Here is a 234,198-nt window from a genome sequence, read left to right on the forward strand (position 1 = left end):
CCCCCCCCCCCCCCCACACACACACACACACGGGAGTGAAAAGTCTTACTGACATCTTTTGAGGTCCTGGATTCAGTTGTGCTAAAGTCAAATATCTTCCGGACTGACCTGCCTACTTACTGTTTCTGTCTCTCATTTCCTTTCCTTTCTACTTCTCTCTCTCATCTCTCCCGTTTTCAGTAAATATTTACTGAATACTGTGTTAGTTTCCTGTTGCTGTGGAACAAATGACCACAAACTTAGAGGCTTGTTTATTATCAACCTAAGTTTATCTCAGTTTCTGTAGGTCAGGAGCCTGGGCTTGGCTAGTCCTCTGCTCAGGGTCTCACAAGGCTGCAGTCAAGGTATCATCTGGGCTGTGTGCTCATCTGGAGGCTTGACTGAGGATGAATCATCTTCCAAGCTCATTCAGATTGTTGGCAAAATTCACTTCCTCGGAGCTATAGGACCACGGCCCCATTTTAGTGCTATGAGCCAGAGGCCACTCTCAGCTCCCAGAGGCCACCCACAGCTCCCAGCCACGTGGTCTACTCACAGGCCTTCTGTCGGCGTGGTAGCTACTTCTTCTAAGCCAGCAAAGGGAAATCTCTTGCTGCAGTTTGCTCACCTAATCTAGGGAATGATGTCATCACATTTGCCACATTCCACTGGTTGGAAACAAGTCCCACTCAAGGGGAAGGGGTTATACAAGGGTTTGACTCATTGGGGGTTACCAGTGAGTGTGTCTGCCACAAGTACCTACTTTGTGTGCCGGGCACAGTGCACCATACTGGAGAATACCAAAGTGCAGAGAGGGAGAAACAGTGTTCCTGCCTTCTTGGAACTTCACTCTTATAAAATTGGAGTTTGTAAACTATATAAGTCAATGAGATGGTCCTTATCCCCCAGTTTGTTTGTTGGTTTTTCTCTTAAGCTGGCTTGAGTTTTTGGCAGCAGGAAGAGTCCTGACTGATAGACCTCCATTTTGTAGATGGGACATACATGTAGGTTGTAGAAGTCCAGGATCCTGTTATCGGGCTCTGTCCCTGGGCCCCTGATCATGGAAAGGGGTAAGACCCTGGGGTGAGTTTTTGAGGTTAATTGTCTCTTGTCTTGGCTGCACTGTTTAGAAACTATCTGACCTTAGGCAGACACTTCACCTTTTTGAATCCCAGCTTCCTCATGTTTGAAATGAACATAGTACCTGCCCATTATTGGCCTTTTTGTTTGGTTCATATGTGAAAATGTTTCTGAGAATCGTTGTAGACCTAGGTAAATGCTGCTAGTGGTGCTTGGAGACCAGCACCAAGATCACAGCCCTATAGGATGTTTCTGTGCCAGCTGGTGGTTTACCTGGATCTTCCCAGAGGAAGCAACTTGAGAGTGGGGACTCAGCCCTTTTATAGCATCTTTGCTTCTCCAGTGCCTAAAGCGCAGAGTGTGTTAATAAGTGCTGTTTCTTCTGGGATCTTGTACATTCTTTCATCAAAGTGTTTGTGGTAGATAGAATAATGGCCCCTCAAAGATGCCCATGTTCTAATCCCTGGAAACTGTGAATGTGTCAGGTGTCATGGCAGAAGAGACTTTCCAGATGTGATAATGTTAAGGGCGTTGAGACAGAGAGAGTGTCCTGGATTATCTGGGTGGATCCAATGTAATCACTAGGGTGTTTATAAAGAGGGAGGCAGAAGGGTCAGAGTTAGAAGGAGGGCGATGTGCTGAGGGAAGCCGAAGCCTGAGAGATGCCGTGGCTGGGAGGGACCACAAGCTAAGGAATGTGGGCAGCCTCCGGAAGGCACGCAGCCCTGCCGACACCTTGATTTGGGGCCCTAAGACTCATTTTTGAACGTTCTGACCTCCAGAAGTATATGATAATATATGTGTGTTGTTTTAAGATGCTAAATTTGTGGTAATTTTTTTTTTTGGTTTTTTTTTTTTGGTTTTTTTTTTTGGGGTTTTTTTGCGGTACGCGGGCCTCTCACCGCCGCGGCCTCTCCCGTCGCGGAGCACAGGCTCCGGGCGCGCAGGCCCAGCGGCCACGGCCCACGGGCCCAGCCGCTCCGCGGCATGCGGGATCCCCCCGGACCGGGGCACGAACCCACGCCCCCCGCCTCGGCAGGCAGACTCTCAACCACTGCGCCACCAGGGAAGCCCTGTGGTAATTTTTTATAGCAGTAATTGGAAAGTAATACCTGATGCTGGGTGGTGTTGCGTTATATGTATGGCCCTAATATATGCAGGAATCACTTCCAAACAGCACCCCAGAATGCATTTTCAAATTTGGAAATTTTGCAAGCTTACCATCAAACTCTTGATAGCATGAAATTGACCATGTTGGTATTAGTTAGTTATAGAAAGCAGCAGCTACAAGTTAGAACTTTAAAAAACTTCTGGAAAGCTAGCTGGCCAGAACGTCACTGTGGGTGGGTGTTTGTGTATTATGGGGGAAAGGCTGGGACTAATCGGAGATATACATGACGGTGATTCCAGGGGACCCTAAGGACCTTGAAGGCGGGGGTCATGCCTTGTACATCTCTCAAACTGTTCCTTTCCTATGCTTTGCACTTTGTGGGTTCCCAAAATATTTACTAATAAAAAATTTAAATATGTTAGTTAATAACTGGCCTAGACAAGGACCAGTCTTCCAGTCTTGGCTTCATGCATCCTATTGTCCAACCAGCTGTCCGGGGGCAGCCTAATATAGCATAAAACTATGGGATTTGGAATTAGTAAAAACCTGGATTTGGGGCTCTGCCTTACCACTGATGAGTGATGTGACCCTGGAGAATTAACCTGTTGAGCCCAATTTCCTCATCTGCAAGGTGGAGATTATCCTTGCACCTTGTTGTGTGATGATCAAAGGCTATAATCGACTTGAAGGGAGTTTATAAACTGTAAAGTGCCACATAGTGATCCTCATCACACAAAAAACTGGGTAAGAGCCTCGTGATTTAAAAATGTTGTTTTCAACTTGGTGTGTGTGTATGTGTGTGTACACGTAAGAAATTATTATCTGTGGAGTTTAAAAAATATATTCACCATGAGAGAGCCCATGCTAGGCTTTCTGAATATGAAACTCCAGGAGTGGGCCCCTCCATGGACAGGTGTATTGTGAAAAAGCTGTACAGGTGTTTCTGATTTACACCCCCTGTTGTGTAGAGGAAAAGAATGTTTGAGATGAGTTATAAGAGGAGTTGACACAGGATCTTGTGTAAGATACTCCCCTGCTTCTTGGGCTTCAGTTTCACCATTGGGAATGACCGAAGGAAATGATTTCTAGGGTTCCTTCCAGCTCTACAAGACAGAGTCTTACTTACCTGCAGAGCCTAGCAAGGTCCTACAACACCATAGGTGCCTGACAAAGGGATTCTGGATCAATGAATCAGAGCCGAGTGGAGGTTGAGATAAATTAGCTGCATGTCTTTGACTGACCACTAGGTGGCAGGAGCATCATGCCAAGTCCAAGCTCCGGTGCTGATTGCTCTGGGTGGGGCGGAGGTTGGGGGCTGACTGGGAGGCTTGAGCCAGGTGTGGACAGGGCTTCCTGATGGTGAAATGACACTGGATGGTCGAGCCTCAGAGCTCGCACCCATTGCAGGAGGAGCCTGGCTCCCAAGCAAGGTTTTTTAAAATGTAGCAGAATCACCTGGGGTTGGCACGTTTAAAAATGCACATTCTCAGGGACCACCAGACTCTAAACTGGCATCCCTGGAAGTATTTTAGTCCGCAACTGCATCGGCTTTTAATAGGCTCGTTGTGGTTCTCATGTATAACTGAAGCGTGAGAACCACTCGCTTAGGCTTTCTTGGGAGGCTTCCTGGGGCTCCCACCAGCACTCTCAGAGGTCCAGAGATGCTGCAGCGACCTCCAGCTTCACACACACACACACACACACACACACACACACACACACACACACACACACACACACACAGGTTATTTGTTTCTGGATTCCATGCACAATGATGCACATTAAATCCACAGATTAGAAAAATAAATAACAGGAAGTAGAAATCCTCTGTAATGTAGATCAGGGAGAGCTGCTGTTAGTAGTTGGTATTTTACTACCTTAAGTCTTGCTCCCTGCTCCCCACGTAGGTACTAAAATTTACCAGTTTTTTTTTTTTTCTTTAACCGAAAAGCTTCATAAAAGCAAATAGGATGCCTAACCCCAGAGAGAGACATAATCTGTGTTTTTATGTAACAAATATCTCCTGGCTTCTTTACACCCAGTGTCCTCCAAGCTCCCCTGGAGAACTCTAGCTTGGGTCAGCCCCACTGCTGATCTGCAGCACTGCAAAGTCAAATCCTCACCTTCTGAAGCCAAAGGGTAGAAAGGTCTCCTTTACTTGTTCCAGGACCTTCAAAGATGTGCAACAGGAATCTACAATGCAGGCCGAACGACCTGGTTTTCACATTAGCATATGTCATTGGGAAACACTCCAGAGTCCTAGTTCAAGGACATCTTAGAACAAGTTTTTTTTGCTGTGGAGTGAAGTTTAAAGTTTGTGGAATGTGTACTTGTCCCCACACTCTTTTGAGATTTCCTTCCCTTGTTGAGGCTGAAATGGTCCAGCTATGCTCAGGAGTGGATGCTGTTTGAGCCCGTCCTGTGAGCCAAGCACTGAACTAAGTGCTTCATGTACCTGACCCCATTTAATTCTCATGACAACTCAAAGGGCTGGCGGCTATTTTCATCCTCATTCGACATATAAGCAAAGTGGTGTGGTTACGTGAAGTTATGGCAAGACGGATCCAAGGACTCACAGGTAATAAATTAGTGGCAGGGCCAGGATTTCTGGAATCCATGTGGTCTGACTCTAGAGCCATACCCTCATTCACTGCAAGAGAGTGGGTCGTTCAACTGTTTCCATCACCTGCCCAAGGAGAATCAGGGTAAGCATTTGCTATTCTTCCTAAGGGGATGCTCATTACATAGGATTTCTCATTTAATTCTCTCAACAATACTACAAGATGAGTGATGTTTTTCCCATTTTGCAGATAATGGAACTGACACTTAGAAAATAGGCACAATTCTAAGTAATGATTCCCCCCAAATCTCCCCGCATGATTCCCGCCCCCTGGTCGCCACACTCATGTATAATCTCCTCTACTAGAATGCGGGAAGAGCCTGTGACTTGCTTTCAATTAATAGAATATGACAAAGGTGAAGAGATTTTGCAGGTGTAGTTCGGGTCCCTGAGCAGTTGATTCTGAGTTAAGTGGGAGATTATCCCGGGTGGGCCTGGCCTAATCAGTCAAGTCTATAAAAGAGGGTCCAGGCCTTCCTTGAGGCTAGAGAGATTGTTGTATTGACCTTGAAGAAATGGGCTGCCGTGCTGTGAGAGGCCTGTGAGCGCATGAGCGAGGTAGAGAGCTCTGGGGACAGCAGGGAAGACCACCTGCTGATACCTTGATTATATCCTGTGCAAAGGGCCCATATGAGCCACGTCCAGATTCCTGACCTACAGAAACTAGGAGATAATACAAGTGTGTTGCTTTAAACGCCTAAAGTTGTGGTGATGTTTTAGGCAGCAATAGAAGACTAATACGGAGACATTCTGCAAATTCCCCAAGGTCACGTCAACCAGCTTAAGAAGCAGATTCCAGACCAAACACTCAGAGCATCAGAAAAGCTGAGGGTTAGACCCGTCATACCTGCACGTGGTTTAGTGCCCGGCACATGACTGGAGCTCAGTCCACATGAAGCCAGGGTTTGAACCCAGATCTGACCTCTTCTGTTATTCCATGCTTTCTCCTGTCCTAACACATGGGCATGTCCTGCCCTGGAGCTGTGTGTCTGTGAGGCAAGCACCTCTTACCTTTGAACTTGATTTTCAATTATACAATGAATCTGCACATATTTACTGACTGAGGCTAAATTCTCTGCCTGGCTTGGTAAAATAGGGTGGGAAGTGTACAGCTCTTGTCCTGAAGTAGATACATTTTTTTTGAAAAAGAGGAGACAGATGCCCATAATGCAGTTATGATTAGCGATGCAGGTATTGGTAGGGGATTCAGTGCAGGAGACCACTTCCCCAGCGGGGGGCTGTGGCGCTAGTGCAGGGCCCCCCCCAGTCTGTACACCCACCTGATGGTTGGCTGGGAACCAAGGAGATGCAGTGACACGTGTGTGTCCACCTACATTTGGCCATCATCCATATTTGTTCATGTGTTCATTAGGATGAAGGGAGGTGCAGGCATTGCTGGGCTGAAGATGTACTTTCTTCTAATGACATAACGTTTCTCCTCTAGTAGCTGCCCTGTGACCTTCTGGGAAGGGTTTTTAGTTCCCATGGAGGCTTTTAACAGAGAATTCCGGGGGGCACACTCTGGAGAACGCTGATCCAGGACCACCTAGTCCAGTTGCTTTTTAAAATTACCATTTAAAATTTAGTATATTTCTAAATTGAATATAATTCACATATCATAAAATTTGCCATTTAAAATAACAGCTCAGTGGTTTTTAGCACGTTCACACGGCTGTTCAACCAACACCACTATCAAATTCCCGAACATCTTCATTGTCCCCAAAGGAAACCCCATCCACCCCACAGGAGGGAGATTGTCTGTTGCTGGCTGTGAGGATGGAGGCGGCCCCTTTGCAAGCACCTGAGAGCAGCCTCTGTGAGCTGAGGGCCCTCCCAGCCCACAGCCAGCCAGAAAACAGGACATCGGGTGACACAGCCTCAGGGAACTCTGCCAACAACACGAAAGGGCTCAGAAGTGGGTTTTTCCCCAGAGCCTCCAAAAGAGAACCCCACTGGCCTGACGTCTCCAGTGAGGCCTTGAATAAAGAGCCTAGATCAGCCAGCATGGGCTTGTGACTAACAGACTGTGTGATCACACATGGCTATTATTTTAAGCTGCTAAAAAAAAAAATAGTCACTCCTTATTGCCTCCCCCACCTCCCATACCCTAATCTACTTTTTGTTTCTATAGATTAGTCTATTCCAGAAATTTCAGTGAATGGAATTGTCCAACATGTGGCCTTTTGTGTTTGGCTTCTTTCAATTAGCATAATGTTTCCAAAGTTCATTAGTCCAGTTGGTTTTAGACCGTAGGCTGCCTCAGAATCCCCTGGAGATCTTACTAAAATGCAGTTTTCCTGGCTCTTCCTCTAAGATTTCTGGTTCAGGTGGCCTGTAGGGACCAAGAATCTACCCATCTGACAAGTTCTCTGGGTGATTCTGGTTCAGGCAGCCTGGGGGCCACACTTTGAGAACGCCCTGCCTAGGCTGAGGCTTTCACTCTGGGTATGAGAGGTCAAGGGTCAGGAAGGGAGAGTGACAGCCGGGAGGTCCCCCAGCTGACAAAGCCGGATCCAGGTCTTGACCTGAGGCCTTCCGGCATCTCTGTCTCATTCACCAGACCCAGGACTCTGGGTTTAGCCCACAGGTGACCCTGAGGTTTTTTTTTAAATAACCACTATCTGTAGGATTCTTTGGCATCTTTCTAGAACTCACATTTCACCCCTTACCACCCTCCAAAAAGTTCTGAAGTGACTGGAAGGGCATTGGGCATGTAGACTTTCGTGAAAGATTCCAGCAGATCCAGATCCCACTGGTGTAGCTGAGGCCTGTGGCCTAATGGTGAAGCCACGTGTCTTCTGAGCCAGGGGTTGAAGGTTTGAGTCTTAACCAGATTTAGGCGTTCCAGATTCAGCAGATAAAAATGCAGGATGAATGCAATATGAATGCATTTCAATCTCCTTTTAGTATGTCTCGTGCAATATTACCTTTTAGTACGTCTCGTGCAATATTTGGGGCATATACTAAAAAGTTATTCATTGTCTAAAATTCAGATTTACCTGGGCATCCTGTATGTTAGCTGGCAACCCACCAGCAAGGTGCCTCTTTAGTTCCCTCAGGGACAGCTGAGCTTATTGGTTGACGGTGGTTGAGCACATGGACTCTGGGAGGTGACCTGGCTTGGGTCTGAATTCTGACAGCGCATGGCTGGCCATGGCACCAGGGCGAGTTACTGAACTTCTTTTAGCCTCACCTTCTTCATCTGTAAAATGAGAGCATATAGTGAGAGAGTTAAACGAAATGATCCATGTGGAGTGCTTAGTGGAGTCTGCCTTGCGGAAAATGATAAATAAGTATTATTGGGGATGATGTTGAGAATCCCTAAGACTCTTCCCAGCACCACAGTCAAAACTTTGATGGGGATCACTGTGCTTTCCTTTCTGGCACTCTTTGGTACCTCTAAAATTTAGCCCCTTCAGAGTGGTGGGGCCATCTTGGGAAGCCATTTAGGGGATTCTATCTTGTTTCGGGACTGCAGGTGCTTGGCAGTGAGAAATGGGCTGTCGAAGTGGCTGATGGTTTCTGTTTCCATCTGAGTTTCCTGGTGTGGAGGAAACAAAACTTCTGTTGATGATTCATTGTTGAAGCTGGCTTTAGCCAGCATTTAAATAGAAACGACTGGCTGTAGAAAATATTGTCACCACCCAGAAGCGAGATCTGTTTCCCAGCTGTTGTGAGCACAGTGGATTTCTTACAGGCGAAACCAGGGCGTTCGGTTACCTGCACGGGTGTGGCTTCTCAGCCAAGCACTTGCCAGAAAGTCCGACCACCTGGCCTCCAGCCCCCCCCCGGCGGATCGCAGCTGCTACACACCCTGTCTGCTGGGAGCAGGTTTCCCTGAAGTTTGGTATTCATAGCACTGGGGCACCTACATTAAAGAACATTGGATGACAGAGCGAGACGGCTACCCCCTCGCCAACTCGCTTTCAATCTTGATGATGGTGTGCAGGAGGCAGTTTGAATTTCATGTTGGTATGTCAGAAAATCTTTCGAAAACTTGCTAATCTTTTTTTATTAACAAGAAACTGGCCTCAAGCTCAGAGATTTCAATGGGCAATAGTTTTCAACCAGACTCTATTAATACATTTTATTAATTTTGTATTGTTCTTTTGGTGAATTTTTATTTTGATATAATTTCCAACTAGAGAAAAGTTGCAAACATAGTGTGGGAATTCCTTGGCCATCCAGTGGTTAGGACTCAGCACTTTTACTGCTGAGGGCCTGGGTTTGATCCCTGGTTGGGGAGCTAAGATCCTACAAGCCCTGAGGTATGGCCAAAAAAAAAAAAAGTTGCAAAAATAGTGTAAGGAACTCCTTTCTACCCATGACCCAGATTCACCTACTGGTTACATTTTGCCCCATCGACTTTATAATTTATTTTCTCTCTGCATATTTTTTTGGAACCATTGGAGAGAATTTTAGAGACATCATTCCTCTTTACACCTAAGTCTTTAAGTGTGTTTTTCCTAAGAACCAGGACACGCTTTTACATAGATACAATACAATTATCAGACAAATAAAATGAGACAATGCGATCTTGATGCAATGCTATTCTCTAACCTGCAGTTCGTATTCAGTTTCATCAAAAGTCCCAGTAATGTCCTTTACGGCTCCTCCTTCCACTGCCACCCAGTCCAGAGTCCAATCCAGGGTCACCCACTGTCTTTAGCTGTTCTGTTTATCATCTCCTTAGTCTCCTAATTTGTAATAGTTCTTCAGCCTTTCGTTGACTTCTTGCCAGTTTTGAAGAGTACAGGACATTTGTTTCTTTTTTTAGAACATTCTTCAGTTTGCGTTTGTCTGATATTTCCTCCTAAATAAATTCAGTTTTCATATTTTGTCGGGAATATCACAGAAGTGATATTGTGTCCTTCTCAGTCCATCCTATCAGGAAGCACCTGTTGTCAATCTGTCCATATTGGTGAGAATGCCTTTGATCATTTGGTTAAGGTATTGCCTACCAGGTTTCTCAACTACAAAGTTATCATTTTTCCCTTTGTAATTAATAAATAATTTGTGGGAAAATATTTTGAGACTAGGTAAATAAACTGTTCCGCATCAAATTTTCATCAACTAGTTACTTTCCTAACTCTATCTTTTTTTTGTATTTATTTGTTGGCATTCTACTGTAATTGTCTATTATTTATTGGTGGACTCAGAGTTTTATTTTATTCATGGTTTATATTGAATTACTATCATTATTTATTTTGAAGCTCAAATTTCTTGATATTTGGGCAGTGGGAGTCCCTAACCTGGCTCCATTTATTAATGTTTATGACTACTCTCTATTTTCTATTCTTGGCAAACGGTTATTGATTTTCCATTTATGGTAGTAATTGAATTTTTAAAATATGTATTTATATTTTTAAAATTAATTTTATTTAAATAAAAATATTAATTATATAATGATATATATAAATAATATTAAGAAAAATATTAATGATACTTACAGTCCAGGTTTGACAAAACTCATGAAAAAGTTGGTATGCAAATAGCTGAAATTTGGGAAATACTGCTCTTGTATTATGGGGTATGTTGGTTCTTTTTTTTTTTTTTTTTGGTACTTCAAATAGTTGGCCATTGTGTCCAAATTAAGAACTTGAAATGTTTCCAAAGTGCCTGCATTTGGACACGCACACTCTGTCCCTTATTGCTGCCTCTTATCCCTAATGTGGAATCAAACCTTTGCCAGGCTATACATCCTGACCTTCCTTTGGGAAATAAAGATGCTTATACATGGATACAGTCAGAAGATGAGCTACCTCAGTTACAACCCACCAGGTTATTCAAGGCCCAGTTCAAAAGCCCTCTTTTTATCAGGTAGGATTCTCTAGCTGCATGCAATAGAAATCAGGTCTGGCTAGCTTAAGCTATTTGTGTGGGATTGCTCACAGAATCCAAGACAAGTCTGAGGACCTAGGCTTGGGAAAAAGTAGAAACACAGGTGGCTTTGGGGATCTGGGTAGCAGGGAATCATGGGCGCCACTGTCAGGACGAACAGGCTCCATTCATTTTCTGTGTTTACATCTTTCTTCTTAAGCTTCAAATTACTTACTTGGAGGAACATCCCTGGTAGTCCAGTGGTAAAGAATCTGCCTTCCAATGCAAGGGGACACGGGTTCGATCCCTGGTCGGGGAACTAAGATCCCACATGCTGTGGGGCAACTAAGCACACATGCCACAACTACTGAGCCCACGCACCTCAACGAGAGAGCCCGTGTGCCGCAAACTACAGAGCCCAGTACTCTGGAGCCCGCGTGCCACAACTACAGATCCCTCGTGCCAAACTAGAGAGGAAACCCGTGTGCCATAAATAGAGAGAAGCCTGCGTGCCACAACGAAGAGCCTGCATGCCGCAACTGAGACCCAACGCAGCCAAAAATCAATTAATTAAGTTAAATACATAAATATTTTTTAAAATTACTTACTTAGGGGCTTCCCTGGTGGCGCAGTGGTTGAGAGTCCGCCTGCCGATGCAGGGGACACGGGTTTGTGCCCCGGTCCGGGAGGATCCCGCATGCTGCGGAGCGGCTGGGCCCGTGAGCCATGGCCGCTGAGCCTGCGCGTACGGAGCCTGTGCTCTGCAATGGGAGAGGCCACAGCAGTGAGAGGCCCGCGTACCGCAAAAAAAAAAAAGTTACTTACTTGGACAACATCCATTTGGCCTTCCCTGAGTCATGAATCCCATTGGCTAGAGGAGAACAGGACACCTTTTTTTTTTTTCTTTAATTTTATTTTTGGCTGCGTTGGTCTTTGTTGCTGTGTGTGGGCTTTCTCTAGTTGCGGCGAGCGGGGGCTGCTCTTCGTTGTGGTGCACGGGCTTCTCATCGCAGTGGCTTCTCTTGTTGCGGAGCACGGGCTCTAGGTGCATGGACTTCAGTAGTTGTGGCACGTGGGCTCAGTAGTTGTGGCTCGTGGGCTCTAGAGCACAGGCTCAGTAGTTGTGGCGCACGGGCTTAGTTGCTCTGTGGCATGTGAGATTTTCCCAGACCTGGGCTCAAACCCGTGTCCCCTGCATGGGCAGGTGGATTCTTAACCACCGTGCCACCAGGGAAGTCTGAGAACAGGGCACCTTGATTCACAGGACCCTCAACACAACATATAAAGGGCGTCGTCATTCCCAAAGGAAAATTCGGTGCCACTGATGATCGCATTTTGCACCTGTTGACTCCTTTAATACATACCACAACGTGATAACATCTTAATGTTATCATTCCCCTTTTACAGAGGAGGCAACAGAGGCCTAGAGATTAAATCACTTGTTCAAGGCCATGCAACTGTAAGAGTCAGGATTCAAACTCAGGCCATCTGTCTTCAGAGTCCCTGATTTTGACCACCACGCTACAAGTAGGGTGCAGTCAGTTATTGGCAGGCAAAACCTGGAGTGTCCCTTTACTTCCATCCCGTAGAAGCAGTCTTAGCCCTGGCCTACGTATCACCTCCCCCAGTTCTGCGCCCTAGAGCCCCCTGCATCTCTCCCTGTTAGGCTGCTAGCCTTTCCTGGCTGTTGGTGTCCCTGTCTCGCTCAGTGGGCTCTGTGCCAGCAGTGGCCAGGCTGTATTTATCTCTGAATCCTTCACAATACATAGAACAGGGCCATGCACATAGGCAAAGCTTAGTAAATATTTGTAGAATTTAATTGAGTCACCTAAATATTATTTACCTTACTAGAGATAGATAGATAGACAGAGATGGAGATCCTGAGTGAGAATGGGAGCTTTTGATATACTCTTAATTCATCTAGTTAATAATTAAACACTCAGTGTCAATTTGATGGTGCATTGACTTCCTGCCTTGTTTATTGATTAATCTCGAAGGATCATTGGGATATTCCGACTTCTGCCCCCAAAGACAATAGACAAACCAGCTCTTACCATCAGCAGTCAACCTGAGCCTGAGCCTGGGCTCAGTAAATAGGTATTTGTGCTTGTTTTTGCAAAGGATGAAGAGACCAACTTTACTGCAGTTGTGTGATGGTCGTCCCCTGCTTCACAGCACAGCCGTTTAACTCATCAGGGTTGCTGGGCCCCATCCTGCTGGCCTTGGATAGAAGGCCCCAGAGTCAGGAGAACAGCAATAATCCCTTCTCACTCCCTGGGTAGGCTTCTGAAAAGCTAAGAAGGGCTGGCCCCAGAAGTGGTTTTAATTGACGCTAGCTTAGCTTTTGAATAATTTTTTCCAACTTATTAAGTGATATTGTGCATTTTCAGTGACTTGGGCATTAGAGAGAGTTTAGCTTGATGTCTGGGCCCACATTCTGGAAACTCAGTGCTGTGTGTAGTTTGGGGCACTTCATTTAACTTCTCTGGCTCGCGCGCTCTCTCTCCCTCTCTCTCTCCCTCTCTCTCTCTCTCTCTCTGTATATATACATATATATATGTATATATGTATATATACTTTTTGTTTTTGTTTGTTTGTTTTTTTGGCTGCACTGTGTGGCTTGTGGGATCTTACTTCCCTGACCAGGGATTGAACCCAGGCCCCTGGCAGTAAAAACGCCAAGTCTTAACCATTGGACCAACAGGGAAATCCCTGGCTTCGTTTTTCATCAGTAAAGTAAGGATAGTATCACTTTCTTTATAGGGTTGTTATGAGTCTTTGACAAGTTAATACATGCAGAATGCTGTCTTCATTTGGGTTCCCCTGAGGTAGCCCCCCAAGATGAGGACTTGGGTGCAGGTAGTTTATTTGGAAGGTGATCTCAAGAAGCAGGAGTGGGGGGGGTGTAGGGAGAATGAGGTAAGGAGGGAAGAAAAGCCAGTGGACTTGCTAATGAATAAGTCACCATTGTGGGCACCTTGGGCTTGACCCCACTGAGGGGACCCTTCAGATACTGTGTGGAACATGGACAGGGAATCTGGGCATTTATCCACCATCTCCCATCCTCCACGGCTGAGGCTGCCTGGGGGCTGTTACTCCCACCGTCCCCAGTTCCCGCCACAGTAGTTCTGGCTTACCTTGGCACACTTGTGCCCTGTGGTACTGGAGACGGGAAGCAGTCAGGTTGCCAGGAACTGTCTACAGCTGCAATGGACTCTGGTGTCAGGTGAACCAAGACAAAGTGTGGGGAGGTGTCAGTGGTGACTCCCACAGTGTGCAGAAAATAAAACTAAAAACAAAAGAAAAAGAAACCAACAAACCAAACCAGACAAACAAAAAAAGCAGTGTCCAGTGCACAGTAAGTGCTCAGTAGACTGTATCTACAGTGGACACAGTTTTAACTGTGCAGCATACTGTCCTATGGGGATCTACCTCTCTGTCACCTGAGGGGGTTCAGGTATGAATATCAATCAGGTTGCCTGCACCTACTATGACCAGTCACAGGGGTGGGCATGTGACCCAGGCTGGCCAATCAGAATAGCCATCCCTCTGCTTCAGTGATTGGTTGATGCATGTGCATGTGACCCAAGCTGGCTAATCAGAACCTTCCTGAGAGTACCTTGATTCACACCAGAGCTAATGGAGAGGAAGGTCTTTGTCCTTGGGAGGGGGTGATGGGGAGAGAGGAGAGGAGAGGAGGGAACACCTCACCAGGAGGGTGTTAGGTTGGAACTGCTAGTCCCTATCTTCCCCAGCTTCTGGGAAGAAACCTTTCTATTATATGGAGTCCTGGGTTCTAGACAGAACTCTACTTTGCGACTGAGCGAATATGAGCAGGCTACCTAACCTCTCTGGAATTTAATGTCCTTAATCTGTAAGCAGGGATGATATCTACTTTTCAGGGTATTGTTTCGATTCAGTTAAGAGTACATGTAAAATGCCTGGCAAATACCAAATCCTCAGTAAGTGTTAGTTTTGTTGTCATGCTTTGCCTCGACTCGATTTCACTCTATGCAAATCTCCAAACTCTAAGCTGGGACAGGTTTTTGAAAATGATTGCAAGGTTTTTGAGCATGGGTGTTTGTGAGTATGCCCCATGGGTTGCTGTCCTATGTTGGTTTTGACTCCCAGCTCCAGAAGGTAGTGATTTACTTTGGGGGGGCCTCCCATGGACATGTCCCCATTTCTCCAGAAAAAGCCTGCCTCACCAGTCCCTCATTGTTTCACTCCTGGAAGGAAGAGGTGTTCTTTTTCTCCCACTCATGCCGGTTTAGTGGCCGCTTGACCAGATAGACTACGGATGGGCTTTGGGGAACTAGCTAAAGAACTGTGATTCCAACATGCCCCCCGCATCTGATCTGCCTTCCAAAACTGGACCAAGTAAAATAATCATGTTCATTTGGGGGAGATTTCCCATGGTCACCTCTTACTTGAGCACATTCTCCAGTAATCCCTGGATTAATCCCTTTGCTTTTTGTACAAAATCCAGAACCTTTGAAGGGGTATTAGTAGATTTCTATAATCCAGTCTTATTCATCTTTTGTCTCTTCTCTCGATGCACGCAACAGCTAAATGGACCATTCCATGAACCTGCCCTGCACTTTCCCCCTAATGTGCCTACAGTTGGCTTCTTCTCCTGGACCGCTTTCCTCCCCTGCTCCTGATGGACATTGTTCATCAAATACAGCACTGTTCACCACTCAACCCAACCAGCTCTCAGTACCAAGGCAGGCTCTACAGATAAATTGCCATTTGCATGCAAGATAAAACTTACTGTTGTTACATTCTTCAGTGGTAAACTCCTGAATGGCTGGAAGAGACTATGTATTTATTTTTCCCGCTAAAACACTAAAACTATTGTGTTGAGAACATGCTAGGTATTTGATTAGTGTTTGATGTGAATGAAAAACCATGTTTTGAAAGCATCTGCCATGTGAATTCTAGACTGGAACTTGTAGGTCATGGTTTCAATCTGGTTACACACTTTCACATTTGATTTTCATAATGATTCTAGGACCTAGACAATATCATCCTCCCCATTTCAGTATGGGAAAGCTCCAATACCAAGCAATTTGCCCAAATTTGATTCCCAGTTTGCAAGACTCCAGAGTTGGTGCTCTCAGTCTCTGCACATGTGGGTGCATATGCCTGTGGTATGTTGGGGTTTCACTCACCCCTATCTGAGTCACTCCCGTGTTTGGGTGTTTGGGAGCCAATTTGAATAACCCATAGGACCTGTTTCCCAGCATCTTTGCTTGGCTGGTAGTAGGAACTCTGCTCATTCTGCTCAAGGCAGAGAATGCAAAAACATTTATGTCTTAGACAGTTTAGGCTGCTCTAACAAAGTATCATAGACTGGGTGGCTTATAAACCACGAAACATTATTTCCCAGTCTGGAGGCAGGAATTCTGAGATCAGAGTGCCAGTGCGGTCAAGTTCTTGAGAGAGCCTCTTCTGGGTGGCAGACTGTCAATATCTTTTTATCCACACAGGAGAGAGAGAGAGAGAGAAGCAAGCTGTCTCTCATGAACTTATAAGGGCACTAATCCCATTCATGAGGGTGCCACCCTCATGACTTCACCTAATCCTGATTACCTCCCAAAGGCCCACCTTCTAATGCCTTCATGTGGGGGAGGGGGAGGGTTTCAGCCTATGAATTTCAGCCTATGAATTATGGACATTTAGTCCATAACAACTTATTTCTTCTCCCACAAGCAAACCTGGAAGTGAAATATTGAGGTCTGTATATTATCTGTTTTGTTTTTTTTTTTAAAAGAAGCTACTGAATATTTCCTAAGCATCCCATTTTCCCAGCCCTGGCAAACAGGAGTAAGGAAAGGAAGCTAATGTTTATCATGCTCACTAGGTATCAGGCACTATGCTGTGTGCTTTCATTCTCACGAACAACACCCACTCAGCTTAAAAGACTGCATTCAGGCATCACCTCCTCCATGAACAGTTTCCGGGACATCATCTTCCATCACAGAGTTGGCCCCTCCCTACTTTGCACCCCACTCTGCCCCCTAACATTGCCTCTCTGAATCCTTGTTACATATCTTGGTGTCCATTTCTGCCCTTCCTCTAGACCTGCTGTACAAGATGGAAGAGCATCAGGGAACCAACATGCTTGTTAGGAGTCACTTTCATCCAATGTTGCTTGGAACTTAATGGAGAAATGCACCTTCCTCACCAAGTGGGACAGCTCCATGGTCTCCCACAGTGGTCACCTACTCACCAACCCACGCTGAAGTGGCTTCTTCCCTTCCTGTTTTACATTCCCTCTCCCCAATCCGTGCTTCTTGGGATCACCTCCCAGTACTGCTGACTTTCAAATCCTTGTTTCAGCGTCTGATTCTGGAGGACCGAAACCGGGGCAGAGGAATCAAGGAACTTGACGTCTGTCTCTGCACCCGCTTTAGGCTCATCTTATATCCCTCCTCCCACTGAACCCTACATTTACTCTTTGTAATCACCTGCCACACCCGCAAGCTTTCATGTCACACCATTGTACATGCTTGTTCCCTCCCATGGAAATCCAAGATTATTCACTTGTCATTCAAAGACCTCCATGCCCAGTTGGGACTTCCCATCATGCCTTTCTCCAGCTCTACTCCATTTCCACGTGAGTGTATTTCACCTACTGTTATACTCTCCTTTCTTCCTATACGCCCTTCAATGTTCCCGCCTTCTTGCTTTCAAACTAATGTTTCCTTCTGCCCCAAATGGCTTTTGAAAGGTTTACCTCCATTTGTGCTCTAACCTCACCCACATGGCTGAAAAGAATCTTGTTCCCAACTGCAAGACCTCTTCCCCACTCTCAGAGTTATAAGGGAAGATGTGGATTTTAGTTTAGATTCCAGTTTTTCTTGCTGGACTGTGTTTACATGTGACAGCACGCCACCACTGGCTATGTGAGGCCATGGGCCTTATATGGAGTACATGAGCATTAAATGAGAACATAATGAGAAAATCCTTTGCACAGTGATCTTGTAAGAATTTCACTGACAAGGTGACTAACTGTTCTACCTTGTAAATTCAGGTTTATGTATGTGGTGTTTTATTGACATGGGACCTAGCTCTAATTTTTTTGGCTTCCTGCTGAGAAATATAGTAAATACAGCCAAGCCTCCCTAATCATGAATTCCTCCATCGTGAAATCTTTCCCCTTGGATATTCACTTTTGTGCATCTCTTTGATAACCTTGAGGATGTTAGATCATGAAAATGAAAATGGTTGAGGTGTGTGAGTTTTGAAATCAGCACTTCACTGAACACTTGGATCGAGGGCCAGACAAAAAAATGCTTCTTGGTGTGCATATTATTTGCTACAAAGCAAAACAAATGGATAAACATATCCTTGAAATCAGAGGAAAGGGAATCCCTGAACAGTTTCTAGTGAGAAGGGATGGTAATTGAAATGCGTTGTATTGTACCCTTATTTAAGCCAAGAAGCATGGTGGGGTGGTTAAGAGCATGGATTCTACCTTGGCTCCAGGTCCTGGCTCCGTCACTTCCCAGCTGTGTGGTCTTAGTGCATAACCTCAGTCTTCAGTTTTTTCACCTATAAGATGGGCGTAATGGTAAACCCCACCTCTCAGGGCTGTCGGGAGGGTAAGAGAGTATACATATAAACACATACACACACACACACACACACACATATATACACGTATATATCTTTTAATAGCATATGGTAGGTATCATAAATACTATTATAATTATTGTTATTCTTGTTATCATTGCTATTACTACATGATGCCTTTAATAGTTCTGTTATTTAGTGGTGTCTTACTTTCTTGCTTGAGGGAAGCCGAATGTATTTTTAAAGGCTTATTTCATCTTGACTCCTGTTTTCTATATATAGCCTTTAGTTTCTCATCTGAAGATTCTTCTATGACATATTTTTTATATTTTCTTTTTCATTCACCCATGCCTTGCGTTTTAATAGTGGGGCCATTTTTGCAACAACTATGTATGTGGAGTAACACATGCCAGGCGAGGTTATGCTATGCTGAATACTTTATTCATATTTTTTTATGTAAACATAATTTGCTTTGTAGGCACAATATAACAGAAGCTCTAAAGCCACAAATACGTTAGACAATGTTTCAGTTCCCTCCGATCAAACGTAAATTACTGAGAAGCCTTCACAGTTCCTTTAAGGCAACCTGAGACATTCTGTGTACTTCCTTCAGAAAAACAGTCAAGTGACAGCAAACAAGATGCTTTGAACGAGAGTGTGTTAAACAGTTAATTTTGATACTTTAATTTTTTTCCCCATTCTTCATGGCATAAGTTGGTCTTATTGGTCAAACACTAGTTTTCTCTTCTCATTCTGTATACCAAGGAGACAAAAGGGTTTTCTTTAACTAACCAGCATAATTTGTGATTATTGTCTAAACCTTATAGTTGAAAAAACAGATTTGGGGAAGAATGTCTTTTCATGCTAATCCTCTGGACATAACAAAGGCCGTTTGGATTCTGAATGGAGAGTTCCGTCTCCCCTGGCAAATAAGAGGCCTGGTATGGCCAGTGGGTCTCTGTTCCTCCAGCCCTAAAAAATGCCATCTTTGGCCAGCTCACCAGCAATGTCACTTGGGTAACGGCTCCTCTTAAGACCTCATTGAGGGCTTGGTTATGGGAAAAACATGACCAATAGTACTACATTTAGCAAACATGTTGGGGGGATACAACCTCTACGTTATCTTTCTAAGTGACCCAGAGAAGAGAAGTTGATGTTGGTGTGTTCTTTTGAGATGCTGTCATCCCTGGGCTCATGAGGTGGCGCCGCCCTCTCTCATCTTCATAGCTTACGTGTGCATTCACAGTGAGGAGACACTTCCTTCAGGTGAATATTTGGCATAAATAAGTCATCATCACAAGCTCAGGATAGGAAAAAAAGAACATGACTAATGAGGTGACATTTGTTACCAATGGACTTAGGGAATAAAACAGGTAGTTGCTGAAATGCATTCATTGCCATCTTGGGGGAAGTGTGGGGTGTACCCTAAGGCTCATTGGTGGAGAGGTCGGGCAATGCAGGAGCCCTCGGAAGTCTTCCAGAACGCAAGTGAGTTGGGCTGCTAACACCGCGGGCTCCTTGTGTCTCCGGTTTGGTCTATGAGTGGTGGAGTCCACCCTCTGGGCCAACAGGACTGGGAGACGTGGTGAGGAGCCCACCCCCCCTTGGAGACACTGGGCCTCTTGTCCCTCCAGAGGGACTGTTCACCTCAAGCTGGGTCAAGTGCGGTGGGGCCGGGGGGGGGCGGTTCCTTAGGAGTCTGGGAGCTGGGAAATTAATCAGGGTTGTGCGATCAAGGAATTTGGTACCGGATTTCCAGAAAGCAGGGCCTTGCAAAGAGTGTGCACCATAATTTTATATTTCAGAGGAGAGGAACACATATTTGGCATCAGGTACTAAACATCGAGTTTTGTATCGCTAGTTTGTGACACGTTGGAACACGCTTTGGCAAGAAGAAAGATACTCATTGATTTTTTCCCCCCAAATATGGTCTACAAAGGAGATCTTTCTTGGGGGATCCAAGGTAAAGGCTGCTATTCAGTACCAGGAAATGAAAAGAGCAGAATCGGTAATGCCAATGGCAAGTGTGCAAACATAGGCGAGTCTCAGTAATGACTTTGAAATAGTCCCACACCTGGTGAGTTTTCTTAAAATTAAATATATGTGGCGGGGAGAGGATTTTGCTCATGAGATATGGTTTCAGAGGAGGGACCTCTGTGGCTGGTCCTCATACTTTGGCTGTTGACCCATCTTCTATCCTGAAATATCCACATCTATCTCCCTGTGTTTATGGTTAAGAACCGGTGAAGGAATCAAGCATCAGAGGGTGAGGGGAGGTTGGTTTAACCTTTTGACTGTGAAACACTTGAATGAATGTAAGGAGGTTGCCTCTTCAGTGGGAAGTAGGACAATACAACTTGGAGAGATCCTAAACTTACGGGCTTGTGAAAACCTCTCCTGGCCTACCCTCTTTCCGCCAGCCAAATTGGCAAGCGCTCTTTGCAGAAGCATGGGCGGCTGGCAGCAAAAAGTGTCATTGGCCTGAAGAATTCTAGGACAGTGCTCTGTGATAACACCTTTCAATCCAAACTTGTCTTTGCCCATGTCTGGTCTCTTAAGCAATGGACCTGTGGACTTGTATCAATTTGCAAGGCTGTTCTAGAACTGTCGAGAAGGACCCAAAGATGGATGGTTTTGAAACAGGGGAGTGGGGAGAGTGTAACACACAGATGGGGGAAGGACATAATACTGCATGGAATGGGATTGGCACTTAATTTCAAAAACAACAGTGATCAACAGCTTTTTAGCTCAGCTGACAGCAGACAGACACAGCACACACTGGACTACAGCATTTGTTCACTGGGGCGCAGAAGAGATTTCTCAGCCGGGTCCTCTTTCTCCAGAGCATCCTCACGCCCTCCTGCCCGGGCCCCGGGTTACTGGATGAAGGGTGTCCTCTCCTTGTTCTCACTGTCACCCTCGTGGTCCTCCTCCTCTTCGCCCGCCTCGCTGGTCTCTGTGCTGTCATTGGCCATCTGTAATGCAGCAGAGGACTTCTTAGAGGGTTCTGCAGTCTGTCTCCTGCCTTCTTCAAGCATCTGATGAAGGCCCTTGAGAAAGATTTCTCTGAGGGCTGAGCGCTAGGGTCACCTGATTCCTCAGGAAGGCAGTGTGGTACCAGGTGACTTGTGTTGGGCGCCCTAAGACGCAGGCTCTGAGAAAGCATTTGACTGCAAGTATTTGGAATTGGGGAGATGATTCCAGAACTTGGGAGATGATCCCAGGAAGCGCAGGTCAGAGTGAGGAAAGGAGACAGAAAAGGCAAGGAAGCTGGCACGGGATATGTTAATAGGTCCTGCCATGGGCAACTGGGCTCAGTCCTGCTGGGGACCACTGGGGGACAGTGGGGGACACATGAGCAGGGGAGAAGCCAGGGAGTGCTGATTTTGTGCATAACCCAAGCCTCTGCCATGGCCAGAGGACGCGCTCAGGCAGAGAGGGGCGGCGGCCAGCAGGAGGACAGCACCGGCGTGCAGGGGAACCATGAGTGCCGGGGGCATGGGTGGGCATTGACAGCGTCCACTGCGCCGACCGGCCAGGGTTCAAAGCCTGATGCTGTCACTTCCTAGGAGCCAGAAGCACACTAGTAACAAATGTGGGTTTATCCACTTTGTTGTCTATATTCCCCCATGGGAACGTCCTTTCTGTGAAGATGTGGACTCTTTCTGGTCCTGTCCATCCATCCATCCATCCATCCATCTACCATCTATCTACCTACCCACCTACCTTCTTATCATTGCTAGTACCTGGCACACTTGTCACACCTCTCTGAGCCTCCATTTCCTCCACCGTTAGGACGAGGATAAACCCACCTGCCTTATAAAGTTGTCATGGGAGCCAAGTGAAACAAAGGGAAATGATGTACTTGAAGCATCTGGCAAATTGCTGAGCACACGACAGATGCTCAGAACATCCTAGTCCTATCCATTTACAGCCCCCTTCAGGAACGGTGCCTCGGAGTTCTCTTCTTGTCCTAGACCTGAGCTAGGTAATTTCCCTTGACCCCTGAACCTCTGCTCTCCCCACTTATTCGTACAAACAGGAATCATCTCCTGAATCTCAGTCCCCCCGCCCGCACCACATGGCTGATCTGGAGCTGGACTTCCCTCTCGGCCACAGCACATGCAGCGCCGTCCCTCCACCGCCTGCCTACTCAATGCCTGCTTTTCCTCTTGTGCTCAGCCCGCTTCCTCAGGGAAGCCTTCCCAGACTTTCCTAACGGGAACAGACCCCCTCCTGCGAGCCCTTCTTTGTGGCCCGATCCAGAGCTGCAGTGTCCCATTTCTGCGTATGGCTTGTTGATGGTTGTCCACCTGCCCCACCTCTGGATCTGTGCAGTCTGGTGGCAGTCACTGTGTTGACCGCCACACCGCAGAGCCCCTCAAGGGACCCTTGCAAGAGTGTCTGGGATGTGAGTGTGACATGCTTCACTCCTGGTGGGGTCCCTGCGTGTAAGGGTATTGTCCTGGTAAGAGAAAACAAAAGCCATGGGCCCATCAGGAGGCATTTCGGAGGCAGGTGGCATCATGCTGTTGGGTATCTGAATGTGAATTTATTAAATTTTACCAGGAATTTCTCCCGCTTGTGCAGCCAAGAGTGAGCAGGTGTAATAGACGCGGGTGTGGTCTTGTCCTCTCCTGACCTCAGATTGCTCCTGAAACGTTCTCACCAAAGCGTTTTCCTTTCTTTATTAGCGTTCATCCCATTTGTGACTAATCCCTCACTTGCACATTCGTTTCATTACCTCTGGTCTCCCCCCACCAGCCCCAGCCCAGCAGAGGGCTTCCTGTACTTCCCTCCATCCCACCTGTGCCTACACCAGATAAACCTTCTGGTGTTGAACTGAGCGGATGCCTCTGCTTTTGACTCACCAGCGGAGTCGGGGTCTTTTCTACATCCAGAATTAACTTTCCAATGTTCCCTCGGTCGTGGATCCGCTGCATGGCCTCCTTCACCTGAGAGACAGGGAGAGAAAGCGCCAGTTAGATGAGATGTCGCCCAGGTGGCAAGAGGGCCTGGAAAAGCCAAACCACCCTCTGTCCACCAGGGGGCGCTGCGGTTCAAGTTTAGCAGCTAAACTAGCAATGGTTTCCGAAAGCGCGTGCAAATAAATTCTGGTTGTCACTCAAACTGTCTGCAAGCGACTCGGTTTCCTGAGTCTAAAAAATGAGAGTGATAGCTCCGGAAATAAAAAGATGAACATTTCTTTAAAAAAAAAAAAAAAAGGCTGGGGGAGGAGGGTCCTATAGAATTCCAAGAGTTAACACGTTGCCCAGGGGCCAGGAACATTAGCCAGAGTAAATTTTGACCAATTAAATTATTATTCAAGGGTCATTTTCACCCTGCTTACCTAAGTGTTATATAACTCTGATTCGTAGTTTGGCTAAAATGACCCATCACCGAGGCTGAACTACATTCAGGAAAATTCCCATGGTTCCTGGTTATTGAGTGGAACTTTTGTTTCCACCTAAGCAGAGGTTTCCCCAGAACTAGTATTCTCCCCAGTGAAGAGGACCTTCTGTTTCTTTTCAAGTGATGGGAGCTTGTCAGACAAATATCAATACATAGACGCCTCCTGGTACCCTCTGAAAAAAGCAGGTGTGTGATGTAATCTGATGTAGCCTTTGAGCCTTTCATTCTGTTGCTGTATGGAAAATGAACTCTAGGGGGTGCTGTGAGGATAAAATAAAATAAGGGAAGGGCAACAGAATGCCAGGGCTTGGCATGGGTAAGTCCTCCACATCTCTTAGTGAAATCTAAATGGAAATGCAACATCTCTTGATTTTAAAAAATGCGATAGATCTAGTTGAAATATTTTTCTTTAAGTCTCGGATTTTTAAGTATTTTTGTTCATGCATTCATTCAGTGCACAAATGTTCACTACATGTTGCTTATAGGCTAGATGCTATGGTTTATTTTAGGCATATCTTTTATTGATAGCATATGTTTTCATTTAGTTTTTTTAATATATAAATTTATTTATTTACTTATGGCTGCGTTGGGTCTTTGTTGCTGCACGTGGGCTTTCTCTAGTTGCAGCGACCAGGGGCTACTCTTCATTGCAGTGCGCGGGCTTCTCACTGTGGTGGCTTCTCTTGTTGCGGAGCATGGGCTCTAGGTGTGCGGGCGTCAGTAGTTGTGGTGCACGGGCTTAGCTGCTCTGTGGCATGTGGGATCTTCCTGGACCAGGGCTCGAACCTGTGTCCCCTGCATTGGCAGGCAGATTCTTAACCACTGCACCACCAGGGAAGTCCATTTAGTTTTTTTTAACTATATCTGAAAGTATTTTCTTTTAGTTGACAAGTTTCTCCCATTCAATTATTGTTATGCAGGTAGATTTAGTTGTGTCATCTTTTACAGAGTCAGATTGCTTTTTTTTAATTTATTTTTTATTGAAGTACAGTCGAATTATAGATGCTATGGTTTAAAAAAAATTTTTTTTTTAAAGTAAGCTAGGGTGTCTGCCTTTGAGGAACTCAGTCTGGGGCCGATGGAGCAGTGTTTGCTTATATAAAAACCAAAGCCATCTTCCCATTTGAATAAAAACTTGACGGAGCCATTAAAATGTGCGTATTCGAATTGCTTTTCTGGGACTTTATCCTAAAGACACAATTCAAATGATGGGGAAAAAACTTACCACGCAAAAGATACTCGATTGTTTTCAATGGCAAAACATTGAAGCAACTTACATGTCACAGAATAAGGGAATGGTTAAGTAAACCATGGCTCTGACATTTATCTACTGAATGGAAATGTTTTGTAGCTGTTAAGGTGCTAATTATAAAGAATGTACAGGATTAAATGTCTTTATAATATTGTTAGATGAGAAAATCGAGGTGCATATTTTTATTTACATCCCCATAAAAACACGGGCATTCTAAAATAACTAGAAAGGGATTTGGATATATGATAAAACATTATGTAGGGGGAATGGGTGCTTTTTAATTCTAATGTCCAAACATTGTTATCTGGTAACATATTATCAAACCGCTGTTTGATATAAATTAAATGTATCTTTATTTTTTAATTTTTAAAAATATGTATTTATTTGGTTGCGCTGGGTCTTAGTTGTGGCAGGCGAGCTCCTTAGTTGCAGCACGTGGGCTCCTTAGTTGCGGCATGTGAACTATTTTAGTTGCTGCAAGCATGTGGGATCTAGTTCCCCGACCAGGGAATGAACCTGGGCCCCCTGCATTGGGAACGTGGAGTCTTAACCACTGCACCACCAGGGAGGTCCCTAAATGTATCTTTAAATGCAGTCTTTGGATAAGCGAGCATTGGTTAGAATCAACCTCTTTTAAAAAGACTGACAGTGTCATGTGATTGTTGAATTTCCTCACCCTAATACATAATCCAGGAGATTTCTCCTATTTCTGTGATGAATGATGCTTTCCAAATGCTTTTGTATTCAGTCTTAACAGCAGCTACTATTTACTGAGAATCTTTAAATATCGTGACAGACAGCTTCTAAAACAGCTCCCAACCACCTCCTGGGACTCACAGTCCTGTGTAGTCCCCTCCACTTAAATGTGAGCTGGACCCAGCTACTTGCTTGTAACCAACCGAATACAGCAAAAGTGACAAACTGTCATTCCAAGATGAAAAGACAACCCTCACAATGGGAGAAAATATTTGCAAACGAAGCAACTGACAAAGGATTAATCTCCAAAATATACAAGCAGCTCATGCAGCTCAATATCAAAATATAAACAACCCAATCCAGAAATGGGCAGAAGACCTAAATAGACATTTCTCCAAAGAATATATACAGGTTTCCAACAAACACATGAAAGAATGCTCAACATCACTAATCATTAGAGAAATGCAAATCAAAACTACAATGAGGGGACTTCCCTGGTGGCACAGTGGTTAAGAATCCACCTGCCAGTGCAGGGGACACGGGTTCGAGCCCTGGTCCGGGAAGATCCCACATGCCACGGAGCAACTAAGCCCGTGCACCACAACTACTGAGCCTGCGCTCTAGAGCCCGCGAGCCACAACTGTTGAGCCCATGTGTCACAACTACTGAAGCCTAGGCGCCAAGAGCCCATGCTTCGCAACAAGAGAAGTCACCGCAATGAGAAGCCCGAGCACCACGACAAAAAGTATCCCCCGCTCGCCGCAACTAGAGAAAGCTCGTGCGCAGCAACGAAGACCCAACACAGCCAAAACTATAAATAAATAAATAAATAAAAAGAAAAACCAAACAAAACTAACCTACAGTGAGGTATCACCTCACACCAGTAAGAACGGCCATCAACAAAAAATCAATTTCTTACCAGTTAAAAATAAAAGACTGTGACTTCTGTCTTCCAGTCTCTCTCTTCCTCTGACTCTTCTTGCCTTCTTTTTCTTTTTTTTTAAAGGCTGACGTGTTTTTATTTATTTTATTTTTTTAACATCTTTACTGGAGTATAATTGCTTTACAATGATGTGTTAGTTTCTGCTTTATAACAAAGTGAATCAGTTATACATATACATATGTCTCCATAGCTCTTCCCTCTTGCGTCTCCCTTCCACCCTCCCTATCCCACCCCTCTAGGTGGTCACAAAGCACCGAGCTGATCTCCCTGTGCTGTGCTTGCCTTCTTGTTCTGATGACACAAATGGCCATGTTGTGTGCTGCCCTATGGAGAAGCCCACATGGCAAGGAATAGAGGGAGAACTCCAGCCAACAGCCAGTGAGGAACTGACAGCGTCAGTTCAAAAGCCTATGAGGCCCTGGATCCTGCCAACAGCCAACGAGAGAGCTTGGAAGCAGATCCTTACTCAATTGAGCCTTGAAATGATATCACAGCCTGGGCTGACACCTTGGCTGCAGCCTTGGGAAAGACCCTGAGCCAAAGGACCCAACTAAGCCCTACCCAGATTCCTCACCCACAGAAACTGAGATTATAAGTTGGTTTAAGCCAATAGGTCTTAGGGACAATTTGTCATGCAGTGATAGATAATTAATACATTGTTACCTTGAATGTATAATTCTTATCTTGCAAGATACATATTATACCCATTTTACAGATAAGTACCTTAGTTCTCAAAGACATAAGCAATTTGTCCAAAGACTACATGATTATTGGCAACAGAAATGTGCTTCACACTCAGATTTGGCAGACTTCAAAAACCAATGCTTTTTCCCAGTTCTGCCCCGATCATGCTGCTTCCTTTGATTCTCACATAATGGTTTCCCAGAATTCAGTTGTTTATTACCCTGGCAAGTCATTAAGCACCTGGAAACTCCTTGGAGATTAGGAACAGTTTTTAAACTGCTTCTCCAATAAGGTAGAGCCCAGGGAAACCGAAAAGGTGTTTTCTTACCAGTTAAAGCTGACTAAGATGCTAGAAAAAAGTTCCCAGCTGGGCAGTCTGTAACCTGCATATTTTTGGGACATTGCTTTCTGAAAGGGACTGACTCCTTGAAGTTCCTTATACGGGGGTTGGAGAAAGGATTAGGAGTCTGATCCCCAGTCATGCTGTTTGAGTTTACATCCTCTTGGGCTGCTCTTGGGGATGTGAAGAGTCTTTTATGACAACTCTCAGAGGGAAAGAAACTACCATTTTTTGATCAATTCTTTATGAAGCACAGCGTGAGGCATTTTACATATCTTGCTTCATTTTATCTGCACCTATACTCTTAGGTGAGTATAGGCATCAGAGTTTCAACAGAGGAGAAACCCAAGGATGAAAAATCGCAGGAATCTGTCGCAGGTCGCCCTCTGAATGGTGTGGGAACCACGTAGGAATTGAGAGAGGGAAAGTTGCCCTTTTCAGGACTCTGGAAAAACCCAAGATGGGGCTCTGCTGTCTGCATCCCAAAACTTCCCTCCAATAACATCATCAAAGGGTAAAGTCTGCAAAGAGAGATTTTGCTCCCAAGTTATCAGTTTATGAACTGAGGCGCCTGGGTAGGTGACAGGGTACAGAAGATGGTGGTGACAGCCTCCAGAAAGCTACTGGTCTCCCTTCTGACTGCCAGGGAGATTTGTCTAAGGCACTCTTCTGCTTAGAACCTCTCCCCATTGCATTCAAGAGAAAAGTCTAGTGGACGTGGCATTGCCTAATACAGTCGCCACTAGCCGCGTGTGGCGCTGAGCACTTGAACTGTGGCTGGTCCAAACTGGGGTGTGCTGGGAGTGTGAAATACACAGCACACTTCAAAGACAATCATAATGAAAAAGAATGCAAACTCTCTCCTTGACATTGATTAAATATTGAAACAATAGCCTTTTTAATATCCTGGGTTAAAGAAAACATAAAATTAATTTCACCTGTTTCTACTTTTCTGCCTGTGGCTACTACAAAATTTAAAACTTTGCGTGTGGCTCGCATTGTAATTCTGCCAGACAGCCCTGGACTCGGTTTCTGGGAGCTGATGTCTGTTGCCCTTTCTGGCTTTGTTGCTTCCTCTTCCCCTTGTCTACCCCCCTCACTCCCATCACTGGAGACACATCTGGACTTCTCAGCTTTGTGCCGATGTAGAAACCCAGTTCCTTCCCACAGTGCCCTGGTCCTGGAACTAACTCAGATTTGTCTGTTGATTTAGATGTGAACTCTTCTAGGAAGCTGCTCTCACCGCCCACCCCCGCCCCTCACAGTCTGGGCTAAGTGTCCTTTGGGCTCCCCCGGCACCTGGACCGGCTAGTAACGTCACCCTCACCCCCAGCTTAGAACTTGCCCATCAGCCTCTCCTGTACGTTGCTGTGCAATAGAAATATGAAGTGAACCATGGATGAAACTAACATTTCTCTAATTAGTCACAGTAAGAAGTGTAAAAAGAAGCTGCTGAGATTCATTTTAAAAACATATTTTCTTTAACCAGATCTATCCCAAATATCATCATTTCCGTATATGCTCAGTACAATAAAAAGTATGAATGAAATATTTTATATTCCTTTTTTGGTACTAAGGTTTTGGAATCCGTGATGTAGTTTACACTTCGAGCGTGTCTCAGTTGAGACCAGCCACACTTCAAACGCTCAGGTCTGCCGTGTTGGAGAGTGTAGCCATAGACGGCAGGAAAATGGCACCAATCTCAGGGACCCCAGCGCAAAGGCGTGTTTGGCATATGACAGCCTCCGGAATGAATGAATGAGGAAGTTGATTTGAGGGGAGAGTGAGACTCACGTGGCTGAGCCATGCCCAGAGGTTTCTGTCGGGTGTATCCCTGGTCCCAGTGCCCCTGGCCCAGGTAGCTGTATCTTGGTAGCCTGCTTGGTGCTGCCTGGATGGCCCAGTGGAGTCTGTTCATAAACAGGGTCATGGTCCCCCACACCCAGTCTGAGACGCCAGTGCCAGCTGCGTGGCTGGCCAGAGGCTGGATTTCCCAGGGCTAGGGATTCTGGCCACAGTCAGTCCATCTCTTCTGGAGCTGGTTTTCCATCCAGACAGCGGGAGGAAATTTGAGTCATGTCATTCAAACACTTCAAGAGGCCAAGATCCTGAGCACAGAGGCCATCTCAGTCTTTTCTGACTCTTCTTGTCCCTGGGAGGCTGCCTTGATAAACCATCCCAAGCGGATGGGGGCAAGAGGCAGTGGGAACATCCCTAGGCTCACTAATGTCATTCCAGCAAGTCACTTCACCTCTTTGCCCCTCATCTTCTTAATATCTTAAATGATGATAACTCTTCTGTCCATCCATTCATTCTGTCACTTATCCAGCAGTGCCAAAGCCCTTTTCTAGGAGTTGTGTGTGGAGTAATGATTGAAACAGACATGCTCTCTCTGCCCTGAGGGAATCACAGTTTCCCTTATTAAATAGGCTAATCCATCATAAAGAGTTTCACAGTCTAAAAAATGTGTTCCTGATTTGTTTATTTCGCCCCAATGGACCGCAACCCATCAGAGTTGATCTTGTACCATTGGTTGGTGGTTCAACCAAGTCCAGTAGCATTTCAGCTGGTGTTCAAGCGTGACCCCTGGGGAAGACGTGGCTGGCTCAGACCATGTTCACAGAGGAACACTAGTTGTGGTCATTCTTATTTCTTTCTGCAATGGATCTAGGAGAGGTGGTTTTCTGGAAGTCTGGGAAGATGATGGTGAGCAAACACCTACAAGATCCTCTGCGTTCATAAAACTTACGGTCTTACAGAGACACAGACTTAAACAATCAAAGTGACTCAAATGAATGTAAGATTGCCGTTGGATAATTCCAAGATGGTGTTATGAGAACGTGGATAGGGGAATTGACCTGGTTGGGAAGATCAAGAAAAACTCCTCTAAAGAAGTGATAATTGAGCTGGATTTTAAAGGATGAGTAGAACATAACTAGGAAAAGAAGGGAGAGAGGGCCATTTGAAGCAGAGGGAGCTGAGTATGAAAGCAGAGACTGCAAAGATGCCAGAGGGCATGAGGACAGAGAATAAAAGTGAACCTGGGACAAGATGCTGGGAAGGTTGCCTGGGGCCGATGGTACTACATTCCAAGGAGTCTGCAGGGGTGCGGTTGCCCACAGCAGATCCTACAAATCTACACTATCCAGTCACCTTCTGAGTGGTCAGTTCCTTCACACTTGAGCAATGAGGGTTAACATTGCTCCGTCTTTGTTTGGGGTTTCATTTAACGTTTCACGATATTCCATTTCTTTTTCAGTGGTGTGAAAGGCGTAAATTCATTAGGGTACAAATGATACCACTTAATAACCAAACCATTTGGCTTGTGCTGTGACTAGTAATAAGCCTAGCCATCTAAAAGAGGGAAAAGATTAAGATGCATTATCCCACGGATCACTGTGCCTATTAGATGATAAATTAAAAGCTTTGAAAAAGAAGAAATGAGTAATACTCTAATTAAGAAACATCTACCAAACTCTTCTCTGGAAGATGACTCATATTAAGGACGTCCATCTTTGGGAGGGATTGATGATTGCTTAAAGCCCAAAGTGGGTATTGAAAAGTAACACGTTCATTGCAGGTAGACTTGAAATCTGGAATTTGTGTTCTGTCAGGTAGCTGTGAGAGTCTAAAGAGAGTGAGCCCCGAGATTTTGACCTACGTGGAAGAGTGACTGAAAAAATAAAATGTCAGGGGCCATGGATTGATCCACTGGGAAGGCAGAGAAAAGATTCAAACACAACTTTTTGGATTAGTTGCAAGGGGGTCTTTGCAATAATGCAGGGCGTGGGGAAGGGTGGGGCATTTAAGGAGGCGCTCACTCCCAGGGTCATTCGAGTGGTGGTTCAGCACCTGAGAGTGAGCGCCTCCTTAAATTTTGCACCCTAGTCATCTCTCTTGCCCCATCCCAGTTCTGGCACCACAGAATGGCCAATGTAGATGATCCTAGAGGATTTTTTAAGGGGCCACTGGTAGGAGTACCGGCTTAGAAGAGGTAAAGAATGTTCCGAGAATGAGGAAGAGGGAAGGCAAAAAAGCAAGACAGTAGGATTGGGATGAAGTAACTGGTCCTTTTTCCCTGGGAACTTGGATGGCCCTGACACTGATGACCACATATGTATCATGGTCATTAGGAGTTCAAATGAAATAAACATTGAGTTAAAAGCCAGAGCTGTTGTGCAGAAATCTACAGTCCATAATCAAGCCAAACTATATATTCTTGTCCAGCTGTATTCCAAACTAAAGCAAAAGATGAAAAAAATCTAGTGAATTGCCTCCAACATTTGTTTGATCTTATTTAACAATGTTCCCCAGTGTCGAATTTGGATGGTGGAGTAGGATTGAAGTGGACACTTGTGGATGCTTATTCCAACACATAAGTGAGGTCCGGGGAGGAGGATAAAATATGCATGAGATGGTTCCTGTCCCCTGCGGAAAAATATCTGTTGTACAATCTGTAAGAGAGATGTTTGAAGTGTGATGGGCGTAGAAGAGGAAGCAATTAGAGTTGGGAGAAGGATGAAAACCCGGGGAAAACTCTTGGCAGAAAGGTACTATTAGACTGAGACTTGAGGGTCAGGGAGAAGTTTGTCACTCAGCCAAAGAGAAAGACATAGAAATAGTCTAAGGAAGTATTACTTATGCAGAGAATGAGTCACTGATGGCCACCAGAGCCCTGAGGGTGATGCTGGCGACTATGCTTTGAAAATACTCTTGAATTACTTAAGATCCTCAAGTCTGCTGGGAATGGGTTACATCATAACGAGCTCCTGCCACTCCTGAAATCCCACGTGACAATGGCAGAACTGACAAAATGTAGTTTCAACTGGTTCTTGCTTCAAATCCTTTAGCAAAATCCTCCAACCAGTTAGAGAAGCTCTTATTTCTGCTTGGAGGACTCTAGTTCCTTACTAATGATGTAACCCCTTTGCTTCCAGAGAGTACTGGTTTTATTCATTCCCAGGTGGATAATGATTCCATTCCATGGCACCTGAAAGTTTTCCCCTGGAACAGTCAAATGTGAGAATTATGGAAAAGGGTTAGAACTGTAAGGAGGCCAAAGACCTTTCAAAACCTTGAAAGGTCTCATCTTTTCAGAGGGGTGACAGCCAGACCTGCTAACATGTAGGAAAGTACAGTTTAGAAGGCCCCTTCCGTAGGCTTTAAGGGAAAGGGCTTGTTTGCAGGTGTTTGGGGGCATTTCAGTACCTAAGGGAATTGAGATAGCATTGACTATGTCATCTAGACGTGGCTGTCATTTAGATGAGTGCTGGGGTACCCAGGGTGCAAAATTAGAGGTGGCCAACCGAGGCAGGTATGCCTGGGACAAGTTGTTTGGGGACTGTGGGTTGCTCTAAAGTAACGAGTGAAATAAAAGAGTGATTGTGTAAGAGGCATTTGCAAACAAAAAGCTCTTGTAAGAAGCTGGTTCTCCACCACTTGGAAGGGGGGTTTCTTGTGGATCCCCCCCCACTTAGACAGGAAGGAAGGGGAGGGCTATATGTTTTGGGCCGTAGTGATTTAAGAGTCACCACCTGCCCGTAGGTTATATTAGGAGAAGGTTAGTGTCTCAAGAAAAGAGCTGAATCTAAAAATCAGGTAAATGTAACGGACGAGGCAGAGGTGGCACGACCATGGGGTGGGGGTGGGGGGCAGTGCTCATTCACATCACAGCGGCTGACATATGACGAATGCTTAGCAGGTGCTGTCACCGAGCAAAGCGCTTCTGTGCTTGATCTCCTTTCCTTGCACCAGCCCTGTGAGGTGAGTGGGAGTTTGTCAATCAGGTGTACATACAAATATTCTCCCTTTTTTCCTTGAGTCCGTGTTGCTCATGGAGTTTCATCTGCTTGTGGTTCGAGGGGAAGATCTCTGTGGAAGTGGGGTCATAGGATGTGTGTGCAGAAGTGCGAATCAGCGTGTTACTCAGGCGACCCATGGCCCACGGTGCAATGAGCCCGATCGGATTGTGATGTGAGCAGAAAAAATTAGAAGCAGAGTTACATGCTGGAAATGCAGTGGAAGGCTGGTTTCATTTTGGCAAAGGAAACGTCAGGATGTAGTGTGACCCAATGGCTGGTGGTGATGCGTATCCTTAAATTAAATCGCAAACCTGTCAGGTGAAGAGAGAGCCCAGAGATTAAACTGTATCTCGCTATCACTACAACCAAGTAAATAACAGTTTGCATATGGACAAGAACCTGGAAATCCTACCTTGAAAAATCACACCCGGTCTACAGCAAAACTAATCACTGTTTGCATTTTTTTAAAAATTATGAACGCATGGTAATGTTTGGGTGTTGTATTGGTTTCCTAGGGCTGCAGTAACAAAGGACAACCAGCCAGATGGCTTCCAATAATAGAAGTTTATTCTTGCACAGTTCTGGAGGCTAAATGTCCCAGGTCAAGGTGTCAGAGGGTGGGCTCCTACCAAAGGCTCTGAGGAGCAATCTTCTCCATGCGTCTCTCCTCGCTTCTGCGGGTTGCTGGCAGTGCTTGGTGTCCTTGGTTTGTAATCACAGCACTCCAATCTCTGCCTCTGTCTTCATGTGCCATTCTTCCCTGTGTTTCTGTGTCTCTTCTTTTCTTACACGGACACCAACCATACTGGACTGAGGGCTTATCCTATTCCGGTATGCCTTCATAAGAATTTAACTCTCTGCAACGTTGTAATGTTGAAATACATCTGCAGTGACGCTACTTCCAAATACACTCACATTCCAAGGTTCGCGGAAGGACATGAATTGGGAGGGGCACTATTTAACCGAGACAGGTAGTACACCTTTAACTTTTTTTTCTTATTAAACTATTTTGATTATGAAATAAAACACACACACACACAGCCACACAAAACAAATATATAGTTTGTAAGTGCTCAGGTCAAGAAATAGAACTTTGTTGGACATCCTCAAAGCCTCCCCCCACCATGTATTCTGTGCCAACCTCAACTTCCTCCCCTCCTCCAACTATTACCACTTGTATCCCGACTTTCAGAGTGATCACTTCCTTGTGTTTCTTTTAGTTTTTCGCCTGACTGTACTACCCTAGGCACCATAGTTTTATCTTGCCCATTTAAAAAATGGACAAGTCCTTTAAAATCTATTTCTTCTGTTTTTTTGTTGCTGTTCCTTGCAAGGTGAAGAGCCCAGGTTGTTTGGTGGTGGTTTCCTTCGCACTGTCTGGATTCTGTGGATTGCAGATAGCTGGTATTGTCCAGCATGGCCCCTGTGATCTGTATTTCCTCCAAGTTGGTAGGAGGTTTGATCAGACTAAGACTAGGTACTGTTGTGTCCTCTGGGAGACACACAATGGCTGGTTGACCCTCTTTTCCTGATAATCAATGCCTAGACCCATTAATTTATTTGGGGTTGTGAAACGGTGATATTCTGATTCTAACACTCTGTTCATTTATTAGCTGCCATAATTTTTAAAAGAGATACATCCCTTCATCTATTAGTTGATTATGAGTGGTAAACATCTCATATAAGAAAGGGAGACTAAATAATTGATTCTTCCCTTATTTTTATTGGTAGCAGCGGCCTTTTAAAAGGAGCAAAATTAAGGAAACTGAATAAAGCTTTATGGGTAAACCATTCACTAATTGAATAGTTAATATTTCTTATTTGATATTTAAAAGGAAAAAGTTGGAGCAAAACATGTCCATCAGGGAGGGCTTCCCTGGTGGCGCAGTGGTTAAGAATCTGCCTGCCAGTGCAGGGGACACAGGTTCGAGCCCTGGTCTGGGAAGATCCCACATGCCGCGGAGCAACTAAGCCCGTGTGCCACAGCTACTGAAGCCCGTGCGCCTAGAGCCCGTGCTCCGCCACAAGAGAAGCCACCGGAGTGAGAAGCCTGCACACGGCAACAAAGAGTATCCCCCGCTCGCCGCAACTAGAGAGAAAGCCCGCGCGCAGCAACGAAGACCCAACTCAGCCAAAAATAAATTAAAAACAAAAATCTAAAACAAAAACAAAAACATGTCCATCAGGAGTAGGATGGTTGAGGGAATTGCAGGATATCCCTGAAAGGTCACCTCATCCCATTTCTTACCGATGTGATAAGGAGAGAAAGGAATTTTATATTCAGTGTGATCACACCTCTGTAGAATATATATTAATATAAAGAATAAACAAGAGCTTGTATCAACCCAACTACCCTGGGTATATCTGTGGTAAGGCTAGTTTTCATTTTCTCCATTATACTTTTTGTGTTTTTTCTGTTTATTTAGTTTTAAAACCACTTTATTAAGGTATAATTGGTATATAAAAAGCTGTATGTAATTAATGGTTACAGCTGAATGAGTTTGGGGATAAGCGTACACCCATGAAACCATCACCGCCATCAAGGCCATAAACATACCCATCACCTCCCAAAGTTTTCTCTCACCCTTTTTATTATAGTTACTATTTTGAGGTAAGAACACTTAACATAAGCTCTACCCTCTTAGCAAATGTTAAGTACACAATACAGTATTGTTAGCTGTGGGTACTATGCTGTATAGCAGATCTCCAGAACTTACTTATCTTACATAAAACTTTGTTCCCTTTGACTGCCACATCCCATTCCCCCTCCCCCCAGCCCCTGGTAACCACCCTTCTACTCTCTGCTTCTGTGAGTTTGACAGTTTAGATTCCACATATGTGACATCCTATTGTCTGTGTTTTTTAAAATGTCCACAGTGAGCATGTGTTCATGCAGAGTAAGTTTTAAAAGCAATGGTGGGTAAAGCACCAACTCCACTTTGATCATCGCAATAGTGAAGGGAGGTTACAGAGCAGGAGTGGAAGGAAGCTCATCAGGGCGGGGCGTCTGGAGCCTTTCACAGGGAGGTGTAAATAACTCCGAAGTAAAAGGAACCACCAGCTATGCAGGAGAAGCCATGTGCTGTCATAATCCGTGGTCTCATGTGCCAAGTGTCTTTTCCAGGATGTCCCATCAGAGGAAGCCCCATCAGAGCTTGTCCCATCAGAGGACGCTCCATCAGAGCTTGTCCCATCAGAGCTTGTCCCATCAGAGGAAGCCCCATCAGAGCTTGTCCCATCAGAGGAAGCCCCATCAGAGCTTGTCCCATCAGAGGAAGCCCCATCAGAGCTTGTCCCATCAGAGCTTGTCCCATCAGAGGAAGCCCCATCAGAGCTTGTCCCATCAGAGGAAGCCCCATCAGAGGTTGCCCCATTAAAGGATGTCACATCAGTACTGCAAGGACAAAGCCTCTAAGAGGAAACTCATTATTTCACACCTTCTTCCTCTCCCTTAACTTACTATCTCCAGGCCATCAAAATCTAAACTTGACCTTTAATTGCAGCAAGCACCTCCCCTGCTGCAGCTAGTCAGTCAGAGGTCTTTGTTCTCATCTCTGTGTGTCCTATCTCCACGCTCCATCACTGTCTAGCTCAAGGCCCCATCACCTCGCTCCAGGATGATTTTTCCAGCCTCCTATTTGGTCTCTGAGGCCCCAGTTTCTCCAATCTGCTCTCCTTCTACTGCCAGAGCTATGATTAGTGATCGATACAGCTGTATGTCTTTCATGTCCCAAATGCTTGGGACTGTGCTATAAATTCAGTAAGGATAATGATAATAATAGTGATTTAAATGGCTAACACTGACCACTTAGCACACAAGCTGGACAGATGCCGAGTGTCAAGTGTGTTTTGCGGAATAGTCCGTTTGCTCCTCATTATAACCCTATGATGGATGTGCCGTAATTATTCTCATTTTACATATATAGAATGCAAGGATCGGGACGGTCAATCTGCCCAAGATCACAGACACAGGAGGTAGAAGAGCTAGGATTTTCACCTAGACTGCTTATGAAATATTAGCAGGTGAAATGACATCATGTCTGGGATTTGCCTTAAAATACTCCAGAAAAATAATGGAGGAGGGGAGGCACCAGAGGAAACAAATCGGCCAAATGTTCATCACTGTGGAGGCTGCCTTGATGGTACATGGCTGGTGGGGGTGGGAGGTGGGTCAGTATTTGCTACTTTTGAATGTGTTTGGGATTTCCCAAAAAGGTTATAAAATATGAACTTTGACTTTGTTCCCCCAAACAATAACTATAACAACAATTTCAGCACCCAAATGGTCAACTGTATACGTTGGATACTGATGTTATAAATGAGGGGTTTGGGCTCCTTAGAAACTTGGTGCTGGAGAAGGTCAAGGTCTTACCCCATTTCCCCAGATAGAATAATGTATCCTTTTCAGCAAGTCACCCAGCTTTGCAAGGGTAATAAATTCCAATATTGAACGCCTACCACAGGCCAGGCAGCATTCAGGGAGATGATCGCACACGGCCCCTTCCCCAGACAAGCCCTCAGGCCGCCGAGGTGGGGACACCGTCCATGCACTCCGTCCAGGAGAGCGTGGGAAGAGCTGTATTCTAGGTACGAATCAGGAGGTGTGCAAGCCCAGGGGCAGGAAATGACTCAGTTTAGAGAAAAATGGCATTTGCTCAGGGCTTTTAGGGGTGGGAGGCCTTTTCCAGGAAGAGAAAATGCATGTACAGAGTCCTGAAAGGGGAAGGATGACTCACACAGGGACCTGAGAGTTAGTGAGGGGACACTGTGCTGAGCTGTGCCAGCTGGGGGCTGGAGGTGGGGCTTGGAGACATCTTCACTTGGACCTGATCGGAGGTGTGTCTTGAGAAGATGGCCTGAGAGGGATGCCGGCAGGTGGGGCAGGGGACGAGGAGAAATGGGAATTAGGGGGGCTGTGAGGTGGAACTGACAAATTTGATGGTGGGATATCTCAGTAGGCTGCCCATCCCACCTGGCCTTTGAGATCATTTCAGGCTGTTTGAAAGCCATGTGATTCCCCAAAGGGGAGAAAGATCCTCTAAAAAGATCTATGTTTTGAAAGATTCTCCATCAAGCAGAGAGGAGATCTGAGGTAATTTGTTATATCTTCGTCCATTTTAATTAGCATTGCGAACAGGTGACTTTGCTAGGTCTGGAACCTCCCTTCTGTCGGCGTCTGTGTGATTCTAAAGTCAAGTTCTTAATTATCTCTGCCCGTTTGCCAAGGCACAGAGGGGCATGGGGGCTAACCTTTTCCTTCCTGCATCTTCCTCGCTTGTCTGTCAGCTGAGTTTTTCCCTCTAAGCACCAAGGAGTATCTATTAGCCTTGAGGTTGTGTTGCCACGGCGACGAGATGGAAAAACACACAGGCTCAATACACAGGGTAAAAAATTCAACGGTTGAGGGAGGTTTTGTCTTCCAGCCACTTTCCTTTCCTGCTCAGGGGCCCACTGCCTCAGCTGATAGGGCCACACGTCGGGGACAGGGTGGACGGGCCACTCCGGTTCACAGGGTGGTCACACTGATCCCCGAGGAACAGCTGTTGCACAACAGTCAGACCCCTCTGGAGTCATAGGGGAGGGTGGATCTGGGAAGGTCCCCATAGCAGACAAAGAGTTTGGTAGAAGTTGGAGAGGTGGGTGGCAATTCACCCGCACTAATACAAAACTGAAGTCACATCCACACCACGCAGTGTAGGGAATGCTTGCACTCTTTACACGGTCTTTAAAACACCTTGTAATGTCTTTAAAATGCTCTGACCTAGGAATTCCACTTTTGAGAATATATCCTAAGGAAATAATGCTACATTTGGAATAACAAGAGAAAAAGCTTTATATCCAAAATGTGCATTGCAGCTACAACAATAAAAATAAAAAATAATCTAGATGTCCAGGAGCAGGGGAACAGTTGAGTAAACCCTGATCTACTCATTTGTTGGAATACTATGTGACCATGAGAGTTAAAAATGCTGAAAGAGTCTATCAGAGGGGAAAAGAAAGCAGTCTGAAAAATTTTTTACTATATGATTATAACTTCTAAAAAATGTCAAACCCCCGAACAAAAGAAAATCAAAACAAACCCCCAAATGCACAAAAAGAAAATTTTGTGGGGAAAAAACCCCACAAAATATATTCAAGGGTTATTGTTGGGTGATGGGATATAGATGGTTTTTTCTGCCTTTATTCTTTTTTCTTTGAAGGGATATATTTTTAAATGTCTCCATTGAATATGACATTTTTACTATTGGAAAAAAATTTAATGGTTTTAGTGCTTTTCTTCTTTTTAATTTATTTTTTATTGAAGTATAGTAGATTTACCACATTGTGTTAGTTTCCAGTGTACAGCAGTGATTCAGTTATATATATATATGTACGTATATATATACTTTTTCATATTCTTTTCCATTATGGTTTATTACAGGGTATTGAATATAGTTCCCTGTGCTATACTGTAGGTCCTTGCTGTTTATCTGTTTTATATATAGTAGGGTGTATCTGTTAATCCCAAACTTCTAATTTATCCCTCCCCTGCCACGCCCTTGGCAACCACAAGTCTGTTCTCTATGTCTGTGATTCTGTTTCTGTTTCATAGATAAGTTCATTTGTGTCATATTTTAGATTCCACATATAAGGGATATCATACGGTATTTCTCTTTCTGACTTACTTTACTTAGTATGATAATCTCTAGGTCCATCCATGTTGCTGTATATGTATGTATACACCACATCTTCTTTATCCATTCATCTGTCAATGGACAACTGAATTGTTTCCGTGACTTGGCTATTGTATATAGTGCTGCAGTGAACATTGGGGTGCATGTATCTTTTCTAATTATAGTTTTGTCCAGATATATTCCTAGGGGTGGGATTGCTGGATCATTTGATAACCCTATTTTCAGTTTTTTAAGGAACCTCCATACTGTTCTCCATAGTGGATGCAGCAATTTGTATTCCCACCAGCAGTGTAGGAGGGTTCCCTTTTCTCCACACCCTCTCCAGCATTTGTTACTTGTAGACTTCTTAATGATGGCCATTCTGACTGGTGTGAGGTCACTGTAGTTTTGATTTGCCCCTCTCTAATATTAGTGATGTTGAGCATCTTTTCATCTGCCTATTGGCCATCTGTATGTGGAAGAAAATAATTTTTAAAAAAGTTCCACAATCTCGAATCAGCCATGTTTCCAAGTGAATGAGTCAATAGTCTCACCAATACAGGTCCCAGAAGCCACTTATTACACTATTTTTTGGACTCTTCTATCATCAAAGATAGAAGAGTTCTGGGCACTGCAGGAACTGCAAAACCAAATGATACAGCATCTTGGCCCCCATGGATTTGACAGACTAGGTCTGTTCGCCTCTGGATGTTCCATAATTGAGCACTCTGAACAGACCTTGACTCAACCCAGAGCATCTGTAGGAAACACAGCAGACAGGCCTCTGTACGATGTGGAGTCTATAATTAGGCTCATCAGTTTTCATTGCTTGGGATTCCACGCAGGTTTTAAAGAAATTATCACATGGATGAAGAAAGCTTGGGAGAGCGTTCAGTTTATCACTGCATGTGTGCAGGTGGGATTATGAGAAACCTGCCCCCATGGAGGACCCATCTGCCTACGTTGTTTTCCCCTCCTGCAGTTCATCAGTCTGCAGTCTTGGCACAAAGAGGAGGTAGGTATGCATGCCTCTCAGCCATCCACAGCTATTTAAGAAACTGAAATAGATCTAAATAATAATGTGGATGAAAACAGCTATTTGAGCTCTGATTACTGCAGGCAATATAATAGTAACAGATAGTAATGATTATAATGGTTACGTCTATTGAGTACTAACGACATGCCATGCCAGCAGTAACCCGCTAACTGGTTTCCAGGCATCATCTCCCTTAATCTTCACATCAACTTTGTACATGGTGGGTTATTATTTCTACTTTACAGAGGATGAAATTGAGAATCCTAGAACTTAATATGCTCAAGGTGACACAGCTAAAAATATTAGAAGAGCTAGGATATAAAGATGGAAACCAGGAGACTTAAAATCTGTTCTGTCATGACCATTTAGACGTTTAGTGCTTCTAACAAGTCTGAGAACGAGGCATCATTGCAATTTTTAAGGATGAGAAAACTGAAGCTAAGAGAGGTTGAGTAGCTTTCCCAGCATCATACAGCAAGAAGGCAGCATAGCTGGGATTCGAACCCAGCGAGTGTGCATGTGTCTCTAGAGCCTGCTTCCTTCCCAACTGTGACAGCACAGTGGACCTGTCTCCTAAGCATGACAAAGAATGTTAGGCGAATATTTCATTTCTAACACTTAACATTGGACCCCATACCGAGCAGATTCTTAAAAAGATAAAAGGATGAGTACATGACATATAAATGCTGAGAAACTGTAAGCAAGACAAGGTGCCTCCGTCCATCCCAAACAAAACAGTCAACCAATAATCAATCATCCTGGAATCACTACAGAAGGACTGTGTCCATCAGTGTGTCCATCCACACCTAGGACTGCAGAGGTAAAAAGAAATACTTCATGCCCTGAGTGATTGGTTTTGCTCTTCCAGAAGCTCGGTGCTGCTGCATGGGGCTGCCTTGTTGGGGGTGTCTCTGAATGTCACATGGGAGGCAGTCGCCAGGAGAAAGTGCAGTGGGAGCTATTGTGGGGAGATGAAGGGAGTGCCCTTGTGATCCCAAGAAGATGGTCCCCAGCCCTGCCTGGGGAGCATTAAGATTTAGTTCCGATGCCTGGAGGCTAAGCTGTTCCTTCTCAGGATGGGAACTGAACGGATTTCTCTAGGATTCCAGTAGAATAAACAGAGCTTCCAGAGTGACACAGCTCCCTAGTGCCTTATAGCGGGGTTTTCAACCTTGGCACTAGTAACATTCTGGGCCGGATGATTCTTTGTTGCGTGGGCCTGTCCTGTGTATTGTGGGACGTTTAGTACCATTCCAGCCCTCTGCTCACTAGATGCCAGTAGTGTCCTCCCAGTTGTGAGGACCCAAAACGCCTCCAGACACTGCCAGCAGTCCCCGGAGGACAAAATCTCACCCAGCTGAGAACCACTGCCTTAGAGGTAGGCATTAGAAACAGAAGACTGGAGGAGAGCCTGTAAGTCATCCTGGGGCCCCCCTTAACTTGATCCTCCTAAGCTAGGAGGGTCACTAATTGGAGAAGGGGAGAAAGAGGGCTGTGGATGCAAGAATTCTGTTCCCCCAAAGAATTATCCCCCCGCTTCAAAGATGTCACAGGTCACTGCTGCCATTGCCACTCTGACCTGTAGAGGGCGCTGATGTCTGTCCTTCACTGTCTGGCCCAAGCGTGACGATGTAATTTTTACTTAATTATTGAACGAGTTGAGAATTGGTTATAACACGTAAATAAGACTTAACGTAAGGCTCGGACATAATCTGCTCCAGTATTTACTCATCCTTCATGACTTCCTCTCTTAGTTTCATGGTAACCCTGCAGTGGTAGAGAGTGAAGTACACCAAGCAGGAAATTAGCAGTGAGAGGTGAAGTGACTTGCCTAAGGTCACACAGCTAATAAGTGACAAGGTTTGGGTTAAAATCCAAGTGTTTTTTTTGACTTGAGAAGGAGGCTTGTTCCACTGTTCTTGGAAGATTGAAGTCACGTGGAGGCTTCACATCCAGGCAGGATGACATAATGACATATAAGCCACTATGTACACCACCTCCTCCTGGCCTTAGGAGCTCACTGTTGGGGAGCAGAGAGGGCCAAATAGATAAACACACATGCAGAACAGCGGGGGTATATTGGGGGGATGAAGCGTGCACTGCTGGCACCCCAAGAAGATGGTCCATGACTCTGCGTGGAGAGTGTGAGGTTTATTTACAACTCCCAGGGGCTACACCACTCCTCCTCTGGATGGAAATCCAAGAACTCTCTCTAGTACTGCAGTACAATGAATAGATCCTGGGGTAGCTTTGTCAGTGGTAATCGTGGAGCCTCTGCCCCAAAAGGCCCAGCCTTTATGAGGTCAGTGGCATCCTCTGCTGCCCTCCTGCCCTGTACCTTGACACAGAAGATTAATTCTGAATTCAGTGTGTCTGGGATTGTGTGGGGCCCTGGGGCAGAGCTAGTTTAATGGAGACATAGTGGGCACTGGAGCTCCAATCCCAGTCTCATCACTTCCAAGTTGGGTGACCTTCCACAGGTCACTCAACCTCTCAGAGCCTCAGTTTTCTCATCTGTAAAGTGGCCTAAGTGCCCACCTCATGGAGTGGTTGTGAGGATAAAATGAGACAATGTGGTAGAGCCACCAGCACAAAGCCAGGCGTATAGCAGGAATTCAATAAAGAAGAGGTTCCCTTTCTCCTCTTTGCCCTACTGAAGCAGGATGTTCAATGTCATGGCCAACAGGGAGATGACTGGGACTTTCTGAGGACTGAATGAGGACCTTATGAAAGACGTGGTGGAGAAAATGTTTTTGTTTCTTTTTTTTCCCTTGATTCCTACATGGATAGGCTTGGGGCAGAAGTTGTGTATCAAGAGAGTTAAGATGAGATGGGCTAGATGGACAGAGTTTCAAGAGGCAGGAGAAAGGGAGCCACACACCTTGTGCTGGGGGATGATGCACTGGCGGGGGGGGGGGGCGGGGGGCGGTGCCTGCTCCCATGATGAGGGAGTGTGCCCGTGCTGAGAACTGGGTTCAGATCCCAACTCCATCACTCAGCAGCTGTATGACCTTGGGTGTATCCTGTAACCTTTCTGCTCCAAAGTTGCTTATGTGCAAAATGGTGATAATTGTTATCAGCAACTATAGCCTTGGGGGCTTGCATGAGCTGGCATGAGAAACTGCCTGATCTGGTGCCTTGCACATAATCCACAAGCAGCTGTAAGAGGGGGCTGAATCCAGTGTGTGCTGGAGCCAGCCCCTGCTGGTCCAGGAAACCTGACTGTGTGCATTTCTTCCCCAGTCTCAGTTCACTGATGGCATGTTGTTGCTTGAAATCAGCCACGGTGGGAATACTGCACATTTTCCCAGTCCCTAAACTTGCAATGACTTAGCATCTTCCTTCAGAAGACTATAGTTCTATCGCACATCTTTGGGCATGTTTTCTTAGGTAATTGTCAGCTCTCTTTACACCTCCAGCTTAACAGCCTCTTTGGAATCCTCACCTGGTAGGGGCTTCGACTTGTCTCTTCAATTTGTGTAAATCTAGAGACCCAACTCTCCTGGTCCAAGAGGTCTTTCTCCAGATCTCTGGACTTGGCTCCTTCCCTTTGCTGTTGGCTTTTACCTCAAGGTAGGGGGCAGGTACGAGGTGGCAGAAAGAGCTGCTTGTGCAGTGATTTGGGAAGATTCAGGCTCCTCTTACTGGACTTTGCAATCCTGGGCAAATCATGAAGCCCCTCTGAGCCTCGGTTTCTTCAGCTCTAACATGGGCTATACGTCGCTCCAGAGGTATAGAGGGAATTTGGCTACAGAAGTACAAGTGTTCTTTAACCTTAAGTCTCAGTAAATTACGATAACCAGGAAGGTGCAGAGCTTGGAAGCGCCCACTGTACCCACTAGATCTTTCCCGCAGCAGGCCAGGGAGTTTGTAAGACAAGCCATCGGTGCTCTGATCTCCCCACAACCTTATCGCATCTCCCACTTTCTCCCTGCCTGCTTTCCCCTCGCCCAGGCATATGTCACTGAGCCTTGGAGGAGGAAGTCAGGAGGGGTCAGAAAGAGAGAGGGAGGCAGGCTGCTCTGGAGAAGGAGATGATACTCAGCTTTAGACAGTGCCAGGCAGTCTGGACACATCACCACATCACAAGTCTCAACAGCACTGCAAACAGGTATTTCTTCACTTTAACTTTACAACCAGTATTGATTTTACTGAGCAATTCTGTCTCCAGCAATAATGGCAGGAGACACGATCCAGTAAGTCCAACCCTCTTTCCCATGCTTCCTACTTACCTTTCTTTTTTTAAAAAAAGTCATTTATTTTAATTTTATTTATTTTTAAATTGGAGTAGAGTTGATTTACAATGTGTTAGTTTCAGGTGTACAGCACAGTGATTCACTTATTTACACACACACACACACACACACACACACACACACACATTGTTTTTCAGATTCTCTTCCCTTATCAGTTATTAGAAAATTTTGTGTGTAGTTCCCTGTGCTATATAGTAGGTCCTTGCTGTTTCTCTATTTTATATATAGTAGAGTGTATATATTAATCCCAAACTCCTAATTTATCCCTCCCTGCACTCTGTTCCTCTTTGGTAACCATAAATCTGTTTTCTGTGTCTGTGGGTCTATTTCTGTTTTGTAAATAAGTTCATTTGTATCATTTCCCACTTCCCTTTCTGATCCTCATTCTCTCCCTCTCCCTCTCTCTCTCTTTCAGATTTGGGGTAAGGGTAAAGTTTTATCTTAAACATTATTGAAAGGACAGTGGAGGAAGGACTGGGTACAAGGTTCCTTCTGATTGGAAAGTGTTAAAAAAAAAATTCCTGATGCCCCGAAGAGGTGGCTTTCCCTTGATTTCCCAAACAGTTGTAATTCTATAGAATATCAGTTCTGTTACCCTCACAGCCAATTTATTTCATTATCTGTAATAGGCAGTGATGACATTTCTTAATAACATTCCATAAAAATCTCAGTTATCACTTTAGAATTACATCGGGTTAGATGAAGAGACATGTCCCACAACCAAAAAGAAATTTCACTCGTTGAATGAAACTTTGATTATTTTTTCAGAGGTGCCCTACCCTCTGTGAATCAGTTGGCTGGTTTCAACTGAAAGTAAGAACCAAGTGAAATAAACTACATTCGGTGAGGCGGAAGTAAGAGAGAAAAAACATTTGCCTGAAGAGATATTCCGTGGGACCAGAAGGGAACAGAGCCTCTTGATGCATTTTTCTCTCACTCAGAAATGAAAACTAGATCGGAGTCACTTTTGGAGGTAGCGTAAGAGGCGGGTCGTTAGGCTGCCATGAAACTGTTCCCCAGCCTGTGAGTTTTTCCATCAGACCTGGAGACCCGCCTCTTACTCATCCTTGCGCCTCCATCGTCTGATGCAGGACCTGCCATGATTGGTACCTCCTGCTTGGCTTTGAAACTCTAAGGTACCACACAATCAAGTACTTTTCATATTACAGTTGAACCCAACCTGCCTCCGTCTGTCGGCTCCGCTGGAATCCCTAATTTTTCATGGTGGTTACTGTTTAGTGTTTTGGTTTTCAAAAGATGGTTCCACATACCACTGCATTCATTTCCTCTTGCTGCTTCTTAGGCCAACTACCCCAAACTTAGTGGCTAAAACCAATACAGATGTATCATCTTACAGTTCTGGAGGTCGGAAGTCCAAACTGGCTTTCACCACGCTAAAGTCAGGTGTCAGCAGGGCTGTCTTCCTTCTGGACGCTCTCGGGGAGAATCTCTTTCTTTGGCTTCCACCCGCACTCCTTGACTCGAGGCCCCTCCTCCATCTTCAAAGCCAGCGGCACCTTCAAGTCTCCGTGACTCTCACCCTCCTGCTTCCTATTCCAGGGACCCTTGTGATCACATTGGGCGGCCTGGATGAGTCGGGAAAATCTCCCCAGTTCAAGACCTTTAACTTAGTCACCTCTGTAAAGTCCCTTTTGTCATATAAAATAACATATTCACAGGTTTCAGGGATTAGGGCGTGGACGTGTTTGGCCGCCATTATTCTGTCTACGACAACCACTATTCATCTGGTTTTCAGGCCAAAAATCTAGGAGTTTTTCTTGATTCTCTTCTCCTTCTCTTTACCTCCAACCTACCAGAAAGTCTGGTGGATTCTACTCTTACTCCCCTTTTCTCAGAACCATCTATTCTGCACAAAGGAGCCAGAAGGATTTTTCAAAACAAGAAAATCAGACCATGTCGGTCCATCGCTCAAAGGACCCCAGTGGCTCCCTTCCTATCGGAGGTGGAAAACTCCCAGGTTCCTGTGGTGCCTTCCACCCCAGACCGTGCTGCTGCTCTGACCTCCTTTACTCCTCCTTCCCTGTCTTAGTCCTTCTGGGCTGTGATAACCAAAATACCAGAGACTGGGTGGCTTACAAACTTCAGAAATTCGTTTCTCACAGTTCTGGAGGCTGGAAGGTCCAAGATCATGGTGCTGGCAGGTTCAGTGTCTGGTGGGGGCCTGCTTCCTGGTTCAGAGACACTTTTTCATGTGCCCTCACATGGTAGAAGGGACAACGGATCTTTTTTTGACCACACCATGCAGCATGTGAGATCTTACTTCCCCAACCAGGGATTGAACCTGTGCCCCCCTGCGGTGGAAGCGTGGAATCCTAACCACTGGACCACCAGGGAATTCCCAAGGGAGCTTTTTTTTTTTTTTTAATTTATTTATTTATTTTTGGCTGCGTTGGGTCTTTGTTGCTGCACGCAGGCTTTCTGTAGTTGCGGCGAGCAGGGGCTACTCTTTGTTGCGGTGCGCAGGCTTCTCATTGCGGTGCGCAGGCTTCTCATCGCAGTGGCTTCTCGTTGTGGAGCACGGGCTCTAGGCGCGTGGGCTTCAGTAGTTGTGGCGTGCAGGCTCAGTAGTTGTGGCTCACAGTCTCAGTAGTTGTGGCACACGGGCTTAGTTGCTCCGCGGAATGTGGGATCTTCCTGGACCAGGGCTCGAACATGTGTCCCCTGCATTGGCAGGCAGATTCTTAACCATTGAACCACGAGGGAAGTCCCCCAAGGGAGCTTTTTAGGGTTCCTTTTATATGGGCTCAATTTTGAGGACCTAATCACCTCCTAAGGCCATCATGACCTAATCACCTCCTAAGGCCATCACCTTGGGAGTTAGGTTTCAACATATGAATTCTAGGGGGACACAAACATTCAGACCACAGTGCTTGCTCTCTACACCAGCCATGTTTGCCTTATTGCTGTTTTTTCAAATGTGCCCAGGCTATTCCCACCTCAGGGCCTTTGCACTTGCTGTTTCTTCTTCCTCCAGCTCTGCATAAGACTGCTTTCTCTCTTCCTCAGATAGGTGTTTAATAAATATTTGAATGAATGAGTGGATATCTAATTTAATCAGTCCTCACAACAGCCCTGTAAGATACAGTTTTTAGATATGGGTTTGATTCTGGCTTTGTCATTTATGAGCTGAAGAACCTTGGGCAAGTTACTCCACCATTCTGAGCTACAGTTTCACCAGTAAAAGAGGAACTAAGGTATACTTCAAATTTACTGTAAGTTCAAATGAGACAGAGCAATGAAACCGCAGGATGTAATACTTGAAGTGTTCTATCACACAAATTTCCTTTTCTTCTCTTGGCCACTGAAATTATCAAGAACTTAGGGGCTTGAGGTTGGGACACTTGTGCTACCGCATCTGATTTTCCTCTCCTTCCTGGGCACTCAGGAAAACTACATTTCCCAGGCTCCTTGCAGTTAGGTGGGACCACGTGACCAGTTTTAGCCAATGAGATTTGTGTGGGAGACGATCCCCCAAGTCCTTGGAATCCCACTGCTTTGTCCCTCTGTGTGGAGTCCTAGCATGCTTCCCTCCTAACATTCATTCTCCTGTGTGCTAGCTCAGCACTCCTGGTTAAGAAAGACTCCCCCTTTGTTTTTCCCCTTTGGATTGCTGTGAATTCATGGAGGCAAACAAAAATGCAGGTTTGTGGGCAGAGCAAGAGAGGAGCCTGGGAGTTCACAAACAGTGTGAGCTGTGACATCTCAGCGATTGCTTCACTGGTAGGAAGCGGCATTCTTCTCCCCGGACACTCTCTGTTTCTACTGTGGGTTCTAAATGATGAAGCACCCTCCTGTTCTTCCCCTGAATTTGAACTATTGCATGGCTAAGATGTGATAATCTGGTGACAGAGACACAGCTGTATGTTTGTAAAGACGTTAGTTTCCCAAGCTGTGTTCCATGGAACAAGTGTGCCTCAGGAAACTGCATTCAGTGAGCTACAAAGCAAAACGTTTCCATAGTCAAATAAGTAGGACAGTGCAGTATATTCTCTAGACAAGGAGTCCTGGAGGAAAGAAACCTGTTGAACTTTGTTTAACTTAGCGTTTCTTTCTTTTTTTTTTTTTTTTGTGCGGTACGCGGGCCTCTCACTATTGTGGCCTCTCCCGTTGCGGAGCACAGGCTCTGGACGCGCAGGCTCAGCGGCCATGGCTCACGGGCCCAGCCGCTTCGCGGCATGTGGGATCTTCCTGGACCGGGGCACGAACCCATGTCCCCTGCATCGGCAGGCGGACTCTCAACCACTGCGCCACCAGGGAAGCCCTAACTTAGCGTTTCTTAAACTTTATTTCAAACTTACAGGGTGCATTTCCTGATTTCTCCTCCCCATCTTGCAACAAAAGAATAAGGATCCCAAAATTACCTTGCAGTAAATGCCCAGGTATGGATGAATGAATGAATGAATGAATGGATGAATGAAACCCAACGCAAAATAATATATGGTAACTCCCTTATTGGTAAAGCAAGCAGCCTAAAAATATCACGGTCAAGATACATTTTTTCCCCACATTCGATCAGAAGTTTTCTTGTCTGAAATAGCAAGTTAAAGTCCACATAGCTGCTAAGGTGTAGAACTTGGGTTTCTCCCTAATTTCTTTCTCTCTCTTTTTTTTTTTTTTTGGCTGCATGGTGGTGCAGCTTTGGGGATCCCAGTTCCCTGACGCGGGATGGAACCTGGGTGCCCGCAGTGAAAGCGCCGAGTCACAACCACTGTACTGCCAGGGAATTCCCTCCCTAATATTTTGAATTTAAATGTATTGCTACTAATCCTGCCAGGTGCCAGCATTCACAATGCTGGGTGATTTCCATGTCCCCTCAGGGGTTTGTAAGGTATTACAACATAGCCAGACTCTACGATTTCCAACTAGGATTCCACTGTACAACATTCTGCATTTGCATGTATAAAATTTTTCCCGCTATGAAGTCACTTTCTAAAAGGTATGGTGAAAATTACTATTTTGATCAAAATTTATGACATTGCATAGGTCTCATATAACTGGTGAATTTTGCACACCAGCAAATACAGTATTTGACCCCAGGACCCTTCCCCTTCCTCCCCTTATCTACCTTTCAACATCTCCCAGGCCTGATTCTTCCATAGAATGCATGTTGGAAAATCTGATGTAAAAGTTAATTCTGCATAGGCTACTGTCATTTGTTTCCCAGACAGAAAATGTGTGATCTTGGCCAAGTTACTTCCTCTCTCTGGGCCTCAGTTTCCTCCTCTTTAAAACAGGGAGCTACTGAAATACTAAAAGCCCAGAACCTTTCACTTCTGACATCCTGTCATCCTGTGTGCGCTGATGTCATTTTGTACGAAGCTAAGCTGCTGAATGCCCAGTCACCCCCTCCAATAGAAGAATGTTCTTAAGAGACAATCATTCTGATCTGGGGGCAGTCTAATACAAGGATTAAGCCGCTGGCCTCTAGACTACAATGACGTCAGTTTGAACTGCACTGGCTGTGGGTTCCTGAGCAAGTGACCAATTTTTTTAGCCTCATCTGTAAAATGGGTAAAACCATTATCCATTCCCTGTGAGGTTATGAGGTTGAAGTGAGATAGAATTGAAGATCCTTAGCACAGTGCTTGGCACATCAAAGCACTCAGTACATTATGCTGAATCTTATGTCTTAGGTTGGGTCAGGGTTAAGCCAGATAGAACGAAGTGTCAGGAGACTAGCCCTGCTTTCTCCACCTGCTCCTTCTAGAAGGACAAACACACTGGGGAGGAGAGAGAAGAGCCCTCACCTGTAGGCTCCCTTGGACAACTCTGCAACACTGGGGAGGCCAAGACAAGATGTAGCTCTCCTGGGAGCAAGAGGCTTCTGATGCCCTGGGAATCACATCACTGAAGCACCAGAGTGAGCGACCCAGGCCGTGTACATGGTATTATTGGGTGTCAGGGAGCTCACCCTGAGATGCAAGTGAGGCCAGAGCCCTGGAGCCATTTAGAACGATGGGTCAGGATTAGGGATGCGTGGCTGAGTATGATTCAACTCTGTATGACACCTCCCCCCCGACCCCAGACCTGCCTCATGTGCTATGGCAAAGAGGCATTCAGAGGACGGGGTCAGACTCAACTCCTGATGGCCCCCTCACTGTGCAGACACACAGAACCAATGAATGGGGTAAAAGGAGGTGGCCCCCAAGAACACCAGCAGTGGTTAGCAGTGGGGAAAATCTAGTGGCTGCCACCGAGGCTACGCATGGCCTGGAAGCAGCACGAATACAGGCTGGGGGTAGAGTTCGGTGGGTCATTCCAAAAATGTTGAGAAGTGTGGGACTGGGGTTAGGCGAGTGACTCATTCCAGGAAGTATGAAAAACAGGAGCTCGGGGTATTAGTATTGGGGATCCATTCCAAGGAAGACAAGGAATTCGGGCTTGGCAGGGAGGCAGGTGTCTCTGGCTCATGCCAAGAAGGGTGAGAGATGGATGTGGGTTAGAGGAGGGGCTATGTTGGTGGTTCATTCCAGAAAGGATAAAGAGCCTGGGCCATGGATGTGGGCTGGACGTTCACTGGGAAATATGGTGCTTTTTCTGGAAAGACATGCAGGAAGCGGAGTGCATTGTGCTGGATAGGACAGTGGCTTGGAGGGCAGGTTTTGGACTCATTCTGCTGACTTGAAGTCCCAGTTCTATCACTTAACAGCTGGGTCTTCTCAGATAACTTGCATAACCTCTAAGGGCTTCCTGAACTATACAATGGGGGTAATTACACCCCTACCTCACGTCATCTTGTGAGTATGAAAGCGCTTGGTAGGGGTGCGGGTGGCCTTTGCTTCACTGTGTAAGGGGTCTCCATCCCACCAGAGTTCCCTTCTGATTCCCTGTCTGCCGCCCTCCCCGTTCTGAAAATGTCAGTGGTTTGAGATATGCTGACTGCTTGGGAAAATGGGGCTCTTTTCTTCCATCTGAAATTTACTTTTATATTTTAAGTGTTCTCTGGAACACATCCATGATTTGCTAGAGCTGAGAATTGCTAAGGCCTTTATTTATGAAGTATTAAACACTGACAGAAATTCAGCATGTCTTGAAACTCCTTAGGGAATAATACAAATAGATGGCCTTAAAAACGCATGCACAGAGTGATCGTGTAACTCCGGTTTCTACCAAAGTAGAAAAAATGTTGCTGACCCTTCCCGCACTCATGATCCCTGTCTGGAAGAGAGTGCCCCATTGTCGAGGTGGCCCTGAGCCAAGCAACTAATTATCGAACGGGAGGGAAGGGGATTTCTGGAGACAAAGAAGGATGTCATAATCCATCCATCCAGAGAATTTAGAGCTCAAATAAAAAGCATTCAAAGTAAGTCAGTACCATGCAGCTTAAAAGTAACAGAGTATCCTCGTGCAGCAACCTGGAAAGTTCCAAACACTCATTAAAAAAAAAATTCTTACTTTTCTGACTCCTCTGTCAATCAGTATAAGACGTTTTGTGCAATTGGTTTTATAATTGATTTTGGTGACTAATATCCAACAAGTCAATTAAGAGGGACTTGCTTTCAAATCTTATTCCCTTGATCATAACTATTTCTTTACACGTTGCCACGATGGGGAGAGTGAGGCACAAATGCTTTAAGGGGAAAAGGTTGGATGCAATACCCAAGATTTTCCAGGTTTCCGAGATGTCAGTTACGGAACATTTGTACGTGACTTTTGCCTCCCCCGTAATGTGGTGTTACAGAAAGTCTCAGCACTCGATGGATGAGCTTTTAGAAGCTGAGAGACAACCTCTCTCCATCCCTGAGTCCTGTCTCATCCATGTTGGAATAATAATAAGAGAGAAATACTAGCACTGACAGCAGTGGGATGAGTGAACAGTGAGTTTTCGTAAGTGACGAGTACTGTACTAGGCAATTATATAGCTTTTGTCATTGAGAATTATCTGACATTTATTCTTCAGAAAGGAGGCTGGTGACCAGACACATGATGGTTTCCCTGGCATCTCAAGTGTAACAAATGGTCCAGAGTCAGGGCTCACTGTCTTCAAGCCTTCACAAAGGGAGGCCAGCTCTGTGGTCTCTGACTGGACTCAGCACTAAAATGGCTTTGCCAATAAGTCCTGCTGTGACAGTGTTCCACTTGAGCCAAACAAACACGAGATATGAAATTTTACTCCATTATTCTGACAGTGCAAAGAAGAGGCATCTCATTGTAAAGGGAAGGATTGAACTAGAGGTCAAAGGACTTTTGATTTTCATGAACAAAGGGAGTCAGAACCATGGGTCAGAAATGCTAAGAATTTGAAAAGAATTTTGAAAACTTGGTGGCTGGCAATTTTATTTTCTGAACTGCAGATCAGGACAGATGGCCTGATGTGAATTTGTGGGTATATCTAGGGCAACCGCGGGGAGACAGCACAGATTTGTGGCAAAGAGCGCAGCCTCTGGAGATGGACTCACTGGTTTTGATCCTGGTTCTACCTCTTACTAGCTGTTCGACCTTCATCACGTTATTGAACTTTGCTGAGCCTCAATTTCTCCATCTGTAAAATGGGAACAATAGCAAAACTCGCTATATGCAAAGCCCACCAAACCGTGTGATGGGTACTAAGTTCTCAATAAATAAATAAGACATTCCTAAGCAGACAGGTAGAATATGTAAATGTATAAAGGACTTCCAAACACTGGAGAGAGTATTTGGTTGATCTCTAACTTCAGGGGCGGCCATGTTGGAGTGACCTACGGAGGCAGAGTCCCTTTCCAGGTCACACGTAGAGGTAGAGTTACCTCCACAGAGGGGACTGCAGCAACAATGAGACAGGGCTGTGTCTCTGGGATGAAAACAGAGGCTCAGCCGGAGCTATAGGCTGGGAAATTGCACAGTCAGAGAAGCCATTGGGCGTGAGGGGAGGAGGGGCTGGGGAGGGCTGTAAAGCCAACTTTAGTTTCTATTCTGAGATACTTAAAAAAAATCTGGCCACATTTCCATGCGCTTAATCAGACACCACATCTCTGAGTGTTCTATTTTTTTTCCATTATTTTTTTATGATGAATCATTGGCAGGAAAGGATCAAATGAACACATACCATTGATCATCAAAGGACCAAATAAAGCATCTAGTCAATTTCATGGTCAAGGACTTTCAAAGAAAGAGGTGGATGAGGGAATTAAAGAAAGATGATGCTTCCGGCTTTTTATGTTGTTTTAAAGATTTCTCAAAGGGCACTGTCTTGTGATCCAGCAATGACTCCCTAAGTCCACAATCTATTTTATTCTTTCAATTTCCTCTAGTTTCTCCTCTAGACTTTACATCATTCACAGTGATGGGGAAAAGACAAAATTGATTTTAGGAAGGGAAACTGTGAAAAATGGTATGGGTTAGTCTCATCTCCTGCTGAGTTCATTTTATTAAATGAAGCAGAGAAAACACCAGAACCTGGGAAGCTGAAATGGTCCATTTTTCTTAGATTAGTTCTGGGCAGAGAAGAGTAGCATTTACTGAATGAAGCGCTCTGCATATATGGACCCCTTTAATCCCCTCAACAAGCCTTTACATTAAGGGGTCTGAGCCTGACTTTCTCAAGAGCTCAAGCAACTTGGTCAAGTTCAAATAATAACTATTTGATAAAGCTGGGAGCAAATTCACACTTGTCAGATTCAAATAAACATAAGAGGCAGACAGTGCTGTAACCAGGGCTAGGACCAGGGTAAGTCAGGAGGAACTCATGCTCAAGGCTGTATGTACATGAACCCGAGACAGAGTGACCATCTCCTTAACTTTTGCACCCTGAGTGCCTCATCGGCCCCACCCCAGCCCATCCACCGAGTTGTCAGCATTGACTGATGGTGGCGGGGGGAGCGCATGAGGGCAAATGGGCTACTAACCTAAGGACCTCCTATGGACTGGGCACTGTGCCAGGAGCTTTATGTACATAAAGGACCACCCATCCTCTCACAGGCCTTGGGATATTTACCTTCAGTGTAAGTGATTAGATAGAAACAACTGTATGTACCAGAATTCCTCTTCCAGCAAGAGGGCAATATATTTGCAAAGAAATCCTTTAATAAAAGAAAAGGGACAGAGAACGAGTTGGCCTTCTCCCTGGTCCAGAGCTTAGGTGTTTGCTGATACCGAGTCCAAAGGGGTAAAAACAAATTACTCTGCCAGCCAGAGGGAGAAGAATGTGACAGTCTCGGGAAGGAGGCTGAGGGGAGATGGAAAGAAGGGGGAGTCAGGTGGTGACTCAGAGGCTGAGGGTTCTTGCCCTTTGATATGATCCCTACCCCCATCCTCAGATGCCCCCGAATCGCAGGCAAATCTGCTAAAGTTCAGAATGCTTCCCCTGTGTGTGATGGGGCAGTGCGGGGGGGTGGCGGGCGTATTGTGGGACTCAGCGAAGGTGCTGAGTTGAGGCCTGCGTGATCCCAGGTGAAACAGAGGCCCTGCCCATAGTCACAAGGAAGACCACTGGATCCTAAGCCCCAGCAAATAGCCAGTATTGAAGGAGGAGTTTCAGACTTTGCCAGACCACAGAGTCAGTACACCTGGTTACGGGGAAGAGGGGCCCCCAGCGGACATCTGTCTTATGTGCAAATGGAGACAATGAGGTTCAGGGAGGTTGAGTCAAGTGCTCAACACCCCACAGCTGGTCAGAGGGTGGGCGCCAGCCGCTGGTGTCAGTTTCTTAGCCGCATAAATGGACATCCTTACCCGTGCTGAGAAAAGGGAAGGTGGGGGGGGGCCAAACCAGGAGGGAGACATCAGGGCTGGTGGCGAGAGGGCCAGCTTGACCAACAAGCCCAGCGCAGGCCAGCATGTGGCCGCTAAGCTCAGAGTAGCTGCCCTGAACAGTTTTCTTCGCAGTCATTTTTTTTTTTTTTTCTCAGTGAATGCAGTGTGTTTTCAGAAGCTGCGTCCCCAACTTGGGTAGAATCTTAGAGCAAAAAGGAGCCTTGGGGCTTCCCTGGTGGCGCAGTGGTTGAGAGTCTGCCTGCCAATGCAGGGGACACGGGTTCATGCCCCGGTCCGGGAAGATCCCACATGCCGCGGAGCGGCTGGGCCCGTGAGCCATGGCCGCTGAGCCTGCGCGTCCAGAGCCTGTGCTCTGCAACGGGAGAGGCCACAACAGTGAGAGGTCCGCGTCTTGCAAAAAAAAACCTTCCCATCTACCTCATTTTACACATCGGGACATTGAGGCCCAGAGGAGAAAGCCTTGTGACCAGGCAGGAAGCTGGCTTCTGAAAAATGCCAAAGGCATTCTACAGAACAGAGAGCAGAGAAGGCCTGGCAAGTGAGGAAGTCTGCTTGATTTTGATAAAATTAATCCTCCCAGGGAAAGGATTTGCAGACCTGATTCCGGGCCCCTGAGGTGCTCCTTTTGGTTGGTGCTCTCAGCCCCCCAGCCAGTCCCCGACTCCCTGCCGGCTGTGAGACTTCCAGCTGCCCCTTCACCACAGAACTGCCCTCTGGAAGCTGAGGTCCTGGGGGTCTTCAGGCCATGCTGCTGGGGGAAGGCATCGTGAGCTGGGGGAGCTTTCCAAAGCCCGCATCTGTGACAAGACAGTGCTGGCTTTGAGAGGCCACCAGGTCTGGTGCGGCGTTCTCAAGACTGAGCGCATGCAGAAATCACTCAAGATCTGAATTGATAGATCTGGGTGGGGGCCCGGGAATCTGCATTACAAAGCTTCCAGGAATTCCAACTCAGGTGGTTCACAGACCACACTTTGAAGGGCACTGGTACCACGCAAACTGGATGGGCTGGGAGGCCGGATAAAGCTAGGTTGACATCCTGGCTCTGCCATGGGGCGTGAGCAAAGGGGCTTGGTCCCTCTGTGCTAAATTAGACATCTGCTACTGCTGCTGCTGCTTCCTCTTCCCCTTTCCCTTCTCCGCCTCTTCCTCCCCCTCCCCCCCTTCTTCATCTTTCTGATCCAACTGGAAATCCAAGTTTATTAAAAGAATTTCAACTACAGAAAGATAAAAGGCTGCTGATTGTGCTTAAGCTTCCTCACCCATCACACGGGAAGTGTTTCTGGAAGTTGAATGAGAATTTCGAAAAAGTGCCTAACAGTGCCTGGCACACAGTAGGCACTTCATAAACGTGAACACCCTTCTCCCTCTTGGCCCCTATTTGAGAGACTGAATCCCTTCCTGCTTCTCCCACATAATGATGGTCCCTGCCGGCAGAGGCCACATCACCACCCTCTTGATGACACTCCGAGCTGTGACAAGCCTCCAGCAGCGCCTGTCTTTTCATCCTAAGGAATGAATCGCCTCTCGTTCTGAGGCCAAGGCGGAAGAATGTTCCCTTGCAGCCATTAAAAAGCAGTGGCATTTCTAACAATGGCCCGGGCTCTCTTGGTTCAGTTGAAACCTGTCTAGCTCAGCCGCCTTGATGGAACTGGCCTTGGTAATTACTATAGTTCTGTGGCTCTGAGAAGCTCAGCTTGAAGACTGTGCCTTTTAATTCCCAGACATGATACGAGCCATGTGTATTTCACATATACAAACACACACACACACACACACACACACACACAGTTATTCTTTTTAGCAAATACAGTGTTCCACACGCTTGAATTTTCTAGATAGTCACGACTTGTGTCAGTAGACGCTAATCTAAAAAATAAGGTTTCTCTAAAGTGTCCGAGATTCCCTAATTATTATTTATTCAGTTAGGATTTGAGGGGACTTAGAAAAATGCATATGCCTGAAAGTCTCAAAGTGATCAAATTAGGACAACAGGAAAATATTAATACAGAGATAAAATTAAGTTGGGGTAAGATGAGCAGGTAAAAAACAGAGAAAAGGGCCTGTACAGGTTTACAGGACAGCCCACATCCAGCTCCCACAGACACTGTAAGATGGAAACATAATTCATTACAGGATTCGTGGTCCCCAGAAGATCAGAGCCAACCAGTTTCTTAAGAAAAACACAGGTCTATCTCCCACTGGATGTATTTCTCCCATGTGTCCTCGTAAAGGGGAATCTGTGGAATGGATCAAGTTCTTCTAACACCCCTTTGAGATATACAGTGGAATTTCTTCTTATTGCGATATCTCTGGGTACAAGATAGGAAAGTGTTTTCGGGCTCTGACTTGCTCCAACCAGAGAAGAGTAGAAAGCCCGTCACCGCTTGCTTCCCTTCCAAGTCCCATGACACACATTATCACCTCTAAGTAATAGCCTTTCTTTTTTCTAAGATAAGATTTGGCCTCAGAATCCTTCCTAACACAGATTTTCAGGTAGCTACTGGCAACCCACTGAAATTGACATATAAAATAAAAATTTATTTGCCACTGCTGATCTAGAAGGATGGATATTTGTGTTAACTTCTGATGGATTCACTATGTGTGTGTATGTGTGTATACACACTATATATACATACTTTCATATATACACATATTATATACATGCAGTACATACAAAGAAGATACTCAGTCTTCTGAGGACCAAATACACACATTTGGATACAGTATTCAGTCATCTTAGAAGATACAATACAAGGCCATCATTATGATTATCAGGTAATGTGTTCAACTATCAGTCACTGGGGATTTTCAAGCACTAACGAGGTATCTGGAGTTACTTTGTTCTTACTATAAATGGCAGCTGTGTTTGGGGGAGAACTTTGGACCGCTTTTTGCAGGTCTACTCTGCTCTTTCCTGCCCCATTGCTGGGCTACTGGCTATCACTCTGGCAGTTAAGAGGACCTGCCTCCATCAGTTTCCTCCAGCTTTTCAAACTTCAAATCCCACAATAGACCAAGATGTGTAGTGGTTAGAACTGTGTGAAAACTAAAGGTCCCCAGGAGGTGAACTAGGTCTTGCCTGATGAGGCATATGCTTTTGACACCTCTGTGTGGTCCCAACAGTGACCACTTTGCCCTTTCTTCTGGACTTACGGCTGTATCCAGATACGGTTGCTTTTTAGATAAATGACATATATTGAGCCTGCCTTAATAGTTCCAGGTATTTCTTGCTTTCTGAACTCTCGCTCTGCACGCCCAAGAGCCGAGGAGATTTCGCTAGTAAGGGATATTTTATACTGCCTTTCTCGTTCCCTGTCACAGTGGTCTTTCCTCTTTTTCACATGGAGGCTCACTTTAGCTCATGCTACCTAAGAGCTGTCACTTGAAGAAATGGGATCTGAGAAGGTGGTTCACACCCCCCCAAGAACACTCACGTAGCCCCACATCCTGTTCCCCACATCCCAGCCTGTGAAGCAGGGAACGGGGATGTTCTAGGGGGCCACATATCTGCACCTTGAATTAATTTTAAACTGCCTGCCTGGCAACGCCATTGCTGAACACTTCTCACCCCAGCTCCAGACTGTATTTCTGTTAATTAGAGAATGTTTTGTTGCAACTAATCAGCCCAGCATCCTTTCTAATCAAAACAACATTCTGGGGCTTCCCTGGTGGCGCAGTGCTTGAGAGTCCGCCTGCCGATGCAGGGGACACGGGTTCGTGCCCCGGTTCGGGAAGATCCCACATGTCGCGGAGCGGCTGGGCCTGTGAGCCATGGCCAATGAGCCTGCGCGTCCGGAGCCTGTGCTCCGCAACGGGAGAGGCCACAACAGTGAGAGGCCCGCGTACCGGAAAAAAAACCCCAAAAAAACAAAAAACAACATTCTGGTCTAGGTACAACACCCATCTCCGAAGGGCCTGGTTAGGTTTGCAAATCGGGAAGCACAGGCAGCTTTCTGTTTCCCTCTGTATACCCCGGTTGCAGGCAAAGCATCCTGACACACAGACACACACACACACACACACACACACACACACACATTCATTCGTCTGGAAGCTCTAAGAGGACTTTTCGCTAGTGGCTGGTTGGTTTCAGTGCTCTTTCCCGTCCCCATTGGCACAGCCTGTACTGTGCAAGGAGATATGGATACCTCAGCATCATTTATCTAGCCAAGTGTCTCTTAAATAAACAAGAAGGTAGATAGGAACTTAAATTTAAACTAATAGCCATGCTAGACACACACAACCACACACAGAGCGAGAGAGTGAGAGAGCACACACTTACTGCATTGAGCAAACATTCACTGGGAACCTGTCCTGGGCCAGATATTCTGCTATAAATTCGAACCCAGAGACGACTAAAGAAGATTCCTGCTCCAAGAAGCTCAAAGTCGGAGACAAGCAAAGTGGGAATTATGTAGAGTGTGGTGAGAGGTAAGACAGAGGAAACCCAGGGGGTCCTGGGAGCATGGTGCTGGGATGGTTGGCTCTTGTTGGGGAGCAAACAAGGAAGGTTCCCTGGAGGAGGTGATGTTTGGTTTGCGTCTGAAAGAATTCCTGATAGAACAGGATTTTCTTTCTCTTCTTGTGCCCTTCCTTCTTACCCCTCCTCATCTACAGTGGTGTGTGTGTGTGTGTGTGTGTGTGTGTGTTGTGGGTGGTGTGGCCTCTGGATAAGAGAGTAGAAAGAAACAGGCACCTTATTAGAATAGTAACATGTTGAAGTTGTATTCTGGGGAGGGTGTCAATGTCAGTAAGAGGAAATGTGGATGACCCTTTTGTAGGGTGTGCAAGGCAACATGCCTCTGACAACTCAGCAGGGTGGAGACTTGGGTGATATGCAGGGCTGCTACTCCAGGATGGAGCCAGGGCCCTATAGGGTATCAGGGGAGGATAATGACCCAGGAGACTGTGGGGTGGACAGAAGACAAGGAAGCACTGGAGGTCATACCAAGTAGACCATTTACGGAATGAAAGTTCAAGGCACCTTGTTCACCGTCCTGTGGGAGGCACACTTACGGTCAGCTTGGGAGGGTGGACACACGTCCTCCCCATTTTAAGCCTGTATTTTCAGGGATGGAACTGGATGTTGAGAAACAATCGGAAGAGGAGGTTTTCCATCCTCCCCATAGCTCCGGTCGCCCAAGTGCACCTAAACTCCCAGCAGGCATCTGGCCCTGACATTCTCGTGTTGGCCACAGGAGAGCAGGGATCAAGGGGACAGAGGCAGGGAGGCAGGTGGCCAATGAAGTGGTCTATCTGAGGGAAAATGGCAGGTGGGATGATAGCAGTGGCGGTAGGAGTGAAGAGAAAGTACTAGATTCAAGAGAAGTGTAGAGGGAAGAATGGACCAAATACGTGTTTGCATAGGTGTCTGCGGAGATGGAAAGATTTCCCCCATGGCCACTTGTGTGGATGGTAGTACCATTAACTGGGATACAATGAGAAAAACATTTCCAAGTGTCTGAATCAGCAACAAGCTTCCTGGACTCACTGTATCACCTTTTCCTGGCCTCTGAGACAACATAGAATAAACAGCTTGCTGGGCCAGCTGCTGTGGGCTCAGCGAGAGAACCTTCCAGCTTCTTCAGCCAATTAGCGAATTCCTTAATGCTTCCACTTTGCATCCCCGAAACTCCCCGTTCACATGCTTACTGGGCCATGAAATTCTTCAAAGTGTGTCTTTTTGATCGAAAAGATGCAGGCTTCTGTCTCTGCTCTTTTATTTCCCTGCCTTGTTGGGTGCAAATAATTGATCATCTCCTAGGATGATGGGAAGGGGTTGCCTGTTGATCTAGAACTTCAGGGTCTGGCTTCAGTTGATTTCCATTCCTGCAGCTCCCCCAAGTATGAAAATGGGATGTCTGGGAATTCAGAATCCTTGCAACCCACATGTCTCCCACTCAAAGGCAGAACAAATCACATACCTTCCTCATTACTCCTTTGTGTACTTCTGTAATAATGTCTCCTAAGTTCCAAGAAATCCATTGGAACCAAAAAAGCAAGGCAGCAGAGTAGAAAGACCCTTAGATTAGAGAAAAAGGATCCGAATCCCCCTCCACCCTATAGCAATCTTTCTGAGCCTCAGTTTTCTCATATCTAGCCTTATAAACTGCCTATTAATGGAAACTGCAAACAAAGCAAAACATAAAGAAAACACGGTTAAGTCTCTGAGCTGGATTGAAAAGTGCCCTCTTTGCAATGCAATGATTTCAAGTTGAACAGGGGTCTCTGGGACTGCCTTGGGATGAATTTCATTATCACTGTTAAATCTGCAGTGGGACCCACCCGAGTTCCTTTAGCAATTTTTATTATCCAATATTACAGATGATACGGTTAAAGGAAATACTTTAATCAAAGGTAATACCTCTGAAATTATAAAGCACAGACATGCCTTTCCCCATAATAGCTGCATCTTAGCGCTCAAGATGATTCACCCCTCCCTTTTTCATCTCATTCAATTTTTCTCCCCTTCTGATTCCGCCTCCCAGCTTAACACTTACTAGAAGATGAGCCTGGATTTCCTCTAACCACTTCCTTTATTTCCCTCTCATCCTCCTTCCAAACTGGCCCTCAGTTAATGAAGTGAGGCCTCCAAGGCGACTCTTCGAGAGTTGGGTTATTTTTCCGAGGCTCCATCAGGCCAAGGAGACAAATTACTCCAGATTATCTCTTATCTAAATCCTTCAAGTGCTGGGAGATGAATAATAAACTTTGGTTCACTGAAGTAATACACAGAGATGATTTTTTATCAAAACAGCGTCTGTTAGAACTGCTGCTGCCCAGCTCTTAACGGTGATGACTAATGTCACCAGAAATGCCATCACCACGAATCAGAGGGCGCTCTCTGCAGAGGACGCCCACAACGAAGTGGAGAAATGGCAGAGGTCACCTTGAAGATATGCCTGCCTTTAAAAAAAAAGAACAAAATTCAATACGTCATAAGAAGCATCCCTATAGGCATAGGTTAAAAAAAGGCAAACCTCTGCTAACGGAGTTTTTCTTATTTCTTTCTTTGAAATTTCTACATGTGAAAACAATATTAAAATACCAATTTACAAACCTCCCTAACATGTATCTTTAATCCTCAGAACAACCTTATGGTGAACATAGGAATATACCCATTTTACAGATGAGGAGGAGACAAGACCCTTCTGAGTTTCATAGTCAGACAGCAGCTAAGTGGCACCGAGTAAACTCTGATCTTCTGAACCCAAGCCCCTTCCGTTTTTCTCTGTACCGTGTTGTAGGAGTCACAGGGACCCTCACATAAGGAAAGTTCTTGGAGAGGCAGCATTTCTAAAATGCATCTTTGCTCAAAGACCCACAGTGAATCCCTATTGCTGGGTTCACCAAACCCAAACTGACTTCCGGGGTAGCAGACGCTGTGGCTGCACTGCTCTCAGCCCCTCATCCTTACTGATCCCACAGTGATGCTGGCCCATTTCTCTGTCCGAAGGCTTTCTCTCGCTGGTACTGCCGCACAGAGGGCCAGAAGTGCCAGAGTATTAATGTCACCCACCCTCGGAACAGCTTTCAGCTAACGACCGTTGGGAGTTGATGCTTAAATATTCCGATCCCCTCGTCCCTCGGGGGGATGACTGAGGTGGGCGTTTCCTATTACCTCGCAAAGTTCCCCCATGGGGTCAACCTCCACCCACCCACCGGTGTTGCTGGCTCGATATGGCACCATGCAGTGACTGGCTTTCCTTTCTGCTCTCGCTTTCCCACCTCTCCCACTGGCTGTTCTAGATCCCAAAGAAATATCTTGCTCTTGATCCCCTGTCTCAGGGTCTGCTTATGGCTTATGAGGCCCTCCATTGGCTGCATCTCATCTTTTGCACCCCCACTTGCTATTACTTCTCTGTCTGCTCGTCCACTCCCAGGGGCTTGGTCTTGCAATTGACAAAGTGATGAAACACCACCAGCATGTTCTTCCACCTCCAAGCCTTTGTTCACACTGTTTTCACCCCTGCTCTGCACTCTCATCTTCTATACGTCCTTCAAGGTGTTGCCCAAGTCCAGCTCCTCTGAGAAGTTGTCCCTGATGACCCAGGCCTTTTGAGACACTGCCCAACGTTAAACAATGTGTCATGTTTAACACATTGTCATGTGCTGTCATGTATCTTCTTGTCCCCTAATCCTTCTTTCATCCATGCCATTGTTCTAACCAATAAATAGACTTTAAGTTCCTCTGTAGGAACTTGCTCGCAGCTAGTGGTGTGCTGGTAAATGTTTAACAACCAACTCTGAAAAAAACGTATGCCTATATCTACATATATACGTTTATTATAAACTTTACTGACATAAAGAATGTGTAGTCCCCAGTTTTTAAGTGATAATAAAAATGATTATTTATAAAATAATAATAAAAGTGATAAATAAAATATGCATTACTCTTTGTTTATGAAGTCCATCTAGTGAATTAAGTCCCATAGAACGCGTTCATTGATTTTTGCCCACCTATGGTGGCCTATCTGTAGCCAACCTGTGGCCACAATTCAGTCAGGATTCGACAAATTGAGTTGTACCTTAATCCAGTTACTCGCTACCCAATATATTTGTTATTGATCCTGATATGTGATTGATCTCTGATTAATCTCTAAACTGTTTCTCACCCTCATACAAACTTGTGCTCAATTGTCTGTAACCTCCTTCTGATTCAGCACGAGACATGACACATTTTAAAAGTTTAATCTGGATTATTCACATTTCCTCCATTCCTTTCTTAAGTTTGGACAGTCAACAAAATGATAACTCAAGCTCTGATTTCTGTGGTGTAAATACTCCAACCAGGGCTGACTTTCAAGCTACACAAGTGATGTCACTGCAGGCAGTTAGGAAGCAATGCGTGCAGCGCATCACCGTGGAGTACTTTCCCTGTACAGAAAAAATAAATGTAAATAACCCCGAGAGCACTGACAATCGAATGTAGTAAAATTACGAAGTGATGAGTTTCAAGTGTTTATTACCTTTGTCTACAGTAGAATGTTTTTAATTGTAAGTTTACATACTTTAATATTTCATATAATGGTTTCGTTGATTGACCGGCTCACAGAATTCCAGAACACTTAACAATAGGCTTTTGTGAGCTGGTGGGAGCCAGCCCCAGCACACCACTGCAACTATTTTGTAATTCAGATTGTCGAGTGTGGTCTGGGTGGCAGTCAAAGCTCTCTGAATACTTGCTGTGTGAGTGAGTGGCTTTAGCTTTCTAAAGGACAGATGACCAAAGAGCTTGAGAAAATGAGGCCACCATCAGACATTTCCTCAGTAAATGTTGCTGAACTGCTCAGGGCACCAAGCCAGAGGAGGGGAGGGTCTTGTCCCTGAGCTGATATTGGGGAGGAGGGTCAAGTAGTGGAAGCTGCCCATCACCTCTTGGTTCCTTCCTTCTTATAACCAAGTATCTTGGCTGATTAGCCGTGGATTCCCCAATCTTCTCCACAGAGACACCGGGCTAACCAGAGGTATTGTATTCTGAGACTGAGGTTATGTTTCTGACAGTTAATAAACTGGCATTCTGGTTTGGACATCGGTCTTATTGGGTGGGTCAGGCTGGGTTAGACACTGGCTGGCCATTGCAAACCAGTTCTGGGGTCCTGTCCCATTGGATGATAGTAAACGAGCGCATGTAATAGTTACAAGCAAGGCTTTGGAGTCAAGACTGTTTGGGTTCAGATGCCAACGATTAGCGATGTGCCCCTGGGAAAGTTACTCAATTTCTCTAAGACTGTTTCATCATCTATAACATGGGGACAGTCATTGCACCTTATAATCTTGTAAGGATTCAATGTGAAATTGCACGTAAAGCTCTTTGCACAATGTCTTGCAGATACTATGTACTCAAATAATGTAAAATGATGATAATAATAGCAGTAATAGCCTAACAACTTTGGGAAATAGAAGTTCAACTAGTATTAATGAGGTTTCTTTAATGCAGGACTCCTAAAAGTCCTCAGGATCTCAGAATGCTTAGGGTATTCCTAAGAAGTGATACTGCATGCTCAGTTTCCAAAACCACTAGTGTTTGCATTTGTGAAACTCCCTGAGATGCCCGTGTTTAACTTTTTCTGGAAATCTTTGAAATGTCCCTTCAGGAGAAAAGAGCAGATGCTGTTCCTCATCTTTTCCTTTTCCCTTTCCTTGAAGCAGAATTCTTATTCATGCCTGCATCTCAGATACAGGGAGAAGAATGGAGATTTAGGGACCCTTGTTTTTCCTATGGGAAGAATTCATATGTTTGCGAAGAATATTCCAACTCAAACTGAATTTCACCTTAATGGTCCTTCTTGGTTTCCAAAAGACATCAGAAGAGGAATCTCCTAGGTCTGCCCTCTCCAGCAACTGGGTTGTTGACATATTCTTTTTTTTTTTTTTTTTTGCGGTACGCGGGCCTCTCACTGCTGTGGCCTCTCCCGTTGCGGAGCACAGGCTCCGGATGCGCAGACCCAGCGGCCATGGCTCACGGGCCCAGCCGCTCCGCGGCAAGTGGGATCCTCCCCGACCGGGGCACAAACCCATGTCCTCTGCATCGGCAGGTGGGCTCTCAACCACTGCGCCACCAGGGAAGCCCTGTTGACATATTCTTGATGTGGTTTCCAGTTGTATTCTTCCAAGAGCCTGAGGTGTTCCTGTAAGTGCCGCTCTCAGGAGGAAGGAGGGGAGGGTGAGCGGAGGCCTGGGCTGATGGGCAGAAGCAGCAGGCAGGCATGGAAAGATGCAGAGTCCCGGTGATGTGGGTTCAAATCCATCTCCTCCACTACACAACCAGATGTGTAATCTTAGGCAAGTCGCTGACTCTTTCTAAGCCTTTGTCTCCTGAACTGCCAAAGCTGGACTGGTTGTGAGTAGATTGCATGAGAAAATACAGGTAGAGTGCCCAATACTTAGTAGCTCAAGAAGTCTTTACAATTCTTTCTCGAAGAGAAGCGAGAAAAAGAAGCACAGAAGGAGGTAAGGATTGGAGGTAATAGACAATTTCAGAATGAACTGTCATCACCCAGTTTAAAAAAAATCCTCTAAAAAGAAGTGATTGTCTTAGTTTTCATGTCTTACTGTGTGACCTTGGACAAGTTACTTTACCTCCTCTGTGCCTCATTTTCCTTCCTGTGGAATAGTGATAAGTAATACCATCTACTTCCTGTGGTTATTGGGAGGATGAAATGAGGTACAGAGCACATAAAGAGCTTAGGATGGCGCCCAGTTTGTAGTATAGGCTCAAAGTGTGTTCATCATCATCATCATCATTATTATATGTTATTATTATTTTTTAAATGTTTGTTTTATTTATTTTTTGGCTGCGTTGGGTCTTACTTGCGGCATGCAGGGTCTTCTTTGAGGTGTGTGGGATCTTTCGCTGTGGCGCAGGTTCTTTGTTGTGGCACGCGGGCTTCTCTCTAGTTGTGCTGTGTGGGTTTTCTCTCTCTAGTTGTGGTGCCGGGGGTCCAGAGTGTGTGGCTCTGTAGTTTGCGGCATGTGGGCTCTCTCATTGAGGTGTGCGAGCTCAGTAGTTGTGACACACGGGCTTAGTTACCCCGCGGCATGTGGGATCTTAGTTCCCCGACCAGGGATCGAACCCACGTCCCCTGCATTGGAAGACGGATTCTTTACCACTGGACCACCAAGGAAGTCCCTATTATTATTATTATTAGCATCCTTTGCCCAGCTCCTCCTGTTTGCCCTTTATTCTCTCTCAGCTCTACTTTCCTCTTCATCTTTTAAGCCATTAAAAGAGCATCACTGTTAGAAGATGAACGCCCATCCTCCTGCAGGTTCTATAAGTGTTCTTGGCTTTTTCCAAGCTCCAACAGCTCCTGTTATCTGGGCCTTCGCTTGGAAATTAATCACGGAGAGGCTTATGATGGCTCTTCTATAGTTATGAGATGTTATCCCAATCTTTCATTGCAACTTTATGCTTTTATTACCATTCTCTCTACACAGGCACTAAGCAATGATTCAAGGCCCACACTCTAATCGTTGATGGTGAGAATCACAGCTTTCCATAGACCTAAACTGCCCAGCTTGGGGCAAATACACTACTCAGCACTACTCAGCACTCTTCCTCGAGGGAGAGAAGAGAAGAGGGGTTAAGATTAATGAAGTTTCAGGCCCTGTACTAGTAAATCCAATGCTAGGAATATCAGCTAAACACAATGTCTGCCCCTGCCTTTGGGAAGCTTAGGGTTTCGTGGGGAATCTGGACAATAAAAAGACAATGTAGGTTCACATGGATGAATGGCTCAGGGTGAGGGACAGTGCCCCCACCTCTCCAGGGGACTGCAAGACCAGCAGCTGTGGGGCTAACAGGGTCTTGGTGCTCTGGCCGGGTGTCAGGCCTGAGCCTCTGAGGTGGGAGAGCCGAGTTCAGACACTGGTCCACCAGAGACCTCCCAGCTTCATTTATATCAAATGGCGAAAGCTCTCCCAGAGATCTCCATCTCCTTGCAAGACCCAGCTCCACTCAATGACCAGCAAGCTACAGTACTGGACACCCTATGCCAAACAACTAGCAAGACAGGAACACAACCCCACCGATTAGCAGAGACGCTGCCTAAAATCATAATAAGGACACAGACACCCCCAAACACACCACCGGACATGGTCCTGCCCACCAGAAAGACACGATCCAGCCTCATCCACCAGGACACAGGCACCAGTCCCCTCCACCAGGAAGCCTACACAAGCCACTGAACCAACCTTACCCACTTGGGGCACACACCAAAAACAATAGGAACTACGAACCTGCAGCCTGCAAAGAGGAGACTCCAAACACAGTAAGTTAAGGAAAATGAGAAATACACAGCAGATGAAGGAGCAAGGTAGAAACCCATCAGACCAAACATATGAAGAGGAAATAGTCAGTCTACCTGAAAAAGAATTTAGAGTAATGATAGTAAAGATGATCCAAAATCTTGGGAATAGAATGGAGAAAAAACAAGAAACGTTTAACAGGTACCTAGAAGAACTAAAGAGCAAACAAACAATGATGAACAACACAGTAAATGAAATAAAAAATTCTCTAGAAGGAATCAATAGCAGAATAACTGAGGCAGAAGAACAGATAAGTGACCTGAAGGATAAAATAGTAGAAATAACTACTGCAGAGCAGAATAAAGAAAAAAGAATGAAAAGAACTGAGGACAGTCTCAGAGACCTCTGGGACAACATTAACCACACCAACATTCAAATTATAGGGGTTCCAGAAGAAGAAGAGAAAAAAAAAAAGGGACTGAGAAAATATTCGAAGAGATTATGCTTGAAAACTTTCCTAATATGAGTAAGGAAATAGTCAATCAAGTCCAGGAAGCGCAGAGAGTCCCATACAGGATAAATCCAAGGATAAACACACCAAGACACATATTAATCAGACTATCAAAAATTAAATACAAAGAAAAAATATTAAAAGCAGCAAGAGAAAAGCAACAAATAACATACAAGGGAATCCCCATAAGGTTAACAGCTGATCTTTCAGCAGAAACTCTGCAAGCCAGAAAGGAGTGGCAGGACATATTTAAAGTGATGAAAGGGAAAATCCTACAACCAAGATTACTCTACCCAGCAAGGATCTCATTCAGATTCGACAGAGAAATTAAAACCTTTAGAGACAAGCAAAAGCTAAGAGAATTCAGCACCACCAAACCAGCTTTACAACAAATGCTAAAGGAACTTCTCTAGGCAGGAAACACAAGAGAAGGAAAAGACCTACAATACCAAACCCAGAACAATTAAGAAAATGGTAATAGGAACATACATATCGATAATTACCTTAAATGTAAATGGATTAAATGCTGCAACCAAAAAACATAGACTGGCTGAATGGATACAAAAACAAGACCCATATATATGCTGTCTACAAGAGACCCACTTCAGACCCAGGGACACACACAGACTGAAAGTGAGGGAATGGAAAAAGATATTTCATGCAAATGGAAATCAAAAGAAAGCTGGAGTAGCAATTCTCATATCAGACAAAATAGACTTTAAAATAAACACTATTACAAGAGACAAAGAAGGACACTACATAATGATCAAGGGATCAATCCAAGAAGATATAACAATTGTAAACATTTATGCACCCAACATAGGATCACCTCAATATATAAGGCAAATGCTAACAGCCATAAAAGGGGAAATCAACAGTAACACAATCATAGTAGGGGACTTTAGCACCCCACTTTCACCAATGGACAGATCATCCAAAATGAAAATAAATAAGGAAACACAAACTTTAAATGATACATTAAACAAGATGGACTTAATTGATATTTGTAGGACATTCCATCCAAAAACAATAGAATACACTTTCTTCTCAAGCACTCATGGAACGTTCTCCAGGATGGACCATATCTTGGGTCACAAATCAAGCCTTGGTAAATTTAAGAAAATTGAAATCCTATCAAGTATCTTTTCCGACCATAACACTATGAGACTAGATATCAATTACAGGAAAAAATCTGTAAAAAATACAAACGCATGGAGGCTAAACAATACACTACTAAATAACCAAGAGATCACTGAAGAAATCAAAGAGGAATTTAAAAAATACCTAGAAACAAATGGCAATGAAAACACGACGACCCAAAACCTATGGGATGCAGCAAAAGCAGTTCTAAGAGGGAAGTTTATAGCAATACAATCCTCCCTCAAGAAACAAGAAACATCTCAAATAAACAAACTAACCTTACACCTGAAGCAATTAGAGAAAGAACAAAAAAACCCCAAAGTTAGCAGAAGGAAAGAGATCATAAAGATCAGATCAGAAATAAGTGAAAAAGAAATGAAGGAAACGATAGCAAAGATCAATAAAACTAAAAGCTGGTTCCTTGAGAAGACAAACAAAATTGATAAACGATTAGCCAGACTCATTAAGAAAAAAAGGGAGAAGACTCAAATCAATAGAATTGGAAGTGAAAAAGGAGAGATAATAACTGACACTGCAGAAATACAAAGGATTATGAGAGATTACTACAAGCAACTCTATGCCAATAAAATGGACAACCTGGAAGAAATGGACAAATTGTTAGAAAAGCACAACCTTCTGAGACTGAACCGGGAAGAAATAGAAAAATATAAACAGACCAATCACAAGAACTGAAATTGAGACTGTGATTAAAAATCTTCCAACAAACAAAAGCCCAGGACTAGATGGCTTCACAGGCGAATTCTATCAAACATTTAGAGAAGAGCTAACACCTATCCTTCTCAAACTCTTCCAAAATATAGCAGAGGGAGGAACACTCCCAAGCTCATTCTACAAGGCCACCATCACCCTGATACCAAAACCAGATAAGGATGTCACAGAAAAAGAAAACTACACGCCAATATCACTGATGAACATAGATGCAAAAGTTGTCAACAAGACACTAGCAAACAAAATCCAACAGCATATTAAAAGGATCATACACCATGATCAAGTGGGGTTTATCCCAGGAATGCAAGGATTCTTCAATATGCAAATCAATCAATGTGATACACCATATTAAAATATTGAAGGATAAAAACCATATGATCATCTCAATAGATGCAGAAAAAGCTTTCGACAAAATTTAACACCCATTTATGATAAAAACCCTGCAGAAAGTAGGCACAGAGGGAACTTACCTCAACATAATAAAGGCCATATATGACAGTCACACAGCCAACACTGTTCTCAATGGTGAAAAACTGAAACCATTTCCACTAAGATCAGGAAAAAGACAAGGTTGCCCACTCTCTTCACTGTTATTCTACATAGTTTTGTAAGTTGTAGCCACAGCAATCAGAGAAGAAAAAGAAATAAAAGGAATCCAAATCAGAAAAGAAGAAGCAAAACTGTCACTGTTTGCAGATGACATGACACTATACATAGAGAGTCCTAAAGATGCTACCAGAAAACTACTAGAGCTAATCAATGAATTTGGTAAAGTAGCAGGATACAAAATTAATGCACAGAAATCTCTTGCATTCCTATACACTAATGATGAAAAATCTGAAAGAGGAATTAAGGAAACACTCCCATTTACCATTGCAACAGAAAGAATAAAATACCTAGGAATAAACCTACCTAAGGAGACAAAATACCTGTGTGCAGAAAACAATAAGACACTGATGAAAGAAATTGAAGATGATACAAACAGATGGAAAGATATACCATGTTCTTGGACTAGAAGAATCAACATTGTGAAAACGACTGTATTCCCCAAAGCAACGTACAGATTCAATGTAATCCCTATCAAACTACCAATGGCATTTTTCACAGAACTAGAACAAAAAAATTTCACAGTTTGCATGGGAACACAAAAGACCTGGAATAGCCAAAGCAATCTTGAGAAAGAAAAACGGAACTGGAGGAATCAGGCTCCCGGACTTCAGGCTGTACTACAAAGCTACGGTAATCAAGACAATATGGTACTGGCACAAAAACAGAGATATAGATCAATGGAACAGGAGAGAAAGCCCAGAGACAAAGCCAAGCACATATGGTCACCTTATTTTTGATAAAGAAGGCAAGAATATGCAGTGGAGAAAAGACAGCCTCTTCAATAAGTGGTGCTGGGAAAACTGGACAGCTACATGTAAAAGTATGAGATTAGAACACTCCCTAACACCATACACAAAAATAAACTCAAAATGGATTAAAGACCTCAGTGTAAGGCCAGACACTATCAAACTCTTAGAGGAAAACATAGGCAGAACACTCTATGACATAAATCACAGCAAGATGCTTTTTGACCCACCTCCTAGAGAAATGGAAATAAAAACAAAAATAAACAAATGGGACCTAATGAAACTTAAAAGCTTTTGCACAGCAAAGGAAACCATAAACAAGATGAAAAGACAACCCTCAGAATGGGAGAAAATATTTGCAAATGAAGCAACTGACAGAGGATTAATCTCCAGATTTTACAAGCAGCTCATGCAGCTCAATATCAAAAAAACAAACAACCCAAACCCAAAAATGGGCAGAAGACCTAAATAGACATTTCTCCAAAGAAGATATACAGATTGCCAACACACACGTGAAAGGATGCTCAGCATCACTAATCTTTAGTGCAATGCACATCAAAACTACAATGAGGTATCACGTCACACCAGTCAGAATGGCGACCATCAAAAAATCTACAAACAATAAATGCTGGAGAGGGTGTGGAGAAAAGGGAACCCTCCTGCACTGCTGGTGAGAATGTAAACTGATACAGCCGCTATGGAGAACAGTATGGAGGTTCCTCAAAAAACTAAAAATAGAACTGCTATACGACCCATCAATCCCACTACTGGGCATATACCCGGAGAAAACCATAATTCAAAAAGAATCATGTACCACAATGTTCATTGCAGCACTATCTACAACAGCCAGGACATGGAAGCAACCTAAGTGTCCACTGACAGAGGAATGGATAAAGAAGATGTGGCACGTATATACAATGGAATATTACTCAGCCATAAAAAGAAACGAAATTGAGTTATTTGTAATGAGGTGGATGGACCTAGAGACTGTCATACAGAGTGGAGTAAGTCAGAAAGAGAAAAACAAATACCGTATGCTAACACATATATATGGAATCTAAAAAAAAAAAAGAAAAAGGTTCTGAAGAAACTAAGGGCAGGACAGGAATAAAAATGCAGATGTAGAGAATGGACTTGGGGACACAGGGAGGGGGAAGGGTAAGCTTGGATGAAGTGAGAGAGTGGCATGGACATACATACACTACCAAATGTAAAATAGATAGCTAGTGGGAAGCAGCCACATAGCACAGGGAGATCAGCTCGGTGCTTTGTGTCCACCTAGAGGGGTGGGATAGGGAGGGTGATAGGGAGACGCAAGAGGGAGGAGATGTGGGAACATATGTATATGTATAGCTGATTCACTTTGTTATACAGCAGAAACTAACACACCATTGTAAAGCAGTTATACTCCAGTAAAGATGCTAAAAACAAAAAACAAAACAAAAGACAAGACATGTATCTCAGTGTTGGAAACACAGGAGGCACGTGAGCTGGGGGTGGATGTCCAAGTGAGGAGAGCTTAACAGAGCCCTAAAGAACAAGGCAGAAATGGATCTGAGGCCTGGCGTTGCTGAGGGAGGGAGCTGCTGCCTGGATATTGACCTTCTAAAATTTTTTATGTATTTATTTATTTTCATTTTTTTAAATTGAAGCATAGTTGCTTTACAATGTTGTGTTAGTTTCAGGTGTACAGCACGGTGATTCAGTTATACTATATATATATATATATATATATATATGTCTCTATATCTTCTTTTTCAGATTCTTTTCCCTTGTAGGGTATTACGAAATATTGTGCATAGTTCCCTGTGCTATACAGTAGGTCCTTGTTCGTTGGATATTGATTTTTTTATACCATCTCATAGTAAATATTCTGAAATGTTCTGAGATGGTTTCCCCCAGTTGTCCTGCACGAGCTGGGCAAGGTGACATGGAGCCAGGGCTTCTCCACACAGGAGACCAGCAAAACTGAGCGCTCTGCCTGATGGTTCCTGAGGGAATCCACCCTCCAAGCAGTATCCTATCATTGGCCAACCCCGGGAACTTGGCCCCAGGAGGCACGTCCCAGAAAAGGTAGCTCTGACAGCTGATGGTGCGTGTCCCTTCCCAACTGTGCACTCATGATGGTAACTTGATACTGGTCCTGATGGAGAGTGTTTACAGCACAGAAATTGGCAAAAGCTACCCATCAGGGTGTTCTTTGCCAAGGCCAGTTGTTAAACATTTCCCAGCGCACCGCTGTGTGTACCTCCACTTGGGGAGCTTTCTGTGCTACCTGTTGTAGGACCTGCCACTTTCCAGGTCTCTATATCTCATTTCGCTAAAGAAATTTACACCCGTTGGATCGGCCCCCTCTTGCACAGCACTTGGAATCTTCTGGGTCCCTTTCATTCTCTAGCTACTGCTGCTGGGACCTGTACCATGCAGGCGTTGACTACCCTGCATGTGCCTTGGGCCCTGCGTGTACCTGGGCTTCACCCTGCGGTGTCCTTGATACGTGAGCGGGGGAGCCCATCCTCACGCATGCACAGCTTGGGGCACTGGGGACTTGGTACCTGTGGGGCCACCTGGACGAATGGGTAGTGACAGTCAATGACAATGCGTCCTTCTTTGGTTTCCCAGGAAGACGGTTCTGAGATGCATTTCCCAAGTCTCCCCAAGAATCGAGCCTCGTACCTGTGTCTTCTCCTGCAGTCCACTGACAGCCAGTCTGACTAAGGCAGGTAAGGAGACGAAGGCTCCGAGAGTCAGTGACTTGCCTAAGGTCGCGCATCTTGGTGGTGGAGGAGGTGGGATGCGAACCCACGTCACAGGGCCAGTGTGTCTTTCCATGCCCGTGTGTTGCCTCTGCCTGTCAAGCCAGCTTGCCAGCTCACCCTCCCTTTCCTCCTCCTAAGAGTGGTTCCCATGGGAACATCTCAGGTTCTTGGAATTAAGCAGTTAGAAAGCACTCATCGTAGCAATAGCCGCCTCTGATAACAATCCTTTCTTGGTGTCGTTAGTGTTCTCCATCTCCTCTACTTTTCCTCCCTGGGATCATTTCTCACATAAATTCTTGCACCCAAGCCTGTATCCCAGGCTCTGCTTTGAAGGGATCTCAGCCTAAGACATCCTCAGAGTCTGTTGACGTCTGTCCATCACTCACATGACTCTCCTCTTCTGATAACAGTAACAAGCAGGAAGGGGCCTCGTGATGGGGAAGCAGGTCAAGTGTGACTGACCTCCTCTTTGAAGGAAGTCTTGCCTGGTTCTCCTCAGACCTGGTCATGCTTTGCCCCTATGGGAACTGCACTGCACTGGAATTGATGGGTTTATACATCAGACCTCTCTCCCTCCCGACTCTGGAAAATGAGACAGTGGGACATTCTTTTCTTCATCTTACAACATCCTCTAGCACAGAGTAGGTATCAATAGACTTTTTGAAGAGTGAATGCAGACTGCATTTTTTTTCAAAAGTTTACTGTTTAGCACAACTGGGAAAAATCATTCATTCAGCACTCATTGTTGGTAGAAGATGGGGAAGGACATTCCTGATGTGAGTCAAGGCCATCCAAACACCACAGAGCGATGGCGAGAAGAAACTCAAACCACAGACAAGGAAAAGTGAAAAATTAAACCTGTAGCAAATAAGGAAATATCAAGCCTGAACCTCCTAAAGCAAATAAAACGCTCGGAATGTCAGTGAGAGAAGCAGAAGCCACTGGTATTGACCAATTTTTATGATTATTTTTTAAAAGGCATATTTCTTAACACTGCTGGTCTGTGATAAGTTTATCAACACTTTAGAGGAAGTACAAACATAGGTGATGAAAGTTACAGCGAGTGAGTCATATTTGCAGCACGTTGAGGATGATCCTGTCACACAACAAACCTAAATTGCAGCTAATGATATAAACAGAGGATAATGATGTGGGGAAGCCTGCCTGCCTAGAAACAAGAAGAAAGTCAACTTGTGGATAAATAATAAAGCAGCAAAGGACACTGAAAAATGGCAGCCAAGTGGAAGCCAGGAGCAGAAAAACAATAGAAAAATGGATCCAGGCAGAGACGTAGAGAATGGACTTGAGGACACGGGGAGGGGGAAGGGTAAGCTGGGACGAAGTGAGAGAGTGTCATGGACATATATACACTACCAAATGTAAAACAGATAGCTAGTGGGAAGCAGCCGCATAGCACAGGGAGATCAGCTCGGCGCTCTGTGACCACCTGGAGGGGTGGGATGGGGAGGGTGGGAGAGAGGCTCCCGAGGGAGGGGATATGGAGATATATGTATGTATATGACTGATTCACTTTGTTGTACAACAGAAACTAACACAACATTGTAAAGCAATTATACTCCAATAATGAAAAAAAAAAAAAAAGGATCCAGGGACTTCCCTGGTGGGGCAGTGGTTAAGAGTCTGCCTGCCAACGCAGGGGACACAGGTTCGATCCCTGGTCCAGGAAGATCCCACATGCCATAGAGCAACTAAGCCCGTGTGCCACAACTACTGAACCTGTGCTCCAGAGCCCGTGCACTGCAACTACTGAAGCCCGCATGCCTAGAGCCCTGCTCCGCAACAAGAGAAGCCACCACAATGAGAAGCCCGCGCACCACAACGAAGAGTAGCCCCCTCTCGCCGCAACTGGAGAAAGCCTGCGTGCAGCAATGAAGACCTAGAGCAGCCAAAAATAATAAAATTTAAAAAAATATGGATCCAAACAGAAAAATGATCGCAGTGGGTGTGGCAGGGACTCTTCCATATTTGCTCTCAGAAGCATCCTCCAAGGAAGAGCTGAAGAAACTTTGTCAATTTTTTTTTTTTTTTTTTCGATACGCGGGCCTCTCACTGCTGTGGCCCCTCCCGCCGCGGAGCAACAGGCTCGGGACGCGCAGGCTCAGCGGCCATGGCCCACGGGCACAGCTGCTCCGCGGCACGTGGGATCCTCCCGGACCGGAGCATGAACCCGTGCCCCCTGCACCGGCAGGCGGACTCCCAACCACTGCGCCACCAGGGAAGCCCTCAAATTTTTAAACACAAAAAATAAAGTTAGAATCTTGGCTAAAACAAAGGATAGTGAGCAAAACTTCAGGTGTCTCCTTTTAGCTCTTACTTCTTCTGTTCTGATCCTGCCTTAGGTTTTTTTCTTCTCTAAAGACAGTGAAGACCTGCCAACACATTGAACGCTCCCTTTCTTTTTCTAACCGTCAGGAAATTATTGTACTTCAAAATTTAGAGCACCCAAGCATTCCGCTCTTACAAGTTGCTAACGAGGCGGACAAGTAAAGCCCGCAACTGTGATGGGGAGGGCGTGGTTTATAAGGGTCTTTCACAACCACAGGGACGCTCAAGCAGAGTTGAACTCCTGCCGTTTGCCATCAGTATTTCTTATGAACGTGCACCCATTAATGAGCTTGCAACACGATATTTTAATTGTCTGTTTACATGTCTACCACCAGCTGGTGTGCTCCTTGAGAGTACTTTGCTTTTCTGTCCCTCCAGGGCCCAGCTCTGGGCTTGGTAAATAGTAGGTGCTCAATAAATGCAAGCTGGTTTTGAAAAACTATTATGTGCAACTACATGGAAATTGAAAAAAAAAGTTAAATAAAAAACAGGTCAAGGAAAGAATCCATAGGCAGCCCAAACACTATTGGAAGCACACTTCTTTACCCCCAGTTTTTATATTAGTTAGAAAGAAAAGAAAAGAAGGAATGAGCTGAGTCTCTCTAGGGAATTTAGGGAGTGTTATGAACTGAATGTTTGTGTCCCTGCAAAATTCCTGTGTTGAAGCCCTAACCCCGCAATGTTCCAAAGGAAACACTTCCTCCATTTTGTTGTGGTTCCACATGCCTCCTTAAACAAGCATCATAATATACTCCTGACGCGCTCACACAGGCTCAGGAGCCAATCTGGGCCACTTAACAACTGTCAGGGGTGGCAGGGGAGAGGATGTGTAGGAACAAAGCCAGGAACGGGGTACATTAAGACAATAACAGTAGTTCTGTTTAGGGTGGCACAATTATGGGTGATCTTTAGTTCTTTTTTCTGTTTTCTAAATTTATATTGTGGTCATATGATATTTATATCATTTAATCTTTTACTTGTGAGAAAAAATGCTGGGGAAAGAGGCAAAACAAACACATAAGCACAGTAGACACACAAACACACACATATATACACACACCTATTCACACATACACGCAAAGACACACATATTCACAAGCACACGTACAAACACACATACTCACAAACACACATGAGCTCCAGAATAAGAAACCTTGCTTGGATTCCTGGTTCTACCTCCTAGTATAAATTACCTTGCTCAGTCCCTCTTTTTAAAAATCTGTATAATGGGCATAACAGCTGACCTGCCTGTCTCTGTGGGTTTTCTGTGGGTTTACTGTGGGGCTCGATTCCTACAAGGCAAGTAAAATGCTGTGCTGATGGGGGGTGGGTGCAGCGCACCTCTACACTTCCCACCACAGCCTTGGATACAGTGACTTGGATGGTAAACATGATTGTTTGGAACGTGTTCACTTGCCAAGAATAAGAGTGCAAGGAAAATAGCCCAACTAGCTCATAATTTGTAGCCACTGTGGCCGGCAGAGAGGGAGGAGGTGAGACTCGAGTACTGGCCTGGGAGTCGAGGGAATTTGTGCTGCCCTTTATGTCCCATGTCGTGGAGAAGGATCAGCTCTCCTCACCTGAGTAAAACCCACCCCAGAGGGCTGAGGTGAGCATCTGACAGCTGAGGCTGTCAGCTGACGCACCACGGCCCCATCCTCACCCAAGTGCTGTTTGACAATGCGTGTGAGTGTGCCAGGGAGCGATGAAAGTGACATGCGTTGGGGAAGAGACAGGGAAAGGAAGAAACAAACGAAAATTGTATTAAGTGCCCACTCTGAGACATTTGTACACAGCACACGGTTTATAGCTGACACGTGGTTGCCCCAGACTTTAACATGGAAGGAAGAGCAAGGGTCATCAGCCCCATTTTACAGAGGCAGAAAACTAAGGCTTGTGATTCAGAGTCACCTGTCTGCACTCACAGAAGTTAGGGACAGAGGCACCGGGGTTTCGAACACCAGTCTTCCCTCCTGACCCAGGATGCCTCCGATCAGGGTGACGGGGCAAGCAGGGTGTAGGGCCTGGGACAGTCATCCCTGTTCCCAGAGGGGCTGAGACTTGGTTACGAGCTCAGCTTTAGGAGAGAGCCAGCCGGAGACTCAAGGTTCGACCCCACCACTTCTTGGCTATGTGAGCTCGTCCACAAAGCCACTTAGCCCTCTCTCCAAGCCTCAGTCTCCCCATCTGTAAAATGGGGAAATAATGGCTCCTGACAGGATGGCTATGAATCTAGAGGAGCCAGTGCCCGTGAAGTGCTCAGGACAGCGCCTGGCTCAGTGTAAACAGCAACCTTCAGCTGCCACTACTACTTTGTCACTTGTCCAGTACCCACAGCTGCTCATTTAGAGTTTATTAAATGACTAACCAGAGCACGGCACTTTCCTGGCAGCGCCTCCCCAAACCAGCTGACAGTTTTTAGAAATCTGAGATGAAATGGGCGGAGGCTCAGAGGATCCAAACAGCCACGTATTTATCGTATTTATCGTTTGTGCTGCTCTGAGCTTCTGTTCCATGAAGCAGCTCCTACTGATGCCTTCAGGAAGGAAGGAAAGCATAAGACCCCAGTTAGCCTGCCTGCCTGCATCACACAGCAGCAAATCAGGGAGGAAATGGGTCCTGGGGGCATTCACCTGCCAGAGGATAGAAAGACAGGGCCCACCCCTCCCACCCCTCAGGGTGATGACAGAGGCTGACTTTTACCATGCGCCCGGCCGTGCCCGCCCCCCACATTGCCCCTGACATTTTCACAACGACCCCATAGAGGAGGCACTGCTGTTATCCCATCTCACAGATGGAGAAAGAAGAGAAGAAGCAAAGTGACTTTCCCAAGGACTCACAGCTATAATTGGAGGGCTTGAACGATTCCGGAGCCTGCCCTTTGAAGCCTTATGGGAAATCTTGTCTCTGCATCCCCTTATAGCTCACAAAATATTTCCCTTTTGATCTTATCTGACTCGCCATTTGTTATGGACTGAATCGTGTCCTGTCCTCTCCCACCCCCTGCGAATTCATATATTGAAGTCCTAACCCCCAGAACCACAGAATGTGACCTTGTTTGGAAATAGGGTCACTGAAGTTAGTTGAGTTCACACTGGAGCAGGGTGGGCCTTCATCCAATATGACTGATGTTCTTAGAGAAAGGGGAAATTTGGAGACCGACAGACAGACAGACACACACACACACACAGACACACACACAACACCATGTGAAAACGGAGGCAGAGAGAGACAGTGATGCTTCTGTGAGCCAAGGATTGCTGAAGACGGCCAGCAAACCCCTGGAAGCTGGGGGAGAGGCCTGGAACAGATTCTCCCTAACAACCATCGGAAGAAAGGAACCCTGTCGCCACCTTGATTTCTGACTTCTGGCCGCCGGAGCTGGGAGACAATAAAAGCCATTCAGTTTGGGTTACTTTGTTATGTCAGCCCTAGGAACAAATATACAACTGTTCTGGGAAATAGGGTCAGTTGTTCCTATTTTATAGGCGAGGAAAAGGAGACGCAGAGAAATGAAGTGTTATAGGCCAAAGAGCCAAGAAGTGGGAGGGTTAAGAAACCCAGTACGTTTGCTTCCTGTTCCAAAGCTTATCCCACCTGATTGGAGCTGCTCTAGCCTATTATCTTACACCACATATTGGCAGAGAGCTTTACAGTTTGCAAGGGTTCAACTCATATCAGCTCAAGTGATGGCATAATAAATATAAAATCCTTTGCAATAACAGGGAACGTGGTAGTAGCTCCATTTTCAGTGGATGAAAGGGGTGCTCAGGAAGTAGGATGGATTCTGGAAGGTGAACGTGAAGGCAACATCCACAGTGTGTTTCCCTGCCGGGATATGACCTTTATTCATGTGTTCTCTGATTTAAATTATGTTCTCCTATTCAAATGATCTTGGCCTGCAGAAGAGTTATTTATCCCTCTTCTCTGGCCTAGCGAATAGGCCAGAATCCGTGATGAACACATCAGGACAGATACCTCGGAAAATATTTGAAAACAGTCCTCCTGATGCCACCGTGCAAATAAGACATATCAAGTGATTCCTCCAATACCTAGGAAGGCAAACAGAAGCAAACAGACATGTCCATTTCCAGCCTTTGGAAGCAGCAGAATCTCATCTGGGTCATGGGAAAACACAGCCAAGAGCAGTCTGCACTGACCCTGTCCCTGGCTCACAAGGAAACCCAGATTTGTGATGTGTTTTCAGCCAAATGACAGGTGTAAAAGCAAGAGTGATCGTTTTCTTCGTAACAGATGTGTATTCAGAGCTGAGTTCCTAGACCTCTTAACAAGGAGCGGAAGTACCTGTCCTGAGGCCCCGGGAACCTTCTGCCAAGAGCATCCTGTGTTCTCCTTGCTTGGTACCTTGCCTAAGAGTCCCTGACCGCAAAGACCTCAACTCCGTGGCGGACACATTTGCAATGCGCTGTAAGAGCAGCTTGCCAGTTCATACTGTCCGGTCAGCACCTTTTAGTTCCTCCAAACTGATGCAAGGTACAGTTATCTTCTCCATTTTCACAGGTAACTGTCAGTGAACATGTCAGTGAGGGCGGCAAACCCTTGGGACCTGAAAGCAGGGCTTCCTAACCAGGGGTGGGCGTCATGGCAAGACTGGGGATGTTGGGGATGTTATGGCAGAAGAGTCAACACCGTCCCTACGTCTTGGCAGGTGGGCAGGAATTTTGCAGGAGGACAAGGACGAGGGAAGGGCATGAGAGGTGGAAATAAGAGCACAGATAAAGGTGAGGAGGCAACAGACTCAGGTTTCTGAAGAGCCACAATGGTCCAGTGCGGCCGGAGGGATGGGGACAGTTGGCAATGGGCAGGGGCTTCCACCTACCCCACCTTCTCCCAGGGCCGGCCTTCCTGCCTCCCCATCACTCTGTGTTCAGCCTCATGCGTGTTTGTTGAGGCTTGGATGCTCCAACCCCCATCTCTCTCCAGCTTCCAGGCCTTTCCCTGGGATGTGGCACATGCTTGGGTGGGTCACACCCCCATCCAGCTACCCTCCTCCAGGGCTAATTTCCCACTGCTGTGATTGTCTGGTTGCTCCTTGTTGAATGGATGGCATATTAATTTCCAATTGCTGCTCTGGCAAAGTACCACAAACTTAGTAGCTTAACACATCGCAAATGTACTCTTACAGTTCTGCAGGTCAGAAGCTTGAAATGGGCCTATGTGGGTTAAAATCAAGGTGTCCACAGGACTGTTTCCTTCTAGAGGCTTCTGCGTCCTTGTCCTTTCCGGCTTCCAGAGACCACCTGCATTCCTTGGCTTGTGGTCCTGCATCACGTCACCTTCCCTCTGCTTCCTTTGCCACATCTCCTCTGACCCTAGCTCTCCTGACACTCTTGTAAGGACTCTTGTGATTACATCAGCCCCACCCACATAGTCCAGGGTAATCTCCTCATCGTAAAATCCTTAATTTAATCACATTTGCAAGGTTCCTTTTGCTGTATGAGGTAACATATTCGAAGACTTTGGGGATTAGGATGTGGGCATCTTGAGGGCGCTGTTATTCAGCCTGCCGCAGATGAATATGCTGACCCAGAGCTGTGACTCATCGTGCTTGATCTGTTGCGTAGTTAGAGCACACTGAGCCCTGGTGCACGGCAGGGTTGGGGGCGTGACGGAATTGCAGAAAACACGTGAGCAGGGCATGCTGGGAGAATGTGCGTGGAAACTGGGAATGTGTGCGCGAGCCGGGGGTGATTATGTTGAAAGGGGGGCATGCAGCAAAAAAAATAATGAAAGGGACATAAAGCAAACATAGTGGTTACTTCTGCAGCCTCAGTTTCCTTATCTGAAAACTGGGAGGATGGACCAGGCTGAATGTGCAGCTTTATAAGGCCATGCAGCTAGAATATTAGTAAGGACTGAGGCCAGCAATCTGACTTCCCAAGCTGTACCTCTTTCCCATCTCCCATGTCCCCTTATCCCATCCTTAAATAGCCCTTCTCTCTCTCTCCCTCTGTGTGTGTGTGTGTGTGTGTGTAATTTATTGAGATACAATTTGCATACCATACAATCCATTCATTTAAAGTGCACAGCACAATGGTTTTTAGTGTAGTCACAGAGTTATACAACTGTCATTAATTTTAGAACATTTTTATCTCTCTGAACAGAAATGCCCCCAGCCCTAGGCAACCCCTAACCTACTTTCTAAACAGCCCTTCTTTGGACCCAGCACCCCCTGGCTATTTGCCAGCCCTTTTTTCTGCTCAGTGCCAAATAGGAGGCTTATGCTGGCTGTCAGACTGTCCTGCCCATGATTCTCTTCCTGACCCTCTGCCTTCAGACTTCTGCCCTCATCATTCTACTGAAAGGCTTTCTGAAAGGTCAACAATGACCCCGGGGCCAAATTCAAAGGCTTTTCTGCTCCGTACTTCCTGACTTGTCAGCAGTCCCTGACTTTAAGACCTGTCATGGTGGTCCCTTTACCACTGCCCTGCCCAGGATGCCTCACCTTCTCCCTCCCGTGTGAATGGTGGGGGATGCTAGGATTCTGTCCTCACCCTCTTCCTTCTACAGTGGAGAAGTTAATGCCCACGGTCTGAATGCCAGCTTTGCCATGCACCAGCTGTGTGAGCTTGGGCAGCTAACTTCATCTAAGTCTACTTTCCTTATTTATATCTCAGGAAGAGTAACAGTACCCACCCCTCGGGGTTATTGTGGGGACTAAATGAGTTAATTCATAGGAAGCGCTTGCTTGGAGAACTACTTGGCACATATAAACAGTCTACGCTAAGTGTTTGCTAATATGATTATGTTGCTCCTTCTTTTGTTCAATTGAGTTTATTCATAGCCATGTTTTTTCAATAACTTCTATGCATCACACTTCCCTGGGGTTCAAATTTCCATTAAATTCAATTATAAGCCGGGGCTTTGGGCAAGTATAGCTTCCCCAAAGCCTCACTTTTGTGACCTGTAAGACGGGGGTAATAGTAGCTGGGTCTTAGGGTTGTTGGAGAGTTTAAATAAGTTAATACATGCAAAACATTTAGAACAATGCCTGCCATGCAGTAAATCCTCTAGAAATGTCAGTAGCAGCAGTAGTTGTAATTATCCAGCCTTCATCTCTCACCTCCATGTGATGGTTGACTTGACCGTGGACATCACTTGCACGTTCTACCATCATCTTAAACCGAAATCAAAATCACATCTGAGCTCATCAATTTTTTCACGGCAGCTTCAATCATTGCTAACTCAAATCACACTGTTGGCACCCCCAGTCCTGGTTTCCCACGTCGAAAGACCATTGGTCATCTTGCATCTCCTTTGTCCTTTCTATCCAATTTTCATCCTTCCCAATGACTCACATTTGCTCATTCCCTCCCATTCACTTCCCCCACTTTTGTCTGGGGCTTGCCTACCCAGGTCTGAAAGTCTTCAATGACCTCTTGCCTGCCCCCCGTCCATCCACCAAACCAAAGTACACATGATACAAAATACATTGCCCACTTCCGGATGATGCTTCTAAGTACTCTCCCTATCCCCAACTCTGCCCCTGAAGGAGCTTCTAAATCTTTAAAAAAGGTCTCCACGAGCCAGTCACCAACTGCCATAATTAAGTGGGACTTTCCATGGTTTCTCCTCGAGTCTTTGCCTCTTAGTTTTGGTTTGGGTATATGTTTCAGATGCTTGGCTTCATCCTTTCTTTTCAGTCTGGTGTTGGAGGTGAAGCCTGTAGCTTCTTTAAAACTGAAAATCACACCTCCACCCATCCTTCTCTCTTGAGTCATCCCACCCTCCCTGTTCAACATTAATCTGCCTTTTATCCAGTCAGCCTCTTGCTCTGTGTCAGATAAGGGTCCCTATCAAGCTCAGCACCACATTATTTTTCCTTAATTTATTCTTTTAGGCAGACCCATCTCTGTATAGGTTTTGTGATGTCATAGAATGAAAGACACATTATAATTAAGCCACAACTATTAACATGAAAGGAAAAATGTGGGGGACACATAATGAGGGATTGGAGCACTTAAATAAGTGACTGCATTTGGTCAGTGAACTTCACTACAGCCAAGGCAAAGAGAAGTGTACAAGGAAGGGCACAATTAACGTAATTTACTAAAGGTAATCATGCCAGATTGCTGGGGAGACAAATTTACCTTCAAGCAGAAGGATGACATCATCTCATAGACCAGCTCTAGGAGAATTTCTGCAGGGATGGGAACATTCTTCCATCTCTGCATGGCCCAATATGGCAGCCACTAGCCACATGCAGCTACTGACCACTTGAAATGTGGCTAGTATACCCAAGGAACTGAATTTTTGATTTGACTTAATCTTAATTAAATTTGAATAGCCACATGTGGCTAATGGTACCATAATTGGAGAGTGTAACCACAGACTTCTATGTAAATTATGTTGTAAAATATCTTTAATAGAATATTTCAAAATTGCCAGGATCTCTCTGCAGCCCTGTGTCGATTTGCTAGGGCTGCCATAATGAAATACCACAGACTGGAAGGCTTAAATAACAGAAATTTATTTTCTCACAATCCTGTAGGCTAGACATCCAAGATCAAGGTGTCAGTGAGGTTGGTGTCATTCTGGGGCTGTCTCCTGGGCTTGCAGATGGCCCTCTTTTCACTGTGTCCTCACATGGTCTTTATGCAAACATCCCTGGTGCCTCTTTTTGTCCTAATCTCTCTTCTTATAAGGACACCAATCAGATTGGATAAGGGCTGCCCAAAGGCCTCATTTTAACTTAATTATTTCTTTCAAGGCCCTATCTCTAAATATAGTCAGATTCTGTGGTATTGGGGGTTAGGGCTTCAACATATGAGTTTGAGGGGGGACACAATTCAGCTCATAACAGAGCCCTCTGTGCACTATTAAACAGCAGACAGGTAAAGGCACTTTTGATCAGAGGCCACAACTGGATAGTTCAGGTGTGTATCTTTCTAGCGACATACTTGGGACTAGGATGGGCTTCTGGGAATTGGGAAATCAAAGGGTGTCATATTCCTTAGGCCACAGTCTCTAATAGCAATCCCCTCACCCAGAATGTCAACTCACACTCCTCTGCCTGGCAGTGAAGGCCCCCAAGATTTGACTCTATTGACTGAACCAGCCTTTTCTCCTCTCTTCCTTTGTTCCTGTTCCTCTGCTTTTTTTCCAGACCTCTCTACCCCATGTACCTTATACTCACTCCTGCTTCTCTGATTTTGTTCACACTGTCCCTCCTGATAATACCTTGTTTTTTTAACTGCAACATCATCCTAAGAATTTATATCCTGCTAATCTCAACCAAGACCCACCTCATTCTTAAAACCATCCCTGAACATTCAGTCTTCCTTAACATCATTCTCTCTTGTTTTCAAATCCAGTCACACTTGAAACAAACACCCCATGATTGAAAAACGAAGTTCTTCTCTAATTGTTTCTAGGTCTTAGTGTTGTCTCTGAAACAAAGTCGTAAACGCAAGGATCAGGGAACAAGTGACCTATCCCTTCTGTAGACTTGACATCCTAACATAGTACAGGCACATAGCAGGTGCGCAGTAATGTGTCTGCTGCTTGGTTGACAGATGTAAGTATTTTTTGTCCCTTTCCCACCTCTGAACTGTTTTTCCAACTTTATGTACAATTGCACATTTAGTATCTGGAGCAAACCAGTTGCACGTTTAGTATCTGGAGGCTGCAGCATATCACTCACTCTTTGTATTACATTTACAAGAAAGTCAAAGATAGATGGCTAAAAAGAAACTCTAATCATCTCTGATATTATTAAATCTTCTAGTCTGAATTCTCAGAGAGCCCAAGAGAAATTTCTTTTAATCCCTATGGTCTTTCTATTCCATAGATGAAGTTATAGAGCTGGCCTGAGAAGCAATTTTGTGAAATCATTTACCAAAGGGGAGGGGGGGAAATCATTATAGTCCTCCTTTGGAGGTTTGCAAGTAATAAGCATGCTCTATTCTCTTCAAGCCCAGAGGAGCTGCGTGGGCTTGATAAACGGCTAAGCTTGGCCCACCGGCAGCTCTAAAAAGATGTCTGTAAACATTACAGAAGAGAACCATCAGAAAGTTGGTGGGTGTTACTGATGAGTGGCTGTGGGTGCTTTTGTTGGCCAACATGGCAGCAGCCTTCTCTCTCTCCTCTGTGAATGACTAGTGACCTATACTTCCTTTGTTTTCCTGGTAACTGTCTTAACCGATATGGCTTCTTTTAAAGCAGTGGTTTTCAACTAGGGAAGATTCTGCCTCTGTCCCCATCCCACCTGGGGGACATTTGACAATGTCTGGAAACATTTTATGTTGTCACAGCTGGCAGTGGGAGGTGCTGCAGGCATCTTCTGGGTAGAGACCAGAGATGCTGCTAAACATCTATCTTTCCTTGTCCCTTTGCTTTTGAGGGTCTCTCTGCCTTGCATACTCTTCTTCCAGTTTTTTCCTATTTCATGTCCCAGTTCAAACAACACCTAGCCTTCCTTATCGAAAGCCACTCTACAGCATGCATTCTCAGTGGGAGCAAGGCCACCCCCAAAGGGGTAAAAATGGATTCTCGGAGGATTTTTTAAAATCTTACTCTTTTAATGTATGTAAAGCACAAATACATATCCAGGACATAAACAGATGGATGATAGGTAGGTAGGTAGATGGCTGGTGTATCTACGGTACTAAAATTTCATAGAGGTGGTTGATTAAGAAAAAAAAAGTCTAAAAAAGCTCCTTAGGGAGCAATAATGAAATAAAGGTTGAAGAATATTGCTCTGTGGAAACTGTCTCCCCCCTCCACTTACTCGCCAACATATACCCTAATTTGCCTCCTTCCAGAACTTAATGCAATTGGAGAATACCCTACTTATTTTTAGTTCACTTGAGTATTTTCTGCCCCTCCCCACCCCTCTGAAAGTGAGCTCCTTGAAACTCAGGGATCTTGGCCATCTATTTGCCACTGTACCCCCAACACCTGCACATTGTTGGACATGTAATAGATATTCAATCCATATTTGGTGATTCAATTGCATTATAACCAAGGAATGATTTCCAGTACTAAACCAAGGACCCACTGGGCCAACCAGACCCCTCTTCGATTTCAACCCTCACTTAAATGCTACCAGATTCATTGGGTCCCTTTTGGGCAGTGAGCTTAAGTCCCCTTCTTTCCTCCATGGTCAAGTTAATCTCTTAGCCCTGGTCTCAAGTAGCTCACATTTTCTCTCCTCCCTGACCTCTGAGACACAGCCACTGCAGTTCGGCCCTTGTCTATTCCACTGACATACCATAGTGAATACCGTATGGATGTTTGACCCACTGAATTAAAACATTTGATCCATTAAATTAAAACATTTGACCCAAGTATAACGATAGGTTAACCATCTTAGAACTTACACAACAGAAGGAGCGTATGATAATCTGGTTTGATTTGGCAACACATTGAATTACAGTGAGCGTGTGCTGCAGAAAAAAGACCGGAAGGAAGCAAACCAAAATATTAACAATGTTATCTATCTCTGGAATGTGGACTTGCAGTTTATTTTCTCCTTATGTTTTTGGCTGATTTAGGAATTTCCTATAATAAGCATGTATTTCTTTTACCATGAGAAACAAGGGGTTTTGGTGGTCGGGTTTTTAAAGTATCATTCATGATATTGAGTATCAGAGAGGCATATATAGGCCTGATCCATGGATCCAGGACCAGGCCCCTCTGATTACATGGTGACTCCCACAAAGCCTTTTTGCGGGGGGGGGATTTCTGTGCTTAGGAAAGCCATTAGATTTTGCCCAACCTAGTCCATTAAGCAAATAACACCAGCTTTCTTGCCAGGATGACAGCTACTATCTGTTCCATGGAATGTTATTTTTGTTAAGTTTTTCAAAGGTGTCCGTGATGCCCCAGAGTACAAAAATGTACTTGTACTGTAAGACACTCACCCATGCAAAATGCAAAAACCAGCCAAACGAGCAAAAAACACACTCCCACATCTTTCTCAGGGGCTTCATGGCTCCCTGAAGCCAAGGTCATGACATCCTGACCTACAAGATTTCTTAGTGGAATGCCTCTTGAAACCTAGACCACATTTCTTCATTTTCTCCTCACGGGCAGCTACCGTGACTGGCTTCCCAAATGTCCAAAACTTCCCTTGTCCTGAAGAATTTTCTAGATGCTGCCTCTTCCTAGCACATCTCCCCTGAACCAGTATGGTCAGTTCACAATTCAGTATCCTTAAAGGTGACACAAGGGGCTCTTAATTTTTTTGTGTGATCAAGGAATGCTTTCAAATACTAGAACTTTTTGCAGATCAGTTAATAAAAAGACTCAGTCAAACACTAGATCCAACAATTCATTCATAATTACAGTGCCCAGGGTGGCAGCTAACAAGGTCTGGAAGGGGCTCCAAGCATCGGGGCTTGGCACACAAATCATTTCAGCTCTGAACCATTGTCCGCCCTGGCCTTGATCTCACACACTCACATGGTGAGGATATAACTGACGCTGCACAATGTACACGCTCTCTTGTAACCAAGGTGAATCGTACACACCCATCAAGATTTGGTGACCTACCCGGGAAGGGTTCATGGCATGAATGGCATGTTGACACACGTGGTTTGAGAACCACTACGAAACGTAAAATATTTCTTACATCCAAAGCACTCTATACTACAGGACAATGACTTTTAGGACCCTCATTTAAAGCAAACAAACCTGGAGAAAAATCACTTAATAAAAGAGCGGATCTGGCTGCCCAAAGCTGACTAAAAAGACAGAGATTATTTGCTGGGGAAACATCATCCTTACCTCCTCCAGGGCCCACAGGGAGTCCACCACGGGCTTGACTTTTTTCTGGTTGTAGAGCCCAATGAGTTTGTCCACCACTCCTCGAATGAGGCCAGCACGGCCCTGTTTGAAGAGCAGGTTTAGAAGGGAAAACCCAGCAATGACTTTGTTCTCTTCGTATAGCTTGATGGGGTTCACCTTCTCAACCTGCCACCACTGGAAAGAGAGAAGGTGTGCGTTACAAGGAATCAAAGCCAGGCCATGTTTGTAGCATTGCAGGGAGACAAGGGGGCTGCACTTGGGTGGATTCCAGATGCCCAGGCGGTAGCTCTTGCTGGTGTGTTTCTGTCAGCACCTCTTTGGCTGAGCACTGCTACAGGTGCAGAGTGATGCTTCCCAGAAGAGCCCAGGATGTAGGTGGGACACAGCCCTTTACAAAAACAACTGCGAGACCACATGTGATCAGAATGTTAAGTCACACGGTTGGGACCATCAGATCTGGAGTTGGATCCTGACTCTACAATTTGCTCCCTGTTATTCTCTGTGCTTCATTTTTCTCAGCGACACACACTGGCAGGATGCTGCCTCCGAGGTTTCCTGGGAGAGTTTAGCGTAAAGCGCTTGGCTGACTGGATGGCGGTGGTGGTGATGGGGCTGGTGAAGGGAGCGGGAGGGGTGGGGGGACGTGGGGGGAGTGATGCCTCTGCCTGCACGAGCAGCTTTCCTTGGGGGAACAGCAGCAAGGCTGGAGAGGTGAGGCAGAATGCGTCAGATAAGGAAGAGGAAGGGAGCGTAATATAGCAAGAAGGAACAGCGTATCGGAGCGATGAAGCCACAGTGTTGGAACTAAATTGATGGTTCTCAACTGGGGACGGTTTTACCCCCCAGGGACATTTGGTAAATGTTTGGAGATGTTTTTTGTTATAACTCAAGGGGGGAATCAGCTGGCATCTAGTGGGAAGAAGCCAGGGATGTTGCTAACTCTCCTACAATACATAGGACAGGTCCTCAAAACAGAATTATCCAGCCCCAGATGTCACTAGCGCTGAAGTCCTACGTGGGATACCCACACCTGGCACATATGGCTCCCTTATTTCCTGTCTTTCATCTCCCACTCCAGACATGAAAATAAGTAGGTAATCCATTAAAAACTACAGAAATGGTGATCCAGCTGCTTTGTTCTGATTTAATTGTGTTTCTTCTGGTGCTGGTTAGAATTTAGAAATTCAAAGGTCCAGCTTCTAGAGGGTGCTAAGAGATCAAAATGTTTAATATAGAAGGCAAAGAGAAGTGTGAGGGACACTTAGGAACATCTATAATAGTTATGTTATCGGTGTGTTTCTTTTACATCCTGCCTCCTTCCAGGATTGAGGAAACTCTAAAAAGTAAAATATCTTGTTTTTTTTAAGTGGGGAAATCAGATTGTTGGAAAATAAGTGTAAGAAAGACAGGTTGTAAACAGGGACAAGGTTCATGCACAACATTTTTTACCAAAATATGCTCCCCAAGGGCCTGGGGTCCAGCTCTAGGAGAGATATGTATTTGGCCGTGGGCTGCTTGCCACAAAAGCAAAGGTAGAGAAATGATTAGCAACTTGATTCACAGTGTATGTGCAGCGCTTCCACAAAGCGTTTGTGAAATGAATGCTTGCCGAAGCTACAGTTGCTGCCCAGTTGTGTTTGTGTTCTAGAGCTGAATGCCTGGTTTTGAATCCCAGTTCTGTCACTCGCAAGCTGTGCAACTTTAAGCAAATCACTTAACCTCTCTGTGTTCAGTTTCCCTACTGTACCTCATGGGGTCGTCATGGGGAATAAATGTGTTGATACATACAAAGTACTTAGCTCAGTGTCTGGTGCGTAGTACGTGCTCTATAAATATGAAATATTTTTATCACCTTAAGTTGGAGAGATATCTTGGATCGAGCGAGTAAGAGCTCTGGATTTGGAGTCAGACTGCTCTCGAAATGTTGACTTCATTTGCTATTATCGTCATCGTTAGGATCTAAAAGCAAATGGCATGTGAACACAAGCTCCCCGTAAGAGTTTTAAGGGGGAACACCATTAAGATAGCTGAGGGAGAAATTCCTGTATGCTTCCAAATATGCCTTTAATTTCTAAGCCTTTCTCCAATGTATAGAAGAAAATGCCTTCTAGAACCTTCCAGAACAAAGTCATCACCCCACTCCTCAGCATGCCCTACCTTCAGTTTGCTTCTAACTGAACAACTGACACGAACCCGGCCTCTGAAAGGGAACAGTCTTTATTCCTGACCCCCAGCTATACAGCCTTCTGGTAATCAGCACCCTTGCTTTAAGCAGGAGAATGTTACTCTCCATCGTGGCTGTTTTCACGAGCGCCTTCCCTGAACGTGGGCACACGACAATTATTTCATTAACGCTGTGTGTTGTGATTGTGCACGTAGGGGAGAAAGGGAAAACACTTCTTACAATTGTATGTAATTTGGGACCAATTTGGTTCCCTACAGCAGGCCGTCAGCATCATGTTAATTGCAGCCACAGCAACAAAACAGCTGCGAGTGACACAAAGCCTGTCGTCAGGGGACGCGCTCCAGACAGCATCATCCTTCACTAGACTCCATTCTTGCTCCCCTGTTCATCCCGAAGTTGCGATAACCTTGACCTGAACTTTAAAGCTCAAGTGCAAACCGAGGCCCTTTAATTCTAGTCTCACAGGGCCGGGGGTACTAATCATTCCAGAATCAGGGAGTGTTTGGAGAGGAAGCCTTTGGCAGCCAGTGCTGGCACTTTGGGGGCATATGAATATCCCACAGTGCCACAAAGAGTCAATTCTAAACCCCTTTCCCTGGCTTTGTCTGACCACCCTATTCACCATGCTTCCACCCCATTCTTCTGTCTTCTACTTCAGCACCCTGCTTTCATCCCTTTCAGAGATTTTATGACTATTTACCATCATCTTATTAATATGTGTTACTTACTTCATCATCTCCTTCATTAGAACGCAAGAGTCCCGAGGGCCTCAAATGCATCTGTCTCATTTGCTGTGGTACCCTGGTGCCTGGCACAGCACCACAAGTAGTAGGTGCTCAGAAGATGCTTGCAAAGCGAGTGAATCCATCAGTGCCTCACTGGCTGCTGAGGAGGCTAAGAGGAGGGAGGACAAAGGCAAGCTCTGATGGGACATGGTGGCCCCTGTGGTGGGGACAGGCGTAAACATGGAAGTTCAAGCCCAGATTAGTTTAATTCTAGTAAGTGTGGCTCCAGGTGGGAATGTAGACCTGAGGAGGTTCGTGGTGGGGTGAGTGCCCAGGGATGCAGCTTCACAACTGCAGACACAATAACCACTGTGTTCAGAGCATGAGCACGTAAGCTAGTGGTTCACACACTTGCCTGTGTCAAAAAATCAGCCCAGGAGCTTGCGAAAAGTGTCGAGTTCTATTGTCTCTCCAAGCCAGTAGGATGGGGCTACAGAGAAATCTCAAGTAGCCCTAGAGACCTGGTCAGAAAGTGGCCAGACTGAAAGGCTGGTCTCTCTGTGGACCAAGTAGAGTGCACGAATGCTAAGTTTATTCTTGACCAGTGATTAAAAATACCAACACTTAAACAATCTCTGTTGAAATCAAAATACAGTTTTCTGGAGTTTCTCGGGCACTCTCATTTCTCTGCTTCATTTGGACAAAAGTGGCCCAAGTCACAGTCCTGTCCATGTGTGGTGAGCAGGTTGAGAATGCAGGCTTTCTTGCAAATGAATGATGCAGATGAAGGACAAACAAGATTTAGGCTATTCGGTCTATGTCCTTAGATGGAAGAGCTTACAACATGCCAAGCACCACACCACCAGCGTACTTTGGACGTGCACGGATACTTACTGATTTTGCAAAGCTAAAGAAGCTCTTGGTCTCTCCAGTCACCATGTTGGATGAACCTGCAAGTGGAAGATTCCCAAATCAAGCTAACGAAAATCAGCATCTCTTGCTTTGCGTGGAAGAATGGCAGTTGTCTGGCCCAGAACTGTCAAGAACTTGAAAGGAAATTTAGGTCAGCCTTGGAAAAATAAGGGAATTGGAGGGGGTGGTTGGTGTCGAGTTGACTTAATTTTAACTAAGTATCACTGGATCAGAGAGGAAGTAACATTTCTCAAGGTGACTACTTCATAACGTTGGACAATAGGTCACGTGGCAAAAATGTGATTTAAGCCACCATTCTAATAAAATGATGAGTTGCCGAAATGTCTTGTTGGTGCCATTCTCTGAGACCGAGAAATGAACTCCTTTGTGAGATTACTTCATGGCATGAATTGGATTCCTCGGCAAGTGAGGGGCTTGGGGACCTGACTTTGGCTGGGCATTTAAGTAGTGGAGAGAGACAGGGCTGAATTAGAATTTAGATGGATGGAAAGGTGGGGTCCAGAGGAGCAGATGAGGGTGAAAATAGGTTCACAAGCCAAGGAAATGGTGTGACCCACGTGTAAGCTCCAAAGAGGTCTGGGCAGAAAGGTGAAAACCACTTGAGACCAATGGTGTGGGAAACGGAGCCTTGCTGATGGGAACAAGCAATATTCAGAGTTAAGACAGGAAGTCGAGTTAGGAAAGATTCCCTAACATGCTCTTACAGAAAGGAAAAACCCCTTTCTGCGGTTCTGGGTTGGGTGAGGGTTAAGAGATACTATACCCTGGTGGTGCCTTTTCAGCGACTTTTCTGCCTTCCCCCCACAGATTTGGGAGTAAGTTCCTCTCAGAGAACCGTTAAATGAAAAAACAATGTATGTCTTAAACTTAGTTCTTTGGCCTTGGTAAACTAGTAGCCAGTTAGTCACTGCTTCTCCTTTTATGGGGTGACTTTTACAGGGTGCAAGCTTCACAGCACTAGGTTTTGATTACTTAGTAGTCAAGTAATTGATGTAATAAGATACTCGTGATATGATCAAGTTGTGTACACCAAAATGACGTCATGGAACTGGGGCAAAAATAGAACCAGTAAATGAATAAGGATGGGTAAAATGCTCATCTGTATTTGACTCACGTGTTAGTCATAGCCAATATCCCTACACTGACATTTATAGCTTCTCTTATCAATAGTAATAATTTAAAAACTGCATCCACCGCTAAAGACTTTCAAATACATGGCCACTACTCATAATGCCAGAACACTCCAGCAATGAAAGTTTCTTCCTTCTCTGTCACAGTGATCTGATGATGACAAAATGATGCTTGACTACTTATACCTCTCAGATATCTGTTTTATAAGATTCTCAGCTAATAGTAGGGAAATGAGTATTTTTTTCTGAGTTATGCAGAACTAAGGCTCAATTTTCTACTCTACTTCCGTGGGACAGAGTGCCAAAAATCTCAAGCATTGGAGAGCTCCAAGATCGTTTGGCTTTGGGATGTGACATCTGGCTTCACATACGCTTTTTTCTTTGCAGAGACTAATGTTTAAATTGTTTTACCTGCCTATGACAAAGAGAAGAAGAGGGGGGAGAGGAGTCTCTGGGGTCTCATTCTGCTGGAGAAAACCCGCTCCCAGATGTCTCTCATGAATCCTCCCAAACCCAAGAGCATATAAGTGAATTAGAGGCAGACATGGGCTCTATCCATCCAGGGCTTCTGTCTTGATTGGGACATACAGGAGTAGTTTAGAGGAAGGAGATTCTGCACCTTGCAACTTCATCTCCAATAGTGAAGATCCTCCCTTTTAAAACCACCACATCCTAGCTACTCTTCTCCATCCTCTTATGGGTGTTTTATTGCTTCATTTTTGTAACTTCCTTTGAAGCTATTAGTATTTTCCACATGTGCCACCTTCTGTGGGTCGAGTCCCATCTTGTCACTACCTTGGCTTGGCCTTGCTTTATTTCTTTTAGAATGAGAAATGCTCATGGGATAATAGGGCAGTAGGCACTTTTATAATTGAGAACAGTAGCAATACTATAGAAAATATTAACACCATCCCCATCTCATTACGCCAGCATATCAACACATCTCATTTTTCAGAGCCCCTTGTAAGCACACGTGCGTTGCGGTGCTGCCTGTCGCCGACCATGTCCCCTGCTTCTGTTTAGCGCTCACCATATAAAATGTAGGTTCCCAGTGGTTTGAGAAGGCTGAGACCTTTTCCAGTGTTGTCCCCACAGAGGCAATCCAAAACAATGTCCACTCCTTCAGCAGAGATTCTAAATGGTGAGAAGACAAAGTAAAATAGTGTAACCTGTCAGAGACCAAACTGTCAACCCCTTTTCCTTCCTCTGTCATACTGTTTACTGCCAGAATCAGGAACAGAGAGAGCTCTGGGAGTAGAAATAAATAGGGCAGAAGCCCGGGAGGTGGATGTATCCTCCTGAGCCCAACTGTGAGAATTTCACAAAGCCGCAGACAGCTAAGAACCTGGCTGGTGGTGCCAGCAGAGAACATCACAGTCAGTCTGATCGCCTTGTTCAACTTCTCTGAGCCTCAGCTTTCTCCTTTGTAAAGTGGAGCTAGCGGGACTTCCCTGGTGGTCCAGTAGGTAAGGCTCCGCACTCCCGATGCAGGGGGCCCGGGTTCGATCCCTGGTAAGGGAACTAGATCCCACATGCCTGTGACAACTAAGAAGTCCTCATGCAGCAACTAAGAAGTCTGCATGCCACAACTAAGGATCCCGCATGCTGCAACGAAGATCCAGCATGTGCTGCAACTAAGACCTGGAGCAACCAAAAAATAATAAAAATAAATAAATTAAATAAATATTTTCTAAAAGTTAAAAAAAATAAAATAAAGTGGAGCTAGCATGTTTCTTTGTGCTAAGAATGAAGTGAGGTGGCAGATGTGGTGCTTGGCCCATTGCCAGCCACATAATAGTTGCTCTGTAAGTCAATCAACAACTCATATTTGTGGAAATTGAGGTGCGTGCCAGGCTCTGTCCACGGTGCTGAATAGTGAAAACCAGCAAGCTCCCTGTCTTCATGGGGCTTCCGGTCTACCAAGGATTGGCTTTCTTCCCTCTCCACCTCCCTTCTCAGTGAAGCTATAAAGGCACGTTAATTTAACTTGCAAACTTCTATTGTCCAATCTCCAGGTTCAACCTATAAACATGCTCCTAGAGGAAAAGGGTTAAATAAATCCTACAGTGATGGAGGGCTCCACAGGGAATCCACATTTGTACTCTATTAGGAAGAAGACCCCTTCTTCCATTCATTTATTTATACATTTATTAATTCACTCGCTCATGCACTTAACAAACATCTACTGGGCTTCTTGGGTTAAAAGAGATTATGCAGGAGGGGCAGTAGAACCTGAAGGCTCTGGGGGTTGTAGGCAATATATTCCTGCCTACAGAGTTCCCAGCTCTGGCTGGGCCGTGCTCTGCTCAGACAAGAATGGCCCTTCCTCAGACTTGTGCCTTTGCAGGGTTACCTTGTCTTAGCACATTGCTCACCCGTATACCCTGCATCGGCAGGCGGACTCTCAACCACTGCGCCACCAGGGAAGCCCCTTAGCAGCATCTTTTAATGGAATAATCATGAATATCACAAGCAGAGCAGGTAGCCCATCAGAGGCACAGAGGACATCCTCATTTCTTAGCTCACCCCCGCTCCCCAATTTCTGGGAGTGTCTGCCTTGCCTGCATTTGTGTAGTCTTAATTACATAAAAGCAGAGAGGGTAAGGGCAGAGGGTTAAAGGCAACAGCTCCTATTCTGCTTTCTCCCTCTGTCATAAATCTCTGGAGACTTAAACAGCAAACAGAAATAGCCGCAGCTCAGAGATTCTCTGGGCCAAATTCAGCATCAAGATATTTTGGGATTGCTGATCCGAGACTTTCCTATCTGTCCTTCCTTGGTCCCCAACCCCTCGCTCCTTTATTGAGAATACTGCCTCTTTGCTTCCCGTCCACTCGGATCAGTGGAGAATTTCTGTTGAGTGGTGGTAGTTGCAATAGAGCCATTACTGGGTAAGCAGCCCTTCAACTTTGTCGAGAAATTAATTCCCCTTTACTGTAACTTTCATTTCCAGTTGGGTCCTTGGCACTCCACACAATTCTTCTCGTTCAGACTTCCCTTTCTCTGAGAACTCATCTCTGCCTTAGCTTTAACCATCACCTCCAAGCTCATGACAGAGGGATGAGGTGATGTCAGAGTGCCCAGCACTGTGCCTGGCGCACAGTAGGCTGCTTAGTAAAAGTTTACTATTGACGGTTCCCACGTGCACGTAGTACCACTTCTAGGAATCCTTTCTTGATCGCTTTCTCTCTGTTCTCTCCTGGTGGCTAGACTCTTGTTAATTTCCACTAGGTCTCAGTTTCTTTATATAAGATAAGGAATTTTCATCTTTCAGGATGCACCTACAATGATCTCACTGAAATGCTCAGCAGAGTGGGAGGAGACAGACAAAGCCTGGTGCCCCCCTCGCCTTGCCTGGGACTCGCTCCCTACCTCTCTGTACTGACTAAAAGAGTTCCCACTCTTCAAGCACCTCCTTGGGGCTGTCCACCTTGGCGTGCTCTCTGGTCTTTCTTCCCTCTTTATTTTTATTTTATTTATTTTTTTTTATTTTATTTTTATTTTTTTGCGGTACATGGGCCTCTCACTGTTGTGGCCTCTCCCGTTGCGGAGCACAGGCTCCGGACGTGCAGGCTCCAGACGCACAGGCTCAGCGGCCATGGCTCACGGGCCCAGCCGCTCCGCGGCATGTGGGATCCTCCCAGACGGTGGCACGAACCCGTGTCCCCTGTATTGGCAGGCAGACTCTCAGCCACTGCACCACCAGGGAAGCCCCCCTCTTTATTTTTAAAGCCCTTACAGTCAGATGCACACAATTGAAGGCTTCTAACTCTTCCACTTGGTTTCAAACATCCTCTTCTCTCTCCTCCGGAACAGAGAAGGGGGAAGTGACATAAAGGTTATGTCTGTATTATATATTTTTTTTCCCCTATTCCCTTTATAATGCCTGGCTCTAGGATGCAAACATATTCAAAAGAAGCTTACTGAGTGACTGGTTGATAAAAGAATTTTCATCCCAAGAAATTTTATGTTATTATTTTTTCTAGTTGATTACACACAACACAGTGTGTTGTGTTACACAGTGTGTTACACAGTGTAACAAACAATATCCATGATCAGAAAAGGAAGACAAATCACTCAGCATTCCACTCCTATTGCATCTCAGTGGGTGGATTTTTTTCCCCCTTCATTTTATGCCCTCACGCGCCAAGAATTTATACAAAGCTGTGATCACAGTGTAGCTGGAATTTGGCATTCTGCTTTTTTTCCACTCAATATGCTACCACAGGTATTTTTTTCATTTTCTGACAGAGTCTCCATAATTACCATTTTTTAAGGGGCTGCATAATACTCAAGTGTGTGGGTGTAGTGTAATCTACCAAACCGTTTCCCTTCTGTTGATAGTGGGGGCTGGTTCTGAATTTTCGCTTTTACAGACAATGCTGTAATTCACCCTGTCGTCATGTCCTGAGCACCTAACAATGAAGCAGGAGCAGTGCTTGGGTCTGCAGCAAGCAGGGTGGACCCGTGACTTTTATTTTCTTTCGGATTATATCCTGAGCGTAGGATTCGTGGGACAGAGAGTACAAACGTATTTGCAGCTTCCCAGTCATTTTTAGGCTAATCCCAGAATCTCTACTTAAAAATGTAAGGAAGGAACTGTTGGAGGTCACGTGTGCAGGAAGGTGGTGGGCAGGTGGGTCTCAGATGCTTCTGCTCTTCCGACATCAGAAGAAGTCACTGAATCTGGAGCTAAAGGCAGCAGGTCAAGGACACTGAGGGGATGGGGGATGGTGGAGCTACCTGGGACATGGGGACAGCAGAGGCTCCCTGCTTATGGCCTCTGTCCTTTCTTCAGAAGAGCCGCCACCTCCCGACCCTCCTCTCCACTACCGCACACATCCTCTGACCACAGCCTCCAGCTGCACTAGTCTCCTTTCACATTCTTGAATTGACCAAGTCTTTCCTGACCCTGGGCCTTAGCACATGCCATTCTCCTTGGTCAGAAATGCTCTTCCTTTGGCCAAATTCTCAGCCCTCAGTTCTCAGCCCAAATCTCACTTGCTGATGGACGACATGTCTGATTTCCCCACTTGCCTATGTTTATTTCACTAGCACCTTGCATTTCTCCACCAAAGCACATATCAGAAGTAGCAATCAATGAATTTTTAAAATATCTCTTGTCCCTTCTTCCCAACGAGGCTCCAGGCTCCATGCAGACAGTGATCCTCAAGGTGGTTTCTGCTGGATCTCCTGCCCTAGCAGAGTACCTGCTAGGTACTCAGTATTTATTAAGCAGGTCAGTGCAGGAACAGAGGAAAGGATGCTTGAAGAAATATCTCTTAAGAGGGTGAAAGGAAAGGTGGCTGAAGGGAAAGTGGTAGTTCATTTTCCAGACCACAGCTTGAAAGATGCAAGTTAAAGGAAGGAAGTTTATAAAAGTAGGCAAAGATATATTCTGGAAGTCTTTACAAACTACTGTACATAAAATAGATAAGCAACAAGGATTTACTGTATAGCACAGGGAACTCTATTCAATATCTTGTAATAACTTATAATGGAAAATAATCTGAAATATATATGTATATATATATGTATGTATAACATACATACACCTGAAACTAACACACTATTGTAAATCAACTATACTTAAAAAAAAAATGCCTGCAATCTCTGGACATCTGAGAAACGGGTGGTAAATTTCCAATATCTAGCTTTAAAGCTTTCTTTTCACATCACATGGGAAATACTGGGGCAACCTTAAATGACACGCAAATCTTGACACTCAACATTTTTTTTTAAATTTGAGAATTCAGACTGTCAGAAGACTCTCCTTTCCGAAAAACTTCCCAAGTTTCACCTAATCCGGTCTAAATCTATCACTTCAAACAACCAGATCTCCCATCCTCCAACCCTTCAATTTTTCATCTTAATCAGTGATTTGGAGGAAATTGTTTCTTTGTTATGATGCTGTGCTAGCCGGACAACTTAATTCCTTTGTACCTTCTGATTTTGTGCTGGAGAATGAAAATACAGAACCAGTGGCTCTGGGACATCTCTGAATCCCCCCAGGAGCTGTGAGTGGAGCAGAGCCTGGGAATCAGCAGGGGTGAGACACACACATCACCTGAAAGCATGGCGGCAGCTGGGTGTTCCATCTGATTTCCTGTGTTGACATGCACAGGGCCGTAAGGATCATAGGTGGAACATGGATCATGTTATAAAGCAACGTCTCCCCTGGGGAGACCACAACAGCCAGCAGATGGATGGCCCCTCCCATTCATTCTCTATGACGCACCAGTGACTCTTCCAAACCCAAATCTGATCATGTCACCACCTTGGTCCTTTGGTGGCTCTCAGTCACACCCAGGTTGGAGTCCACACTCCCTGGGGCTGTTACATGAATGAATGAGAAGTAAACTTCTCTGTGTTACGGTAGTGTTATAGGAGCTCTCACAATTTAGCTTTGTAACTTGACTGCTCTGTTCCTCAGGTTTATCGTCTCCAAAATGGGGATAATAATAAGCTTGTTGAGAGGATTAGATGAGTGAATACATGTGAAGTAGCACAGGACTAGTAATATATATGTTTACAGTTATGATTGTTATCAGCCCTCCTCTAAATGAACGCTCCTGTTCCTTAAGAGAGAAGTGCAGGGACCATCCTGGTGCTCTTTATAGCAAACATCTTACCTTTTCACTTCCTGCACGTAGTCTGCGTTTCTGTCAAAGAGATGAGTCACGGAGTCTTTGATGGCTTCATGCTTGAAAGTAGAAGCTGTTCCAAAGACAGTCACGTTGGGGACAGTGGAGCACAGCTGAGCCACAGCTTGGCCCTGGGAGTGAAATACAACGGACAAGTCACACAAGAGAGCTACCATCCAGCAGCTAGTCCCACTGGGTGGAGAGCAGGATTTCTCAGCCTTGCCGCTGCTGACCTTTTTGGGCTGGATTAGCCTTTGTTGCGGGGGGCTTGAACTGTGCATTGTGAGATGTTTAGCAGCATCCCTGGCCTCTACCTACTAGGTACCAGCAGCAAGCCCCCAGTTGTGACAGCCAGCAATGTCTCCAGACATTTCAAAATGTCCCCTGGGGACGAAATTTCCCTTGGTTGAGAACCACTGGTGCAGAGGAAGGTGAGCCAGCAAAACCCCAGTACCAAGACATAACAACTGTTACTTAACCATATCGACCCTCAGGCTCTCCATTTATAGAGTAGCACTAATACTACCTGCTCCCTAGGATCTTGGAGGATGTCTTAGTTTGGATTTCCCAGAAGCAGATTCTGAGGCAAGGATTTGAGAGTAAGTCCTTTATCTGGAATAGGAAATACCAGGGTAGAAGGCAGCCAATAAAGGGTGTGTTTATCAAGTCAGTATCCGCCACGCTAACTGGAGCTCAGTCCCTCTGAGGAACTCCATGAGCAAGTGTGGAATACGCCCGGACTTATCCAAACCAAGTGGTGAGGACGCTGGAGTATTTATCCACCAAATTTCTGTCTGATACCGGTTGAGGGTTGCTTCTGCAGCAGTGACTCTTAGGCACGTCTTTGTCCTCAGAGGCCAAACGTGCTTCCACAGCCAGTCAGGAGCCCTAAGTAAGCAACCTTCAGCACGTTGAGTGCAGAAGAGGTATGGTGTGGCTGACAGCATCTGCTACAGGGGGCGTTAAATGAGGCAACAAGTAACATAGGTCCAGCACCTGGCACAAAACACGACACTTAATAGGTAGTCAATCTTAATCATCTGTACCCCTTATTGGCTTATTACACCCAGGGCTGAGATGTCCAGGTGTACAAAGAAAATGCCATTGCGTGAGGTTTAAACCTCGAATGGTCCAAGAGAAATCACAGATGTAGTTAGGAATGGTTAATCTTCCCATATCCTTTTTCAATATCGTTAGAAGTTTAAGTCATTGGACAAAATACTGTGATCGTGTGCATTCAGAAACCTTCCAGTAAAACCCAGTTTGCTGCTAATTCAGATGCATCCTAAAACCAGGTACTGTCTCTCTGCAGTGTTCCATCTACCATCTTAAGAAGGCAGAAATTATTAAGGAGGGAAATTATTCTACCAGAGGCATCTGTGATATGAATTACAGCCTCTCACTTTATTTACGTGTCTTCATGTTGGCAGACTCAATCAGGTTGGAAGGTCAATTTGTGGAAACGTGATTTTTCCCAACATTTGCTATTAGAGGCAATATTGAGAGAATCAGAGAATGTCAGAGTTGCAAGATCATCCAATTACCCCCTCCTTATTGTTTTATAGACCAGGGAGAGGGGACTCTGAAAGGTTAAGGTAACCCAATTCTTCAGAGGCAGACCTGAGATTCAAAGCAAGGTCTCCTGACTTCCAGCTACTGCTGTTTTCTATTATGCCATGCGTACTGTCTACTTATTTTGGCATTTAAAGCTAAGCAGACTTTTAAGTTGCTGCCTAAAATAGACACATTACTGACACACTCACTTGGAGGTCAATATTTCAGAACATGGGCGTGAACCTGAGACTCCAGACAGGCTATAGTTCTCTGTTCTAAGAAGAGCTTTGGTATTTGGTTAAATTTTTTATCCCCTGATTTTGAAGAACAAAAAAAGGGACTCTCCTTCCTAGTGAGTGTAAATATCATCAACCACCATGACGATCCTCAGAAATTCGACAGGGCTTGAGCTAACCTTGTTAGTTCTGGCGTGGGAGCTTAGAACTGGTCCTCATAGCCATGTGGCCCCTCCTCTGTCCTTAAGCAAACCTGACGTTTATCCACTCAACTACTTTTCAACTCCTTACTTAAATGATATAAGTAACTGGGTTACTTACATATTTAAATTATTATGTAATTCAAATTCCTACTATGTGCTACCTCATCACACTGTGCTGTAGATGCTGGAGCAGCAGAGATGCCTGATACATCTTAATCTCTATCTCTAGTCCCACCGAGTCTCAGACTTGTGTACTGAAGTACCATTTTGGCATCTGTCTTCACCTGGCTCTCCAGAAACCACACATCAAATTCAACTCATCCAAAACGTAACTCATGGCTATCTCCAAGTGAGTTACTCCTCATATTAGCTTGCTAGGGCTGCCAGAACAAAGTACCGCAAACTGGGCAGCTTAAAAACCAGAACTTTATTGTTTCACAGTTCTGGAGGCTAGAGGTCTGAAATCAAGGTATCAGCAGGGTTGGCTCCTTCTAATGGCTGTGAGGGAGGGATCTGATCCAGGCATCCCTCCCTGGCTTGTAGGTGGTGGTGTTCTCCCTAGGTCTCTTTGCATTGGTCTTTCCTCTATGCCAGTCTGCGTCCACATTTCCCATTCTTGTAAGGACACCAGTTATATTGGATTAGCGCTCACCCTCATGACCTCATTTAACTTGACCTCTGTGAAGACCCTACCTCCAAATAAGGGCCTATTTTGAGGTGCTGGGGTTTAGGATTTCAACTTATGAATTGGATGAGGGTGGGGGGACACAATTCAACCCATAACACTCCTCTCACTGCATTTGCTGCCTCGGTGGATGGAACTGCACCACTCACTCATCGCTAAAGCCAGGAATCTGGGGGTCATCCTGGACCCCTCTTCCTCCCTCTTCCCACATCCAATTAGCACCTTTGTTGTTTCCACTCAACATCTCTTGGGACTGTCACTTCCTCCCCTGGATTACGACAACACCTTTCTAACCAGCCTGGCTGTTTCCACATGCACTTCAGAGTGATTTTTCTCAAACACAACACTGAGCATTTCATTATGTGTTTCAAAGCTTCCCAGTGCCTGTCATGGCCTTCAGAATGAAATGCACACCCTTTACTTGACGGCACAAGGCCAGCCCTCTGGGATCTGACCCAGTCTACCTCACTAACATGATTGCCCTCCACTTTTCCAATATCCACTCCCTAACACACAGACGTGAGCCATCACTGACATTGGTCATGACCCTCGTCCCATAGCGTTCTCAGAATGAGCCTTCAACCTTATTTTACTGAGGAAGGAGCTGAGGTTTACGGAGGTTAGGGACCTGGGCCAAGGTCATTAGGGTACGATGTGGTAGACCTTGATGTGCTGTACTCACCAGCTGAGTGACCTTGAGTAAAGTATCAGCTCCTCTGATCACTTGTCTTAATATGCATTATACACAATACTATATGAACACGAAGATTGTTGTGGGATTATACGACATTATGCATCCACGGGCTTAGAATAGTGAATGTTTAATAAACACTTGCTATCATTGCTACTGGGACTCCTGTTACTTTTTTCTTCACATTATTATGGCGATATCAGCAGTGGAAGCATGTCCACTGCCTACTCTCCAGAACATCTCATGCTATTTTGCAGCAGTGCTGGTTTTCCCACACACCTTCCCCTTCCTGTCATGGCCTGGCCTTCCAGTGTCTTCTGCAGATCACAGCCACTCCCCCTGAGGCATATCGTCTTCTAGAAATCTTTCCCAGCATCCCAGGCAGAGTCTCTTGCCTCTTGTTGTGCCACCATTGACCTTCCTCCAGGACAGTGGCCACCACGGCCTGCGGGGGCTGCTCCCTGACCCGTCTGTGAGCTCCAGGGGGTCAGAGACGGTGCCGCACGTGGCTCCAGACCCCAGCGCGGAGGGCAGAGTCTGGCACGGAGCAGATGTTTGGTAAACCTTGTTGAACAGATGCGTGAGAAACGAGAGGGGTTTGGTGTAATGGGGAAGCCCCTCGTCATTTCGCAGATTTCTACGTTCTTTAGCTTTGCAGAGTGGGAATAAAGCATAGGTTTAATGAGCATATCTAGTCTCTGGCCCAAGCAGAATTTTACCATTTCCGTTTTAAAGAGAAAGATACATGTGGTAGTAAAATGAAATGATATAAGTAACTGGGTTACTTACATATTTAAATTATTATGTAATATATATGAACATTATATGTGATATATAATACATAAATGTAGTATATATTATAATTATAGTTGGCCCTCCGTATGCATGGATTCTGCATCCGTGGAGTCAACCAACCATGGTTCGAAAGTAGGAAAAAAAAAATTCCAGAAAGTTCCCTAAAGCAAAACTTTAATTTGCCACATGCTGGCAACTATTTATGTGGAATTTACATTGTATTAGGTATTATAAGTGATCTTGAGATGATTTAAAGTATACGGGAGGATGTGCATAGGTTGTATGTAAATACTACACCAAGGACTTGAGCGTCCTTGGATTTTGGTATCTGTGGGGGGAAGGGGGTGGTCTTGGGCACTACCACCCTGTGGGTACCGAGGGACAACTGTATATATAGTTAGAACAATTATGTATATATAATTAGAGTAACCTATGATATGCATTATATGTGTATATGTACAATTAGTATTATATATGCATATATAATAATACCTAGCATATAGTATTCCATTCGCACTATATAATTAGTATAATAATAAATCATTATTATTATATGTGCATATGTAATATACATGCACATATAACTAGCATAATATACAAGTAGTATATGTAAAATTCTATCATAATTCGTATTATTATATAAATAATGATGGGTAGTAAACACCAGTTCAGCACATATCTATCTACAGCATCCCTACCCGCTCTTTTAGTTCTTAAATAATTCACTCAGGCAGTGAGAGGCCCTTGCAAGATCCTCAGTGATTTCTAAAGTGAATAACGCTCAGCATTCTGTATTTAAGCAGAGAAGTGCCAGCCCTCACATTTATAGAAAATCTGTACCCTCCGTTCTCCACGTCCCAAGGTGAATGTAAGATCAGCATCTAAGTTAGCCTCATTTCTCCCACGTGCCTAGCAAATAGCATGGACTCAGTAAAGACTTGGAAGAAGGAGTGAATTTTCAATAAAAAGGATTCTGCAATTTACCTGCAGACCCAGAACATAAAATGAACAAGACAATCCAGTCTCCCAGCAACAGCAGTAAATGGAGATTTGCATGTATTTGTTTTTTGTTTGTTTGTTTTTTGTGGTACGCGGGCCTCTCACTGTTGTGGTCTCTCCCGTTGCGGAGCACAGGCTCCAGACACGCAGGCTCAGCGGCCATGGCTGACGGGCCCAGCCGCTCCGCGGCATGTGGGACCTTCCTGGACCGGGGAACGAACCAGTGTCCCCTACATCAGCAGGCAGACTCTCAACCACTGCGCCACCAGGGAAGCCCTACTTGTTTTTAACTGATTTTCCCTTCCCTCTGTAGAATGTAAGAGCTCGGCAGCAAGGCTCTCCCTCCCTTCCCTGCATCTAACAGTGCGGCAGTAACAGCATCTGTGGTTCCTGCCTCTCACCATGTGCCAGGTACTGGGTGAAAGTGCTTCCTTACACCCTTAGACCACTTTTGGAATACATTTTTTTTGTTTCCCTTTTATACCTGAAAATGGGGATTCAGAGAGGGAAAGGAACCTGTCCAAGGTTATGTACCTTGTAAGTGATAAACCTGGGGTCAGACCAGCTGTCCCTGACTCCACGGCCACTCTGCTATTAGTCTTTTTGTCCATCCCACTAAGCACTCAAGTTGCTGACATGGAAATCTTAGAGAAAACCATGGGTCCTTGACATCAACATGGAAGGCTTCATCGATCCACCCCAGATGGCTTTGTCTCAGTTTAGATGGGTGAACAAATTTCAACCAACTCAGCCCCAATTCCAGGGCCTGGGGTCCCCTCAAGCAGAGCACAGACAGTAGGAAATGCAGGGCCAATAGTTAGAAGGGAGTTGTTTGGGGGTCCCTGAAATTGGACTCTTATCAGTAGACTGGCAGTTCAAAGCAAGATCCTATTCCAGAAAACCTGGGCACAGTAGACAAACAATTAGAGGAGCAGATACATTTATATAAGAGACTTAGTGCACTGTCTGGTACATACTCAGTACTCATTAACTGGCAGTTTATAACACGACTGCTCTGGAATTAGGACTGAGACTGGTTGAAATTCTGGTTACCCACTAAGTGGGAATTCAGGATAGATGCTCCTATCAGGGCACCGAGATTCAGGCTTCAGCATCAGAGACTCAAGGAAACAGGAGACAAAGAAAGGATGGCTTAAAAGGGCCTCTGTGGGACTTCCCTGGTGGTCCAGCGGTTGGGACTCCGTGTTCCCAATGCAGGGGCCTGGTCCCAATTCCATCCCTGGTCAGGGAACTAGATCCTGCATGTATGCCACAACTAAGATCCCACGTGCCGCATCTAAGACCCAGAGCAGCCAAATAAATAAATAAATATTAAAAAAAAAAAAGGACCTCTATGATACAGATATTCTCTACCTCCTCAGCCTTGTTTGTCATCATATACCAGAACTCTAGCTTTGGAAGGACTGAGCATATGGAAAAATGCTTAGTCCTTCCTAAATGCCACCCCCTCTCACCACAGGACATTGGCACACATGCAGGTTTCACAGCCTGCAGCCCTCTCCCTTGTCTTCTGGTTGATTCCTAGTCATCCTTATCATCTCAGTCTCTCTGTCACTTCATTGTCATTCATTCCATCATTATAGGGCTATTTCATGACTGCCGCAAATAGATTAGACACTATGAGAGGTCCTGGAAAGATAAAGGTGAACAAGTTATAGACAGTCCCTATCATTTTGGAGCTTGCATTCCCCTAGAGGCAACAGATATTTAGAAAATAAATATACTATTAAAAGTACAGTCATACACCTAAACCAATAGGGTGAGAATGCCAATTCCAACCACTGAACCACTGGGATAAGACCCCATTGGTGCGCTGCAGTCTTGCAAATATGCAGAAAATAAGGGGCATGCACTCAAGGGCATGTGGACGATGCGCTGGGGAGAGAGACTAGATGAAATGGGAACTTGAACTTGATGATCCCCGTGGTCGCTCCAGTTCCACGATTTCTAGGTCACATGGGCTGGTTCTTAGCTGGTCTAAAGAAAATCTATTTGAAAAGCCTCCCAAAGAGAATGAGAGTTTACACATTTCCCTACATTTAGTGAAAAATGGAATTTTCGATTGAGAACTTGACCATTTCCGAAATCACTTATAAAAAAAAATTAGGTTTACCTCTCCCAAGAGCTGTTTTCACATTTAAACAGCTCCTAGAAACCACAAACTATTCTAGCAGTCAAAGAATGTAAGAGAAGGAGCTTGGGGATATCTAGAGAAGACGCCTGGAGGAAATGGTGAGGTCAGGTTGTTTTCCTCCAAAGAACTGTCAGTTTACTTTTTCATCTTCATCAAGGTAGAGAGGCCCTTGGACTAGGAGAGCTAAATGAATGTTATCACAAAATCTAGTACAGGCTACCTGAGCCCTCCGTATGCCTTTCTTATGACAATACAAACTCCCACGCTGGGATTCAGACACAGGTTTAGAAATTTTTCTTTTTCCCCAGATCAGTGCTGTCATTTGCCTGCTCAACAATTCAGTTGACTCAATTGTTGTAAGAGGGGGAAGTTCACATCCCACTGTGTGGGCCGATCCACGTGACCCGCCACCAAAGGCATCAGAGAACATTCCATGTTTTCCTCTAGTACACTCTCAGAAGCAGTCAGCGCCTCTTTTTCTCTATCTCGTTTGTCGCTGCAAAACTCTTGAACCACGCATGACACTCTGTAACATGCATGTGCTGAGACTCTCAACAGTGAGAAGCTTCAGGGGACGGTGACTGAGGGAGGAGAGAGAGAAGGAGGAAAAAAGTGAAGATTGATTGAGACTGGCATTCTTCAATTGCTCAAGGTGTCAGTGTGGATTTTTTTTTTTTTTAATCCAAAAAAGCCGTAGACACATTTTTTGGGAAGCCTTGGCAGATAATATCTTCCGTTGATTGATTTTATCTATTATACAGCTCAGTGCTTCTCCATATGAGCTGCCAGCACCAGCAGCGTCACCTCCTCTGGAGACCTGTTAGACATGCAGGTTCTCAGGCCCCACCCCAGACCTGAAGAATCAGAACCTCTGGGGGTGGAGCCCGGTACTCGGAGTTCAAGCCTTCCAGCAGACCCTGATGCAGCTCAAGCTGAGAAACCACTGATGTAGTTCATCCTTCATGGCGCCACTCCACTCCCCGCGATGCAGAGGCTGAGGCCCCTGGGATGCTCAGCCTCTCTTAATATCACATGTTTTATTTCAAACCAGGGTGGGGTCTGGTTATTAGTATATATTTTATAAGCTCCCTGGGTAATTCTAACGTGCAGCCTCTGCTGAGAGCCAGCGCTCTAAAAATTTCCTTCTTCTAATTTGGTCAGTTATGGCCTTGACCATAATCCACTTCCTCCTTTCTGAGTCGAGGTTGACATCAGAGCCTATGGGTTTAGTACGTGGGATCCCGTAGGTGAGGGTATGACTAACAGTCTTCTGTGAATCAGAGATGCAGGAAGAGAAAATAATCCCCCACCCTTGATAGCAGGATCGGAAGCTCTGGATGCCTGGAGACGTTCAGCCTCCCTGCTCCCAGGGCCTCGGCGAGGCTGCGGAACACCCAGGTTTCCCAGCCATTCTCAGCTCTGCCCACCAGTTGTCTGCAAGGTGAATATTTAAACTTTTCCTCTGCTCAGGCTGCACCAAGCTCACTGCAGAGGCTCTCAGGTGAGAAGCGGTAGGGCTAGGTGGTGAAGAGTATAGATTTATTTATCCAATGTCATCTGCACAGAACTTCCTGTGTGCTGGGCAGGGTTCTCCACGCTCTGCAAATACCAGCTCATTCGATCTGCATCCCGACCTCCATGAAGAGGGTACTCTTTCATCCTTGTTTTCCAGAAGAATGAACTGAGGCACAGAGAAGTTATGTAACCGCCCAAAGTCATACAGCAACAACAGAAACTAGATTTGAAACAACATCCCCTGGCTCTAGGGTCCACAATCTTAACCACTGCCTCAAGCTACAGAACAGTAGAGGGTCTGGAGACTAAGAGAAGAGACGGAAGGGGAACCATCTCTTACTGGCCAGTTGCTCTTCGTCAAGCACTGTGCCAGACACCTTACATATATCTCATTTTATTCTGCCAACATCATACTCCCATCATGAAGACAGGCTCAGAAATGAAGGCTCAGAAAGATCAAGGTTATCCTGCTGGTCATTGGAAACCGAGGCTCAGAAAAGCTAAGTACTAGCAGTGGGAACTGATGGGATTTAAACCCGAGTCTCCTTGTCACTAAGCCCAAGTTCTCTGTTCTGACATCAAAACAATTAAATAGAAATGAGACCCATCCGAGGTTGTAGAGCAAGCTACAGCTCTCAGATGCCAGACCACTTACTGCCACGTAAGCTGGCTGAGTGGCAGATTCTTCTTCTCTAAGTCAGGGATGGTAACATCTACTCCACAAGGTCAAATGTGGGTCAAAGGAGGTAACACATGTGATGTGATTCACCAGAGACTCAGAGCAGGTGCTCAGTAAGCAGGCTTCCAAGGCCACCTCTTCCAGGAAGCTTTCCTGGATATCCTCAGAGGAGTTAATATCTCCTGCTTTGCCCTAAAACTCACACATATCATTTCTCAACCATCTTTCACACCGTGCTGTGGTTCTTCTTCTCTCCTCTCTCCTCTTCCCTCCTCTTCCTCCTTCTCCATCTCTCTCTCCTCCTTTTTAAAAATCTCTTTCTTTTGTGTCTCCCACTAGCCTGTCAGCTCCTTAAGGGGAGGACCACATCTTATTTGCCTTTATCCACAGCAGTGAGTCCCCCTACGTAGGTCTCAGTAGCTACGTGTTGAATGGATGAAGTAGCAGAAATGACAGAAGTTTGATGAGCAAAGAGCCAGGTAGTCAAAGAGGACTCACAGTGTCAGAGGGCGACTGAGGGCTGGGACTGGGTATATGTGCCCTTTCTAGAAGGGGAGGCTTGGAAGGAAGGTCCAGCAGCTTCTTTGCTTTATCCCTTGCTTGGATGCAGACAAGGTCTGCCCCACATTCCTTGGGCAGTTACAACGTTACATCAATGAATGGGGAGGGGGCGGGAAATGTATGTGCTCACCAAGAGTAAGTATTTTCTTGTTTTTCCCTTCCACTATAGACATGGAGCGGGGAGAAGGGTCAGATGTGGGTAATAACTAAGGGAAGAATATAGAAAGAATGTTGGGATGAATCAGGTTTGGGCATAGAAATATATTTCTCAAAGAGCCCCCAGAGACTAATTACAGTTAGATGGTGGCACTGGGTCCTCCTAAGGCAGTTTGCAGGCGCTCCCAAGCTGGGCTGGGGTGGGCGTCTGCCCTGCTTTTGCCCCTCCCACCCATGCAACCTATTGGCAGAGTCCTGCTTCCAAGAATCTGGCCACCTGGGGGGACAGAGGGACATGTTCATGAAGGGATTTGGTCAGAATGAGTCCCACGGCCCATCATGAGCCCAGCTCCCCACTTGGTGCCTAAAACACTTGGTCTCAGCACAGCTGGGTTTCATAAGGACAGGTCATCACCGAGCACGACAGGCAGCTTTGGGACAGAGGGTAGGAGGGAGGTGACTTTCGCATTCCCAAAGTTTCTCCTAGGACATGGTCCCGTGAGCACTGGGGCCTCCTGGGGTGATGGACCGGTGACAGCTCAGCCTTCTGCTCTGGCCAAGAGGGTAGACAGTCTGGTTTCACTTCATGGAATGTTTGAGGGTCAAACAACGTGGTGCATTTTTGTTGGAGAGGCAGCTCCAAGACAGGGGCGGGAGAGCAGCTCAGGTGGGGTCTCAGGAAATAGCCTGTAGGGGGCCCCTCGTTCAGAAGACCAAAGCAGCCTGGCCCCAGCAGAGCCTCGGACAGACAGGAGTAGAGAAACTGAGTCCTTACCCTCCTTCCACCGTTTCAGCCCCTCACACCTTGAGTTGCTCATACGAACAGGAAGGGCCTGTTCATATGAACAGAGCACAGCATCTCTGGGGGTCCCACACAAGACAGCTCAACATACAGGGAGAGGAGAACATGGACTTTTTGTAAAAATCGAGGTGTGACTGGTACAGAAGAAGGCTGTACGTACTCAATGAATACATCTTGATGAATTTTAAGCTAAGTACACACCCATGAACACATCACCATAAACTCAACCATCACCTCTAAAGTTCTTCCTTCCCTCTATTTTTTTTTTATTTTTTGGTGATGAAATTTGACGTAAATCTTCCCTCTTCATAAGTTTGTAAGTATTGTTAGCTCTGGGCACTGTGCTGTACAGTGGATCTGGAAGACTTAATCATCCTGTATAACTAAACTCTGCCCCTTTGACTAGCACCTCCCCCATTCTCCACCCTGCCCCCAGCCCCTTGTAACCACCATCCTACTCCCTGCTTCTATTGAGTTTGACTATTTTAGATTCCTGATAGAAGCGAGATCAGGCAGTGTTTGTTCTTCTGTGTCTGGCTTATTTTACTTAGTGTACTGTCCTCCAAGTTCATCCGTGTTGTAGCAAAGGGCAGGATTTCCTTCTTTTTTTTTAAGGCAGAATATTTCATCACCTATACCACATTCTGTTCAGCCATTCACCTGTCAATGGACATTTAGGTTGTTTCGATGTCTTGGCTATTGTAAGTAATGCTGCAATGAGCATAGGGGTACAGATATCTCCTCAAGATCTTGATTTCAGTTCATTTATGTATACCCAGAAGTGCGATTGCTAGATCATATGGTAGTGAAATTTTTAATTTTTTGAGGAAACTCCATACTGTTTTCCACCGCGGCTACAACAATTTACATTCCCACCAACAGTGTACAAGGATTCCCTTTTCTCCACCTTCCTTTTTTAAAAAATTTTAATTTATTTACCTTTTGGCTGCATTGGGTCTTCGTTGCTACGCGTGGGCTTTCTCTGGTTGCAGCAAGCAGGGGCTACTCTTCATTGCGGTGCACGGGCTTCTCATCGTGGTGGCTACTCTTGTTGTGGAGCACGGGCTCTAGGCATGTGGGCTTCAGTAGTTGTGGCACACGGGCTCAGTGGTTGTGGCTTGCAGGCTCTAGAGCCCAGGCTTAGTAGCTGTGGTGCACGGGCTTAGTTGCTCCGCGGCATGTGGGATCTTCCTAGACCAGGGATCGAACCTGTGTCGCTTGCACTGGCAGGCGGATTCTTAACCACTGCACCACCAGGGAAGCCCCTCTCCACCTTCTTGCCGACACTCGTTATCTTTTGTCTTTTTGATAATAACCATCCAACAGGTGTGAGGTCTTATCTCATTGCGGTTTTGATTTGAATTTCCCTGATGGTCAGTAATGTTGAGCATCTTTTGAGTCGGGCAAACCTGAATTGGAAACCTCGCTACCCCACGGATGGGCTGTGTGACTTTGGAAAGATATTTCACCTCTCTGCGTCTCAGTGGTCTCATTTATAAAATGGAGAAAGGGCTAAGGACGCCAAAGTGTTGAAGTTCACATGCAGCCAGACTACAGTACTCAGTCCAGTGCCAGGCAGAGAGCAGAAGCCCAGTAAATTTTAGGGCCCTTCTGCAATTCTTACCCTCAAGAACGTGCATGCTGTGTTACGAACTTCCGCCTCCTGGTTCCAGGTCAAGCAGCTTTTCCCCAGGTGCTCTGGGACTTAATGATTGTCAACTGCAGGGCAGGGAGCCGAGGTAGAAGGGTTCAATTCAGGGTCACCACTCCCCTCTCCCCTACCTCCCGGCAGGCACAGCTGTGAGTCTTGGCAACCAGAGTGTGGGCATGTGTATTGTAAATATTTTAAGTTTTCTCTGTATCATATGATGTTTTGACATCTTAAGAACCTTTCTGGCTGGGGAGAGACAGTCCCTCCCTGGGCTCACCAATTCAGTAACAAAGGGCTCCCCCGGGAGCGACTGGCAATCTGTGACGCACAAACTAAGTAATCCAGAGCCCTCCCTCCTCCATCTGGTCCGTTCACTCCTGGAGGCAACACCCTTCTGCCTTATCCCTCCCAGGGCCGGGTACCAGGCATGTAGAGACGGTCCCTATAGCCCAACCACCACTGAAATTATTCAGAATCGCCAATCCTCAGCTGTCTGTCCACCCTGCCCTGCCTTGCCTTTCCCACAGAAACCCCAATAAAGGTCAGAGCCTAAGTACCGCCCCCAGCTCCTGTCTTGTGCCTGCTGAGCGCCCTGGCTTCCTTCCCAGGTGGCCCTACATGGTGTGCCTCCTGCCTCTAGGGCTGCAGAGTATAATACCCTTCGTTTTCCTGAGCCTTCCTCTGTCCCCTCCTGTGGCCGCATCTGACTGACCGTCTCAGAAAGGAATACAAAACAGCATCCCTCGCGTTTGCCCCAGGGGTTGAGTGCTTTTGTGCAGTGTACAGCCCGCCCAACTGCACATGGTAACTCTGCTAACCAGCCCTCGTGGGAATCATACTCAGTCTGTGTCTTTCATCGGGACTATTTTCCAACAGAGACCACGGGTGGCCACAGGACAAGCCAGAGCCCAGAGCCTCCCACACTGCCTAAGAACTGGACTCCAGGAACCACGTGGCTGGAATCTTGGCCAGGGAGCCAGTCCAGGTTACCAGGTGGCAAAGGCCCCTTCCCAGGACTGTAAATCGTGGTGGGTCAGAGCCACTTCCAGGCTGGCTGCCTTCCATGCGGTGAACCTGGATATGTTTCCTGGATGATTACTTTTGCACAGTGGGATGCCGGATGCACGTTTCCAGCCAAATTACAACTTGTACTCACAGTTTGGAGCTGTGGTTTTGATAAATGCGTCTATTTCAACCAAAAACTTGTTAGGTAGGCTGAGCGTATAATTTACCATCTAAATTGGGATACGCTTTGAGAGCGGGGGGTGGGATGCTATTATTAACTTTGCTCACTCAACACGCATAAAGTAGAAGTGCCCTGGGCAGACTGAGCGCCCACACCTATTACTGTGTGGCCACCCTAATATCAAGTCACGGAAAGGAACAAATAGGGTGGCTGGGAGAGGAGGGCAAACGGACAGGCATCCGTGAGACTTGGATTTTGACCCTTGATCTACCACTCACCACCTGGGGGGCTATAGCCCAGTTATTCTCAACTGGCAGCCTGATCTCTAACGTTGGGATGATAATACCTACCTATATGTGCTAAACAGACACGGAGAGAGAAAGCTCCGCATGGCGCCAAGCACCGAGCAGGGGCTCAGGCAGTACAAGCTCACTTCCTTGCCCTTCTACTGCACTGTCTGCACCATAACCACGGGGATCTGTGAAGCCGACGTGTAACGGTGCCTGGCAGGCAGCAGGTTTCCCTGCTTGGGGTGGTGACTCGCAGCTCAGCAGTCTGGCTGCGCGCCTTCGGCTGCGCGTCCCTGTTTGTTGCAGGTGCCTCGTTAATCAGGCCTCGTGACAGAACCAAGAGCCTGACCTTGGTTTCAGCACCCTCGGATATGATCGGCAACTTCACAGGAAATGCCCTGCCCTGGCTACGAAACACTCAGACCCTCAAATCCCTGCCCCCCCTGCCAGCTCTCAGGGATCAGACATCTGGACCCTTTCTGTGATTTCAGATCCCTCGGCTGAGGTTCTGAACCAGGCTGTGGTGCAGAGCCCATCCCAGCTGGAGGGTGGCATGGGATGCTTCACATGCGGTCCTGTAGGGAGCAGAAGTGTGGCGTCTCCAGAGAAGAATTCCCACGGGGATGTTTAGCCCCGTCTGCTCGACCTTTTCTACCTCTCCATCCTCAGACCTGCTCTCTTTAAAAAAAGAGCAGCTCACTTCCCAAATCTTTGTCCTGCGTTTCAAAGGTCACTGACTTTCTTTGTAAAGGCAACAAGTGTACAGTTATTTCACTCTTAATATTATTTATCAAGCCATCTCCCTTGGTTAGACACTGACACCACCAGCTCCAACACCATGCCTTGAATCACCTCTTTATCTGGAGCCCCCGGCACAGCAACAGGCGTGCAGAAAGTGTTCTTAAAATGTGGTAATGGATGAATGAATGAATGAAAATCTCTTCGCATTTTTTTCCTCCTTTGACACTTCTCAGTAAGGGAATACCCTGTTCCTTTTGTGGTATCCTTTTCCTGTCCCATAAATTTTACATGTTTATGTATTGTTCTATTCAGTGAAAATGTATGTGCCATGACATAAATCAGTGCCATGCACTGACTCTGGACACAGACCACCTGGGGAGTACCCCTGACCACACTCACTAGCCATCTGGAATTGCGCAAGTCCCGTGAGTGCTCAGAACCCGAATCTCTCATGCATGTGTGGTAGTGGTGTCCTCCTCAAGGCAGGTGTGAGGAGTGAAGGCTGTGACCCTGTAAGGGGCTGGGCATCCTGTCTGGCACCAGCTAGTATGGTAGTTAAGGACTTCGTCTCCTATTTCTGCAGCATCTCCGACCAGGCAGCGACACATTGGGACAAGAAGGCAGCAACCTGAGGAGCTTTGGAGACTTTAAGAGCTAAAAATCTTCCTGAATCATTCGCTCCATCCTCCTACCTGGTGTAGGAAGCCTAACCCAGCTCCCTCCTGTATATTTCCAGGATGAAAACTCATGAAATGGAGACAGAGGTTCATTACCTCCCAAGTTAGCCCGTTCTATCTGGGGGCAACTGTGATGGCTCTGAAGGGTTTATTTGTATTGTTCTGGGTGGTCCCCCTGTAGAGTTTGCTCCTAGGAGGTATGACACACTAAGCAATAGACTTGTGTGTCTCACACTCCTTCTTACTACTCTGTTGAGAGTTCCAAGATTGCTCCCGCACCCTGAGTCTTCTTTTTTCCAGCCCGACCATGTTCAATCTGTTTAACCCTTCTTTTTGGCAGATGAAACTATGGTCCAGTGGACAATGGCCTGTAGGGTGAAAATCCTCTTCAGTGTGGCAAAGTGGGACCATCTCCCTCCAGTTGAGCACTAGCAGTTCTAGATATTTCTGTGTTTGCAGCCTACTTTCATAAAACAGAATTTTGAGTAGTATACTTGAATGGATCAAAAAGATCAAGATAACGCTAAAAAGGTAGGGAGGATGACATGGCTATTCACAACCACAGCACAGCAATATCTCATAGTCTCCGTAAGGGCAGTGACGGTCATTCCACCGTTTCCTTGGTTTCACCAGCTGACTCAAGTGGCCTGACCAGGCTCTTTTCACATGTATGCATGAGACAAATTTCTTTCATGGCCCAGTAAATAGGAGATCTTCCTTAGGCAACAGGTTCAATTTAAGCTGCTCCTGTCACTCACAGCAAGTCGTGTCACGTGCTGTGGTGAATGTCAGAGCTCTCTTGTGTCCACACTCTGATGGATACAGGATATGTAGCCTCAGCTGCAGCAAAATTCAACTGTACACACGGGTGGCTCACTGCCAAGGTCTCAGGTGCGTCACTGGTCCAGCAGTAGGACAGCACCATCAAGGGCTGCAGGTTTACACGAGGGAAGCCTGGGGGACAACGGGAGCAGGGGAACGTTTGGCTTTTGGCCCCCTGCCGCCTCTCCAGCACCCACGGCTTCTGGCCACTAAATATTTACAGGCTGCAGTCAATGAAAGAGCTCATACAAGTACAGCACTCACAGGCCCAGAGTTTCCTAACCGCTTCCTCATTCCCAAAAAGCTCTGGAAAAGACCGAAGCTATTACTTCCTGAAGCATAGCACAAGCTGATCACATTAGTAAGCTCTCTCGACAGATGAGAGAATGCAGTTGCACGTTGTGCAGTGGAAGGTCTACTCTGATCTTTACTGAGCTCTTTAAAAAATATATTACTATAAAGCAACACATGTTCGTGTCCCTTGTAAAGAATGAAACGGGGAAGATACAGAAAATGATAAACATGTCAACCATCGTGCCATACCTCAGAGATAAAGACACTACATACTTTGGCTCCTTTTGTTCCAGTAGTTTTCTGACACGTATAGATCAATATTTGGTTGTCCACAGAGTTGGAATCACACCAAATAACCCACTATGTACCCTGATTATTTTTTTTCTTTCTAAGCTTACATTGTGAACACGTTCATGGGTTGTGAAACATTCTTTAACATCATTATTTCGAATGGCTGGGGAATATTCTGTTGTGTGATATACTATAATTCCTTTTACCGAATCCCTATCTTAGAGGAAATTATAATGCTGTACTATTATATGCCATATTTCAGTGAACATCTTTGAGCGTAGATCTTTGACTGTGAGTTTCAGGCGGCAGGGTCTAAAGCTGTTTTATCTGCTACTGAGTATTTTGTGTCTAGCACATTGTTAGACAGACAATAGATGCTCAATGTTTGAATACGGACTGGCCGCCTGTTTGACTGTCTCCTTGATTATTTCTTTTTATTTATTTATTTATTTATTTTACATCTTTATTGGAGTATAATTGCTTTACAATGGTGTGTTAGTTTCTGCTTTATAACAAAGTGAATCAGTCATATATATACATATGTTCCCATATCTCTTCTCTCTTGCGTCTCCCTCCCTCCCACCTTCCCTATCCCACCCCTCTAGGTGGTCACAAAGCACCGAGCTGATCTCCCTGTGCTATGCGGCTGCTTCCCACCAGCTATCCATTTTACGTTTGGTAGTGTATACATGTCCATGCCAGACATTGCCAGTAGGTAGGGTTACATCCTGTATTTTATATGGCAACCCTACCAGTATAAATTATAAGGTCAAACAGCTTAGTATAGTTCTAAAGAGAAGATCTGGGAGGCAACGCAGGAATTCCAGACCTTGTGGTCCACAGACTGATAAAGTAGAGCCTGCCGATGGTCATTTTGGCTTTGAAGAATACATGTTGGTATTGGGAAATCAAACATGGCTCCTGACTTAATAGCTTGCAAGCTATCTTAAGGAATGAAATGGTGTCTACGTGTGGTTCAAATTTGATAACATACTCATCTGTTAATTCCACATACTTAATAAATGTATCCTTCTCTGTGTAATCAAGAACCTCACTATCATTGCACAGATGCTGTCTGCCTGGAACAGGTGAAGTTCATCAATTTAATTTGATCCAACAATTGTCCAGCACCCACTCCACATGGACCCTGTGCTATGTGCTAGAAGCAGAGAGATGCCCAAGACCCACTCTGACCTCAAGATGTAGACAGGAAGACCCGAGGACAACTGTAGCATGCTAGTGTCTGGCATGTGGAGGTGGGTGATGGGTGGATGGTTGGATGGATGGATGAATGGATGAATGCAGTCTGGTGAAGGCATTATCAGTAATACAACTGTGAAACATTCTTTAACATCATTATTTTGAATGGTTAGGAAATATTCACAATGTTGAGGGTGTAGAGATGAAAGGGCAAGAAAGGCTTCCAAAGGGAAGTGACATTTAAATGATGAATAGGAATTTTCCAGGAGGAGAAATAAGAGGAGCTAGCAAAGGCTGCAGGGTTGAAACGTGCGTGGTTGCAAGGGGAAGATGGACAGATGGGCATGGCTGGAGATGACGAGGTGGGTGGGCAGGAAATGATGGGGAGGGATGCTTGAGTTCATCTTTGGCTGGTCATGAATAACTTGTTCAGAAGGTTTGGGCTTCCCCCAAACTACACCCTCGGATAAAGATTCGTGTGCATATGGTTTATTTGGAAATTGATCCCAGGAAGTAAGATGAAGGAGTATGGTAGTTAAGTCAGGAGAGGAAGGAAAGCCTAGGAACCTATAAAACGGCTCACCGCAGTGAACAGCTGGAGCGCGTCTCTAGTGGGGACCTTCTGAGGAGCCATGTAGGACACACCTGCTGATTCTCCCACCTGGGGGAGGAAGCTCAGGTATTTATCCCCGCAAGTCCTGTCACTCATTTGCTGAGGATGCTTCTGGGGGGCGTGAACTCCCAGACACTTCCACCTTGCCCCAAGCAAGGGCGAAGTTGCAAACCAGAAAAAATGACCTCAGGCAGAGAGCTGCAGGAATCTGCTGGCCTGAACTGGGACCATGCTGACCTCAGAGATGGAGGGGGTGGGTATGGCTGGGCAGCCGGGGCGTCTGCCGCAAAGCCTAGTGGGTAACAGGTTAGATCTCAGCGAGGCAACTCTGATTAGACAAGAATAATCCTCTTCCAATGAGTTAATACCATCAGCAATTCCTGCCTCGGGTGTTCGCCGTTTCCCTAAGCCTGCAGTGGACTTCTTTCTTGCTTTTCACATAATTACCACCTTGTTTCTGCTTAAATGTCACCCACTCGGTGAGGTCATCTTTGATGATTCAATCTGCAGTGTGTCTTCCTCCCTGTTTATTCTCTATGATAGCATCTTGATCCTTTCCGTGTATATATCCTGTAATAGATATGCATATGCATATATATGTATATGTATGTCTGTGTGTGTATATATATAATATGTCTATACGTGCATACATTTGTTTGATCTTCGGCTGTGTGCCTATCTCCCTTATTTACCACTGTATTCTAGACATCTAGCATGCTGCCTGGCACATAGTACGTGCTTAATAAAGGTCTGTGGGGTGAAGGAATAGGGTCCCCCACCTGCCTCATGTACTTTCTGGCAGAGGAAGTCTCCTCTCCTGTCTCCTCCCTTGTCCTGGGGCTGCGGGGCTGGGGAAGAGCCCTGAGCAGCATGGGGCAGGGGGTTAGTGGCAGTAAAGTTGCCCTCTGCTTCGCCCTGGGAAGGGGAGTCCCAGTCTTGGCATTGAGCACGTAGCCACTTTCTCATCACGGGGATGGGCTCTAGAGAACAGGGCTCCTTTCAGTCACTTCTCTTGGGGCTTAAAATATTTGCCCTCCTTAATGCATTCCTGCCTGGATGCATCTCTTAATCATCTCAAATCCAGGAGTTCAGCCTCACTAGTGTAATTAGTTCCCTGAAAGGTTTAGAACTTTTTGTGGGAGGGCTCAGGGGCCCCTGGGAAGGAAGGATTGCCAGATAAAATCTGTATTTTGCTAAATCTGGCAACCCTACTGGGATTGACCTTCTGTTACGGCTCCGGAGAACGGGGGGAGGAGGGTACCCACCCGTCTAAGCTGGCCTGGTGCATAGCACCACCAACTCCCCTGCCCGCCACCGCCCCACAAGCTTCACTACTGCTCTTCCACTGCCCGCCTGGTTCCTCAGAGGCCAGTGTGACCCCACACACCATTGGAAAAGACAGCTTGTAGCAAGGTCGCTTCAATGTTCCAATAATAGCTGAGTAGGCAGAAAGCCTGAGCAGATGGATCCCGCCGTCTCCTTCCTCGTTTCCTGACCTGCCTTCGTGGTTTAAAACACGGGCTTTGAGAAGGGCCCATCTGAGCGTGAATTCTGTCTCCATCTTTGCCAGCCACGTGGCTTCGGGTCATGAGCTTCGCTTCCGCAAGCCTCCATGTCCTGAATCTCAAAGTGGCTTGATGATAATGGTATATACTACCTGGAGTGGCTTGATGATAATGGTGTATGCTACATGGGGTTGGTGTAAGCACACGTAAAATAATGAGAGCAAGGCACTTGGCACCATGGTTTTAAAAAATTAAGCAACACATACATTCCCATGCTTAAATCCATATATATACATATGTATTTCACAGAATTTGAAAAATTGGAATTTTACAATTAAATTTTTAAAAAATTGCTACTAGGTATTATCTTAGACCTCATTCATCCATCAGTTTTATCTATTCAAAGAGTTATGAATAAAATTCAAATAGTTGTGCCAAGAGTACGGAAAGGGGGAAGAGTCTCGTGAAGCCGCCCTCACACGCAGGCGGATCAGGGACCACGTGATGCAGCCCTGTCTTCCTTCCTCACTTGTCATTGCCTACCGGGTACTTGCAACTCCATACTTCCCTTGGGCTTTTGTGCTGTGTTTCCTGGCAACCTGAAAAACTATTTGTCCGTGAGGATTCTGCTGACATATCATCCCTCCCCCATAAAGAATTAGCCCCTCTTTCTCCCAAATGCTTCCAGTGCTTTTATTAGTGCAGACTCCAAACTCTAGTTCATGTATGCAGTTGCTTATCTGTCTCCTCCAGAGACTGAGGAGTCTTCCCGAGGCCTTACGCATCTTCGTCTCCACAAAATGGGCATCTGTATATCTTGCTCTGTGTCAACAGACCCTCAGGTTTATTGAGCCCCAGGAAGAGTTTTCAGAGTCTCCCCTTGGAAAAGAGTGACCAGCCTGATTTTGAAAGGCCTTGATAGCGTCCCCCGATGCACAGTCTTGGGTACCACTACTGCTTTCCAAAAAAGTGGAGTCCAGACTTGTCCTTGAACTACTTGGGACTCTTATTTTGACACCTCATCCCAACCCTAGGCTGAGCCCAAGACTGTTACCTCCCAAGGAAGCAGCCTCCAGGCTCTACCAGTCACCAAGCAAGTCGTCTCCTTGTCAGAACAATGAAGCTCCAGCTCTAAAAAGCATGGTGTTCAGGAGACAGGCCGATGGCCGATGGGACTTGCTGTCAGCTCGCTGACATTCACGGCATCCCTGTACACCTGGCACAGTGTGACCGTGGCCCGGACATCTATCAGAGAGAACAGGAGGCAGCCGTGTGCCCCTCCCCTGCCCCCAAGACCACCACCGTTGGTGGGGGTGACAATCTGTCAAGGAGGGAATAAAAAGGGCGCCGCCGACTGACGTCAGAGCTACATATGCGCATTTAGAAGTGCTGGGGGGGGGGGGGAAATATGTCATTGTCATGCAGGAGGGCTTTGAGTTAACGGTTAACTTTTAAATCCATCTAGCTCACTCCAGGTTTGAGACTGAAGTTATCGCAAACCCAATTTAACCTGAGGATGGACAGGGCAGAAAAAAAGTGCAAAAACAAGAGTGCCTATGTAATTCGAATATCTGTCTCCTTAAATCCACGCCGGACGGTCTAACATCATTGCCGGTAGTACAGTTAAAAATAGCGGAGTGGGTGTCATGTGCTGTCTTGACTACTCGTATACATTAAATGAGTTTTCTCATTTTACAAACGAGAAGAATGAGACTTGGAAAAGTTAAGAAATGTGCCCCAGGTTGTACAATCAGCAAATAGAGGGCCAGGATTTGAACCCACGTCTGCCAAGGCCAGAGGGCTAACCTAACCTAACCACGTGAGGAGACATATTCCTTCCTAAGTGGCTGTGTATTTGGTCAGAACCTCCCGTCTGTATGTTTTCTGACGCACACAAAACTGAATGCCTGCTCCAGGTGGAGGAACAGGATGTGAATGCCAGACAGATTTTACGGACACAAAGTAAGCAACGAACCCGAGGAGGATAAACAGCATCCTTAGTGTGTCCAAGTACTCCTTGTGGGTTGTTTCTCTTGTCACTTTACACTAAAGTGTGTTCCTGACATTCTCGGACCACAAACTTCCTCCTCTATCAAGAAGTCAGCCCTTCCACCAGCTGGACACGTGGCCCGAGAGGCTGGGCATGAGAAAAGCTCAAAAGTGGAAGAGTTCACAGCTGTGAGATTTTGAAAATAACCATTCATTCCCCTGTGACACAGATGGGTACCATTTTATGAGGAACTCCCTCCTTCTCATACAATAAGCTGGGTTGCACATCTGCTTTTATTAGCAAACACAAAAATGCGTGCAGGATAATTATTCCATTACTTCTTCTCTCTGAGGTAGGGCATGATTTGCACAGGATCGCAGGCACCATTTACTGTGCCGTCACTTGGAGCTGGCATTGTGTTAAGGATTCTGTTATCTCATTACCTACACAGCAAGCTTAGGAGCAGTCTCAGACCTGGAGCAGTCGCAAACCTGGAGTGAGCTATGTGGATTTAAAAGTTAACCATTATCTCAAACCATTAACAAAGCATTCGTTCTGATGTGAATTTTATACACAAGGAAATTGAGACTTAGATGAAGCACCTGGGTTAAGATCATCCAGTAAATTGCTGAAGCTCGGATTTCAAGGAATCTAAGCCTCTGTGCCCTAATAAACCTAAACTAACGTATACTCACACAGAAGGTAGAAATGAATACTAATACATCCTTTAATGCGTGACATTTCCTGTGCATCGCCCATTACAGAGCTCTGCCACACAAATGACAATGGTATCTAATTCCTCGTGAGCTTCTGAGTGTCAGGCTCTGCTGGAAGATCTCTGCCTCACTGCTTCTCAAACTTGACCACGCATTGCAGTTTCCTGGTGGACTTGTTAAAACACAGATTGTTGGCTTCCATCCCAGAGTTTCTGATTCCATAGTAGGTCTGGCGTGGGACCCAAGGAAAACCACAGTTCCATATGAATTAACTCACTGACTATTCATATCAACACTTTCATCCTCATTATGAAGATGAGGAAACCAAGGTCCTGAGGGTTTAGTAGCTTGTCGAAATAAAGAGAAATACACCTTTAATCTTTTATTTGAGCTCCTCTTCTTTAAGCTGAGCCCAGAATAGCTTTATTTCTCTCTTCTTGATACTGAAAGCAAACCCCACCATAGGAGACTCAAGCCCAGGGCCCAGTTTACCCAGCTCAGGGCCATATTGTGAAGTTATTCCAATGTTTTGTCTGGCATATATCCTGGGTTTATTAATCAAGTGGAGCCCAAACGGTTTAGGAAAAAGCAAGTATTCACCAGCTCCCTCGTCCACACACTTATTCAACCCATTAGCACTAATTAGCTTCTTCTGGGCACTCAGCAGACTTCTAGACAACAGGAATGATTCTCAGAAAAAAGAAGATAAGCTTCCAGAGCTAAGCATAGGGCTGGGAAGCAAGGTCTAAACGATGGCCGTCATTGGAAATTCGACCAATGGACCAGGTAGGCAAGCAGGTTTGCATGGGCTACAGATATGGTGACGGTAATCGTAATGGTCATCACAATAATTGTCGTAGGCCAGGTTCTCTGGAAAAGGACTCTGAGTGGAGACCTGCATGCAGAATGTTTATTGGGAAGTACTCCCAGGAACAGCATCTGCAGAGCAGTGAGGGAAGCAGAGCTGGGCAGACAGAGAGGTAGAGCTGTGGTGCAGCTGCAAGAGATGCTCTAGTCGGTCCCATAAGGAGCTCCAAAGATGGGCTAGCCCTTCAGAGCTATCTCTGTTGAGGCAAGGGGACTGGGCTTCTGTAGCCGTGCATTCAACAGTGATTCGATGGGGGCTGCCCCAGCAAGGGGCAGAAACCTTGAGCAAGGCTGCTCCCTTCCGCTGAGGACTATTACTGGGGAGGGTTACAGCCATGAGTCATCAGTAGCCAGTGCTCCTGCCATCTCGGGGAAATGAGTACCTCAGTCCTGAAGGGCGCACTAGATGGCACATCACAGCATCCACGAGTTTTATTAGGTAACATTTTTTTGAGTGCTTACTAGGTTCAGGCACTGTTTAAATGATTTACACATATTGATTCATTCAAGCCTCCTAATACTATGAGATAAGTATAATAACTATACATGAGGAAACGAAAGCACAGCTGAGTAATAAGCCAGAGAAATCAGGATGCAAACTCAGGAAGTCTGTTCCAAAGACTGAATGCTTCACAACGGTTAACTATCTCTCTTGACTCTAAAAATTTAAAGAAGGGGATCATGGTGGGGGGAGTTGGTGCAGGTGAGGAGAGTGATAGGTAAGGAGGTTTTCATCTAGGAGGTAAAGACTGGCAGCATCACAAGAAAGCACAGGATCACCAAGGAAGGTGGACAGGGCCTTGGAAACCATTGGCTCTATATCATTTTACAGAAGAAACATCTGGTCTACCTTGTTTTACAGAAAAACCTAAGGCACAAGATGGGAAAGGGCTTATCCAGGGTTGCACTGTGATGCTGTCAGACCAAAGGATAGAGTCCTGGATGCCTGAATATCTGGCATTCAGGCATCCAGGACTGTATTTGCTCTAATGAGAGAAGTTGAAGAACATAGCCATCCCTCAATCACCCAGCTTCCACACTGACCTGCTCCAATCTATTCACCCTTCAGCAACACAGGATCTTATAAAAATGTCAACCATGAGTTAAATCTCTGCTCAAAACCCTCTTATATTTCCGCATGGCTTTTAGGATAAGGATAAGGATAAAACTGCCAACATGGCTGCTATGTGGGCCACTCCCTCACTGTCCCCTTTTGTCTCTATTCTTCTCCTCTCTTGCCACACTCTGGTCAGTTTCTTGAATGGACCCAGATCCACATTATTGCCCATTCTCATAACCTCCTTCCCTCCTCCCTTCACTCTTTCCACCTCCTCATCCTTAAATACCAGTTCTAAGTTTAGTTCCTCATACAGTCATCTCTGATTCCCTAGACCAGGTGCTTAGGTCCCTTGTGCTACAGTCACAGCACCATCTCCCCCCTTAGTACCTATCACCACTGTCATCGATGATTCATGTGTCCCTGGTAAATATGTATTATAGTCACAAGACTGCAGGCTTCAGGATGGTGGGATCAGGCTTATGGTGCTCATTCTTATATACCCAGAGACTAACGCAGTTATCCTCAGGGCTCATACTAGATAGATGAAGAAAGAAAGAGAGAGAGGAGGGAGGGAGGGAGGGAGGAAGAAAGGAAGGAGGAAGGAAGGAAGGAAGGAAGGGAGGGCGAAGGGGGGAGAGAGAGAACAAGAGAAAGGAAGGAAGGAAGAAGGAAGGACGGAAGGAAAGAGAAAAAAGATAAAAGCAAGGGAGGAAGGAGAGAAAGAAGAGAGAGGGAAGAAGAGAAAGGTACAGAGGAAGAGAAAGAAAGGAGCAAGAGATAGAGATACAGTCCGAGAAACGGACAGAAAGATAGACAAAGAGATAGAAAGAGAGCCAAGCAAAGAGAGATGAGAGACAGAGACAGGGGCTGGGGGTGGGGAGGGAGGGGAAAAATGACCAAGCTTGGTGGGGGTGGGTGGGAAGAATGGGGAGGCGGAGTGGGAGGAGGACTGCAGGTTGCATGAGGAGAGGTGGGGTTGAATGTTCATCTGTATATCAGGTCATACCGCTGAGAAGCCTGAACACGTTTTGAACAGGGGAGGAGTGGGGATTCTGTTGAGTTTCTCATGGAGTGAGCTGTGAGCTGCAGGATGGACACCATCAGAGGGACCAGTGGCTGGCCGGGGTGGGTAGAGTACCCAGGACCATGGCTGATAGCCTGGTGGGTACCCATGAGAACAGACGAGGCTGCTTCTTGCTGCACATCTCATTCTTTCCCCGCTGAATTGATTTGTTTTCATCCTAATATGGGCAGTAATATCCTGAAAAGCAACTGTGGCCTTTTGGGTGTGTTGCTGGGGAAGTGGGCGGGTCCCTGGGGTTATATAAACTCAGCAAAGTCTAGTCTGTATTTGGAGTTCTTGGCACATGTCCAAGGCCTGGAACTACAGAGGTAAATCTTCTTAAAGTCTAATTATGTCTTAGGTGTTTTAGGGAAGTGATGTTTGAAAAGGGGCTTATGTGACAACCCCACTAATTCATGAGACCATTGTGCAGCCTCCTGTCAGGGAAGATAAACAAAGGATGCTGAGGTCGGCTTTATCTGCCCCTTGCTCCAAGTTCCAACAACCAGCCGCCAACTGACTGTCCTATTTGCTGCTCTCTTGCTTCTGGCTATAAGTGCCAGAGTGGCAGTGAGTAATATTTTCTAACCAGATAGATAATAATATGATGATAATAGTAATAGTAATAACAGCAGCTGACACTTGAGTTTCCTCTATGCCAGCTAGCTTGCAAAGGCCATTCCATAATCCTCTTTCTTTTTAAATTAATTAATTAATTTATTTTTGGCTGCGTTGGGCCTTCATTGCTGCGCGCGGGCTTTCTCTAGTTGCGGTGCGTGGGCTCATTGCGGTGGCTTCTCCTGTTGCGGAGCATGGGCTCTAGGCGCGCGTGCTCAGTAGCTGTGGCACGTGGGCTCAGTAGTTGTGGCTCGCGGGCTCTAGAGCACAGGCTCAGTAGTTGTATGGCACACGGGCTCAGTTGTTCCGTGGCATGTGGGACCTTCCCGGACCAGAGCTCGAACCCGTGTCCCCTGCCCTGCGTTGGCAGGCAGATTCTTAACCACTGCGCCACCAGGGAAGCCCCCATAATCATCTTTTAAAACACCATACAAAAACTGAGATAGGTATTATACCCATTTTTAACAGATGAAGAAACAAGATCCAATGAAGTTAAAGTGCTTGTTCAAGGTCTCTCACCTGGCAAATAGAGAAGCTAGGATGAAAACCAGCTCTGACTTTGGAATCGGGTCCTTAAGTTCTACACTGTCTTCATAAATAACTTGAATGCTGCCTTTTGGCCCCTTTCTTCCTCCATTTCCTCTACAAATATTTATCAGGTAACCCCAGTGTGCTGGGCAGTGGGCTCTGTGCTCAGGATACAGGGATGAAGAGATCGCACCATCCCCGCCTTCGTGGACATGGCAACCTAGGGCTTATTTCCAGCTGGACAGTTAACGTCAAGGGCAGCTTCAGCACTAAATCTGCCTGATTCTTTGAAAGGATGGTCTTGTCAACAGAAGATGCTCCCCTCCTCCTGAAGATAGCTCTCCTGAGTAACCCCAGGTTGTCCTCAGCTCCTCGGGAAGGAAGCTCACCAACAAAACCCACAGCATGGAATCCATTCCACTCCATTCTAAGCAGAAGCACGATTTCTCTGAGCATGGCCTCCCAGTACTTAAAAACGTAGCCTCTGTATTCAAAGAGACCCAAGTTCACATGCCAGTTCATCCTCTCCATGGTTGTGTGACCTGAAGCAAGTAACTTAACCTCTCTGTGTCTCAGTTTCCTCTGTTGAAATGGGGATGTAGTAGTATCTACCTCACAGACAGTGTATGGAAATTACTGGACTCCATCTATTTTAGCTTTTATTCCCTCATGAGCTGATACATATGTTCAACAAATATTGAGCGAATGAATCCTGTCTCAGAGGCCTAATTTAACCTTTATAATATCTGTAATAAAGACAGTTTCTTTGGCTCAGTCATGACTTACTGTCAAGGAGTTAAAAGCAACTAGAATAAAGATCACGTGAGGCTTTTGCGGACATAGACCAACCTAGCTTGGAAGAAATGTTTTTAGATATATTCTTTCTTAACCTAAGGCATATTGCTGACTTGTGAGGAGTCATGCACTGGCCAGCATCAGAGATTTCTGGAAGCAGGGAGGTGGGGCCTTGGTCCATGACACGTCTCTGCAGCATCTTTGACATTTAGGAGGGTGAGGACCTGTTACCTGAGGTGAACAGTTATGGAATAAGGGTCTTAACCTTCCCAGGGAGCCCCCAGGCCACAGCCCTTCCTGCTGATGCCGAGAGGCAGTTAATCCTCGTCTCTTGGATTATTCAGGAAGGATATGACAGAGGCACTTTGTCCTCTTTAAATTTTCAGAGGTTCTGTTTCCTAGCGTTGCAGGCCCCTGGGGACCAGGAGGTCTTGCTATAGTGAAGACTCTCTTGTCCAGGGCACAGGGTGGGGCAGGCAGAAGACAGGAGAGGAGGTGCAGACGATTCCGAGGCCACTGCTGTGGGCTAGTCTCAAGAGCACTGGATTGGGAGTTCCTGGCCCTGGATTTTAAGTTCACATTTGAGCTTTTCTCCTAATGGACGTTGCAGCCTTGGGAACAACACTGAAATTCTGAATCTGGGAAATTACGATAGCTCATTTTCGCTGGGTGTTTATCACGTGCAAGCACTGCTCCAAGTACACGAGTGCCACCTGAGGCTAGCCCTGATGTCACTCCACTTTACAAGTGAGGAAATAGAGCCTTAGAGGGCTTGGGAAGATGGAGCTGGGATTAAGCCCAGGGAGTCTGGCTCTAGAGCTCGTGATCTGAACTCTTCACTGCCACGTACTCTCCCACGGGAAGGGTTGTTATGAGGGCTAGATGAATAACGTTTTCAACAGCTAGTGTGCAACAAAACTTGGTGTCTTTGTCTCCTTCCAGCTCTGAGATCTCATGCATGCGCCCTCTAGTTGGAGTGCTGAAGGGTACAGACTGAGCATAGCTGTACCATGGGATGATGGGGGGTGGTGAGACAGCCACAGGGCCATGAAAAGGAGGCCACGTTCAATTAATAATGCAACTGGATGCAGACAGAAAACTCAGAAGAATATTCAGAACGCGGGATGGCATGAGCTAGACCGCCAAAGATTGCTTACGAGACTGAAATTCACAAGATCCCTAGGAAGGAGTTTTTTTCTGAGATTAACTCAATGATGGGGCCCTCCTTAGCTCAAAAAATAGCTTTTCTAGAACATAAAAAAATGGCTTGCAACAGCTTTTGATTCACAAACGTTTACTGCATTTATGATGTGGCAGGAATGAATCACAGGATTTCAAACGTGAGGCACCTGGAGAAGACTTAACCATGATTTGGGGGTCGCTGACTTGTAGCTGGGTAGATGTTGGTGCTGTTCATGATCAGCAATGGTTTTGTTTTCAACAAACTGTTCTCCTGTAGTGATCTTGCAGATGGCTGTGTCTTTTCTGCTGACATGGAGTGACTCTCCAATATGTCCCATTCCTCCACCACACTAAGGATTCCTGCCCACCCCATGCTTTCCCAGGTTCGTGTTAGAATGGTGTATGGTTAATGATGTATGGTTAAGCCATTCAGGAAGGACCCCTAACGCATGAGCCCTTATATAGGGTCGGGGGGGCGGGGCTCATGATGCGCCCCTGTAGATTCTGGCCCTCCCTCTCTGGTAGCTCCTTGGAAGTGATCTGAATGACACTGGGAAATGCCGCATCCATAATGAATAGAATTTAATAATTGAGTAGTAGCCATTTAACTCTGTCAGAAAGTTAAATTCTGCTTTCCTTTCCAAGATCTGCGGCCCATCTCTGTTCTCTCTGTTCAGATGAGATGATGAAAAAGGTCAAAGGGCTCTGAAAGCCCGGAAAGCATCAGATGTCAGACATGGATGCAAATATCCACACAGTAACAGTAAGGTTATTCTCCAGAAATGGAGCACACCCCCAGTTAAGATGCTCAAGGCCATGGCAGCTTGTTAATGGGATTGGCAGCAAAACCCTCTAAGGGAGTTCCTGACAAGAGCCCCACTTGCTTATGTATTTTCTTACTTTTCCTTTATGAGATTGTGAGGAATCTTCAACCAGGTTCTAAAGATTTCATTAGTGGCGTTATTGTCTTACAACATCTGGCCGTGCTACTGTCAGAGGAAATCAACAATGTCTTCAGAGATGTGACAGAGCAGTGTTGACACTTGGGCAGTTCCAATGAGAAAGTGACTGGCTCTGGATTGAATTATTTTCCTATAATATATTAAAGTTTCCTTCCATATTACAGTTTAGGGTGGCATTTCTCACTTCCTATCTGCAAATATCCCATCACAGCCTTTGATAAAAATCAGACAGAAGTCTTGGTGCCATTACAACTGCACACTTTATATGAACTCAGTTTAGGAAACTTTATCCTAATTAGGTTGAACTTTCTTTGTCATCATCATCAAATTAGGAAACATGTACCCAGGCCATAGTCTTTGGCTCTTTGAAATGTCTGTAGTTGGCACTAAGGTAGAAGATGAACAAATATATGTTGAATGAATGAATAAGTGAAGGAATGAATGATTGGGTTGTCAAGTGGAAAGAGAATAGATTTTAGAATCAGCCAGATTAGGGTGTGAATCCTAGTTCTGTTACTTGTTACTTGTGTTTTCTTCAGGCCTCTGTGGGCTTTCCACACTGGGAAGGGAGGCAGCCCAGAGAAAGTGGCTGTATTCGTTTTCTATTGCTGCTGCAACAAATTACCACCAAGTCCATGGCTAAAAGCAAATAAACAAAACCAATTTATTCTATTAGAGTTTACTGTAATAGGATAAGTAAGAATGTAATCTGTATTACATTATATACAGATGTATTATATTACAGTTCTGGAGATCAGAAGTCCAAAATGGTTTTTTGTTTTTTTGTTTTCTGGCCACGCTGCGTGGCTTGTGGAATCTTAGTTCCCTGACCAGGGATAGAACCCGGGCCCCCTGCAGTGGAATCGCAGAGTCCTAACCACGGGACCGCCAGGGAATTCCCCAAAATGGGTTTCACTCGGCTACAATCAAGGTTTTAGCAGGGCTGCGTTCCTTCTGGAAGCTCCAGGGGAGAATCCCTTTCCTTATCTCTTGCAGCATGTAGAGACTGCCCACATGTCTTGGCTTACGGTCTCTTCTTCCATCATCAAAGCCAGCAGGGTAACATCTCTGAATCTCTTTCTGACTCTCCTCCCTCCCTCTTCCATCTTTTAGGACCCTTATGGGTACGTCGGACCCACCTGGATAATCCAGGATAGTCTCTCCATCTCAAGGTCCTTTCCTTAATCACATCTGCACAATTCCTTTTGCCATGTAAGGGATTAGGACATAGATATCTGGGGTGTGTGTGGGGGGGGAAGGGAATCATCCTGCCTACCACAGCAACCACGCCAGACCTACCCAACAGTGATGGGAAGCAGCTCCACACCTCTCCAGGGTATCACAGATAATGCATAAGAAGTACTCCCCAGGGAGCTCCCCCCATCATGAGAGCTGTGGCTGGCTGTCTTCTTGGGAGGAGTCTAGTTCTGCCCTGGGGTGACTCTCTGGTCTTTCCACCGTGGGGTGGTGAAATGGTCTGGGCTCCCTTTAGAACTTGTTGGGTTTTGTAAGACAGTGTCAATTCCACCTCAGCTTGCTTAAGCATTCACGTATGTGGTTATGCACTTGGCCAAAAAACTTTCCTCTCAGGGAAACCTTGAACTCTGTGCGCAAAACCACTTAGCAAATCTTGGTTGGAAAAATGTTATTTAAGGAGACCCACCCACCTGAAAGCTGGGCAGTCCAACCACACCCTTCAACTGTCCATGGATTAAGCCAGACCACATCCTTCTTGGCCTAGGGTATTTGCTTTTGCTAAATGTTGCATTACTTCGGTGCTATTGGACTACATTACAAGCACACCATAAGGAAAAGCATCACAGACATTGCATTTATTATAACCGTTTTGTTGATGGATGTTCATTGCTTGTCAGCATAGATTTCTTATGAGAAACCACAGAGAAAGATTCCCCCAGTCTTAAAACCCAGTACTAGTTATGGTTTTCCTAATAACTGGTTTATTTCCATCAAATGAACATTAGTGCACGTGACTGGTCATTTTTCTCTTTGCACAACTCACTATTAGGAAGCAAGAGCCTTCAACAAAGCTTTAGCACATCAAAGCCCGCATTACATGCGGCAGCTTAGTTACCTACCCTCACTGTCCCTTCTCCCCAGTTCCTTCATCTGTTTCACGTTTTATTTCTTGCTGTTGTACCGTCTGTGAGCTTAGAACAAGGCATGATAAGAACTTTTGTTATTTTCCAAGACTTTTTTTCTCTTCTGTGAGACCCATGTCCCTGATACATTTCTCTTGGTTCCAAGAACAAACTCAAACAAACAAACAAAATCAAAACATGAAACGAAACATCATCAATGCCAATGTTTCAACATGGACTCTCAGCAGAACTGAGTCCAGCCCCATCGTAAAGCCTGGCGCTTATGTTGATAATATGAAAACAGGTCTCTCATGCTTTGTATGCTGAGCACACCGAGCTCATAAATGCCAGCATTCTAAATGGCTTGCTTGCTGTTAACAGATTCAGTGGCACCAAAATCCATTTATTTTCTGAGGGATATTTTAACTCTTATTGTATCTTTACTCATGGTCAAAAGACATTGGCAAATTTGCTAAAGTGATTGACGGGACTCCTCTTAAAGCATTCCTAAAGTGTCACGTCTCTGCCTTCACATTTTTGTATGTGAGCTTGTCTTCTTGGAAAGGAAAACCGGAAATGTGCTTAACACTATGTAGGGTTTTGGTAGTTGTAGAAAGCCAAGATTAAAAAAAAAAAAAATCAATGTTAGTAGAACCTCCAGTGAAAACATCAAGATACACCTAACCTAAGAGTTCATCTCTGAGTTCATCAAAACACAGAATCCCCAACACCAAGAACCTCTCACACAGATTCTGGATGGTGTATCTGGACCTTCTCTTTTTAATCTCTATTCCCATAAAGTCCAAGACATAGTATGTATTTGATACATAATTGTTGAATTAATGAGTAATGTCTCCTACTCTCAAAGAGTTCTCCTCCAACCCCAGTAGACCACGATGGGAACACAGTGCTTGCCACGGGACAGCTGTGCAATACATATGGAGTGACTGGTACCGAGACCCATCCAAACCATGGAAGAAACCTATGCCATCCCTTAGCTCCAGAGCAGCGATTTTAATTTCCATTATTTCCCCCCTTGTCAAAAACACACCTTACAGATGACATTCACGTAGGCAGCCACTCTCATGGGTAGAGTTAGGTTAAAGTGTAATTCCTGTTGTGCTAGGACAATCTCTGTCACCTCTCTCCCACTCAAGAAAATATATCAGAACACAAATGAATAAGGGCGCCATTACTACGGGAAGCGCCACGAATTCGTGGCAACTTATTGGAAAAGTAAATCATCCTCCGTTTTGGTGTTGCAGCTAATGTTAGTAGTACACGACTTACGAAGCGGCTCGCGATGATTGACGTAACAGCTCACTGAGATACCAAGAACGAGAGTGCTTCTCTACAGAATCCATCTCTGAGACACACTGAGTCCTAACACGCCATCTTGGAGACCTTTCCAGACTCCAGGGAAACCATCCCTGAGGCTCATCCTACCCCACACGCAATCCTCTGTACAAATTCCACCATCCATGTGAGCTTCACCAGAACCCTAGCGCTCATCCCTATGAATGGACACAGCTCACACAGAAATCTCGTCATCAGCTGGGTGTCACTGCACTTCCTCCATCCTGACCCTGGGGAGGAGGCCCCACAAGCAGCCCACTCACCACGCCCCCGCCGGCAGAGTGCACGAGCACAGACATCCCTTCTCGCAGGTTGGCAACTTCAAAGAGCATCATGTAGGCCGTGACAAAGTTCACAGGGAACGCAGCGGCCTCGGAGAAGCTCATGTCATCTGGGACCTTGTAGACGAATTCCACTGGTGTGCAGACCACCTCTGCCCAGGCATTGTAATTGACAAATGCCATGACACGGTCCCCGATCTGGGAATAGGGAAGCACAGAATTAGTGGAGGTTTCTTAATCTTTTCTGAGAGATTTCTCAAATATTCTTAAGAATCTGACGAAAACTAAAGAGTCCTTCCCAGTAAAAAAAGAAACCCCAAACCCTCAAATATGCACACCTTCACCTCACCTGCCTTTCAAGGCATTTGTGGACGCTTTTTTTTTTTTAACGAGAAACAATTTTTAGAATTTATTTATTTATTTATTGGCTGTGTCAAGTCTTAGTTGCGGCAGGCAGGATCTTTCATTGCAGCACGCGAGCTCTTCATTGTGGCACGTGGGCTTCTCTCTAGTTGTGGCACACAGCCTTCTCTCTAGTTGTGGCGAGTGGGCTCCAGAGTGCACAGGCTCAGTAGTTGCCGCACGTGGGCTTAGTTGCCCCGTGGCACGTGGAATCTTAGTTCCCCGACCAGGGATCGAACCGGTGTCCCCTGCCTGGGAAGGTGGATTCTTAACCACTGGACCACCAGGGAAGTCCCTGTGGATGCTCTTGAAGTCCATCTGTGCAAGCTTCCCAGGGGCCATGGAAGCCAGGGACTCTACCCCTCTTCTGGAGCATAAATATGTCGATACAACGTGCATCACATCACATGCCGTGGAATGTTAGTGTTGGAAGGTCATATTACTGATTTAACCTCTCATCTAATCTCCCTGTTTGGGAACTGGGAAGGTCAAAGGGGCTAGGAGTCAAATCTACTCTCAGCTATTCTCTCCCACCCCATATAGATTCCTTGCCAGGTTAGTTCACTGTGGTATTTGCATCAATGGATTACCGATTACATCGGATGTGAAACGTGGTCCATCAGAGGAGCCATGTAAATCTAAGTGCAAGAGATTGAAAAAGAGCAGCCAGGCTTCGAGTGAAATAGGAAAATGCCATCGGGTGTGAGGAATAACAACTAACGTTTATTGCACACGTATTATATGGCAGACATTGTCCTAAGGCTGTCACATGCTTTACCTCATGATTAGATGAGGCAGGGCTGAATACTGTGGGGTTTTTTATCAGTGGTTTACATAGCCAGACACCATTCAAAAAAAAGAAAAAAAGCAGTCTTCCCTTTAAAGTGGTAATAATCATATGCTAAGTTTTTTTCATAGCATATCATTATTAAAGGTAAATACAAAGTAAACTATCACTGATGGCTTACACGAGCTGCCAAGTGCTAGTTCAACTGAACCATTCTGCTATTTGATGTTAGTTGCTTATACTGTAACTTTTAAATGCAACATTCAGATTGCTGTGGTCATAGTGATTTCTCAGTAAATTAACGGCTTTCATATGTGTGTGTTTTAGTGTATATATATTTTTATGATTGACTCGACTGTTTTATTTTCTTTCTAGTTTAGGATTTCTCTTTCACCCCTGCTCAAAAACAACAACAAAAACCTCCTATGAGATGGGTTTTGTTACAGCGCCATATTACAGACGAATGATCATAGGTTTTACAGACATTTAAACTGAGGCAAAGAGAGATTAAAGCACATGCCCAAAGTCATGTAGCCAAAGAGTAGCTGTACTGGGATGTGAATCTAGGTAGGCTGACTCCAGATACAAATAGTTAATTCATTACACCTAAGTGCTACAAAGAAGAAATAAATTTATATAAGGATGTACAACAGGGGAACCTACCAAGTCTGGGAATATTAGTCTAACTCTTTAAGTCTCAGTTTTCTCAGCTTTTAAATGGGTATAATATTAGGAACAGGTCCTTATGGAGATTAAATGACATAATATGCATGCAATCCACTTGGCACTGTGCATGTAAAACGAGGAGAGAACAATTAATGCTAACTCTTAAAAAGAACAGATTGGTTCCTGATCTCATGGATTTCACAGTTGAATGATCAAAATCTAAATATCGACCCACTGAGTTTCACGAAGCAGAGGAACAGCTGTCTAAGCGTTAAAAACCAAATGATGATGTCAGGAATATCATCTCAGATGCCCTGGCTTGGACCAGAGGATCTCTAGGGTCTAACACTGGCATCCTACTTTGCACAGAATCATGCAAACCCAAAGATCCATAACACCACAGAGTAGCTGATGGCCTCCAGTGTCAACAGAGTCTATGAAAAGAGTGTTTCCACCACCTTGACAGCGATGGTTGTGCTGTCACAGACCACCTTGACGGTGATGGTCATAGCCAGCCCAGACCACCTTGGCAGTGATGGTCGTAGCCATCCCAGCAGGGTTGACTGCTCCAGACTTCTTGTTTCACTATCAAAATGGCAAAAAGAGGACCAGCCATCAGATCAGCAGCCCCAGTCTCAGAGTCCAGCGGTGGGGAACCTTTTTTTTTTTTTTTAAACATCTGATTCACCTCATTACTTGATTCTGTTTAAAAAAACGAAATTAGTCCTGGGCGACTGAGCCCAAATGATTCCTTTAGTGCTGAGCCTCTGGCAACAACTTTTCAAGGCTCCCTTGCAATCCATCAAGCCAAGAGCTACTCAGTGTGTTGCCGTGTGGAATCCCATCTCCAACATGATTGAAAATTTTAAGTCAGAATTACAGAGGGCCTGTTAGTATTGGTTTTCTCCCAAATCACACCCTGACTGGACAGCTGTAGGTGGCTGCTTTTGTTTGTTTGTGCAGCTGAACGTACTGGAGGAGGGTGGAGGGGGTGATGGATCGGTTTGACAATAGCAAGTCAGGGCTAACTAGCAGAAGAAAGATCACATATAAGGGAAACAATACAAGTAATCAAGCACAGTGATTCCTCCCTCTACACTAAGGCCAACAACATCCTTATCTGCTGTTACAGTCTAAAATGATGGGTTATTTATCCAGTGCTCACGATGAATAGCGCAAACGGTATGAGCTGTTCCTTTGGGACCACGTGGAGGGGCGAAGAGCAGACCATAGCGCTCACGTGCAGCACTTTCAGGGAGAGATGGTGCTGCCACGTGAGGTTAGATTGCTTACCTGGGGACAGAAAATGTAAAGTCATAGGAAAGAAAAGAAAAAGCGCATCTACTGCTCTCTCAACGTTTTTCTGCCACGTTATCTGGAAACCACCGGCAAAAAGACGGATGAGCGGGATGAGATTTCCAGACGTTCATCGTAATGAATCGGGAGCATATTGATATTTTCACAGTATGTTGAGGCTCCGAGGCACCGAGAGCTGAGCAGCCTCAGAATCAATTCCAAGGGCGCATTCTGACTTTGCCTTTTATAGCGCTTCTCTCCCTGTGTTAACTGTCGCGGTGGTTGCAGGTGGAGAACAGAGGGAAAGAGCGTGGGACTGCAGGAAGAGTAAAGAGGCTCTGGTGATTTGAATCCAGCTGCAGCTACTACTTATTATCTTTCTGACCACATGGAAATTACTGAACCCTTCTGAACTTCATCTCTAAGGGGATAACAATATTTACCTTGCAGGCTGAAAAACAGTAACTTCCCCATGTTTCTAGTTATGGTAGATTCTCAAATGTGAGGTCCCTTCATCTCTCCGTGGGAAGCATTTAAAGTCGAGCGAGAGCTCTTATGCCTGATTTCCACTGTTTTTTCTTGCTCCAAACTACCGCAATTTTGTGCAATTGATTTGCCCATAGTTTTTCAGTTTTTATAGACAAGATCCTACTTGATTTGCATGATAATGGTAGGAAGGGTCATACATCTTTTCAGCGATAAAAAAAAATTTTATTATGCGGAATTTTGAACATGTACAAAAGTAGTCAGAATAATATAATAACCCTTTTTATCCCTTGCCCTACTCCCCAAGCCACCAACCCATAGCCGATCCTGTCTCATTGTCAGTTACCTCTCCCCTCGGCTTTAAAATCCTCATCCAGAAATGCCACTTTCCCAGTGTCTGAAATAACGATTTATAAATGATCGCTTAGATGCATCAGCTAAGTAGATATTTAAAGGAACCCAATTATAAAATACAGAGGCTACTTCTCCCCAACTTTTGCGTTTTGTAGTTGACTTTTGAGCCTGAAGTGATGGGGAAATGAGAGCCACGGATAGAGAGAGGAGGGATGTACACTTAGTTAATACAAGGCCAAATTCATAGCTGTATTAATTTTAATCTTATTAATAACTGTATAAAATGAATAAAGGGGATGCTAAGGTTTCCCCTGGCCCCTTCACCAGACCGTTGCCAGGAACAACAAGACGGTACATGGGAAAGGTATGAGACGTTTGGAAAGTCCTATCATTTACAACCACTGTTAATAAACCCAAATAATGAGACAATAACAATAAGACACGTTATAGATTATTTCAAACATATCTTGCATACTCTTTTATTATCTTAATGGATTCCAGATAGATATCATCCTTTCAGTCAGAAGTCAAAACATTACCTCGAATCCTTTAACGCTGTCTCCCAGAGCTTCAACAATCCCAGAACATTCAAATCCTGGCACCAGGGGGGTCTTGGGAGGGTTGTCGATATTCCCTTGTCGCACCATCAAGTCAATGAAGTTTAAACCACTGTGAACAGCAAACATGAAAAAAGAAATTCACAATGAGATCCGAAGGAAAGCACTGGCTTGAGTTTTCTTTCCTTCCCATTCCCTCCCTTCGCCCGCTCCCCAATTCCTCTCTCCTTTCTTTTTAAATTTTCTGATGAAACATGCCTAATAGTAATGTTACTTAGCTAGATGTCACCAATAAAGTAAAGCAGTGATCTTTCTAGACAACTAATGCTTTCCCAGCCCTTCAAATGGCAGTTGCAGAGTTCACGCTCTAATTCAAAAGAGAGTCCCTTTGCTCCCACTCAGAGCCTCCTTACTCTTATTTTAAAAGTATGTGTTAACCAGCCTGGTCATTAGCTGTTCTAGCAGTTAATCAAGGGTAAAAAATATACTAGGAAGAGGTTATAAGGAGACACATGGAAAGCAGCCAGACACAATGGCCATCCGCCATTCTATGAAAAACAAAGAGAAAAAAGACCTAACGTAAAAGGTCTCAAAACAACCGTCACACCTCAACCATCCCATCGACTTACACGAGCGCCGAGCCATAAACAGTACCCATAATGGTGACTATGAGCCATTAAGAGACCACATTGGGTCCAGCTGCAGGAGGGTGACTCGAAGAATATAGGTCAAAGTGATGGACCAATGGGGATGGGAAGACTGGAGGGTTCATTTCAAAAACTTTAGTTACCTCTGGCTGAGAGAAGTCATTAGGTATTTTCTACAAACATATTACTTTTGAAATAAGAAAGTTATCATTAAAATATATCAAAGTCATTGCCTTGGAAAACCACATACTTGATTCTCATGATGCTACCAATGCTCTGAACTGTTGGATTTTTTTCAAGAGCTGCAATTGGGAATTGCGTCTAACACCCGTGAACTAATCAAGTAGGAACACATATCTCACTCAACATGTATTTTTTCCCACCAGCTGTGGTTCTAATGTACTGCCTGTTTCCATAAGCTGCCATCTAAGAAAGACACGGGTTATAGAAACCAAACTCCTCGGTCTGGCCCAAGGCCCGTTAGCGTCCGGCCACAGCTTCCTTTTCAAGTAAGACGCGAACTCTTTCTTAAACACAGGTGGCCCATTTCTTCCTTGGCCTCTTTGGAGCCAAGGAAGCATCTAACTCTACGTACATCCCCTGGTCTCTACTCATCAGTCTCACCCATAAGGAATGGATAAGGGCAAGGAGGATGACTTCCTTGAAAGATGGGTTCAAGAATCATCCCTTCCTTTAGGTTTTTCTGGACACAAATGAGGCAAGATGCACATATTGCCCCATTGAAGTATCTCTAACATGTGCCTTTTCTGAAGGCAGCTGCATGCCTCATATTTCTTTGCTTCCAGAACACCTGGCATACATTATGCCCACAGCAACAGAGTAGGGACTCAAGCAACATCCACTGAATGAAGGAATATTCATGAATATCCAAAAAAATGTGCTGCCAGTTTGAGTACTAACTCCTTTTTTAAAAAATGTATTTATTTTATTTATTTTTGGCTGCGTTGGGTCTTCCTTGCTGCGTGCAGGCTTTCTCTAGTTGCGGCGAGCAGGGGCTATTCTTCATTGTCTTGCGCGGGCTTCTCATTGCGGTGGCTTCTCTTGTTGGCGGAGCACAGGCTGTAGGCGTGCGGGCTTCAGTAGTTGTGGCTCGCGGGCTTAGTTGCTCCGTGGCACGTCGGATCTTCCCGGACCAGGGCTCGAACCGGTTTCCCCTGCATTAGCAGGTGGATTCTTAACCACTGCGCCACCAGGGAAGTCCCTTAACTCCTTTTAAAAAGCGGCCAAGGGATGCTCAGCGTCATGGACACATTCCTGAAATGTATGTGTAGACTTCCAAAGGTCCTGCTTTGATGGTTAATAGTTCTTAGGGTCATTTATTAACCAAAATGTTCTCCAATAATGTGGCCAGTTTTTTAAGAGCTCGGGGAGATCTGGCCACAAATCTCAATTCCATGACTTCTCCTTGTGTAACCTTGGCTCAGTTACTCAACTTCTCTAAGCCTCAATTTCCTTGTCTGTGAAATGGGGGCTATGGTAGCACCCATGCCACAGGGTTGTTAATAAGAGTTAAGCATTAAGAATGGTGCCAAGTACATAGTAAGTACTCAATAATAATATCTGCATCTTCTGTTAAGAAGAAGGCTGACGTGTGAGATACATTTTAGGAAGATTCCCATTACACAAGAGTTACAAATAGTTTCAGAGCTGAAGTGGGAAAACTTCAGGTATCTATAAGCTTCACTTCTGTGAAATAGTCCATTTTCCGACACAATCAAATAAATAAAGCATCGCTGTATAACAATAAAAGGAATTTCTACGTCCCAAGTCAAACACCCCATCTCATTTCACGCATGTTTCAGCTCACTGTGTTATATCCTCTGTGTGAAAACTTAGGATTTCCCAAGACCCTGATGGAAGAATGCCAGAAGAAATGACTGGACAGTGCCGTAAACGCTCCAGCCCCTGGAGAAGGCTGCATCCTAGATGCTTTCTACGCTGCTCCATACGGCGGCCTTCAATCTCCATCCAGCGTGAAGTGGGCCCAGTGATTGTAAACGGGAGCCAGCTACTTGATTCCAGCGAGAAGGGCTAAGACAGACCTTATAAAATCCTGCAGCATCCCATTTTGTCAGTGAGGCATGCAGTGATTCTGTCAGGATCGTGGAGAATGCCAGCCAACTTGAGGACAGAAACATGAAGGAGGTGTATCCCAGGGGACAGAGGACGGGTCATTGTTGTTCATCTCAACACACAGAGGAGGTGAACAGTTGTTAATGAAGTACCCTTATGTGTTGCATCAGACCTGTTTCATGGTGCCTGCCCACACATCTCCTCCTGATATGGACCTATCCAGCATTTACTGAGGGTTCAATTCGTGGCAGAAACCGTGCTAAACACTTCCTTTTTGTTATTTAAGACTCAATGACACTCCTACGAGGTGTGAACTATCATATCCATTTTTTAGATGAGGAAACTTAGACTCAACAAGATTAAGTTACTTGTGTAAGGTCGCATCTTTAGAAACTGTCCAAGTCAGGATCCGAATCGAAGCCAAGCCTAGAAACTGAGCCCTCACAGATGACGCCCTACTCCGTCTCCAAGGAAACTTCAGCCATGCCCTTGACGAAGGGGCACATCCAAGGGACCAGGTTTATGACTTCTTGTCTCTTTGCCCACTGATTGACCCAGTGGTGGACCCAATGTTGGAGGAGTGGCCATTCACAATCTAAGCAGGAGCCCATTCAGTATAAAGTAAATGAGCTGGCCTGAGAACTGGACGTTCTCTCAAAAACTATGAATTGGGAAACATGCATCAGGAGAAAAACTTAGTACCAGAAAGGATGTCAAAAAAATAGAACTGAGCTGGGTCACAGAGCCAACCTAACAGGCTATACCAGGGTGAGTTATACACACCTCACTGCTGAGTTATCAAGGACGGAAGGGTTCAGTCTCTACATGTGGTGACACCCAGCCCCACATGCCTCCTGCCCTCAAATATCCAAGAGTTCCCTTGATGCTTCACGCATGTCTTCATAATAGGTTATATGTATGGTCTCTGTCTCATGAAACCAAAATACAAACTAAAACAAATACCATAATCAATAACCCTAAATCACCCACTGGACAGCCATTACTGACCTCATTTTTTTTCTTTTTTCAAACAAAACCAGCAACATTGTTTCGAGATAATAAGTTCTTTGCCCAAGGCCACACAGACAATGAATGGTGAACCCATGAACTTGAACTTGGGTCTATCAAACACGTTTTTTCTCCGAACACAACAGGAAAACACAGGGGCACATCAAGCCATACATCATCATAATTATAGTGTCCAGTATTCGCTAAGATAATTTGATTTTTCACCTGGAAATTTTGAGGGGGTAGCAATGACTATGCCTGATGACTCAGGCCCATATCAGGGGTAATTGTCAAATGTCTCTCTTACCTAATTTTTACATGGCTCTTAAACATTTGAGAGCATTGCAAAAAGAAATACTGCTGCGAAGAGCTTGATGTAATGGTCTTCTAAGTGATCCTATGTCTCTCAAATATTGGTATAATTATAAAAATAAGGCTGTTTTGTTTCCCTCCCACACTAAATTATTAGTCAAATAATAGGCTTAAAGGGTTATTACTGAGCCTTAGCATCCTGAAGGAATGAAGGCCGAGGTATGAGAAAGGGACCCTGAAAAACTCAAAACACAGAATGAGGGAGGTACAGGGAAATTTGGAAGCAGTCTCTTTAAAAAATAACTCTTTCATTTGCATAGCATAGTGCAGTTTATAATGTGCTTTTATACACATCTCATTAAACCTTGTAACAATCCTAGAAAGGCAAGAAGTGCAGATATTATTATTCCCATTAGATAGATGTGAATGTTGAGCCTCAAATAAGAAAGCTGGCTATGCCAAAGACAACACAATCAGTCCATGGCAGAGCTGAGACTTGAATCAAGATCTTCAAGCTCCTTGCTTATCTTATACCCCGTGACACCATGAAATCTGCAACGCAAGTAAATTCAGTGTGACTAAAATCAGTAATGTCAAGAATCAGGGGCAAGAAGACTAAGAGAAAAATGGTGGAAGGAAACAGATGCAGGGTGCGTGGGTTCCACTTCCTGCACTGCCATCAGTGCGCTGCGGGACCTTGGCTCCGTCTGTGAAGCCCACTCCCCCCCGGCCCCACCCCAGCTCTCACACTCTGTTTGCTTGGTGGTTCTTTATCCTGTGGGCTCTGCTTCAAATATTATCAAAATCAAAGCTGAGGTAGAGAGGAAGAGATGCTTGGTGGTCTTGGTAAAAGACACTGACTTGGGATGCTCAGATTCTATCTAGAAGCTGAAGGAAGGCAAGCTAGCCTTGGCGTCTGTACTTTGTTTTCTATTATCTATGAAGTGATGGATGTCAACCCTGTAAAGTCTCATGGGAGATGTCTAGCTATTTTCATTTTATGTTCTACTAGACTCAACAAATGTTGCTTACTTGATGATGATGCTACAGGTTGGGTATTAAGGTATGGACCATTTTCATCTCCATTTTGTTCAGGAGGATGGTTAAGCCTAAAGAAGATATAGTACCTTGTACAAGGCCCTATTGTAGGTACCAGAACTGGGGTACAAGCCCTTTTTATATGGCTTCAAAGTTTGAGTTTCTGACCACTAGGCTGTCATTCTGTTACCTATAAACCATGGTAGGCTGCTGTGTATTCTTGTCCCCAAAGCTCTGGCTTGAGCTCTGTTAATTTCCATTGGATATGCTAATAATATCAAAGAAGACATAATTTATTTCTTTTTTTATTGAAGGATAGTTGATTTACAATGTTTCAGGTAGACAGTAAAGTGATTCAGTTATACATATACATATATATATTCTTTTTCAGATTCGTTTCCATTGTTGTTTATTTTATATACAGTAGTGTGTCTTTGTTAATCCTAAGTTCCTAAATTTATCCCTCCACCACCCTTTCCCCTTTGGTAACCATAAGTTTGTTTTCTATGTTAGTGAGTCTATTTCTGTTTTATAAATAAGTTCAGTTGTGTATTTCTGTTTTATAAATAAGTTATAAATAAGTTCAGTTGTGTCAATTTTTTTTGGATTCCACATATAAGTGATATAATATGGTATTTGTCTTTCTCTTACTGACTTACTTCACTTAGTATGATAATCTCTAGGTCCATCCATGTTGCTGCAAATGGCATGATTTCATTCTTTTTTATGGCTGAGTAGTATTCCATTGTGTGTATGTGTATGTGTATGCATATATACGTATATATGTATCTTCTTTATCCATTCATCTGTTGATGGACATTTAGGCTGCTTCCATGTCTTGGCTATTGTAAACAGTGCTGCTGTGAACATAGGGGTTCATGTATCTTCTCGAATTATAGCTTTGTCTGGATATATGCCCAAGAGTGGGGTTGCAGGATCATATGGCAACTCTGTTTTTAGTTTTTTGAGGAACCTCCCTACTGTCATCCATAGTGGCTGCCCCAATTTACATTCCCACCAACAGTGTAGGACGGCTCCCTTTTCTCTATACCAGCATTTATTGTTTGTAAACTTTTTTTTTTTTTTTTTTTTTTTTTTTTTTTTGCGGTACACGGGCCTCTCACTGTTGTGGCCTCATGGGCCCAGCCACTCCGCGGCATGTGGGATCTTCCCGGACCGGGGCACGAACCCGTGTCCCCTGCATCGGCAGGCAGACTCTCAACCACTGCGCCACCAGGGAAGCCCTGTTTGTAAACTTTTTAATGGTGCCGTTCTGACCAGTGAGAGGCAATACCTCATTGTGGGTTTGATTTGCATTTTGTTACTAATAAGCGATGTTGAGCATCTTTCCATGTGCCTGTTGGTCACCTGTATGTCTTCTTTGGAGAAATGTCTATTTAGGTCTTCTGCCCATTTTTTGATTGGGTTGTTTGTTTTTTTGATATTGGGCCGTATGAGCTGTTGGTATATTTTGGAAATCAATCCCTTGTCGGTTGCATCATTTGCAAATATTTTCTCCCAGTCTGTAGATTGTCTTTTCGTTTTGTTCATGGTTTCCTTTGCTGTGCAAAAGCTTATAAATTATTTCTTAAAGGACACCACTAAGTGGATGACAGAGGAATCAGCCCAGTTATAGTTTATTAATTTTCCAATTTGAGATAAAGTTGGCCCAGTGAAGGATTTAGCAAAGAAGAGGCAAGTAGATATGGAGAAGGTCCCCTTTTATTTTCCAGGTGAAAGGAAGGCAGGGGTGGCTCATGGGAAAGGATTTTTGATCTCTTGCCATCTTGTTCCTCCCTCAGATCATCAGTATCCTCAGCATGGACCACAGGAATCCAAACACTCAGACCATTACACGAAGAACTGTATGATGAAAACCTTCCTCTTCCGGAAGACTGCTTCTTTACTGATGCAGCTCAATAGAGCCCAATCATATATTTCGATTTCACACTCAGTAGAAATCCCTAATCTTGCCCCATCATTGGTTCAATTGGGAGATACATGGCCAAAGAAACAACCTTCAGTAACCCACTGTTTTACTTACTGAAGGGATATTGTTGAACCCAATATTTGTTAAAATACACATTCTCTTCTTTATGAAGACAGGGAATTTTTCCTCAAATTTCAGCACAAAGGTTGTTTGTGTGGCTCTTACAGGCCCAGTGCAGTGTAGAAACTGATTATATTTCTTTCTTTGCATTGGCTACTAGGAAGCTCTGAACCAAATTTGTAGCACCCCTCCCCACACACTGCAGAGCTTTCTGGCATTCATTCTCTATGTTATCCTAACACTCAACTTCATCTTAACTTTCTGAATGCTTTGGAGTTCCCATTAAAATAAATCTTAAACTCTATTAGATTCGATCTCAAACTTGACTGTGCATCAGAATTCGCAGGAGTACTTGTAAACGCACAGATTACTGGGCCCCATCCCTGCGTTCCTGACTAAGTAGGTCTATGGGGGAGGTCCAAGAATTTGTATTTCTTTCTTTCTTTTTTTTAAAATTAATTAATTAATTAATTTGGCTGTGTTAGGTCTTCATTGCTGCACGTGGGCTTTCTCTAGTTGCGGCAAGCAGGGGCCACTCTTCGTTGTGGTGCACGGGCTTTTCTTTGCAGCAGCTTCTCTTGTTGCAGAGCACAGGCTCTAGGTGTGCAGACTTGCATAGTTGTGGCACACAGGCTCAGTAGCTGTGGCGCACGGGCTTAGCTGTTCTGTGGCATGTGGGATCTTCCCAGACCAGGGCTCGAACCCGTGTCCCCTGCATTGGCAGGTGGATCCTTAACCACTGCACCACCAGGGAAGCCCCAGAATTTGCATTTCTAACAGATCTCCAGGTGCTGCTGCTCCTGGTCTGGGAAGCACACTTAGAGAATCGCTGCTCTATCTATTTCTTTTTAAGCTATTTCAAGCTGTCTTTGGAATGAGACAAGGTAAAAATTAATAGATGATGATTAAATAGATAAGAAAATGAAAAGCTCTCTCATCCTCTAGGGCAGTTGAATTTTTTGATCCTAGTCCAAAGAATTATATTTACTCATGTTAAATGTGGTCTTATTAGACTAGATTCATCATTCTGATTTGTCTGGCTCTTTCTTGGATCCTGATTCTTTCATCCAAAAAAATTGGCTTTTCCTCCTGGATTTGTGTCCTCTGAAAATGCAGTTATCATGCCATTGATTTTTATGTCTAAATTGCTGATTAAAATATCGGATAGCAAAGTCATTCCCTCCACTGCGCACCTCATCTCATCTCTTCTCGCTACTCCAACCATCACTCCAGCAATTCTCCCATCTCTTCTACATCATCACTGCTCCGGCCTCCACTACACGAAAGCTAATCAAAACGTGGTCCATGCACGGATGCCGGTCTTTGAACTAGTCGCTGTTGGTCGGGAGAAGATGTGTACGGAAGTTGAGAATAAGCATTCAGAAACTTTTAGAAGATTTTGACAGAGTAATTTTGTTTATTGAAGTTAATCATTTAAAAAAAATGTTGGATAGGCTGTCACGTTCCAGGTTACTAAGGGTGTTTGTGAAGCTCACAAAAGATGTCATGGAGGGAATTCAAGACGTAGGACTAGCTGACATTTTTTAAGTTTCTTTAAATCATGACCTCTATGATTCTCTGAAACATCTCCAAGATACTTTGAATTCATGTTAAACAAATACTGTATTAAGACCGTGAGCCTCACTCTGTGAGCGACGGCAGTCAGTACCCTCCCCCAGCGGCAATAACTGCGGACCACGTGGGTGCAGGCTGACCAAGCTTCAAGAATAATCATTTTCTGGATGCATGTCAGGATCATCGTGGTGATATATATATTTTAAACGTGTACATCCTGGCTCTAGCTTTGAGAGTCTGTTTCACCCAAGCACACATTCTCACGTGCCATCAGCACTGAGAAAAATTGCTCTAAGTAGCCCCAAATCAGCTGTTTCCAGAAAGAAGACTGTTCAAGAAGAAATGGACCCTTTCTGAGACCGGTTCTCATATAGGGCTTTGTGATGGGTGGGGCGGGGGGGCCCAAGAAGCTAGTAGAATCTCTAGAAATCCCCATTCTAATTTCTCAAGTGATGGGGCATGGGGAGAAAGGACTTATTGGTGGTGAGTCATTGTAGTAGATAACATGTATGTGGTGCACGCTGTGTATCAGGCATGGTGTTCAGTGTTTTATGAGTGTGATATTTAATTTTTCCAACAACCATAACAAGGCAAAGAGATACACGACGTTACCTACATTTCACAGAGAACAAAACGGAGGCGCACTGAGGTTTACAAAGCCAAGGGATGAAAGCAAGTGATGTCTCCAGAGGCTACTGCCCTTTGCTTTTCTTCTGAGAGAGCATCACTCAGTTTTCCCAGTTACAAAGAGGGGACTTCTCGACTCATCTGTCACATTGAGCACTTACTATATCCCAAGCAGACACTTAGTATTGGATACCCACAGTTAACAGGGGGTTCAGTTTCTCATGGGGAAACAGAATCATGAAAGCTGCTCACAATGCGGCGTGATGAGTGGTTTTACAGAAGTGTAGCCAGAGAGCTCACCCGGTCACCCGGAGATGGGCTCACAGACAAGATAACCACGGAGTCAAAACAGTGAGCCCCGGAAAGTCTTTCCCAAAGAATTGTTAGCTTTGCTGACACCCTCTGCAGTCACCAAAGCTAAATTTAAATCCTTCGCTTTTGCTTACTGGCTCCTCCTCGCGTGGGTAGCTTCCTCTCCCTGAACCTAAGTTTCCTCATCTCAAAAATGGGTTAGTAGGGGGCTTCCCTGGTGGCGCAGTGGTTGAGAGTCCCCCTGCCGATGCAGGGGACACGGGTTCGTGCCCCGGTCCGGGAAGATCCCATGTGCCGCGGGGCGGCTGGGCCCGTGAGCCATGGCCACAGAGCCTGCGCGTCCGGAGCCTGTGCTCCGCAACGGGAGAGGCCACAGCAGTGGAAGGCCCGCGTACCGCAAAAAAAAAAAAAACAAAAAAACCCAAAAAACCACATCGGTAATATTTCAAACATGGAACAAAGTGACCAAGGAGATACACTGAGAATCTAAATATCAAGAAGAGCCATTTTCAGCAGAAACAGAAAAGCACGGCATGAATGGGTCCAAAACAAGCTGTCCAAGACCGACCCTTGATTTCTGGACCTGGAGTTATTCATTTACTCTCAGCCTCTCCTGGGGACACAGCAGGTATTTACTCCTAAGAAGGTTCCTAAGAAGGTTCTTGAAAAGGTTAAAATCTCTGTGGTCCAGGTTAGATGTTGACGGAGTCATTGACTTCAAACAGATGCCTGGCAGTGACTGGTTGTGTAGAACATTCAAACTAATTTAATTTAAATTCAACAGACCTTCCATGATTTGGGACTTGGCTCAGGACAACAGTGACAGTGTTACAACAGTGACAATGACATCTCTGGTTCCCAAGAGTTCAGAGATCAACGAAATAAATGACTTCACAGTATGACAATTCCCTAACAGGCAGTGGGACACGGGTCACAACTAGCACAGGGAGGGCAGTTACTAACTCGCTTTGCAGGAGTCATGGAGGTTCCACAGCTAAGTGTCACTTAGGCATGGCTGCGCCCTTTGCTTCCATTCTCCCAAGCTGTCCAGCCTCATCCCACCTCTCCATGAGGGGAGAAAGCATTATGAGACAGTGCAAAGCGCTTACTGCTTGACTTCTCACTGGAGCCCCAGAGGGGCAGGGTTCCCACAGAGAAACAGTCCATTTTTGCTATAACATGACAGCTATCTCCTAAGTCATTGCTGCTGATAAAAACTATGCTTCCTAAAACAGTTGTTTCAGTGGGAAAACGAATAAGGTAGACTACAGCAACATTGTCCAAAGAATATTCTGCAGTGATGGAAATGTTCTGTATCTGCTCTGTCCAATATGGCAGCCACTAGCCATGTGTGGTTACTGAACACTTGAAGTGTGGCTAGTGTGGGTGAGGAACTGAACTTTTAATTTTACTTAATTAGTATTTAAATTTAATTAGCCTTTATTAGAGAAATGTGAATCAAACCTACCATGAGGTACCACCTCACAGCAGTCAGAAGGGCCATCGTTAAAAAATCTACAAATAGCAAATGCTGGAAAGGGTGTGGAGAAAAGGGAACCCTCCTACACTGTAGGTGGGAATGTAAATTGGTGCAGCCACTATGAAGAACAGTCCGGAGGTTCCTTAAAAAACTAAAAATAGGGCTTCCCTGGTGGCGCAGTGGTTGAGAGTCCGCCTGCCGATGCAGGGGACATGGGTTCGTGCCCCGGTCCGGAAGGATCCCACATGCCACGGAGCGGGTGGGCCCGTGAGCCATGGCTGCTGAGCCTGCGCGTCCGGAGCCTGTGCTCCACAACGGAAGAGGCCACAACAGTGAGAGGCCCATGTACTGCAAAAAAAAAACACCTAAAAATAGAGTTACCATATGATCCAGCAATCCCACTCCTGGGCATGTATCCAGAAAAGATGAAACTCAAATTCAAAAAGATACACGCACCCCAATATTCACAGCAGCACTATTTACAATAGCCAAGACATGGAAGCAACCTAAATGTCCATTGACAGATGAATGGATAAAGAAGATGTGGTACATATATACCATGGAATAATACTCAGACATAAAAAAAATGAAATAATGCCATTTGCAGCAACATGGATGCAACTAGAGATTATCACACTAAGTGAAGACAGAAAGAGAAAGACTAATACCATATGATGTCACTTATATGTGGAATCTAAAACATGACACAAATGAACTTATTAACGAAACAGAAACAGACTCACAGACATAGAGAACAGACTTGTGGTTACCAAAGGGGAAAGGGGGTGGGGGAGGGATAAATTAGGAGTTTGGAATTAGCAGATACAAACTACTATATATGAAATAGATGAATAACAAGGTCCTACTGTATAGCTCGGGGAACTATATTCAATATCCTGTAATAAACCATAAAGGAAAAGAATGAAAAATAATATGTATATGTAAAACTGAATCACTTTGCTGTACGTCAGAAACTAACACAACGTTGTAAAGCAACTCTACTTCAACAAAAAAAATTAATTAGCCTAAGAAGGAGGCAGTAGCACAGTCACTGCCCTGCTGTCTTCCTCATGGACTGTGTGCAATTCCAAAGCAGAGAGTTTGCCTTAAAATCTATTTCTTCCACGTTCTCTGCTTAGCCCAGGGTATATTCTAGCCTTGCCAAGGATGATTCCTCCACTGAAGGTGTAAGTAGGAAAACACCAAGGAGCGATTCAAGCTCTTTCCTTCCTTCTGCTAGAGGGAATGTTGGTTGGCAGCCTTGTCGTGTAGCAAGGGGAAAGCCGGGAAGAACAAAGACCTGCTTGATTGCTGTGCTTTGGGAAGAGCAAATATTTATCCCGGAACATAAAAGAATAGATGTGAAAGGTGAGCAAAGATAGATGCAAAAGACAAGAGATAGCAAGGGCAGGGCTTGAGAATCTGGGAGAGTTTCAAGAGCACAGGGAGAGAGTCTGGAGGGGGCAGGAGGCAGCGAGCGGATCTAAACGGGAAGAGAAGTTTTTCTCCGTAGCACGGATGCATCCAGCTTTGGTGTTTTCTAAAGGACTCAACAGAATTTGACCGTGCTTCTCAGTTATACTGGAAACTGGGTTTCTATTCAAGGGTGAATCATACCAGCTAAATCTAGGATACAAAAGGAAAAAAGAATAGGAAAAGGAACAAAAAATGTTAAAAGAGCAAAAAGAAGAAGTCAAGTGTCCCATAAACGCTGTTGGCTGAGGGCAGAGATGTGGACTCAGTGGGTAAGGGGGTGCAAACTGCCTTTGCTCGTTATTTCCTAGGAAGGAGCAGTCCCAGGGGCATGGGACGTCTCCTCTGCGGGCAGACAGAAACGTTCTCCAGGATCTGAAAGCAGAAAGTGCTGTCTTTGGGAAGGTGGGCATGTTTTTAGCTGCATTATGCATCCTGGGTTCTGGCTGCAGAAACGTTGAGTCAGAGTTTAGTACAGAGTCCCCAGTTGGAACAGTTTTCTTCAGTTTAGCTGGAGGATACAGAGAATCCAATTACGAAATCATTCAGACCAATGATAGGAACAGTGGGTTTAATAGCTCCCCATTAGCTGATTGAACTCTGTGTAGCATAGATAAATGAAAAGCAATTCTTTCTGATCTTAGACAGGGATCTTTTTATTTGTTTAAGTCTGTTACTTGACGGATTGTCTCTTTTAAGAAGCAGGTATGTCTGCACTGGGAGGAAGGGCAGGAGGCTTTGTAGAGGGCAGTTTGAAAGTTTCATCAGAGTTTACTGTAGAATTTAGAGTGTCTGAGCCCCACTATGTATCTATTTGGATGAAGAGCAGATACGCCTTCCAGGGAAAGAGAAAAACTCATCCTAAGGGTAATCTGAGTTGGAGAACAGAAGCCTAGATGAAGAAGCCTGTGGCAATGCAAGAGGAAGGTTTGACTCTGACTGTGGTATTTGGTCCAACTCAGATTGCCCTTCAACTTCAGGGGCTTGTGTCTAGGACTGAGCAGTGAAGAGTGGGAGTGAAGTTTGATTTCAGCAAACCCTGGCTGAAATCCCAGCTCCCTTTGTCTTATGAGATGCGTGATCTTTAGCAAGTTCCCTTATTTCTCTGATCCTTTCCCTTCATCTGGAAAATGTTTGGTATCATAGAAATTTCTACAGAACGCTTAATATGGTGCCCACGGCACATAGAAATCACTCAGTAAAGGTCATTATGATAATAATGATGATAAATGATTAATGACAAGAGTGTCATCATTATTAGCTCCAAACAGGAGGAGGATTAATACAGAAGGTAGCATATGCTGCTTTATAACCTGTATTGGGTGGAAAGGGGACCACAGCCTAAGCAGAGAACCAGGCTCCACCTGGGTTGGAGAAGAAACGGGGAAACATGCTGGGCGGCTTTGGTCTATGGGGAGGGAGCCAGAACTGTGCTTCTGAGCATCCAAGCTACACCCCCTAAGAAACCCCTGCAACTATCTGGGAGGTGTTGAAGGTGGGGGGCCTGATACCTACAAAGGAAGGTGGGAACAGAGTCACGGACATACTGTTTTAAAAGGGGCTTTTTTTTTCCCCAATAGCTTGAAATACTTATTCATTTACTTTCCAGTTTTATTGAGCTGTAATTGACACACTGTATTAAGTTAAGGTGTACAGCATGATTTGATGTGTGGGTATCTTACACAAGGATTACCACCATATGTTTAGTTTAGTGAAATATTGTTTGAACACCCAGGCTGGCAGGGCCTGGCATCCCCAGGTGTACCAGCATCACAGGAACACTTGAGTTCAGGTGCTCTTGGAATAACCATCCTCAGAAGCAGCACACCAGGTTCTCTCCAAGAGCCCTAGCCTCCGGTCCCCGATGGAGCCGCACGGCAATACGGAGGAAATTACAGAGCATCTTGAGAAGTCAGAGGCCCACATTTCCCAGCCTCGGGAAAGTAGTTATTAGAGGGTTCAGAAAGTGATCTCTAGGGGCTTCCCTGGTGGCGCAGTGGTTGAGAATCCGCCTGCCAATGCAGGGGACACGGGTTCAAGCTCTGATCCGGGAAGATCCCACATGTCGTGGAGCAACTAAGCCCGTGCGCCACAACTACTGAGCCTGTGCTCAAGAGACTGTGAGCCACAACTACTGAGCCCGTGTGCCACAGCTACTGAAGCTCGCGTGCCTAGAGCCCGTGCTCCGCCAAAAGAGAAGCCACCGCAATGAGAAGCCCGCGCACCGCTACGAAGAGTAGCCACCGCTCACTGCAACTAGAGAGAGCCCGTGTGCAGCAGTGAAGACCCAATGCAGCCAAAAATAAATAAATAAATTTATTATTTTTTAAAGTGATCTCTAGTTTCAAGAGAACAGACTGTGTCAAGGAGAAGTAAAACTCTCCAAAAACATAGCTCCTTTGGTATTCTTTCAAGCCCCCACTCAAAGGCGTGTGTGCTGGAGAGATGTAGACTTCTGTCAGAGAAAGCTGAGACGGCAGAGGGGAGGCTGAAGGCACACTGGCGTGGACGGGCCACTGTTTGTATTAGGAACGCCACATTTACAAGTGACACTGCCGCTGCTGCCAGAAGGTACACTAACGATTTGGGGAAAGTCAGTAACATGGGGCTGGCCAAAAAGTTTGTTCGGGCTTTGCCATAAGATGGTACAGAAAAACCCGAACGAACTTTTTGGGCAACCCAGTATATTCACTCGTTCCCCCAAACACTGATTGAGCGCCTACTGTTACCCAAGCCCCAGGCTTGGTGTTCATCACTTAAATGAGAACAGAGAGAGTTTCTGGAATGTCCAAGATGACCAGAGATTTTAAAGATGATGGGCCTCAAAGTTGAAAATATTATATATGTTATTTAATACGATTCAGTAACCTGGTGCTGAGAGATGTAAAGTCCCAAGACAGGGAATGGAGCTGCCTTCTCCAGTCCCCTGCCTGATTCTTCACTTTTCCTGGGTGAAGAAGCATCTTCTATCCCCCATGATGACTGCCATTTTGATCAGTCCAGTGTGTCTCTTACCTGCGCTGTCTGATAACTGCCCTCCATTCCATTTAGAGTATCTACCCCACCCCCCCCCCGAACACACACACACACACACACACACACACACACACGCTTCATGAGCTCCTGGTGAGGCTGTCAATCATGAGGCTCCATTCTTCTAGGTCAGAATAGAACAGAATGGGGCACAAATGTGGCCAATCACAGCACCTCACTCCCTTGGGCCAGAGAGAGGGACGTCCAGGGGCTGGTATGTGATTCATGAAGGGCCAATCAGATTCCTTCCTTGATATATGAAAATTGGGAGAAGAAAGTTCTCCTTGCAATGGGGCTTGCTAACCTTGCAGAAGGCAGCTGGGGCGAAAGGCCACCATCTTTCCAAGTCTCAAGAAGGCAGCTCATTGCAGTAGGAGCACATGAAGCTAACAGATGAGGAGAGAGAAGATAAAAGATGGAAGGGTCAGGAAAGGGGAGAGCCTAGAAGTCCAGGGACAAGTTCATCATGACAGTCACCAAGGCTGAAATGAAGGAAAGAGAGGTCAGAGCAAAAGGGACTGGTCTTCTTTTTGAAGGTCCCTAAGCTTGGCCCAGCTTCTGGAACACAGTAGGAGCACGATACATTTGGGTTCCATTTCCTCTCTTGTTCCTTCAGGAATTCATCTGGATCTTCTTGTTTACGTCATGCCATGGTGGCACGTTCTTTCCAGGCTACTTTTGATGTTAGAGTCTTGTACCCTTCAGGGAAGACATGTGGAATCTGAATAGGGACTCCATCCAGAAAACTTTATGACACATGGAGGGACTTTCTAATGTCCTATTTTTTTGCATCTCCTCCTTACCACACCATTAATATATATTAAACATACACTATATGACAAGGACTTCATTCATTCAACAAATATTAAATATGCCAGCATCACTGCTAAATACTTTAGACATGATCTCTCTTTTGATCCTGACACACATAAAATTATCCCGTAAGGACTATAATTATACCCATGTTACAGATAAGCAAACTGAGGTTTCAAATGAGTAAGTCATTTTCCCAAGTTTATAGAGATTGCTAAAATGATCAGATTCAGGACTTGAATCCACATCTGCTTCACTTCAAACATTAACTCTTTTATAGCCAAAAGCATCCTGCCTCCCATCTAGTTTGGGTGTTTTTTCAGTGCCAGTCCAAGAAATGAATCACTATCATTCCTTTCACAGAAGATAATTACCCTGCAATGGGCTCTGGGGACTACAGGTGTTTGGAGAAGTCAGAAGTAAGAGGACCCCGTGGTTTAACTTGCCAAGGGGGTTCTGTCTGGGGAACCACTGACTCTCATGTTCCTGCCCCCAGGACAGTGCTGGGGAAGAGGCTCAGGCTGAGAGATCGAGGGTCACTGACAGATGGAGACTGAGGACAGGAGCTCACTGCAGGCTGTCATCAAGAAAATATCACATTTAAAGATGAAACAGCCCCTTTCACTGGAGCATCTATTTTGTCTCTTGGGCCTTCAAACATTACATTTACTCATTTTAATACCATGGCTCCAACAATGTTCTGTGTGAGATCACACACAGAGGAATCAACCTAATTTGAGATTACACGCCCACTGCCCTTTCCTAGGAAGAGCGTCTTCTTGTTTCTAATTAAACGTTTTCTTCTATGACAAATGTCAAGATGCCAAAAAAGATCCCTATGAAGAATAAGAAGTGGCAGGAACTTGGGGTCACGGGGGCGCTATTCCCCGTGTCTGGGTGAGCTTTGTTGTTGGCGCTGAATGTCAGTGATTTGCCCAAAGGTCGTGGGATTTGGGGCTCTTCTGGATGAGTGTGAACCAAACTCCAGAGGCTGGGCTGTTTTGCACACCCAGCTATCAGAGAAATCTGTGCTGCTACCCCCAAATGAGTGTGCGCAGAGCTGGTGTTAGGGTAGCAATACATCAGTCCAAATCCATTCCCAACCCTGGGCATAAGACTCAAAAGCCAGCACCCTAGTCCCTGCTGCCCACGTAGTTTGGTGGGAGATTATCAAGACAGGGAATGGGAGGATGGGGTCGTGTCCCAGTTCTATCTTTTGCAGCCCCGGTAACAGAGGAAGGAAAATAACTTTTACTGAGTGCCCACTGTGTGCAAGGAGCAGTGAGGACTTTCACAGCCTCTCAGCCAGTCTTCATAACAATACCAAAAAGAGGGTGTTCTTACCAACGTGAGGATACGCACAAGGTGAAGGTGCTGTCTGCCTACCATCACACAGCCATGGTGAGGTAGGGTTAGGGTAAGAACTCAGATCTGTTGTAGCCTCTCACTCTTTCCACTTCATCTCTGAGTGCCTTTTTCTTAGCAAGTAAAGATGATAAACTCATGGGTGAGCGGCAGATGAAAAATGACAAGGGTGATAGGCTTCATTGCTCCAAAGGTGCTGCCGGTGGAGGGTGGAGTGAGCTTGGGTATCAGTCATCACTCCCTTTGCCCATCATGAGCCACTGCCATTGGCTTCTGTCTAATTAAGATCAGGCTGCTGTTTATGGGAACCTGCTCTATGTCAGATGTCCTGTAAGATGTTCTACATTTCCTTTTTGAATGAAATAGAAGACACACTGATTCTGGGCTTCCTTTCTTCCTCGAATTGCTGGGGAGACAGGACGTCCATTCCGTTATTGCATCAAGAGCAAACCTTGTCACCATCACCAGCCCTCTCCAGGGAGGACAAGATAATGGGAAAAGGCAAACTTTTTGAATAAGAAAGACCCCAGAAGGAGCATCTCTACCTCCTCATCACCAAACAGGGCTCAGTGTGACTCAGAACACTTTATTCCAATCTCTCGGCCATAGTGGCTCCTGGCTCCAGTCTTAAGACCCTCCAAGCAATTTCTCAGTTTTACAAACATCTGTGTCACTTAACCTCATACACTCCACTTCTTTATTTGAATAAACTCAGGGAAGATCATACTGGCCATATTTCATTGGATTGGCCTTGTCAGGGACACTTTAATGCTGTGTTGTTTGGTGACATCCTGCACTCAAGTTGCCAATGTAGCCATAGCCCAATGGAGGCCACAGGGGCAGAGGAAGGAACTCAGTGTCTTGAGTGATGATTATATCGAATCAGCACGGGTGTTCTGGGTCAACAGCCATAGCAATGTGATCCGAGCTGGATTCCAAAAGCATCCCAGACCACGGAAATGGACAGAAAGTGAATGTGGTTCAGAAGCACAATGGCCACTTTGGGAGACAAGGTGGCACCATGCAATTTTGAGTCTCATCAGCTGTACTTCAGATCAGTCAAATGCATCCATGGTTCTTTCTCTGTATTTCCCATTCCGGTCTTTGTGTCTGTCTGCCTCTCTCTGTGTCTTGGTCTTTCATTGTCTCTGTGTCCATTGTGCCTTTGTCAATGTGTCTCTCTGATAATCAGACTCCCACATGTAAAGAGTCCAGGAACAAGACAGACTTGGATTTTTATACTGCTCATCCACTTAAGAGTTTGTGATCTTAACTTGTCTCCGAATGTCAGTTTCCCCATTATTAAAATGGAGATCGTAACATTGACCTTGTTGAGTTGCCATGAGGATAAAATGAAACAAAGAGTGTATAGCAGGCAGTTCAGTTGCTGGCTCCTAACAAGTGCCCAATAGCTATGAGTTCCCTCCCCGTCTCCAGTGCACTTTACCCTCATGATATATTACGATCCTCCCAATCTGCTGGCTTTCCTCTAGCGTGGCCTGCCCTCGGCCCATTTTCAGACCAGCCAATGGAGCCATTGGCTGATGGCTGCAACTATTTTTCATGCAGTTGGTCTCATTCCAGCAGTTTCACGTGGCCTCTTGCTGTAAATCAGTCTGGGAAAATAAATGTCCCCAGTCCATTAGTGCCTTTCCACCACAAGCCAATTTGAGCCACAAAACAGGCCAGCTTCTTAATGGCCACTTAAATACATTCCTGCAGCCCAGTCTGGAGACTCTCAGCCTCGAATCCCACCAGCTCCTGTCCAAAAGAACCTCCACTGTTACAAGACTGCTGGCAGCAAAGGCATAGACCAGACCCTTAACACCTGCGGGGGGCAGGGTAGGGGGATAGTTTGTCCCTGCTATCCCAGAGTAATTATTAGCAGTGTTCCTTTCACTCTCCAAAGAGTGCTGGTCTGAATGATAGCGACTATAAAAGGTATCTATGGAAACCAAGTATAATAATTTATAGTAATAATAATAATGTCTAGCATCCATTGATCACTTGCTGTGTGCCACACATCACCATAAAGGTCCGGATGCACCGTGGGCTCATTGTGACTCAGCAGAAACCCCCTTACAGCACTCTGAAGGGAGGTGCTATTATTATCTCCATTGTATAGAGCAGGAAGCTGAAGTTTAGAGCAGTAGGCGACACGGTCAAGGTCAACCAGTGTAGAGGGCGCGGGTTGTGCCTCACTCAGATCCCTTTTACTGGGCAGTGCACCCATCCTCCGGCTGCTGGGCGAGCTGGCTGCTCAGAGCTCAGAGCAGTCCCCGTCCCCTCTTCCATGGGGAACAGAGGCTCCACATCCCCCCTTGGAAAGCAGCCCAGAGCCCAGAACTGACTGATGACAGGGGCTGGGGGGCGGGGGGGGGGGCGGGGGTGGCCCAGAAGGCTTCCCCCATTGCTACAAGGTCAGATTGACTCTATGGTACAACTCATGCTCCAGAACCCCTGGTGGGATCCAACTGAGACCCAGCTCTTGCTTGGCTACTTCCCCAGCCCCATCCTTCTTCCCTTGCTCCCAGTCTCCCGAGAGCACCTCTTACATCAACCACTTCAAAAAGCATCCCTGTCCCAGGCTCTGCCTCCAGGGGACCAGTCCTAGGATAGCCAGTTAGCAGGTGGCTGAGCTGGGACTCATGTCTAGGAAGGTCTCACTCTTCATCACTAAGCAGATGTGATATAACACTGCCTATATTATACATCTCCAAGTCATCAAGTCTCCAGGAAATATGTCATACAGGCATAGATACGATAACAGTCACAACGACTACCGTTTACTTAGTGCCAACTTTGGGCCTCTTTCCTGCATCTGATCCTCTCAACACCATAATGTTCATTTTAGTATCCCCATTTTGCAGTTGAGGCACAAAAATCTTGGAGAAGTTGAGAGAGATGCTCACCGAGGTTACACGGATACATCTTTCTCCAAAGGCCAGGCACTTTTTCCCCTCGGCCAGTTAAATCGCTTGCTGTGTAAATTGTTCCCTGAATGGTAGATGAAACAGATTCCCCATTAAAGTTGATGCTCTGGCAACAATTTAGATGGAAGACTGGGCTATCCCTCCCACCCTGCACACCCCGCAGTGGTTCTTCCTGAGCTGCGTTTGACCATCAAGCCTCCACTTTGGGGGGAAAGCCGTATTACTCTGGGAATGGCCAGAGAATGTCTCCTTAAGCCAGACATAAACAGATCAAAGGAGCCATATTCACTGAAGAAAGGAAAGAAAGCAAGCTTATGTGCCAAAGGTCCGGAGAAGTAAATTACATATCTTGTGGCTTTTCCAGAGAGGGAGACAAAATAGAATAAAAGGAAAACAGCAGAGCTTTAAGGAGAAACAGACCATGATTCAAATCCTATCTCTACTACCTGTGTGATGTTTTAGCAAATTACTGAACATCTCCAGGCCTCAGTTTGCTCTACCATAATACCTACTGCGCTAGACCACAGATGAGAGGGGTAAATGAGATAAAATATGTATTTCCCCCTGCCTCTTCTCTTCCATTTCCATAAAATTTATACAGTAACCAACTTGGACCCTCATTCCAGGTCTGAATACTACTAGTTCAGATAAACTATGGTTTATTCTCTAGCAAAAAGCATATCCTATTTGATGATAAAAGGTTTACATTAAAAATAGAGAATGAGAGAGAGAGAGGGAGAACAGATAAGAGGGAAACCTTCATCCAGGAGGCGATCAGCTGATTCATAAAACTACAGAATGAGTCTTCCTGGCTCCAAGGCTAAACTTACAGTCAATGGGCATCTTTGGCCAGCCAATCCTAACCTAGTGGAGAAAGAAGGGCCCAGCGGGCAATCCTCACAAACCGATTCCAGCCCCACCTTGCAAAACCGATTATCTCTGCTTCCAGCTTGGGGAAATGAAAATCAATCTGGGCCTTTGCAATACTGTATTCCAAATCCGCCCCCTCACCCCCTATGGCTGGCTAGCTTTCTGAACAACTGGGGTGGGGGATCTGCAGTGATTCCATTGTGTGTGTGTGTGTGTGTGTGTGTGTACGGCTCCAGTGAAAAACAGGCTTCAGTGTCTGGCTTTGAAAATCAGTCTCCCGGCCTTCATCTTGACATTTATTATTTCCGAACGCTTCAGATCCTCTCAGCATTTATGCAGTAAGTGAAAGGCTGGAGAACCCAGACCTATTTGCCCTGCAGATGACAATCTCTTCTCTTAAAAAGTAGCTTCAACATTTTCACTCTCTGAAAATACACTCTGACAAAGAGTCCTAGAACCCAGTCCTCAATTTGAGGAGGGTCATAAATTACACACACACACACACACACACACACACACACACAGTATTTTTGATAGGTGGTTTAGGAAGGAGAATGATCAATACACAGTTTTAATGTTACTAGATAGACATTCTTCCACCAGCAAGTGAAGAAAAATAATGACTCAACAATCCCCCTCCAGGCGTCTTTCCTCCATCCATTCATCCAGCAGTAACTTAGTCATTCAGCAAGAGCTTATTCAGGATATACTGGGTGCCAAGCTCTGCGCTGGGCACTGGGAATTTATTGGTGAGCAGGGCAGGGGTAAGCTCTGCCTTCTGGGGTCAGCCAGCTTGGTTCAGCAAGAGTTAACAGAACAGAACTGTATAGGATCCCCCAGTTGGCCAGAGCTTTGTCCCCTGCCCTGAATTTCCCAGGGAGAGGCCCCTGTGTTTAGAGTCAAACATGACCAGCCCCATATGTGATGAGTGAGCCAGAGAGCAGCGACCGCCTCTCTCCAGCCTCCTTCCAGTCTGGCGAATGAAACCTGCGTCTGCTCTCGAAGCGGCAAAGGGGAGGGGAAGCTCCTTTGCCTTTTTCTTGCCTCTAGATTGCTCCCAGATTCTGAGTTTGGGGGTCTCACCTGGGAACCGGTGAGCTGGCTGCTGCTTTTAGGGAGCAGTGTCTGTTGGGGGCTTTAAAAAACCACGATGGGAAGGGGTGGGCCCATCTCACTCAAGAGTAGTGGTCCAGTGAACCCTCTGGGATGAGCCCTCCCTCCCCAGAATTCCAAGGAAATGACCATATAGTAACAGCACAAGAGAGGCTTAAACACTCCAGGAGGAATCCCAGCCGGTTCGGGGGTGTGGGGGGAGGGGGAAGGGAGAAGGGAAGCGGCAGTCTGAGGTTCCCTGGGGAGGAGTGGGGGGGGAATAGAAGGGTACTCAGATTGCTGAGCTCCTCCTGAGATGGCAGCAGGAGTTAGGAGCAGATTCAGTTGTTTTGTTTGTTTGTGTTTTTCCTCTTCAGAGAAACACAGAAGATGCCTGTGGGGAAAGAGGGGGGATGAAGTAGCAGTCTTGGCCTCAGGCCTCACGGGGCTGAGACGCTGGGTACCTAGGATGCTTCCCAGTTCCTTTGCCCATATCAGACCGCAAGGACGGGAGTGTGCAGCTGTGAGGAGGAAGGACGCATTTCCCCAGCCCCGCACTTCGTCCCCAGCCCCACCAGGACAATAGCATAGAGGCTGAAAAGGTCCAGTATCAAATCCTGGCCATGCCACTTAGTGGCGGCCGAATGATCTTGGGCAAATCACTCTCCGAGCCCTGGTTGCCGCACCTGTAATGGGGGACAATGATGGTGCCTAACTCACTGGGTCCCAGGAAGTATTAAATAAGATCGCACACATAAAACTCTAAAAAACGAAAGCTCGTACACAGTAAGCCGACGGTTAATTTTAAGCATGTTATCGTCAAACCCCCTCTCCTGGCAGCTGAGCTGTCCTACCCCACGGAGAGCTCCCGCGGCGCAATCTTCCAGACCCTGAGCGCTGGGCGCCACATCGACCCTTCCCCTCTCACAGGCTCCTCCGGTCACCCCTAGATCCGGCTCGGGGAGGGCGAGGGCCGCCTCTCAACATCCTCCCCAGCATCAGCTGGCCCAGGGCCTCGGGGAGGCTCTGAGACCCGGGTGAGGGCGCGGAGGGGGGTGTCCACGGAGGCTCTCCCCCCACCTGCTCCCCGGAGCACTGAGCGCGCAAAGAGAGAAAAAGAGAAAGGCGCGGATACTGGACCAGGCTTTGACGCGGATCTTGAGCTCGCCGTCCTGCGGCTCGGGCATGGCCTTCCTGGTGACCCGCAGCTTGTTGAGCCCCCCGAAGCCGGCCAGCACCACGGCGCGCATCTCCTGGGCGTCCCCGAGGCGGTGAGAGCCGCCGCCGCCCTCCGCCGGCTCCTTTACTGCCTCTTTCTCGATCATTTGCTCCGTCTCCTCCGCTTTCTCCACGCCTTCCTTGGCCATGGCGCGCGCGGGCGCGGGGCGCACGGGCTGCAGCGGCTGAGGCGCGGGGGGCTCGGGGCTCTTCTCCCGCGGGTTCCTCCTGTTGAATGTGGGATGCTCAGCGGTGCAATGGCTGCAGCCTCTGCGAGCAGCGCCGCGGTCCACAGCCTCCGCCGTAATCCTCCCAAGAGCCGCGCCACTGTCCGCCCCACCTCGCTCCCCACCGCTCTTCCCTGCCCGATCAAAGCCTCAACTCCAGTTTCTCAACCAGTGTCAAATCAAGCTCTTGATCGTAGACCCAGAGTCCAGATTTGCCCCAAACTCGTGAGTTAAACATGCAGAGAGGACGCCTTGTCCTCCGCTGTGGGCGCAATACTTCATTATATACGGTGCAGGTTGGGCGCCTTGAAATGGACAGAGATGAATGTCTGAGTCTGGAGGATGCCTCCCCGCCCCGAGATTGCCTCCTCTCCCACCGACATGCGGGAGCGGGCGGGATAGACTGGAAATGGTGCTTTTTCCCAAACCATCAGTCCCAGCTAGAAGAGAGGAGAGGTTCTGGAAGCTGGAAACTAGAAATCCCTCTCGCTGCCCCGAGGAGTCCAAATCCAGGGTCTTCGCACTCAGGACCTCCAGAGTTATCGCGGATGCTCTTTACAGCATCGCCAGGAGCATCTTCTGATGGCTAATTCTCACTACTCGCACCATTTGGGGCCGTTAAAGAGGCTCCAAAAAGAACCAGAAAGCGGTCCTGTTCTTGATTTGACCTCCCCCCACCCCGAGAAGATCAGATCAGTGTGCACCCCTCCGCAACACAGTCGTGTACACACACACACACACACACACACACGTGTGTGTGCGTGCCCACGCGCAGCAATAACTGGCTTTTTGTTTTTTGTTATCAAGGCCTTTGAAAAAGAGCTCACGGGAAAATCTTAGATTTTTTTTTTTTAAGGAAAAAAGATGGGGGATTGCCTTACGGCAGTTTAAGGAAAGATGCAGTTGAGGAATGATAGGTGTATATTCTAGTTACTGTGCAACCACAGCCAGCCTTGGGATCTTGGATGACTCATTCAGTCTTTCAAGCCTCAGCTTCCTCATCCATAAAATGGGTGCATTAATTTTGTTTATTTGCAGTGTGCTAAATGCTGGGCTGGACATGACTTTCGATAACTCATGGTCCTTACCTTAGAGGAGCTCATTCTCAGAGTGTGAGGCAGGGAGGACACAGTCAACAAATCGACAGGACACAATGAATAGTGTCAGTGCCTCTTCTCCCTCGGCCTCTCTGCTTTAATGCCCTGGCCTTCTATTCCTCAAAAAGAGTATTAGGTTCCCTCCTACCCGCTGTTGTCCCCAAGCCTGGAATGTATGTCCCACCTCCTTGTGTTAATTCTTAGTTCACTCCCAACTCAAGCACCCATTCCTAGTGAGAAGCTCCCCAACCCCAGGGTACGTTGGCTGTCCTGTATGGTAAACTCTCGTGACAGTTTGTAACAAACTTTTATATGATTACCTGTTAATGTCTTTCCCTTTTCCAGCTGTGGTCTTCATGTGAGCAGGAGCTATTTCTGCATTTATCCAGCATGGTTTCTCTGGGAGGTTGGCACATGATTGGTACATTGTAGAATATACTCAGAAAAATGCTTGTTGAATGAATGAATGAGTTTGTGAATGCAGATGCTACCCAGAGGAGGGTACAGTTGAAGAAGACCTCAGAGAGCAGGGGACTTGAGCCAGACCTTGAAGATGAGCCAGATTCCTCAGGCGGGTGGTCTCAAGCACCTTCAAACACATAGCAAGGTGACAGGCGATAGGACTTTTGGGAAGACACTGCCTTATTCTACGTGAGCTGAGCATTGGCTCTGTTTGGCAGTCACTGGAGACTAGGCTGAAAGGTTGGTAGGCACCAGCTTTTGAGGAATTTTACAGACTGTGTTATAAAATTTAAGACATAATCATGGAGGCAGTGGGCATCACTGAAGGCTTAAAACACAAAAACAAGGGAATGGCATCACCAGACTGCATTTCAGGATAACAACTTTGGCAGAAAGGGGGTGATGGTTTAGAGGATACAGTTACTGGAAGCGTGGAGATCAGTTAGAGACTAGACAGACAAAAATCAATAAATCAATAAATCAATCAGTAAATAAGAGGCTCAGCCGAGGCAATGGCTGTGGGGTGGAAGAGAGGAGATTAAAAGGAAGCCGCAATAAAGATGTTAAAAAAAAAAAAAAAAAAAAAAAGGAAGCTGAATAGACAAGGCTTGGCTAGTGAATTAAACATTTTATTGTAAACCCAATTGTCCAAATTATTAAGCCTGTTAGCATTGTGAGATATAACATTGAGGCTGGATTCTACCCTGAAACAAAAATTGTTTTTTCATAAATTTATTTATTTAATTTTTGTTGCATTGGGTCTTCGCTGCTGCGCATGGGCTTTCTCTGGTTGCGGCGAGCGGGGGCTACTCTTCATTGCGGTGTGTGTGCTTCTCATTGCAGTGGCTTCTCCTGTTGCCGAGCACAGGCTCTAGGTGTGCGGGCTTCAGTAGTTGCAGTGTGAGGGCTCAGTAGCAGTGGCTCGCGGGCTCTAGAGCGCAGGCTCAGTAGTTGTGGCGCATGGGCTTAGTTGCTCCGCGGCATGTGGGATCTTCCTGGACCAGGGCTCGAACCTGTGTCCCCTGCATTGGCAGGCGGATTCTTAACCACTGCACCACCAGGGAAGTCCCTGAAACAAGAATTTGAGTGCCAGTAGTTTATTTTGGAGGTAATCCCAGGAAGCTCCCATCAGGAAGGCAGAAAGTGAGCAGGGAAGCACTAGAAACCAACATAGGGTGTGTTACCACGGGGACAAATGGGGCTCAAACCCAGAGACAGTGTGGAACAAGCCTTAGTGTTATCCCTCCCAAGGAGTAAGGAAATGGGTATTTTTAAACTAAGTTTTCTGCTGATTGAACAGCTAAAGGCTGTTCCTGGAAGTGTTAACTCCCTGGCACTTCCAGCCTGCTCCAGGTACCTGGGCTGAGATGCCCCAGTCAGGATGCTCTCAGTAAGAAGCCATCACCTTAGACAGGGAATGGTGAGTTCAGAGGGGATATGGACTTGACGCTGACAACATCTGCAAGGTGTGGTGTTGTTTTGGGGGTGACTACTCTTCTAGACACTTTAGGTATGTTTTGTGATTTGATTCTCAGAATAACCTTATTAGGTAAGCATCGTTATTCCTACTTTACAGAAGATGAAACCGAGTCTTAACATGGTGAATTATCCTGCTCAAAGGAACACAACGACTGTGGTGTGATACACAACTGACACCAAGTGGATGCTCTTGACATGTCACCACGCATGCTTATTTGGGTGGGTCAAATGAGTCCTTCCCCTGATTGGTAATACTCCATGGCATTTTTGGTGTTCTTTTCCCCTTTATTGGCCTCCTAATATTTCTGTCCCACTAAGATCCCTTGCCTCGATTCTGAGGGGTTTCCTTTAGCAACAGAAAGTTAATCTACTTTGCACTCAGCACACAGCATGTTTAAGATAAAGTGTTTGCCTTATAGTATGTTAAAAGGAATATAATTACTTCCTCCAAGGGAATCTTCTGGCTGTTTACAAACCCCAGATTATAATTGGTTTCCAGCTGATTGTGACAACAACTAAGAGGAAACACACCATAATCTGTGCTGCTTGGGGAGGAATACCTTCCTCTGCGTCTTATATACCACCATTTGGATCATTAAGTATTCCCAAGTCTTCTCCTCTCTGGTGGAATATGACAAGTGCCATACGGCAAGGCATCTCTCCAAATAAGCACAATAAATCTATTTTCAATTTATAAAATTGATTCCCTGGGCATTAGCTCATTTAGAGCTTCAGTGGTGAAATATCTTATATTGTAGGGCAGTGTCACACAGTGGCCACTGCTGGTGAAATATAGTATTACAACTCAGCTCTATTAGCTTGTATATGACGTGGGAACAGGTGTGTGTCCCCGTGGGAGGAGTATAGACAGTCAAAATAGGAACTGCTCAAGGTATGAACCATCTTAGGGCAGTGTCACACAAAAAAGGTGAGATCTTTGAGCAAGAATATATGGGAAACTATCTTAGTATGATTTCAGAATGGTTTTCTAAATAACTTGGAATGGTTCAGTAACTTTCCAGAGAAATAGGTTACCTGGAGCAAACAGTCAATGTCTGAAACTATATCCTTCAGTAAGATTTATTTTATTGTATTTTCCTCAATACAGTTAGAGTCATTTATTATAATACATTGTTTAATCTAAAAAATAATCCTGTGCCATAGGTACTATGATCCTTATTTTACACAGGAGAAAATTTAATAGAAACTGAGTAACTTTCCCGAGGTTACCTACCTAGTCTGTGGCAAGCTGGGATTTGAAGTGGGAGTCAGTTGACTCTAAAATGTGGATTCTTAACCACTATGCCTAATGCCTATGGTTTTATAAGCTGTTATATGTTTCAGAATTTCCATAGAATAGGTTGAGAGGAAGGAGAAAAATTTAGAAGGTCAGTAATGAAGAACGGTTAGTAGTTGATGGCCACTGAAAGATCTCAGTAAAATCCAAGAACTCATATTCAAGGATGTATGCTATAATTTCTTATAGTTTGGGTTGATGTAATTTAAAAGGTAATGAAGCATGATTGACACAAATACAGCATTATCTTCAGAGAAGTACTGGATAGGTGTACAGCCCATCCTGAAGGTGGTAGAATAAAGTTCCTATTTATATATCATAGGACCAGTCACAGATGGTTAACTCTAGATGTGTCAGAGGGAAAAAAAATGAACTGATATCTGTTCATCACCTTTTGAGTGCTGACCTTGTACTATTGCTAAGTACTGGAGATAGAATGGTGAATAAGACAAACATTCTCAGTCCCAATGGAGCTAGCATTCTAACTAAGGAGAAGTATATTGGATTAGGTTGGGTTCCCCAGAAGCAAATCTTTCCTAATTTAAATATTTGAGTACAAATGGCTTATTTGAGTGGTGATTCTAGGAAGTAGGCATCTGTGGAATTGATATAGGGAAGGGAAAGAAGTCAGTACAAGGTACATTATGTAGCAGGTTATCACTGTCATTAACTCAGGTTAAATCCTGCTGGGGAATTCTAGATGACAGTGTAGAACACACCTCAGAGGTCTCCTAATCAAGAAGCAAGTTAAATGGAGTATCCGTCAACTCCTATCCGTCCTCCAGTCCTGTTGGTCGAGGGCTCTTTCTGGGGGTTGCTAACCATCTACCCTTTCTGATCTGCCCTGTATATGGATTGTTTTGGAATTGGCAGTTAGACCAAGCTATCCTGAAAGAGTTGCAGGTGTCTTGATTTAAAGACATTGGGTCATTGTGCACGGCAATGGTGAGTTCCAAGAAGGTGTACGTGGAACAAAAACAATCGCTGCTCTATATATGAAACCAAAAAAATCCTAGTATGGTAAGCACTGTAAAGAAGGAGTAGAATGTGCTGTCTGGAAGGTCAGAGAAGGCGTCACTATGAAAGTGATGATAAAGTATTAGGTTCAGCTATGAATAACAAAACCCCCAAATAAGAAGGAGCTTAAAGAAAGTAGAATACACTTAAGAATGGTATGGTGTCTCCACAACGTCATCGAGATCAATGTTCCTTCCAGCTCTGTACTTCATCTAGATGAAGGATTGGCCCGCATTCTCATGGTTCAAGATACAGCCCTCACACCCATGTTCCAGGTAGCAGGAGCGAGACACGTGGGATGGGAGAGAAAGGCCCACATCTTTCTTTTTAAGGAAACTTGAGGAGACCACCAAAATATTTACATCTACTTACCTCTTATTGGCCAGAGCCTAGCCACATGGCCATATCCTGCTTCTAAGGAAACTGGGAAATGTCGTTTTTTCTTAGTTAAGTGACAACGCTGGAGGTGAGAGTCAGGGTTCGATAATTGATGGGGTATAGAAAAGATAATCTTGGGATGTGGTATATAGAGATGTCACTGAAGGGCTTTTAATAAATGAATGATATTGTGGAGAATGGAGGTTAATCCTCATAACATTTGAAAGTGCAACATTATCCAAGGATCTCAATCATGTGACTCAATCCTGTGCTCTCAACAACTCCTTTAAGAGAGCTTTTCACCCTTTTGGATTTTTCTCTTCAAAGGAGTTTGACTGTCATTTGATAATGAAAGTTAACAAGAAGACTTAATTCTCTTTCCATAACCGAAAGATGCCAGTCATGAGACACTGAAGACCATTTAGCTCTTTACGAGCCCAGTCACGTCTGAATACAATTAGAAACATTTCACCTGCTCTTATTCTTTTATCGTAAGTAGCTGTTATCCCTGGAGACGTGGTCTTATCGGTCAGTAGTATTTGGTACACATGATCGGCCAAGTGAGGAGAACAGTATACTGCACAGGAGTGAGTAAAAAATTTCAATCAAGTAGCTTATGTTTTTGAAGCCTTGTTCATGCTAAAAGGTAATTTTTGAGTGATTTATTTTACCCCTCCCTCTGAATTTTATCAAGTATTTTCCCTTGATAAATGATTTCTCGTATGCATCACCACTGCAATGATGCCATCTGCTTCTTTCAAATGCTGCAGAGAGCTGTGTTTTTCCCAGAGTACTTTGCTATAGATCATTGTGAATAATGGTAATGTGATAGGGATGAAAAATGTAGGTTCAGAAGCAAACAAAGCATTTACTCCTCAGATGGAGTCCAAGAGAAACCCGAAAGGGGGAGAATTCCCTCCCCGACCCCATCCCAATCATTCATTTTCTTACAAGCTGAGAACATCATACTACAAATCAGGATGAATTAACCCTCCAGCTAACTCAGTCTCTTATTTTCCTGATGTCTCTGGTTTGGGCTAAGAGCTGATTCCCCTCAAGTTTTGTTTCCATCGTTATTTGATTGGCCCATATCCAGATGGTTGGGGCTTTCTAAGAGTGATGACTGTGTGAAGCTACAAGATCTCAATGTAAACTGAAAATACTCAATATGGGAAGGGCACATTTTGCCTTTCCTGTTCTGAGGTTAGAAGTATCAAACCCCAGGAAATAGGGAAAATCTCTTCAGGAGCAAGCATCCTACCCTTTTCCTTTTAGTATGCCTCTCCTCTTCACAGAGTTTAGTGGGGTGCTTTACACAAAGTAAGTGGGCAAGAAAGAATATCCATCTGTCATCCATCCATCCGTCCATCCGTCCATCAATCTATCCATCCACCATCCATCCATCCATCCATCCATCCATCCAACCATCCATCAATCTATCCATCCACCATCCAGCCAACCAGCCATCCATCAATCTATCCATCCACCATCCATTCATCCATGCAGCCATCCAGCCATCCAACCATCCATCAGTCTATCCATCCACCCATCCATCCAGTTCCTGTATTCTTACTAGGCAGTAAGCAAAGTGGAAGGAACACATACCTTGTTTCCAGAACTTGTTCGTATCCCAGTTTTCTGTTTACTAGCTATGTGGCTTCTAGGCTCCAAGAGATTGAGAGAGTTGCCCACATTAAATAAGGATCAAAGACCTAATTTTCAGGATGTGAAAACTATGTGAGATACCATGCCAAATCCTTCCAAGTATTATTTCCCACACAAAGCCATTGATGAATGGACAGTAATTTCCTCTCTGCTTCCTTCATGGGTAAGGCTTGGTACATGTCCTGAGAGGGAGACAGACACATAAACAACATGGCACAAAGTCCTAGGGAGGCAGTACAGTGCAGATAGAGAATAGGTGCGTAGGCTCTGGGATTGGATGGGCTGTGTTCCAATCCTGGCTTGAACTCTTCCTAGCTGTGAAATCCGGGCTAATTCCTTTTCTGTTGCTTTATTTTCTACTCTGTAAGATACAGATATTGATCACACCAATTTTACAGATTTGTGGGGGAATTTTTTTTTTTAAGTTACAGATATCTTTTATTTTGTTCTTTTTTTTTATGTTGGGGGTAGGAGTTTATTTATTTATTTTGGCAGTGTTGTGTCTTCGTTTCTGTGCGAGGGCTTTCTCTAGTTGTGGCAAGCGGGGGCCACCCTTCATCGCAGTGCGCAGCCCTCTCACTCTCGCGGCCTCTCTTGTTGCGGAGCACGGGCTCCAAACACGCAGGCTCAGTAGTTGTGGCTCACGGGCCTAGTTGCTTTGTGGCATGTGGGATCCTCCCAGACCAGGGCTCGAACCCATGTCCCCTGCATTAGCAGGCAGACTCCCAACCACTGCGCCACCAGGGAAGTCATGTGGGGGAAATTTTGAAGAAGTAATCCAAATAAATGTCTATGCTTAGAAGAAATACTCTTTATATGTTAGTGCTTTGTAGCTGCCTTTGTCATCGCACTTAATATTTCAATAACTGTGTTTAATTCATAAAGTAGAGAGTTCCAATCCAGCCTTTTACAAAGTTTATTCAATAACACAGTAGTTTCTGGGGATATTGGTTGATGCTAGGGTAAAAGGGAGTTCTGTTATTAAATTTTCTTGTGTCTCTGTAGTGCAGTTAAGCCTCTTTCTTTAATGTAGGTCATTTTAGAGACACGCAAATCTTTTGATTCTCTAAATGGAGATACTGAATGCAGCTTCACCCAAAACTGCTTGACTTCCAGCCTTTTTCCCTTGAAGACTAGCATTCTGCAGGATGTCTTTTGGGAGAAGATGCTCTAGACAAGTCAATGGATAAGTGTTTCGTGAGTGGCTGCGCAGGGATAGCCACTGTAGAGGAAAGAGAAAGAGAAAATAGCACGATCTGCCCTCAGTGAGCTGAGAGGCGTGCTTGAGAGAACAGAAAAGTACAAACAGTTTAGAGAAGCCTTAAACACTAAACTGGGACCCAGAAAGATTATGAAACAGATAAAGTGGGTCTGATGGGGGGCACAATAGGGAGCAGTGGAGACTGTGGCAAACCGGGGTGCAGATGGCCGTTCTAAACTCAACTTCAGTCTGTCATTGCCACGTGAGGACGTGTGCTTAGTGTTGCCAGGCCTTCCAAATGTTCAAGAGAAGCCGGAAGTCTGGATTTTTATGTGAAATCTCCCCAACTTAAAAAATCCTGACAAATATTACATAGGATGAACAAAACTTATCTGAGAGCTATATTTAGCCTATGTGGCAGCAACTCGCAATGTTTGCTCTAACTAGGAGTTCTCAGACAGGGATGATTTGGGCCCCCCCCGGGAACATTTGGCAACGTCTAGACATTTTTGTTTGTCACAAGTGGTGCTACAGACATCTAGCGGGTGGAGGGTAGGGATGCTGCTGAACATCCTACGAGGCACAGAACTGCCACCGCAACAAAGACTTATTCAGCCCCTCACGTCAATATTGCTAAAGTCGAGAAATCCTGCTCTAAGCCATGAATCCTTAGATCCTGCAAGCGAGGAAGTCCATGGTTTTGACTTGCCGCCCATGTGACCTTGGAAATGTCCTTGTTCCACGTGGTAAAAGAAGATATTTGGACTAATTGATGCTCAAGGGACTTTCCAGCCCAGGGGCTGAGCTCACATCAGTCATCAAGGTTGGCGGTGGCCTGGCACATGGGCTGTCTCTGCAGAGACGACATTGATCAGAAATGATAGCTACTGAAATGACAACACACACTGGGGGAATGTTTCCAACCTGGAAAACTGTTTGTCCTTTTGATGAGTTCAGAAGCCTGTTTCCTGCAGGTCTCACTCCATACACTTGAATAAATTGGAAGCTGATTTTAGAAGCTACTGAATCATCCTGGGCAATTTTGTTGTAGAGACCGTTCATATTTTTTTAAGGCAAAAATCAAAGGACATGCTTTAATCTAATATGCCAGTGCCTTTCCAAATACAGTCTCTCAGATATTGATTTTGAGTTTTGGCATCGCACGAGCCTGCTTATCCAGTTGGTTATGAAGAACAAAGTTTTTTCGTTCTTTGTTTTTATCTTAAGGATCTAATTCAATCATGCCCTCAGTGGAATTGAGGCAGGCTGCAGGATGAGGTGCATGGAGTGGGGTAGATGCTTTGACCAGGATAAGCAGTGATGGCTGGGGGTTGGGACAGTGAGTAAATGAAGGTAATGAAGCCTGGAGTCTCCAATAATACACCCAGCACATTATTGCTAATGTCAACTCTGACCCCATCTCCAGGCACTGAGTCACCCACTACACAGGCTGCCCTCGTGTGACATCATTCCTCCTTCCCCCGACACGCTGCAGGGTTTCTCAAAGAGATAAATTACTAGGGAGAAAGGGCTTTCTGAGATCATGCAGAGGTAGAGGCAGGGATATTGTTGCGGGACTCCTGGGCCCTGACCCTTTTTCCCATGATCCCGAGAGAGGAGGTTGTGCCTTTGGTGATGGTGAGTTTCAGGAACCAGGAGAGCCAAGTGTTTGCAACGTTTGCTTTAACAGCAACGTGTGTAGATTGTTAGGGCTGGTTCTTCTGGAATGATGGTGTGAACCTGAGGATACACGAGCAGTGGCAAAGTGAAACTTCCACGCAGTGCAGATGATGTCATCAGCAGCTGTGCCCTTGTTAAGGGTTCTGGGGGCCAGAGGAACTGCACCAAACCTGCTACATCTGCCCCTTCTCTGGGTGGCAATCACTCTTCCAATAACTTCCTGTCTCCGTAGCCTACTGAGTTGGGAAATCAATCTAATTGTATGGCAGGTGTATGAGTGAACCTGCTGGTCCCTAACACACTTGAAATGCAGGTCAAGGCACAATGCTGGCTGCTGTGCAGGTGTCTTGGTTATGGTTTCCCCTAAAGCAGACCCTGAGACTAGGATTTGGTCCAAGCAGTTTATTTGGGAGGAGATCCCAGGAAACACTGGTAATGGAGTGGGAGAGTTAGGGATTGAGAGCAAACAGGAAATGTGTACCTTTTCAATCAAGTGACACCTGGGGCTCATCCCCCCCCCCACCGGGGAATTATAGAAGGCAGTGTAGAACATGCTTTTGAGTTGTTCCAAACGGTCATTGAGGAAGCTAGGGTATTTATCCACCAGGAATTCCCCTTGTGTAGTTTGTTGAGAGCTGCTTTCAGAAGCATTAACTTTTCAGAACTGCTGACCTGCCCTGCCTTCAGGCCAAGCAGGGTCCCACAGCAGAAGCCGTGAGGCAGAGAGTAGCAGGTGTTCGCTGCTAGCAGCTGTAGGAGTGCAGAGCTAAGTGTTAAGGGCAGAGGGGTGGGCAGTGCTGGCAGCTGCAGTAGCATATTGATTTAAATTATTGTCATCCTACCACTTACACGAATGCAAGCCAACTACAATATCCTTATGCTTATAGCTCTTATAAACAACTACTTAAAAGCCAAACATGCTTACATATTATATCTTTAAGCAGTAAAAAGCCATATAGACCAAATTTACAATAATAACTCTGTGTGACGGGTGGTGTGGTTTGGTCAGATAAAGCCAAGCTTTGTAATGCAAGTGTGATCCTGACGTCCAAGGAGCACGTTGTTTTAAATCCAGAATTCCAGTTACATCTTGTGATAACTAGATTTCCCCCCAACTTTTCTAAATTCCAGCTGCTACAAAAAGTCAGCCCTGCAGCTATGAGGTCATCTGGTCTTCACAGGACATAAGTGCATTATTTTGTATTGGCCTTTTATCAGTCAAGGTTATTACTTGAAACTGAGTTAACTTGTAAAGGAAAGGAACTAATTGGAGGGTGTTGGGCAGCTCACAGGGTCCCTGGGGAGGCTGTAGACTCATGGAATTTGGGAAGCAGCCGCGACCCCCGCTGAAATCAGGCCACGGAACCTGTCTCGTGAGGACACGGCTCTTGCCATTTGTGGTAAATACGGGACCTCTTTGCTTGTGCCACCACCACCAGCGGCAGGCATCGGGTGCCACTGCTGCACCATCGCCCTGTTGCTGCTCAAAGCTTGACTTTGCTGCCATCGCTCCAGCCAGCCATCCTCAGAATCAATTCTCTGCTACCTTGCTTCAAAGCCCAGTTTGGGTATGAATCTGACGAGTGGAGATTGGACCATGAGCCTGCACCCTCATTGGGAAGGAAGCTGGCAAAGCAGACATCTGGTGTCATCAGGTTCTAGAGTGGGATTCGGGGTTTCCTACCTCCAAGGTTCAAGGCTGGGGTATTCCCCAGACATAGGAAGAAAGTTCAGACTCTGTGTAGCCAAAAGAAGGTGACTAGTGTCCACTACAGTTTGTTTTTGTTTTTTTTCTTATTAGTATGTCACATTTAAAGAGGCTACAGAAAAACTAGGTGAGCTGGTCACCGCCCACTAAAAGTTATCCCAAAAGATTATCAAAGCGGTCGAATTTTAAAAAAATGTTTTAAAGTTCCCAAAATAGAGAAATGGGAAGTGCTCAGTACATGAGGGCAAGGTAGTCTTAATTCTGCACCTGTTACTACCTCTCATCCTAGAAGGCAAGGGTTATGTCTTATTTCTTTCTTTGTGGGTAATTATAGGCATTGACTAAAGGAGGGGAAAGAGGTGTCAAGCGGGGTCGGGGCGGGGGGAGGAAAGAGTTTATATTAGGTTTTAAGCTCTTAAACATGAATAGGTTGGGGCGTTGAGTTAGCAGGAGCCATTTAGCACTTGCTCTTTCGAGAAGTGCAATTTCTAGGGTAGAGCAGAGAAGAATGCCACTTGGTGTGGGAAGAGGGTCTAAGAAAAGGTGTTTTGAAGCCCAGGGAAACTCAGCTATGGTTTGAAGAAAGAACCATGGTATAAAACCAAGACGGACCAAAGTATTCATAAGAATACTGAATGTTCTAGAGGAAAAAGTGCTTAAGGAAAACATTCAAGGGTAACTTGGCTTTCCACAGTCTTTGCCCTGGAAATAAAACTCAGAGGAAATCTACTAATCAAGACCCCGTGAGCAGCAGCTTTGGGTGACTTCAGTTAACACACCAGAACTTCTGTGGGGGGAAAATGAAGGTTTTATTATTTTTGATAAAACATTCTAGGGTCCCAGGTAAGTTTACTTTACCAACTTTCTCTAATTATGTAAAAATAAAATTATTCCCCTAAGAAGAGTACTGGAAACAGATGGGCTGCATAAACTATCCAAGATTTTTCCATCTGTGTTTTTGGACATCTGGGTATTAACTTGGGATTTCATGGAAAGGCATATGCTCAGAAATGAAAGTCATTTTTCAGATAAACACAGCTCAAGTGAGAAGGCCATCCCTATTCATGGAAAAGGCCCAAGACAGACAATCTAGAAAGGACAGTGATTTATTTAAGATTGTTTCAATTAGTAAGCTGGAAGCGTTTAATTTAAATATAAATTTAAATGCTGACTTCCTTTCTTTTGCCAGTAAACATGAAAAGTGTGTGTGTGTGTGTGTGTGTGTGTGTCTTTGAATGCCGTAAGCCGGTGTGACTTTAGGTATAGGGCAGAGGATCCACATGGAGTGTTTTTGGGGGTGTAAAGTGGTACAAACACTTGAGAGGGGAATTAGTGCACGTGAAACAAAAGCCTTTAGAAGATGTAAACTTTGATTCAACAATTCCCTTTTTAGAAAGATATTTTAAGAAAATTATTAAAGACATATGCAAATATTTCCGCTCTAAGCATTTTCACTGCAGCGTTAATTATAATACCACAGACCTGGAAATCTCAACTTCTACAAGAGTCATGATAAGAGATTCTCTCCCATAGCCATACAGCTGAAAACCATGGGACTTTTGAAAGTACTATCAATGGAAGAATATTTGAAGCAGGTTGAAGCAGCATCCAGATGAGTGATGCCTCTGCATATACATATGTACTTGGTATTAAGAAGATGTGGAAATATCGAGGAAGTTCTTAATGATGATTATCTCTGGTTGATAATTTTATGAATATGCTGACATTTTTATTCTTTATCCATATCTGTACTTTCTAACTTTTCTACAATTAACATATATTGCTTTTATACTTAAACATTTTTTGTTGTTGTTGTTTTTGCGGTATGCGGGCCTCTCACTGTTGTGGCCTCTCCTGTTGCGGAGCACAGGCTCCGGATGCGCAGGCTCAGTGGCCATGGCTCACGGGCCCAGCCGCTCCGCGGCATGTGGGATCTTCCCGGACCGGGGCACGAACCCGTGTCCCCTGCATCGGCAGGTGGACTCTTAACCACTGGGCCACCAGGGAAGCCCCTATACTTAAACATTTTTAAATGACTTGTTTTAAGAAAAAATTATAGCATACATCTTCCCTCCCAGTTCTTTTGATGGGAGAAGGAATTTTTAATAAGTAAATGAATAGCTACGTGGTGTTCGATTTTTTTTTTTTTTTTTTTTTCTGTGGTACGCGGGCCTCTCACCGCTGTGGCCTCTCCCGTTGCGGAGCACAGGCTCCGGACGCGCAGGCTCAGCGGCCATGGCTCACGGGCCAGCCGCTCCGCGTCATGTGGGATCCTCTCGGACCGGGGCACGAACCCGTGTCCCCTTCATCGGCAGGCGGACTCTCAACCACTGCGCCACCAGGGAAGCCCTCGATGTTTTTATATACATCATTTCATTAATTGCCACAATATCTTGTGAGGTAGAAAGTGCTTTTATTTTAATTTTACTCCCATTTACAAGAAACTGAGGTGTACACCACTAGAAAATGGAAACCCTGGGTTCAACCCACGTTGGCTGGTTCCCAAATCCACATACGTTCATCACATCCACTGTCACCCAGATCCCAAAGGGTCTTCCCGAGGACTCTTACACCTGCTTTTCATTTCCCAGAATTCTGTCCTCAAATTGGCTTTGAGAGACCAACGTTCCTTTTCAGAGGGAAAAAAAAAAAGGAGGCAAGATTTTAGTCTATCAGATTTTAAACACCCAACAACTATTTACCCTCAAGGTAGGATTATTTCTTCTGTTGCCCCACTTCCTGGGGCAGAGAGTACACCAAGTCTAAGAAAGTAGATAGTATTTGGTGACAGGACACCAGGTGCAGAAAGAGGCAGGCTCCTCTGGGGCAGCACAAAGGAAAGGCTGCACGTGGCAGTGTAGAGCCCAGATGCCTCGGAGATACTTCACCAGCCGGGTCCAAGCAGATCCTGCACGCTCATCCCCGGAGAGCCGGCCCCGGAGAAACGCAATGAATGAATGAGTGAATGAATGGGAAGTGGGTGGGGAGTCCTAAAGCATTAGAGATACCAAGGGCAGTGGAGGGAAGGAACAGAGAGGATTTCCAAGGGGGAAGAGTAGTTTTTAATCTTTTAACTGCAATAGGTGATGCTAAAGCGTAGCCGCAAATGCTCGGATGAGAAGTCCCGTCTCTACTCAGTTGCTGCGCCAGATTGAAGAGCTAGGGGAGCCACTGGCCCTAGGGCTGGTATGGGTCGGATGGTATAACTCAACCCCAGAGAAAGGACTGTTGGGCACATGTCACGCCTTACCTCACGTTGACCCTAAGTGTGTAAGTGACCGACTGACGTTAGGGGGTTTAACCTTGGATTGTACTGCTTGCTCTTCCTTTCTCATCCGTGTTGATTTAACTTTATTTTTTTTGAATATGTGGAGCATTAACAGGCTTCCAAAAGTCAGAACGATACAAAATGGTACACTCAGACAAGTGTTTCTCCTTTTGGCACCCCTTCCACTCTGTTTCTCCTGCCTACTCCTTAAAGGTAACCAAGTTCATCGTTTTCTAGGTTATCCTTTGTGTTTCTTCTGAGGTAGATTAGCACATATTTATGTACATTTTCTTTTTTTCCTCTTCTAACACAGAAGGTAGCATTCTATATATGCCTTTTTGCACTTTTCTCTTTGCCCCTAATCTCTCCCGGAAATCACTCTGTAAGCAGTTCATAGGGATCTTCCTTATTTCTTTTTACAGCTGCCTAGTAATCCGTTGTGTTTAGTAAATACCAAGGTTTATTTTTTCCTGATTTTTTGCTTTTTGGTTTTTTTTGCTGCTGTTAATTAAGACTTTATTTAGAAAACATTTAAATAAAAGCCCTGAAATTAGCAGCAGTTTGACATCTTGGAAAAGCACCATTGCCAATACTAATTTGGAAAATATACAGAGATGTATTTAATATAAAGATATATTTAATAGTCTGAAAGATATTTAAAAGCTTATTCACTCACAGACCCTTAGAATAACATACATCAAGCTTTATACTTTTTTTGAAGATTACTATTCTTCTCTAGTTTTTTTTTTTTTTACATCGTTATTGGAGTATAATTGCTTTACAATGGTGTGTTAGTTTCTGCTTTATAACAAAGTGAATCAGTTATACATATACATGTGTTCCCATATCTCTTCTCTCTTGCATCTCCCTCCCTCACACCCTCCCTATCCCACCCATCCAGGCGGTCACAAAGCACCGAGCTGATATCCCTGTGCTATGCGGCTGCTTCCCACTAGCCATTTACCTTACGTTTGGTAGTGTATATATGTCCATGCCTCTCTCTCACTTTGCAACAGCTTACCCTTCCCCCTCCCCATATCCTCAAGTCCATTCTCTAGTAGGTCTGTGTCTTTATTCCTGTCTTACCGCTAGGTTCTTCTTGACATTTTCTTTTCTTAGATTCCATATATATGTGTTAGCGTACGGTATTTGTATTTCTCTTTCTGACTTACTTCACTCTGTATGACAGACTCTAGGTCCATCCACCTCACTACAAATAACTCAATTTCGTTTCTTTTTATGGCTGAGTAATATTCCATTGTATATATGTGCCACATCTTCTTTATCCATTCCTCTGTCAGTGGACACTTAGGTTGCTTCCATCTCCGGCCTATTGCAAATAGAGCTGCAATGAACATTTTGGTACATGACTCTTTTTGAGTTATGGCTTTCTCAGGGTATATGCCCAATAGTGGGATTCCTGGGTCATATGGTAGTTCTATTTGTAGTTTTTTAAGGAACCTCCATACTGTTCTCCATAGTGGCTGAACCAATTCACATTCCCACCAGCAGTGCAAGAGTGTTCCCTTTTCTCCACACCCTCTCCAACATTTATTGTTTCTAGATTTTTTGATGATGGCCATTCTGACTGGTGTGAGATGATATCTCATTGTAGTTTTGATTTGCATTTCTCTAATGATTAATGATGTTGAGCATTCTTTCATGTGTTTGTTGGCAGTCTGTATATCTTCTTTGGAGAAATGTCTATTTAGGTCTTCTGCCCATTTTTGGATTGGGTTGTTTGTTGTTTTGTTATTGAGCTGCATGAGCTGCTTGTAAATTTTGGAGATTAATCTTTTGTCAGTCGCTTCATTTGCAAATATTTTCTCCCATTCTGAGGTTGTCTTTTGGGCTTGTTTATGGTTTCCTTTGCTGTGCAAAATCATCTCAATAGATGCAGAGAAAGCTTTCAACAAAATTCAACACCCACTTATGATAAAAACCCTGCAGCAAGTAGGCATAGAGGGAACTTTCCTCAACATAATAAAGGCCATATATGACAAACTGACAGCCAACATCGTCCTCAATGGTGAAAAACTGAAACCATTTCCACTAAGATCAGTAACAAGACAAGGTTGCCCACTCTCACAACTCTTATTCAACATAGTTTTGGAAGTTTTAGCTACAGCAATCAGAGAAGAAAAGGAAATAAAAGGAATCCAAATTGGAAAAGAAGAAGTAAAGCTGTCACTGTTTGCAGATGACATGATTCTATACATAGAGACTCCTAAAGATGCTACCAGAAAACTACTAGAGCTGATCAATGAATTTGGTAAAGTGGCAGGATACAAAATTAATGCACAGAAATCTCTGGCATTCCTATACACTAATGATGAAAAATCTGAAAGTGAAATCAAGAAAACACTCCCATTTACCATTGCAACAAAAAGAATAAAATACCTAGGAATAAACCTACCTAAGGAGACAAAAGACCTGTATGCAGAAAATTATAAGACACTGATGAAAGAAATTAAAGATGATACAAATAGATGGAGAGATATACCATGTTCTTGGATTGGAAGAATCAACATTGTGAAAATGAGTCTACTACCCAAAGCAATCTACAGATTCAATGCAATCCCTATCAAACTATCACTGGCATTTTTCACAGAACTAGAACAAAAAATTTCACAGTTTGTATGGAAACACAAAAGACCCCGAATAGCCAAAGCAATCTTGAGAATGAAAAACGGAGCTGGAGGAATCAGGCTCCCTGACTTCAGACTATACTATAAAGCTACAGTAATCAAGATAGTATGGTACTGAAACAAAAAACAGAAATATAGATCAATGGAACAGGATAGAAAGCCCAGAGATAAACCCACGCACATATGGTCACCTTATCTTTGATAAAGGAGGCAGGAATGTACAGTGGAGAAAGGACAGCCTCTTCAATAAGTGGTGCTGGGAAAACTGGACAGCTACATGTAAAAGTATGAGATTAGAACACTCACTAACACCATACACAAAAATAAACTGAAAATGGATTAAAGACCTCAGTGTAAGGCGAGAAACTATCAAACTCTTAGAGGAAAACATAGGCAGAACACTCTATGACAGAAATCACATCAAGATCCTTTTTGACCCACCTCCTAGAGAAATGGAAATAAAAACAAAAATAAACAAATGGGACTTAATGAGACTTCTCTAGTTTTAAAATATTGACTACTAAACTCAAATTTTAAAATAGAATAAAACACATCCGTGAGCTGTGAATTTATGATCTCTGGCCTGTGCATAGAGTTGAAACGTCCGCAAGGGAAGGAGAGGGCGCTGGGGTTGGAAGATTGGGGGATGTGGATGCCGCCAGCTCATGGATGGGTGCGGAGAACCTTTCCCAAGGCTGAGGGAGGGCCTCAGGTTCCACGGATGATGGGGACCCACACCTCACTCCCTCACAGTGCACCAGGGAGGTGACAGACATCAGAGGAAAGTGGCTGTGGGGAGGAAGCTCATAAGGTCCCAAGCCCCAGGTACCAGGACCCTCAGCCTCGGCAAAGCCCCTGTACTCACACCGTGCCTGGAAGCAGTAACAAAATCCTCCTTTGGGAGCATGTCATAAGGATCTGGAGGCTCCTGAATGACTGCTCTGCTCTTTGGAAGAGCTCTAGGGCCTTCACAAGTTGGAGGGAGTCCCTTAATTTTATTCTCTGCCATCCTCGTGGAATGGGGGATCAGCGTAGATTTGTTTTCCTCTATTTACTTACTTCTTTATAGCTGAGATGCAGAAGGCTGTCAGTAGGTCAAATTCCCTTCAGAGAAAGAAACATGACATTTCTTACACCCTGTATATGGAAGCTAAATTCATTTCCCCTTCATATATACTATCTTATTTGATTCTTACAGAACTCTTGGCAGGAAGATGTTATTCCCACTTTATAAATTTCAAATGTATAAGATTCAGAGAGACTATGTTTCTTGCCCAGGACCGCACAAGAAATAAGAGGCAAAACTGGAATTTGTAGCCTATGTCTGACTTGCAGATCCCCACACCATCTTCTCTAAAGAGTAACACTTCTCAGTAACTGAACCCACAATTAGTTCATGATCACAGAAACCACAGTCTTTCAGAGAGTGAAAAAATACACTTCAGTGTGTTTTGTTGCACTCTTTGAAATTCAAGAAGTACAGAGCGGTTCAAGCAGTATATGCTTTAGGGTCTGTACAGGTAAACCTGCGCATCTCCAGGAGTGATCCTGACGAAGCAGGTGACGCAGTAATGGACACTTCTTTGGCATGTTTTGTGAATTACATAATTCAATTTCACCTGTTGGTCCGGAGCGGAGAAAATTCACCCCAGAACGGAGAAGCACTGAAAACTCCAAGAAGAGCTATAAGTGAAGTAACTAGATTCACTATGAAAGCGGTTTCATAGTAAAAGAAAACCTTTAACAGTGACCTTGAAAAAGTGAGGTGGTGTTTGGAAGGACACCAAGGGCAGATGGGGAAGCTGAACAAGGAGGGTGTTTGGAACTCAGACTGCCGTTTGCTCAGTCTTTGGGGCTGTTTTCTCTTTGCTTCTGTCTGAAAATTTGCTTTTTCCCCTCCCCCCTTTTTTTCCCTTCTCTGAGCATATGGTGGAAAATGATTGTTTTGACCCTCAGTACCTTCCCTCAACTTTTTTCATGAATAAGAAAGGAAATAAGTCAACCAGTAGGAAACTTTTCTGGTGAATGACAGTGAATGAGTTTAAACCTCATGCGTTTAGGAATTGAAGAGTCAAAAACAGAGACTTTCTAAGTTCTTGAAGTGCCTTTCAGTGGGTGCAGGGTAGGCTCTGCAGTGGGGAGACAGTGCAGAAGGCAGTGGGGCAGATGAAGGCGTGGCGGCTCCAGGAAGGTGGATTTGCAGACTGTACTACACCACACCCTTCTAAACAGCAGATGCAGGCCTCGAACCCAGGTCTCTCAGACTAAAACCACCACTCTATGACTGTAAAACAAGCATGACTTTCCTTTTTCTGGATCCCTCGTGGATTGGTTGGGAACTTCAGATAAGATGCTAATCATGCAAATAAGATGCTAATAATGTCTTGGGAATGAGAGGGCTCGCCAGATGTGAAAAGCACCAGGACTACCCCACCCACCTACAAATCCCGGATTGGGGTGGGGCAAGCGAGGCTGAGCTTTAAGGCAGGGGTGGATCTGGTCTTTATTAAAATGTTGACATTTTGGTTATCATGGATTTTTGTGTTCATTGTGATTTCTAGAGATCATGCATTAGAATATTATTTACCTTGATTACTTTTTTGCCATCCCCCGAAATTGTGCATCTGAGGTGGGTGCCTCCCTCACTTGACCCTAGTGATGGTTTACCTACAGCAAGGTTTCCGGAGGTGTAGGGCACACACGAGGTAATTTTAGGTGGTCCGTTGCCATGACACTAAATAACACTAGCCACTTCGTGAGAAGGGGATTTTTTCAATTTTCCCTTTTTTTTCCAGACCTTTTGACCAAGTTAAGTAGAAAGTAGCAGGTTGGGTGGCAGAAGTATTTGATACTTTTCTAACGCTTGCTAATCTTTTAACAATAAAGAGATTAGACTCTGGGTTCAAATAGCTGGAGGTGTGCTAGTATCTTCTATTTGCCCTCCACATCCACTCTCCTTTTTTTTTTTTTTTCTACCAAGTTCTGTGCCCTGGGAGGCTGATCTTCATGGAAACCATTGGAACGGGCTTACTTGACTATTGGTTTCTAATAATGGGAAATACCAGCAGGCGATGGGAAGCCTGGAGGAGGAGAGACAGTTCCGACCCTTACTCTCCCCCAGCCCCTTCTCTGCCGTATTTGGTTATGCTCCTCTGACAAAGGCTACAACTCTCTCCAGGCAGCCCTTCTTTTACAGATCTCGCTCTCCCTGTGTGTTCCAATAACCGCTTCTTCTCCTGCTCTTTCCCTCCTAGAGGAGTGTTGCCAGAAAAATACAGGATGTCCACTTAAATTTGAATTTCAGAGAACAACAAATAATCTTAGTGCAAGTAAGTACAAAATATGCCCGAGACAGAATTATATTAAAAACTTGTTTGTTGTTTTCTGAAAATTTAACTGGACATCTTGTATTTTTATTGGCTAAATCCCTGAAGCCCACCCTAGGGGGTAATTGCTCTCAACTCTTTCCAGCCCCTTGTTAGTTTCCCTTAACCCTGCGCACATCTTTTTTTAACAGTTTCCCCATTAAACTCTCCCCAGTTTCCCCATTTGAGGCTGTCCTCTGTTTTCTGACGAGCCCTGGACTCAGATTAGTAAACACAGCTTTCTGGCTGGAATTTTATACCATTGTTGTGTTTCTCACTTTGAGTTTATCTTCTCTCAGCGGCAAGTGATATTGGTTTTCCTTACACAGCAGTGAAATATATTTTCCCTTTAAGATAAGTGTATTTCAGTTTGAAAATAATAGTAAAAGTGGGACACAGCGGTGGCAAAAGCCACAGAGATGGTACACAAGCCGACTGGCTTTTAAGAAACAGTCGGGACTGAAAAGCCTAGTGTCTGGAGTCAGACCAACTCTAGTTGGAATTCCAACCACACAGGGTTGTTGTGAAGATGAAATGAGATCAGGAATGCAAAGGACTGGGCTGAGAGTGGGGACTCTGTTCATAGTAGTGCCATATTCACATATAAAGAAGCACGCATATCGTTCTCCATCTGGAGAGGTCAAGTGACTCACCCACGGGCACACAGCAAGTGGGTAAAAATCTGGGACCAGAGGGCAGGCACCTGGCCCTGTGCCCCGTGTTTTTCCACAGGACCATGGGCCTGGCTGCGTCGTGTGCAGAGGAAATGCCGTGTCAGCTCTGGCCCTGCTCGTCACTCTGCAGTCTGCCTGGCGAGAGCAGTCCGTCCTCATGACTCTGGTTTTTTGGATTGCTGGAGTGAAGGCCTTTAAGTCTGGCCAAGTTGATGTTTCAGAGGGAGATGTTGAAGACGCATTTTCTCCTTGGGTTTAGTAAACTCAGAGAAGGAAAGAGTAGCCTCATTCACTAGTGAATGAATGAATGAATTCAGGGAGATGGGAAGGGAACGTCTGCCAAACTCTGGTTGTAGTGCCCCACCCTCACATCTCCTGAACATTCCTCAACGAGCTACTAGTTGACTCTTTGTGGTATCTTCTCCCCTCCTGGAACCCACATTGGGAGACTTGATCTGGCCTGATCTTGGTTTACCTGCTCCTCACAAATACTAGCCAGGAGGCTGCTACGCACAAAGCACATTGTAAGGCACAGAGAGAGCCCTCAAGAATGGACAAGAAAGCATGAGGGTTTCCCTTTTCCCCAGCCCAGGACAGGGAGAGCAGATATAAGCCACTCCTAGTGCACGGGCAGCCCTAGGGACCTCCCACACCGCCTCTCCTTCTACCCTCACAACAGTCCGATGCTGAAACAGCCTCGGATGGCGCTTTTTTTGTTGTTGTTGTTCTTAAATGTCATTCATCTTACACATTTTATTTTAGTTTTTTAAATTAATTAATTTTATTTTTGGCTGCGTTGGTTCTTTGTTGCTATGCGCGGGCTTTCTCTAGTTGCGGTGAGCGGGGGCTACTCTTCCTTGCGGTGCAAGGGCTTCTCATTGCGGTGGCTTCTCTTGTTGCAGAGCATGGGCTGTAGGAGCACGGGCTTCAGTAGTTGTGGCACACGGGCTTCAGTAGTTGTGGCACATGGGCTCAGCAGCCATGGCGCACGGGCTTAGTGGCTCCATGGCCTGTGGGATCTTCCCAGACCAGGGCTTGAACCCATGTCCCCTGCATTAGCAGGCAGACTCCCAACCACTCTGCCGCCAGGGAAGCCCTGGGATGGCGACTGTGTTATCACGCACATCCTATGAACGCACCCATCCTCCAAGCTGCACCAGGAAGCAGGTGCTAGCAGTTCCTCCACTTCCGGATGTGGATGCTGAGACCTAGTTGGTGTCTTGCCCACATGCACCAGATGCTATGTGTTGTTACTCCTAAAAGCAGGATTAAAACCCAGTGCCGTGGCCCCAGATCCCAGTTTTATTCCATCAGGGCCTATGTAGAATGGTGGTGAAGGGATCTGCTTATAAAGCTGGTAAGAGGCAGAGTGAGATTTGCATCCACACTCTTCTTCTTATACAATTATGTTTATTAAGGAATTTAGTGTGTTGCAATCTTGGAACCTATGTTTCTGTTGAATTGAGTTAAAGTACCAGAAAAGTACTATGGGAACAAAAGAGAGAGAAGTGGGTACAGAGAGAGAGAGAGAAAGGAAAAAGGGAAAAAGAGAAAGATTAAATGTTAGTGCCATCAGAGGTGAGGCAGCATTGAAGGATGGCCAGGATTTGGGTGAGCTGTCTGCGTGGAGCCGACATTACGGGGGAAGGACGCTACAGCGGACGAGGCTGGCAGTGAGAGGACAGCATGAGGCACAGTTGCAGCATTGTCTCGTTCGGCACTTCCTGTGCACGCCAATCTCGTCTGGCTCTGTTGGCAGACTTTCTGGTGTATGTCCATCTGCGGCCCATTCTTCAAGATTCTGGAGAGATCTCCCTTCTGATATTGGACTTTGATATTTCTCAATTCACAGCCACCTGCCACACACATCTTCTGCCACTTTGTCCTCTAGTGTTCAAGACTCAGGGATCATTTGGAGAGCTGAGAGCAGACAGAAGTCGCGTGAATAGAGGGACAAACTTTCCCAGCTCAGGAGCACTTTGTATCAGATATTCTGTCTTTCCTGGGTAAGTGGTGGTGGGAATGGGCATCCAGGGACCAGCATTGACATCCCCAGTGGCCCTGGAAGAGACAAGCCCTCCTTGCAGGGCACATGTCAACAAGGTGCCCAGACAGCTTCATTTCCTTTGTTGGAAAGAAACAGGATTTTTTTTTGGCAAAATGCCCTGTTGTGTCAGACCCTTTTTTTTTTTTTTGAAACAAGGAGCACCATGACTTTCCTATTTGCTTTCTTGTGAAAGTACAAAGCTAAGGGCTTTGAATTTTTCCATCTTCTTTGCAAAGTGAGCTTTTTAAGAATGGGAAATAAGAACTGATGTTTACAAAGGGACTTAGCACTTTTGATCCTTAATGTAACTAGTAGGAGAGACAGATGTTTGCTGGCGTCAAGCGAGACATTGAGCCCCGGGTGCAGTTGAGTGGCGTGAGGCTGGAATAGGTTAGTAGGAGTCAGGGATGAGGGTTGAAACTTCCAGTGGTGAGAAACTTCCAGTGGTCGAGTCAGCACACGTTCCATTATATCACGTTGTCTCTGTGCTGCTGTTTCTCCGTCACTTAAGTCGTGTGTTGACAAGCGTAATGGCGCATAGCAGGGACGTTGAGCAGGAATGTATTCAAACACCGACCATGAACGGAAAAGTGAATTTAATTGTGCCGAGCTTCTCCAAAATAGCCTCTACACTGTCACCAGAATGATCTTTCTTCAACGATGCTCTGATCTTCTCAGTCTCCTGATTTTAACCCTTTAATAATTGCCTGTTCTCTACAGGACAGACACTGATTTCCTTGGGGAGATATTCGAAACCCTTCCTGATGTGATCCTTACCAACTGCCTTTGCTTCATCTTTTGATTCTGGCTTTATACTTACACTCTAATTCGCCTAACACTTACAGCTCCTTAAATAGGCTTTGTTGTTTTGTCTCCATGCTTTTTTCCTCTGCTTGGAATGTCTCTCCCTGTCTCGATCACCCGCTGAATTTCTATTCATTTTTCAGGACTCATTCACCTCTTTTGTGAACCCTTCAAGGTTAATTACCTCTTCCATCGAAAACATATGAACCTGAGGGATATGTTCATAAATACTCAGTTATGATAAATTATAGTCGATGTATTTAGTTGCCTGTCTCCCTGAGGGCATCTCCAGGCAGGCATCTACTAATTATGACATCCACTAAACGAACAAAAATGTCAACCAACTTTTATTAAAGACCTACTAAGTGCCAAAAAAAGAGAGACCCAGGTATGATAGAAGGTATTATGGGCCTCCAAAATGTCCGTGTCCTAACCCCCTGCAACCTGTGAATACCACCTTATATGGCAAAAGGAACTTTGCATATGTGAGTAAGTGAACAATCTTCAAATTATAATCCAGGGAATCCTGGATTGTCTGGCTGGTACTTAAATGTAATCACATATGTCCTTATAAAGAGGCAGCAGAGGGAGACATACAAGGCAATATGAAGGCTGAAGCAAGTTGCTGCTGAAGGTTTTGCAGATGGAGAAGGAAGCAACAAGCCAAAGAATCGGTTCTAGAATCTGGAAAAAGCAACAGAACAGATTCTACCTGAGAGCCTCTGGAGGGAGCACGGCCCTGCCAATACTTTGGTTTCAGCCCAGGAAGCTGCTTGTGGGCTTCCAGCCTGCGGAAACTCAAGAGAATAAATTGGTGTTGTTTTAAGCCACTGAATTTGTGATAATTTGTTACAGCAGCAATAGGAATCTAATCCATCAGATAATCTGTATGATGGGAGGAAATTTACAGATGATAATTACAGGGGAAGACAGAACAGAGCTGCTCAAATCGTAATATGTGCAAGAGTCACCGGGAACAGTTACAATGCAGATTCTGATTCACTAGGTCTGGGGAAGGGTCTGAAATTCTACATTTCTCACAAGGTCCTGAGTGAGGACCATGTTGCTTGTCCAGGGACCACACTGAGTAGAAATGGACTAGAGAGCCGTGGGGTGAACACAAACTAGACTGATCAGAATGAAGAGTTTTAGAGAGGTAGCTGTGGGCACAGAACTCTGGAGACAAAAATCTGATGGGCAGGAGTCTGTGCCGTGATGACCCTGGAGTGGGTGTGTGATGCTACCATTTATCACGCAGTGCCCCTGTTGGTGGGGAGTCTGGAAGCTGCTCACTTTTATTGCCTCTATCACTTCCAACAATGTTGCAGACTAGACACCTTAATGCACTCATTTGGTGAATGAGTGCATGAAGGCCTGCAGGATTAAAGGACTTTGGCCACACCTACATGGGGTCAGAGGTGATAGGTCCAGAAGTATCTAACTCCAAAATGAGTAGGGTTTTTCCCTACTTTCCTCCACCACCTTTTCTCAATAATGGGTAATATATATGTACAGTGGAGGTCCTCAAATCCCCCAATGAAATATATTCACATTACAGGGATTAAAATTGTATTTGCCAAGACCCGGGCTGAGAAGGAACCAGAGCCTTTGCCAGGGCATCCTCTTAGGTAAAGCGACAGTCCAAACGCTGAGTGGGCAGAGTCCTGTGCAAAGCATGGGCATCAGGGATAGAGAAATACAAGGCATCCTCTTCCATTTGGTGGGCAGAGGAGACAGTGGAGGACTGAGCGTGGGCCAGCCCTTAAAGAGGGCTGTCTCCAGGGGTCAAATCCGAGAAGCCAAGGGCATTTGGCAAACTCAAGGAATGGGAACAGGGCTAAAATGGGAAAAGAAAGCACAGATGCAGAACTAGAATGGAACAGTAGTGGTATCGGGAGCCAAACAGGGGCCACAGAGAGGGACCATGTCCTTACCCCTCATCAGGTCTGTGGCTTGGGTGGGTCTCCTCACCTGTATATAGGAAGGGTTATAGCCATGCTGTAGGTGTGGTGATGATCAGAACTAATCTACATAAATGTCCATCATTCTCCAGCCATTATGAAAATGACTGATTTCTTCAAACAATCAAGATGTCTGTGGCTGGTCTTCATGTGCTCTCGGTTTTATAGTCCCAGATGGAAGAGAATGACCTAACGTGTGACTTTGCCACAGAGTCCCTCCAAGTTCTGAATGGCCAAGTCCTGTATTAACAAGGTGGTTTTTTTTTCCTTTTTGCAATGTTTTTGTATGGTTCTATGGCATAGAACATAAGGGAAATCCTTGAATTTGTCCTAAATTACTCCAGATCTTCAGCGGTTCGGAGGAGAAAGGAGAGAGTACATTTGAGCAGAGAAATTTTCATTTTGTGGTGACGTCCTTGACCACTGACTGATATTTATGTAATGCATGACACAAAAGGGCCTCCTCCTTCTCTCTAATTCCTCCTGCACCCACCCCCTCAACCTACTATTTAGAGCCCTGTGCCAAAGGCTACTTTTTCTGGCCCGGGCAGCAGATTTTATACATTCTAGAGTGCGATAGTGGAGGACAATAGTATTATTTGCATTAGGGCGACAGCACTGTGGATTCATTAAGAATGTAAGTTTTGCAAATAGAAGTGGATGGAGCTCCGCTTTACTTGAAGAAGTTACTTAATCCTCTCTGGGCCTTTTTCTCCATCTGTAAAGTGGGAATGGAAATAGCATTAACCTACCTCATGGTCTTTATGAGGGTTGTGTAAGAAAAATGCTAGAAGAGCATTTAGACCAGGTTCAGCAAACTTTTTTCTATAAAGGGTCAGAGTGTAAATATTTGGGGGCTTTGTAGATTATAGGTCTCTGTGGCAATACTCAACTCTATCAATGTAGAGCCAAAGTGGCCACAGGCAATATGTAAGTGAATGGGTGTGGCTGTGTTCTAATAAAACTTTATTGACAGAAACAGGCCTTGGGCCATAGTTTGTAATTCTCTGCTTTAGAACAATACATATACACACTAATACATATAAAATATATATATATATGAATCACTTTGCTGTTCACCTGAAACTAATACAACATTTTAAATCAACTAATTTCAATTTAAAAAATAAATAAATAAAATAAAATTTTCATCACCACACACAAAAAAAACAGTAGCAATAAGCCTTCAACAGTGGTAATAGCAGTTATGATTCTTTGCTGTCATTGTTAGAAGCATCATTATATGGACCTAACCCTTATTTTTTCAGCTACCAGGTTCTCCAGAATTGGGGCTGGTCCCATTCATTTTTATCCTCTTTGGAGTAGCTGTTTTTATAGAAGTGCTAGCAGGGAGAGAGGGGATTCTTTCCTTTGGGCTTTAAATCTGACAGCAGAATCCTATTGTAAGGTCGGATCTTAACAAACGGCACCGCGAAACAGAGGAGAGCTTCAAGTGCGCTTTATTAGGGAGCGCTCCCGTGCGAGGTTCACTGGTCCGAGAGAAAGGGGCCAGACAAGTGGCAGCTGGGCGAGGGTTGGGCAAGATTTTATAGGGGAAGAAGGGAAAGGGGTGTGGTGAATCTGGGAGGGCGCAGGGTATTCCTTATTTGGTGGTCTTTTCGGGTATCCTGGGGGACCATTAGTCCCGCCCCTCGAAAGGCGGGAAGGCCCGGCCTGGTGCAGAGTCCCCAGGTCAGTTTCTGGAACTGGGTGGTCCGGAGAGTTTTGGTCTGATGCAACCTGTGAATCTGATTGTGTTCCCCTGCCCCGGGCCAGTTGGCCTTACACCTATAATCCAGCTGTTTGGGATATTGCTTTTTTAATATGTTGGCCCCTTAATGATTTCATTTTTATTGATCAATCTTAGAGTAACTGAGGATAATTTGAGAAATAAATAATAGATAGTGTGGCTCATTTCTCTTAATAGCACAGCCAAGATTCAAGTGGAGAGCTGGAGAAGGGGAATTTTATACAGAACAATTCACTGTAAAGTGTGAGTAGATCAAGATGATCTCACTGTTTACTTTTGTCTGTCCCTGAGGCCTGAGTGCTTATAGCCAAGAGAATTTATTTGATGAGTTTAGTTCAAGAAACACAACTTTCTGGTCCTGCCAGCAGAGCACAAGCGTTCATTTAACAGTGTCTCATGCCCTCTGAACACCGACGGCCTTCTGTGCCAAATGAAGAAGTACGTCAGTGAGTTTCTCTCCTGATACGTCATTAGCTGGAAGGCAAAATTAATAAATTTTGTCATGTTGCCTCCAGTAGAGATAGAAAAGGAGAGAATTTTTGGCAGTCAGTTTCCACTCTGTCATCTGCTTAGTGTTTTCTTCTTAATGTTACTCCTAGGGATCTTCTGAACTTAACACTGCCTGGAATTCTCAGGGCACAAGATTGAATAGTATTATATTTCCCCCTACTTCCATAATATCCTTTAAAATATCTGAAACTTTACTGCCCAAACAGGAGCAAAGCAACACTGGGCTCTATGACAGGAACCTCAAAAGGAGTGACTGGGGCAAGACAAAGCTGTTGGTCATTAATGCATTTGGTGTTAGGCTTCCTGTGGTTATGAGAGACAGAGACCCGATTCAGACCAGCTTAAGCAAAAAATAGTTGTATGGACAGATGGAACTGGGACATTCACTGATGACCGATGGCCAAGGGCAAAAGGAAAACGTGCTGGGCAGATCACAAGCGTAGCTACCACAGAGCCCGCTGGTGAGAGGCACAACTTCTCTTCCCTTTGTCTTTCATGAGAAATCTGATGGAGGTAGAACTGGGGAATCGGCTCTGCTGTGGAGACCCTCACGTAAATAGCCTTGGGTTCTTAGGCAAGCACTGAACATCACCAAATACCCTTATACTCTGGGGTACCACAGGGGTAACCTGTCCAGTCTCACACATAGGATTGTAAGGACTGCTAAACAAGAAGCAGCGTGAAAGCGCTGTAAAGACACACAACTATTCATTCCATCTGTTATCTGAGTCCTTTTAAACTCAACTCCTTCCAGGAGGGGTGGGTGGAAGAGGAGGCCACAAGAGAAGAGTTGCCTGATCATTGTGGGCAGAGGAATGAAGGTTTTCAAAATCTATGATCCTACGAAAGGACCTGCTCTTAGTTTTATATTAAGAATCTGTAGGGGACTTCCCTGGTGGTGCAGTGGATAAGACTCCGTACTCCCAGTGCAGCGGGCTTGGGTTCAATCCCTGGTCAGGGAACTAGATCCCACATGCATGCCACAACTAAGAGTTCACATGCCACAACTAAGGAGCTCAGGAGCTGCAACTAAGGAGCCTGCCTGCCACAACTAAGACCTGGTGCAAGCAAATAAATAAATAAATAAATATTTTTTATAAAAAAAAAAGAGGGCTTCCCTGGTAGCACAGTGGTTGAGAGTCCGCCTGCCGATGCAGGGGACGCAGGTTCGTGCCCCGGTCCAGGAAGATCCCACATGCCACGGAGCGGCTGGGCCCATGAGCCATGGCCGCTGGGCCTGCGTGTCCGGAGCCTGTGCTCCGCGACGGGAGAGGCCACAGCAGTGAGAGGCCCGCGTACCGCAAAATAAAAAAAAAAAAAGAATCTGTGGAATGAGAAGCAGTGTCTTCTGCACGTGAAGGCTCAGACACTTTTTTTTTTCCCCCTCAAATAATTACCCACATCTGGCCATAATGTAAACCCATATCTTCAATTCAGGAAGCTTGTGATTGTCACGTGGCCTTGACATTTTGCATGATTACAAACTTTTTCCCCCATCTTGGTGGACCAGTCTAGGGCATGATTTTGTAATAGAGATACATCAACATTGTTTAAGGCACGTAGGTGTCAAGAACCTCAGACCCCTTCTACGAAGGCATGCTCACGGGCACTGCTGAAGTGGCAGCGGGATTAGCAGGTACCCCTGTCCATCTTGTGTGATGTTTCCCTTTTGAAAAATTCCAAAGAAACCTCTGGTTCTTTGCCCAGTCTCCGTCTGTTATTCTAGACTCTTTTTCTTGCAGGTTGATTTTCTCCTAGGGGCCCTGAGGGTCTCCTGACAACTTGGTCTGTTCCACCAAGCCCTGACCTGCCTGTGCATTGCTGGTTCCCACTGCTGGCATGTTTCAATCTACTTTCCCAGGACAGAGCTCAGACCCCATGTGAATCAGTAGATGAGAATAGATGCCTAAGAGAAGGAGCCGTCACAGCCCACATGTAGGAAACCTTCTCCACCTTCTCTGAGCGTTTTACACATAGCCAACTTTCAATGCAGGCACGTGAATACAGCACACTACTGGGCTGTAGACGGGTGGTGCTGTGGGGCGTGAGAGGGATGGGGTAGGAGAGAGAACAAAAGGGAATGGTCTCAAAGCCAACGATGTTCTGTCGTGGCGTTGCCTGGTCAGCTGAGCCAATGCCTGCAGAGATGTCCTGAGGATTACTGTTACCTGAGCACCCCAGCTGAATTTGCGAATAGAAAATCTTGGTTTCAGAATTTGAATTTTTACTTCCTGTCTTTTTTCTTTTTCACTTAGGGATTGGCTTTTTTTTTTTTTAAGTGAAAAACTCTCTCCTGCAACTCTAACATTCCAAGCCCTTATATTTTATAGCCTTTCAAAGTTTTTCCTTTAAACGATAGTCATAATCCCAACCCCCCTTTCTGAGAAAAGAATTTTAAACAGCTTGGTGAACATCCTTCTGAATAGAGAGGTATGGATAAAATTATTTGACAAAATGGAGTTACATATGTTTTTCTATAATTTATTTAAACAGTTCACAAGTTGTTGGGTGTCTAGAGTGTCCTCATTTTTTCCTAATGTACACAGATGTAGAGCTGGGCTACTTAGCTGGAAAAAATTAGATATTTTTTAAAAAGAAAAAAAATTAACAATTATGAAACATAATTAAAGACACATAAATGGTTATAAAGTTGTCATATAGTGAAACAAATTATCAATTTTTAAAAGTACTAAAAATAAAAACTGAAGTGCTCAGGCAGACTCTTCACCTAATCACTGATGTTACTTCATTATTGTGCTGACCTGCTTCTTTGTGGCAACATGACTTGACCATTAATTTTAGACAAAATTAATTCACTCTTCTATTCAAGATATATCTGTTGAGTTCCTGGCAGAAAATAAAATATAATAAAAGGTCCCCACATTCCCAGAGCTTATGTTCTGAAGAGAGGGAGAGAGAGGGGAAAAAACAAATAAAGAAGTAAATAAATATACAAAAATATCAGGTACAGAAGTGACGTGCAGAAAATTAACATATGGGTGTGTGACAGAGAGTGGAAGGGGATGAGACTCTCCCAGGAAAGGACAGGTATACTGAGAATTGATGATAAACTCATGCCAGCCATGCAAAGACCAGGGGTGAAGACCATTCCAGGGAGAGGGGACAGCTAGTGCCAAAGCCCTGCGGTGGGAGTGAGCTTGGCATGTTTCAGGAAGACAAGGAAGGCCGTATACATTTTGGCTCACTAAGGAAGCCAGAAAAGTGGCCCAGGATGAGAAGGGTCAGAGGTAAGTAGGGTCCAGGATGTGCCAATTTTGTCAACCAGGAAAGAAGTTTGCAATTTATTATAGGCACCCTTGGAAGGTACCAGAAGGTCTTAGGCCGAGAAGTGACATGATGTTACTCATGTTTTCAAATGATCACTCTAGATGTTCCATGAAGGATGGAGTGCAGGGGGCAAAAATAGACAAATTAGGAGACTGTTGTAGGTCCAGGTGGGAAGTGATAATGGCTGGACCACCTGCCGCAGTGCCGGGGAGACCTGGATGAACCTGGGATATGAATTGGACACAGAATGAACAGGACTTACTGATGGAATGTATGTGAGAGATGTAGGAAGAAAAGAGCCAGTGAAACTGTGGAGAATATTTATGGTGTCTGCCAAGCATTTTTTGGAAAAAGAGCATGTTTGGGCATCTATTATACTATGTGCATAGGGTGAATTTTTTTCTCATAATAATGAGTGCATCCCATTTGTTAAGTACCTACCGTGTGCTGGTCACTCTTTTCCTTACTGTGTGTGTAGAGGGAATACAAAGATGTCCATCGAATGAAATTCTCTTCCTTTCACCTCACTTACTAAATTACAAAATGACCCTTGTTTTCCATATGGCCTCTGCCCCTCTGAGGATTGCATTGCCAAGGAAACAGATTGCTGAGCAGAGGCACTGTAGCTAAATCCTATTAAACGTGCAGTAATTCAAACAAAATGCATAAAGCCTACCAGCACCTGGGTTTGGAATGTTGGCTTCCACATGTCCCCCTCCTAACACCTGACTATATACCTAATAAGGTGCAATGTTTAGATACCTAATGCTACCCAGAGTTCTGGACTTGTACATTCCTGCCCCAAATCCCTGCTCTGAATGTCAGAATTTTTAATTAATCTCCCCAAATGGTATTTTCACATAATGAACTCTCTGCATGCTGCTAGCTTCAAACAGTAGACAAAAAGCAGTTCTTTTCTTTTCCTCAGTCAGATTTTTCCGTTGTAAAACATTCAGCAAAACTGCTTTATAAACTGTAGGTGTTCAGATAGAGTTGGAGAGAGTCCAGAACTCAAGATTTCAGAAGTAGACATTGTTTAGAGACCAACTAGTTCAAGTCTGCTTTACACATAAGGAAACTGAGGTTCAGAAAGATTGATTTGTGTGTCCAAGGTCACATGGTATATTTTTTTAAATTAATTTTTATTGGAGTATAATTGCTTTACAATGTTGTATTATTTTCTGCTGTACAGTAAAGTGAATCAGTTATACATATATCCACTTTTGAGTAGAGTTCCCTGTGCTATACAGCAGGTTCTCATGAGTTATTTGTTTTATATAGTAGTATGTATGTCAATCCCAATCTCCCAATTTGTCCCACCACCACAGAGTGTACTAATGGGCGGTGCCAGGGCCAATGCTCACTTCCCCTGGCTGGTGACACAATGGTGTCCCTGTTTCAAGGTTGTTCCTCTCACCACCTCTCTCCTAAAAGTCACCCCTACTACTCCTTCAGTATAAAGTCTTCACATCCACCTCTCTTTCCCCTACACCCTGTGCAGCGCGGTCTCAGTCTCTGACCCTTATTGCTCATCCCTGCCCTCCCCTTGCCCACGCCTCAAACGCAGCTTCCTACTCCCAAGTGCTTCTGATCCTACCATTCACTCCCATCACCATTTCCCAGGCTCATCTCTCTCCTTACAAGATCAGCGCATTTACACATCAAACATGTTTTGCACAGATGGATATTTTTAATCCAGTGCCCATGGGTTTGGCTATAAGGCTGTCCTCACTTCACCCAGTCATTTCAAGAAAGAAAGAAAGAAAAGAAAGAAAAAAAGGAAGCAAGAAAGGAAGAAAGAAGAAGATCCAGTGGAGTGAGGAAAAGGTGTTATTGGAATTAATGTACCATGTGAAGATAAATTCTTCTTATTTAGGAAAATTCACTGCTAGGCTTATTGGATGTGGAAGACAAGTCCTAGTGGCATGAGATGCAAGGAATCAAATAGGTAGATTCAACTCTCTTGCAGAAAAAAATGAGTGCCTCATTGGTGGTGCGAGCAGCTAGAAAAGACAAAGGCCAGAGAGAGCACTAGGAGACACAGTGTCAGCCTGAAACCTGATTTGGCAGAAATGGACAAGACTTTTTAAGAACAAGAAAACACGATATTCAAGTATAAGTTCTGCAGTTTATGTTTACCTGGCTGATACCCCTACGTCTCCAACTAAAGTCACTCAGAGATTTATGTAAAAGGCAATCTTGGGAAAAACAAGAAGAAGTGGTCTCCATCCTGAATTTGGGTTGACACTACAGTAAAGGAGGTGGGGCAAAACCTCAAGGTATAGGCTGCAGAACTAAGATTCATTGAAGCTGGAAATTGAACCAGAGGTGATTAGAAGAAATGTAAGCCCTTAAGGGTTTGAATAAATCTTGGGAGACAATTGAGTTTGCATTGGAATTACCATGGGGATTCCAGTCAAGTTTATCTAGATCTGAAGGGGCATGGGCCCCAAATATATCCAGGCAGTGGGGATAGAAGGAGGAAGAGGCTCTAATTCTTGTCCTCTAGTAGCTCCTAGGAAAGTACATCAGACAGCTAGGTATGGAAACAACTAAGGTACAAGGCAAAAATTGGTTAAAGATAGGAGCTACTCATGTCGACTCATGGTAGGGCACTTAATATACTTCATACGGTAAATGGGAAATGACTCACAATGATATCGGGCCACCTTAGGTTAACCTTTGTCAGGTAGACAGTTGGAAAGAGACTGAATTTTTTCCTTGGCCTACTGAATTGGCTATTTGATTAGAAATAGCTGCATTTTTACTTTCATTCTTTCATTGAATAAATATCTATGGAGCATCTCCTTTTTGCCAAGCATTGCAGCAAGTGCTCTGAGTGCAGTGATGGACCACTGTTGAGACATGATTCGTTGTCTTGGAGCTCAGAGTCTAGAGAAGAGAGGCATCAATCGAAGAATCAGACAAAGGGATATGATATTGTAACTGTGATGGGAGTTATAGGAGAGGTATATGGTACCAAGAGAACATGGAACCAGGGAAACATACCTAGTTAAGGTGCCAGAGGGGGCTTCCCCGAGAAGCTAAGATCTGAATGATGAGTAAGAGTTAACAATAGGCAAAGGCAAATGGGAAATCATTCCAGACTGAGCAGTTAGCGTGTGCAAGAGTCCTGTGGCATCCATGAACTGAAACAAGTGTTGTAGGAGCGGGGTGAGCAGGGAAGAGGCACGTGGTACAACACACAGGAGCCAGAACACAGGGCTTACAAGCTCCATTCCTCTTTCTCATAAAAACAATGAGGGCACTTCTACGATGGTCCAGTGGTAAAGAATCCGCCTTCCAATGCAGGGGACGCGGGTTCGATCCCTGGTCGGGGAACTAAGATCCCACATGCCACGGGGCAACTAAGTCCATGCGCCACAACTACTGAGCTTGTGTGCCTCAGTGAGAGAGCCCACGTGCCACAACAAAGATCCAGCATGCCACAACTAAGACCCGATGCAGCCAAAAATAATTTTAAAAAATTATAATAAATAAATACAATAAAAATAAATGTTAAAAAAAGCTCAGCGAGGAACCATCAAATTGTCTCAAGGAAAATATGATCATATTGAAAGGTGGAGAAAATAACTATGGCTGTACAGGAAAATGGTGCAGAGCGATGGTTATTCCTAAGTAGATATTTTGCACAAGTCTGTGATGGCTTAAACTAAGCTAATGTCAGTAGAGATAGGAAGAACTAGATTTGACAGATATTCTGAAGGTAAATTCAATAGAGTTTGGTGAAAGTTTGGATAGAGGAGGATCTTAGTTTGGGTTCACCCAGAAATGAACTCTGAGTCAAAGACTCAACATATTGGAATATACAGGGCACACTGGTATGGGGGTGGGGGAAGGAGACAAAGGAGGGAAGGCAGCCACTAAAAAAGGAGGTATTAAGCCAGTTACTTTAGTGAGCGACGGGACTAGGGCTTAGTTCATTCTGGGAGCCAGGGAAGAATCATGTCTCAGAATCATCCCACTCAAGGGGTAAAGAAGTTGGGCTATTGACACACCAAATTCCACCCATCACTGGTTGAAGGGTGATGTGGGAGCATTTATTTTCTGGCACTCCCAACCTGCCTGCTATGGATTTAGAAAACGTCTTCAGGAACAGAGATGTACGAATTGGCTGTTAGAAGTGGTCTGCAGCTCATGGCAATGGTAGGGCCCAAGGGGTATGGTTGGGGCACAGACTGAGTCTGCCGTAGTGGGTAAGGGTTAGCGTCAAAGGCAACTTAGATTTCTGGGTTGAGCTGCCGAGATAAGAAACATTGGAAAATGTTGCATGCCAGACACGACCAGACCCTGGGAATGCCCCTGCCTTCATGGAATGTATAGTCGAGCAACTGAGCTAGTTTGTGAGGACACCCAAGGTTGCTCTCCAGGGAACAGGCACACAGACTCTGCCTGCTTTGTCCTAATCTCAAGGGAATTACTGAGGGAGTAAATCTGATTACCTGAGTTTAGGCTGTGTGTCAATCCAGGGCAGTGAACAGTTGGCTGTTTCTATGTTACTCCAGAGACAGAGGGGAGAGCTAGCCCTCAAACTGGGGGGTGGTTTCAGAAGCAGCAGGTTTTAGTTTTCTAGGGCTGATATAACAATTGACCATGAACTTGGTGGTTTTAGACCACAGAAGTGCATTCTGTCACAATTCTGGAGGCCGGAAGTCCAAAATCAAGGTACGGTCAGGGCCACATTTCCCCTGAAGTCTTTAGGGAAGGAGGCTTCCTGGTCTCTTCCAGCTTCTGGTGTTCCTTGGCTTGTGGTAGCATCACTCCAATCTCTTCTCCATCTTCACATGACACTTCTTCCCTGTGTCTCTGTGTCTGTGTGTCCTAAATCTCTCTCTCCTGCCATTTATAAGGACACTAGTCATTGGATTTATGGTCCCCCCTAAATCCAGGATGATCTCATTTCAAGATCCTTAATTACATCTGCAAACACCCTATCTCCAAATAAAGTCACCTTCACAGGTACTGGGGGGTAGGACTTGAATATGTCTTTTGGGGGCCCCTATTCAGTTCACTACGGAGGGCTAAGATCGGTATATGTTTACAACAGGTTAGGAGTTCTAGCAAAACTATCTTCAATTTATCATCTGGTCTGATGTTAAGCCACATGGATTTATAGTCAGAAAAAAATATATAGGCAACTTCTCAGAACGCTTTATGGGATCCATGGGATGTAGCAGATTTAGAAGAAAAACTCCAGGTTGGTAGAAGGACATGAAATGAGCCCAGAGCAGAATCTGTTCACAAATTAATAAAGAAACAAATGAACTAAGAAGGTAGAACAAAATCACCAGAAGAAAAACTTCAAGTTCCACATGGGAAATAAGTGAAAAAGAAAAAGTGGAAACAGAGGTACCGTTGACAATCATGATGAAGTAAGGAACAAAAGCTCAAACATATAAAATGAAAAATGAGGGAAGTTATAGTCAAGGAAATATCAAGCCAAGCCTCTACATCTAGAAAATAAAAATGTATGGACGTGAATACGAGACCTTTAAAAAGGAGGTTTAAGTTGCTTTGGGGAATATTTCTTCTTCTTCCAGTTGTTTCTAGTGGAATCTCTAACATGACAACTACTACCTACATCAAAGACATTTCCACCAATTATTGTCCAACTAACCTTTAAACTCTAACGTCTCGGGCTTACTCCTCAGCATGCATGTGGGTCAAAATAGTTCCTGAGCATCTGTCATCTTCTGGCATGGTTCAAATTCTTTGGAAAATCTAATGGACTTAGCTCAGCTATTTAAGTAGACCACACAAGTCATAGATTACTGGCTGTCAAATTAGATGCCACCTTTGGGTTGACCATGGATCCTTGGTCCATTCACCAGAGGCCAGGGGAAGTCAGACAGAGGGGGTCTCATGGTTTGTGGATCTGTTCCTTCCAGGGTCACGGCTGGAATAAGCAGAAAGATATACATATATTAAACAGGTACGCAAAGGGGTGAGAGGAAGCAGTGTCCGAGCTATGAAATAGGGGTGGTTGGAGGAGTTGGCATAGAGGACTTGACTCTTAAGTCTGAGTGGTGTGCAACCATGGGAAGGCAGAGGGAGGTGGCTGAGTGATGCTGGGAGGGCAGTCAGGATTTCTGAATGGAGTCTATACACAGCCCCTAGGAGGGACCCCAATATGCCACATCAAAGACAGCTGGACCAGGGGCTGATCATGGCAGCAATTTTCTCAAAACTTTGTGCCAGTCTCAGGTAAGAAAGCAGCTGGAAACAAGAAAAAGACTTGAATTATATTTATTCATCTTGTCTAAAGGGTGGAGGAACATTGCCCCATCTCATTTCTTTAACCGGAAAGCTGGCACCATGAAAGGAATTGTTAGATGAGCAAGGATGCCAGCACTCTCATTTATTTATTGGCATGTTCCATTTTAATTAAAATCATCGTAGCTAATCACTCGTTTCACTGTGCGCAACACCAGCTGACTAAGCTGGAGGACATGACAAAGGCGAAAATAAACTCTGCTCTCTCCCAATTTATTTAGTTTTGCTTTCCCTTTCCCACGTGGTAATTCAAGGGAAACATAACGTTAACCTTCTCTTCTTGCCTCCGTCCCTAGGAAATGAGTCTTATGTCGAGTCAGTGGGTGTAGTAGAAAGAATATGGGCTTTGAAATCCATACCTGGTGCATTTGGATGTTGGCTCTGTGACCGTGGGCAGATATTGAACTTCTCTGACCCTCAAATTTTCCTACCTAAAAATGGGAATTACCACAGTACTCACTGCAGAGAGTTGGTGGAGGGTTAAACGAAATAATCAAAGTGAAGGGCCAGGTATATAACAGGTGCTTAATAGGAATAGTCCCCATCATCACCACCACCATCCCGTCCACCTGGGTAGCATCTCCTTACCCATCAAAGCTCGGCTCAGCCACCACTTCTTCTGGGATGGCTTCCCTGAGTCCCAAATCTTGTCCCTCCTCTCTGTGACTGTGTGTTTATTCCCATTATATGACTGTGTTTGAGTTTTCCATTTACTTGGGTGACCAGCTGGTGCACACATCCCATCAATAAGCAATTGTGTTTTTTTAAATTGAAATGAAAATAGTATTTTTCTAGTATATAGTGTATTTTCAAACAGCTACCAAGTTAGGAGGACATAAACACTTGTTAACTTGTTTGCCTATAATAACATAACAAACCAAATTATTAGGTGTTTCCTTTGGCCTGGATGTACTGTGAAAAAATTACTGAGATACCAAGGGTACTCATTGTGAACCAAGAACATTCAGGAACTTCTGGTATAGGAAAATGATAATATTCGGAACTAGAGAAATAGCAATGCTTATTATTATTGTTATGATATAATGTCACAGTTATAATAATGCCATAATTACTAACTAGTTTCCCAGGCATTATTCTGAGCATTTGGTGTGCTTTAAGTAAAGGGGTCACATGTACTAACTCTTTTAATCCCATCAATAGCCCTAAAATAAAAAGTTTCTCTATCCCATGTTACAGAAGAGGAAACTAAGGCCTATAGAGAATGAGTAACTTGCTAAAGGTTGCCGGATGGACTGATGCTGGAGCTGGAATTCAAATCTAGGCGTCCTGACTCTAGACTCAGACTTAAGCACCTGCTTACCAAGGCCGCAGGGATGCAGAGGAGACAGAATTGAGATGCCTGGCTGGCAGGATCCACAGACCTTACAAATTTTAGGGACTGGAGGCAGGAGCTATTTGGGCATGTTTGTCCAGCACCACCACCACCACCACCACCCCCCCCCCCCCGCCATCTTCAGCAATGCTCCCATCCAGAGCCTGCTGACTCAGGGGACTTAGGGAGACACAGGCAATTGTGGCCCCAACTCTGACCCCTGCCCTTGAACATGTCTGTAGGTTCCTGGAAACCTGCCAGGTTACCCAAGCGAGGCCAAATGGAGTTTCCTCTGAGGAATTAGGGACTGAAGCACTGTTTCTGTTGTTTTTCTCTGTCTGTATCAATAAACTCAGTAGGATGGTTATTGTCATAATGACGACAGGATGCAGAAGTAAAGGTTCACATCCTCTTGCTTTTGAGGTAGGGGTTGATCCCCACCGCTATGTTCCTTGAGACTGATTTTTCCAGTGGTTTTGCATATTCCTTGAGATCAGTACTCTGCCAATAACTTCTTTTGTTTGAGCCAGACTTCCTAGATGTCTGTCCCTGTAACAGGATATTTAACACCACTAAAAGGGGGGTGGGGGCAATACCTCCATCACTAAGCCCCTTAAAGTGGGTGGCCATGGGTGTCATTCAGAGTGTAGACTTCAGCTGAGCCACCTCCTCTTAGAAACCAGGCAGGTCTGTGGCGTTCGCATGAACAGTTCAGAAAGGTGGCTTTCCACACAGCCAGAGAGGTCAACCACCTACCCGGCAATTACACCGCTGTCAGATTGTAAATACACGTTTGCAAATGCCTCCAAAATTGTTCGGAAACAGCTCAGGCCTGTTCACGCAGGGCTAGTTACAGAATGTTAATGGGGAAACTCGCCCACCATCTGCTTTCGTGGTTGGAGCCAGATTTGCGCCATTTCAACATTTATGGGTATAAAAGCAGCAGATCAAATGTTCTCCTCTGCCAGCTCTCGGAAAATCAAAACTCAGTAGCAATGGACAGTTGCATGGCTGACTGATGAGTTTACTGTGGGCATCACATTTTCAGCTACAACACAGTCTTATTAAAAATGGTCTGGCTTTCTAAAAATCTAATAGTACTCAGGAAGATGGGAACGTGCCATCGTACAATTGAGGTTATGTGGCTTTATTCAAGGCCCCCCCTGATCCGGTGCAGGACGGCTGATACCGTAATTAAACGAAGAAACCCCTGTGAACTCTAAAGCATCATATATGGTGATGCCCACTAAGATGTGGCAGATTTCAAGGCACGCGGTTCAGAATGTTTGTCTCTTTGGCTTTTGATTTGGGGACTGTGCTTGAAATCAGTGTTTTTCTGCTATCATGTTAAGACAGATAATGTTATCTCTCCTGATTGCAGGCCTGTCATAGTCCTTCATTTCAGATATTTTGGATGATGACTGCCAAACCCCACCAACACCTAAAGTTGTCCTGTGCACGTCCCAGAACTCATATGTTAAACGCAGACCATCCTGAATTCTAATTGCTGGCAACACCCCAGGTTTGGGCGAATATCCAGCCAACCATTTTCAAGTGTTATGGTGTATTATTAGGGCTACAGCTCTGCTGTAACAGTGACCCCACATTACAGTGGCAGAAATGACAGAATTTTATTTTTCTCCCATGTAACAGTCCCAAGTGAGTAGTCCAGGATGGTGGGTTGCTTTGCTCCACAGACTCATTCAGAGAGTCAAGCTCTTACCATCTTTTGGCTCTAACTTTCCTGCAGGAATTGTCTTCATCTGTGTAGTCAAGGCTGGGTTGCAGATAAATCAGGGAAAAGGGAAAGAGAATCCAGGGAATCTGGCTTGTCCCTTAAATTGGAGATGACTGCAAGAACGATTTTCACTCACGTTCCATTGGCTTAAGTTAAATTTCAGAGTTACATTTAACTGCACCAGAACTTAGGTAATGCTGTTTCTACCTGGGCAGCTATGGGCTCAGATTCAACACTATTGCCAAATAAGAAAAGGAGGATGGATTTTGATGGCTGGGCAGAAGTTTCTGTCACATGTAACAACAGATAGAGGTATTACCTCCTACAAACAAGATGAACGCCACAAGATCATACATTTAACAAATATTTATTAAGTGCCTGCTATGTGCCTGACCCTTTTTCTTACATGTGTAAGGAAAGCATTGTTAGATATACTGTGGGTGAAATTATGCAACAGTATAAACATATTTTTCTACTTAAAAAAATTTTTTTTTTAATTTTTATTTACTTATTTGGTTGCACCAAGTCTTAGTTGTGGCAGGTGGGCTTCTTAGTTGTGGCACATGAACTCTTAGTTGCGTCATGCATGTGGGATCTAGTTCCCTGACCAGGGATTGAACCTGGGCCCCCAGCATTGGGAGTGTGGAGTCTTATCCACTGCACCACCAGGGAAGTCCCCATTTTTCTACTTTTGAAAGACTTTTGCTTTTTCAGATAATAGAGGGGAACTGGAAAAAAGGCAAGGTTTTTACCCTCATATTGCAGGAAACATTCGTACCTGTCAAATTCCAACAGCTGGCATTATTGTTGTTCTGTGGAAAAGCCCACACAAACACCGTTTAGAGATTTATTTGAGTATTGGTCTCATAAATCATAACTTGCTTGTAGCACGTTTATGAAGCTTCAGTAAAGACTCTTCAGAGGATGACATCAGATCGTTGAGATTAAATTCAACCTCAAAGGAGGGTTTTTTTCCCAGAATAATTAAGGCAACAAACAAGGCACATTTTGCAGTCATTCCCCGGATATGATAAGTCACACCATCTTCAGGGTTCGTGTACTCAAAGCAGTGAATAATAATATGATGACCAGCGCGTGTCAGGTGATTCTGCTGGTAGATGCTGGGATGCAGGAAATATTCCAGAGGCACCAGGAACACATTCTTAACTTCATCGGGGTTAGGCTTGGCCTGGAAGTTGGAGTCTATAAATCCTACAACAGGGGTTATCAATGTATCTCTCTGAAAGCAAAACACAAAAGATACAAACTGAGAAGTGAAGACATACCGTTTCAAAAAAAGCATGGTTAAAAGCATGCCACTTCTACATGAGCTAAGCTCACAGGCCAAAGCAGTCAGTTACATAAAACTTGCTCCAAGTTTTATGCAAGTTTTATGCAAGTTTTTAAGCAAGTTTACTTGCTCCAAAGTAAACTTTATGTCCCCCTGAATGGGAGTGGTCTCTGCCCTAACTGAGGCAGCATCTCAGATGAGTCTGAAAATGATATTTTTGGGGAACATAAATTGGTACAATCTTTTGGAACAGAGATTTAGTAATGTTATAAAAGTGTGCTCCCTTTGGCCCTGAGATTGCATTTGTGTGGGTACATCCGTATGATAAATCCCTACCAGTGAGAAAAGATGAACGCACAAGACTGAAGCATTGTTTGCAATAGTCCCAAACTAAAGGTGTCACTGCTCAGTGGGTACTTACGGTAGATCAATTACGACTATAGCCACATAATGCGGTACTATGCAGCCCTTGAAAAGAATGTGATCGACACCTTTCCTTATCAGTATAGACAAGTATGTGCCGTCTTACCAATAGAAAAGCGACATCGTATTAATTGTGGCATGTTCCCACTTGTGGGAAATTTTAGATATATATGTGTGTATGTATATATACTGTTTTACATACATGCTTATAAGTGGGGGGGGGGATTTCTATTTACAACCACTACTGTGCTGAAATGAATGTAGGGTGCCGTTAACTGAAAGATACTACTGAAAATCTTGAGGGGGAGGCCTGGAGTTTAGTGTAGGAGCTGATAAGGGCTGCATGACCTTGAATTAGAAAGTAGGAAGAATCAGGAATTCCTGGGAGAACTCCTAAGAGGAAGTGGGTGGGAAAATCCAGGGATACATTGTGAGGCTGGGGTTCTATAGGAGGATAAACAGGCCTGTGGAAAATTCTGAGGAAGGACAGCTAAAGCATGTTTAAGAACAGTGATGACTGGGACTTCCTTGGTGGTCCAGTGGTTAGGACTCCATGCTCTCAGTGCAGGGGACACGGGTTCGATCCCTGGTCGGGGAACTAAGATCCTACATGCCGTGTGGTGAAGCCAAAAAAAAAAAAACAGTGATGACTCAGACCATTAACCCAAGTAATGATGAAAAGTCAACATGTGGACCAGGAGAGGAGAATGGGAGCACAGACTTGAGACACCCTTAGAGTGGGAAATCTGCGGTCATGAGTTGCCAGAGGCCAGAGGCTTTGTTCCAGCAGCAGCCCTCACTGTGCCTGGCCCTGTGTGAAGGCTCAGCCTCTTCTGTCCCAGGGTTCCCCAAAGGCGGCCTCTGCGATGAAGACTCAGATGCAAGTGATTTCTTAAAGAAGTGGTGAGGAAGGGTGCGGGGAAGAAAGACGGGGAGTTGGGGAGCCAGGCAAGGATGGGGGTGGGGGGGAGCCAGGCAAGGACGCCGTGGGGGCCTGCGGGGTGTAAAGTGCACCTTCGAGTCTGTCCCACGAGTTGAGGGGGCTGGGCTTTCATGCCGCTCAGTCATTGGCTGAGGACGGCCCAGCTGGAAGTAAATCAAGGCAGTGCTGGCTCTCTGTGCATCAGGGGAGGCGGTTCCAGTAGTCCAAGGGCACGGGTCTTGGAAGAAAGCTGCTGGTGTGTGTATCAGAAACACGGCCTGAAATGACTAAGAAGGCATCTGGACAGAGCCTGGAGTATTGCTCAGCACGCATCCGTGACTGCTATTTCCATTCAAAGACCATAACCTTCTCTAGAATCCAACACCCTCCCCCTGATTCTACACAACAACCTGCCCACGAGGAAGCTTGAACAATGGCAACTGGACAAGAAAAAACTTGCCCAAGGTCACATCCAGCTAACACTTGGCAGAAACCAGGATTCGACCACGGGCCTGCTGCCCACACACTCAAATTCTATCAAACACGTGTCACCATATCTCCAAGATGGCACACTAGCGGGTGGCTCAAATACGACGGTGGAGAGTTCCCAGCTGCAGCTCAGATTTCATCCCCTCCCGAGGACTGAGGGCCACACTTGTTAGGCAGGTGCATGGAAAGTGACTTTGCATGGCAGTGCCGGCCCTTAAATTGGTATGTCAGAGCCTGAGAAAATGGGTGGGGAAAAAAAAAAATCAAAGCCTCAAAAGGAGATCATGGTTTAAGACTGAATGTTTCAGATGCAGAGTCAGGCACGTTTAACATGGTTCAAGCTTAGAAGAGTAAGAGAGACTGTGGGAATCTGTGGATGAAGCAGCATCTCTGGACATCCGGTCTCTAGAAACAGAGGTGTCTGAATTGGCAGGGGAATAAAGGGTGGTGCGTGGCGGACATCCTAGGACCCATAAAACTCTGAATTTGGCCATTTGCTGAGTTGAAACGCCATGGAGACAGGCTTCTGCTGTGGACATAGGGTGAGGCAGGCTTTAGGGCCCCTGGAAGAAGCTGCAGGCTATTAGAAACATCCCGGGAAGTCAGGATACACCACTGAAATGTTACAGGGATTGGGCCTTTGGGAGGCAAAGAAAAGGATCGAGACTGGCAGGTATGGGCCACATACAGAGAAAAAGGAGAACTGTGCCCCAAGGCCTTTGCAGAGAGAAGTTCATACGTGTATGACAAAAGGACAAGCAGGTTGGGGGCTGGAAGGCGTGGGAGGGTTAACGCCGGGTGTGGGTAAAAGCCAATGACACCCCAAAACATCTCTGGGCATTGCCCTGTGTTCCCTGGGGGACAAAATTACCCCCAGTGAAGAACCACTGGATTAGATTATGCTTCTAAGCATTAAATAAATAGCAGTTTGGTAGCACATTTAAAAGATCTGCAAGGTCCAAAAAACAAAGTGACCCTCACGAGCACTTCTAAACACAGTACACCTTTCTTGAAAGACTTTGTTCATTCTAATTTCTCGTTGATGTGATCAGCATTATATCAAGAGCAGGTCATCTTAGAAACCTCCTGCTCTGGGAGCATCTGGTCCATGGAAATCTCCTGAAGACCCATAAACACCTGTGGAGACTGTTGTATCCTATCCCCTCAAGGGCAGAACTCAGTAGCTCCTGGGGACCTTGGAAATGGAGTTACTCTCACTTTGGGAACTTACAACCATTATGTGTTTTGTCAAGAGTTCTAAAATCAATCCCTAAGATGTGCTGGGGGATTTGCAGACATCCTCTGAAACGGGCTCCCAGTAGAAAACATAGTTGAAGAGGAAGTAATTGACACGTATCTTGTCCTAATCCCATGTTCCTTTTCTCTGTCTCATTTCTTTTTCATCAAGGATGCATTATTGCCATTAGCTTCTTCCAAACTAAATCTCCCTTGAGTGGTGACCTTTCTATTTTTAAAATGGACCCAACTAAGACATATCTCAGCACCACCGATCTTCACAAAGGGCGATCTGGTTTTCTAATTTTTAGGTATCAGTGGGATTCTTCCTTTGACATAAAAATTCACCTGGAAGCCCGATATTATTTAAAACATAAAAAAATTTACACCTACCTCTGATATGTGATGAGTACAGTTCACCTCTGTGATATTCTTCCCTCAAGCCCATAAACCTAGCTTAACCAGGAGAAAAATATCGGATAAACCCCAATTGAGGAGCATTCTAGAACATACCTGACCAGTACACCTCAAGAGCGTCAAGGTCATGAAAATAATGGAAGGCTAAGAAACTGTCACAGATCAGAGAATAAGGAGACATGACAACCAAGCACAACATGGTATCCCGGATCTCATCCAGGACAGAAAGGAGGACATTAGTAGAAAAACTAGTAAAAGACAAGAGTGGAGTTTAGGTAATGGTAATGTACTAACATTGGTTTCTCAGTTGTCACCAATGTACCACAGTGATGTCCGACGTCAATAATGGGGGGACCCGTGTACGGGTATGCGAGAACTCTCTGTGATATCTTTGTGACTTTTCCGTGAATCTGTAACTATTCTAAAATTAAAAGTTTATATGAATAACGTTATACTGATAAAACGACGCTGTTATCCAACTTCATATTTACTCCTTCTAAAGTCAATTAGTATTTACTTCTTCTAAAGTCAATTAGTACAACAACGAAATTGTTGTGTTCAGTGCATATGAAATAAGGTCTGGCTATCTCAGCCCCAGGATTCATTTTGTTGTTATGTTTGTTTGTTTGTTTGGTATATACTATCAAGGAAATCCTGCTTCACACAGAAATGCAGTTACAAGCAGTAACTGTTTTTAAACAGCTTCCCTGGTGACCTCAGGATACTGCTCAATTAATGTGACATGGAGAAACCTGGTTGCACGGTATGTGCAAAAATGAGTATCCTTAGGGCAAAAGTGATACCCTGGTGGCCTCCGAGGGGCTGAAATTTGGTATGCTCAAGTGTGTATTATTGTTTCAAGAGAATTCTCAAAATAAATGCATACTGGAGAAAAATAAATGTGAACTGAATGTTAATGAAACAATGCTGAGGCATCTGCAGGGTTCCACAGCACCTGGTTTGAAACCACTGATAGAGTTCAGCCCTTTCATTTCTGGATGGGGAAGAAGGGGCCCATTCAGGAAGGGGGGCTTACCTAAGGCCTCTTAGCTCACAAGGGGCAAAGTCCACACATGAACCAGTCTCTTGACTCGGTATAGCACTCTTGAGGGTCATGTTTGGCCACTGTGAGCTCATGAGAGTCTAGGAAACCCAGTTCCATCCCAGGCCTTACATCAAACAGCACTGGTACCAGGCGGCAGACGACCTCCACTTGATGAGGATGCAGCCCCACTTCCTCCTGGGCTTCCCGGAGAGCCGTGGCCACGTCATCCGCATCTGTAGGTTCGTACTTGCCTCCAGGAAAGCAGACCTCTCCAGGTGACCTTCTCAGCTGGATATGGAAAGAAAAGAGCTGCAGTGTGTGCTTCCAAGTTTGCTACTGTTCACTCATTCGCCAAGTATGCGCTGCATTTCCACCTTGTGCCAGAGGCCATTCCCACACTCGTGGGAATAAGTGGGAATGCGACCAAAGAGTAAAGTTTTTTTTTTTCTTGAATCCTTTTAAAAAATGAACTTGGAGAACTACCCTCACTTCTGATTTTTCTCTCCTTGCCCTCCAAAGATACCATACACACACAAACAGATTTACATGGATGAGGAGAAAAAGTGGAACAAAAGGAGAGTGAAAACAGCAATGTCATCAATAATCTTTACTGAGTGCTTACCATGTTCTCATGCTGCTTCACGTGGATTTCTTTTCACTGAGTCCTCAGAACAGTTCTAGAAGTGACTATTTTTTAAAGTGTTTGTTTAATTGGGGTCAAATTCACATAATATAAAATTAACCCTTAAGAAAAAAAATTCTAATATGTTTTTCATTGAACTATAGTTGATTTACAATGTTGTGTTAGTTTCTGGTGTACAGCAGAGTGACTCAGGTATATATATAGATACATACATTCTGAGATACAGATATACCTGTCATCTGTCTATCTGTGTATCATCTATCTGTCTATCTATCTATATCATCTGTCTATCATCTATCATCTATCTATCTATCTATCATCTATATATCTAACATCTATCTGTCTATCATCTATCTATTATCTATCTATAATCTATCATCTGTGTATCATCTATCTATCATCACCTATCATCTATCATCTATCATCACCTGTCATCTATCTATCTGTCTATCTATATCATCTGTCTATCATCTATCTATCTATCATCTATTTATCTATCGTCTATCTGCCTGCCTATCATCTATCTATCTATCATCTATCTGACTATCTATAATCTGTCTATAATCTATTATCTATCTATCATCTATCTGTCTATCATCTATCTATAATCTATTATCTATCTATCTATCTATCATCTATCTGTCTATCTATCATCTATCAGTCTGTCTGTCTGTCTATCATCTATCTATCACCTATCATCTGTCTGTCTGTCTGTCTCCTGGGGCCCTGCTTATATGACTCCAGGGAGGGACACAGCTCCAGTAATGCCTCAGGGAATTTCTTACTCCCACAGCCAAATAGGGCCTAAAGTCAGGTGTAATTAGATTGAAATACTTCTTTGAAAAAAAATGTGACCTTTTCACATCAGAATTTATGGCCTAAGATGATTCTTACGTAATAATCAATAATAGGCAAAGCAACTCCGAGTGAAACCGAGACCCATTTTGGGGTTCTCTAGATTTTCTACATTACTGTCTGTCTGTCTGATAATATTAAAAATATATTTCAGTGCTTCTCTGGTGATTTTGGCAGAGCTGGGAACAGACCCTGGTCCCTGCTTCCCACTGAGTACCTCCCCCTTGGAACTTGGATTTTCATCATCTCATGTGTTTATGTCATTGTTGCCAGACCCAGACCACAGAGAACCCATACATGTCTAATCCCAAACCCAAAAAACTTCAGCTGATTCCTCAGCTTCCCCCTGACCCCACCCAAGGGATACTTCTTATTCTGCTTACAAAGCCTATTTTCTCATTATTGTGGCTTGTTTTGTTTTTTGTACTAGGATAACTTTGAAATGACTGCTTCCCCAGCTTTTCCTCAGAAGTACCCCCAAGAGCAGGGGAGAGTGACAGTACCCAGGGGTGTACCCAGGGGAACTCCATTCCCAAGCCCAACATTTCTTTAAAGTGGAACGATTTATCGTAAAAACTCAGGCCACATGTGCTAATGACACTAATGGTGACAGCTGAGACTTGCTGAATCCTTGCCAAGTGCCAGTGCTGTTTTAGGTGCTTTACATTTGTTACCCTGTAGAGCCCTCACAGCAGCCCTATGATGCAGGTACTGATAGCTTGTCCTCATTTTGCAAGTGAAGACATTACAGCACAGAGAGGGTAATTAATTAGGACAAAGTCACACAGCTTCAACAAGACTGCATTCGAACATAGGCAGCCAGCTTAGGGCCCAGGCTATCAACATCAGTGCTCTAGAATTTTCACATTATACCTGGGGTGGGAGTAGTCTAAAACAGTGGCTCTCAGTGGGGGCAATTATATCCCCTCCCCATCCCTGCTGAAACAGTAGGCAATGTCTGGAGACATTTGTGGTTGTCACAAAAGTGTGTGTGAGTGCGTGTGTGTGTGTGTTACTGGCATGTAGTGCGTAGAGGCCAGGGATGTTGTTAAACATCCTATAATGCACAGGGCAACTCCACCAACAAAGAATTATCCAGCCCAAATGCCAATGGCTGGATAAGAAACCCCGGCCTAAAAGTATTTTAAATTACTTGCTAGCTAAATTACTTATTTTACTTTCCAAAACTTCTCCAAAACAGCCCTGTCATCCTGTGGCTTCATGTACTTCTCGAACATCACAATTTTGAGAGTACAGTTGAGAAGCTAGAACCTCAGAATAAGTGCCAGTGACAGCACTTCCTGGGGTTTTCGCATGTCCTGAGACTTTAATGGAAGGAGCCTTTTTGTCACCTACCTTCTCTGACCGAAGGGTGAACAACAGGTAGAGTTTTCCTTCTTTAGCCAACAACGGTAAAAGGATGGAACATTTGTTAGACAACAAGTGAGAATATTTGGTCCCAACGTCATGTTTTCTTAAGCGGGCCTTAGCGTCATCTATCAAACTGTTCCTAAAATGGAAACAAACCAAACAGTTTAGTAACCAGAGTTATGATGTCATACAGAGTGAAGTAAGTCATAAAAAAAATATATCGTATATTAACGCATATATGTGGAATCTAGAAAAATGGTACAGATGAATCTATTTGCAGGGCAGGAATAGAGAGGCAGACATAGAAAATGGATGTGTGGACACAGCGCGGGAAGGGGGGTGTGGGACAAACTGGGAGATTAGGACTGCCATATATACACTACTATGTGTAAAACTGATAGCTAGTGGGAACCTGCCGTGTAGCACAGGGAGCTCAGCTCGGTGCTGTGTGATGACCTAGACGGGTGGGATGGGGGGTGGTGGGAGGCTCAAGAGGGAGGGGATATGGCGATATACATATACATATAGCTGATTCACTTCATTGTACAGCAGAAACTAACACAATATTGTAGAGCATCTATACTAAAAAAAAAAAGTTCCTAATCCTGACAGTGTTTCTGCTTCATTGTGTGTCCTGGCATTTACCATTTTTGAGTCTCAGTGTACTTTTTAATAATATGGCAGCAGTAATAATACCCAAATCACGTGACTGTTGGCAAGCTAAAATGAGACAAAAAACTACTAAGAACACAGTTCCGTATCTGAGTTCACTTCAAAAGCTAAATGAATTTTAAGTAATGGTAAATATTCTTTCAACAGTGCAATAGCTCAGTGTTGAAATCCATAATAATATTCAGGAAGACAGGTTTGCAGAGCAAGTCACTGTAAGGTTAGACCATCGTAAGGTTAAGAACTTTCTCTTAACCTGGCCCTTATGTCACATTATCAAACCCTTGTCTTCAAATGCCTTGTAACAGTGGTTCCCAAACTTAAGCAGCAACAGAATCACCCAGAGGTCTTGTTACAACATAGATGGCTGGGTCCACCTGTGACTTCGTAAAAGCCAAGTATTTAGATTTATAACCACAAATGATGCCCTGACTCCATAACTATGGGTCTGTTTTGGTCCTTTTGACAGGTGTATTTTATTGCTGGTTTGTGAAGTGGGTTAAATAGTGTCCCCTCCCCCAAACCACCATTATTTGAAAACAGGATGGTATTTGGAAACAGGATCTTTGCAGATGCAATTAGTGAAGGATTTCGAGATGAAATCATCCTGGATTAGGGTGGGCCCTAAATCCGATAACTGGTGTCCTTATAAGAAGAGGAGACGACACAGAGAGACACATAATGGGGAAGAAGGTCATTTGAAGATGAGGCAGAAATTGGAGTGATGGTGCCACAAGCCAAGGAATACCTGGGGCCACCAGAAGCTGAAACAGGAAGGGAGGGTCCTTCCCTAGAGCCTTCAGAGGGAGCGTGGCCTTGCTGACTCCTTGATTTTGAGCTTCTAGCCTCAGAACTGTGGAAGAATACATTTCTGTTGTTTTAAGTCATCCAGTTTGGGATACTTTGTTATGGCAGCCCTAGAAACTAACAGTTTGATTTTAACTTTTCTATGGTTAGGGCAGTTTTGCATAAGGGGCAAAATCGGGTATTTAAGTGAGGCAGAACTGGTTTCAAAGTGTTAGGAACGACCTCTCTAAGTCCCCCTTTCCTCATCTGTGACATGTTGAAGATATTTGTGATGATTAAATGACATGGTTCTGTGGCTGACACTCAGGGTCCAAGGAATGGTAACATGTTATCATAAATGTCTCAGTCCTTAGGCAGTTGTTGCCAGAGATGTTTGCTAGTTTTTGCTTCTTTCTACGAGGCAGGATGATCAATAATGTGGTTGGGTAACAGCAGTGGATGTCAAAAGCGACCAAATGGCCTGAAAAGAGAAACGGAATGCTGTCACTGGAGACTCCAGGGCGCATGCCGTGCACACAAGCCCGCGTCCAGAAAAGGAAACTGTCCCTACCGGGAATGCGAGGGACTACTTAAAAGTATGGCTTTTAAGAGGCGCCCAGAACTGACCAGAGGGACCAGCAGAAGCAAAAGTCTGCAAAAACGTCCCCATTAGGGGGCTGGTCCTTGGGGTAATCGCCATAAAAACACCAACAGTAGCAGCCACCCCATTCTGGGCATGGGCTCATCTCACCTTCTTCCCTTGCTTTTCTCATTAAGGTGAAAACACGATCACGTCCTGGCTCAGAGAGGTTACGTAACTGAGACCCAAGATCCCGACCTTGAACCCTGAGCTGCCTGGCGCGGCCTCGCAGTCCCTGAGGTCGGACTCCGGAGACCGGGTGAGCGGAAGAGGGAAGCCCTTGGGGGAGGGGTGTGCACCCACGATAGCCACAAACGGCTCTGTCTTTGGCGGGAGAAGCTGTGAAGGCCCAGGGACCCTGCGAGCGGCCAAGAGAGGTGAGCGCCCGGAGAGCGGGCTCGGAGGGTGGGCAAGGGGGCTCAGCAAAAAGTAGCCAAAAGGCGCCGGTCATACGTGGCCAGCGATCTGTTCGGCCTCGCCGCGATCAAGGCCGGGCCAGGCAGGGCTCGGGGTGCCAGGGCCGGGGAGGCTTTACCTGACTGGCTTCTGGGGAGGAGAGGATCGCCACATCTTCCCCGGGAAAGTTTGTTTCCGGTAACTCCTCCCGGGGCGGGCGGGGGGTGAAAAACAAATCGCCCGGACGGGCATGCGCAGAGCAGCTCTGGGCCTGGGGCGGGGAGAGAGGCGGGGCCTGGGGACGGATATGGGGCGGGGCCTGGGGACGGAGGCGGGGATGGGGCGGGTTCTAGGGTCGGAAGCAGGACTGAGCCGAGAGCCGTAGGCGGAGGATCGGGGCGGGGCGAGACGTGAGGGCGGGGCTAGTGGGGCTTAAACGTCAAGCCCTCCCGGTCGCGCAAAGTAGCTCTCAGCTTTCCCTCAAATGCCGGAGGTAAGTGAGGCATTCTAAAATTGACAACAGTGAAAAAAGAAAAAAGTGAAAATGCAGTGCTGGTGAGTTGAGAGGATTCTTACACTCGCACTCACTGTTGCTAGGAGGTCAAGTTGGTTCAACTTTTCTGAACAGCAGTCAACACATGACTACCCAGCACGTACTTTGTGCTGGATGCAGCTCCCGCAGTGAGCGAAAAGGCACCGCAGAGCTTACAGTCAAATGGGAGAGAGAGACACGAATCAAAAATTACATAGATAAAGCAGAAGTCCTTAGACCCTGGAGAGCATGTGAGGGAGAAACAGATCAGAAGGCTAACCAGAGAGATTGACAGTGGAGCTGACGTCGAAAGCAGCTATTCTCCAAGTGTGGTCCTGGGACCAGCCACGACCGTCCACATCAGCACCACCTGTGTGCTGTTAAAAATAGGTAGATTCTTGGGTCCCACCCCGGGGCTGCTGGGTCAGAAACTGAGGGCAGAGCACAGTGATCTGTACTGGAAGGGGATTCTGATGCGCCGAGAGGGAGAAGGGCAGGGAGAGCGTTCCAGGAAGAAGGACAAGTTTGTGAAAAGACCCCAGAAGTAGCTGGAGAAGACCAGTGAGAGGGAGCCTGGTTTGAGCTGACACTTAAGAGGTCACTTCAGAGGCTGAAGGCTAGGCTGACTTCTCCATCCTGCACAGAAGGTGCAATGCCTGGGGTCCTCAATAATTTCAAGACCCCATGAAAATTCTTTAATTTTAATTTCTTCTAAAGGAAGAAAATGAATACAATAATATGCAAAATATAATAATGAATCCAGCTTGGCTTATATTCATCTTTATACCAATGCAATCTTAAAATAGAATTCATTTTATTATTTTATGGAGGAAGGGATGTCCATAAACCCAAAATTACCTAGGGCCCATGAAAATCACAATGTGGCCCTGGGTCATGGGACAGTTGGGCCACGGTTCCCAAGACCTTTAAAACCACTAAGCTTAGGGCTTCCCTGGTGGCGCAGTGGTTGAGAGTCCTCCTGCCAATGCAGGGGACACGGGTTCGTGCCCCAGTCTGGGAAGATCCCACATGCCGCGGAGCGGCTAGGCCGGTGAGCCGTGGCCGCTGAGCCTGCGCGTCCGGAGCCTGTGCTCCACAATGGGAGAGGCCACAACAGTGAGAGGCCTGTGTACCGCAAAAAAAAAAAAAAAAATGGGGCATTTTGTAGAGTAGAGCCCTGGGAATAGAGGAAAAGGCTTTGGAAGCCACAGCAGATGGAGGTTGACCTTCTTTCTAAAGGAATAGGAATAACAGGTCTGGGTTTTCAGGAAGATCTCTGTGGAATCAGGGTGGGACATGGATTGGAAGTGAGGAGAGATTGGAGGCAGTTGGGCGGGGGCAGCTCTTCCAAAAGTCTGCGCTGAAGGAACCAGAAAAAAAATGCTTTAAACCTTCTGAAAAATCCCCATCCATACTCCTGACATCAGAAAATCAGAATGTAGCAGGAGTTTGGATTGCCTTCATGTAAAAAGCAGAGTCCTGAGATGCTTTGCTGTATACCAAGGCTATATGCAGGGCATCTACTTTCAAGATCAGAAATACTGCTGGAAAAACACTTAGCTTTTATGGCTTTTGTAATGCTGGAAGCCATAGCACAGGGAAGGAACATCACAAGGTGAAATGCATCATAATAAGAAGATATATATATCTGCAAAACAATACAGGATTCAAGATTAATGGGCAATGTCTTTTAGAGGAAATGACTTGTCTCTGTAGCTTTTGCACACAGATTTGTTGGTAGTGACATAATTCTGGAAAACGTGTTGAAGAAAAGCGAAGCTATAAAAAGCTTCAGGCCAGCCTGCAAAGCCAACACCTCCATGTGCATTTCTCTCAAAAAAGCACATCCCAGGGGCCAGGGTGAAGCTTATCTGCAGTCCACCCACCTGGAAACATTGTTGAGCAGCACCTTAAGGCCAGGCCTGGGTGGTACAGAGATAAAGAAAATACCAGCCAGCCTTTGGAGCAAAGGAAGTCTGGGGAAAAGACCTGCAACAATTAGCGTTAATGCCAGATAAGCGCTTTAATCGGGGAGGGGATCCAAAGTGCTCTGGGGGCCAGGAGCAGCGGGGAAGCAATTAATTCTGTCTGGGGGTAGGCAGTGGGGTCTAGGTAGGCTGTGGCGAGAAGGTAAGGTATAAGGAAACACTGAGCACTTAGCATTACTTTCCTAAGGAGATAAAGCTCAAGAAATGGGAGTTTCCTCCACTCCTTCCTCAGTTTGCAGAGGGTCTCTAAACTCTTGCAGGGAAGTCTCAGGAGACAGCTTTCAGATTCGTTCTCACATATCCATCAGGGGATGACGGTTACAATTGCTGGTCTGGGTATTGGAGGAGTAGACACTTCTCCCATCACCTTCATCCACTCCTCACCCCTCCCCCTGGCAAGTCAGAGAGCGTTAAGGAGGCACAGCCTTCTCCCCTTTTAGCAGAGGAAGATGACAGCGTTGTTTGAGGACCAGGTTGAAGTAGAAATTCCTTTATGAATGGGTCAGGGGTCCTCAGCATCAATATCATCTGGGGGCGAGGAGGCTGCCTGGACATCTAAGTGCCCCGAATCCCACCCTACAGGTACTTATCTCAGGGTGGAAATGCATCCAGGAACAGGCATTTGTGAGCAAGCTTCTAGGTGATTCTGCTGTAAGGGTGAAGACACTAGTTTAAGTGCTCCCACGGGAGACGTTTGATGTTGAGAGGATAAGGCCACCTCCTTTGAACACTGGGTGATGTAGCATCCCCAGAGGGAAGGCAGTTGGTGCCCACCAGTGCCAGGAGGTACCCTTCCTGGTAGCACTGGAATGATCTTCCTTTCTGGGCTTGGGAGTTGGCAACTAGGGCAGGTCCAGCTCAGGAGAGACTCCAGGGAAGTTGAGTGGATTGTTCTGTACAAAGTGGGCTGAAGTGTACAGATCCCTACTTAATGTGGTCCTTGCTTTTTGGTAAAAGACCCATTAAAAAGGAAAGAGCTTGTGAATTTGGTTCAGCATGTTCTCAAGGCTGAGCGCTCATTCTTGGGCTTGGCATCAAGTTGGATGTTGGAGATATAGGGACACCTGACGGTTGATCCTCGTTGTTGAGGACTTTGATGTCAAATATGGCGGCAGGTAACTTTAGTCTGCACAAGAATCTTCTGCGGGCTGATTAAACATGTAGTCTCTTGGGCTGTGGCCTCATTTGCAATACAAATGCATCTGCATTTGCAACCAGACCTTTGCATCATTCTGATATAAGTCTACACTTTGAAAGGGGGAGAAATGGGACTCGAATCTGAAAAAATAAAAGAAAAGAGTGGAAATCAGCCAGGCCCAGGAAGTCTGGATAGGCACTTCAGCCAAGAAGTTGATGACCTGAGGCAGTCCTTTCTTTTTCTGGCAGCAAGTGTGGACTGGGAACAAAAGGTTAGATAGGGAATATCGGAAAAATTCTTCTAGAACGGCCCTGGATCACAAAAATGTAAATTGCTGGGAATTTATTTCCTGGTACTGCCAATGTGATTTTTCAAAGTAATTCATGACGTTTTTTCATTCATGTTTAATTTTCATTGTGTAACAATAAAACAGATATACGCTTGTATATTAAAATGCCTTAAATCCCTGAGTTTCCGTGGTCCAGACCTGCCAAAAACTGATGGGCGCCCATCTTTCACAGACTTTTCTACCCTTGTTGGGTCTCATTTCTGTACACATTTAGAAATGAGATAAAGACTAGTTATGTTTGATTCCTTTACCGTCATGTAATCTTTGTGTAATGGAACAATCAAGTAGGTTTAATTACCAGTAACAAGTGTGCTGGGAAATCTGTAATCTAAATGAAGGCTCGGTCTAGGATGCATGGAACGGCATGATTGTGCAGCGCGAGGAGAAGCAGTCTGGTCTCAGTTAGCTTGTGAATTAGTTGGGAAATTGGCTTAAGATTTTCCAGTGCATGTGGGAAGCTCAGCCTCTGTGGAAGAAACAGATTCTGCTCTACAGGGAATTCATCCTCTGCGTCCTCACCTTGGCGTTGGGTCTGCCCACCAGGAACTCACCACTCAACCCTGGTTAAACTCTTTTGCTTGTACAGGTTGGTGAGAGGAGATGGAAACTCACATCCCTCCCCAAATCCAGACTCCACCACTTACGTAGCTTGGTGCCTTACCCAACCCATTCTTTCTTCCTCAGCAGAAACCATGCTATGTGTGCTCTGCTCACAGGGACTACAGTGTGGCCTGCAGCCTCTCCTGGTGTATCTGGGACAATGAACAGTGCCAGGTGGGCAAAAAGACAGGTGGAGACACTCTTTGAGATGCCTTCCATTTGCTGCTAGCCTCTGGTTCCATGTCGATCCTTTGGCTGGGCTGTCTTAAAGGGACCACACAGTAGTCTTGTCTGGGATGGCGGGCATTGGTCATGGTTTAAGGTCTTCAGTGGAAGCCAGAAAAGAACATGGGCTGTCGTGAAGTAATTTCAAGGGTCTGATGGTGGAGGATTGTACTTCTAGCAGCCACTGTCCAGTAGAATTTTCTACAATGATGGAAATGCTCTCGATTGGTACTTTCTAGTACAGTGGCCACTAACCAAATGTGGGAATTGAGCACTTGAAATGTGGCTAATGTGACAGAACTAAATTTTATTTACTTTTGGATAATTTAAATTTAACCCCATTTAAATGCGGTTACCATATTAGTACAGTCAAAGGGTTTCTAAGTTTCCTTCTGTCCTGCAACCTTCTTGGAAACATCAGCTCAAGTTCTCTACAGAGGGGGTTACCATATCTTCCAGGTTAAAAACTTACTTTGAGAAAAATTCTTAGAGTTTTTTCCCCAGGGTATTTTGGGGAGATGGAGCTGAAAGCAAGCATCATTACTTCTTTTCTTTTACAAAAGAAAAAACGTAAGCTCGCATACCCCGCAGTGGGCAGCCATTCCTATCCCACCACCTATCACATTAGTGAGGGCTTTGAAACCAGGTCTTTAGTTTTACCCAAGACAATAAGCTGTTACCAACAAAAATGCTTATTTGTTTATGCCTACTACATGACATGAGTTGTGTTGAGTTATATGTTGGCACAACGGTTGGCTATCATACCTCTCTTTAAATAATTAATATTGTGGAAGTGGAAATAAAGTATTTTCCGAAGTATGTTCCAAGCAACCTTAGACCCACGGGGGCACTGTGGCCAAATATATTTGGGGAAGACTTCATTTGGTACCTCCTCTTGCAGGTATGGAACCTGTTTTAACATGTATCAACTTTAATAATATAATAGCCAGTTACTTTAGCAACAAAAGTGAGTTTACTTGAGAAGAGCCTGAGGAATTGCAATTTGGGACCTGTAACTATGGCAGATCATAGGCAAATCCAGAGAACAACGAAGGGGAATTTGCTTTTATAGGGAAAAAGGTTGGGGGTGGGTAGCTGGGAAGGGCTATAAAAACCAAAGAGTCCATTGGAGGATATTGGGAGCCCAATGTATGGAGGTTTCTCATTGGTGGGGCTGCTCCAGTCTCTGATTGGCTGGGCTGTTGGGCAAAGAGCTTTCTTCTTTCTGCTGGACAGTAAAGCAGACAACACCTTCCCGTGGGAGATATAGGTGCTGTCTCAACCTGTCTGGAGTAATTGACTATGCATGGCAGGGGCCTGAGACCTCCCCCTACAAGCCTGTCCTGCCTCTCATTTTATCTGAAGTTCCTTTAATTCCACACATGGTAAAGTTTTCAAAATATTCAGCTGTAAAGAAATCTCCCTTACTTTGTTTAGCCCAACTTTTCTCTGATGTACTTGGCCACAGACTTCTTTTTGCCCCCATGATATCCACTAATATTGATTTGAACTGGTGTTTTGTTGGTGAATGTAACTCTTTGGGTGGTGCTACATTAGAGTGATGGGTAAGGAAATAGGGGAGGGATGAATTATTTCCTCTTGAGGGTAAAGGACAATTTCATGGAGAAGCCTGAAGTTGCCACCATTCCTTATTCCCTCAACCTACTTTCTTTTCTTCGTGGCATTCATCACTAGATGATATGATACATATTTAGTTTTCCTTAATTCTCTGCTTCACTGCCACTAAAATCTACTCTCCAGGAGAGAGGGTACAGTGCATCTTTTTCCTACTGCTGTGGCCCCAGGACCCAGTTCATCAATGCATATCTTTTGACTGAATATGGAAAGGAAGAAGACATTTCAGCTGGGCTTTGAAGGAGTGGAAGGATTTTAATAGGCTAGACATTCATTCTAGAAGGAAGGAGAAACATAGAAGAATAAAAGCACTTAGCAAGTTGTTGAGAAGCTGGCTTTGTTTGAAGACGCAGTGCGATCTCCCAGTGGCAGGAGATAACACTGCAAGGATTCACGGAGGCCAGTACATGAATTGAGAGAGAGAGAAAGAGGGAGAGGGAGAGAGGAGAGAGGGAGGGAGGGAGAGAGAGAGGGAGGGAGAGAATCACCTTATAGGAGCATCTTCTAAGAGGGTCAAGATGTTGGAGTTACCTCGCTATCTCCAGGAGGTCCTGGCTTCTCTATTGGGGAAGAGAAAGTGCTAGAGGAGTAAGCCACTCTGTTTTCTGGAATTCTGGCCAGGTTACCAGCCCACAAACAAATCCACTGATATATCTGTACCGATGATACACACGCATGAAATATACCTCATACCTGCTTTTATACATTTTTATAAGATTGTGCATTTAAAATGAACTTGCTCCATTGTATCTACAGGGAAGCAAAAGACATAGCCTAAAACATGCAAACCAGTGGCTCTCAAAAGTTGCCATCCTTATAAACGTGTCTTGTCCGGATGTTAAGGAGATGAGTCATCCTTCTGGGAAAAAGGGCATTGCCCGTCAGGCTGTATTTCCTCTCTGCTTTGTCATTCAGAATACAGATGTGCTTTAGAGGCAGGGACAAAAAGCAGAACACGTTTCTTTTAATGTTGTTTGTCTTTCTTCCTAATTAAAGAAACGTTTTGTTCCCCGAATAGATACTGTGCAGCTAACTAGGCTAATTTGTACAGCCTCATGGGAAATGAGATGTTCATCGTTTCTACAATGTGAGTCCTGTCCGACCTTGTGTAGAGATTAAAATGTGCATCCTGTTCTCTCTAGGTAAGAAGGTACTCCCCACAGAATCTTCCTCAGCCTTGGCAGCCCCGGAGTTGCTAGTTTCCCCTCCTGGACCCTCTGCCAAAGGTGAGTTTTATGCTCCTTACCCCAACTGAAGGATGGTGAGGTCAGTAGCAACACATCAGCGTCAACAACAACCACTTATGTTTCAAGCCCTGTGTGAGGCGTTGTAGGAAAGTGCGCTCATTGCTTTACATGGACGGGCTTAGTTAACCTTTGTAACCACCCTCCGAGGTAGAGATGCTTTTCTTTTTTGTGTGTGTGGTGAGTGCACTGAGGCAGCGAGCAGATAGACAACTGAGCATCACAGAGCAGGTGTATCTGGGCTAGGATTTGGATATAAACCATTTCACTCCAATGTCCATATCCACTCTATGACATTTTGCTCCTTATTGAACATGGTTTTTAGACTTTTTAGGTCTATTTTTCTGTGTCCATTTGATTGCTACTTAATATATACATACATACATGTGTGTATATATGAATACATACATGCCCTCTGATGTCCTTTATTTGTGATGTATACTCTGCCTATTAAAAACTGGTCTAAGACGATTTGCTTGATATAAAACTAAAGACAACTGGAGAACATGAATCGTACAAATGGGAAAGAGGAGGAAATTGTACCAGAAGCCAAGGGCAAGGTGGCAAGATGTTCATGGCATTGAAGTTTATCTTTGAATCTCTGGGGAGCTGAGGGAAGGAAGCAAGAAGCCTCCTCTCTTGCTCATTCCATGTCTATGTCCTGCTAATTGTTTCCAAATGACATTTTCCTTGTAGCATGTCCGCAGATGATAGGCTCCTCTAGCTCTGGGGAGGACCAGGGCCCCCATCTCTCTCATAGAACAGAAGACAGAGTGAGAATAGATCAGCATCTAAGTCTTAAGGCTGTGCTGACCCCTGAGGGGTGGGGGCATTGCCTGTGTGTGTATACACAAGTGTGTGTGTTTAACTAATGATGTTTCCAGAGACCTGACCTTACAAAGTTCTAATTGGCTGCAGTCCTGGACTCAGTACACTAGACAATGCCCTGCAGAGATTAAAGACCATCCTTAGTAGGATCTGACTTAAGCAACTATGCAGTCCACAGAAAGGCAATATAGAACCAGCAGGAGCTTTGAAACAATGGGAGGAGGTTGGCGTTGTTACCCGTGGGGACTGCGCATGGGTTGGGTTTGAGTGCTCTGGAGTCAGGTGAAGTGAGTTCAAATCTTGCCTCAGATCTTGGCTAGACGTTTACCCTGGCTAAGTAAAAAATGGGACCACCTCGAGGGCTGCTTTCACACCTGTTGAGATGATGTATGCAAAATAAAATAGTCAGTGTCTGGCGCATAATAAATGCTTCGTCAGTGGCAGCCTCACACATGCTGATTTGTAGAGATCTTCTTCAGTTGATTGTCACTCATTTGGACACCTTACTACACTTATGGAGATGCAAATGAACTTATTTCAGCTGCGTGTGAAGGCATCACTATTGTTCATCAATTTCTAGTTCTCTTTTTCTTCCTGGATGTATAGGAGACTACTCTCCCCAGCTTCCCTTGCAGCTAAACAGAGCCATGAGACTCGTTCTGGCCAATGAAACGTGAGTGGAAGTGATGTGCACCACTTCTGGTTGAGAGAGTGAAAAAGCCACAGCTAGGTCTCCAGTTTCTGCCCTGCACCAGGATCTGGGGCCACAGGCTGAGGGAGCTGTGTCCCAAGATGGCAGAGCTCTTGTAGCCTGGGGTCGTGAGTGACTGGGTGGAGCACAGCACTCCTCCCCACTACCACCACCACACACACATGCGTGCGCGCGCACACGCGCACACACACACACACACACACAAGGCTGGACATGCTATGTGATCATGAAAGAGACAAACCACTGAAAATCTCTTTTATTTACTACTCAGCCCATTCCATCTTGACTAGTACAGATTCCCAGAATCCAGAGGCAAATTTGATTGGAAACAAATGTCTCCAATTTCTATTGAAATTAAATTCAAGGCTCATAAAATTATGATTGTACCCTTTTGCTTGTACCCTTATTAAGAGATTATAATCTTCTATCTAACAAATACTGATACCATGTTAATCAGAGTGAGGTGTTTTTCTGTAATACTACATGTTCAGCAGTTTTCATTTCTATTGGGTTGTTGTTATTACATTTAGATCTTGGAAACATTCCTTATAGTCCAGTGTGTATCTTACCACAAATCTATCAAATCAACAACATATATATATATATACACACACACAGAGGTATATAAACTATATATATGTGTGTATACACATGTTTTTTGAGAGTTTTATAACTCAGGCTAAAGGGGCTAATGGTGAATCTAGAAACAGCTGAGTCGGGGGCCTGGCCTGGGGTTTTAGGAATGCTCCGCACAGTTCACCGTCTTTGAGAAACTGAGAGGGTTTGCCAGGGAGGATTGTGCATTGGCCCCACCGTGCGTGCAGTAAGGACATCGAGGCTTCTTCCCTCATCTGGAAATGAGACGGAGTGTCCAGCAGGGAGAAAAAAACCACACCCAGAAATGAAGGAGACTAGAGAATACACTGCTGTCTAGGGCAGTGGTTCTCAAATTTCAGCCTGTATCATCACCTGGAGGTCTTGTTCACACAGGCAGCTGGGCTCCGCCCTGGAGTTTCTGATTCAGCAGGTCTGGGGTGCAGCTGAGAATCTGCATTTCTGACAAGCACTCAGGTGACAGTGCTGCTGCTGCTTCAGGAACCACACACTGAGAACTGCCACTCCAGAGCCCTGTTTGTCCAGAGGTGGTCTCTGGCTTAATAGCATCTGTATCACCCGGGAGCTTGTTAGGCTGCAGAGTCTCAGGCCCTGCCCCAGACCTCCGTCCCCTCTTCCTTCCTTTATCCTTTTGTGACTTTGGACCAGATCATCTCCCTAAGCCTCCTTTTCAAAGGAGCCTAATAACAGGATCTACCTCTTACGATTGTTTTGTATCATTAATGTGCATAAAATTCTTAGAACAACTGTGGGCATATATTCTCCTATGAAGCTTCTCAAGTCTTGGCTTCTATCACGATTTCTTATATGGACGTCTAAACACAAACTGGGCCGTGCTGATGGCTGAACTTGCGAATCAATGTCTCGTGTATCTCTGTATCTTGACAGCACTTGGCACAAGTCCTTTGGTACCTTAGATGCTCAGTAAGTGTTGGGTGAATGAATGAACATGCAGGTGTCTGTGTGTCGTCTGTGTGTTCGCTCTACCTTTCAGCAGAAGGAGGGATGTGCACACTCAGGTCCTGGGGTGGAAGGAGCTCAGAGCATTGGAGGACCCAAAAGAAGACCAGGGCACTGCAGGAACGGAGGGGGATGGACAGAGAGTTGAAGAGCTCAGAGAGACGGGCGGGGCCAGATCATACAGGGCTTTTCCTGCCATATTAAGGAATTGGAAATGCAAACCTCTTTTTCAAATTCAGCATCATGAGCACTCTAAGAGTCCTCTGAAGATTCTCTCCCGAAACCGCCTCTGAGCTGCCATATTTTTGAAAACTGTGTTTATGTGGCAGCTGCTGCCATGAAGCTTTGTGTTTTGTGATTACTCCTCTCGCTAACAGCTGTCGGCTGCTTCTAGAACTTTGTTTACCTAATTTGGTTAGGCTGGTACGCAGACAAATGGGCTTTGATATGATAAATGGTCCATGAAAGTGAGAGGAGAAGACACACAGCACTCATTTCCATTCTATCCAGGAATAAATAAAAAGGTTACCAGCTGTGAAACACCACCAGATTAGAAGCAGATTTCTGACTGTCAGCCTGCTGGGAGATAATCTTGTCAGCGTGACCTGCAAAAGTGGTAATAATTTGCAATTATGTACCAGCCTTTCTCTTAGGACACACAAACGCTTTCTAAATATTTCCCTAATGTCAGTGAGGCAGAGATGCTGGGATATTATCATTTTGCAATTAAAAAGTCATCTTAAAAGGAAACACTTTAATAATCTTGCTCAGGCTGCGCGTTCGGAAAGCTTCTCAAGCCGGTGGTTTGGGGAGGGGAATGACTACCTGATTGTGTTCCCTGGACACCTAAGAGCTTGGTGCTTGCATGTGTGTTTCCATGAGGGCCTCTTTGTTGAATGCCGGAGCAGGCAGCTTTGGTTTCCTTTACAATGCTGCCCTGTGAGATAGATTGGATGGAGCAAAAGCACTTTAACCCATGCATCCTTCAGAACCGGCCATACCTTACTGAGTCCTGAAGGTCAAGAGGAATCATGGCGGCCAACTCCTTGCTGATGTCACTCCAAGAACTTTCCACAAGCTTGCTTGAAGAGGGTGTCTTATTCATGGGCTGCTGAGCAAAGTGTTTTCTTTTTTGGTTGTTGTTTCAAAAACTTTTCTAGAACAGAGACCAGGAGGTTTTCCAGTCACTAATGAGAGCCAGGCCTCTGTGCCAGAGCTATGGCAAGGGCTCCTCCAGGAGCCGTGAGAAATGCAGGTTCTAACCTTGGTTTTGACAACCACTCACACTGCATGCCTTCAGGAAAATCATCTAACTCCCCTGAAACATTTTTTTCCTTTATCTAAAATGCATATCTTCTAAGAGTGTTGAGAATACCAAACGAGGTAACAGAAGTACAAGCAGTTTGAAAATCACAAAGGGATACACATACCTGGGGAAGGATTTTTATCGTGTTATACGGAAAAGAGGCCTAAGCTCAGGCATTCTGACCCTTTTCTATGTTGACCCAGATATAACCGCTGCCCCATCATCCAAGTCTGTTCCCCCTCGAACTGCAGGGGCAAGTCCGTGGTATACATACTCTCTTTCTCTTCCATTGTTCACCCGTCGTAATTGCTGTCAGTTATCATCCCAGAACCCATGCAGAGCTGAGTCTGTCTTGGTACAACACTCTTGACAGCCAATTCAGGTTACAACAGTTCAATTACAATGGTCATCTGAAATGAAATGAAGCTGTCCCTGGACCTCTAGTACTTCTTGATAGCTCTTCCAACGCCCCTGCAACTTACAAAGGGAGAAGACTGGAATGCCTACGTAGTTACCACCCAGCAAAGCATTGCTTGGCAGAAATATTTAGTCTCTGGGGAGGGTCCCTGGTGGAAGGTGCCAGAGCGTGATGGTCACCCAACATGGTGTCTGTTTTTTAGCCCTGCTGTCAAGACCTGTATGACTAGTCCTGACCAACAGCCTTTGAACAGAAGTGGCCTGTGTCGCTTCTGGGCCAAAGCCTGGAAGATCCTCCTGGCAGCTCTTCCCTGGTTCTTTTTTTTTTTTTTTGCGGTACGCGGGCCTCTCACTGTTGTGGCCTCTCCCGTTGTGGAGCGCAGGCTCCGGATGCACAGGCTCAGCGGCCATGGCTCACGGGCCCAGCCGCTCTGCGGCATGTGGGAGCTTCCCAGACTGGGGCACGAACCCATGTCCCCTGCATCGGCAGGCGGACTCTCAACCACTGCGCCACCAGGGAAGCCCTCTTCCCTGGTTCTTACTACTGAGAAGGCCATGAGTTCCACAGGGCACAGCTACCAGATGGCAAAGTATTCATTATCTCAGGCTGCTGGGGGACAATTTGCTTGGGCTGCTGTAAACAAGGTATCACAAACTGAGTGGCTTAAATAACAGAATCGTGTGATCTCACAGTTCTGGAAGTTAGAAGTATCAACACAAGGTCAAGGAGGTCAAGGTGTCATCAGGGTTGGTTCCTTCTGACGGCTGTGAGGGAGAACCTATTCCATGCTTCTCACCCAGCTTCTAGTGGTTTGCTTCCAATCTTTGGCATTCCTTGGCTTGTAGAAACATCAGCCCATCTCTGCTATCATCTTTACATGGCTCTTTCCCTGTGTGCATCTGTCTCCAAACTTCCCCTTTTTATAAGGGCGCCAGTCATGTTGGATTAAAGGCCCACCCTACTCCAGGAGACCTCATCTTAACAAGTTACATGATGACCTTACTACCAAATAAGGTCACATTCTGAGGTTAGGGCATCCATATATGCATTTTGGGGGAACACAGTTCAAACCCAAAACAGTGTTGGCCCACATTGGATATGTTGTATGAGTTAAAAATACACTTCTGTTTTAAGCAACTGAGACTTGAAGGTTGTTTGTTGTATCAGCATTGTCTCACTTGTCCTAATTAACACCAGAAGTTTAAATTATATGCACAGTAAGTAATCAGCTTGCTCATAGAGGGCATGAAGTTGAGAGCAGCGTTCCTTCTGAGAGGTGGGCTCTCCCAGAAGTGAGTGCCTTACAAGTTGGTGATGACTCACAGCCTCACAGAAATGGAGCTTCCTGGTTGGCTAAGTAAACCAGGTCATGCCTTGGACCATGCCTTTAGACCGTGTCTATACCAGGTCCATCATGCCTCACTTTTAACTTCCTGAGAAGCATCACAAAACAAAGACGGAAAGAAAAGAAAAATACTCTTTTCTTGGGACCAAAGGACAGATAATCCGTGTATTAGCACTATGCCGTCAAAGAAGAGTCTCCAGAGATCTCCTAGTCCAAGTGACTCAGCTGTAGATGAGGAAATTGTCATCTTGACAGGGGAAGGGGCCCCTTGTCCAAGGTCATGGGGTTAATATGAGGCAGAGCTGGAGAGAGGTATTGGAGCACGTGAGGGCCAAATACATTTTTTGGCTTTGAGCACTGCTATGTTTAAATGTTTGTATTCCTTCAAAGTTCATGGGTTGAAACTTATTGCCTGAAGTGTTGGTATCAGTAGCTGGAGCCTCTGGGAGGTGATGGGGTCATGAGGGTGTTGCCCGCATGAATGGGATTAATGTTCTTATATAAGAGACCCTGCTGAGCTCCCTAGTCCTTCCACTTTGTGGGGATATAATGAGAAGTCTGTGACCTGGAAGAGGTTCCCCTGCCCGACTGTAATGGTACCATGATCTTGGACATCCAGCCTTCAGAACTTTGAGAAATACATTTCTGTTGTTTATAAGCCACCCAGTCTGCAGTATTTTGTTATAGGGGCCTCAGCAGACTAAGACAAGCAGCTTATACTTCAGCAATGGGAATCAGTATTAAGTATGACTTTCATAAAGATGAACCAGAAAGATAAGTGCCTTGCAATAACAACTGGGCACTTGAAATGTGGCTACAATGAATTGAGGTGTGCTGTAGTGTAAAATACGCACCACATTTTGAAGACTTAGTAGGAAAAATTAATAATTTTGTTAATTAGGATCACATGCTGAAATGATAGGTGAGATGAAATATGTTATTAACATTAATTTCTTCTGTTTCTTTTTACTTTTTAGACATATGGCTACTACATAATGTAAAGTTACAATGTGGCTTACAATTGTAGCACCCATTATATTTTTATTGGTTACTGCTGACTCAGGGTGACTGTTAAAATGCAGATTCCAGAACCTTGGTCTAAACAAAGTGAATAGAATCTCTGGTTTTGTGGCTCAGGATTAATTTTAAAAAGATTCCCCAGTAACTCTGTTGCAGGCTACATTTTGAGCTTAGAATATGCCACGAATTAGCTAGAGATAGCTGACAGCTTGCCCCTTAAGTTCACCATAGTCTGTACCATTCCCTATTGTCTGTCCTCTAGTCATTGAAGCTGAGCATCCCTTTCCATCAGTGTAAGACAAACATTAGCACAAGTGAGAGAAAGATGAGAGGGAAATTTTTTATTTACCTACATCTCAAACTTTGGGAAAAAATAGGAATCATTTTTGTTTCCACAAATACTCCCTCCCATTTTTCTTGAAGCACAGAATATGCTAAATGTTTGTTTGGCAGTGCCTGGGGATAGTGGGGATTTTTTCCAGCCTCCTTCATTAGGTTGAAGGAGGGCTGGTCTGCCTGACCTCTCTGGCCATGGAAGTTAGAGTCCATCTAACCAAGGTCCAATGGTCCCTTCCCCCTCTGGTACATGTGATTCTGTCTGGATTGGTGAGAAATTATAACTCTTATTTTCCTTTTTTGCTAAGATTCTTCTCTTCTCTTTTACACTGGATTTCTGGGAAAATGAGAGGAAGCCTTAAATCATGTTTGTGTTTTTCTTCCCGTCGTGTATGAGTCTTTGGCTCCAGGTAATGGTTATTCATTTAGAGGAAAAAAGCCTATTTCACACCCCCCTGGAACTAGGAAAATAGCCTTTCATCATATTAATAAAGTAGAATTAATGAATCAAGAAGAAATGTTATCCTGGATTCTTGATTCTTCTTCAGTATACCAACTGACTTCTATAAATTTAGAAATAGTCTGTGAATAACAGCATAATTTCTATTTGATTTTTAATACCTAAGTAGATGTGTATGTGTGTGTAGATTTTGAGATTAAAAATTTTCAGATAAAGGAATACTATAAATCTGCCTAGAAAACTTGGTAAAAAGAAGATAATTAAGGGAGAAAATAGAAATAACCTGAAATACCACCATGCAGAAATACTTATAGTATTTACATTTGTCTGTAACTTTTTTTTACGTATTTTAACTCATATGTTCTTTTTTATGAATATTTCATTCCTTTCCAATTTCATTTTAATTTTTTTACACTAACTATGATTTCTAACACTGATATGATACTACCACCACCCATAGTCAGGTTTCCTCAATTGTCCTAAAGCTGTGCTTTGTTTTTTTTTCGGCTGCGTGGAGCAGCTTGTGGGATCTTAGTTCCCTGACCAGGGATTGAACCCGGGTGGCCGCAGTGAAAGCTCAGAGTCCTAACCACTGGACCACTAGGGAATTCCCTCATAGATTCTTAGAAAGGTGTTTTCTGACATACAAATAGGCGTATGCTACACTATATACAGTTTCATATCCTTCTTTTTATCACTAAACATTGTATAGCATGGGCTTTTCTCCAGATCATTTTTTTTTTCAAAAATATAGTTTTAATAGTTGAATAAAACTTGCATTTTTGATGGATTGAAGTTTGAGTCAGTTTGTGTTATATCAGTGTAGGCTAAGAATATGATGTCATTAAAGTTATTCTCTCTCAAAGGATGATGATATTGAGGATGACACTGATGCTAATTACAACCTCTAAAAAAAGTGCCTTTTCATCTCTCTTTCTGCCAGAGAGTAGGAGTCTTTCTATTCCATTTGGTAGAGTGAATAGCTGCTGACTTTTCCTGTATTTAACATGGAATATGAGGCTGCAGTTTACACTCCCAGATGTTTTCTCTGTAGATCAAGTGCCCCCTCATTACATGATCAGTGGGAGCAGCATAAAACAGGATTTCTGAGGGCAGGATACAGGGGTTTAAATCCCAGCTCCACTATTTGTAGG

At 45.0% G+C, this 234,198-nt stretch overlaps 2 protein-coding genes and 1 non-coding gene across 3 annotated transcripts; 1 reads left to right on the top strand and 2 right to left on the bottom strand.

Moving 5' to 3' along the window:
- Window positions 1-19,968: 19,968 nt before the first annotated feature.
- VAT1L (vesicle amine transport 1 like) lies at window positions 19,969-164,525 on the bottom strand. Its single transcript, XM_027119197.1, has 9 exons — window positions 164,182-164,525; window positions 140,302-140,431; window positions 135,754-135,969; window positions 101,942-102,084; window positions 96,342-96,445; window positions 94,143-94,198; window positions 90,318-90,512; window positions 23,063-23,146; window positions 19,969-21,166 (listed from the first exon to the last, which is right to left on the bottom strand). The coding sequence occupies exons 1-9, from the start codon at window positions 164,406-164,408 to the stop codon at window positions 21,068-21,070; spliced, it is 1,254 nt and encodes a 417-aa protein (XP_026974998.1). The 5' UTR covers window positions 164,409-164,525; the 3' UTR covers window positions 19,969-21,067.
- LOC113627418 (small nucleolar RNA SNORA15) lies at window positions 136,968-137,119 on the top strand. Its single transcript, XR_003435539.1, has one exon. It is a non-coding gene; the product is annotated as a small nucleolar RNA SNORA15 (small nucleolar RNA).
- A 41,976-nt stretch (window positions 164,526-206,501) lies between the features above and the next one.
- On the bottom strand, window positions 206,502-217,580 carry NUDT7 (nudix hydrolase 7). Its single transcript, XM_027119198.1, has 4 exons — window positions 217,473-217,580; window positions 214,828-214,981; window positions 212,103-212,261; window positions 206,502-207,390 (listed from the first exon to the last, which is right to left on the bottom strand). Exons 1-4 carry the CDS (start codon window positions 217,505-217,507, stop codon window positions 207,022-207,024), a joined length of 717 nt encoding a protein of 238 aa, XP_026974999.1. The 5' UTR covers window positions 217,508-217,580; the 3' UTR covers window positions 206,502-207,021.
- Window positions 217,581-234,198: the final 16,618 nt, after the last annotated feature.

The sequence above is a fragment of the Aethalodelphis obliquidens genome, unplaced genomic scaffold (genome assembly GCF_003676395.1).
Source record: "Aethalodelphis obliquidens isolate GAN/ISIS:26980383/991018 unplaced genomic scaffold, ASM367639v1 scaffold20, whole genome shotgun sequence".
Taxonomy (NCBI): Eukaryota; Metazoa; Chordata; class Mammalia; order Artiodactyla; family Delphinidae; genus Aethalodelphis; species Aethalodelphis obliquidens.

Coding starts and splice junctions, on each gene's coding strand:
- VAT1L (XM_027119197.1), bottom strand. CDS start 164,408: ATGGCCAAGGAAGGCGTGGAGAAAGCGGAGGAGACGGAGCAAATGATC. Junction 140,432..164,181: donor AAGATCCGCGTCAAAGCCTG/GTCCAGTATCCG, acceptor TGCTGTTCACAG/TGGTTTAAACTTCATTGACT. Junction 102,085..135,753: donor ACTCTGCCGGCGGGGGCGTG/GTGAGTGGGCTG, acceptor TTTCACTCCCAG/GGCCAAGCTGTGGCTCAGCT.
- NUDT7 (XM_027119198.1), bottom strand. CDS start 217,507: ATGTGGCGATCCTCTCCTCCCCAGAAGCCAGTCAG. Junction 212,262..214,827: donor TCACCCTTCGGTCAGAGAAG/GTAGGTGACAAA, acceptor TTCCATATCCAG/CTGAGAAGGTCACCTGGAGA. Junction 207,391..212,102: donor TGGTACCAGTGCTGTTTGAT/GTAAGGCCTGGG, acceptor TTTTGCTTTCAG/AGAGATACATTGATAACCCC.